The following is a 288,358-nucleotide window of genomic DNA, read 5'->3' as shown; positions in this document are numbered from 1 at the left end:
AAACAAAAAAACAAACAAACAAAAAAAAAAAACCAAAAAAACCCAACCAACCAACCAAAACCAAAACCAAAAAACAAAACAACAACAACAAAACCAACCAACCAACAACAACAAAAACACCGCCCTAGAAGGTGGGCCCCCTAGCCCAGTGTGCTTTGGATTTTGCCCCTGCTATTCCTTTCCAGAGGGAAGGAGAGGCCCAGGTTTGTTTCCCTCCTCAGTCTCATCCTGCTGATCACACTGCTCCTCCAAGTGTCAGGCTGAAACAGCCTGGATCTGGAAGAAGGTCTGGGACAAAACCAGCGCTTCTCCTGCTGCAGCTGCTCACAGGCTACTTGAGTTCATGCAGTCCAGGAGTAAAGCCAGGAATACTGGGCCAGACTTTTCAAACTCTTTGCAAAGCCACACACGTATGAATTGTATCAAAGCTCTCAACATCAGCCATCGAGTCTCATTCTTCTTCCTCCCAGTGTCTCCCTGAGGCACCTACAATTCTGTGGAGCACAATCTGAAAAGTCTCAACCTGGGATGATCTCTAACTTGGACTCTTTGACTTCCCAGGGACCACTTGGGCTTCTGGTTTTAATACCTGTTCATGGAGTTGATAATAAAGGTGTGTGGGGGAGGAGAGAAGGCTCCATTGTGGGGTCAGACAAAAACATTTAGGACAGACCTTCCAGAACTGACTTCCACACTAAGCATGCTGGCCAGCAGTCTAGGGCACGCCTTCTGTGCTAGTCACTGTGTCTTCTTCTGAACAAGCTGTTGAGGCAGGCAGGACCGCATCCATAAATGGAGGCAAAAGGAAGCTCAAGGCAGGAAAAACTGAATCCTGGTGCACCAACCTGGGAGAACATCTCTTCACAGGGGGTGCCATTTAGCAGCTCCAGCAGAGAATTCTGAGCACTGTTGACCCATGACCTCTCTCTGGTGACACTGAGCAGAAGCAGGTGATTCATCCAAATCATTAGAGACTCCTTACTACCTGCTCTCCGACAATATCCACATGCAACACACTGCCTCGTCAGGGGGGCACCGGAGGGCAACTCCACTCTTTAAAGAAGGAAGCATTATTTCTCTACAATGTTGCACAGCTGCAGGCCATAAAAAGCACGCAAATCTTGTTAGGGTGAGGATAGCTATGGAGATTCCCAGTTACCATGGAAACTCAGGAAGGTTTATGATTGTCCGTTACATCAAAGGTTTGCACTTATTGGGTGTGGTGGCACACACCTAAAATCCCAGTACTTGGGAAACTGAGTCAGGGGGCGTGCAGATGTCTTAAAGCAAACTAAACTATAATAGCAGTGACAAAGAAAGTTCGTAGGGCCAAGAGGATGGCTCATCAGGTAAATCACTTGCTGTGCAAGCCTAGTGACCCAAGTTTAATTTTTGGAACCACATAAAAGTGGAAGGAGAGGCTGAACTCTGCAAAGTTGTCCTCTGACTCCCACATGTGCTGTGACACCTGTGCACCTGTGTACACATCACACCCACAATAACAACAAATACAATTGCCGTAAACGGTCTGTAATTATTCCTTCAGACTTCGGTAGCAGCACAACTGTTTCTGTGCTTCTTGAATGCATGGCCTTGTGGGGGGCCATGTGTCTGACTCACGGATATGGTGGATGTGGTCCTTTCGTGTGTTCCTCTGCAATGGCAAATTGTGTAGGCTGCTTGCAAGTGGCTTTCCCAGGACTTCACCTGGACTCCATTGGCACTGAGCTTTCTCAGGATGCACCCTTCCCTCCACCTTAACAGTCTTTTTTTCCATCATTGGGCATTTTTTTTTTTTTTTTTTTTTTTGGTTTTTCGAGACAGGGTTTCTCTGTGTAGCCTTGGCCATCCTGGACTCACTTTGTAGACCAGGCTGGCCTCGAACTCACAGCGATCCGCCTTCCTCTGCCTCCCGAGTGCTGGGATTAAAGGCGTGCGCCACCACGCCCGGCTGGGCATTTATTTTCATTCATTTATTTTTACGTGTATGGGGCTTTTGTCTGCACGTAAATCTGTGTACCACGTGCATGCATGATGCCCAAAGAGGCCAGACAAGGATGATGGATTCCCTGGAACTGGAGTTCCAGACAGCTGTGAGCCACTATGTGGGTGCTGAGAACAAAACCTGGTCCTCTGGAAGAACAGCCATTTATTTCTCTAGCCCCTATCTGAACACTCTTCCAGACCAGAACCCTTTGAGTTGTTCTGAACAAAATACTGTACACTGGATAATGCATCAGCCACAGAAATTTGTTTCTCATAATTCTGGAAGCTAGGAATCCAATAGGAAGGTGCCAGTAGCTTAGGTGCCTGGTGAGGCCTGCTGCTTACTTCAGGATGGCACCCTGCAGCTAGGTTTTCCAGAGCAGAGGAGCACTGTGTTCCCAGTTGGCAGGAGAAGAGAACTGGACACCCTACTCCCTCCTCAAGCCATCTTTCTTTCTTATTTATTTATTTATTTATTATGTATATAGTGCCCTGCCTGCATGTACACCTGCAGGCGAGATCACATTATAGATGATATCAGATCACATTATAGATGGTTGTGAGCCACCATGTAGTTGCTGGGAATTGAACTCAGGACCTTTGGAAGAACAGTCAGTGCTTTTAACCACTGAGCCATCTCTCCAGCCCTCAAGGCATTTTATAAATCTCCTAATTTCTCCTTGAGGGTTTACCCTTGTGACTTACCTTATAAAAACCTTGCTCCTTTTCCCCCTAAAAAACCAGTTATTTAATTTTTATTTATATGTAAGTGTGTCTGCATGTGGGTATGTGAATGTGAATGCAGGTGCCCGTGGAGGGCACAGGAATCAGACCCCAGGAGCTGGAGTTATAGGTAGCTGTGAACCACCCAGCATGGGTGCTAGGAACCAAAGTTGGATCCTCTTGGAAAGTAGTGGGTGCTCTTCACTGCTGAGCCACTTCTCCAGCCAAAGACCCAGCCTCTTAATACCATCACATTGGACTTAGTGGACTTATTTTATGTCTCAGTTCTCCTTTGAATTCTATATACTTTTTTCCTTTATGCTTACTCCTTTTTTAAATTAATTTATTCTTGTTACATCTCAATGGTTATCCCATCCCTTGTATCCTCCCATTCTTCCCCTCCCCTATGCTCATAGGGTATCAAGTCTCTTCTTGGTAACCTGCTGTCCTTCCTCTGAGTGCCACCAGGTCTCCCCCTCCTGGAGACATGGTCAAATGTGAGGCACCAGAGTACGTGAGAAAGTCATATCCCACTCTCCACTCAACTGTGGAGAATGTTCTGATCATTGGCTAGATCTGGGTAGGGGTTTAAAGTTTACCACCTGTATTGTCCTTGGCTGGTGCCTTAGTTTGAGCGGGACCCCTGGGCCCAAATCTGCCTATCATAATGTTCTACTTGTAGGTTTCTAGGACTCTCTGGATCCTTCTACTTTGCTATTCTCCCATGCTTTTCTCATCTAGAGTCCCAATAGGATGTCCTCCCCTCTGTCTCAGTTTCCTGGTAAGTGAAGGCTTTCATGGGACATGCCCCTTGGGCTAGTATGCAGATATAAGTGAGTATATACCATTTGAGTCTTTCTGCTTCTGGGTTAACTCACTCATTATGATAATTTCTAGCTCAATCCATTTATCCACAAATTTTGGGAATTCCTTGTTTTTAATAGCTGAGTAGTATTCCATAGTGTATATGTACCACAGTTTCTTTATCCATTCTTCTACTGAGGGACACTTAGGCTGTTTCCATGTTCTGGCTATTATGAATAAGGCTGCTATGAACATGGTTGAGCAAATTTTCTTGTTGTGTGCTGGAACATCTTCTGGGTATATTCCAAGGAGTGGAATAGCTAGGTCTTGAGGGAAGCCCTATTCCCATTTTTCTGAGATAGCATCAGATAGATTTCCAAAGTGGCTGTACTAGTTTGCATTCCCACCAGCAATGAAGGAGTGTTCCTCTCTCCCCACATCCTCGCCAGCATGTCTTTTTGCTTGAATTTTTGATCTTAGCCATTCTGATGGGTGTAAGATGGAATCTCTGAGTTGTTTTGATTTGCATTTCCCTGATGACTAAGGAAGTTGAGCCTTTCTTTAAGTGTTTCTCAGCCATTTGTTATTCCTCTGTTAAGAATTCTCTATTTAGTTCCAAGCCCCATTTCTCAATTGGGTTATTTGGTTTGGTAGTGTTTAATTTCTTGAGTTCTTTATATATTTTGGATATTAGACCTTTGTCAGATGTAGGGTTGGTGAAGATTTTTTCCCAGTCTGTGAATTCTATATACTTTAAGGGTCACTTTTTTGCCTCTTCCTGACTGTCTCCAACAGACACATAGTAGATGCTTAATAAATGTCAAAAGAACAGAGATTTAAAAACAGATTGTCATAAATACATTTATGGTTTTGTGTTGTGTATGTGTGTGTGTGTGTTTCTACCCTGGTTTGGTATCTTTAAAGCTCTACTGTTTCTACAAAGGCCAGAGAACCTCACTGGGGCTCATGGTTAAGGAGGTCTTTCCCCTTTGCCAGGCAGGCAGGAAGCTCCCCTCATGTACCAGGGCATGTACAGACCATGTGGGCCTCCAGCAACTGCAAACACTGTGCCACTTCCAAGTGGAGTGGCTTTGAATGAGAGCGGCCCCTTGACCAGCAAAGGCAGCAGCAGTACTGAAAGCTTTCTTTCTTCAGAGCGGAAACCATAAAGCCAAATGGCCTGGATTCTAGTCCCAGCCCTGCTACTTAGCAGCTGTGTGCATACAGGAAAATGGAGGTCCTGCTGGTTCCTTCTCATGAAGCTCTTACATGTTAATTCTGCCTGTGTGAGATGATGCTTGGTACCAAGTAAGCACCCAACAAAAATGGGAGGGCTAGAAGGATTGTAGCTGGAGTTCGTGGTCAAGCATTCATGCAATGTGGGTGAGGTTCTTGGTTTGCATCTCAGCACTACAAAATGGGGGAAGGGGTGGCACACGCCTGTAACCCCAGCACTCGGGAGGCAGAGGTAGGTGGATCTCTGTGAGTTTGAGGCCAGCCTGGTCTACAAAGCAAATCCAGGGCAGCCACAGCTACACAGAGAAACCCTGTCCCCCAAAACAAACAAACAAACAAACAAACACAAAACAAAAACAAAAAACCAAAAAAAGCAAACCAAAAAACCATAATAAAATGGGGGGGTGTTGTTAAGAAGCTGTTTATCCTCATCAAGGGTGAGACACTCTTCTCTCTTACTAATGTCCCACCCATTGTCACTACCCCAGTTTCTGTTAAGAGCAGACCTAGTTTCCCAGGGGAAGAAAGTCTAGACTGCTGAGTCTCACTGCTTGGGACTCAGAGCAGAGCAGAGCTTCACATTTGTTTGTGATGTATTTGTTGAGCACACCTACTCTATATTACATTCATGCTCCCCTGAGTATTGTTCGGAGCGCACCTCTGGAACTCTGCTCAGAAGAGTTCCTACCTTAGCTGCCCAATGGTCCTTCCCCAGAACTGCAGTCATCCCCTTCTTCCCTTCCCCAGGGGCTCTGTGATATTGAACCATACTCCTCATTGTTTTTTTTAAATTTATTTATTCATATTACATCTCGATTGTTAGTCCTTCCCCTGTTTCCTCCCATTCCTCCCTCCCTCCCACTTCCCCCCTTCTCCCCTCCCCTATGTCTGTGATTGAGGGAGACCTCCTCCCCCTACATATATGCTCTTAGAGTATCGAGTCTCTTCTTGGTAACTTGCTATTTTTCCTCTGAGTGCCGCCAGGCCTCCCCGTCCAGGGGACATGGTCAGAAAAGGGGCACCAGAGTTCGTGTGAGAATCAGATCTCACTCTCCACTCACCGGTGGAGAATATCCTGTTCGTCAGCTAGGTCTTGAAAAACTTTACTTACCAAGGAAGTGGGTCAGAGGAGAGGACATCCTATTGAGACTTTAGGCAAGAGTAGCTTGGAAGAATGGGGAAATAGTAGGATCCACAGGGTCCTGGAAACCTACAAGAAGAACTGACAGGCAGATCTGGGTCCTGGGGTCTTCCTCAAACTAAGGCACCAGCCAAGGAGAATATAGGCAGTAAACTTCAAACCCCTACCAAGACCTAGCCGTCTCCTCATTGTTTTAAGCCCCATTTTCTTTTCTAGAGCATGAGATTCTGGGTGGTCTCCCCTCCCCTATCCCTATAGCAAAGACAGTTACAGTGAATGCCTTCTATTGCCTCCCCTGCCTTCTGGAAGGGCTCTGGGTCTCTGTCTCTGGGGGAAGGGTTGAATGCCAGGTTGGGCAGGCATGTGGCCTAAAATGAAGGTTCCAAAAGGAGACCTCAATCTTCTGCTCCAGCACAGGCCAAAGCTGGATGAAAACAACCTTCCTGGCTTGGTTAGTGCCCACCAGACCTGACCTGAAAGTCTTGCACTGGGTTTGTCAGTTTCCTGAAAGAGCAAGTGGAGCTGAGCAGTTGGGAGAAGGGGACATAATAGGTGGCTCTGAAGCAAGGCCATCTGTCTGTTTGGTGTCTGCTGTCCCTGCGGGGCCTTGCAAGCCGCCTTACAATTTCAATTACAACCTCTTTTTTTTTTTTTTAATTATTTTTGCTTTTTTCAAGACAGGGTTTCTGTACACAGGCCTGGCTATCCTGGACTCTCTTTTGTAGACCAGGCTGGCCTTGAACTCTGCCTGCCTCTGCCTCTACCTCTGCAGAGTGCTGGGATTACAGACATGTGCCACCATGCCTGGCCGAGTTACAACCTCTTAATAGTGAAGAAATTCTTACTGATTTCCCTAGTTGGACCTAGACTGTGGTCCTTCTTTCAGTTCCCGGTGCTAGGAAGACAGTTCCTCAGCCTCATAGACACAAGGAAGCCAACCAATGGTGGCCTTGAGCTGCGGGACAGGAAGCAGCCCTGGGCTTGAGCCACCTGGAGGCAGACTACCCGAATTCTCCATTCTGGTTCATCTCTGCATTGTGTATATGACTTAGAGAAGGTCATTTCCCTTCTCTGCATCTGCTTCCTCATCTGAGGAAATAAGTAATAGTTTACCAACCTTGCCGGGGAATGAATCTGTGCTAACACTTTCAAGTTGCACTATGCTACATAAATACCCATTAGGAGATGACAAGATGCCCTTTTACTTCTCCTAGGTGTCTGGCTCCCTCCGTTCTCCCCCATGCTCTGAAGTGTACTTTCCCTCACTAGCTCCTTACCCTTCCTCTGTGGCCCGTAAATGTGCTCAGAGCTTCTCTGTCAAACCTGTAACATTCTTCCACAACCAAACTCCTCACAAATGGTGTTCAGCCATATGGCTTCGGGTTTTTCATCCTTACCTTCTTATCTGTTGGCGTTTGGTGCCACTCTTCACCTGTATTTTCCTTTATGGTCTCAGCAAGTGTGTGATCCTTTTGGTTCTAATAGTCCTCAGGGAGCACCACATCCTGGTATTCCTATCCTTGTCCAATCTAATCCCCCCATTGACTGTGGGTTGAACCTAGGGAGGTTAACTAATGGATGATGGTAAGATGGATGGGCAGCCATTTCTAAGATTACATTATATGCCAGTGGTACCTGTTTTTCTCATATTCTGTCTCTGGTTTGCTCAGAGGAAGCTGGTTGCCATGTTGTGAGCTACCCTCTGGAGAGATCCACATGGCAAGGCACCAAAGGCTGCCAAAAGCCAGCAAGACTCTGAGGCTCTCTATCCAATAGCCAGCAGGCACCGGGATACTCCTGCCAGCAGCTACGTGACAGAGCTTGGAAGTGAAGTCTCTCTCGGTTGAGCCCTGCCGTGACTGCAGCCTGGTTCAAAATTTGACTGCAGCTTGAAAGAGAACTTAAGACAGAGGACCCAGCTAAACCACACCACACCACACCTGGATTCCCACCTCAGCGATTATGAAGTAAACTTTGTTTTTGTTCTTGACATACTAGGGATTGATCCCAGAGCTTGTGTACACTAAGCAAGCACTCCACCACTGAACTACATCCATGCGTTTCTTTTCTGAGACAGGATTTCTCTGTGTAGTCCTGGCTGTCCTGGAACTCCTTATGTAGACTAAGCTGGCCTCAAACTCATAGAGATCCACCTGCCTCTTTCTCCAAAGTGCTGGAATTAAAGGCATGTGCCATCATGCCCAGCTCTCCCTTCACCTTTAAAAGTTTTATTTTTATTTTATTTTAATTGCATGTGTGTGTGTACATGAGTTGGAGTTGGAGTCACAGGAAGTTGTGAAGCACCTGACATAGGTGCTAGGAACCAACCTTGGGTCTTCTGAAAGAGTAGTAAGTGCTCCTAACCACTGAGCCATCTCCCTAGTGTCCTCTTTTGTACTTTTTATTTTAAGACATGGTCACAGGAAATTAAAAAGGCTTGTCTTGAACTCTCTTATAGCTTAGGCAGACCTTGAACTTGCAATCCTCCTGCCTCAGCCTTCTGAGTGACAGGATTATAGATGTGCATCAAACCATGCCTAGCATCAACCATGTACTATCTGTATGACTAGTACCACAAGGCCTTGTATCGCAATCTATAGAAACACAAACAAAGCATTCAGAGAGACAAACAGCTGAGATCATCTCATAGGGAGATAGGCACACAAACTGGGGAACATTCATACAATGGGCTGCTACATAGTTAAATTGAAGTCAATATTTCAACATGCTAAATCCTAAAAACCTAATTTTGAGTAAAAAGAGCAAGTCTCAAAAAATATGAACAGGGCATCATTTCATACAAAGTTCAAGTACTCATAAAGCCATGTTTTACATTGTTTATAGATGTAATACATTGTAAAAGTATTATAACACATTCTCATTTCAGCTGCATATATGGTAAAAATTTTTAAAGATTTATTTATTTATTATGTATACAGTGTTCTGCCTACTTGTACACCTGCACACCAGGAGAGGGAACCAGATCTCATTATAGATGGTTGTGAGTCATCATGTGGCTGATGGGAATTGAACTCAGGACCTCTGAAAGAGGAGATGGTGTTCTTAACTGCTGAGAAATCTTTCCAGGCCCCATATGGTAAAATGTGAATTATAGAAATAGCAGCACAGCCTCTGCACAAATTTATGAAAAAAATATAGCATATTTATATACACATCTATCTATGTTTCTATATATCTATCTATCTGGTAGGTGGAACTCTTTGGGAAGGATTAGGTGATGTGGCTTTGTTGGAAGGGATATGTCACTGGGGCTACATATGCTTTCAAAGACTTCTGACATTCCTAGTGTCCTCTCTGCCTCTTGCTGGTGTATCAAGATGGAAGTGTTCAGTTGTTTCTTCTGTTATGTCTTTGCTCTACCATAAGGGACTCTAACCCTCTGAAGCCATGTGTCAAGTTAAACAATTTCTTTTATAAGTTATCTTGGTCATATGTTTTATCAGAGCAACAGAAAGTAACTAAGGTAGAGGTTAGTTCCAGGGAGTGAGTGGCCTATTGCTGTGCAGAACCTGACTATGTTGTGTTTTGGAGGGATATGGAGGACTTTGGATAAGAAATATGGTTGAATTTTTCAACCAGAGTTTGATGGGCCATCCAATAGGAGCGGGGAAGACAGTAGTGCTAAGAGCTGTGGAATGTGAAGTCAAGCTCAAGAGGTTTCCCAGCAACTGGGCTAGAGACTGTTGTGATATTTTGGCAAAGATTGTGGCTGCTTTATGCCCTTGCCCTAAGAATTTGCCTGGCCTAAACTAACAAAGTAAGCAACTAATTTCTTTGAATAAGAAGATTTCAAGACACTGTAGTTATTATGTAGGCTTACAATGAAAAAAGAGCAATGGGGACAGAAATACATTTAAAATGTACAGTTTGAAGTACAAAAGCACTGGAAATTTAATGTTGACACTAAGGCTTGTGCTGAAAAAAGATGAGGAGCCTAAGGAGAGGCCTCATCTACACTGGAATAAAGGGAGGGGGTGCTCTTGGGGCAAGACCCCATCCAGCTAAGCTTCCAACTTGTAAAAGGAAAAGAAAGGCCTAAGGAATTGTCTCCTCCTAGAAAGGAAAAACAAGTCAAAGCTGATGCAAATGTGATTCAAGGGGGCCATGTCAGCAGCCAGACTTCATAGTGTTATTTACATGGGGCTAGCAAAAGGACTGTGGAAGCTTCCTCCACGGTTAAGGAGAGCCACTGAGGCCAGATGTGTGGCAGAGCCTGGATTGCCTTGGAGGTCCCCAGATGTTAGAGGTGCCAAAACTATAGAATATTTGCCAAGAAGAGCTGCACACAGAGAGTGGAACCAACACAAGAGAAGTCAGGTGTGGTGGCGTATGCCTTTAATCCCAGCACTTGGGAGGCAGAGGCAGGATGATCACTGTGAGTTCAAGGCCAACCTGGTCTACAAAGTGAGTCCAGGACAGCCAAGGCTACATAGAGAAATCTTGTCTCAAAAAACAAAAACAGAAAACCAACAGAAGAGAGATAAGTGTGTTGCAGGCAATCAAATCAGAAGGGTGGAGCCATCTAAGCTCTCTAACATTGGAAATGGAACGACAGTATTTAGAGATTTTTCTGGTGAGTTTTGGTCTTGTTTTGATCCAGTATTTCCCCAGTATTCCCCACTCCTTCCCTTTGGGTATGATAATGTATATTCTGCTCCATTGTAGTTGGAAATATGGAATTTGCTTTTTGATCTTATAGGGGATTACAATGAAGATATTGCCATGAGTCTCAGAAGAAACTTGGAACTTTGGACTTTTAAACAGTGCTGAGACTGTGATAGCCTAGGAGGACTTTTCAAGTTGGAGTAAATGCATTTTGCATTGTGATATGGCTACAGTCCTATAGGGACCAGGGAGTGGAATGTGCTAGTTTGAATGAGAATGGTCCCCATAAACTTATAGGTTTGAATACTTGGTCTTCAATTGGTGGAACTGTTTGGAAAGGATTAGGAGGTGTGGCTTCTTGGAAGAGGTGTGGCTTCTGAGAAGGAGTGTGCCACTGGTTTCAAAGGACTGTCACCATTGTCTTTTTACTTTTTCCCTCTTTACTTTCTGTTTGAAGATCAAGATGTGAGCTTTTAGCTGTTCCTGCTATTGCTTTATAATCATGGGCTCCAACTCTCTGAAACTGCAAGTCCGATTAAACATTTTCTCTTATAAGTTGTCTTGGTTGTGACATTTTATCACAATAGTAGAAAAGCAGCGAGATGCCCACCATCCCTGCTGTCGACCAAAACAACACCAACTTTTACTCCTAGTGCTGCAAGGCTTGAGATCAGTCTCCTTGTCTCCAGCCCTTCTGTTTATTTCCTGAACTGGTATTAACTGTCTATAGCCAGGCCTCTGTCTAGAATCCCTCATTAGCTTCCATCTCCCTCAGTGCGATGAGAAGTGACCCTTCCAGATTTAGTCTCAGTGCTTCCTAGACTGACCTCCTGCTGCCCTTCCCTTAGGCCCTCCATTCCAAACACACCAGCTTGCTGGTTAGTCCCTGACATCTCAGCACAGTCCTACCTCACAGCCTTTGAACTTGTTGCTCCCTTGGCCCAGACTCTTCTTCTGTCAGAAAATAGCTTGGCTGTATTTCTTTATGTCCTCCAGTATTTAGTTTAAAGATACCTCCATAAAGCACCATCAGTTTGCAAATTACAAATGCTTCTCTAACTGGTCCTCCTTCTCCCACTATTTTTCCATCCATCCCACTAACCATCACACCATATATGTTTTATTTCTTTTTTGACTGATTGCCTTCCTCACATGAGACTGTAAACTCTAAGACACCCAGTGGTTCTCAACCTTCCTGATGCTGTGACCCTTTAATATAGTTTCTCAAGTTGTGGTGACCCCTAACCATAAAGTTATTTTTATTGCTGCTTTATAACTGTAATTTTGCTACTGTTATGAATCAAATCATAATGTATGTATCTGATATGCAACCCCTGTGAAAGGGTCCTTTAACCCCACCTCCCGCAGAGGGTTGTGAGCCACAGGTTAAGAACCACTGCTCTAAGAGGATGGGATTTTTGTCTGCTGTGTTCCCTGAAGGAGCCTAAGCAGCAGGTGGGGGTAGGGACAGCCTCTGTCCAGGACATTTTGCTTTTAGGCCATGGAAGTTTTCCTGAATGTGGCTTAGCTCACAAAGGTAGCATCTGGCCCTGCCATTCCTGAAGGCTTCCCAGATCAAGACAAAACTGCATATGAGAGTGTGTGGAGCCCTGTGTGGATGTCGGTAGGATTGGGAATGGAAAGCAGAGTGTGACTATGGGCACACTGGGAGCTCATGCTCTGGAGGGACAGGTAAGATATGCTTGGCTGGGTAAGGGTAAGCCCAAGGCACAGAGGCCTGATTAGCCTTATCAGTTCCATCTTTGTGTCCAACAGGTGTCCTTAGTATGGCTGGCCCTAAGATCTCTTGATATCCTCCCAGTGTTCTTGAAGGGGCCAAGAGTGCTGGTGACTAGTAGGCCAAGCATCTTTGAGGAGGTAGGAACCAAACCTCTGGCATTTCCCCTCATGAGCCAAAGGAATGCCGGAGAAGCCCCAAGAACAATGGGGAGCTGACAGCCCTAAAGAGGATCTGTGACGTGGGCCCTAAAGAGGAATGCACAGCTGCTGGCCAGAATTCAGGGGAGGGGTGAGAGTTTGGCAAGGATACAGAGAGGCTGAGGAATCCTTGAAGGAGGAAGGCGGAAGCAGCTGGGGATGACACTGATAGGCATTTCCCGCCTCAGGATGCCCTCCCGCTTTCTTCACTTCCACTGCAGCTGCAAAAGCAAAAGATGCAACTTCCATCCTACCCCCAAAGGACATTCTAGAGCTCTGGAATTGTAGGGCTCCAGTGAGCCATCTCCACTCTTGACACCCCACCTAGTCCCAGAGGAAGGTAGGCAAGTCACTCACCCCCAAGCAGAGTGCCTTCAGGGCCTAAAGTGGCAGGCGATGGTCAAAGTGTTAGTCTATGTAGCCCTTCTGGACCTTTCCCAAAAGAGGATAGAAGAACATTTGGGTCTGGAAGGCGTGCTCACCTTCTTGCTCTCTCACTGAGGTGCACCTACCCGCAAGTGATACTATTCATTGCGCAGCCCCCATCTTTTCTATGGGTGCTTTGTCGAACAAGGTTTAGTCAGGCAGATGGAAGCCTTTCCCTTTAAAGACCCTCTTGTGTTTTTGCTCCACCTTGATACCTCAGTACCCTGTAATCTTTTTTCTTTTTTTCACAGTAACACACACTAAGCATGATCCTTTGGCATACATTAAGACATGATAACTCACCCCCATCAGTTTGCAACCAATGGGGCTACGTCTCTCAGCCACCCTTAATGGCTGTTCAAGGTTTCAGTTTGGAGAGGATAAGCTTGGGTCATATCTAATTTCCAGTCACGCAGCTATACACTCTTCTCCTGTCCTACTGTAGAAGGTTCATCGGAGGGAAAGTGAACTCATTCCTGGAATAATTCCAACTGCACCCTTGCAATGGAGATCATCATGATGCAACATTTTATGAAAGGCAAAATCATTTCTTTGCAAAACTCCATATTTATTTATTTGTTTTTGGTTTATTGAGGCAGGGTTTCTCTGTGTAACAGTCCTGGCTGTCTCCGACTTGCTTTGTAGACCAGGCTGGCCTTGAGCTCACAGCGATCTGACTGTCTCTGCCTCCCGAGTGCTGGGGTTCCAGACCTGTGCCACCATTCCTGGCTCAAAATGCAGTATTTTATTATGACACCCTTTACAACTGTCTTGAGTCTGGGGTTAGGTTTCGCTGATTAGAGCAAATGCCTGAGATAACCAACTTGTAAAGAGATGAGGTCTGTTCTGTTTTAGTGCTTCCAGTACATAATCAATTGGCCCCATTATATTTGGGCCTGTGGCAAGGTAGCACATCGTCATAGTGGGAGCATGTGGCAGAAAAAATTGCTCACCTCATCTCTTAAAAATAAAAGGATGCAAGATGATGACACTGGGGTCCCACAATTTCCCTCAAGAATAGCACCTCTGTGCTGGTTGTGAACTTGATTGAATTGAGAAAAACCTAAGCAAAGTTTTGGGTGTGTCCCTTACATCATTTCCAGAGTGGATCAACCAAGGGAATGTTCTTGCTTCTTTCTGTTGTTGGGATAAAGCAGTCTGGCCAAAAGCAACTTAAGGGAGGAAAGGGTGTGTTTGACTTACATTTCCGGGTCACAGCCCATCATTGAAGGAAGTCTGGGCAGGAACTCAAGTATGAACTGAAACAGATATCATGCAGTAATTCTGCCTACTGGATTGCTCCCTGGCTTGCCCAGCTAGCCTTCTTATGCAGCCTGGGACCAGTTACCCAGGGATGGTGCTCCCACAGTAGGCTGGACCTGCCTGCATCAATTAGCAGTTAAAACCATGCCCCCACAGACATGGGCACGTGCTAATCTAATCTGTGCAATCTGTCAAGTAAGGATCCCTCTGCTGTCATGACTCTAAGTTATGTCGAGTTGACAATGAAACCTAACTAGCATAGGGGAAGAAGCCTTATTCTCAGTGTTGGCAGTGCCATAGGCTGGAGGCAATGATTGGAGAGAAGGGGAGAAAAGAGAGGGCCAGCGCGACAGTTGCATTCTCTGCTTCCTGGATGCCATGAAGTGAAGAAGCTCCTCTGCCACATGCCCCTTCCACCATGATGTTCTGCCTGAGAGGGCAGGGCCAAAAAACAAAACGAAACAAAACAAAACAAAACAAAACAAAAAAACCCTGAGGCCCTCCAAACCTTTTCTCCTGTAAATTATCTTGTCAGGCATTTTGTCACAGTGACACTAAGTATGTTTAATACAGCTCCCAGTGACCCAACTTCCTTCTACTAGGTCCTGCCTTTTAAAGGTATCACTGCTTCCCAATAATGCCATATTGGGTGCCAAGTCTTTTTTTCTTTCTTTCTATACACACACACACACACACACACACACACACACACACACACACGTATATTATTACACATGGATACACTAAACTACCTACAGGGGTACCAAGTCTTTAACACATGGATCTTTAAGGAACACATAAGAATGACCATACAGAGCTGGGAAGGGTGATGCTTACCTGTAATCCCAGCACTCAGGGAGGCAGAGGCAAGCAGTTCTCTGTGAGTTCAAGGCTAGCCTGGTCTACAAATCGAGTCCAGGATAGCCAAGGGTACACACAGAAAGCTTGTTTCAAAAAACTAAAACCAAACCAAACCAAAACAAAAACCAATCAACCAAACCAAAAAAGAATAAACATACAGCAGAAGGTCCTCTGACAGATGCCTGAGCCCAGTTGGCATAGTAATGACCACAGGTGTGCCAGGCAACAGGCACAACAACAGTTATGCTTGACTGGACCCCCATAGAACACCAGGGAGCAACCTGCTCAACACTCTGTATCTGTATATCAATCACCTGGTGTTGATTCAGGGTCAGCTGAAGTGGTCCAGGGAACAGAGTAGCTACAACATCAAAGGACCAAAATTAAGGATGCACTTCTGGAGAAACAGACACCTTGGAGTCCTTCAATGTGAGACCTGGTACCATAGTTTATTTTATTACTGTAATAGAATACAACAGACTTAGAAATCAATGAAGGAGGGAAAAACTTCCTTTTCAAATTGTTCTGGAGCTAAGATGTTCCAAGGCATGTTGACAGCATCTGGCAAGGACTTGAGTGCTTCACTGCTGTATGGATGATTTCACATGAGGGCAAGTGACAATGTGCAAAATAACCACACTGTAAAAAAAAGAAAAAAGACACTTTAATAAGAATGAGCATACTCCTGTCAGAACAAACCCATTCCTTTAATCCATTCATGCATGCTGTACCTGCCAGCAAGCTTTGCTTCTCAATACTGCAGCACTGGGAGTTAATGTTCCAACACATGGAATTTCAAACCATAGCTAAGGAAAAGGTGCTTAGAAATCAATTCACCTTCTGCTGTGTAGAGCCATTACTATCAGCCACATCTGGCTACAGAGCATTTGAGTTGTCGCTATCACAAAAGATGTTCTCTGAAAGTAAAATACACACCAGAAGTCGAAGCATTTGCCTGAGAAAAACAGCATGAAATATCACATTAATACTCTTCCTATTGGCTATATGTTAGAATTATGACATTTTAATATTTTGTATATAACCAATGAAATGAAATAGGCTACCAAACATATAAAATTACAAAGCAGGCATGGAGAAATTCTTCAGTGGTTAAGGATACTTGCTGCTCTTTCAGAGCACCTGAATTCAGTTCCTAGCATCATGTCCAGTAGCTTGTGACTGTCTGTAATTCCAATTCCACAGAGGATTCTGGAATCCACAGGCACCTGCGCACATGAGCACATACACCAATTCACACCCACCCATCCCACACTAATGAAAAATAAAATAACTTTTAGAAAGTTTACAAAGAGACAGAAGGAGCCCTTTGAAGTGGAGCAATACACCCACTATCTCATTGTGATGATGGTTTCACAGATGCTAGCCTACATATCAACCCGTGCACTTTCAATGTGTACACTTCATTATATGCCAAGTGCACAGCAATAACACTGTAAAAAATTCCTCAGTAGCATCACCATTACTGCACTAGAGGATAAAAGGACCAATTTCCCCTCTTTATTTTTCAGTGAGGCTACCAGAACACTTGAGTTACACACGTGACTTGATTTGCATTTCTAGTAAGCAGGGCCAACCTAGAGAGTCTGCTTCATTTTACAGATTGTAAAACTAAGGCACAGAAAAGAAAAGAAGCCTGTTGATGTAATGAGATGAAGAAAATGTTTTTCCCTAACCTAACAGCTAGCACCAGCATCCACAGAAGCAGAAACATGGTGCCAAAAACTTCAAGTGTGCTTTTTAAGGGTAGAAAAGGGATGGCTGTCTTGGCTTTCACACCTGTAATACACACCAAGGCCTCTGGAGGCAAGGGACGAATTTGGAAAAGTTTTAGAAGTCTTGAAGGAAAATGACAAGGAGCAGTGAAGAAAGGGAGTGAGAAGACCCAGACAGATGGAAGAAGCCCAGACACTCCCACCAAAGGTGTTCAGGAAGGTCTTGCTCTCTCATTATGTTCTTGGGAAGAACTGGGGAAAGGCTAAGGGTTCGAGCCTTCATCACTGTGGTAGCAACACAGGCTATGCCCCAAGCTACAGGAACTGGAGGGCAAAGAAGACCACAAGATACCTTTTTTCCTATTATTTCCCTATCCCATGAAATTCACAAGTATCATGGCTAGAGCTCTCTGGCACTGACCTGCCACAGAGATGAAGGAAGGCTAGAAGTAATGCTGCTTAGGTCTTAAGGGGCATGAGGACCTGGGGGAAAGCTCAGGAATCCACTTGGGTGATTAGAGATGTAATGGTGAAGAACAGAGAGACTTTAAATTTGATTACCAACCTCCCAGCCCTTGATTTGACAATTAAATGATGATGATGAAGATGAAACTTCTATGACACGCAAAGCCTATCTCTATCCCACTCACCATGCTAGGAGTTGCAAAATATACCAAGGAAAGCACAATTAATTGAAGCCTATAGAGAAGTCCTTTCAACAAGAGACGGCACAATGGACAGGAATCAGATAGCAGGGTAGTTGGAGCACATAGGGATTCTGAGGAACACTGAGAAAATAGCTCATCAGAGTTAGAGCCCAAGTCTAACGTCACTGGATAATGGGCCTGATTCAAGGGATTTCTGGATATGTCTAGAATCCCTGGGGAGGAAGGGAAGAATGAAAGCAAGTGGGCAGCATCTGGAAGTACATATACACTAAGGACTGAGAAAGTTGTTTGAGAAGGATGCCGCTTACATTTTCTGGGATGATGTACACTGAAAATCCTGGGCTGAGAGTAAGCATGAGGCTGTCTAGACTGGCTCAGGGTATCTCATGGTCACCAACAGGGCACAATGTGATGGAAGCCATTTGGTGAATACCTTCACTCTGTTCCCTTTGGACTCTTTTCCAAGGTCTTCCCATACTCAGAAAGAAGTACTGATGTGTAGATCTTCACAACTTGATAGCGATGGGTCAAGTCTAGCCAGACATAGATAAAGTCCTGAGTGAATACAACCATGTCAAGGACCCCCAATACCCAAGAAAGATCCAGTTAAAAGGTTGTTTGAGGACATTTCCCCTGGAGTAGATCAGGAAGACTGCATATAGCACTTGATTTGGCCTGCAAAGGAAGACAGGAATTGCATGTTATTAGTACTTTATGAAGGTGCTGACTACATATCAGATTGTCTTCTTTTAAAAAATTAGATTAATTAATTTTATTGTATGTGTATAGGTGTTTTGCTAGCCTGTATGTATGTGGGTGCACCATGTGTGTGCCTGGTACCCATGGAGATTAAAAGAAGGCATTGGATTTGCTAGAATTGGAGTTACAGATAGTGCTAAGCCACCGAATGGGTGCTGGAAACTAAACCCATGTCCTATGTAAGAGCCACAAGTGCTCTTAACTGCTGAGCCATCTTTCCAGCCCCATGCTGTCTTTTTCTATGTGTACCGCAAATAATAAGCAATCTAGGCTTACCATAATCTTATGAAGTAAGTGTCCTTACCGTCCCCATTGAAAGGGTATAGACACAGAAACTTACTGAGGTTCTTGCGTTGGGATGGAGCCCAGAAGCAAACTTGGCAGATTCCATGCCATGGCTACCACTCATTCTACCTCTGGGATTGGGCAGAAATAGTACGAAGGTGGGAGCTATGACTTGAATAAGCATGAAGCAGGGATGGATCCAAGAACACCTGGCATCTCATGGAAAGCGGGACAGCTTTCGCGTGTGGTGCCTGAAGTGGGTAGAAGTTATCTAAGATTAGGTAGAGAAAAGGAGTTTGAAGTTACATCTTCAGGTACCCGAGGGCAAAGGGTGTCATAGTGAGACTCACCACCAGCAGCATTCACCCAGGCTTGAGTCAAACAAGGAGGAGCGCGCCCCCTCACCTTAACAGCTGCTACCCATTTCCCAAAGGGCTTTACTAAGCCCCCATTGACTGTCCACTAAGCTCTGTGGCCTGTTCATTCGAGGACAAGAATGGAAAATACATCATGCTCCAGGCAGGAAATTCCACAGTGAAGGCCCTTGAGCTGCATCCCCGCAGCAGGAGCCATCCCCCTCCCCCCAGCCCCCCACCCCCACCTCCCGTGCAAGACAGGTCCTGTTCCTGTTTTGTTTGTCTGAGGACTGGATGTTGTTATTCCCTGCACTGCCTGTGTTTATGTCAGGGACAGCTTACCATCAGAAAACAAAGTCCAGGCCAGGGTTGGGCCAATGCAGCTCACCGTGGAGCCCTCACTCTGGCATTTCCGGGCTTGCTCCCTCCTGACGAACTTCTCAATGGAACAACATCAAAGATCTTCTCTTCTAGCCGTTCTCTCATCTTCAAGGGACTGTGGTGCTGAGAGGAAGCCATTTGATTCTTGAAGCAAGGTAACATCTAGGCTTGATGTCCCTGCCTGACTCCAGCCTGAGTGAGAAACAGAAGAGTCTTGCCCTGGATACCCAATAAGCAGCAAGACAGAATGTCAGGCCTTGACCCTGGGGCCTCTCCCAGGAGGCATCCATTTGCCAGAGGCCAGGGCCAGACCTTGGAGGGTAGCCTGGGACAGCACTTCTCATTGAATTGAATCCCAGAACTGGAATGCAAGACCAGAGAGGCAACATCACCTGCCTCCAGTAGGGGCATCTTCATTTTGCAGAAGAAATAATGGGGGGAGGGGCATCTAAAGATGGAAAAGAGTGGGGAGTGTGCTGAAGATCCAGGCTAGAAAAGAACAGATTGATAATTAAAGAACAAGGGCCACCCACAGGTCCTCTGTAGTCATCATGCCAAAAGTCCCTCAATGTCTTTCTTTTGTCTCCTCTCGGGCTTCCATCTTGGCCTGGGCCAAACTAACTTCTCTTTTACTCTTCATCCCCTACTGGTTCCTGCTGACACAGCTAATTCCATCTCCTTTACACTTCAATCTAAGCGCCCTTTGTCTGCTATGGCTCTTACTGTTCCTCCCTTCCCCGTAGGCTGCAAAATGTCTAGGCTGCAACATTTTGCGTTGTGCCATGTACCAAATAGTTCATGGTTTTCCTGACACTCAATGTGAGTGAACGCAATCCATCAGACAGAACAGAAGACTTTTTTCTTTTCTCCTCTCCATCTTCTCCTTCCATTCAGTAAAGGACACGCTGTAGATCAGTGAGGCATTGATATAATTCAGCAGGTTACTGATTAATATGGAAATCAACTGACCACTTTGACTAGTAGTGACTGAGGACAGGGCCAGTGAATGGTGGCAAATAGAACAGAATACAGAAGCTAATACAAAGAGGGCTGGGACTATAGCTCAAGTTGGTAGAGTGCTCTCTCAGCATCCACAAGTACCTGGGTTTGATACCTATCACTGTATAAATGAAGCATGGTGCTATATGACTGTAACCCCAGCATTCAGAAGGTAAGACGATCTAAAGTTTAAGGTCATCTTTGTCTACACCATAATTCAAGACCAACCTGGACTACATGAGACTACGTTTTGAAATAGGTAAGTAAGTAAATAAATCTATAAAAACATGACTAAATGCTATTTAGAGGCCAAAGTGGACTTCTATAAAAGGTCAAACACCAAGTATATGGTTAAGTTGACATTTTAGTTCAGGTTTATGTGATGCTAGAGTCAGGCTCACAATCAAGCTATAGTGTTGAACTAATGAAAGAGTGTGAATCCCTGACAATGACCTTATTACATTGTCCTGAAAGCAAAAGCCATTATAAATCTATGAAATAGAAGAGTCTGAACTACACGCCCCTACACTTGTGCACACACACATGCATGCACACACTAAGCTTTGGAGATACATCTTCAAATGCCACAATTCTTAATGGGAAAGCGACTGCAGTTTGGGAGCTGATCGGGGACATCTATGCCAGGGCTGTTTTCCCACTGCTTGTCTCTCCCATATGTAGGGAATGGGGTCCTTCAGCTTGGCAACTCCTAAAGCTCAGGGGTGGAGTTTGCCTTTGGGCAGAGCCTCTGATGCCAAGCCCTACCCAAAAACTGATGAAGAGAATAGATCCTCCTAGGTCATGCCAGGCCAGTGCAAAGGCCCTGTACATGTAAAAGTATGGAGCCTGACTCCTGGTGGCAGCCCTGCCCATTCAATTTTTGTTCAGGACGTCATTTTCTTGGTAACACCTACCCTAGCCACCATATCTAAAACTGTCTCCATCCAGAGTCTCCTTCTGTGTTTTGTTTCTCCCCAAAGATGTTTATCACAGAGTGACATTTTTGCATGCTATTTTTCTTTGTCTTTTGACCCCTTATACTGCATCATGCCTACCACAGGAGCATTAGGGCACTAGGCTGTTGTATTCACTGCTAGAATCTCAGGCTCAAGAATTGAACCTGGCACATGGCTGGCCCTCAAGAAGTTGCTGTTTGTGAGCTGTGCATGATGCTGTTGACGCTGTACCGCTCCTTGGCTGGTCTTCAGTGGGAAGCATGGGGTTTAAGAGCAGCCTCTATGCAGTCCACTAAGTTGGCCAGTGTGAGACCCTAACTGCAAGTACAGATAAACTCTTGGATACATGACTTCCCTGCTGAGATCAGTGGCTGTACCCTGTGTACTTAAAGAAGGGCTGAGGTTCCAGAGTTTTCATCAGGTATGAAACTGATGCAAGAACTCAGCAGTGTCGGGGCCATTATTTGTTTACCACAACTGTCAGCAGACAGGATCTAAACTGCAGGAGGAGTTGATGTAGCACTTCCTAAGCAACCTGGGTCAACAATAACCACAACAAAAACAGGGGAATTCCCCAGGTTGGTGGCTAATAATAGCGCAGTTCACACTAGCCAGCTGTGTGACCTTGGGCAACTTCTTTGACCTCTCTGAGCCTCAGTAGCCTCATCTGTGAAAAAGTGGCTTCTATGAGAGTAAGGAAGATGGACGGTGTCTGGAAAAATGCATAGTATATGGTGAAGAGTATGCAAACATTTTATTGTTTGTGTTATTAGTAGATCGTAAATGTCTCTAGAAAGAATCTGTAACTCCATATATCTAGCACAAAATATGTTAGCTTAGGGAAGAGACCGTGATGTCATTGTGGATAGTTAGATGCTGTGAGTTGGTAGCATTTAGGCTGAGACCTGAAAGATGAAAATGATACAGCCTGCAAAGACCTGGGGGAAGAACTTCCCAGGCACAGAGAACAGCAAGTGCAGAAGCCCAGAGGCATCAAAGGACTGGTGGCTCTCCTGGAATGTAAAAAAAAGGCCACTGTTTCTGAGTGGCTGAAGGGAGGGAGAGGCAGGTATGAGCTGATCCCACCAGACTTAACAAGGGAGGATGTGGAAGGGCCATGAGCACAAGGATGCTCTCACAGTACTCTCACACATTGCAAGATCATCCACATTCTGCTAGAAGAAAGATGTGGCCCCACCATCCATCTCCTCCACTGGGGTTTAGGCATCTCAGAGCAGCAAAGGGTCTCCATTGTAGACGTCATCAATTTACATTTTGCATTCATTCTCACATAAAGTAAGCTTCTTCTTTTTTTCTTTTTCTTTTTTCTCATTTTTTTCCATTTAAGGCTCATTCTCTTATAGCCTGGAGCCAGCCTTGAACTTGAGGATGAATTTGAGCTCCTGATCCTCTTGTCCCCACCTCCTGAGTACTGGGATTACAGGCTCTGAGACAGCTTGTTTTGTTGCCTTTCAACAGGCACCCAAGCCAAGCATCTATGATGACAAGAACAAGCTTCCTAGCATGTTCAAATCCATATTGGGCAGCTTCATTGTTGGCAGTTTCCCCAAGACTCCTCCTTGGCATCAATGTCTCATTCTACCACAATTGCTATGTGGTGGTGAATAATTGTTGAGAGAGAGAGAGAGAGAGACAGACAGACAGACAGACAGAGAGACAGAGACAGACATACACACAGAGACAGAGACAGAGAGAGACAGACACACAGACACAGACACAGAGACAGAGAGACAGACAGAGACAGAGAGACAGAGACAGATAGAAACAGAGACAGAGACAGAAAGAGAGAGAGAGAGAGAGAGGCAGACAGACAGACAGACAGACAGACACACACACACACACACACACACACACAGCCAACAATGAAGCAGACCCAGTTTATATATACATGGTGAAATGTGTGCTCACATGGTGAGTGGGAGACATTGGAACTTCAAAATACACCAAACACAGAAACCAGATCTTCACACATTGCCCTACCCACAAGAACCTTATGTCAAGTCATGTTGGAGATTCTGTTTTTTTGTTTTCTGTTTTGAAAGACAGTCTTGCTATGTAGTTCAGGTTGTCCTTGAATTTCCTTCCCCTGCCCCCCAAAGACATGGTTTCTCTGTGTAGCAGCTCTGGCTGTCCTGGACTTGCTTTATAGACCAGGCTGGCCTTGAACTCACAGAGATCTGCCTGCCTCTGTCTCCCTGAGTGCTGAGATTATGGATGTATGCCATCACTCCCAGCTTGGCCCTGAATTTACAATCATTTTTGCTCAGTCTCTCAAGTGCTGGGATTAAAGGCAAGTGTGTTACCACACACAGTTTATTTGCTCTTTGAAACTACTTGGTGGATTACCTGCCCCCGCGCCCCCCCCCCCCCCCGCCCCGGCATTACCTACCTGACATTTTAGAACTGTCCTTTGACCTTCAAAACTCTACAAGGCTCAGCCTAGGACACAGTATACGGTAAAGAATAGATGCAACAAGTATTCCTTACTTACCCTATATTTCCCAGCTTCCCTTTTAGTTAACTTTAGGCAACATATTAGCTCTGACTGAGAAAGAATCAATGGAATTACTGTGGGTTATTACCGTGTTGTTATGGACTGGATTATATTTCCCTGAGGCAGTAAGATTGGGACTCTTTATCAGAGGGGATCTTTCTCTTTGTCAGGTGAGGATGCAAAGAAAAAAAAAACCATCATTTGCAAGACAGGCCCTCCTTAGATACAAACCTTCCAGTGCATTGATGGTAGAGTTTCCACAAGTCAGAACCTAGGAATGATGCCAAATGGTTAGGTGGTCAAGCTACAGTCTTTGGCTGTTTGCTATGGTAGCCTGAGCTAGAACTCCCCGCTGCTCTTGCTCTATTCTGCCCTAATCTAGAGTCCTTGGAGGCCACTGGTTTCATATAGCGTCCCTAAGCTGTTGTTCAACCTTTGCTAGACTGTGTGAAGAAGAAAGGAGCCTTTCACGTGGAGATCACTTTGATTTCAGGGTGTGCTGTTATTGTAGCGTGACCTACTGTATACAGGTGACAAAGAAAACACATCACATCGGTTCACATAAGAACAGAAGTAGGTAAGCAGCACTAGCATTCCTCTTATGCCAGCAGGCCTCCACCACTGAGCTGGGAGGGGGAAGGGGAGGCGGAGGGGTGGGAGAAAGCCCAAATCCTGGGAATTAAGAAATGTAATGTGTAAAACTTGTTTCTTGGCTCCCTGGATGTAGCATGCAGTGACTGTTTAAACCTCTCAAGGTGCCCATCAGCATGCCAAATATGAAAACAAGGGCAGAGCTGGGGCTGTTGGACATACTAGGAAGTAAGGCATTGATTCTAGAAAAGCCTCATTCAAATGCATAGCACTTTCTTAGCAGGGGCCTTGCCTTCATCTTCTGAGGCCCAAAAGTCCATTCTTCAGGGTTGATTTTTCAGGGGGGGGGGCTTAAAGGACAGGTCCAGGCCTTAGGATCCTTCCCTGGGCACAAAGCAGCAAGCTGACTGCACCTCTTGGACCACAGTTAGCCCTCTGCTTCCCCCATGAGGAGCTCTGAATATCTACCAAGAGCAGAAGGGCTGTGCTGCTACTTGGGCTTCCCAATAACTTCTTGTATTTTTGCCACGACTGACCTATAAGAATCTTCTTCCAACTGAAGAGGCTTTCCAGTGGGTGTGGTGGCACACGCCTTTAATCCCAGCAGAGGCAGGCAGATTACTGTGAGTTCGAGGCCAGCCTGGTCTACAAAGTAAGTCTAGGACAGCCAGGACTACACAGAGAAACTCTGTCTCAATTTCCCCCCCCACCCAAAACAAAAACAAAACAAAACAAAAAACACACAAAAGAGGCTTTCCATCTTCTTTTCCCATTCAAGGCTACACTCAAGGCCAAGCTCCCTTAAGGAAACCTTTTTGTACTGCCCACTGTCCTCTTCATAACACATTACAACCGATGCTTACTAAAGTTATTGCATACCCTTGTGCTGGCTCACTTTGCATCTACATTGTCTCATCCCTTTCAGTCCCAGGGGGAGGCATGGTTATTGTCTCCACTTCGATCCCAGGGAAACATGTTTAGAGACTGGAAACGACTTATCTCGACTCACACAGGTAGCATATGGCCTAGCTGGAAAGCAAGCTTTCTGATTCCAAGGCCTTGGTCCTATTTGCTGCTCTCTATTGCTCTCAGAAGCTCAGCCCCCCTGTCATAATCTGTCTTCAGTTGTGCCAATCAGGTTGAAACAAACCCCAAAGTAGGCAAATGGACTTCACATTTCCTTTTAGTGTCTGTTGCACTCCCTGAAAAGTCTCTGAGGGGAGGGATGGCTGCTTTTAACTAATTAAAACTTTGCCAGGTGTGGAGGTGTGGTGGCCCATGCCTTTTGTCCTAGCACTAGGGAGCCAGAGGCAGGTGTGTCTACATGAGTTTGAGGCCAGCCTGGTGTACAAAGTGAGTTCTAGGACAGCCAATGCTACACAGAGAAACCCTGTCTCAAAACAAACAAAACAAAACAACAACAGGAAATAAAAAACAAAAACCCTTACCTCTTCTCCTTTGGATGGGACTCTACAGTTATACTGGCTGTGCACATATGTAATCTTATCTTATCACCACTGTATTCCTGAGATGTTTGTGTAGTTTACGGACAAGGTAACCGAAGCTCAGAGTTTCCTGCCCTGCATCCAGTGAGCGAATGCAACTTTCTTACTTTATCCCAAGGTGCGTCATACTGTCTTACTCTGCTAATGCGTCCCTGCTAATCCTTTCACCTCTCCCAAGGCAATTTGGTATGCTGAGCCTTATTTCCACTGGCTCTAAAATGGCAGGGGTCAATACTGGTGCCTATTTACTCTCTAGTCTTGGGTGTTGGAGCCGTTGTTCAGTGGGCATTGACCTAGCAGAGTGTGAGTGGGTCCTCTGGAGTCCCTGAAACTGGAGAGCAGGCCTCATAGCTGAGGATGAGCCTCAAAAAAAGATGTGCTGAAGAACTTTCCACAACAAGGCAGTCAAGGTTTCCCCCAGGGGCTCATTACATGCCTCTCTACAGATTTCATCATCTCGAGACAAGTGGGGAGTTGGGGACATCAGAGGACTGGGGAGACTCTGGCCTAGCATTGCTGCTTCTCCCCTCATCTAGGCCCCCAGAAGGGTGAGGAAGTTGCAAGAGAATTCCAGCAAGAAGGGTGGGGCTTGAGCTTTGAAAAGGGAAGAATGGCATATCTATCAAAAAGCCATTCCTGGCTGGACATCTGCTTGGGTTGCAGGTTTGTAGCTCTGTCCTCAGTCTCCATATGAGAGCAAAGCAAGGGGGAAACGGAGAGGGCTGGACAATGAGCACGGTAACGGGCCCCGTGGCTAGCCTAGTTTTCCTACCATCAAGAATTACCTCAGAAGACAGTATGTCTGAGCTGTGTTCCCTGATTCCATCCACAAAGACAGGCTGAGTGAGGGGCCCTAGGAGCAAAGGTCTCTGGGAATCCTCTGGAAGGGGGGGGGAGATGAAAGTATATAGCAGAGATGAAAGTGTGTGTGTGTGTGTGTGTGTGTGTGTGTGTGTGCTCATGTGTAGTGCTGGGTGCAGGTGTGTGAAGGGCAAAGAACAACCTCAGGTATCATTCCTCAAGAGCAATCTACATTGTTCTGGGGACAGAGTCTCTCTTTGGTTCTTGGTGCTCACAAAATGATCTAATGAGCCCCAAGGAGCCACCTGTCTCCACCTTTTAAGTAGTTGGATGAAGAAGAAGAAGAAGAAGAAGAAGAAGAAGAAGAAGAAGAAGAGGAGGAGGAGGAGGAGGAGGAGGAGGAGGAGGAGGAGGAGGAGGAGGACGAGGAGGAGGAGGAGGACGAGGAGGAGGACGAGGAGGACGAGGAAGAGGAAGAAGACAATGACTAGGGTATGGATGGGTTTCAATGTTATTTATTGTCAGGATCAGGTCAATAGCGAGGCAAGTGAGGCTCCTGGGCACTGAGTATTCCGAGGCAAACACTCTGAACTATGTCCTTCACCTTCTGAGTGAGTGGGAGCCTCCCTTAGTTTTCCACCTCAGGACCTCACTTGCCTATTTCTGGCAGCTATAGGGCCTGGGCCAGAACTCAGAAGCTCCTCTGGGATTCACAATATGAGAACCTTCTGACATTTGGTGCTGAGAATGTAGAGAGCTGCGGACCACCTTACAACAAGATAGAGATAACTCTTGCAAAGGCACCTGGAAAGAGCAACCTCAAATCCTCGTCTCAAGGTCGGGTAGTTTTCTGAAAGTGAGGAAGGACAGAGCATGAAGATCTGGAATGGGGCCGAGCCCGCCTCTACTATAGCGCCTGGGGCGGGGGGGGGGGGGTGGTCGCCTTTTCTTTTCATCTGCAATTTAGCGACAGCACCTCCCTCATAGAGCAACAGTGCGAAGGACATGGGATCTTGCCTGCAGAGCTCCGGGGTTCCAGACCTACTGCTACAACTCACTGGTTCTCTGACTTGAAGTCTCTTAACCTCTGATTTATTCCTCACAAACCAGAGGGTGTAGTGCATTCCCGGGAAACAAGTAGTTAAATAGAAATAGGGAGATTTCGCTCAACTGTGTGAACAGAAGCAATTGATTCAACCGCGTTCTTTAGGTTCCTTCCTGCTTCCTGTTTCCACGATTTAAAAACAAAGCAAAACAAAACAGCAGAAAATCTTCTCTTTGAAACTGATGCTGAAAGCCAAGTCAGTTCTCGGGATCATTTCCCCTCCAGCCCCGCCCACCAGGTAAAACTGAGCTTATACTGCCCTCTGGTGTCCTTTACTGTTATAGCACCCACTTCTTCTGGCCTATTGCGGTGTCAGCTTTTGAATCAATACTTCATTCATTCACACCTCTTGGTTCATTCACACCTCACGCTTATATTGATCGCTCCAAGCGGGCCAGCAGCTCTGCTGACTTAGATGCTTCCTCTAAGGAGGCCACACTCCTGTAGGAGAAACCGACATAGATTAAAAAAAGACGTCATATTTATTTACGTGTGTGTATATGTGTGTTTGTGTGTGTGTGTTTGTATGTGCATTTATAAGCTGAGCCATCTCACTGACCCAAACAGGTTTTTTTCATAGTAAAATAAATGTAAAGAGCCACTTAATGATGGTTAGAGTTGTGCTTGGTTTGAGAGAGAGGCTGTGAGATACCGAGAAGGTCTTGGCAAGAACATGCTTTTTAGCTTCCTTTTAAAAATTACCTAGCATTATCTGTTATCCCCTCAAGAGAAATCATTTTAAGATAAACTTTAAAAGTTAGCCTACAATCCCAGCACTCGGGAATCCGAGGCAGGTGGATCGCTGTGAGTTCGAGGCCAGCCTGGTCTACAAGGCGAGTCCAGGACAGCCAAGGCTACACAGAGAGACCCTGTCTCGAAAAACAACAACAAAACAAACAAAAAGTTAATATACAAATTGATGGATTTCATAATGGAATTTTCATATATATACTTATATATACATATATATGAAAATTCCACGAATATATATATATATAGTCATTATCCATTGTTATTTGCCCCCTCCCAAATACCTCTTTCCTTTCCTCCTGCTGATACCTTCCTCTCCCCAGATTGTTGCCCCTTCTGTTTTTGCTCCTTTACTCTTTCTCCCTCCCTCCCTTCCCTTAATATCTCTTCTTCTCTCACAGTCTTTTATGCCCCCTCCTCACACACATGGGGGCATTTAAATCCACACTCCACATATGAGACAAAACAGAAAGCACTTGTCTTTCTGAGTCTGGCTTGTTTCACTTGATGCCATTTCTTCAAGCACCATCTATTCTCCCATGTCATGATTTCATTCTTCTTCATGTCTGAATAAAATTCTACTGTGTGTTGTACTGCTTTTTCTACCCGCCCCTCCACCCCCATTCACATGTTGATGGGAAATCTTCTGGCTATTGTGAATTATACAGCAATAAACATGCTTGTGCAAGTATCTCAAGGACAATCACTGGGAATCCTTTGGGCACATACTCAGGAGTGGGCCGGATCATTTTGTAGTCTTATTTCAGTGTGTTGAGCAACTACCGTATTCACATCACTTCACAGCCCACACAATATACAGGGCTTCTTCTTTCCCCACATCCGGGCTGGCATTTAAATTTTTCTTTTTGTTCTGTATGTATGAATATTTGCCTGCTAGTATGTATGTGTGCCGTGTGTGTGCACCTGTGATGTCTAGAAGAAGGTGTCAGATCCTTTGAAACTGGAGTTGTGAGCTGCCGTGTTGGCTCCTGGTCCTCTCTAAGTACCTCAAGTGCTCCTACCACTGAGCCATCTCTCTAGGCCCAGCATTTGGTTTTTGATAGCCACTCTAACTGGGTTGAGATAGAATCTCAAAAGAATTTTAATTGGCCCTTCCCTGATGGCTTATGGATACTGGATACTTTAAAAAATATATTGGTCACTTGTAGCTCTTGTTTTGAGAATTGACTATTTAGTGCCTTAGCACATGTGTTAATTGGGGGAATTTGTGGGGTTTGGCATTTAAAATTTGCATTTCTGTATACATTCTAGAAAGCAATCCCTGGTCTGATGTACAGTTGGCAAAGACTCTCTCTTATCCTGGAGGTTGCTTTTTCAGACTCTTGTGATTTTTTTTTCTTAATTTCATGCAGCCCAGTTTGTCAGTTCTCAGCATTCCATCCTGTACTGTGCTGGTACCTTTTAAAGAAAGTTGATGCCCAAGTCTGTGTCTGGAAGTATTTCATCTCTGCTTTCCTGTAGTGGCTTCAAAGCTTCAGGTCTTATGCTAAGGCTTTTGTTCCACTTTGAACTGATATTTGTATTAGGGTGAAATATAGGGACCTAGTTTCCTTCTTCTCCATGTGTGTATCTAGTTTCCTTAGTGCCACTTGTTAAAGAAGTTGACACTTTCTCCAGTGCATGTTATTTTGTTTTTATTTTTGTTTTGTGACACTCTTGTCAAAGATCTGGCAGCCATAGGTGCTTTGTGTTATTTTGGGGTCAGTACTCTATTCTGGTCCCTTTGTCTATATGCCTTTTTTTTTTGTCCCAGTGGTGGTGGTTGCTGGATGGATGAGTTTGAGTTCTTCGGGTGACTGGATAGAGTGGGTACATGTACAAGCAAAGAAGCACACTTAGAGCAGTCTAGGGTATTTGGTATGCTGAGGACATAATGTGGGTTCAGGGCAACAGAATGAGATGAACATGAAGGCTGGGAGGCATTTAGGCAGAGATAGGTCTTGTGTGTCATGCGAAAAGTTCGCATGGACCTGATCTCTGGACGAGCAAGGATTATTCATGCTTTGAGTAGCTAGTGACATGGCCATATCTGAATGGCTGTAAGTTCATTTTGGCTGCTTTGTCAGGAATGCTGGGCTGTGAAGCTCTTGGTCTGGTTGCTAGGTTTAGAAACAAAACAGAAGAGGGGAAAAGAGAAACAAACAAAATGAAACACAGATGGTCCAGTTAAATTTCAACTTCATATAGAGAACACTTTAAGTCTAAGTATGACCCAAATGTAGTACAAGATAGAAAATGATTCTATTTATCTGAGATTCAAATTCAACTAGGTAGCTTATACTCAGTCTGCCATTGGTATCTTAGAATCACCACAGAAATATGATGGTTGGTGGCTCGGGCTACAGTGGAAATAGAGAGTTGGATAGAAGTGGGAAAGAATTTTGGATGACAAGGATGTGGGCACATGAAAGAGAAGGAGGCCTACCCACCACTCTCCCTGAGGTCAAGACTCCTTCAAAAGCATGTTATAGAACTATGGAATCCAAAGCACAGCCATTTCCAGAGCCCTGGCATCCCTAGGTCAGCTCTGCCTCCTGCTTCATTTTACATCCTCATCCCTTGCTTGGCTCAGGTTATCTGCTAGGGACTAGTGCCTAGGAAGAAGCTAGGATCTCTGCATTTTTGTTGCTTGCCTTTCTTCCCTAGTCTTTGCACTGTAAACAGGAGGCGCCCAGTCCAGGCTTCACTTCTGTGCCCCGGCCTGCAGGGTTTGACTAAAACGCGGGAGGAAGTTCACTTGTTGAAAATGCAAGACACAAAGAAGGAGAGCAAGTCTGATTGATCAAGCTCTCAAACTTTATTAGTCAGGCAGCAGCTTTTATAAGTCAGAAGGCAGGGAAGCATATTGCTATAGCAACCTAGCTGCATGCTTTTCTCAAAACACAGGGAATTCCAGGCAGGGTCATAATGTCCTGCCACACAGGGCATCTGGCTCCATCTTTGTCTAGTCTAACTGCTAAACCATAACAGAGTTGCTCCATCTCTATCTGTAGTCTAACTGCTGACCCACAACAAGATCAGTTAGTTTCTAGTGAAAGGCAAGCTCTGGGAAAAACAGAGACTTAAAGGTGCAGACTTGGACAAGATGGCTGAACATTGGCCATATGTCCTATTGTCCCCAGCACTTCTGACCAGGATAGATTCTTTCCACTGCAGAGGGAAATCCTAGAGTCTTACTTGATAGTCTCCAGTTTCCTTTGAGGCACTCTCACCTACAGAAAGCTTAGAACAAAATGGCGCTCTGATTTAGTTAGGCTTCTTGTGGCACAAAAGTGCCTCTGAGTGGTTAAGAAACAAATGCAGGGGCTGGAGAGATGGCTCAGAGGTTAAGAGCACTGTCTGCTCTTCCAAAGGTCCTGAGTTCAATTCCCAGCAACCACATGGTGGCTCACAACCATCTATAATGAGATCTGGTGCCCTCTTCTGGTATGCAGTTGTACATGAAGACACAACATTGTGTACATAATAAATAAATAAATCTTTAAAAAAAAAAAAAAAAAAAAAAAAAAAAAAAAAAAAGAAACAAATGCAATCAGGTGTAGCGGTGCATGCCTTTAATCCCAGCACTAGGAGGCAGAGGCAGGTGGATCGTTGTGGATCACCAAAGCTAACACAGAGAGACCCTGTCTCGAAAAACCAAAACCAAACCAAACCAAACCAAATGCAGGCCAGTGTCATTTGGGACTGGTTTCTAGAGCAGTGGGAATCAGAGACCCTGTTCCTGCAGTTGACCATGCATCAAGAGTGCTGTCGGTGTTCCTTGCTCTTAAGGTTCTGAGTCACACATTTGCTTGGCAGCCTGCTGGTAAAGAGCCAACGATAACAATGAATCAGCCATGCCCTGAGCTCTCCACATTTGGCAAGCCTTGGGAAGATGCTCCAGGCTAAACTGCTCAGGCTCTTCAAAATCACTAACCTTCTTCCATGTCTCACAGATCCCACCGTATAAATAAAGCTAACCGTGAAAACAAATAAAGCTACCCGTGCATAATTCCACTCAGAAAACTGACATGGGTCTGAGACGGGAATTTCACGACATGCTTCCCCATGTTGGGCAGGCAGCCAGGCCAGCTATCTAAGTTGGCCACCTTAACATATAACTGCACAATCCTGCAATATACTCCCTTCTGAAGTTACAGGAAAAAAAAAAAAAAAAGAACCGTGTATCTCGTCCACTGATGGGACTGGGAGTATGCAACAAGAGGCAGTTTTTGAGACTCAAAGAACAGGAGGCAAGAGAAAACCAGGCCTCAGGTGGCTTTGGGGGTTGACACTCAAGACTCTTCTTGTTACCAGGGTTGTTAAGATGAGAGCTTGGGCCCTAACAAGCCAGGCCCAGCCATTCGCTTTCAATAGGCCAGCTAAACAAATGAGCAGTAGTAAAAATTTGCAGGGGAAAAGGGTCGTACATATTTATTCATTGCTGTCACATTAGGAAAAGGAACAACAAAGCCTACCGTCTCTGCCTCCCCATGTTCATCTTCTGGGTCCTGTCAGGTAGATTTAAACTGAGGGCAGAGATATGCATACCTAAGCAGTTCTGGTCCAGATATGGTCTTGCCCATCACTAACCCATCACTCTCTGCATGGATTCCATCCTTTCTCTCCTGCAAGGAGGCCTGACAAGTTGTCAGAACTGTGTTCCGGAACTCTGGAAGACAAGCTTTTCCTTTGGCTGGCACCATGGCCTCAGTCTTTTCTTCTACCAGCATGAACTTTCTGTGGGAAAGATTTTCATGGGTCCATTGTTTCAATAGACTTATAGCTAAAGGGATGGTCCCAGGAGTCTCTTCAGAATATCTTCATTTCTGTTAGGATGGCCACACTCCGGAAGTGCTGAGAAAGACTTCCGAAGGAGCCTGGCTCCGGAAGTTTAGTATCTTTCCTTGCTCTTGGACTTCAGGGGGCACTGAGCCCTACCCCTGCCTCTGTCTCTGCTCCTGCTTCACCTTCATTTCAGGTGTTACACAGCTGAGAGGAACAAGAAGCCTCTCTCTTTCCATCACGGTTCAGATTCGCATTTAGACTCCTATTTTGCTGAGCCAAGATGAGTTAAACACAAAATTCATCATGTAGTGTAACTTTAAACTATGAGTGCCGGGTGTGACGATGCACACCTGTAATCCCAGCACTTGGGGAGGCAGAGGCAGGTGGATCTCTGTGAGTTCGAGGCCAGCCTGGTCTACAAAGTGAGTCCAGGACAGTCAAGGCTACACAGAGAGACCCTGTCTTGAAAAGAACCAAACCAAACAAAGAAGAAAAAAACCAAACCAAACCAAACCAAACCAACCCAAGCAAAACACCCCCAAAACAAAAACAAAAGGAAAAAAAACTCAGAAAAAGTATGAATAATAACAACTCACAAAGTATCTGTACAAACTGAAAAAAAAAGTCAAATATGTACAGTGTTTTAAAAATTACTTGTAATACTTTTCACACTGTAAGGTTTGAGTCCCTACAAGGATCATCTTGCTGGCTTTGCTCTCCCGTTCCCATCTCACTCCTTTGTCCACAGGGTCCCTAGTTGTCTACTTGAAAAATGAAGCAGGGATCACTTCGTCTTTTTCTGGGATGACCTCAGTTCTTGGAGCACCTCCATGGCCTGCAAGTTTTCCAGAATGTGATCCTCTGGGGTTTTGGTGAATCAGGGGTGGGCGGCATCATAGTCATGACCCCTGAATTGTGCAACACCCTGGCTACGTTCTAGGAAGTAATGAACTGTGTGTGTCCAGGCTGAGGGGCCTGGGCTCTTCCTGTGTCATTGAGATCCACTTCTTGTACGAGCTGCTGGCCTGCTCTGCTCCCTCCGAGACCATCAGCTTTAGCCCTACTTCCTGACCAGCTCCAAAATACACACATCGTGTATATACACACTGTTGGCTCCACTTCTTTCCAGTCAAGGGGATTTTCCTGCTAGAGACTAGCTCCATCAAACCCCGATCTTCTGGTTTCCACAAGGCATTTGCTTCTCATCTGTATCTCTAACCTGATCATTCTCCCAGGGACCTCCTCAGGCAGAGGAAACTTCTCAATCTGCAGTGGTGGGAATTTTTTGGGTTCTCAGTGTATGGTATGGTTCCAACTCTGGATTCTGCCAGATGGCTCTCCAGTTGTCCCAGCTCCATTGATTGAGTGCAGACACGAGAACCAGCCCAGCACAACCAGGAGCGCACTGGAGACTGAGAGGGAGTGTGGGAACAACAGGTGCACCAATTCCTGATCATTCCATCCTCACTCTGGATGTGAGTGATCTGGGGTGAAACGGCTACACCAAAGCGCACTGGATATCTCTTTTTGTTGGTCTTCTGAGCTGTGTATGTGAAGTCCTTTGACTTAAATATTGGATGGCAGAGACTTGCTGCCAAAGCTTGTGTTAAATGGCCCAGCCGTCACGGGTACGGCTCAGAGCAGGAAAGCTTAGGAATGTTTAGGAAATGTTCAGGAAAATTTCTGTAAAGGGCCAGGTAGTAAATGTTTTTGTTTGTGAGTCTCTGTGGCAACTACTCAACTCTCTTATTGTGGTAAAGCACATTTATAGATAACACAGGGAAACTAGCATTGCTGTGCTCCAGTCAAACTTTATTTACAAAATCAGCTCATATGTTGGATTTGGCTCATGGTTTGCCAACCCCTGAGAGCCACTAGAACAGAATTCTACAGGATTTGTTCAGGGCCAAATTACACATTAGTCATATTGTATAGTATAGTACAGTACTAAGCATTATTATCAAGGGTCTCTGTGGATAGGCAGGTGGGCAGGGCTTCTAGTTAAGTCCCTCAGTAAGGATGCCCTGTGTCTACTCTCACAAAACAAGCTATTTTGACATCCTGGGTTCCCTAGGCTGCCCCTGAACTTACTGTATCCAGGGCCATTACACAGAGAGGTGTTCACTCCCATCCACCCTCACCACCTACACCATACTATTTCTGTTGACAAGATTGTACTGCCATTCACGGAGGACACAGAAAATTCAGGAAAAGATGGGCTTATGCTGGTATAATGTGTTCAGTCCGAGATAAATGTGTGGGACAGCCGAGTGGAGCTCTCTAGCAGGTAGCATTATATAAGCATTCACTTGATCTCAACTCAACTCGACTTATGCTTTCATAGAAAGAGAAAACACTGATGGAAAGTATTCTGAACTGAACTCCAAGCAATTGTGTCCTGGCATCAGTCTAAGATGCCACTCTGGTGTCTCTTCTGCAGGTGTATTCACTTATATACGCTGGTGCCTTTTGGAATCATTATTTCACATTGGGAATAGTTAAGGGACTTTACACCCTGGTCTCATTCAATTTTTCCCCCGTAAGTGCAGGTTATGACACCACTGTAAAATGGGTCTGAAGTGGAAGGTGGCACAGATGGCTACTGCTTTAGACAGAGGCTTGGGGCTTATTAGCACACAGTTGTCAGCTGCAGGCAAAAGAATGAGCTAGGTTAATAGAGAGTGTATTGCAAGAGGAGATGTGACCAAACCCCAGCTCATGACACCAATTAGTGGTGGGGCCAAAAGACAGGAAGCCTGCAACAGCACCTCCAAGCCAGTGAGGTTGGAGGAAAGCCAGAAAAAAAAAGTTTTCCAAATTAGGTCCCATCCATGGGTACTGGGGATTAAGTCTTGAACATATGCATTTGGAAGGCTCTAATGCAACCCACAACAACCTCGCCCACCTTTATCCTCCTCCTTCCTTGCACTCCTTACGGAGCCACCCAGTCCTTCCCAGTTCTCATCTATGTCTTCCCCCTCCCTCACTCCTCCACGTGGTCCAGCCATTTCCATTTTCTTCTTCACAGAAGATATAAGTCATTAGCTTTAGGCAGCGAGATTACTTCCCAACTGTGGTTGGTGCGTTCAAAAAAACGTTGAAAGGAAACTATTTTTTGATTTGGGGTGGTGGTCTGTGGAGTACAGGGCTGAAATATCCACTACCTTTATGCAGCTTCAATTTAGTCTTTAAAAAGGCTTTGTTTTTTTGTTGGCTTTTTGAGCCACAGTAGAAAAGAAATGCTGCCAAAACAAGAAAAATAATTCCAGTTTTAAAGGCTTTTTAACATGAGAACAGTTGTCCTTTGCTGCCACCTGCTGGCCATAGCTGAAATCTGCACATGATCCTTATTCTTCAAAGGCACAGTAATTGTTAAGCCTGGGGGGACTGGCTCATTGTCAGTAAAGCTAAAGCGCGCGCGAGTGTGTGGTGTGTGTGTGTGTGTGTGTGTGTGTGTGTGTGTGTGTGTGTGTGTGTGTGTGTGTGTGTGTGTGTGTGTGTGTGTGTGTGTCTTGGAGAGCTATACTCCATAGAGCTCTTCCTAAGTGGTGCATATGAAACGGGATCTTTGTCAAAATTGGAGAGACACCGCTCAATATGAAGGTAAGGGCATGGGGCTGGCAAGGCAGCCTCCAGTCCTCTCTACACTTGAGGGAGACATTGTGTTCATTCACTCCATCACACAGACATTTCTTTCTTTCATGAAATAATGTTTTTCCTTAATCTTTTTCTGAATATAAAAAGCAATACATGCTCATTGTGAAACCTCAAGGAAACCAGAGAAATAGCAAAGTTAACTAAAATTGTTAAGGTTGGCATCAAAGAGTAGCCAGGGGTGCACTTTACCGTAATTTCCAGCAACAGTCTCAAAGTCACTGCAGAAGCACATGTAGTTTAAAGCAAAATTCTGCTTTCTGTATAAAGGCAACGTGCAGCATCAAGACAAACTTCTCATGCACTTTATTAAAGGCTTCTAAACTTCCTTCCATGCACATTCTGAAGTCACCACGGACTACCATGGTATGATCCGAACTGACTACTGCCAGCAGTTTAGAGCGCTGTTTCCTGGTATTTTTATTCTCATTGTGCAGCATGGTAGTTTTCACACTGCACTTTTCATACTGCATGCGGTGTGTTTCAGTAACATTTAACCCTACCACTCTCTCTTTAACTCTTCTCCCCTCTTTGGTCTTCCTTGCCCCCAATTGGTCCCCTTCTGCCCCCTTTTTTGAGTCTTCATTAACTTTAGTGTCCATGTAGAAGAAAGCAGGTGACACTTTTCCTTGGGAGACTGGCTTATTTGCTTTAATATGATCATCTCCAGTTCCATCTGATCTTCCAATGAGTACCATGATTTCGGTTTCTTTATGGCTGAATAAAATTCCATTGGGCACACATATCTCATTTTTATCTGTTGATGGCCATCTAGGCTGGCTCCATTTTCAAGCTATTGTGAATAGTGTGGCAATAAATATGGTTGTCCAAGTAGCTCCAAGGTATAGTGACCTAGAGTCCTTCAGTATAACCAGTATGGTCATTGTATTTTCAGTTTTTTGAGGAACCTCCAACTGATTTTATATTCGCTGTACCGGTTTACACTCTCACCAGCATTGCATAAGGGTTCCCTTTTCTTCGAGTATTCACCAGCATTTATTGTCATTTGTTTTCGTCATAAAAGACACTCTGATTGGCTTAGATGGAATCTCAAAATAGTTTTCTTAGCTGAGCAAATGTAGATTTATTGAGGAAAAGTTAGAAAGAACTACAGAGAGAGTACAAGGGGTTCTTTAATGGTATTTTTACTGATGGCTAAATCACTGAACATTTTCACATACTTATTGGCCATTTGTACTTCCTTTGAGAATTGTATGTCAATTAAGTTGCACATTTTTTTTTTCAAGACAGGGTTTCTCTGTGTAGCCTTGGCTGTCCTGGACTTGCTTTGTAGACCAGGCTGGCCTCGAACTCACAGTGATCTGCCTACCTCTGCCTCCCAAGTGCTGGGATTAAAGGCATGCATCACCACTACCCAGCACGTGGCACCATTTGGTACCATGAAAACTGATCCTCGAGGAAGAGATTTTCAGGTGAGATGCAGCTAGGATCCTTTGGGTCCTGTGGCCAAAATGTATGGTATCTCCAGCAGTAGAGACTTACCTTCAACCTCTGTGAGGCAACCATGAGCAGCAGCAATAGCCTATAATATTTGGGGAGATTCCTTGATTGTTGCTGTTAATTTAAAAATGTGGTCTAATAATGTCTATTATTAGGCCTATAATTATTATAGTGATATCATCTAATTGACTATCTCAATCAATAAAGACACAGACACCTGATAGATTCTAGAATAGCCTTATTTCACCTGGGACATGGCAGATATTACCTCCTAAGCTATCTTTACCTCCCAAGCCCCCATACCGTGGCATTTGTTCTAATAATTTCTATCTGGGCTACCTCCCACCCATAATTCCACAAATAAGTGCTTATTCTGGGCTATTTTCCTCCATCCATGTCAATCCAGTCATGTGTTTCTCTCCATGCTAACCCATTGTGGTGGCTCAGCTGGCTTCCTTCCCCTTCTGGTACCTGTCTGCTTCTCCTTCCCAAGATCCTTCCCTCCCAAAGCCCCCCCCCCCTTGCTCCCCAATCTTCTCCGTACCTACATTCCTCCAGCCCTGCCCAGGTATCAGTTTTTTGTTGGTCAAACAGGAATACTTCCTCAGGCAAGGTTTACACAACAAGGACAGGTATATGTGAGAATGAGCTCGTCTGAGCAGTAACTAGATTTTAGGAGCTAGTAATTAGCGTCAGAATACATAGCACCACACCACACCCCAACAAGTGTGGGGTACATGACATGGGTTGAAGTGTGAAAAGGGAAGGGAAATTGTGGAATTATGTTTTAATTTCAAAACATAAAAATAAAAAATAATACTATTTGTTGGGGACCCACATGGTGGAAGGAGAATACCAACGCCTACAAGTTACCTTCTGACTTCCACATGTGTACATGTACACACAAACACACAGACACATGGTAAACAAACAAACAAACAAACAAACCATCAAAAGATTGTTTGAGATTGAGAGTCTAGCGCAGTGGTATGGCACATGCCTAGCATGCACAAGACCTTGTGTTCCAGTACTTTAAGAAAAAAAATATTTGAAAAAACAAAAAAGCCCTCCATACTATCCCATTGATAGAATTCTGGACATTTTAAAACAGCCTGTCAATCAGGGGCACTATGTAAATGCTTTCTAGTCTTTGACCTGAATGTATGATGGTGGGTCAAACATCCATAGAAGGATTTATGCCTTTGTGCTCCTCCAGCACCATCTCCTAGAAGCAGGGTTACTGCTGTTAAGTTCTCCAGGTTTATTGAATATATATCCATATTGTATTTAGAAAGGTGTCACTCACATACGCTTTCCCACTCCTCAGACTTGCTTGTTTTCCTGGCCCGTATGTACCAATAATCGAATAATCCACGATAGAGATTATGGAATGCCAGGCAGTAGGGAAGATGTTGGGGATGTGTTAGTGAGAAAGAAAAAGACAGAATCTCCGTCTCCACAGAATTCCTGGTCTGGTGACAGAGTGGCTTTGATCAAATAGTGAATGTGTAATTACAGACTGAAGAGAAGGGTCTTAGGAGGCTGGTCCTGGCTGGGTGGTGGCCAAGAAAAGCTCCTTAAGAAATATGAGTCTCTGCTGAGACTCCGGGGAGTTGTTGCTAATGGTAAGAGGGATCAGAGTACTCCAGAAGACAAATACAGTTGGTTGAATCCAAGGGGATACAATGTAGCAATGCGTGAGAGAAGATTTGCACCCAAAACATCCAGGATGGTTTGAACTAGAGGGGTGATGTGATCAGGCTTGCCTTCTGAGGATCACTGTAATTCTATTTAAGCTTTAATTGTGGGGGGGAAATGCATAACATAAAATGTACCATCTTAGCCGTTTTAATGTAGAGAGTCCAAGAGTCTTAAGTATAATCACACTGTGGTGTGATGGATCTCTGAAAATTGTCCGTCTTGCAACAGTGAAGTTCTACACCCACTTAAGAAATACTTACCCTGTCCCCAGTCCCTGGTAGCTGCTGTTCGACTGTCTGTCTCTATGACCGACTACTCTATTACAGGCCTCCCCTTAGTGGAATCGTTCAATATTTGTCTCTTAGTTTTGGTCATCAAGGTTCATCTGTGTAATAATATCAGTAGAACCTTCCTCTTTAAAAAATACAATTCAAAATAATTTTAATACTGTTTTGGGTACAATATTGAGTGTTATAAATGCTAAGGTCATTGTATACACTTACTAACATGCATCTATGTATAAAATGTAACTTAAGTCTTTTTTGTTTTTTTCTTTTTCTTTTTAATTTGTTCACTTTACATCCCGGTTGTAGCCTCCTCCCTCGTTGCCTCCTGGTCCAACCCTCCCTCCCTCATCCCCCCTCCCATAGTCCTCAGAAAAGGGGAGCCCTCCTCCCCTACCATCTGACCCCAGCCTATCAAGTCCCAATTGAACTGCCTGTATCTTCTTCTTCTGTGGCCTGGCAAGGCCACCCCACCAGGGGCACCAGAGTCCATGTCAGAAGTAGCCCCTACTCCCCATATTATGGGGCCCACAAGGAGATTGTGCTTCAGACGAATTCCCCATACACATAAAAAAGAAACAAATTTAATAAGATTGATTTTGTTGCTTAAAAACCAAGAGAAATGATAGTATTGCATGGCTGTTAAAAATTATTATCTTCTTGGGCTACATTAAGGTAATCCACTAATGCCCCACCTGCTTACATATATATCTGAAGTTAACAGAGCTCAGAATGATTAATTAATTGTGTACACATCTTAGGAACATTTATTGCAGATAGACTTATTTTTTAAAAGATTTATTTATTTATTATTATGTATAAAGTGCTCTGCCTGCATGTACACCTGCAGGCCAGAAGAGGGCATCAGATTACTTTATATATGGTCATGAGCCACCTTGTGGTTGTTGGGAATTGAAGTCAGGACCTCTGGAGGAGCAGTCAGTGCTTTTTACCTCTGAGCCATCTCTCCAGGCCACAGATAGACTTATATCTTCATGTAATTTCAGAACTATTTTTGTTAACCAAATATTATTGAGCAGTTGTCCTTTGCAAGGCAAAGCGGGGAAGACTCCAAATATACTTAGCTTAGTTCTAACTCTTTTGGGGCTTCCAGTCTCGAAGGGCAACAATACTCTTTGACAAGTGGTATTTTATTTATTTATTTTTTAAAATTTCTTTTCTTTTTTCCTTATACATTTATATTATTACACATAATAAAATAAACTACATAGAGCAAGAAGAATCATGAGACAATCAGGAGTTATATAAATGTTACCTTCATAGTGTTTTGGCTATTTGTATGTGGCAGCCTTGAAGAAAACACCTTTTCTATCTTGGTGAATCTAAAATTCTGATGTAAATCCATCTCTATCACATCTCACCATTATCAACTTAAAACACCTATCTAGACCTAAAAACATCTTAACCCCTAAACAACTAAGCTTCATTGTAAAACTGAGCTACCTGGTCTTCAACTCCATCAGAGACTTGAGAAGGAATAAACTTGATTACCTGAGTATGCTGGGAGTGCAGGTTAGCAGCTTCCCAAATCAGAAGATGACAGAGACAGTTTGCTGCTTGACAGTCACCCAAAACTCTCTATAACGCTGGAGCATCATCTTCAGCCTTCTGGCCCAGTGTATCTGACAGACATATTTGTGAAGCAGGAACTATTTAGGACTCGCTTACCCTGTCTTGGCAGAGTTTGGCCGTTGACTCTGACTGCTTCCAACCTTGTCCATTTTTAAGCAGAATTCTGTCTGTGGCAGAAACGAGGACCTTTTGCTCATTGGCTTGCCACATTTGAAGCCATCTCCATAAGGAGGTTCTTTGATGCTCATTATCTTCTTTGAGGTAGGCTGGGTGTTGTCAGGAGTTAAGACAGATGGTATTTTAAAATAGCGGCCCCAGAGGGAAAGCTCAAGGAAGGCAGGAGTCAGAAGGGAAGAGATGACAATAAACTCATTTGGGGCTAACCAGGTGTAGAGACAGGAGCTAGAGCAGTAATGCTCAACCTGTGGGTCGCCACCCCTCTGGGCACCAAATGACCGTTTCGTAGAGTCTCATATAAGCTATCCTGCATATCAGATATTTACGTTATAATTTCTAACAGGAGCAAAATGTCAGTAGTGAAGTAGCAACAAAGGTAATTTCATGACTTGGGGTCACCACAGCATGAGGAACTGTAGTGAAGGGTGACTGCATTAGGAAGGTTGAGAAGCACTGGCCTAGAGGCATCCATGTGATTGCTCTGGTCTGGGTTAGAGCAGAATATCAGCAGATTTATGCCAGGGGAGAGCATAAGAAGGTGGAGACTGGGAGAGTCATGCACAGAGGAAGCTGAGGAATTAGAACTTCTGTGGTGTGTGGGATCGAGAGGGCACAGAGAGGCAGGGCATCAGCAAAATGCAGTGATGCGCAAGAGAAACGGAAAGGCAGAGGAACTGGCCCCTGAAACGTTAGGCAAGGGTTAGGGGATCTAAGTAATGAGGGCTAGAGTTTTGTGGGTTCCAGGGAGTGGGCGAGGGCAAAGAGGGTCCAGATGTGGGAACTTTGAATGTCCCAACTTTGGCTTCGTTTCTTAAGATGTTTCTTCAGACCTTTACTTCCACTCCCAGACTCTTCCTTTCCTCTTTCCTTCTTGCTTCTATCCCTCACTAGTGCTTTCCCTTCTCCTATTCACCCTCCCTCAGCCCTCTTCTGCATTTTTGTCCCCTGCCTTTCCCCTCTTTGTATCTTATCTTTTCTTTAAAAAAAAAAAAAGTCCACATATTTGTCTTATCTCCTATCTTATCCATTTCACTTTCCTTCAGAACCTTCCACAGTGGCCTGCAGTTAGTGAGTGGTGAACTGTAATTAGTGCATGACTACAAGTGGGGCCCAGGGACCTGAAGTAGGCAAGGGCTTAGGCCTGGGCTTTGAGAGGGAGGAAGATAACAGGAGAAGCTTGTGAAAGTTTAAACTAAGTTGACTATCAGCTACCAGCAGGATAGTAAGCTGATGCTATGTGTTGGGGATGAAACTAAAAGGGACTTAAGGGGGCCTCTCTACCACTATGGTTTTGATGGGCCTGGGTCCTCAGGGCGGTGATACTAGGAAGGTGTTGTGAAACTGTCTTCAAGGCATAGCATAGCCACTGCCATTGTGGGAGTCAGAGCAGCTGTCATTTCTTGTATGCAACCCTCATGAGATTGTTTCTTATCATTTTGGCATAGGAAGTGTGTGTGTGTGTGTGTGTGTGCGCGCGCGCGCGCGCGCGCGCGCGTGAATCAGACCTTCCCCTGAGATTCCAGCCACTCACTTCCTCTTGTGCCTCCCTAGTCACGTGACATCTTGTTCCAGCTGCACATGGTTTAGGGAAGTGGTGGAGTGTACATAGGAGGTGGAAGATTGACAGGGTAGGAGGCTCCAGAGCTACAGCTTTTCTGAGTAATGACTCAGGCTGGGGTGGGGCCTCCTGGTGATGCAGCTGCTGGTGAGTCACCCGTGCTCCTGTAAGTAACTGGAATAAACTCATTCATCCACCAACCTAGACTTGGATAGAATCAGTTCTTTGGTCTATCCATGTCCTGTCTGTCCTGTCTGTCATGGGGTAAACACACTCTCCAGGAAAAGTAACACAACAGAGAGCATTAAGGAGCATGCACTTCAAAGGATTTGAGGGACCCCCTATCCTTTCTTTTTGTCCTGGCTTAGAGACTTTGTCCCACCAGGAACTTCCTACCATTGCCATCTGGCACCCCCTCTAGAAGGCAGAAGAAATATGGCCACTTGATTATGGGCCAAACTTCCCAAATCAAGAGCTAAGAAAGCCCTTTCTCCTTGTAGTAAATTATTTCAGGCATTTTATTAGAGGAGAGGAAGCACACACGCACCTACATTCTTTCCATTAAAGCGGGGGAGATATGAGTTGTTTCTAACAGCCCAGCTTGCACTCTGGAGTCATAGTCTACTCAGTCATTAGCAGAATACAGTTTCTTCAACCATGGAAATGGAGATAAAGCAGTAATTTATAAGCATGAAAATACGCATTATAACAATATTGTATCATTATTGCTGACTCATAGCTGCTGCTGCTTCTTCTTTTTTAAGAAAGATTTATTTATTTATTATTATGTATACAGTGCTCTGCCAGCATGTACACCTGCAGGCCAGAAGAGAGCATCAGATCACATTATAGATGGGTGTGAACCACCATGTGGTTGCTGGGAATTGAACTCAGGACCTCTAGAGGAGCAGTCAGTGCCCTTAACCTCTGAGCCATTTCTCCACCCCGCCACCCCACCCCCTTTTTGGTTTTTAAGACAGGGCTTCTCTGTGTAGCCGTGGCTGTTCTGGGCTCACTTTGTAGACCAGGCTGGCCTTGAGCTCACAAAGATCTGCCTGCCTCTGCCTCCCGAGTGCTGGGATTACAGGCTTGCGCCACCACACTTGGCTGACCCATAGTTGTAGCTTTTTGTTGCACGTGAAATTCTCAGATTCTCAATTCTCCATGATCCAGTCCCTGACTACCTCTTGTCCCGCACAATCTTTCTGTCAGTGTGCTCCGCCTGGCTGTCCTCAGAACACGGCAAACTGTTTTTCTGCCTCAGGCCCTTTCCTCTCTTCTTTTGTTGAGATGTAATCTGAGCTTGAATGTTTGGATTCTGTGGTATGTATTGCATAACCACCACTCAAATAAAGATAAGGGATCTTTTGGCTTCCAGGGATTTAGAAGAGTACTGCTACATTCTTTTTTTTTTTTTTTTTTTTTTTTTTTTTTTTTTTTTTTTGGTTTTTCAAGACAGGGTTTCTCTGTGTAGCCTTGGCTGTTCTGGAGTCACTTTGTAGACCAGGCTGGCCTCGAACTCACAGTGATCTACCTGCCTCTGCCTCCTGAGTGCTGGGACTAAAGGCGTGCGCCACCACGACTGGCAAGATTGGTGCTACATTCTTGAAGGCACCTTCCTTGACCAAATCTTTTTGCTGTATCCTCTGGTGCTTACTCGGTCGTATTCTCTCCACTGTGTTTGTGATGATCTGTTGTGGTTTTGTGTGTGCTTTGCAAGTCTATCTCTATCTGTTCCATTCTCCTAATGAAAGTACCATAATAGTGGGGTCTTTGTCTTGTTTACTTCTACGACTCTAGCTCCTTGAATAGCAACAGTACATACAGGAGGTATGCCAGAAATGCTTATCAAAATTACTGTTTTTTTTTCTGGTGTTTCAAGACAGAGTTTCTCTGTTGTAGCCCTAGCTGTCCTGGACCCGCTTTGTAGACCAGGCTGGCCTCAAACTCACAGTGATCCACCTGCCTCTGCCTCCCAAGTGCTGGGATTAAAGGTGTGTGCCACCACGGCCGGCAAAATGCTAGATAGAAGGTACCAGGTAACAGATATTATCTTCTAGAGGAGTTTATTAAATGAGCATGGGGGGGGGAGAAGGAAAGAGGGGAAGGGGTACCCCAGAGAGACAGAAAATAGAGACAGAGGAGGTAAAGAGAGAGGAGAGAGAGGAGAGAGAGAGAGAGAGAGAGAGAGAGAGAGAGAGAGAGAGTGCCACATGGATACATGGATGTTTGTCCTTTTATATTGGCCCTGGGCAGGATAATGATAGAATACAAGGCTCAGATATTATGTTGTATGAGGTTTATTGAATGAGCATGGGGGGAGAGGAAGATGGGGGCAGGGTACCCAGAGAGAGAGAAAGTAAGAGGGTAGAGCAAGTAGAGGGGAGTGTGGAGAGAGATTGGGGGGAGGGAGAGGGGAGAGGGAGAGAGAGAGAGAGATAGATAGAGAGAGAGAGAGATAGAGATAGAGATAGATAGAGAGAGAGAGAGAGAGAGAGAGAGAGAGAGAGAGAGAGAGAGAGAGAGAGAGAGAGCACACCACATGGAGGTTTGTCCTTTTATATGGCCCTGGGCAGGGTTATGCCTCAGTGGCAGGTAAGTGATAATATCACGGGTAGGCAGACTGAAACAGAATCCTAACAGAAGTGTCATGGTTGATGGTGGGCAAGTCTTGCAAAGTTGGGTGGAGAAAGCTTCAAAGGCATAGGTAGAAATATTGGCCTTAGCAAGGAACACCACTTATTTCTGAGACAGCTAAGAGGGTGAAGATAGAGATATAGTGATGTGCAAGGGCAGCTCTTGGAGAGGGCTGTTTCTGCCAGATGGTTTTGAAATGTTCACAAAGGAGGGGTAACCCACTGAGAGCTGAAGGGCAGCAGAAGAGGGGTCTGAGCTTGGAAGCCAACGAAACATGTTGGAATAATTAGGTTAACTGCCATTGTTTGAGCACTTGTTTACCAGGGACTGTTCCAGGCCTTTAAAAATTTATTAACTGAGTTTGTTCTCATCATGAGTGTATATGAGGAAGAGGAGTACTATTATGCTTCTATTCTAAGATTTGGGCCACTATACTTTGGATATACTTTGAGTGTGTATCAAGGCAAAGTTTATATGTTAAAAGTTTGGTCCCTGGTTATGCAATGGCAGGAATCTTGAGGAGGTAGAACATAGTGGTCACTGGGGATGCTGCATTTGAAAGGGATTAATGTAGTTCTCAAAGGACACGGGTAAATTCTCAAAACTTGCTGTTAAAAGAGAAAAGCTTCCCCGAAACCCTTGCTTCCTGTATGTAATCTCTTCCTATTGCAGTGTTCCTGCCATAATGCAATCCACTATGTTGTCATGTAGCCAGAAGCCCCTTCACTAGAGCTGAGAAGATTCCAGCACCATGCTCGAAGACATCTAAACACTGAGCTGTACAAACTTCTGCAGATAAGTGCCCAGCCTCATGTTGTTGGTTATGCCAATACAAAAAGGACTAAATATATGAAAAATTATTTGCCAATTATATCTCAATGAAGCTGTGAAAAATGTGAACACCAAGGCACAGAGAGAGAGGGGGGGTTAACTTTTACCTACACACACACATACACACACATGAGAATGAGAATGACAGACCTGGGATTTGAACTCATGTTGGAGCCTACATGAAAAGCTAATAACATTCCTCATTTCCTTAGTTCTTAATGGACCAGGTATATACAGTATCAGCTGCATGTGGGTAGGAGGCTCATGGAACCAGAGGTGATGGATGGATACAGGGGTAGTCAGCCATTATGCCATGAAAGAAAAGCCAAGGAATGGGAGCAGAAAAAGCAAATAGGACAAAATGGTGCATTAGTGTTAGGCCCAGCAAATGGGTTAGTATAAGACACAGCAAATGGGGATCTGAGGCATTCTGAAATGTGAGGTAGAGAGAATATTTTCAATCTCATACAAAGGCTTGAACTGGGAAAGTGTTCTCAGCTCACTGAGAGGGATAAAGAACAACATGAAAGCACAGTAGCAGTGACAGAGAAGGGCTAGCTAGATGGACAAGACCATGCAGGACAGAATTCTTCAAAGCACGGTCTAATAATCCTACACCAAATGCTCTTGGATCCTTTAGAGTGTGGATTTTCATACCTATTTCAGCCCTAGGAAAAAAAGAGTTCTGATAGTGAGGCCTGGGGACCTGCTTCTGAACCCTGTCACCAGGTAATTCTTGTGTACAAGAAGACCTAGCACCCACCAAAGTCAAGACCTGGTAGATCTTGCTTTTTTAGATCTGACCTACTGTGACGCTTCCATGAATTGGGAATTTAGGAGAGTGAGAGATTGATGGTCTTAAGCCATGCTGCCTGCTAGAGGATGGATTGAAGGGTAACACACTTAGAAAGATGATGACCAGGAGCTTATGAGAAAGATGAATATTTTGGTACCAATACTGAGGCGGAGCTGGAAGAAAAGGGCAGAACTAAAGTTAATCTAGATGTTTATCCTGCTGTCGGATGGGTTGCATTAGCATACTCAGAGTTGAGGGATAACTGATAGGGGGTTGGGGTTGAGTGGATAAGTGCATTTGGGATAGAGGAGTCCATTTTGGATGTGTGATGCTTGTGATGCCTGTGAGTTATTCAAAGGTAGATGTGAGCCAGCTAATTGGACACGTTGGGCAGAAAAAGGGAGAGGATCTGGAAATAGACATTTGTGGTCAGGTTCACTGTAGTGGTATTTAAAGCCATAGCAAATAATAAGATACCATGATAGGACAAGCAGAGTAGAAGTGTTTGGAAAAGGTCACTCCTGGTTTAGATGGAGAAGATGTTTAATGGGCACAAAGCAGCATAAATGACTGATTAGGAGACCTAGTTCCACAGAGTAGAACATCAGTTAGTTTGTAGGGAGGCCATGCACTTGGAAGATGGCTACAGTGAGTGAGTCAGAGCTGGTGCAAAACATCTGCAATTCCAACACCCAGAAGGCCAAGGTGGGAGGTGTCATTACACATCCCAGGCTAGGCACAAAACTAGCAACAATCCTCCCACTCTGCATAGTTTGAGGACCAATGTCCTAGTAAGAAAGAGATATTTTGATGCCTAAGGCCTGACAGGGAACTCTAATTCATGGATTGTAAGTGGGGCCTTAACACTGGTAATTTTTACATTCCACAGCCATTAAAGAAGCTTCCAGGTGTTGCTGATGCTACTGTCCTTGGGGCCCACAGCTTGAGAACCATGGCTGTAGATGACTGCAGTGAAGGCTAGGATTGAGAACCACTCATGACTTCAAAGCAAGCTCCTTTTCTTTACTAAGGGAGCTAGAGGGATAACTTCCTTAGGACAGAGGAGACAGAAAGTAGCACTGTGGGCCAAGAATCAATTCAGGTAAGGAGTTAGAGGTGCCTCAGGTAGCAAAGGCCAAAACAAGGCGTGTACTCATAAAGCAGGGAGGAATGGAAGTCGGGCGCACAGGATAAAAAGATCAGGAGGAATGGGCTGAACAGCCAGTGTGGCTCCCAAAGCTGAATAGCACCAGGTGTTGCATATGGGCGTGCTCGTTATTTCTTCTTTTTTTGAAAACTGAATGGGTATGGCCAAAGAGATGCCTAGCAAGTCATAAACACATTTTGTCCTGAGGAGAATCTGAGTTCTGTTCTCAGTAATCACAGCAAGTAAGACACATTTACCTGTAACTGTAGCTCTAATGGATCCAATGACATCTTCTGCTCCTGTGGACACCTGCACATGTCTCTCTCTCTCACACACACACACACACACACACACACACACACACACACACACACACACAGAAACCACACTACACACACCACCATACATGCACCACACACACACACACACACCAACCAAACCAACAAGACAGCACATTGTTATTTAGCTAAGTCTAACCTTGAAGTCAGTTTATAACCCAGGCTGGCCTCTAAATAGGATTGGCCTCCCATGCGAACACTGGGTTTACAGATAGATATCAACATCCATATTTGGCTTTAAGTTATATCCCAATCCTACTTTCAAAAATGTTTCTGGCAGTTCACCTAGATGGGCCAGTGAGTAAGAACTTGTTACACAAGCCTGACAACTTGAATTCAATCCCTAAATCCCATTGTAAAGAGAGAACTGACTTCTGAAAGTTGTTCTCCTTGATCCTCTCTACAATAATAATAATAATAATAATAATAATAATAATAATAGAATTTGAAAATAGGTTACATATAAGGTCTGAAAAACAGAGGTATAGGTGCTGGTGTGGTGACATATTCAGATCATGGAGAGTTGAATAGACTGCATACAAGCTGGTTCTTGCCTATATGACAAGGTTATTGGCATTAAATAAGAAATCTAAAGCCTTAGGTACAATCAGTTTGATGGGACAGAGAGCTGGGAGTGGGAAATCTATATAGCAGCTTCTATGTGCCACATACTATTGCTGGCAACTTAATGTATTTTCCATTTAACAATGCCATATGTCACAGGCTATGAAAAAGTTGGGATATTCTAACTGTGCCAGGTAATGCTTTAGGTGTTTAACAAGGAAGTGATGCGACTCATGTAGTTACACCATATAAAGTCAATATTATATTCATTTCATTTTGCAGGCAAGAAAACTATAGGTGAACTAGTCCAAAGTCTCTCACAATAAAGAAGTGGCAGAAACTGGATTGAATAGCAGACCTCGGTTAAGGCAATGGCGGTTAAATGTTAACTGGTATTCATTGACCCATGTCAAACTGTGAAGCTTAAGCCTTTTCTTCCCACCATTCTACATGATGGGTCTATCACTGTCCCCTCTGAAACTCCCTGTTTGAACAAGGACAATGGATTACATCATTTACTTAGGCTCTCTCCTTAACTTTGTGGTTTTAAAGTTATGCCATGGGGCTATGTATTACTAAGCTACACCAAGAGCCGGCTCAACTTGACTTGAATCCAAAAAAAAAAAAAAAAAAAGTAAATAAAGGCTCTCCTGCGGCCTCTATAACACAAGAGCAGCTGGACAGGTGCAGATGCACTGTCTTTCTAACACAGCTATAGTGCCTGCTATGCCACTTTGCCCCGTGCTTCATAGAAACTGCTCAGTGTTAGTCCCCATTCATGGAAGGGAACATCACTTTCGAAAGGAAACACCTTCTTCTGCCAAGCCTTTGGGTGGAGCTAGGGGAAAAAACCCATTCCTAACAACACTGAGTCAGCCCATGCATCTGGCAGGCTCACAGTGGGAGGATCTGGAAGGCAGCCCTGGGTAAGAGGAAAGCTCTGGCTGAAGCTTCTCCAATCTCAAGGGTAATGGAATCAGAATGCACAAACTCATGCTTAGATGGGCTAGCCAACAGTGGTACCCTGTTCAGCTGAGGAGCATCCTCACCAAGTGCCAGAGAGCTTGTACCACAGCCTCTTCTACATATCTGTAAATGCATGTGCCTCATCATCCCATGCAATAAACTGGCTTTCAAAAGTTCTAAAATGGATTGTGTGGAAGCAGGCTCTTTGGGAGTCAGATCTAATCCAGCTAGGCTGATAGCAAGGGCAACTGGGCTCCTCTGAAATATGCTGGCCTTGTCATCCTTGTGGTGCTGGCAGGATCACGGATGTGACCTTGCTGTCACATTCATAGGATTAAAAATCAGTGTCCAACCAGGCAAGATGGCATGTAGTCCTAGCTACAAGAGAGTCTAGAAGTTCAAGATCAGCCTCAGTAACATAGTGCAATTTCTTTACCTACCCTATCTCACTCCCCAAAAGGAAAACTTTCTTCCAATGAACTCACTGTTGCCTGAACTCTTAGGGTCAAAACGAAGATCTTTGATGGCTCAGCATGTACATTACTTCTTTATTAGTCTCTGAAAATTCATGGCTTCTCATATCTTTGGGAAAATATGCACACCATGTATATGCAAAGCCCTATGGAGATAGGCCTTTAGATCTCCTGAAGACGGAGTTACAGCAGTTGTGACCTGCCAGATGTGGGTGCTGAGAACCAAACCTGGCTCCACGAAGATCAGTAAGTGCTCCTTAACCCCTGAGCCAGTTCTCCAGTCCCAAGTTTATTTATGTGGCCGTGGCACAACACATGTGTTGAGTTTTATGACAAGTTTCTGGAGTCAGTTCCCCACTCCCACCACATGAGTTTTGGAAATTGAACTCAGGCCATCAAGCTTGACAGCAAGCGTCTTTGTCCACAGAATAATCTCAGAAGCCCAGGAAAACACATTCTGTGGTCTTGGGGCTGAGGCTCAAACCCAAGGCTTTTGCACATGCTAAGTAAGCACTCTACAATGGAGTTTCGCCCTTAGCGCAAAAATCTTATTTTGTTTTGTTTTGTTTTCGTTTTTTGTTTGTTTGTTTTCGTTTTCCAAGACAGGGTTTCTCTGTGAAGCCTTGGCTGTCCTGGACTCGCTATGTAGACCAGGCTGGCCTTGAACTCACAGCAATCCGCCTGCCTCTGCTTCCCGAGTGCTGGGATTTAAAGGCATGCACCATCACTCCCGGCTTTTAATATTTTTTTCCCAGCACAAAAATCTTAAATGGCATTTCTCTGTAAGCTGGCGTGGTGACAGGTACAGGCAGAGTTGACGGGGACTACAAAAAGTCAAGTGAGACCAAGTGACATAAGTCTCACCTCTTCAGTTCTTTCTTATTAAGATCACATTGATTTTTCACACAACATATATTTATTCAGAAAATTGCAATAAATTATAATAAAAAAGATGACACAAAATACAGAATCCCACTAGCAGCTTTGCTTAGTGACCAAGACATCTTTTGTGACATGTAACAAAGAACTACAGATTAGGAATCAGAAAACAGTGGAAGGGAAGCTAATGCAGTATCACCCAATAGATTTGAATCATTTCTTCCCTAAGACACTAGGTGCAGAGTCTTTCCCTACCAGGTAGATCTGAAATCTTTAATTCAGAGGAACTACAAAATAGTACCTTGGAGGAATTAGAAATTAGAGGTTGAGGTGCAGGATAGGCAGGATAGGGAAGCAGCTTTCTTCCATCTGATCTGTTTTGTATCCCCTACCTGGAGATTGTCTAAAACCTTCAACCCTACATACATCCCAGGCCAAGCTAGACCAAAGGATGAGGCAGTGAAGCAACTTGGTGCTTTGGCCTGATGAAGGAAGGACACTACATGCATGTCCCACATAGCCCCTACTAACCATATTCTGGCTCACCCGAAGGCCCAAGGTTGCTAAGGTATTATAGAATGGGCACAGGAGAGGCATTTCTCTGTGGACCTTCTTGCCCTAGCTCCTATCATCTGTTTCTTCAGTGATTACTTTCTGGCATAATAGATATGACAAATTCTTCTGCTCCCAGTGTTCCATTGGCCAAATGTTGACCCAATCAGATTTTCAGTGAGCTGGGACCAATACTTTGACTCCTATTTCCCAACTCCCAGTTGGGTAAGGGCTTAACCAGTCAATTGCAGGATACATACTTTTTGCTCTCCAAAGAACTCAATTTTGAAGAGACGAGGGAACTGGCAAATCATTTGATGGTGGATGTTTCACTGGCCCTCTCCTTGGATATTACAGGAGTCATGGAATCAGGAGTCAAGATTGTACACATGGCCTATACAAGCTCCTTACGTCCAATGTGAATAGGCAAGGTGAACGAAACCAAGAAAGCCAACTTCACCAGGCAGTTTTGCAGTCAGAAGCTGGCGGCTTGTTTGTCAATCAGCAAATTAGTTTTTTTTTTTAAAAAGAGTTTGTCTGTCCCACAAAGCTTGAATAAAATGAAAACTCCACAAAGTCATTTCAGGTGGGAGAGGTAATGTGTGTGGCTGGTCCCACTGACCAGTCCCTCTTACGCAGCACTGGATAGAGTAACTAGGAGCCAAGCACAGTCTTTCTTTACCTGAAGGAGCCAGAAGTGGAGTCCAGAGGCAGCCTGGCTGAGAGAGGACAATACCTTCCCCTGACACTTCAGAAGATAGAAGAAAGGGTTCTGAGGGTTACCCTCAATACATGGTTTTGTCAGGGTCGGGAAAGCTCCATGGGGCCTCACTTGAGGTGCACAGACTCCTTTTGACTGTGATGCAAACATTATCCTGGAGGTGGGTTTCTAGTGGGATGTGGGTTCCCTAACATTCAGGATTGCTCCTCATGTCAAATGTGGATACTAACAGGGAGTAGGAAGCAGGACCCGTTGAACATGGACATTTTCACTCCTGAAATACTCACAGTGCTTACTTTGCTATTGTGATTTTCTCACATCAGTGGGAGGCCATGTCTATAGTCCATAAAAGCATGTAACTAAACATGATCTGAGACAAGGGAATATGGATGGTTCCACCAAGTGTGGATCCACAAGAAGGCCAATGTTACAGTGACACATAGACATTATTGTAGTAGAAATGCACACACGCATGTAACAATCACATGGAGACAGTGAACGTCGGTTGAGGACACCCATGGAGTCACTAGCCTCATCCAGGCTTTCTTCAACGTGATAGCATGAATGGAGCAAGAGTGCAAAGTAGTGACATGGCGAGAGGGTGGATCCAAAGTGCATTATACAAAGGACTACAGACAAGTCTGAGCTATAGCGAGTAGTGCTTGTCAGCCTAGAATGGGAATGCCTCCCAATCTAGGCCTAGGGTATTAAAGATAATCATGATGACTGGGAAGCAGGGCAGAAAATGTACCCTTAGGTAAAGGAGCGTAAATGCGGACCTCTTTGCTTTACAAAGAGTAAACACAAAACCACCAAAATATGGTAACTTTGGCTTGGCAATATATGTCTGAAAGGATTTTGCTGTGTAGAACATGGCAAGGAGGGTTAGGGAACTCTTCCCTTTGTATTATGAACAGATCCTGCAATAGACTCTTTCTGTGACACGACTCCTCAGCTCAGTCTGAAATATTCAGAGCCCAAGATCTTCCTCCTCTAGAATCTCAGATAGGAAACCACTTATTCTTCCTCGCTCCCGAGCAGGAAGCCCAGAAGGAACTGGATGGCACGCTGGCGGTCACTTGGAGTCTGTCTTGCCATGAGGTTTGGTGGAGGCCTCAGGAGAAGGCTGGTGAAGAGAGTAGCTACAGGGTGGAAGAAAGAAAAGGGGAAACCCATTGTCAGACATGACCTAAGCAAAACCTCAAGGTTCGGCATGCAGGGAACAAGGATAGTAGGAGAGATGTGACTGCCATGTTCCCGACCGTCAACTATGGTATACATTATGCACACTGCATAGAGTTTGTGCTTAGCAAGCACTCCACATAGACTTTCTCACGAAGTACCCTTACCGATCATGTTGGCACTGACATTGTTGTAGTCTGAGAATTTTAAGAGTTCACGAAGGAATGCCATCAAGTAGCGGAAAACATTTCTATGGCATCTTGGAAGCTGGGAAATTACCTGTTTTGTAGAGAGGAGTATGTAGTAAGGTAACCGGCTCAAAGGGAGTACAAATTTATAGCAGCCATAACAACAATTTGTAATCCAACTCGTATAGGCCCCATCTGTCTGTCGCTACCCTCTGTTACCTACTCATGAGCAGAATTCTACCTGCCGAATTATAACCGGAAGTGAGTATGGTTTGTTTTCTCTTTATTCAATGACTGGGCCATGCAGTCAGCAGTCACACCCACACAGTGCCTTACCAGAAGCAAAGTGTTCATCTATTCTTTCTCCTTTTCCCCTAACAGCAAAGGCACCTGTCAATGTCTTGGCAATGATGGGTACCTCTTACCAACCCCTCCTAATGTGATTCATAGCTAGTCACAGTCATTGTGAAGCAAACTCTTTGCAAGATTAAAAACACGTCAAGAAGGAAAGAAGGAGGTGGAGGAGGCGGCGTCGGCTCCCAACTGCCACCTGGTCTTCCTGCTAATGACAGCTAAAACTGCACTTACAATTAGCTTTGACAATCTCACTTCAGGGTGCAGGTATCTACCCATCTCATAAAGTTTTCTGTTAACAGAAACAGGCCAACTAGACAACATTCCAATATAATAGAAAACAATAATACCTAAATTCAAGGGTTTTAACTTTACTTAGTGTGTGTGTGTGTGTGTGTGTGTGTGTGTGTGTGTGTGTGTGAGAGAGAGAGAGAGAGAGAGAGAGAGAGAGAGAGAGAGAGAGAGAGAGAGATGTGGAGATCAGAGAACAACTAGTGGAGCTGTTTTTTTTTTTTTCCTTCCATCACTTGTGTTCTGGGGATCAAACTTAGGTCAGCAGGCTTGGTGGCAAGTACCTTTACCCACTGAGCCATCTCACTGGCTCCCTCAAGAATCATAACCTTTAACTAAGGTATCCTATTATGAATAATAGACTTAGGCCCATCCTATCATATAGCTTTGTAAAACTGATGATTTCCCTATGGAAGAACTCGCACTGAGCATATCCTCAGAACAATGAAACTCACCTGTCTGCAGATGCGAGGATCATGAGCAGAGTCAAGACATCGCTGATACAGCTCATAACAGATGACTGGCTCTGGCAGGGCTTCCAGGAAAATGAGCAGTGCTTCAGCCACAGAGTGGTTACTGCCAGCTGAATTACCTTGAGTCAAGGGAATGGGGACCCAGAGAAACACCAAACGGAGACCTGATTGGCTGCCTTCCTTGAGCCTCTACAGGGAATGCCTTTTCCTGTTCTCTTTCAGGACACACTCCTCTTGACTGGGTTTTGATAATGGTCCAGATACTCTACAGCTGAGCTGGTACAGAATTGACCACAGTCCTTTGAGAGGTTTCATTAGAGACTTGGAGAGCATAGCCTGCACAATGATGGGGTCCACTGGATGGGTTATAAATGGGTTGCCAGTGTCTTTCTCATTCTTTTTCCTGCCCTACTGGTAGCACATGGGTGAGAAGTTTAGCAGGAATGACTAATTGGCTGAAGGGAAATGGTACTGGTGCTATGGCTCCTATGTCCCATGCTTATTAGAAGTTGTTATTACCCTCCCCTTGATTCCTCTTAGTATGAGTTTGACACAAAGAGAGACTAAAAGTTCCTGCAATGTCTTGAGAAAACAAGGACAGTCAGTGACTATCTTATAACAAGTCAACAACAAAAATCAATGTAGAAACATGGGCACAAATGCCTGTGGGAAAGGTCTTTGGCCAAGTATCTGTCCAGCTTCCCCAGCCTCAGGCAGAAAGGATACGGATTGTTTCAGGAATGCTGGTATCCAGACAATCAATGATCTGCTGTAACTCCTCCTGCATCCCAGGGGTTTGGAACAAGTCCTCCTATCAAAGAAGTACAAATGAAGGGAGCAAGGCAAGATATCCATCCCTTTAAGGTCTGAAGCTTTTCCAGAAACCGGGGGAGCAACAGGAAGACAAATGGAGGGCGGTGCATACATTAATGATTAGGGATAGAAGTTTGGATGCAGCATTGCTTTCCTTTAGCATTTCTGTCATTCACGTGAAATCTTATTGCAAGCAAGAAAATGAGCTGTCAGAAAATGATATTTCAGCCTCTACGTGATAAAGCAAGGGACTAGATAGCCAGATCAGGAAGCCAGGTAGTCCACAGAGCCTCTAGAAAACAAGCAGAGTGTACCCTGTATGAGCACACCCATAGACAAATGAGGACAGAACTGGATGCCGGGAAAGGAGTAAATGGTACATTCATAATACAATTGGTTTCCGAGTTATATTGGTCTCAGTAGGTCTGAGAATGCTACCCTTCAATTTGGCCAAAGGAAGTTCTTTTCTTAAGTGAAGGAATTGGGAGTGGCTAGTGTTTTGGTACAGGATTTAAAAGAAAACTCTGTGCCATGTTAAAGAAATGGGCTTAAAGTTTATTTCAATTTTAACATTTGCAATTGAATACAGGGCAGCTAAAACAGGCAACAGACTGGAGTACTCAGTCGTCCAGGACAAAGAGTATAAAAAAGCCATAGAACTCTCAGTTCTTGTCTTAGCCCTGCCATCAGACTCAGAGTGCGGTCTCAGGTAGGGGCTTCGCTGGTATGCTTTGGAGGTCGGACAGCGTAGCCACATGGAGGCTGGTTGGGAAGGTTAAATGGCCTACGCTGTTGCGAAGTATTATAGTTTCCTATAAGCTCCACACATTCTGCAGTTGTAGGGAAGGTTTTCTCACTTACCTGGTGACATGCATATTTGAATAAGTGATCTACTAGAAGCCAGATCTCCTTGGGGACTTGAAGGGGTCTCTCACTGGCATCTTCATCCAATGGGACCATCTGCAGAAGGGATTTCTCCTAACAGATGAGAAAGGATGAGAATCAAAGGGGCCTCTGAATTAAGAGTTAAATCTCTTTCAAAACCTTCTGAAGCAGGTACAATTGATCTTTGTCTCTTAAGCTTTCACTTTTTCTTCTCACAACATACATGCATGTTCAGGAGGTACTCAGTAATGATTCCAGTAGTTAAAACAATCTCCTCCCCAAAATGTTTCATTCAGTCAGTAAGCGTTTCATTTGTGCTTATGATGTGCATCCTGTGGCTGCATTCCACATTCTGGAGTGAGAACTAGCTTGGCAAGGATCTAATGCAGTCACAGTAGAGTCTATGCATGGCCGGTAGCTGGACTATGAAATCACAATTGCTAGTACACTACCCCGAGGGACTGTAAACTTAGGCTTCAGTTTGTTCTACACTAATTCTTCCTGCAAGCCTCATCACAAATACTAATGGGAGTTCTCATTGCTGTTTTTCTTTTTTAACTGAATTGCTTCAGTTCTCAGGAACTAAAGACAGCTCTGTACATTACATGTACATATATGGATACCTAGGCTTGATCAATTTTCTAATCATAAGCCCCAGGATCTAAAAGTAATACTTGGAATATAGCAACTGAAGAGCTAGAATACCATGAACACTCTAGGGCCTACTTCTAGAAGCTTTTATTTATACTAATAGCTCAGCAAGGGTTTTTAGGGACTATTATTTGTCTTACCTACCTTTCTATTGTTAGAGTCTCCTGAAAGAATATAAGACAAAAATCCAGAAGTGACACACATCAGACAAATAAAAATTCAAAGTGTGAAAAAAAACCTCAATTTTCTCCCAACACTAGGAAAAAAATCTGTTACTTTATCTTAGATTTATAGATTCAAATATAAAGTATATGAAAAAATATATCTAAACTATGTTAAAGGGCATTGGAAGGCAGCCTTCAGAAGAACCCCAATGGAGAAGCCATGTTCAGTTTTTAGCATCCTTGTCCTTTTGTCACTGCTAAGACATATATTATATATTGTTAACTTTCAGAGATTCTTCCCTGACATTGTTTTAACTATAATCCCTAGCCATGTAGCTTTAAGGGAAATAAAAAATATATGCTCACTATGCTCAGAGACAGCATACACTACAGTAGCACTCAGGTCTCTTCCTAATAAGCACTGATGAACTTTCTAAGCTGTCGTACCCTTCTCAGGGAATAAAGAGAAGGGGGTAGTGATTGTTGGTTGCCATTTCAAATCTCTATATCTATTTTCATATTTATTTCCTTTCTTCCCCTCAGATCCTATTCTATTACTATTCTATATAGTTTCTGTAACTTTTATTGGTGGCTCACCCACTGACTTCATTCTGGCTGTATGTATTACATGCAGGCATTCACCTGATATCTGAGCCCAAACACAATGCAATCTGTCACCTTGCTGGACGAAACAGAACACATGTACAGACTCTTTTGCCGATGCCTCCAAACTTACATATATAAATTATTCATCATTGATTCATATACTTTCAAAAGTCTGACATCCAACTGAAGGTTCTTCCTGTACAGAGGCATTAAGACAACATAGGGCACTATCTAAGCTGAATAGACAGAACAGAGACAGCCCTTAACAGAGAAGAGCTAAGAAGCAAAGACATCTCAAGCCTTAGTGGTTTAAAAGGTTAATAAATGTCAGTAGGTTATATACAGCATCTACTATCACTTCCAAATTCATATGTGATAATAGGAAATGTCACACTTGTGGCTCTGAACTCTAGAAAAAATACAGTAAAAAAATGGGGGAAAGACTATTTACCAAAAAAAAGTTCCATATATTACTGTGAATTCTTCTGTTCAAAGAGGGAACCAAGGCACTCTGCCTTCTATCAACCGGACAGTCTTTGCCTTATAAGCCTACACTTTGTAATCTTAATGCTAATGGTTAAAGCTGCTCCACCTTCAAAGTGCATTCAACTCCACCCAATGGAGAGGTCCCTCAAACACTATGAAAGTGCTGTGGAATGTCGGTGCAGCTCCTGCCTCTGCATTTGGCAGGCCTGAGTGGAGCCTGGCCTCTCCAGTTGAGGACGGAAAAGGCCGTGAGGCACTGCAGAAGGGTCATACCACTGGACAGTGAGGAAACAGGAGCTACACCTTAAACTCTGGTACTCAGGGGCACTGGGACTTTTTATAGCATTTTCTATCTTTCTGGGCTTTGAGCCTTGCCTGTTAGAACACAGAAAATATCTTTCTCTGTCTAAAACCAGACAGCTGGATTAGAAAATTTAGGATTTTCCTTAGCTCCATTCTACTCTTTGTTCTGCTTCTTGGCAATATCTGGGTAACTAACCACTATTATCAAGAACCTCAAATCACTTCTTTGTTGTGTGTGTGACCCATGTGTATGTATGTGTAAGCAGGCCAGGGGTTGACACCAAGTGTCTCTCTTAAGCCTGTCTCCATCTCTCTCTCTCTCTCTTTGACAGGTGCTCTCATTGAACACGGAAGATAAATGATCCTGTTAGACTGGCTGGCAAGGGAGCGCCAGGGACCTACCTATTACCTGTTCCCCAGCACTGGGATTACAGATGTGTGTCACTACACTTAGCTTTTCTGTTTACACTAGTGTTGAAAATCTGAACTTAGAACCTCATGGTTATATGGCAAATTCTTTATTAACTGGGCCCTCTTCCAGCTTCCAAATCCAAATCACTCTTTTTTTTTTTTTTAATTTTTGTTTTTTGTTTTCAAGACGGGGTTTCTCTATGTAGCCTTGGCTGTTCTGGACTTGCTTTTGTAGACTAGGCTGGCCTCAAACCCACAGAGATCTGCCTGCCTCTGCCTCCCTGAGAGCTGGGATTAAAGGTGTGTGCCACCACACTCGGCTTCCAAATCACTCTTCATGCAACAGGAATAGCGTTTTTTTGGGTTTTACTATAATTGATTGGAAGCAGGGGCACCCAAATAGTACCCCCCAATGCATGAGTTTTCAGATAAGATATTCAGAGCAAATCAGGGCTAGAAATGCAGCTTCAGGGTATCACACTTGTCTGGAAATCTAAAAATTCAAATGTGGCTCAATGGTAGTATATTTGTCTAGCATGTGTATGGAAACATGTTTCATCCCTTGCGAGACACTTGAGTGGGCACACACATGCACATGTGCATACACATATAGTGGTGGCTCGGGTTGTAGCTCAGTTGGTAGAATGCTTATCTATCATCTATCACAAGGCCTAAGTTTGATTCCTAGGATGGAATAAAACCAGGAGTGCTGTAATCTCAGCACTGGGGAAGTGGAGGCTGGAGGATCAAAAAATTAGGGTCACTCTTTGCTATACAGCGAGTTTGAGGCCAGCCTGTAACACATGAGACCCTGTCTCAAAGGAAAGTACCCTTGAGTCTTCTTTCTTTTACATACAGAGTACCAACAGGGTATATAAGCATCATTCCTAGCAGTTCGTTGGGCGCTAATAGGGAATTCTCACCGGGTCAGAGGCCTCTGGTATGAGAATGCCTAGGGACAAGTTCCAGGGACCACAGTTAAGTGTTAATCAAGCACAAAGAAACCTTCATTACCACCAATGGATTGAATTACCTTTTCTAGGAAGCTGTCTTCTTCCTGAGAGCAGAGTGGGAGAAAAGTCATTGGCAGATAGACAATGATTAGAGTTAATTCACAGAATTAGAATTAGATTTTGCACAGCATTAGATTTTGCTAGCTTGCATATAGACATACAGGTTTTAAAAAGTTCTCAATCCTTCAAACTATGAACACTGAAAACAGAACATATTCTCCATATGTGAAGCTCTTTGTCACACATAGTGTATAATTATACAGTTTGCTGAGATTATTACTAAAGAAATATCCTTCTATAGGACTCAGCCAAGCCTGGTACTGTGCCTTCCTGGGCAGTTCTTACCTCATCCTAATGTTGCCTCCATGGAAGAACTTGGCTGTGGGCCTGAGAGCGGATACTCAAAAGCAGAGGATTCCTCTTTTCTAGTTCTATGTTCACCAATATGTTCCATAGCCTCCTTTCTATTTCTGTTCTCATCCCAGCTGGCCTCCCCAATCTCCAAGAGCCTCTACCAGCTCTTTCTCTCTCCCTGTACCCACTCATCTCTACACATTTGAAGACACTCCACATTTGAAGACTGATTGAAATGTAAATGGACTTTATCTCAGAGGTTTGTGGATCTGGGTATCCATCAGTTCCTCTATTTTCCTATAAAAGACAAAGGAGAAACGGGAAATAGTACTTTCTATTTTCCCTGTTATTTCTGTAGTCATTACAACCCAGTGAGAGTGAGAGCTGCAGCAATGATCACCACCACCTGAGGAATGTCTACCATGGACCAGCAGCAGGTTTATAGACAATGTCACTTTATCTGCACATCAGTGTGAAGCATTAGTCCCATTTTACAGATGAAGAAACTGAGGCTTTGAGAGGTTAAATTATTTGCCCAAGGTTGCACATGATAATAAGTGACAGAATCAGAATTGGAACCCAAGTCTGACTAACCCCATTTGTTATCACCATACTCTCTTAGACAACTCAGAAAGAACAGCATTTAAGTACTTGTTAGATAGAAAGGCAGGGGAAAGCTGCGAGAGTCCTTCTATCATCAGCTAAGGATAGTGAGAAATGCTATTCACAAGGCAGCACGATTAATGCAAAGAGTATAGGGATTGATGTTAGACAGGTCTCAATACAAATCTTCCTTCTGCCTCCAACTGACTTGCTAGAGAGGTCACAATTTACCCAACTTCATATTGCCCCAGTGTCTTCATCTCTGAAGCACATAAAATACTGTCCTTATAGGGACAGTGAAGCAATCTAAAGCCCAGAGGAGGTGAGGGTAAGAGACTCTTAACTGGGTTCTTACCAATCTGATGAGTGACAACTGATAAATCAAGTATAAATCACATCTCAGGAGAAACCTAGCTCTCCCTGTCAGAGACGCAAGGGTGCCTGGAGTGGAAGTGAATATTACATTTTAATGGGTAATCCTTAACCTACTCCCCCCCCCCCCCCCGAGCTCTTGTTACATGACAATTAAGGGTTTTAGTATTGTTAATACAATACGGATTAAACATGATTTCCCGAGTTTACCTACACCTAAATACCATGCGAAATAAAGTAGTCAGAGTCTTAGGAATTGTTCTTTTAAGGTACATATTGTTTTATCATTATGATATTTCTAAACAGAAAGTTAATTCTGAGTGCCAACAATCTAAACCAGCAAAACTTTGTGCTAAAACATTTTAACATTTTATTACAGTTAGAAACACTTGTTAACAAATCTGACAGACTTGACACCCGTTCTCTGAAGAATACATAACACATGACATAACAAGCAAAACCAAGCAGGGATTTTGTGTGCTATCATGTCAATCCAGGGTCTGGAAGAAGTCTCCTTTGAGTGGTAAGCATCTACCAGTACAAAGGGCTATGCTAAACACCTTCTGAGGAGGGCAGTGACAATGGAAAAGATGTAGTTGGTCCCTGACCCTGGTTTCCAATTGAGTCTGATTGTCCTTAGTCTTAGAACTTTTTTTTTTTTTTTTTTTTTTTTTTAGTCTTAGAACTTATAACTTGATATTCTTACATTAAAAAATCCAAATACATGGCTACTAGTCCTTAAAAAACACAGGTGGTGTTTCCAGTTGGTATTAGGACCTGGTGCTGTATGCATGCCGGGCAAACTTTCTACTACTGAGCCACATCTAAGCCCTTAATCCATAGGATTTTGGGGATGAGATAGTAGTGCTGGGTGCAGAGATGCAGGCCTGTTATGACAGCTACTCAAGAGGTTCATACGAACACAGGAAGTTTGGGACCAGTCTAGACAACATAGCAAGAGCCATGCTCTAAGAAAAGATAGAAGAGGCATAAAGAAACAAATGCACAGGAAAGTAAATGATGAGGTGACTAAGAACAACTTACTCATTTTGTTTGTGGGAAGCGTTAGCTAACTAAAGAATGTTGAGAAAGATGGTGAGAAACAAAATGTGACACTGACTGACAACTTAATGCATCTGGATTGTCTGGAGCAGGCATTGGGGAGCCACTCACTGCCTTTGAGCAGGGAAAAAAAATCACCCCACCAGAGTAGTAGTACAGAAAATTTAATCTGGCATACCTCAATGGGAGAAAATGAAGTACAAAAACCAAGGGAAATATTAAATGGCTATCAACATACATCAAGCGGGAGAAAAGAAAGACATGGGGGCCCATGAAAGAGCCAAGCAGGTAATAGTGTTTGCCACCATGTTTGATGACTTAGGTTAAATCTCTGGAACTCACTTGGTGGAAGAAAAGAACCACCCTCACAACATTGTCCTTTGACCTCCACAAGTGTGCTTTGGTATGCATGTACAAGCTAACTCAGTGAATCAATTTATGTACCAATATGAGGCTTAGGAGATGATGGCTCACTTGATGGAAGTGCATGTATAGAGACCCAATGTCTATATCCCACAAGGTTGGAGAGAACCAATTCCCAAGAGTTGTCCTGACCAACACACGTGCTTTGAGGTACATGCATGTCTGTCTGAGTGTACACACAGATTCATTTTTTAAAAACTAGACTGGGAAAAATGTATTTTAAATTAGTGGCCAGGCAGTATTTCTTAGTAGTAGAATGCTTATCTGGCATAAATGAGGCCTAGGGTTCCACCTTCAATACCATTAACATGAGGAAAGGAAAAAAAGAGAAAATGCTAAAAGACGACTCAAAAGGACTGGTACAATGCTGGTGGAGAGACAGCAATTTACATGAAGAGTTTATTCCTTTGGTGGCTGGGATGATGGTTGAGTGGTTAAATCACTTGCCACACATGTGTGATGGAGTTTGTACCCCAGAACCCACAAAAATGCTGAGTGGGTGTGGTGGCCCACCTGTAATTCTAGCCTTGGGAAGATATGAGATCCTCAGAGTGAGCTGGCTAGCTAGGAACACTTAGCCATATCATTGAGATCTGGGTTTTACTGAGAGGCTCCGCCTTAATGAATAAGGAGGGAGACAGAGGAGGGTGATTCCCAACATCAAGCTAGGGGATTTACATGCATGTACATGTACATGTGTGCACGCCCACTTCTATACAGAAATATGCATCTATATGTACACACACACACACACACACACACACACACACACACACACACACACACACACACACACACACCACACCACACATTTGAAAGTGGAAAAAGGAAAAAAAATAGAGTGAGTTTTCTTCTCTGGATGTAGGCATAAGGAAACAAATGTAAATTACACTTTATCGTAAATTATACTTAATCCAACACTAGTGTGAATTTTGGAGCTAGAAACATCAGCTAGCCTCCACTAATAAAAGGTTCCTCATCCCTTAGTTCAATAAGCTTGAAAGAGTAAAGGCTGTTTATCTCATTCAAAACAGGAAACTACTTTAGGATTTCTTCCCTGGAGTGACATGACACATAATAAGTGTAATGCAAATCATTTCTTAGCCCAACATTTCATAACCCTATGAAGAACATTCCCAGTCAGGGATGTAGATACAGCAATATAAAAAGAGTTTGTGATCAGTGGAAGATCCGGTGGACAGTACTGGGGATTAAACCCAGGTCCTGGGGTATGGCATAGAAGTGCTCCACCACTGAGCTGCACCTCCAGCTCCCCTGCCCACGGTTAACTTTTTACAGGTAGACAATGCTTGTTAAATTTCCTAAGCTACCCTTGATCCTGTGTTCCCCCTGCTTTCAGTCTTCCAAGCAGAAGGTTCAAATTTAAGGTCAACTAAGTGGAAATTGAAGTTCTCAGAAGAAATAGTTCATATAAAATATAGAGAAGAAACAACTCATACAAGTAACAGGATAAGAAGGGAGTGATCAGATCAGTGAGAGAAAGTAAACGTGTGGAGTGAAGAGATCCCTGGTATTAAATGAATCACCAAGTTGTTTTCTCAGACTTTATATCCCTCTCTGCATTGGCATGTTCTCCATCTTTCATCTTTTACATGTTTGTTCTTGCAACCGAAATCCTTAACGAGTTCTGGCACTTTAAGCCTGGTCTCTTCTCCATTAGCTCATTCTCTATGTAGTACTAGAGAGTTCCTTCTAATATGCCAATTGACAACATTGTATTAGTCCTCAAGGTCTCCTGAAAGTTCTAGATAATCTCTGGCTTATGCATAAATTCATCCCTTGATTTCAAGACCGTTGCCTGCCTCTACCCGGCAGAAGCACTTTCACTTATTATAATCTGACCCTTCACCTGTTCCAGAGGAATCTTCTAATTTCCCCCTCGTGGTTTTCCCACTCGTGGTCATTTTTCTGTGACTTTGCACCCTTTAGTCAAGGGGTTTCTTACATCTGGAAGAGCCTACTCATTCAATCCCTAAGTATGTGTTTGTTTCTTAAGTACTCCGATTTGACTGGAAACATGTCTATGGTCAACCCCAAATCACTTCTCTAATCAACTTTATTCATATATACTGAACTCTTTTCTAGATCATGTTAATGTTACAAGCATCAGATATCCATTAAGGTAAAAATGGGCTGATTCTGAGATTGATTTTACTGGAGGATCGATAAGCTTTTATAGCACACAAGGGCTTGAGTAACTGCGGGAGAGGAATCTATTGTGATTTACAATCGCTACAACATTCACTTTAAGTAATTTCCCCAAATGTTGACTTAACCAAACATAGTGAACATTTGCAAACAAAGATTATTAATCATCAGATTATCTTGAATGAAACTTTGTAGTAACCAGGACTTAGAATTTAGCTATCCTGTGCATGCGAGTATACCTTTATGACCACTACATTACAGGTCATACATAATCCTCACACTACTTTATAGCCAGTATGTAATAAACACTAATTATCACTTGCAAGTTAACATGTTAGTTAATAAATCAGAAAAAATGTTCTGAAAAAGAATAAAAAATAGTCACAATAGCAAACACTTCACATCTGTTCACTCTTAACGTAAGTCCAACTATGCTAGGAGTTGTAGAGTCTCTGTTATTGAAAACAGTTGGAAGAACAAAAAGATTCATGCCCATTATCTCATTTCGCATTCGGCAGGAAGCAAGTGTAACATAAGAAGCTTTCTGGAAACAGTGTGTGGACACACAGCACATGCACGGAACTCATTACTGGCTCCACTGTGAATTTACAGCACACAATACAATAGCGGACATGTACCAGTATTAATGGTACTGTCTCAAGGGGGTTGAAATATCTTGTTAAATACTGGAAAAACCATGAGACCTCGAGAAGTATTTCAGAGTTGAAACAAGTGGAAAGGTGCTCAGAAAGGGGAAGTACTACCTCACAACAACATGCATAACTTCTTCCTCACTGATGAGGCAGTAATTTAATAACATGGAAATGCAATAAGCCATGGAAAGAATGAAAGCCCTAAAGCCTACAAAAGTAGAACTTCCAAAAAGAACAAATGATGATTATGCATGTATAATTTAATAAAAAGTTATTCTGTGATTACAAATCACCAAGGTTCTATTTCTTTAACCCTGAGTCAATTATGGCCTAGAAGAGGTAAGAGGACCCTCCACAGAGCCACTGATCCCTCTGATGATTTTACCTACTATATATTTATGGACAAATGTGGTCTAATTGTGTGATAATATTATTTTATCTATAGTAAGACCTTCTTTTTAAAGCTGGTTGAGCCTCCTAGTCACTCTCAGAATATGGAATACTATGGCCGGGGTACTATAATACTTTGATTTGTGTAAAAATAAGCCAGGGTCCAGTTTATAGGAAATCAAAGGTGAAGAGAGGGTATACAAGGATAAGTTAAAAAAAAAAACAAGAAGAAATGCCAAATTTAGGAAATAATAGACCCTTGCCTGAACAACTAAACTAGACTCTTAAAAGCAAATGACATTAAAGAAAAACACTGACGACTGTTTTACTATGAAAGACACTGTAGAGATGTTACCATATATATGTGTATGTACACACACACACATGCACGCACACACTCACTATACTGTACAAACCAAGATTTCATTTTGTTTTTTAAAAAGCTATAAAAGAAATTACTAGAACTACAAAAATATGAATATATATAGATGGTATTGGGGATTACTGTTAGTGTTCTGAAGTGCAGTTATGTGTTGAGTGGATGTAAAGGTTTGTCCTTTTCCTTCAGAGATGAAGGCTAAAGTGCTTGTGTTGAGCTGATTAGTACCACTTAATTTTAAATGGTACACAAAAATGTGTGTGTGTGTGTGTGTGTGTGTGTGTGTGTGTGTGTGTGTGTGTGTTTGCGTAGGGCATGTGAAAGTTTACTGGATTATTTTGGTTTTTCCCTATACATTTGGCATTTTTCATAAAAACCAGGAACTGGGCTAGAGATGGCTCAGCAGTTAAGAGCACTTGCTCTTGCAGAGGACCTGGGTGTGAGTTCCATTATCCATACAGTGGCTCACAACCACCTATAACTCCAGTTTCAGGGGAATCCAATGCCCTCTTCTGGCCTCTGTGGGTTGGCATGGCATGTACATGGTCTATAGACACAGGCAAAACACCCATATATTTATAAACTGTTTTTTAAAAAATTAAAAATAATAATCAAATAAAAAGCAGGAACAAAGGAAGCTAGAAAATAGTGTTTGGGATAAAGTAGAGAAAAATCATGCAGAATGTATTCTAAAAAGTAAAAAAAAATTTGAAAAATAAAGTTAGGCAGGGTGGTACACACTTTTAATCTCAGCATTCAGGGAGGCAGAGGCAAGTGGATCTCTGAATTTGAGGCCAACCTGGTCTACAAAGTGAGTCCAGGACAGCCAAGGCTACACAGAGAAACTCTGTCTTGACCCTCCCCTCCCCCACTAAAACAAAAACAAACAAACAAACAAACAAACAAACAAAAACCAAGGGGGCTGGAGAGATGGCTCAGAGGTTACGAGCATCGGCTGCTCTTCCAAAGGTCTCAAGTTCAATCCCCAGCAACCACATGGTGGCTCACAACCATCTGTAATGAGATCTAGTGCCTTCTTGTGGCAGACAGGTGCACATTTGTGCAAAATGCTGTATAAATAATAAATAAATGTTAAAGAAAAAACAAACTGAAAAATATGGTGCTGTAGGCCCCATACCCAGCAGGAGACGGCCAACACAAAATGAACCCAATGGTAATTTAGCAGGCTTTTGGCTCACATTGCTTTGTTTGAGCATTTTAAAAGTCTTACTGGTCTTTTGCCTGTATATTATTATGATTTCCCATCTTATCTTTTTATGGTTTTTGTTTATGTGTGTGTGTGTGTTTTCTTACCTTTTTTTCCTTTAAAAAATTCTAAGTTTGCTTTTGTTTGCCTGTTTGCTTTCTAAAGATAGAGAGAGTGAAAGGGTGTGGAGTTGGGCGGGTGGTGTGGGAAGGAGCTGGGGGAGTTGGAGGAGGGGAATCATAATCAGCCTATAGTGTAGATTCTTTTTTCAATAAAAAAGGGAATATGGTGGTAGATGAAAAACAATTATGAAGAAAGGCAGACTGACAGGATATGAATTTCTGTAGAAAAGGGTTTTCTTTCAAACATAGGTAAAACCTTTCATCATGAGAGAGCTCTGAGGAAACAAATAAAATTCCAGTGCTGTAATTTGCTCTCTGAGTCACAGGTGCAACAATTCCATGGCAACAGCACAAATCACTCTCAGTCAAGCCAGCAGGCTGCTGTTGTTCTAATCCTTCCTGCTGGACAATACAATCACTAGCTGTGCCTAAGCACCAATGTGATTTTATATACAAATGGTAACATTTGGCTCTTCACTTCATTATATCTGGTTAAAAAAATAATAAGCTAAGACTAAACTTGTAGTGCTAACCTGTACACAAATCCAACAATGGTTTTATGTAGCAGAAAAAATTTAATAGGATAAACTTGCTATTAAGTCATGTTTTTACTGAAAATAATATGGGTTTTCTTCATAAGAATAGAGATATTATATAATAACTTGGCTTGGGAAAGGGAGAGAAAATAATTCTGCTTTCTTTTCTTTTCTCGAGTCACAGTAAATGAACAAGCCTCAGTATACATGGTCCCAGTTTGCATCTCAATTGGCAGAGTGCTGGCCTAGCATGCAGAAAGCCCTGGCTTTGGTCCTCACCGCTGCATACACCAGATATGCTGGAGTATACCTATGATCCCACACTGGGGAGGTAGAGATAGGAAGATCAGAAGTTTAAACTCACTTTCAGTTGAACAGGAAATTTAAGTCCAGCCTGGGTTACCAAAGCGGGGGGAAAAAGCTTCTGGAACACTAGTCAAATGTAGATTCATAGGTTCCATTTCCTAAGATTCTGTTACCAATGGTGAATGGGGGTAGGAACCACAACTTGTAGTGAGCACCCCTAGGGATGACGATACACGTTCTCACGCTTCCCTAATAGCCTGTGCTCTCATTAGCAGCACAGTTTGATTTGCTATACTGTAGAGAGGGACACTGGAGTGGAAGTCAGATCTGTGGGAGGTAGATCTGTCACTAACTTATCTGACTATGGGCAAGTGAATGCCTCTGGGCCTCAGTTTTTTTGTAAGCATAATACTGCATTGTGCACTGAACACATGCAGTGGACATGCCAATTTTGGTGAAAGTGTGAAAGCTTAGAAGCATGGTTGCTTGGGGAGGGGGCCTTTAATCTTATTTTGGAAGTATAATATATTATCTACTATAGTCCCATCAAGGGCAGCTGCACCTTAGGCTCTCCTCTTCCCTCCTTGGCTTAATTTAATCAAAGTAGTGCTAAGATAAAGTGACATTCTTCCGTATCATTTGTCTGTTCCCTGGACCCCAGAAGAAGAAGGAAGGCACAGAAATAATGGGGACAAAACGTGCAAATTAAATGTAAAGAAGGTTGAGGACAGTTCTCACCAAGTCTATGAGTTTGGTGACAGGAACTTCTCGGATAGGTCTTTTCATTCGACACAAAGCCTCTAACGAGGTACCAAAGCAACTCGGAAGGTAATTCCCACTGATGGTCAAGAAGTAATCTTTCCCGCGATCCAAATGAAGGACAAGAATATCTTCAATCTTATCTTCACCCGAGTTTAGGATGGTTACAGAGTCTTTGCTGACATACACATCAAGGGAAATGTCCACTGTCTCATCTGAAATGAAAGAGATGGTGCATTGTAGCACAGAGCCCCTCAGTGGAAAAGCAACTGTCCTCAAAACCAGAAAACAAAACCACCAGGCAACAACAGGAAGAGATGGAACACACAAAAGAGGTATCACCAATACTAAAGACAGTGAGGGTGAGAGACAAGTGGTTAGAGAACAGGAAATTCAGCCAAGGTGGTGGGAGTCTTGAGGAGTCGGTATGTAGCAAGCAGAGGCAATGGTAATGGGGAAACTCACTTGGCTCCAAGTAGCCCTCAAAAGGTTCAGCTCGAAGCCATGGCTTGCAGTATTGGCTGTCATTAAGTTTAGGGATGAAGGAAAAATGGCAGGGAACCTGTCCATTGTTGCTGATCTGGAACTTCTCCTTTTGCAGCTGCCGAAACTTCACATTCTCAAACATAAACTGGGGAATAACAAACAGACAGACCCAACCATGCATTCATAGTAGGGGGAGTAAGTTGGATTATTCATAGACAATACGAATCAAGACTAAGATCATTATTAATCAGATGTGTAATTACCACATGTATTCACAGACTGAGACAACGTCCTAGAGTTTACTTTCATACACTGTTTAGCTGACACTAGCAGAGAATGCATTAGGTAGCTCTGGACCCTGTTCAAGGCTACCCTGGTTGTTCCTAGTATCCTGAGATGAACATGATTATGGTCCAGGGTACTCATTCTGTGACTAAGCTCCGTTCCCTCAGACACACGAACTAAGAAGTGAACAAGGTAACTAATATGAGGCTTCCAAGCTTCTAGGTGCTGCTGTTAAGACCATATCAGGTATTAACTCAGGTGATCCAGAAAAGGGAGCTACAGTTCTGAGAAGGTAAGATGCGTCATGTGTGCCTGCATCTGCCAAACTGAAAAGCTGACACCAGAACAGAGACATTCTGTAGATGATCTTAACCTTGATGACATTTTAAGTAGCACAGTTTCCTTTCTGTCAACTGCAATGGACAGTAGACAGGAAGCCGTGCAGCTTTGCTCACCTCTCTCCTGCTAAGTTCTAATGAAGGAAGGAAGTCATTTTCCATTCTGTCCATAATGCGTACGATATCTTCAAAGACCTTACGATACCTCCGTTCATCCACAACCTTTACCTAAAAGGGAAGAAGATGCCACTTTCAGCTTCACAGGCTCTGCGCTCATCTCTATCAGAGATTATCTAATCATTTAAAACCACGCATTGTGGGAACACCTTTAAAATAAACTGTAGTATAATCAGCACCCTCAAAAACTTTAATAGCCTGCTTCATCCATAACTTTCACTTCAAAGGAAATAGATCTTTATTTAGTCCTAGGAAATTATTTCAACTTCTTTATCTTTAAGAGCCTCTAATAAATTTTAAAACTCACTAAAACAAATTAAATTCACAGGCATTATAAAAATACATTTTAACAGAACAGTAAGGTTAATTGGCTAAATTTCTGGGAAAATCTCTAAAAAGCTTGATAATAGTACATATTTTGGCTAGGATTTTTCCTGGCTCCATTGCTAATTATCTGACAGTGGAGAAAATGTGATAATTGTAGTGAAAATGATTTCTTGCAGTGTGTAAAATGACAGTGCTAAAATGCATTCACTGCTATTTTTTTAAACAAGCATAAAATAGTAAAACTGCAGAAAAATATGATGAAAGCATTTCAGTCCATTAGTTGCTATGCACACTGGCAGGAATCAGATAATTGCTCAGATTATGGAACAGAAAAGGCATGGTATTAGTAAGTGAAGCTGGCGACTACTTTGGAAAAAAGCCACCACAAAATGTCCTAGAATAAAACCATGACAACAGACAGGTCATTTGGACTAATGAATGGGTGAAGAAAGTTTTCAAATAACACAGGACTTCTAACATCATGATATACATGTATTATTTTTAAAATATTAAAACTTCATAGAAACTAATGTAATAAATTAGCACAAGCAATACAACATATCATTGTCATATTTGAGGCATCAGTTACCTTTTTACATAATGTCTAAAATTTCACAAGGATCCATGTTAAAAGGAGACTCATGAGCCGGGCGTCTCAGTACTCGGGAGGCAGAGGCAGGTAGTTGGCTATGAGTTTGAGGCCAGTCTGGTCTATAGAGTGAGTCCAGGACCAGAAAGATAACATAGAGAAACCCTGTCTCAAAAAATGAGAGAGAGAGAGAGAGAGAGAGAGAGAGAGAGAGAGAGAGAGAGAGAGAGAGAGAGAGAGAGAGAGAGGAGAGAGACTCATGTATACAGCAAAGGATCTGAGATAGATATGGAAAGCAGTCTATGGATTTTTTTTTGAGACAGGGTTTCTCTGTGTAGCCTTGGCTGTCCTGGACTCACTTTGTAAACCAGGCTGGCCTCGAGCTCACAGAGATCCACCTACCTTTGCCTCCTGAGTGCTGGGATTAAAGGCGTGTGCCACCAAACTCTGCTCTAGGGTATCTTTTAAAAAACGTATCTGAGACATGACTTAGAGAACTGAGGATTGACCACTTTGGTCCCACAGTATGTAAGTCTTAGCTTAAGATGGAAGTCACACTCTTACAAAATTTTGTAACTTTTTCTAAAAAAAGTACTTTTAGAACTTTCTTATTTTTATTTATTATAATTTATTCACACATTACATCTCTTATCTTCCCATTTCCACCCTCTCTCCCTCTCTTGCCCTATTCCCCTCCCCTAGACCTCTGATTGGAGGGGGTGTGCTCCTACTCCACTGTCTGGCCATAGCCTATCAGGTATCAGGACAGCCTGTATCCCCTTCCTCTGTGTGCCCACAAGGCTGTCCTGACAAGAGGCAGTGATCAATTGCGGATACCATAGTGCATGTCAGAGGTTCAGCAGCAGTCCCCCTCCCCCTGCTCCCACGTGGAGAATCAGCTGTCCATAGGCTACATATGAACAGGGGGTCTAGATCCTCTGCACGCATTGTCCATGGTTGGTGCATCAGTTTGTGCACCTCTGCCTCCCCCACCATGTCCAGATCTGCCAGGCCTTGATGGTTTCCCTGTGGAGCACCTGACCTCTCCAGGTCCTTCTATCCCTCAACTCTTCTCTACAACACTCAGTACTCTGCACAGAGTCTAGCATCTGTCTCAATTCCCTGCTAGGTGGAGTCTCTCAGAAGACATCTGTGTTGGGCTAATATCCACTTATAAGTGAGTATATACCATGTGTACCTTTCTTGGTCTGGGTTACCTCACTCAGGATGATTGTTATGATTGTTTCTAGTTCCATTCATTTGCCTGCAAATTTCAAGACTTCCTTGTTTTTAATAGCTGAGTAATATTCCATTGTGTAAATGTACCACAAGACCCAGAAATAAACCTACACACATACGGACACTTGATTTTTGACAAAGAAGCCAAATCTATACAATGGAAAAAGGATAGCATATTCAATAAATGGTGCTGGTCTAACTGGATGTCTACATGTAGAAAGATGCAAATAGATCCATATTCATCACCCTGTACAAAACTAAAGTCCAAGTGGATTAAAGACCTCAATATAAAACCAGAGACACTAAATCTGTTAGAAGACTCAAAGGAGATAACTACCAAGGAGGACACAAGGGAGGATGCTTAAATCTCACTCAGAAGGGGAAACAGAATAGACAGAGGTAGTGGTTGAAGAGAGGGATCAAAGTAGGAGAAGAACCACAGAGAGAAATAAGAGTGGAGATCAGACCTGGGGAGAATGGTATGTGTGTGGGGTGGGGAGAAGGACAAAAGGCTTGTAGAGAAAAGAGAAACTGTGGGCAGGGGCATCTCTGTGGCAAGCTAGAGACCTAAGTCAGGGTAGGGTCCTGGAGGAATATGAGGGTGACTCTAGCAGAGACTCCTAGTAGCTGGGGTCATAGAGACTGAAGAGGACACCCTCTAACTAGACAAGTCTCCTAGTAGAGAGAGGGGTACAGCCACCCACCCACAAAAACTTTGACTCAAAATTTACCCTGCTTAGAAAATGTGTAGGGATAAAGATAGAGTAAATAGAGCAGAGATTGAGGGAATGTCCAACCAATGCCTGGCCCAACCTAAGACCCATACTATGGGAGAGAACTAACCCCTGACACTATTAACAGTACTCTGTTATGCTTGCAGACAAGAGTCAAGCAGTTTTCCTCTGAGAGGTTCCACCCTGCAGCACCTCAATACCAATGCTGAGATGCCGAGCCTCTTAGCCAAACACTGGGTGATGCAGTAGGAGCTTTGTGGGAAAGTAGGGGGAGGGAGAAAAGGAGCTGGAGGTGACAGGAGCTCCACAAGAAGACCAATAGAGCCAACTAACCAGGGCCCAGAGGGGCCTGCTGAGATTGAAGCACCAACTTAGGACCTTGCATGGACTGGACGTAGGCCCCCCTACAAAGATGTAGCTGATGGGCAGCTCAGGCTGCATGTGGGTCCTCTAGTAAGGGGAGTTAAGCTCCCTCTGATATGGGCTCTCTTGCCTGCTTTTTGATCACTTCCCCCTGGCAGGACTCTCTTGCCAGGCCACAGGGAAAGAGGACAGGCTCTTCATGAGCTGGGGAGGAGTGAAAGGGGGCTCCCCTTTTCTGAGGAATAGGGGAGTGGGATGGAGGAGAGGGAGGGAAGGTGGGACTGGGAGGTGAGGAGGGATGGGACTATGACCAGAATGTAAAGTGAATAAATAAATTAATTAATTTAAAAAAGGCTCACGAATATAAAGGACCCTTGAAAAATTTAAAGTATCTAAGTGGGAGCTTAGGATTGATATGCAGTATGAAAAATATTCCAAGGTTTTGAAAGGAAACACAATAAAAAAAAATCTAAGGAGGCCAGTGTCTGGGAAGAGATGCCTTCTTTAAAGAGATTAGGGGATGCACATGAGGAAAAGAGGACAGCCTTGATGTACAAACTGGACTTGGAGGGGTTAAATGCAGCTTCTGAAGGCATGTTTAATCAGGACATTAGCATTATGTCCTGTGGGGTAGTGGGAAGAACATGGATTTAGGAGCTGAGCAGACTGAAGATTTGAATCTCAGCTCTAGTTCTAGTTGAATACTCTCAAGGGCATTTTAAAGTCCCTGGGCTTTTATCTGCTCACCTGTGAGATGGAGACTATTGAAATGAGTGCTGTTGTGGGAAGTAATGCAGGTGTACAGATGAGCTCGCACCATTTCTAGCACACAGTTACTAGGTGCTGTGTATGGGATTAAGCACATGGCTAGTATCATTATGATGTTAAAATTTCAAAGTGGAGTGGGAAGGGGGAGGGGTGGGAGTGAGTGATTTGGTGTGTGTTTACAGGGCACAAAACCCTGGGTTTGATTCCTAGCATCATGTTTAAAACAGCTGGACACAGTGGAAGGAGAGAATTAATTCTGCTAAGTTGTCATAAAATATAATTAAAAATATAAAAAACAAATAAAATTTTAATAAAAATATAAATAAAGCCAACTGCAACTCCAGAGTGGCCCAAAAATAAAGTTATTGGTTATCTTGAAAAATTTAAATATACTCTAAGGCCAAGAATTAATTTTGTTTCTCAAGGAAATGCCCTAAAGACATTCTTTTTAAAAAGAGGACTCTGGCAGGGGGAGGGGTGGTAGAGAGATAGCTCAGTGGTTGGCAGCACTGGCTGCTCTTTCAGGGGATCTGGGTTCAATTCCCAGCACCAACATGGCAGCCCACAGCTGTCTGTAACTCCAGTTCCAGGAGATCCAACACCCTCACACAAAGACATGTATGCAAGGAAAACACTAATGCACATAAAATGAAAGCAAAACAAGGACTCGGGACACAGGGGTGACACCTATGTCAGCAGTTTCTGAAATTGACATAGAAGAAATCTGTTCCATTATGCTCTCTGCATGCATGAATACATTAATCTTTATGAGTTGGTCTCATTACTAGCATACTTTGTAGAGGCGGAGACTGATTTTATATATATACACATACATATATATGATGTTAAATAATATATATGTACATATATGATGTTAAATAAATTGTCTGTAGACTCACAATTACAAAGCGGTTGACCTAGAACGAAAAACCAGGCAGTAGACTATCACCCTGGTAAGAACCACATTAGTTATAGCCTGATAATTTATAAGGCCACATGTGTGGAAAATCCACAAGAAATAATCCAAGTATATAAATCAGCAAGATTGTAACATAATTTGCACACTCATAACACAGGTTTAAAAAAAGAGGAAAATGCATTCACAATAGAGACAAAACGTGAAATAACTGGCTATAAATACAGTTCAAGACACAACCAAATTCAAAATAACAGAAAATCCGTGTTGTTTGAGAGAGTTGTAGCAGGTGGGATATAGCCCTTAAAGTCATAAGTAGATCTGGTCCTATTCTGATCAGTGTGTGCCTACACAGCATAAAATATCTATACATCAGTAAAAAGACTGGACCATAAAGAGATCTAAGATGGCATTTGAGAGGGCTGAAGGGGTGCTAAGCACTCAACTCTGCAAATGATTGTCTGTTTAGAACATTTATGGCATGATGAATTACAAACCTGTTCTACATCTACATAATGCTCTGGAAATAGCTACTTAGCATGTAAACAAATGAATGAGCAATCAACTTTTTACCCCAATATGGAACAGAGCGCTAACAGGTTTGTGGTCACTAGTTTTGAGTTCCATGTGACTCCGGTAATGAAGTTGATTAACATTTATTCCTCTCCAAAGAATTCGGTCACACCAGGCTGGAACTCGGCATTTCCCACTGTAAATAAAGGAATGAGTCACAAATAGAACATATCCCACAAAAATGTAATAACACACATTGGCTTAGAATCACATTAACCTTCTTTTCATATGCTCCCAATGAATCACACACTCCTTCCCAGAGGACCCCTATCATCTTCTTTCCTACACTGTAAGCACTGAGACTGGCCTTGTCTGCCTGCCAGCCATTGAACTCCTAGCCCAGTACGAAGTTTGTGCCTAGTGTCATCTAATGAATGAATAGATGGTTTTCTTAAATTTAGGTCTGCATCTTAAATAATATCACCATAGGGGAAAAACGGAACAGCACCTTCTTAAATTAGCCTTACGGGGTCAGGGTTCTATTTTGAACGTTTTCTCTTCCTTTGCTCCACCTGACTGCGATGGTACTTCATAATGGTCAACTAATCAAATTGAAAACAGCAAGGCTCTATTCTTCTCGACTGGGTTTAATCTACGGGGAAAGGGTAGAGCTTTCTCTTTTAAACCTGGGTGTTCAAGGACACCTCTAGCTTCTTTGATAGAGATCAACTAACATGCACGCACACAAGCTTGAGCATAGACCAGTCCACAGAAAGCTTTATCATTCATTCAAATAAGGGATACCTGTAAGTACACTTGAACTAGTAAGTGACTCAAATAGTCCTTATCAGTAGCTCTTGAGCTCTGTCTTAAGTGGCAGAAACCAAGCAAAGTAAACAAGTTCCCTTAGCATCCCTTTTCAATTGTGGATGGGCTCCCTGGGGTATACAAGACATCCCATCCCCCCACTGCCTCCACAGAGTTTGAAGCAGCTGAGTATGCTTATGGCTTCTTTTATCTTTCAAGCTTATAAGCCCCCTGGGAAACTAGAAAAAAGAAAGAAACAGTATGTGGGGGACGCAGGCATTTATGGATTTACTGAGATGCCACTACTTTTCTGGGGAGATGTGGAAATCAAAGGGACTCCAAGGATTAGTTCTCTTTGTTACCAACAACAGCAGGTGTGAGTCCAGACATCAGGATTTCTAAGAAGTTACCAGGGCATTATTTTTAAAGACCTGGTTTTAAACTTTCATTTATGTCGACATATAAGCAGGTGCCCTCAAAGGCCAGGAGAGGGTATCAGATCCCCTGGAGCTGGAGTTATTGAACTTGGATCCTCAGCAAGAGCACCAAATATTCTAGCCACTGAGTAATCTCTCCAGGCCTTCACCAATGGACTCTAATGTGTTCTCAGGACCAACAAGGACTATGCTAGAAGAACTGCTTATGACTCTCTGTTCTTACCTTCTGCTGTCCAAAGTTAAGTAGCAGAGAAGTAGTTTGGGGGAAAGGGATAAGAGCATCAGTTAAGAAAGGAAGGTAAGTTTAAGAAGGCAAAAAAAAAAAAAAAAAAAAAAAGTAAGCTAGTTTGCAGAGGTGCTAGAACAAGGGAATTGGAGGCAGCTCATGAAGTGTCACCAGCCTTGACAGCTCGTTAATATTTCCTAACATAAGCTCAGTTTGAAATACAACCCTGAGCCATTAGATTTCCCTCTCTGCCTATGGAATTATTGATATAAAAAATTCCCAGCCTCTCCGGAGGGACATGGAAGGACACAGAGAAGATCAAGCCTTAGTTAGCCTTTACCTGGAATCCCATCTGTCAGTTTTAGAATCATACTTGTAGGTAGGGATAAACTTGATTTCCCCTTCATTGAAATCCACAAAAGCTTTTTTCTGTGTGCGCTGAATGTTTAACTACGGACAGAAAGAAACATCACATAAGCACAGCAACATCATATTAACGTGATAATCAGGCTGACTGGCCACTGCTTCCTTTCTAGGTATTCAGTTCCACAGCCTTTTCAACTGTGGAAAAATACACAGATAAGATTTCTTATCTTTTGAATTCAGTGTCAACAATGACATAGAATTAGTATTCTAATAATACTTGTTTTTAGCACAGTGCCATTTTATTGCCATTTGTGGCCAGGATAAAATTGTGGAAACAAGAACACAGAATAACCCTACATTGCTTAGAACTTGGCAAGAATGATCTAGCATAGTTATAATTACAACAAAAAGCATACAAAGCTTAAAAGATAATTTCTGAAACGAATTTTAGTGGCTAATTAATGTATTTTTTTTCCAAATGGGTAAACTGGGGCTATAGAGATGGCTCAATAATTAAGAGCGCGCAGAGGACCTGGATTTATTGGATGGCTCACAGGGACCTGCAACTTCAGCTCTATGGGATTTCACAGCTGCCTTCGGACCCAGCAGGCACTACATTCACACGTACTGGCCCATGCTCATACATACACACAGTAATCCTCCTGTCTCTACCTCCCCCTGTTAATGCTGGGGTCTCAGGTGTATGTGGCCATGCTCGGCTTTTTATATGGATGTTAAGATACAAATTCAGGCCCTCATGCTTGCAAGGCACATGTCATTTCTTCAGCCCTGCAATCCACTGTTGTAAATTATCCTCACTCAGATACTTCACCAAAGTTACACGAGACTCAGAATGAATCCCAACTCTACCCCTTCTGGAGGCAAGAAAGGGGAAGAAATACAAACAAATTAGCCATTCAACTTCAGTGTAAAGGTAGCTAGATAAAAAGGCTCCCTATAAAAACTACTGGAGGGCAAAACACCTGAACTTTTACCGTGTCTAAAGGTCAAAAAGGCCACCATTGTCTTTCCTCATTAAGAAGTGTTTACTTTCTTTCCAGTAACAAGATGTTCTGGGTAGATAAAGGAAGTGAAATCAGCATCCGAAAGAGATATGTGCACATACATGTTCAGTGTGGCACTATTCATAATAGCCGAATATAAGGAAAGTGCCCGAGAAAAATGCCTGTTAACAGTGACTAGATAGGGCTGGAGAGATGGCTCAGCAGTTAAGAGCACTGTCTGTTCCTCCAGAGGTCCTGAGTTCAATTCCCAGCAACCACATGGTGGCTCACAACCATCTGTAATGGAATCTGATTACCTCTTCTGGTGTGCATGAAAACAGCACTCATACACATAAAATAAATAAACAAATCTTTAAGAAAACAATGACTAGATAAAGAAAATGTGATGCACACATAAAATATTCAGCCATAATGGATGAAATACTGTCATTTGCAGAAAAATGGATGGGCTAGACAAAGTTAATGTTAAATTAAATAAATCAGACACGGAAAGACAAATATTACATGTTAGCTCTCAGGAATGAAAGCCAAAAGAAGTCAACTTAAATGTAGAATAGTGATTATCAGAAAGTGGGATGTGAGAGGAGGTTGAAGAAAAATAAGGTGGGATTTTTTTTTTTTTTTTAGTGCTATAGATTGCATCGCAGCATTACATAGATTATGCAAATGTTCTACCACTGAGCCACATTCCCCAACTCTCAGAGGTTGGATTTGATTATTGTACTCTGAATAGACTTGCAGATATATCACAATAAACACAATAGCTATGTACAATATATATATATATATATTAACCAAATATCAAAGGACATGAAGGAACATTCCTTTTTATTGGCCTGTACCTATATTCCAAAAAATTTATTTGTATGAACAAGGTACACTGGCACATGCTTGTAATGGCAGCATTTAGAAAGCAGAGGCAGGAGGACCATAAGTTCAAGTCTAGCCCTATGCTATACAGCTAGTTCCAGGCTAGGATAGGCTTTATAATGATACTCTAGTTCAAAAGGAAGAGATAAATGTATGTAAATAAAAATTCAACTCATTTACCAGGTTTACACACCAATATAGTGGCTTTTATACACAGATCCTGGTTTCTTGAATATCAGGCTTTGTCTGAGTACTACATAATCAATTGTTTTCCCACAAGGACTTTTGTTGTTGTTCTTTGTTTATATGTGGGTGGGTATCTGTGTGGGAATGTGCAGATGTCAGAGGGTGGTGTCAGAATGGTTTTTTCAATCACTTCTCTACCATACATTTTGAGACAGAGTCTCTCATTGAAGCAGGAGCTCACTGTTTGGACTAGGCTGCGTGGCCAGTAAGCCCTTGGGATATACCTGTTTCTGCAGCCCAGAGCTGAGGTTCCAGACACATGCTACTATGCCTGGCTTTTACATGGGTGTTGAGGACCCTAACTCAACAAACACTATATCCATGGAGCCACTTTCCTAGCCCTTTATACGCTTTTAACACAAACAGGTAAACAATAGTTAACACCAATTTATCAGTTCCTATTAGATTATAGATTATGCTATCCATTCCAAACAACCTTCTTTTCTTAGTGCTTTACTCCCTCTTTTACCTCTAAGCCTGCCAAGTAACCATAGAACTATTTTCCCGTTCCATCTGCTACACCACATCATCAGAGCACAAGGCCCACTTCCTTTAGGAAGTATTCTCCAGTTAACCTCATCCATTCTCCAGACCATTGATACAAATCTCTAAAAATCTCTGCATGATAATGACTTACTAAATGAACTTTACATTGGCTTTTTGTCACCAACATTATCACCTTTGAATCGTAGCACTTTTAATCAAGGCACTCCAAATATCTATATAGTGCCAGCCACAATATCATTGTAAGATAGTATGAACTTGCCATCTCTTTCTAGCATAAGCCATGACTACCATATGTCTAGCTTAGAACCTTACCAATCTCTGCCACTGAAACTTCACTTACCTGGTCGAATTTCAAGAGCTTCTGAAGGTCATTTTTATTAATAAGATTTTTCACCTCATTGGCATCAGGCATGCAAAGTCTGTAGTTCAAGTCTCCCAACCATATGACAACACTGAGGACCAAGAAATAGATTAGAACAGACCAGAGATAAATTAAAATAGCAGCAATTAAGATGAAAGCCAATCAGAGGAGGATGGAGAAAAGACAATGGATAGATTATTTATAAGGATCTATTTATCACTGACAAGGGGTTTAAAGCTGTAATCAATTCTTTAGGGGCAAGTACTGCCAATACCTAAGAAAGACAATAGATTATAAAATATCTGGGGAAAATAGGCACACCACATAAAGCCAAATGAAAACGGGGGAATGCAGTATACATGTGGGATTTGGAAGCTAAGGAGTTAATTGACTGAGAAGCATGCAGTTTATTTGCTGGATTAGCTTCAAATTTTTCTCTGGCTGCCTGCCAGGTCTCTAGGCTAAGAGAAATCTTAATGTTTTTTCCCCTCCCAGAGCTCTGAGGTTTTGTAGGCTCTCTGTGAGAGAATGACTGACAGAGCCCAGGAGGATAATGAAGTCCCAGCTCTATACTGTGGCCAACCGGACACATGAAGTTAAAACCTGAAGTTCAAGTTACAAGAAAGAAACTGGCACCTAAGTCCTCAGTCCAAGCACCAGGATTTGAGATGCGCTGAGAAGACAACCCTGAAATGACCACATCAAAATAAGGCCCTTTCGAATCACTGAAAATTCTCAAAGCAACAGCAACATTTTGGACTCTTGGAAAATACATTTATGAAACTGCTGGTGATTTCATGGTTATACATTTCAAGGCCTTGGCTTTGAGAATTCTATATGAGTCTAATTGTTGTGACAATACGGACACACTCAAATACCACTATCTTTCCCTAGTTGTTCAATAATTCTCTTCATATCCACTGCTTCTAATATTCCTAAATTACCTTTCAATTTACTACAATTCTCACCTCATACTACTTCTTCCAAATCACCCTTTTAGAATTTCAAAGACCAGAGCCGGGGCATGGTGGTGCACACCTTTATGTCCTAGCACTCCATAGGGAGAGACAGGTGGATCTCTGTGAGTTCGAGACCAACCTGGTCTGCAAAATGCATCCAGGACAGTCAGGACAACAAGAGAAACCCTGACTTGCAAAACCAAACCAAACCAAACCAAAAAAGAAATTCAAAGACCAATATTCATTTCTTTACAACAGAGTATTTTCTATCACCTCCCAATGGATCTCTGATTCTGTCTTTATGAAATCTCATTCTTTGCCACCACCTTTTTTGTTTTTTGTTTTTGGTATTTTGAGACAGGGTTTCTCTGTGTAGCCCTGGCTGTCCTGGACTCACTTTGTAGACCAGACTGGCCTCGAACTCACAGAGATTTGTCCCCTCTGCTTCCCGAGTGCTGGGATTAAAGGCGTGCGCCACCATGTCCAGCAGCACCCCCCCTTTTATATATATAAAATCACAACCATTAAAAAGAATAATGTAGATATGCGGGCACAAAGTTAGAAAGAGATAGTAGGGCAATCTCTTCTCATACAACAAATATGTGTCTGTGTATGTAAGGAGAAAAGTCTAGAAGAGACTGTTCAGTGAAATAATGCATGTCTCCATATCCTTTTAAATTGTCTAGTAGATGCACTTAAAATATAAAAGAAAAAAACCTTTTATTTATTTAACTCAATCCATCCAAATTATTAATATGTGATTAACATTTTGTAAATTAAAGTAGCCCACATTTTCTCCAAGAAGTCTTCAAAACTCAATATGGCTTTTGCTTACAGACCTCTCACTTTGACTAAGGACTTTCTAATACCCAACATCCAGATGTTGGCTATCATATTAGACAGTGCAGCTCTAGAAAGATCCACAGCCAAATGTTAAAGACAGTGTTCTTTGGAGAGAGGGACTGGCTGGAGAGAATAGAAGATAAGAAGTAAAGGATTTTAAATAATGTTTATTCATTTTATCTTCTGTAATTATACTAATGAACACTTCTGTTTTATTTTAAAAATCTTACTCCAACTCATAGACTCCTTCAGCATTATTTTAGAAGCCACATTAATACCAATCCCCTATCCGCCTAATGCCAAACCTAATGTCTCTGCCTCAGCGAGTCTGTTATTGCTAAATACCATTCTCTTCTTTGAGACCCAAATCCCCAGATGGTACTCTCTCAGTCTTCACATCTCCTGAGCTTCTCACTCTATTTGGTCAGTTATAACCTTAGTCAAAGGCCACGGTGAGATAAGCACTTACTCATGCTTCATGATATTCAACTGTGGGAGAGTCTGATTGGGGACCGAAAAACTCATTCTTGCACAGATGTCTTTATAATCCTGATTCCTTCTTTCAAACTCTTCCACATGGGCAGCCAGGTGGGAGTTGACAATGCAGAAAGTGGTGTTATGAAAAACAAATCTCACAGCTACTCCACCTTTGTTTCCCTGTTAGCCAACGTAATTATAAAGTTAGTTAACACAAGCAGCAACTGCATTTCACATAGATATCAACAATAATCAAATTAATTGCCAAAGTAACTCACCATTTTCCCCATGATTCCAGTTCCAACTGTTTCTGTAACAATATCACGGATATATCGACACTGATCTTTTCTAGCAAATATAAGAAGCATCATCCCCACAAGGCGGACCAGTTGAACCTATGAATTCCAGGGAGTTACAGACAGCAAATAAAAATATCATTCTCTGGTTTATAGCTAACTTCCTAGGATGACCAATCAAGTGATTAGTAACATCCAGATCTAGATCTGCATCCTTTAAGCTCCTATTGGGCCCCACAAATTGGAAACCAGGATTTTCTGTGGAAGCTTTAGTCTGGCTTTGATTACTAAGAGTCAAAAACCTTGAGGGACAGTATATAATCTCTCTCTCTCTCTCTCTCTCTCTCTCTCTCTCTCTCTCTCTCTCTCTCTCTCTCTCTGACTTCCTCCCTTCCCCCCTCTCTTCCTCCCTTTCTCTCTCTGACTTTGTCTCTCTTTCTGCCCCCCTTCTTGTGTGTTTGTGTGTGTGTGTCTTTCTCTGTCTCTCTGTGTGTATGTCTATGTTTCTCTCTCCTTCTATTTATCAGTGCTGAGGCTCAAATACAGGATCCTGAGCACACTATGCAGGTACTCTACCACTGTCCCATATCCCCAGTTTCAGGTCTTTGATTACATCACTTTGTGGCTTACTGAGAATAAATGGAAAGTTCAAATAGTAAAGAATAGCCTTTAGCTTAGCTTGTTCCTCTTGCTTCTCATTCCTAGACTCTGATCCCAACTGGTCCAGCATTTCAGACTGTCCCACACATTCTCATTGTCTAAGATATTTAAACCTATAAACAGTGATCCCTTTAATTTTGATTTTTTTTAACCTAAACTTGAGCTAGAGAGCTGTAGCAGCTTAGAGACTTATGCTATTTACATAAACTGTTCAAAAGCATAGAAGAACACTAGAATGCTCTGTCTGAGCTTAGGGTAGTACTCTTAAGGTGAACATAACTCTCCTAAATGCCTCTAGCAGATATCTTCTTCCTCCTCCTCCTCCTCGGTTTTTCAAGACAGGGTTTCTCTGGGTAGCCTTGGCTGTCCTGACTCACTCTGTAGGCCAGGGCAGCCTCAAACTCACAGTGATCCGCCTGTCTCTGCCTCCCAAGTGCTAGGATTAAAGGTGTGTGCCGCCACCGCCCAGCTAGCAGATATCTTCTAAAGACTCACGGATTGGACCACCTTGTTAAAATCAACTTTATTCTTGACTTACAGAGAAGTGTAGAATTAGCTTAAATTCCCCAACACTGCTATTCCTGTTCTGAATCTAAAGTATACCATATACACCCTATACACTTCATACTGCTTTCCTTGTAGGCATTTCATATTGTTATGCTTTTTTATATATATATATATATATGTATGTATATATATATATATATATATATTTCTTCTAAAAGCTATTTCAGCAATGATAATTTTTGATCAGAAAGCTTATGGTTTTTCCCTCAGAGTAGTCTCACATAGGACAGTGTTTCATATGGAGAAGAAGGTGATTATTTAAAAACCTTTGGAAGAAGTTCAGATAATGGAAAAACTCCCAGTGTGTTACACTTAATTCTATACTGAAAAAGAGAATCCAGGGCAGCTTACTTTTTTATACTTGGCCTTAGAAGGCAGACCCCTTTCCACGGCCAGGGACCATTCTTGTTCTTTCACTGACTCAAAGTAGAAAAAGGCTTCTGTGCTCAAGTCCAGCTCTTGGAATCTGAGGGGGAAAAATGGATGCAGGCACTATACACAGCCACAATTTTCTTTGGCTACCTCCTTTCCCATTTGCTAAGACATTAGAGGAAAGAATAAAGAGTAAGAGATATATTTATAAAAGACATGTAGTTGTCTAAAGAATTCTCACCAGTATATTCATAGATTATGCAAAAACTGAAAAATAACAAAATTCTCATAAGGACAGAAGTGAAATTTTTCTTTTACAGCCTTTGAATAATCCCTTAAGAATGATCTCACGTTTCTATGATGAACAGTGTCCTATGGGTTTCATTCATGTTTTCTTTTGTCCTACAAATTAACCCTCACATATAGTCCACAGCAAGTTTCTGCCAAACAAGTTTTAGAAAAAAATAGGAAGATGAAGAAGGCTGGGGAAATGTGTCAGTCAGTAAAGTGCTTGCTATACAAGTGTGAGGACCTGAGTTCAGTCCTCAGCATCCACATAAAAAAGCTGAGTGTGTAGGCATATGTCTGTAATCCCAGCACTGGGGAGGAAGAGACAGGAGGATCTCTAGGTGAAGTCCTGGTTCAGTGAGAGACCCCATCTAAAAGATCAGGTAGAGAAGGCTTTTATCATAGAAGTGGGTGGCAGCTAACAGAGGGACTCATAGCTGTTCGAAGTGTGAGAATTAGTGATGGTGGAGTGCTCTGCCACTATGGAACAGCACATTACACATTCCAAGGCCCAAAGATATGTGAAAGAGGGTGTGAAAGAGCCAGAAGATGGGGACATGTACAACAAAAGGACATCTTCTGGATGACATAGCCACTGTTCTCCTGAAGTCATTACAGCTGTGGTTGTCTGCAGGAGACCTGCACAAGATTGGGCCCATCAACATTTCATCATGCAGAAGGGAGGGGCCCACATAAGAAATTCCAACTAAACTTAGGGGATCACACATATAAAGAAGACATGAATGCAGTAAGGGGATTTGTTGGGAAGAAGGGTTGCAGCAGCAGGAGAGAGAGAGAGAGAGAGAGAGAGAGAGAGAGAGAGAGAGAGAGACAGAGACAGAGACACAGAGACAGAGAGAGAGACAGAGAAAGACAGAGAGAGACAGAGAGAGAGAGAGACAGAGAGAGAGACAGAGAGAGAGACAGAGACACAGAGACACAGAGACAGAGACACAGAGAGAAATAGGGAGTATACACACTTAAAATTCATTATATACATAAATGACATGGTTAAGGAATATAAAATATGCAAAGAAAAAAAGATGGAGTGACGAAGGAAGACACCTGATAACCTTTGGGGCGCCCAGGCATACATCAACATGTTTACACACACAAACACATACACAAAGATAAGAGGGAGGCCAAAGCCATGCTACACTAACAGCAGGTACAGGAAAAGGAAGGCCCAGAAGTGGTCTTTACCCAATGCAGTAAACATCAGGAGGATTTGGATCACAGTTCAGCCAAGGTTCTAAGCTGCTATCAGGAGACTGGCCATTCACATTCCAAGTTCCAACAAAAAATCTAAAACATTACAGAAAAAAATAATTTGAAAACAAAGATCAAATATGAGCAAACAATGCTGCTTTTATCATTTCTATTAAAGGGTATTTTGATTAACAGAACTCTTCAAAGTGTTTTGCCACATACATAAGAACTTTTGCACGTAGAATATAAAGGCATGGGTTTATTTTCTCGAGACTTTATATCAAGTGAATTGACAAAAAGGAACTATGTCTGTGTTTTATACAAACAACTGTTTTGCCAAATTTCTATTCAGCTAAACCCCGTTTATTAAGGGAGAGTTTTAGGTTAGGACAGGAAAGAGGTTTTTTGGTGCTGGACACAGTCTAATATGGATAAGTCTTCTGTAAGGAACTAGAGGTAAACCGAAAAACCCCTCACTTCTTAGGGATCATGAGGACAATTGTGGGAAATGCTGATGAGGCAGATACATATTAAGTGGGAAAGCAGAAGGGGTGACTCATATCACTGTCTTAGTTGCTCTTATATTAGCACTGTGTAGAATATGAGGAAGTGCACTTGTGATTGAACTCGAGGAAATAATGCATGTTACGATAGCAGATGGGACTGGAGTCTTGGATTAGAAAGGCATATTCTGGTCAAGAATAACACACTGGGGATGCATGCCCCACCTCACCACCACCTCCTCTTTAAACTACATATATCAGGGTCCAGAAAAGGTGATATTAATAAGCAAAGGTGAAATGAAAACTAATAGAGGAGAATTCAAGACAGATTGCCCAATCAAGAGGATTGGGCAAAACTTGAGTTGATTTATCAGAGTAGCAAATTACTATATGGTAGTAATGGTAGACTTTAAGTTTTCAATACTGGCTGGTCAAAGATTCAGCAGGCCAGATGACACACATACTTGCTTACTGAAGGTGTTACAGGACAATTTTCTATTATATGTGAGTTGGATTTGGTCCTCTAAGCCTGGATAGAAATATTAGTAGACATGGTATCATTAACAGTTAGGAAATTGAAGGGAAACTATGGCTTATGCATGATCTTACATATGTACATTTTTGGTCAGCAGAGATAGGAGCCTGAGTCAGATGATCATGCCCTCAAAAGACTGTTAAATCTAAGTGTTTACACTCAGCGAGTAGAAAACAGACAAACCTGAAAGACTGGATATTGACATATTCCTTCTCTCGTTTTGCAAGGATATGTTTGATGAGACCCTCTCGCTGCCCAGATTGAGTGTTTGGTACAAATAGCTTCCTCATGGTGTTGGTCACTTTGGGCAGTTCTTTGTTTGAAGCTTCCTTTTCCCGTGGAAGCCTAGCAAAGAAACCATGGAGTCAGAAGTAAAACTGTCTGAAATGGAAGCCTCTTATAGGGGGAAGAATGTTGCAACATAGGACTTACATTCTATTCACTGAAGGAGGTGGAGGGGGCGGTTCCCGATGAATCCCTGTGGGGTGATTTTGCGCGTTCATTTTTTTATCTAAATTCATAGATGAAAAGTTATCCTCAAATCCAAGCAGCCCTGAAGGATACAAGACCAACAGTCAAAGTGACGCTAAAGAGAGCCTCCAACATAGCCAGGCCAGGCAAGGCTTTTATTTGCTTATGACTTGATCAAGGGACCACAGGGGTAATAATCACTTATATTATGGTAAGACTCACATTCATCCCAGAAGCACCAACTGTAATGAAAGAAATTTGTACCAATCTGGAACCTGAATAATACAAGCCAATGTTATAGAGGGGACTCTCTAGATATCACTTGCCTTCCTTATTCCACAATAACGTCATAAGGGAGGTACCATTAAAAAGCTTCCCACATGGTAGAGAGGGAAACAGAAGCTGAGAGTTAAGTCACTTAAATGAGATGATATAATTAGTAAGTTTCAGACTTAACATTCAAACCTAAGCTGTCTGGCTGTGTGAAGTTTGTACTTCCTAAACTTTTTTTGTGTGTGTGTGCCAAGTTGGCTCAGAAAGAGCTACTATACCATAGACATAACCAGGAGTGAAGCATTAGTTCATGGCCATGGATTTAAAAAAAAAAAAAAACCCACTCCACACAACCAATTCATCTGAACTAATACAATCTACTGACTCTAAAATGATCATAGCAACCAGAGATAAAAAGAGTCTTTCCAATACCTGAAAAAGCAGGTTTGTCCTTAGTGTCTAATTTCTGGTACCAGCTAGATGAGTCTTTTTGTTCTGGAACAAGAAGCTGTGACTGAGCTACAAAGACAAGATTTAGGTCAGAACCTGGGAAGACCATCACTAGCCTACAGCCCAAAGCTATTCATTTATTCAAAGGCCTTGAATACACACAGTCAGCACAATTCTGAAAAGGACAAGAAGAGACTAAGGAAATCCTGACAGCTCTGAGTCATCTGGGGGCAGAAGGAGTGGGATTACAGGCCCCAGTAAACTGCATGCCACTGACTTTCTAAAGCTGGATAGACTCACTCTTTAATCTATCCCTGCATTCCTTCCTGAAGGAAAAACAATGAGCTATCAGGGGGGCAAGGGGCAGAGGGTTTGCTAGTGGTACCTACCTCTGAATCATCATGCTAGTATTTCACTCCCATTGAAATAGTGGAAAGAAAATTGCTGAGTCTTGAGTTACCTTCCTGAGCTGCAAGGACCTCTGAGAGGAACTTCAAACAGTGTTCTTCATCAGGAATCTCAAAGTGGCGCTCTCTAGTCCAGTCTCCCTGTATCCGAATTTTGCAGCCACCTTTAAAAAGAATTAAATCCACAGATACCTCGCTATGGGATACAATGTTTTATTAATGCACAATTGGGATAATATTCTAAAATTGTCTGGTCAGTAGGAGGTCCAGAGTACAAATATGCCAGACCCTTAAGAAGGAGCACATGGCCAAGAGCAATGGCTCCAGGATGGCAGTGGTACAAAAGTAGATGGGGCAGAGAGGGAAGCCAAAGGGAAGACAGTACTCAAAGTGACAATGAACTATGTCAAAGGGCAGGCTGATAGCATTGGGCACACCAAATCATAGCTTCCTATGTTTCGATCTCTCAGATGTCAATGCAGGGATTTCTAAGTTCTAGCAAAAGATAAATGCATCAATCACCCTCTTCCTATTATCCCCACACCGCAAATCCCTACCACTTAAGTCCAGATTGTATAGTGTTCTAAAACATGAAGGTAATATAGGAAGGACCACGGTCAGGTTTAGAGTAAATTAACTTTAAGTTAACTAAAAAATCGTGGGGCTGCCTTGAAGTGTTCTGAAAAGACATACCTATACTTCATTAACGCAGGTGAAAAATATGAGAGAAAATGAGGATCTTGAATAATCTTGCAAATGCAACACAATCATCTATTCCAAGAGTGAATTGGGTCAAGAATAGTCAATTGGGAAAGAATAGAATTAGAAGCAAATTTACTGGGGCTGGAGAGATGACTCAGCAGTTGAGGGCACTTGGTACTTTTGCAGATGACTGAAGTTTGATTCGCAACACCCACGTGTTAAATCACAACTGTCTGTAACTCCAGTTCTAGGGGAACCAATGCGTTCTCTGGTCTCTACAGGCAACAAGCATGCACATGGTGCACACACATACATGCATTAAAAATAGTAATAGTTTTTTTAAAAAGGAAAGCAAATTTACCAAGGGTTTAGAGTTCTTTAATTACTAAAAAAACAGTGTTTTAATTTTATATGTATGAGTATTTTTGCCTGCACGTATGTCTGTGCACCACATGTGTACCTGGTGCCCTTGGAGGCCAGAAGAGGCATTGGATCCTTCTAGAACTGGAGCTACAGACAGTTGTGAGCTACTCTGAGGGGTCTGGGAATTGAACTCAGGTCCTCTGAAGAGTAGCTGAGCCGTCTCTCTAGCCCCAGGCTTAGATTCTTTTTAAAGGACACAACAGTCTCTCCTGTTTTTTGATGCCCTAAAATTATCATCTGACTCAACTATTCAGATTGTATGAGCCAGGGAGCCCATGTATTTGTTTATAGTCTTGTTTTAATTGGTTGATTATGTACATTGCTTTCCTGTGTTTCTAAAGCTATAAGCTCCTTAGTGAAGGAGCAAGACACATATATACATTACCAATGCTCTCCACAGGCTAAAGTAAGCAACAGTGTCAGAATTGTCTGAGGCTGAAGGCCTTCACATGTTGGATTCAAAACTTTTCATATTAGGATGGACAAAGTTCTGGGCTAGCTGGCCACTCTCCTTGTGACAATGCGGAACAGGACTTTTTTACACTTACAGATAATTAAGAAAGGGGAAAATGGAATTAAAATTCTAGTTTATGTTGACAATCTAGTTCTTAACTTTGGTTATGTTTTTTGTCTCCTTTTAGCTCTTTTGTTTTTTCACTTTTTAATTTTTTGAGACAGGGGTTCTCTGGGTAACCTTGGCTGTCCTACACTTGCTTTGTAGACCAGGCTGGCCTCAAACACACAGAGACCCACCTGCCTCTGCCTCCTTGAGTGCCGGAATTACAGATGTGTGCCACCATGCTCTGCTCTTGTTTCCATCTTTATTAAACATGGTGTGTGTGTGTGTGTGTGTGTGTGTGTGTGTGTGTGTGTGTGTGTGTGTGTGTGTGTTTAAATAAGATTACTGGTCAGAAGACTAAAAAGGATGAAAATGGGGAAAAAAATGAAAGACAATCAAGAGGAACAGAGATAAGATACTTAATGGGGGATCCACTGTACAGAGGCGAACAAAGGCAGGGAGACGAGGGTCAACTAGGAGCAGCCTAAAGATACTGGGAAAGCTTCAGGACCCGGGTCCTTCCTTTCTCATGTCAGTTACAATCAGAGCAGGTAAAACAAAGCCATCTCCATTGATACAAATTCAGTACCAGGTTCCTTTCTTTTTTTTTCTACAATTCTTCAAAGACAGATTTTTAGTAAATATAAAATAGATCTAGTTAATTGCCAGAAGATTCCAGAATTGTTTGCAATTTATCACTGGGTGTGCTCTTAATATATTGCTTAGAAAATACAACAAATTATTCCATGACCCAATCTTCCCTTTCCCTTTCTTCCACCCTGGCCCAACTCTCAGCCCTCTGTGGGTAGCAAACATTCCTACATCTTTCACTTCATCTGAACATTCTTTTAATCTCTTGGTAGTTCTTAAGTATGGCTTCACTGCAGTTCCAGAGGGTTATTTATGTGTGTGCCTGTTTAGATGGCTGGAGAGCAGAGGTCGAGCCCTGCTGTTGAGCCTCAGAAGCCATCCACTTTCTTTCTTTCTCTCTTTCTCTCTTTTTCTCTTTCTTTCTTTCTTTCTTTCTTTCTTTCTTTCTTTCTTCTTTTTTCTTTCTTTCTTTCTTTCTTCTCCCCCCCCCCCCACAGGGTTTCTCTGTGTACTCTTAGCTGTCCTGGACTCGCTTTGTAGATCAGGCTGGCATCAAGCTAACAGCGATCCCCCTGCTTCTGTCTCCCAAGTGCTGGGATTAAAGGCGTGGACTCAGCTTCCATCCACTTTCTTTTATTGAAGAATACATAGGGTCTCTCATTGCCCTGGGAATTGTTGGGTAGTAAAGTGTACTTGACCAGTGAGCCCCAGGGATCTACATGTCTCTGCCTCCACAGTGAGGGATTATACATATGTTTGCCACCACACCTGCTTTTTATTTTTTATTTTTTTCTTTTGTATTGGACTCGCTTTGTAGCCCAGGCTGGCCTTGAACTCACAGAGATCCACCTGCCTCTGCCTCCTGAGTGCTGGCATTAAAGGCGTGCACCACTGTGCCCAGCCTGCTTTTTTTTTTTTTCAACATAGTTCTGGGTATCAAACTCATCTTCATACTTGCACAGAAACCAGTTTATCAAGTGAATCATCTCTCAAGCCCTAGAGGTGCGTTTAGAGCATACTGATATGTAGACCTTACCTCAGGAAAATAAAAACAGACTATCTGGGAAGGAAGCCTAGAAATGTCTTACTATGCAGCCCAGGCTAGTTTCTAAGCTTTGACCCTGCCTCAGGCTCCCAAGTGCTGGAATTATAGGCACCTGCCACTATACCTGGTTCCACTGGTAATTTTAAGCAAAACACTTGCTAGTAAACTATAACTACATTAAAAATCAGAGGCAAATGCAAACTGACTGGTTTCCAAGCAGGTTACTTCCTCCACAGACTAGTTTTGAATTCTTGGTCTGAAGTGACTGTCCCACCTCAGTTTCTCATGTATCTGAGACTACAGACAAGTCCTACCATGCCTGGCTTAAATGTGGTTCAGTTAAATGCCTCTTCTAGACTACTCCCTCGTTGTCTTGGTCGGGAAGTTGCCTTCTCCTGAGGCGCCACTCAGTGGGCTGTATCACCTTCTCTTTCTCCTCTAGGAGAACCCGTTCTCTACAAACTTCAGATACGTGAGACTTTATTTCCACTCAAACCTCCAGTTGTCATTCAGTCTTGCTTAACAATTGGTGCAGAAACACAGGGCACACCTTCACCTTCTTCACCCAGTGACCTTCATTCCACCTCAGCCACCACTGCCTCACTCCATACAGTGACCCCCTTCAATAATATCCTCGCTTTTTCATCACAGAAATACCATAACCTGTCACACATCAAACATCTCACTGTGCCCTATTATCCCTCCCAATTTACTTGCTCATTATCTATACCGTAATTGTTTTTGACCTCATGGAACCTCGGCCACACTAATCCCTTCATTTTCTATGCACGGAACCCTTATTTTCACTTCCCCTTTTCTACAACAAGATGTCATCATCGTATCTGTTGCAAAAATCCACAACTGCCTTACCTCTGGTTTCCCACAGCACCTATTTGGCTAAACTCCAACCCACAAAACTCCAACTAATTGCTTTCTCTGTATGCCCACCAGAGCAACCAGAGGAAATAAGCACACAAATATACATGTATATTGTGCTGGCTTTATGATATGAGGTTTGTATCGACACAACAAAACTATAGTCATCTGAGAAGAGGAAACCTCGATTGAGAAAATGCCTCCCTAAGGCTTGGCTCCAGGCAAATGTGTAGAGCATTATTTTAGTGACTGATGGAGGAGGGCTCCACCCATTGTAGGTGGTGCTGCCTTAGGCTGGTGGTCCTGGGTTCTATAAAACAAGCAGTGGAGCAAGCCAAGAAGCAGCACTCCTCCATGACCTCTGTATCAGCTCCTACCTCCATCTTCCTGCTCTGTTCCTGTCCGACTTCCTTCAGTGATAGACTAGATGAGGAAGTGTAAGCCAAATAAACTCTTTCCTCTCTAACTTGCTCTTTGGCTATGGTGCTTACTGTGACAACAGAAACCCTAAGACGAGTTGGTACCAGCATAGTGGGGTGTTACTGTGACAGAGCTGATGATGTTTGGAGAGGGCTTTGGGAACTTTGAGTTAGTTAGCAATTGAGTGTTGAGAGCTCAGTCGGGTGTTCTATAGGAGCTTGGAAGATGAGAGAGCAGTGCAGAAGACAGAGGCCTGGGTTGTGAGGTTTCAGAGGGAAATTTCAAGACTCTGGGGGCCATTCGTTATTTTGAATTACATTTCTGTGGTCCTCATTAGCTGAGGCCGAAGAATCAGCTTTGATGAACAAGATAACCAAAACTACTAAAGTGAAACCTTTGCTTTTGTTGGCATATTTGATGCTGGTCAGCTGGAGCTGAGAAGTTACTGGTGATTAAGAAGACCATTATTGAGACATAATAAGACAAGCATCATTGAGGTGAAGTCTTCTGGGAAGTGTTTTCTCAGAGTCAGCACACAGAAGCTATGCTCCAGAGGCAGCCAAGGTTGTACCTCATGCTGGCAGCTGAGCTTGGTAGTGTAAGAGTCACCCAGGTGGCATTAGTTTTGAAGATAAGAAGGGGTCATGGAGAGCAGCTGAGGCTTAGCACTGAGACAGGCCATTGGTGAAGTTGCTCCCTCAGTAGCAGTGGAAAGCCCAGGATTGAAGGGTCATACAGAAAAGTGAGCCTTGGCACCATGAAGAATGCCCAGGAGAAGCTATTGGTGAAGAGCAGCCTAGCTGCGGCAGAAGAACCCCAGAATTTTGGAGATGCTAGTGCCATAAAATGATCACCAAGAACAGCAGTAGTGGTGGAGTGGAGCTGGCCTGAGCACAGAAGACAATCTGTGTGGGCTGCTGAGGGCAGAACTGGAGAAGTGACCCAAGCCCTTTGGAGGAGCCCAGAAGATGGTGAGTGGATCCTAGCCATTGGCCATTCTGTTATTCACACTGTTGGAGTTTGGTTTTACTTCCTTCAGATTGTGACTGTGCTCTGGTTCTTCCCTCTTGAAATAAGAAAGCACTTATTTTTGATTTTACAGGAGCCCACCATTGAGAGACTTTGAACTTAGAGAGAGAGAGAGAGAGAGAGAGAGAGAGAGAGAGAGAGAGAGAGAGAGATAGATAGATAGATTTTGGGGTTTTACAGAGAGTTTGGATTTTAAAAGAGACCGGATATTTTTAAAGAGATAACGTTTAAAAATTTTTAATTTACATTTTAAAAAGTCATTCATTTTACATCCCAACTATAGCTCCCTTCTCCCTATGGATGGGGGAAGGTAGAAGAGATAACTTTCCAAGTGTTTGAATTTGTAAGGCTGTGGGACCTTTTAAGTTTGTAGAATGTTTAATATTGTGATGTCTTTATTAATGTGTGATCTTGGGGATGAACAAGAAGGGAAAGGTTGTGGCCTAATGGAGATGTGTTTGTATGTTGAACTGACAAAAGATCAGGTGTACTGGCTAGATTTATGCCAACTTGACTCAGACTATATTCATCTTAAAGGAGGAAACCTTGATTTAGAAAATGCCTCAAGATTGGGCTGTGGGCCAGCCTATGGAACATTTTCTTAATTAGTGATCAATGGGGGAGGGCCCAGGCTGTTGTGGGTGGAGCCATCCTGGTCTGGTGGTCCTGGGCTCTGTAAGAAAGCAGGCTGAAGAAGCCGTGGGGAGCAGACCAATAAGCAGCACCCCTTCATGACCTCTGCATCAGCTCCTGCCTCCAGGTTTCTGCCCTGTTTGAGTTCCTGTCCTGACTTCCTTTGGTGATGTACAGTGATGTGAAAGTGTAAGCTAAATAAACCCCTTTTCTCCCCAACATGCTTTTTGGTCATGGTATTCACTGCAGCAATAGAAACCCTAACTAAGACACATACACATACAGATTTGCTATCAGAATAAAGTTTTGACCATCAACCGCAAATGGACCATCTAGCCTAGAAAGTAATTGGTTTTCATAGTCAACTAGTTTCCGATTATTATCTTGAACAATTATTTCACATCTTCTCACGCATTCTCAGACTGTGGACTAACTCCTTCTCATGCCCTCCACTTCAGCAGGATGCCTAACCTAGACTTCAAGGAATGGCAACCTGTTTATACTGATCTCCTATCCAATTCAGAGAAGATCCTCTATTAAGATCCCCATCCTTCATTCCTCACACATCCTCCAGTCCTCTTAGGAACCTTACACTTACTACTAATCTTTAAGTAGTGCCACCACCACCCCAAATCGACTTATCCAGTTTGTATACTATGGACATTCTTTATGGACATTAGCTTTTACTACTCTTTTTTGAGACCGGGTTTCTCTGTGTAGTTCTGGGTGTCCTAGACCACGATGGTCTTGAACTCAGAGATTCATTTACCCCTGCCTTCCAAGTGCTGTGATTAAAGGTGTGTGCCATCACACCTAGGTTTTAATACTATCTAAGTGGCTCCTCAAATTTTAAATGTAACTTCAAAAAACAAGGATTCTTTGAATTATCCCAAATTATCTCCTCATTTTGTATATTACTGCCCCACATTTTACATGGTTTGCATGCTTTAAAGCTGGGCTATCCAGTATGGGTGCATCTGGCTAGTGATCTCTTGAAAAGCGACTAACAAAATGGAACCACTGAATTGTGAATTTCACTTCTAGTTCACATAAGCAGGTATATGCATTGACAGCACTGGGAAACAGCAGGGGTCTACACCACACCATCTCTCATGTTTTGTATATCATTCATAGGCTAGTGGTTTAGACTTTGAGTGGCATCTATCTGTTTGGCTGCCAATTTTTCATCCACACACAAGTTTCTCAAAGAAATCTCATTTAAACAGGGCCAAAATTGCATTGCACTCACTGGTACTATAAGTCAGCCACAAACCAATCATTAGGCCATTCAAGAGCCCTGGGGATAAGCCTACTACTATTACTGTACTAAATGGCCATAGTATCAACCACCCCTCAAAGCTCTCAGCCTTATCCAGAAAGAATGTGCAGTGCACTGACACTGGTTAAGAAAGAAGCTCACAACTGGTCAAAATGCAAAGAGAAAGTGTCAGCGGCATGCTTGGCCACAAATGGGACTTCTATATCACTCCTTTCCCAAGGCTCAGGGACATTCTAAAAGAGGGGGTGGGAGGACAGTAGGAGCCAGAGGCTGGGGGGCAGGGTACTGAAACAAAACTGTCTTCTTGACAAGACAGGACCACACTGCTGTTGAGCTCCCAGCTGTGGCTGCGTGCACAGGACCTGTAAAAATCAGCAAGTCAACATTCTAGCATCAAGTGTAAAGGGGTTCATGAGCTCCTAACTGAGGAGCTATGAAGAGCTGATGGCTTCAAGGGGAGGGAGAGTCCGTTTCCTTTAAGGGTGTGGCTCCCGATAGGTCAACTACTCTGCAGTGGATGACCCCATGCCCGGGAGTAAGTAAATGGTCAAAATGTATGGTATAACATTCTCAAACAATGAATAAAATATACTTTAAAAATTGAATTCTTGGCAGTTCCCTCAAAGGAAACCTCATTCCATCTTCAACGTATTTATGCAAATGAGCATCATCATATAAGTTCATATTAGAAACTGTTTTCCTCCTTGACACTTCTCTTCCTTCTACTCCCCACACCCAAGCCATTTTTCTTGCTCTTACCTCCAAATTCATCTATCAAATCTGCTCACTTTTCTTCATTTCTATCACCACCATACTCTCTAGCAGACACAACCAAAGCAGCCTCATAAGTGCTCTTTCTGCTTCCAGGCAAATGATGCCATAGTCAGCATAAAAATCCTTCACTTCTCATTTTCAAATCTAAAAATGCAGATTCAACACTGTGGCTCACAAGATTTCATAGCCTCTCTCACTTTGCTGCTCAAACCCTATTCCAGGCATCCTAGCCTTTTATTTCTTAGAAACAGTCAGGGTACTTCTAAGTTTGGAATCTCATCACCACCTTAATCTAGAATATTATTTTTCCTCCAGTTGTTGCCTGTTTCTTAGGCCCCCATTTTCCAATCTAAATGTTTCTTCTTGTAAATGCCTTGCCCAAGTATACTGCCTAATTTAGTGACCGCTCTTGTAAACTCGGCACTTTTTTATTGTTAGTATTGATCAAATCCACATGCATGAAGCATCTAAACCTGCTAAAACTCACTTTTGTACATTAAAATGCATGAACAACCAAGAGCGTGTTGCTTTCTTTTGTGTTTTCAGAGGCTAGCACAGTTCTCAGCATCCAAAATGTATACAGATGCTTATGGAATAAATTTATGAATTATAGGCATCTCTGTGGCTCTAGCAACAAAAACCACAGAAGAAGAAAAACAAACAAACAAAGCAGAAACAGGACTCTTATCTCTGCTGTGCTCTGATGATTCTGTAGGATTTACCACCAGGTCTGTCAAATAGAAGTCACTCAACAAATATTTGTAGAATAATGAATAAACTAGGTAGGCTACAATTTAAAAATTAACATAACAGAGTTCATCTAAAGGTCATAGAGATATAGAGGAAAGAAAAAGGGAAAATATATTCAGCTCCATGAGAAATGGAAAAGATTTACTACGATTCAGTATATACGCACAATTTTAAAGAACAGCAAAAACTGAAATGCGGATTTTGTTGTTGGTTTTGTTCTGTGTGTGTGTGTGTGTGTGTGAGAGAGAGAGAGAGAGAGTGCTGCTACGTGGCTCAGACTGGTCTTCAACTTGATATATGTAACCCTGGCCTTGAGTTCACGATCTTGCTTAAGGCTGCCAAATATTCAGACTACTGGCACATGCTCTGTCTTGTTTAAATACAATTTATTAAAATTTTAACACCCAGCAAATCATCAGGCAAGAAAGGTTTTAACTGGGAAATGCCAGTTGAAGCATCCTCATGAAAACCCAGAGCCACATTGGTCCACAAATTCTCACTGGTGCAGTAAGACATGAAACAAAGCCAATGGCTGTAGCTAGTAGAAATAAGGCAGAATAGTTATTTGAAGATAATTAAGGCTATCTATCTACCAAAATGGAAAAATAATAAAACATTCAAAATCAAGTGAAGCAGCTGGATAAAATATCTAAGACTCACTTGTTCTTTCTATATGATAGTAGTAAGCAATAAGAAGATAAGAAAACAAAAAAATCTCACAGTATCAGCAAATCAAGACCACCATGAAATTCTTAACCTAAAAACTTGACCTAAATAAACTATAAAGTTTTACTGAGAGCTGTAAAAGAGGACCCAAATAAAGAGCTGTATTATATTCCCTCAAGACAATTTTATAAAGAAACCAAGTTAATAACACTATGACAAATTAGCTATGGTGAAATATTAGTTATTAAAATTGTTTAAACAAGCAGGCATGGTGGAACAAAACATTAATCCCACCACTGGGGAGGTAGAGGAGCAGAAGTTCAATGTCATCTTTGGTGACAGAGAGAGTTTGAGGCTAGCTTATGATAGTTAGAACCAACCGTATCTCAAACAAAGAACAACAAAATTATGTTTACAATGATTTAAAATGACCTAGGGGGAAATGTCATGGTAAAGTGTTAAGTGAAAATCCATGATAAAAAGTATAAATAAAGCAGTAGGGGTACAGGTCAGTTGTAGAGCATATGTTTGCTATATACCAGGCCTCTGGGTCCACCTGAAGTGAGTGCTGGAAATTGAACTTGGGTCTTCTGCAAGTACAATACTTGCTCCTAATTGCTGAGCCATTTCTCCCATCCTACATAATAATGTAAATTTGATACTTCAAAGCATTTTTGATTGTCACAATTATGCATAATTAAGATGCTTTAACTTTATAAACAACAACAACAAAAAAGTTCTTCCAAGATATTTACAACCACTATCTAGACAATATATACTTATACCAAGACCAGTTTTGTCCATTAATAAAGTTGAACTCAGATCATCAGTCTTGTGCAGCAAGTGCTTTTACTCACTGAGACGTCTCCCTGACCCTATGTTCCTTAAAAACAAAACAAAACAAAAAAGGCATGTTTTGGAGACGGGGCGAGGGGGGGTGGTGGCGGGGGGGAGGTTCATGTAGCCCAGTCCAGCCTGGAACTCACTATGTAAACTAAGGATAGAATTGAGTTCCTGCTATTTGTGCCTGCACTTCAATCACTGAGGTTACAGTACCACACCCCCCCCCCCCACTTTATGTAGTGCTGGGGAAGGAAGCAGGGCTTTTGGGATGCTAGGCAAATACTCTATTAGCTGAGCTACATGTCTAGCCTCATGCTGTTTTTGCCTTCTCTTGTCTAAGGACAATAAAACACAGAGTCTGAGTTATTTTCTCTCTTGGATACCTGCAACAGAAGCTAGCAGCAAGGTTTACATAACATTTTAGGAGCAGCCTTTAAGGCTTCCATATTCTATGTTTAAAGAAAGGAATAATAAACCCAAGCTAGAAAAACCATTCAGTAGACATTAATAGTGCCAAGGGCAGAGCTCCTCTCCAAACAAAATTATGTGCAACCTGTAGCCCCAAGCTAAATGGCAAGTTCCACTTATCCAAGGACTCAAGCAAGAGATAAGGCAAAGCATTTGATTTAGATTTGTATGGTCAGATATATTTTCCATAGCAACCACACAGTAGTCACAGTAGCAATCAAGTGCCCATTTTCTCCTCTCCAGAGCACAGTACAATTAGATGATAAACAAAGAACATCTTGCACAGAAAGTCAGTGATTTGCATTAAACTGATAAAAATGAAAGGCCAGAAACAGCAAAGAGAAGACCATGTTCCCTCTGATGAATAGAGGCCTTGAGGGAACAGGGCTTAAGTAGGGCACAAATTATTTCAAAAAAGAAAAGAAAACAGAACAAGTAATTTAATGGACTCTGTGCCTTTCCACATAATATAAGGAATAGGTGAAAGCACTGTGAATGTACATAAAAACATAAAAAAGAAGGTGGGAGAAGAGTCTAGAATATAATAGTAGTAGAAAGATAACATTTATTCAGCCACAAAGAAAATCAGAATCGTGACATTTGCAAGGAAATGGATGTAACTGAAAATTACAATGACACTGTTAGCAAAGTATCTCAGACTCAGACAAATACTGCGTATTTTCTCTCATATGCAAAACCTAAATTTTAATACATATACAGGTGTGTGTGGGGGTGGGGTACAGGTCATACGACTGGAAAGGGGAATCATGAGAGAAGAAAAGATATTTTAAGGGAAACTTGGGGAGAGGAAACCAGAGTAAAAGAATATATGTGAGAAGGCAGAAGGAACCAGTGAAAAGAAGGGGGTCAGCAGGAAGGAGGCCCGTGTGGAAGGAGAATGAATAAAAACAAAGTATGCTTGAAAATGCCACAATGAAACCTATTACTTCCTATGCTAACAATGACAACAACAAAAGAGTAGGCAACTAATGAGCACTGAGAGAGGGAGAATCAGCCTCTCAGGGGTTTGGGGGGAGATAAACCCCTAATTCATTATCCAATACAAAGTGATCAGCTCTGAAACCATATACACACAAACAACGGAAACAGTCAGCGGGCTGTATTTATACATTTATGCATAAATGCATGTACACTCATATATAGCAATAATAATTAAAAAGAAGCTATCAATTTGAGAGTGGGGGGTGTGGAAGAAGTTGGAGAGGGACACTTTAGAGAGACGGGGGGAGCATAGGGAAGGAGGAAAAGAATGTAATTATATTTTTATTTTAAATATGTATCTACACACATATACATTTTAAAAACTAATATGGATAGGTAGATAACTTTGTCCATAAAGGGCTTGGCACTTAAACATGAGGACCTGAGTTTGATCTTCAAAACCTCTGTAAAAAAGCTGGAAATGGTGGCACAGACTTGTAATCTGTGCTGGGGAAGCAGAAACAGATAGATTCCTGGCCAGCTAGGCTAGCCTAATTGGTGAGCTCTAAGCTCAATCCCTGTCTCAAAACCAAAGGTGGATAACACCTAAAAGAACTACCTACTGTTGTTGACCTAAGGTCTGAACACAAACAAATAAACACCCACACACATGTACACACAAACACATGAACACACACACGCGCGCGCGCTCATAAAGAAAAAAATGACCCATGAATCTCAAGGCTTCAAGCATTTTCCTAGCTCTTCCTATTAATTATCAGTTGTGCAGCCATGATGCGATTGGTAGTGACAACGCCTGCAGCTTCAAGTAGCTTACAGGTATGCAGCAGCAGCAGCAGCACTGCTCCCACTTCAGGTCTGTAGAGATTCTTAGCAGCCACCTGTGTTTTCTCAGGCTCAGCCGGAATGGTTTTGAGAGAGGAGGATAATTTGTAGGGCTGCCTTATGAAAATGGAGACTTTGGTATGAGATGGCAAAATGCAAAATGTATCCCCGAAAGTTTCTTAAATACAGAGTAATAAAGTCAATATTTAAAGAATGGAAACCAACTCCATTCAGAAAGATACTCACTGTTCGAAGCAATATCAATCAAAAGAGTTTCCTCTGCTTCTGAGGGGAGGAAAAACACAACAGAATCACAGGGGAGAAAACCACTCATTATCATCAAAACAGGATTTCATAACTAAATAACCCCTCCTGGATCTTAGAACACATTAAAAAAATCCTTTGATTGTTTTCATTTGGAATATTTTTTAAAGGATTTAAATAGCCCCAGGTTATAAAGAGTAGACACAATTCAACAATTTAACTTTAAAAAACAAACAAACAAACAAAAAACAGAAAACAAAAGAAAGGAAGAAAAGAACTGTTCAAGGACCCAACTGGAGTCCCTTAAAGAAAAGCAAGGGATGGTGGCTTAATAGTAGGGAACATAATAACGTGTTCATGCAAGTGAAGGAGAGCTTAGCTTTCTGTGTTCTTAGATCTTAGAGTAAGCCAGAGAAGTGGCTAAAAGCCTCAGAGCAGAATTATTCTCACTGAATTATTCTTTCAACTCAGACACAGTCTCTGAAAATCTGTCAATGATCTCATTATCTCCACTTCTGCCCTAAGAGGAGGGTATACTTAGTACTTTGCTCTTAGGCTTCAGCGAATGCCTGTGAGTCTAAGAGGTATCACACCCAAGATGCAGTTTCAGACACTTGCAGTGCCATCTTAATTGGAGCACTAGTCACGAAGTGAAATAAAGTGGTCACAGAAGGACAAATATTGTATGTTCTCAGTTAGATGTGGAAGCTAAAAAAAAAAAAAAAATGATCTCATAGAAGTGCAGAGGAGAAATAAGTACCAGAGACTAGGAGGAAGCAGTGGCTATAGTGATGGAGAGAGACTGAATAATGGATAGCAAACTCCAGCTGGTTAGGAGGACCAAGTTCTACTGTTCTACAGATTAGCAGGCTAACTGTAGCTTATTGCACATTTACAGATCTTACAATAATTAGATGAGTTTGATGGTTCCCATTATAAAGCAATGCTGTCTCAACTTGATCACTACCTGTTTCAAACTGTTACACTATACTTCTTTAACATGCACACATGTTATGTGTCAATGGGGAAAACAAAGAAGACAGCACAAAGCAGTTTGCAAATTTAGAGTTCTCTTTTCTCTCACGGGTCGTCCTGGACTTCCTCTATTTTTTTGCACTGAGTATCTGAACTCAACCTACCTTTTGCACTCTGACCTCCCTAGATTGGAGCCCAGGCTACTGCCTCATGCCTGACTCCTGGTTCTGAGTTGGAATTAACCAGGATCTCTATTGATGAGATGGGAAGTTGCACCCTTTTCTAGCTCCCTCACCACACAAGACTACCCCAGGGTCTAATATTCAGGTACAAAAGAAGCAATGAGAAAGGAATCAAGTTGTCCAATAGCAGAATGTTGTAAGGTGAAGTAAGTTGGGTATGAAGACACGGTCTGTGCTCGTTTGCTACTGTTCTGTAGTACCCTTTAGTTCCACAAACTCTGAGTGATTAGTTTTCCAAATAGATATGCAAGTCAGGAAATGGAAAGGAAGTGAAAACTCAAGGGCAGAACATTTCAATTTGTCATGGAGGAAACAATGGCAAACATGTTTTCCACTGCAATCTAGCAACTGGCCATCTACTTCATATTAAAAGCATGAAATCTTATTATTATTAAAAGCATTAAAAGCATGGAAAAATGAGATCCTAGAAGTAGTAGGAAAGGACAAAAACATGCTAGGACACCAAAGCCTTTGGCTCTTTTGTGTAAGGCTTCCACTTGCAAAGGAAGGTGAGTGCAGTAACCTAGTATGGCATCCAGGTGCCTTGTTTAGTAAGTCTTCCACACAGGGAAGACTCAATAGCTGATTTGCTTTTCAACACATGGTAGACACTACTCCTTTTAGGTATTTCAATTTCCCTCCTCCTCCTCCTCCTCCTTCCTCTTCTCTTCTCCTTTTCTTGTTTCTTATGCCTTTTTTGGTTGGAGTCAGGGTCTTAATACATGGCCAAGGTGAGCCTGGAACTCACACTTGGCCTGGAATTTGCAATCCTCTGGCTTCAGCCTCTTTCTGGAATAACAGGTGTGAGCCACTATGGCCAACTCAGTATTTTTAGATCTTAATACATTTTGTGTTTTCATTTCAGCATGCTGTCTTAAAAGTCATACATATTGACTATATGCACTTATAGAGATAAATCCTGAGCAAATAATAGATAGGTGAGAAGATTTATGTACAGAGATGTTCACTCCATTACTATTTATACCAGTGAACAGTAATCCAAATGTCAACCAGAGGGAATAATGAGGTTATGAGCCATTCATAAAATGGAACAGCATATAGCCACTAACAGCATAGACAACACTCATAATATGGTAGCAAGTGGGCGAGAAAAATGTTGTATAGGATGAGAAAAACATTGTACACAATGTGATATGTGCACAAAGGAAAAAAGATGGTAGGTGTCTCTTAAGCATGAGAATGTAGTTGACTTGTTTTTTGTGCACTGCTGCTCTTTCCAACCCTTTACAGCATATGTGTTACTGTTGTGAAAAAATAAAGTCCAAGTAGAAGGCACATGTGCAAGGTGGGACTCAAGTTCAAGATTCTTCACTGGTTGTAGAATATGTCTGTCTGATAGGAGCACTGGACCTTTGGGGGAAATAACACATCTGTTCGCTAGTAACCCGTTTCTTTTCTGGAGCAATGTAGGCCATGGGAGCAATACCTCCTACACAACTCTCCTGGCTTTTTAGTTTCGATTTAGAAATGAAACATTTTCTATGTTCCGTCCTTGAATGCGAGGACAGAAAGCCAAACATTTCCTCCCTAGAGTTATGATTCACCATTGTCAAGGCTTAAGAACCAACATAAATGAGGACACGACATTACAATATGATACTTCATGTTCCCAAGGTATCTTAAATCCAGTACTTTGGGAAAAAAGTGCTGAATGTGTTCAAATCCTTTACAACAGACGGAATGTTGGTTAAGCCCAAGAGAGCAATTTAAATCCGCATATATGTTAGTCAGCATAAAATGTTACTTACACATATCTCTAACTCTACTCAGGAAAACAGGTGATATATACATACGTGTTTTAAAATATCACTCTTCAGCACTTTAAAACACAGCACTTTTCAATGGCAGGTTAGAAGTGTTAACTTTTTCTGTGAAAAGTAATCTAGTTCACTTTACATGCAGTGACAAATTTGAATATGTATGACATTATACACTGCATTAATGACCAAGGAGAAGCCTTATAAAAGTAGCTAAGTCATTAAAGCAAGTACCTTGAACACATCTGAAGTGGCTATTTATAGGAATGATATCTTGAACATGCTGTTCCTTCCCATGCAACTGGATTATTAACCTAGAACACAGAAGAAATATTAATGAATAGCTACTGAAAATGCCAAAACGTTAGCAACAAAATACCTTACTGTCTTGTTATACAAATATAATCTGTGCGTTATTAAACTTGTTGCATCTAGTCTACTTGCTCTGAGCATCAGATGCTAGATGTTGCTGAAGGGCTAAGAGGATATTAGTGGTGGTCAATATCTGAACATCCAACTGCCTTACAAGCATAATGAATGTATAATAGTCATCAGTGTCCTAAAAAACAGTCTTAAGAGCATGCATTGCAAGTTACACACCTTCACTGTCTGAACACTAGACTCAAGAACCTACAGCTTAAGTGAACTTGTTGATGGCAGGGATTATGGCTGTCTTTCTGTCATAGTATTTCCAGTGCTTAGTGTAGAGCCTACTAGATCTCAGACACTCATGTGCATTGAATCAATGAGTCAGACAACTCGTTCATTAGTTTTTCACGTTCAGTTTTATGTGTTTGAACAAAAAAAGCTGCTATCTCTTTCATATATGCATGTAAGTTATTGGAGGACTAAGAATAATTATTCCTGGATAAGTCAAAATAACACTAGCAACCAAAAGGGTAGCAAAATCCCTAAATGGGTTGCCTTGAAACCCTTTGTGTACGTCCTCCGATTTCTAACTTCAGGCTGTTATTTTTATGTAAACACGAATAAGCATAGCTCCCAAGTATGAAGTGCAAGACACCTAAACTCACTCACATTCACTGTTTGAGATGGTGTTTCACTGTTGTAGCTCAGGCTGATCTCAAATTCATGGCCTTCCTGCCCAGACTTCCTGCATGGATTACAGATGCACACCACCTTGCTGTCCTTAATGTTTTTTATTACTTATTAGTGGCACAGAGCATGGTATAACCTAATTCGTAAGCAGTCATTCTAAACATCAACTGCCTTTCCAACATCAAGCACTCTTCAGGTAAGGGTTTTGTTTTTAACTTAAGAATATCTCCCTCTTCAGGTGAGGGTTTTGTTTTAAACTCAAGCATTTCTTTTTTCTTCCTGAGACCCAGTGCAAATACCACCTCCTCTATGATGCCTTCTCCAAATATTCCCAAGCAGAACCAGTAGTCTTATCCCCTTAGCCTGGCCCTCCAATAGAATGCTTAAACAGTGGTTATAGTTATTATATTGGAGCTCTTTTAGAGCAAAGACCCTATTCAGTTTTGTCTAGTCTTAACAGATACTCGATGACTACTGGTTGAGTAAGTGAAGAACTTTAATTACACTTTAAGCAAAGGTGAATTTCTAAAATGAGACTCCTTGAAGACATAAATTTTTTTTAAACATTTGATTGTTTACTCCCTCAAAAAAAAACCCCTTATTTTTATTTTGTCATTTTGGTCTCTCAAGCAAAGCTCTTCTCTATTCAGAACCACAGAGCTAAATATGGGGACAGGCTTCAAGTTCTAGGACAAAAAGACCAAACATAAAAGGGTTTGGAGACCCAGTTCAGAGAAGACATTAAGAGAAAAAAACTTTGAGGCTTATAAGTGGTCATACAATTAGATGTCTCCCGTGAATGTTTTCAAAAGAAACTTCTCTGCTGGGCATGGTAGTGCATACCTTTAATCCCAGTGCTCGGGGAGGCAGATGCAGGTAGAACTCTGTGAGCTTGAAGCCAGCCTGGTTACAAACCCAGTTCCAGAACAGCTAGGGCAACACAGAAAGACCCTATCTCAAAACCAAAAGAAACAAGGAGTTTCTCTGAAGAATTCTGTATTATGTTGCATAGGTTTGGATCTCACCTATGCAACATTATAACTCTGAATAAGTGACTTAACTTTAATTTCTGTGTCTCTGAAGGGGCATGAACAACCATCAAGCCATCACATCAGCTCTTGATATATATACCCTTATAGTTTATAGAGACTCAGAACGCAGGGATTTAATTTCTCTGTGGGGAAATAGTTAAGAGCACTCCCCTTGCCAAGTTTAAAAGTTCTAGTAAAGAGCTGAGACAGGATACGTCACTTTTTTTTTCCAAGACCAGCTGCTACCTCCCTTATTAGAATTCTAAACCCATAACCTGGGGACCAATTCCTGTGTTGTGGTTATTTCAACGGTGTGGCCATTCCATTCATAACTTTTTTTTTTTTTAGTAGAAGAGGAAACCAAGATACATAGAATCTACTGGTTTGTGCAGGTTACCTTTCTACCTTTTCCACATGGTAATGGAATTGCACTTTTCAATTCACCCATCTGTCGAATGTAATCGTAATTAAACTAGTCTTCCTGGATCTCATAGTGTCTCGGGAAAATAACGTGAATTTCTCACATCAATACAACCTAACATGCAGGATCTAGGAAAGAGCTACTTTCTAGACTTAGTTGACAACTAGTTATAGTGGCACCCACAGCTTCAGCTAAGTTCAGGCCAGGCTAGTGGCACTTCTCTTCTGTGTGGATTAGACAAGTTGAGATTGAAGATTTAAAAGTAGAACCTGAGACAGTTTTTCATGCAGAATCTAATGCGAAGAGCCCGCAGGATTTAAGTGATCAACAATAGTTAAACTGGGGGAAAATCTACCCCCAGAAAGCAGTGAACCAAGAGAAGTAGCTTGTACATATACAGCGATAGGACACTGTGATATGAAGTGGTCACCATGGAAACTTTTAAGATGAAGCATTAGTGGCAAGGGGGCAAGGTTAGCAGCTGGTGGAGATAGCTTATCAAAATAATCTTTTGCTCAGTCAACAGTATTTACTAAGCTCCTACCACCCAAGGAAGAGTTGGAGGTGGCAGGCACTGATAACATGTCAAATGTCCTTTTATGTCTACACATTTCATTAGCTTTTCTTTCCAACAGTCCAGTCCAGTGAACAGTTACTGCCCTATGACAACACATTAGTGAATTAATGAATATGCCTTCAAGCAAACGGAAAAACGAGGATCTGGGGACTGGAAGAGCCAGCCAAGCGGAGAAAAGACAAGTTTGTAGCATTAACAATATAGCATTTCCATAGCACTTTTACTTTGTAAGCCACTTTTCCATTTACGATCCTCCAGTTTTACCTCCAAAAGCCATAAGACAGTTCATGCTTTTATTCAACTCAAGAGGAAACCAAGGCTCGGAAAGCCTGATTAACTTGGTTACACAACACATGTCAGTTACAGGGTGAAGGAAGAACCCAGGCTTCCTGCTTCCCTGTCCATTGAGCCCATGATTAAACCACAGGGCCAGGAGTTACCCAGCGGCTTAGAAGTTGGGGGTGGGAGACCCCTGCTTTGGCAGCAGCTTACTCTTCACACCTGGCTGTGAACCTGTTGCCCGCTTGGCCAAGGTGGGTGGCTCCTTGCGGTTTTGGGCTCATGGAGGTTTATGGAAGAAGGCTCTCTCTTCCGTGGGAGTCAGGAGGTTACTTACTCATATTGCCCGTTCCTCTGGGCTAGGGTCAGGGCGCAGGGCTCCCGGAGGGGACCCTTCATCTCCAAACCCTCCACCTTATGCAGGCACTGGTCAAGGGTCTCTTTCTCTCTCTTAGATATATTTATTTCAAATGCAGCCAAAGAGGGGTGACGCGGGGCCAGGCTCACACCGGCCGCCCTCTTTGGTCCCCGCAGCGTCCCCTCCCAACCCGGTCCCCTTTCCCGGCTCCGCTCGCCCCAGGACATGCTGCACCTCGGCCAGCGCCCCCAGCCCGTTTGGCCTCCCTTTCCCCCACCCCCACCCCCCACTTCTCTCAGACGGATACTGCCAGGGGCTGAGCTCCGACGGGGAGCTGCGGCTCCATCAGGGCGGCCTCCAGGCTCTGCGGGGCTGCGGACTGCCAGCGGATTCCACGACACCGCCTCCTGCGGCCTGCCACCCACCCGCCTTGGCAAGGCGGAGAGAAAGGGCTCCGGCGCTGCCGGGCGCTGACAGCCTAGGAGCCCGGCAGCCCGGGAGCCTGGGAGCCAGCCGGAGAGCTAGGGAGCTGGGAGGAGAGAGTCCGACCCAAGAGAGAGCGGCGCCTCCCGCCCCCGCCCGCCTGCCAGGCCGCCGCAGATTTCGCCCCCTGCGACCAACCTGGGGAACTGCAGCCAGACTCTGGATGGACCCTAGCAGGTCCAGCAGAAGGCAAGTTTCAAAAAACTAGAAGGGTTCCGAGGACTTGGACGATTGTCAGAGAAAAGCTACAGTTGTACCAGATGAACTGGACCGATAGGACACACAGTGTGCTGCCCACTCCCAAATCCTTAAGGTTATGAAGGTTTCTGTTGGTCATCTTTTAAGGGGTTTTCTCTTCCCATTTTTTTCTTCCATCCTCTTAAAATGAATAATTACCCATAGCCCAGTCCTCTGTCCCCCACCTCCCCATTTTTCAGCCTTCTCAGGTGACTTCAAGTATTCAAAGTTCAAGCACACCTGCCTAGTTTAGGCTTCTTAATATCACTCACTGAGAAAATTAACTCATCATTTCATTCAGCCACCAGCCCTGAAAATTTAAAGCTACATGTTTTCTTCCTCTTTACTGATCTTTTTTATCCAAATAGACCTTGTTTATATTTTCCTTGGAATGAATTTTTCAGTTCCTTGCCTTTTTTCCTTTCAGTTGGCCATCACTGTACTATAAGCTTTGTTATATCCGATCTGGGTTATTGAATTTCCCTCCAAAGAAACCCTTTAACTTTTTGACTCTGTTGATAGCCAACAAAAAAGCACTACCATTTCAGTTATGTTTGTCATTTTCTCCAGAATCTATACTTGACTTGATATCAAGACTGACTTTAAACCTATGTTAGTGAAGGCTATAGTATAGACACAGACCAACGGAACAGAATATACAGCCCTTCATATAGACCCATGCACTTATAGAAGATCAATATTCAGTATATATGACATTTTCTATCAGTGAAGACAATCTGTTCTTCACCAAATACCACTGGGGTTATTGATTTTTCCACATGGAAAATTATGAAATTAGATCCTCACTTCACACCATAAATGGAAAAATCAATTTCAGGAGGTATTATAGTTAGTAGACACCCTGAACCTACCAGACAAACTGTGCATGCTATAATGGAGAGGTGAGGTTAAGCAAGCACATTAGAGCCCAGAAGATCACAAATGAGTCCCAGGTATCTGACATTAAGCTCTTTACACTGTTGGATTTTTGTTTTGCCTTCACCTGATTGTAATTGTGTCCTGGTTCTCCCTTCTGGAATAAGAAAGTATGTAACTTATTTTGGATTTTATAAGAGCCTATAGTTAATAGACTTTGGAGTTTTAAAGAGAACTAAGACTTTTTTTTTCTTTTTCTTTTTCTTTTTTCTTTTTTTTTTTTTTTTTTTTGAGACAAGGTCTCTCTGTGTAGCCTTGACTGTTCTGGACTCACTTTATAGACCAGGCTGGCCTTAAATTCACAGCAATCCAACTGCCTCTGCCTCCTGAGTGCTGGGATTAAAGGCATATGCCACCACCACCCCATGAGAACTAAGGCTTTTAAATTACTGGTATTTTTAAAAGGCTGGAACTTTTAAAAGTTGTGTTGATATTAACATGAGATCTCAGGGAAAAGAAATGAAAAAGGGATGTTTAAAATGGTGTGTTTGTGTGTTAAAATTAGTTTTTGTAAACTTGACACAAGCATAGATATACCTGGGAGGAAGGAATTCCAACTGGGAAATCGCTTCTATCAGATTGGCCTGTGGGAACATTGTCCTGACTACTGATTGATATGGTAGAACCAAGCCCACCAGCAGGTGTGCCTATGCTGTATACAAAAGATAGCTAAGCAAGTCAAGAAAAGTGACCCAATAGACAATATTCCTCCATGATTCCTGCTTCACTTCTTGCCTGCAGGTTCCTGCTTGAGTTCCTGCCTTGGCTTCTTGTGATGATGGAGTTCAACCCATCATCTTCTTTTTGGTCAGTGTTTTATCACAGCAACAGAAAGCAAACTAGGAAAGGTAGATTAAAAATCAGATGCTGAAAAGCAAAACATTGCCACTTTCAGAAGAAATTGGGAGAATAGGGGTGGGAAGCTATGGGTTGGCAATACATTTAGTATGCATAAATCATTGCAACCCCTAGCAATGAAATTATTATCTTAAAATAAAATGATAAAGATACCTGTAGTTACACCATTTTTTTAACAATGTGAGTAATTTAAGACAATACAGTGAGGCATGATGACACATGCCTGAAATTCAGTACTCAATGGCTGAAGCAGGTGGATGGTGAGTTTGAGGCTAGCCTGAGTGATACATAAAGTTCAAGACTAGCTGGAGTTATATAATGAGAGACTATTCCAAGAAAAACAAGGAGATGAAACTCATCTTAGTGTCCTGTTTACCATGAGGCTCTGGGTTTAATAACTAGCGAGACACACACACACACACACACACACACACACACACACACACACACACACACGCCATCTAGTAGAAAACTTGACAAGATATAGGAATTAATTGTCTAGGATATTTTAGTGACTGATAAAATCTAAAAGGATGATGCCCAACTTTATTACTATCCAGGGAAACTAAGAAAACAAAACAAAACAAAACAAAAAACAAACAACCCCCCCAAACCATAAAACCCCCCGAGGAATATTATTTCACAATAATTTGTTTTGCAAAAATTGAAAAGTTGGGTAGCATCTGCTAGGTCTCAGGTCCTCCATATATCTAGAAACAAGCTCAAACTGGACTATAGAAGCATTTCTGTTGGTTAGATAAAAACCAGCATTCCTCAGGAACTTGTAAAACAAGTTTTCCACCTCCAAAATGAATCCCTTCCTCTAGCTATTTGTTCTTATGATCCTCAGGATTTGTCCACCCCATGCTCCTTTGCTCCTCTCCGTTCTCTGCTTTCTCTTACTTTCTCCACCATTCTATTTTCTCTCTTCTCTGGACTCTTCTAGATGCCTCTGGGTATTTTCTCTCTCTTGTCCACATTAAAAACCTTCCCCTTAATGGGGCAGTCAGGTTGGCAGTTTCTTTATTGCACTCCCTCAGACAGAGAATCAATTTTTCGAGGATGTGGAACACACACAACTTTGGTAGAATTTGTATTAGGATTCTAAGTTGGTAAAGAGCAATTGACAATATCTAGTAAAGATGAGGACACACCCTCAAACCCAGAAAGTCATTTCTAGGTAGAGATCCTGACAAAACTAAACTTTCGACACAAAGAAATAAATGAATATATTTTGCATCCTTTTTAAGAGATGGAAGCAAATAAAATGCTTGTTGGAAGGTGAATGGTTAAATTATGGTTTTCATGAAGGTAAATACTACTATTTAGAAATTAAAATGAAGCCAGGCATGGTGGAACATGCTTATAATCCAAGTACTCAGGGAAGCAGAGGCAGGTGGATCTCTGTGAGTTTGAGGCCAGCCTGGTCTATAGAGCAAGTCCTGGGCAGCCAAAGCTATACAGAGAAACTCTATCTTGTAAAAAAACAAAAACAAAAAACAAACAACAAGCAAACACCAAAAAAGGGAAAAGATATTAAAATGAATGAATTTGAGGTTTAATTAGTAACAGAATTAAATGTAGAGCTATAGAGTTGGCAACAAATTGTAAAACACATACATAATATTTATGCAAAGTCTGAAAATTGCTGCTCATGACTATTAGATGCCTTGCATAACAAAAGTATAATATACAAATGACAAAAGGGCATGATTACAACATTATTAGAAGGAAGACTGAGGACTGACACATGGCACTGACTGACACATGTCACCAATATCATTCTCTTCCCCCCACCCCCTCTGACACAGGGTCTCTGTAGCTCTGGCTGGTTTGGAAAAGACTATATAAACCATTCTGTCCATGAACTTGTTCTTGCTGCATCCTCTCAAGGACTGAGATCAAGGGTGTATGCCCTCCTACCTGGTTTATAATATTTCTTTTTACATTTTGAATTTTTCTTTTTAAAAAAATCTACATTCTTCTCTCATATATTACATTCCGACCACAATTTCCCCTCCCTTCTCTTCCTCCTACTTCTCCTTTCCCCTATACCCACATCTCCTCCCCTCAGAAAAGAGCAGGCCCCCCCAGGGAATCAACCAAACTAGGCATAACAAGCTACGGCAAGGCCAGGCATATACCCTCACATCAAGGCAACCCCAGTAGGAGGTAAACGGTCTCAAAAGAAGTCAAAAGAGTCAGGGGCAGCCCCTGATCCCACTGTTCACAGAGTCTCACAAGAACACAGAGCTACTCAGCCATAACATATGCAGAGGACCTACCTAGGTCAGACCTCTATAGGCCCCCTGATCTCTGAATTCCCATGGGTCCCATCAGTTGATTCTGTGGGCCACATTCTTAAAACACAAAATGAAAGTTGTTGCAAGATTAACTAAAACTGAGTGGTGGGCAAGTGTATTTGTTCTATTGCTCACATGTTTCCCTGCATTGGCAATCCTTTGCAATCAATGAACATTAAAAGGGAACAGTCTTGGAGAGGGTGAGTAATGTCTGATGCTACAATTAGGCCAAGGACTATGAAAGCCAAGAGACTTTCTTTGACTGTTGCAAGGAGTCCACTAGCAAACACTAAATGTGGAGTTTGAAGCAAAGAGAAAAGAGCCAGCACATCCTAGATTAAATAGGATACAAGATTCCCACGCAAATTCCCTCAGCAACTGGGAAGGACAAGGGTCCAAGCTGGACAGGGAGGAATCAGCTTTGGAGGAGATTCTCTTTCCTCCCAGTTTACAGTAGCGTCTGCTCCTTAAAATAGTGCCTACCAGATAGTGGGGTTTTTTGTTGTTGTTGTTTCGTTTTGTTTTTCAAGGCAGGATTTCTCTGTATAGCCTTGGCTGTCCTGGACTGACTTTGTAGATCAGGCTGGCCTGGAACTCACAGAGATCCACCTGCCTCTGCCTCCCAAGTGCTGGGATTAAAGGCATGCGCCACCACACCTGGCCAAATTTTTGAGGTAACTCTTCGTTGGATTAAAAAAAAAATTAAGGGGTTGTATAGAAACTGAAGTATATTGATGTAAGGACACTAAAAACTGTCTTCCATAAAGGTAATGATGGCTGCATATAAACAACATTCAAAGGCCTGGGATCTAAAGCTCAGTGGTGGAGGAGCTCTTGCCTAGCTAAGTATGAAAGCCCCCTCAGTTAAATGGTCACGGAACAAAGTTCAAGTAAGGAAAGACAAATCTTACCAGTATCCCCGTGTGTCCGAGTGCTCACTGTGTAGCTTTGGTCTAGTACACAGTGTCTGTTAGAATTCGCAGGATTTTCAGAACCAAAATGAAGACTTGAGGAGCAGGGATGCTCCTCAGTAGCAAAGCTCTTGAGCAGCAACTGAGATTCGCTGGATTCTGTCTCTAGTACAGAAAAAACAAAAAGCAAAATTTACATCTTTAAGATCTTAAGGCTATAAAATACTAAGTGAAAGCAGTAAACAAAAATAAAATATTTCGGCTGGGCGGTGGTAGTGCACGCCTTTAATCTCAGCACTTGGGAGGCAGAGGCAGGTGGATCTCTGTGAGTTCAAGGCCAGCCTGGTCTACAGAGGGAGTGCCAGGACAGCCAGAGCTGTTACACAAAGAAACCCTGTCTTGAAAGTAGCTACAAAATATAGTATGATCTATCAAGTATATCAATTGTTATTTTTTCCAAGAGCCCATTGTATGTTATTTTTGCAGTGTTTTTAGCTTGCTCATGTCGGTTTACTGCTCTACTATAGAGTGTTCAACCCGTGCTTGGTATCCTCTTAGCCCCGAAGCCCATGATATCTGAAAATTGTTTTTAGGTCGGATCTCCGTACTTCCCAAGTCTGCATAATTATTATGGGAGAAGTCGCAGCCGTCATGAATTAAATTAGTTATGCACAGACAATTTCAAAAACAAAATCACAAAAGTCCTTTCAAAAATTTATAACAAAATTTAAATGTTTAATGCAGGAGGGGATGCATTTTAATATGACTAATTTGATACTGGCTGGAGCTTCCACAAGGCAGAGTGCTTAGGGTCTGTGAAGGCAAAAACAGGCCTGCCTGGCACACAGGAGGCCAGGAGGGAAGATTGCATGTAGGTGAGTCAGCAGCCAGAGGCTGGAAGGCAGGCAGCACCAAGCCATAAATGATTCATTGATTTTTAAATTACCACTAGTTAAAAAGCCTTGCTTTTCACACACAGAGATTGGTATTACTTTCCATCCAGAGCTGCACGAAGAGCTCCTTCTTATTTACATATTTCTGTTTTACATTTCTGTGATGTATTTCTAGTTAGGCATTTCTATTTTGTTTACATATATTTTCCTTCTGTGAAGAATTTGCACTGAGAAAGGTTTATTGCCTGGGGTCACGTATACTGCAGAGAAATGGTGAGAGGCCTCGCAAGCAAAAACAACTAGCCTGCTTTGGCACACAATGCCCTACAGTCCCTCCTTTTCCCCTAAGCCTCATCTCCCATTTGGTATTCCCCTTTTCTTGGCTCAGTTCTCCATTTTCTGCATACATCATTCTTGTCTTTGGACCATGTCATTGTACATATTGAATCCCACAGCCAGGCATTATGTGGCCCTACTTGCCTTCTCTTGGAAGCTAAAGAGATCCAAGTGAAGCAGTACAGAATCAACCTGTCTTTCTAGGATCCAAGGATTTGTCTTTGTTTTATTTTTGTTTGTTGGTTGGTGGAATTTTTTCTTTTAATTTTTAAAGTGTGTGTGTTTGTGCGTGCGCATGCATTTGACATGTGTGGTGAGAAAAGGACAATTTGCAAGAGTCAGTTATTTCCTTCCAGCATGTGGTCCCAGGGATTGAATTTAGGTTGTCAAATTTGATAGCAGATGCCTTTACACTCTGAGTCATCTCATCAGCCCTGACTTTTGTTCTGTTTTGTTTTTGAGACAGGATCTCTCATTCTACAGCTTAGGCTATCTTGGAACTCACTATATAGAGCAGGTTAGTCTCAAAATCACAACAATCCTCCTGCCTCAACCTCACAACACTGCCACCTACTTGGATTACAGATGTGAATCACCACACCTACTTTAAAATATATTTTTATTGTTTCTTTTAAAATGTATACATTTAAATTATTACACATGAATAAAATAAAGTATATACAGCAGGAAGAACCATAAGACAATCAGGAATTATATAAATGTTTTCATAGTGATTTGACTATTTGTATTTGGCAAACTTGAAGTAAACATCTTTCCTATCCTGTTGGGTCTAAATTTCTGAATGGAGATTAATATCTATCATATCTCATCTCTATTTACTTAAAACATCTATTTTGATCAGAGATTTGAGAAGGAATAAATTTTAAAAACCTGAGTGAACCAGAAGTGCAGGTTAGCAGCATCCAAAATGAAAAAATGACTGAGACAGTTTACTGCCTGAACACTCACCCAACACTCTCTATAACGTTGGAGCATCATCTTTGGCCTTCTAGCCCAATATAACTGAGAGACATATTTGCCAGGCAGAAACTATTGAGGACTTGATTACCCTGTCTTGGCAGAGTTCAGCCATCAACTCTGCCTACATCTAAGCTTGCCTGTTCTTAGGCAGAATTCTGTTTGTGGCAGAAACAGGACATTTTGCCCAGCGGCTTGTTTGCCACATTTGAAACCAACTCCATAAAGAGATTCTTAAATGCTCATCATCTTCTTTGAGGTAGGCTGGGTGTTGCCAGGAGTTAACTTGTCTTGTTGTCAAAGAATTCTTAGAATGACAAAAACATCTTTAAAAGCCATATTCTGTAGGTCTCTGAGGCTTTTGAAGACCTTATTTAACTATTTTACCTTATATATCTATAGAATAATATCTATTTATTAGACCTAGAATATATATTCTTGTGATAAAATTAGACTAGAATTTTATATGACCATAATTTGCATCAATATACAAATTTAATACCATTAAATTAAAAATAACCTTATTCGTAACAATTAGGGCCTTGAGATGAGGAGTAGATTCAATAATCTACCTTTTGTTCTATACTCCCTCTATATTTCTATGTCCCTCTTTCTTTCTTTTCAGCTCCTCTCTCCTTACCTACAAAAGAAAGATAAGGGGAAGAAGAGATGTCCCTGAGTCACCTCAAGACCCAGCCATACCACTCCTGGGCATATACCCTAAAGAGGGTCCACCATACAACAAGGACATTTGCTCAACTATGTTCATAGCAGCCTTGTTTGTAATAGCCAGAATCTGGAAACAGCCTAGATGTCCCTCCACTAAAGAATGGATACAGAAACTATGGTTCATTTACACAATGGAATACTATTGAGGTTTCAAAAACCAAGAAAATTAGAAATTTGCAGGCAAATGGATTGAACTAAAGTCAATCATCCTAATTGAGGTAACTCAGACCCAGAAACACATACATGGCATATACTCACTCATAAATGGATGTTAGCCACTTAATTCAGGTTATCCACATTACAATACAGAGACTAATGTGCCAACTAAGGTTCATGTAGGATGTGGACTTAGATGTAGTAGATAGGCAGCATGGTCTCTTTGTAGGTCCCACACTATGGGATGTAGGGACCACTTCTGACATGGACTGGGACCTCCTAATGTTGTTCACTTCCCCCCTGGCAGGGTGGCCAGAGGAAGAGGTTACAGATAGTACAGAGGACACTGGATCGGCTGAGATCAGACATTAGGGGAAGAGGCCTCCCCATTCTAAGGACTAGGGGAGAGAGGAAAAGAGTGTGAGGGAGGGGATGGGATTGGGAGGTGATGCAGGAGGGGACTGAAATCAGTATGTAATGAATTCAAACTGCAGAACAAGCAGGTAACTTATACAGCTAAACCCACTACATTTGAATATCTCTGAGACTGGCTGAGATATGAACATCTGTACATAGACAAGGTTTCTTGTTGGTCACAGATTCTCTGTAAATTATAATTAGAGGCCAGTCTTAGTATGGCTTGAAGGAAGATTTGCAGATGTCTTACTTTTGCTCACCTCATACAATCATAATGTTAGAATTGTAGAATGCTTGTGAGAAATGTTTTCTGAACAAAAGAACCAGACACTGACGCTGACAGGATTCATTCCTCTCAGCATGCTGGATGCTGACATCCTGCATTCTCCATGCTCCAGCCCCAAGCGCCTCTGTTGCTGTTACCCATCAGAACAGAACAGCTTCCAGGACAGCATTGTAGAAAGCTTCTAATCCCAATTGGTCCAGCATTTCAGACTGTCCTACACAGGACTCCTATTAAGCCTAGAATTTTGCAACATTTGGAGAATGGACCACAAATGCTATCCCTGCCTTACTTAACCATTTTCCCCAATATTTTGCAGGAGCCCCTTCAAAGGTATCATTCACCCTAAATCAGCCTGAAGAAATCTTAAGGGAATGACATTCCATTTCCTCTAAGGGAGTTGGGTAGGTTTCTGTTTGCTCTCTTAGTCTACAGATGCTTATTTTCATTGGGAGTTGATTATAAGTTATTATTGGTCATATACAGAGAGGAAACCACACCTGCTTTTAAAATATATTTTTTTCTTCAATTATATAAGGAAGAACATTGGGATTTACACTTGCTAGGCCAGCGTTCTACTACTGAGATTCATCCACAGTCCATGAATGTGTCTTTTCAGAGATACCAATTAAAACTATTCTTTACAGACTTTAATTGAATTCAACTTCAATTAAATTCAATTTAACCATTATGTCCTTGAAATTGAACATGTGCAGTAGTTAGAGGCAACAAGATGCCAGTCTTTCGTTGTTTATCCCCTTGAATATTGCTAGCTTGCCATCTTGGTTTTGATCTTTATAGAATATTAAATTACAAAAATGGTCATAAAATACTCAATATCTCTCCAAAGAATCAGAGAGATAGTAATGTTGAAACACAGAGCATAAACTGATAAAACTTTTACAAATTGTCAAGATGATACTCATCAACCCCATAGGCTGATCAAAATTCTTAAATTTAATATAAAACTTTCTTGAGTGCTTTGGAAAGATTAAAGAAAAGAACAGGGTTATGCCTAAATTCCAAATTGATGACTCATTTATTGGGAATAAAATCAGCCACTTTTGCAAAATTAAGTCAAGAGCTATAATTTCATGTCTAAACAAAACAAAAATTATCAAAATGAGCAAGTCAGAACTTTAAAAAAAATATGTAATTTAAGAATTCTATAGATATTTTTAGGGGAGGAGACAGACTTTTAATATCCTTATTATAATTTTTATCCATTGGGAAAGATGCATCAGACGCTTGTGGCAGGAATTTAACCTAGTAAACTGGGCAAAAGTAAGTGTATAAGGTCATATACCAACAGAGGTCACTGCTGAGGGGCATTAGATGTTTTATTATTAGTTTTTAAAGTTAGCATACAAAGTAGTGGATTTCTTCATGGCATTTTCATACATGTGTGTCATTATTATACTTTGTTCTCATTTAGTCTCCTTTCTCCCTACCGTTCCTTGAGTCCCCACTAGCTGACTCTCTCCTTTCCCAGGTCAGTTCTCCCTGCAGTTTTGTTATCACAAAACAGATTTTGAAAATAGTTTCTGGCTGTTAATGCTCAAAGGTAAATAATGGTAGATATAGTAAGATGAGGTACGAAGATTTCTTGAGTGCACCTACCTTGTGACATTTATTGATTTAGGAAGTGTGGCACTAGACTGGTCTCACCTCCAAAGCAGGTGTCATGGAGGGAGAGAAGAACCTGTACTCGGTTTTCATTTTAAGCCTCTGTCCAGGGTATAAGAAACATATTTGGGAAGAGTTTCTGCTGATAAATACATGTTACATCCCTCACTTCTATCTCTCTAGCTCCAACAAACAAAAGCCAAAGAAGTGATAAGAGCACAAGTAGGAAGGGAAGGGAAATTAGAAGTGGAGGTCTTGTGGAAATGGTGAGCTGAAACTGCACCGGAGAGCAGTACGGGCCTGGCCCTGAGAGGCCTGGCAGAGGGAGGGCTCCTCTAATGGGTGGTAGCTGTGTGGGAAGACCAGTGAAAACCACAGCTAGAACTCAAGAAATGGGCTAGCCCTCTACCCTCCAACTGATATTTCACTCTTGTTTTTATAAACTCTGGAGTTCAAAATCAATATGACCATTCTAAAGGAGGGAGGAGATAGATCCTAAATTTGATTGAGTCTAAGTAGGAAATGAATTTGGGAAAAGAATTCCCCAATAATGAATTGGCTGAATTTTATGTGGATAATTTAATCATCATGGTTCCTCTTGAAAGAAATAATGTCCAGATATAGGCTGCAAAGTCCAGAATTTAGTCTCTACTGCTTATGGAAATACACTCAGCAATAAGTACCCCACACAGTAGCATTTTCATAGGCATCTGTGAAGCGTATAGTATTTTTATAGGGGTCCATTAAAAATTTCATGACGTAGAAATTTCCTAAGGGTGTTAAACATCAAAACAAATCATGAGATGCAGACTCATTTCTTGAACACATACTCTTCACTTCAATGTCAGTATTAACTTAGCCCTATTTATCTTCCATCTCCTCTGTTATTTTACCTGACGGAACCCTCAGTTCTTCAATGCTCACCTTAATAGGGCCTTCCTCTTTGAAGCTCTTCTCCCATTACTGCTGAGCTGGAAAGGAATGCTCCCTCTTCTGTGCAACAGTGCCTCTTTGTACCTTTTATAGAACTTCTTGGAACTCTTCAAGGTCTGTTTTGTATCATATTGTTGCAGAACGAAGGAGCACATGATAGCTTTTGCTTATTCTTATCTCTACTCTCCCACCATTTTCTCAGCACTTTATAGTCACCCTTTTTAGAGTCAATGCTTAGAAATTATCTGTTGATATTTCCTATGGTGCATCTGCTTTCTTCTTCTTTTAATGTGCATAAAATAAATGTGTACACTTTGACAATAATTATAAAGCAAATACCCGTGTAAATTCTGCCTGAGTAGAAACAGGAAATCGAACACAATACCTCTAGAGCAAGTATCTCTCTCATCATTCCTCCTCCAATTTAAGATTGAACCTGGGCCAGTTACTGAACCAGAATTCTCTGAAGCACAGAAATTTCTGTTTATTTTCAGTTGACAAGGTTTGTGTCATACTGGCTGTTAAAAAACAATCTGAAGATTGGGCTATGGGAATAACTCAGTGGCAACAGGTTTCCTTAGCATATTCAGGGCTGTAGATTTGATACCCAGCACCACAAAATTTTTAGTATCACCTCTGGACATGAACCACTATTTTGACTTTTGTGATAATCATTTCCTCCCTTTTTTTATTTTTACTTTATAACATATGAATATGTGATATATTATTCATATGAATAAAATAAATATATTTGCATATTTGGGATTATACAGTATATACTTTATATTTTTGTTAACCTCATCTAATATTTTCTCGTGAAGGTGGTTGTATATAGATGCTGTACATTTTCATTGATGTATAGTATATTGCATTGTGTGGTGACTATATCACAATTCGTTCCCCTGATGAAATATATTAAGCTATGTCTTGTAGCTGTCTTTCTCAAGCCAATGCTCCTAAGAATATTCTTGTATAGTTTTTCTGGTGCACATAGGAATGATGAATGATTTTCTGTAGGGTATACTATCCTAGTAGATTTAGAGGTCAATGATAAGAGGCAAAGCCACAGATGGTGTATTGGGTACAAGATTTTGTTTTTTCTAGGGATCAATACCTGTTAGAGAAAGGCAGAAGAAGAAGATTTAGGAAGACAAGGTGAAGTGAAATATAAGAGTGAAACTTTAGCCAATCTTTGGAACAAGTACTGCCCACTGGTGCCTTTTCAGTGTGGCTGAAATGGTCTTTTTGATTCCTGCCTTATTTATTCACCTTAGATGTGCAAGACCTTGGCTCAAGCATCTCTCTGCGGCTGGGGCAGACTCAGGAAGCTAGCAGTTCCTAAAGGCTATACTTTACTAGCCAAATATGAATAGAATGCATTTCCTTGAAGGTGAATCTAGGTGACACATCTCTATCTCTAGCACAATATATGTTTTCAATTCTAGTAATGTAGTGTAATGTAACACCAGACTGGCATCTAAAGTAGCTGCATAATTTACATTCCTACCTGCAATGTGAGACCCACCCTTCTCCTTATCCGTCTGGACTTTTTCTATTGTTAGTCTTTAAGGATTTCAACCATTCTAGTTGATATATAGCAGGTCTATATTATGTTTTTTAAAAAGATTCATTTGTATTGGTGTTTTGCCTGCATGTTTGTCTATGTGAGGGTGTCAGATCTTGGAGTCACAGAGAGTTGTGGGCTGCCATGTGGGTGCTGAGAATTGAACCCAGATCCTCTGGAAGAACAGTAGGTGCTCTTAACTTCTGAGCCACCTCTCCAACCCATGTATTCTGTTTTTAATTTGCCTTTCTCCCAATGACTATAGAGGTTAAAAACCTCGCAGGACTCTTGCTGTGTTATGTCTTTGTTTTTCTAGTTGTGCTTGCATTGTCTTCCTTAAATACTAAAATGGATATTGTTCATGTGGGGTCTGAAAAACTCTGCTTACATTGTTCAAAGGCTGAAGACCATTCCCTGTTTGATCATTTGTTTCCATCTGTTTGAGACAGGGTCTTGCTGTAATCCTGGAATTTCCAACTCATTATCCCCCTCCTCAAAGAGTACTGGGATATGAGCATGTGCTGCCACTCCTGACACTTCATCTGTTTTTTTTTTTTTAATTTTTAAATAAGCCCTTCAGGTGATGCTGATGTGCAAGCATGAGAACCACTCATCTATTCTTGGAGAAGAACCCGATCCATTTCTTAATGAGTGATTGTGGCCTTTGGTATATTGCTCTGTATTTGCTGTGTGGTAGTTTGAATGAGAAATAGCTCTCCTAAACTCTGGTATCTGAACACTTTTTTGTCAGTTGGTGGTGCTGGTGGGGGAGGCTTGGGTGGCGCAGCCTTGCTGGAAGAAATATGTCAGTGTGTGTCCTGGGGGTGAGGTGGGCTTTGAGATGATATAACTTGGCCTTCATTTACAGTTTTTTTCTCTGATTCATGCTTATTGTGGATAACATGAACTCTCAGCGTCTTGTTCTAGTTGCCTTTCCTGCCTCTTGCTGCCGTGCCTCCGCACCATGATAGATTCTTACACCATGGAACCACCAATCTAAATAAACTCTTCCTTCTAGCAAGTTCCATTGCTAATGGTATTTTATTACAGCCACAGAAAAAAATTAACAAATACAAAAGTGGGTACCAGAGAGTGGGCTGTTGTTGAGAAGAATCTAACCATGTTGATTATTGGAGGAATGTGGAAGTCATCAGAACTTTTGACTTAAAATGGTTGTATTCTGGGTCAGAGCTAGTGATTATTCCTGTGATAATTTGAAAAAGATTCTGGTTGTCTTCTTGTCCTAAGACCTTTCCTGAGGCTATATTAAAAAGTAACTGGCTAATTTCATTCGTAGAGAAAATTTCAAGATGACATGCTGTTGAATCTGTGGCATGGTTGCTACTTACAATGCTTATGAAGATATATGATGAAAATAAACAAGCAGGACTGAGAAAAATGCAAAAAGTACGTGTTAGAGAGGAAACAGACACTCGAAATCTTAATGTTCCACTCAAGACATTTGATGGAAGAGAGGCTGTAATTGTTAGGATTAGCAGCATTAAGGAAAGGCTTCCTGCTCTGTACTGGAACAAAGAGACAGGTGCCCTCAGAGTAATGTCTCACCAGGCTCAGCTGCCAATTTGTGAAAGGAGGTTTTACTCCTAGAATGCAACTGAATAAGAAGGTTATTGCTAAGGTGATCCAAAGGGGCCAGGGTCCATTCTAAACTGGCAGTCAAACTTGGCAGTGTTGTTCATCAGTTGCTGGTTTTAGAGGGATGAAAGATGTAAGGGTAAAGGGCCTCATGGATTCTTCCTCTTCAGTTTCAAAAGGCCACCAAGGCCAGGCCTTGTGTAGCAGGGTAGTTCCTGTGTTAAGTTCAGGAGGCCATTATGTGAAGCTGTTATAGTGAAGTCTGGGTTGTAGTGGAGACCCCAAAGTTAGGGAGATGCCAGACCAATGGGATATCTACCAATAATATCTATATAGGTGGAGTAAAACTATCCCAAGAGAGAGGTATAGAAAGGGTGAAGTCATTCAAGCCCTTTGACAATGGATGTGAGTCTACAGGTTTTGCTGTTTGCCCTGATAGGTTCTGGTCTTACTTTGGTCCAGACTTTCTTCACTATGTTCCCCTTCTTCCTGTTTGGAATGGTAACATATATTCTGTGTCATCATATGTTGTGTTGTGGTTTGAATAAGAATGGGCACATTGGAGCATAGATTTGAATGGCTGGTCATCAAAGAGTGGCACTTTTAGGAGCTACGATCTTGTAGGTGTAAGTGTAGCCTTGTTGGAGGAAGTGTGTCACTGGCATGGGCTTTGGGGTTTCAACAACAGAGGAGCCATGGAAATGTTATACTCACAGCTCTCTCTCTTTGCTGTTCTCATCTGCTGAGTTTGGATTCTGTGTCCCAAGTTCTCTATTTTTTTTCAAGAGTGAAGAAGATGAATACATCTGTGTCATTTGAGAATGTTAATGTGACTATTCCTTGGGACATGGCATGACCTGGATAATACACAAAAGACTCTGTACAGGAACATGCTGCCAGAGAGACATCTATAACGTATCGTAGTTAAGGGATGCAGTACCAGATCTGAAGTGATCTTCAAATGAGCAAGAATCATACTAGTGGATGATTGAAGCTATTCCAAATCTCAGTGTCACTGCTGCCTAGAAAATGAATGGACCACAGTAAAAGGTACCATGAAGCCTGAGACAAACAGTTGTGGTAACTTGTCATTACAGATAGCAACACATCCACCGTGGAGAGCATTCATTCAAGGTAAAGATAGAATTTCAACTCAAACTGTATTTCAGTGAGTTACAAGTAGTAGAAACTAGGGAAGATGCCTGAATAATTGAACCATATGCTGTTGTGTGTGTGTGTGAGACATCTGGCAAAACTGGACACTTAGGACAAGATAAAAGAAACAAAATAGGAGAAAAATGAAAAGCCAACCTACCTCATCCCTTTTGATTAATTTGATGAGCATGTCCCTTGGAGGGGGAGACCTGGTGGCACTCAGAGGAAGAACAGCAGGTTACCAAGAAGAGACTTGAGCATATACAGGGGGAGGAAATCCCCCTCAGTCACAGTCATAGGGGAGGGGAATAAGGGGAAAATGGGGGGGGGGAGAATGGGAGGATACAAGGGGTGGGATAAACATTGAGATGTAACAAGAATTAATTAATAAAAAAATTAAAAAAAAAAGAAAGTTTCAATACCAAAAAAAAAAAAAAAAAAAAAAAAAGCCAACCTAGAAGTGCAAAGATATGTGTGGAGGGTGAAGGACCCAATGTAACGGTGCAGTCAGTTCTTGGACTGAACACTCCTATGTCATTTAAAAAAAAAAAACCAAATCATTCTATTGTAGTATTTGATGTGTAAGTTGAACTGTCATACACAAAGTTTATTTTTTAAAGATGAATTGGATATGTTCCCTGCCTTCAGGTAGGTATCAGTCTAAGTTGAGAAGTGTCTTTACTCTCTTTTGGCTAATTTACTGCCTTTATAGGGAACTTGCCCTTGGAAAAGTGCAATCACCCTAAATTGCTGACACTTAGAAATAATCATAGACTCAGTTAACTTGGCAACTGTTTAGGGATAACTTCCAGCCAATTAAAAAAAATACATATCCTTGGCTTAGTCTGAAGTTTGAAGTGTTACCTTGAGTTTTGTTTTGTTGTTAATTAGCATTCACCGACTGCATTTTATACCATAACACCATACAAAGTGTTTTTCATTCATTTAAAAAATATTTTTGTCTCTTTTTATGTTGTATCTTTATTAACCTCTTTAAGTTACATATTATCATATCTGTCTTACAGATGCAAGTCTGAGGCCAGAGAGATTAAATAACTGAGTAGAATTTCAACCCCAATCTTTTGGACTATAGTGTCAAAGCAGATCCCTACTCTGCTAGTAGTAATTTTTTTTACCACGCATATAATGCCTTTAATAAACTCAATTCATACAATTTAGTATGTTTTACATCATAGAGTATTATAGATGGATTGAATATTAGGATTAGAAAGCACATGAAATATTGATGTATCTATTTCCTGACCTAGGTTTTACATGATAATTTCTAAAAGTAGAAAAATCTTTATATACATGCAGCTTAAAATGGTTACAGTTATAATAAGTTCCTTACCCAGCTCACATTACTGTAATCAGAAAATAATATCTATTGCTTCTGCTACTTTACCCATCACTGCCGCATTGTTTCTTTAGTATAAAATAGTGTTGTTTTATTCTCACTATGTAGCTCAAGCTAGCCCTAATATCTCCAATTTCCTGTGATTATTGGTGTATGCTACCACACTCCCATTTTCCTTTCCAGTTTTTGACTCATTCTACTAGTTCATACTGATGCCTTTGAACAATGTTTTGATTTTCATCCGTTACCAATTTCTCTCTTCCTTACATAAAGAAGATGCTTCATGAAGGAAAACTAGATGTAATAGAAAAGAAAAGGAACTTACTCCAATAATCCTACCACATTGCTGCAACTACTGGTAACATCTGGAGCAAGCCTTTTCACTATTTACATATTCTTTCTTTTTTGTATAAAATGAGATAATTCTATTCTTGACTTTCCTTTACATTCAACTGTATATTAAGAGTATATTTCTGTGTCAATAAATGTCTATTTACATAATCATTCTCTTAAAATGGTTTTTATTCATTCATTTTTATTTTATGTGTGTGAGTGTTTTGCCTGCATGTAAGTCTGTGCACCATATGCATGCAGTACCCATGGAGACCAGGAGAGGGCATCAGATCCCTTAGTACTAGGATGGTTGTAAGCCTTCATGTGAGTGCTGGGAGTTGAATCTGATCCTCTGGAAGAACAGCAGTGTTTTTTACGGTTGAACTATCTGTCTCGCCCCCACATAATCATTCTTAATGTTTGTCTAGTATTCCATTTGTGAATGTGCTTTACAATTGTTTTACAACCCCTTTTTGTTTCTGTTAGGGTTTACCCCTCTCAGTAGTAGCTATCCTGAGACTCATTACTTACTGTTTGGGTAATTTATTGGAAACATCAGGGAGACAGGTGACAAATATTTTCCGGTAATTTCCTCAATATAATCTCCATGATTAAGGAGGAATCCTCATGAAGAACGAGGAACTTGATAAAGATGAAATGGAAGAAAAAAATGATATGTTGAATGAGTTTGGAATTTGAATTTTATAACACTTACTAGCTATGGAATTTTAGAATTTTACCTCCTTAAATTTCCATTTTCTCATCTGTAAAACAGATGTGCTGATTTTTATTTGATGAAATTATTGGGAGCATTAACAATATAAGATAATAAGAATGTAGCATACCATGGCTCAGGAAATAATGCAGAAGAGGGAAAAAAGGATGGAAGAGCCAAAAGATGGGGAAATGTGCAAGAGAAAAATGCTTCATGAAATGACTTAGCCATTGCACTGAGGCTGTGGGTACATGCACAAGACCTGCACAAGACTGGGCCCATTAACTTTTCATCCTGGATGGAAAGTGGCTCTACAAGGTCCCATCTCTCCATGAAGGACCGCTGGTTGTTAAGTGTTGTTGGGAGAAGGGTGTCATTTTCTTTGGTAGGGGTAGCCACTGATAAATCACTCTTAGTAATGTAAATAACCTCCTACTCATGTGTGGACAAAATTCCTAATTCAACTCAGTGTGTCACACACAAAAGGAAAATGTGACTTGCCGAGAAGAATGGATGCAGCAGGAGAAGGAGAAGTATAAGAGGGGAATGGGGGCAAACATGACTCTAATTAATTATATAGCTGTATGAAACTGTTAAGCAATTATAAAATAAATTTATTACAGACAACTTAAATAGTAAAAGAAAGAATATAGTAACCATCTGATGTACTATTAGATGCTTTTCCTTAACACCATCAGCACAAAGAACATATGGCTTTAAAAATGCCACTACTATAAATTAACAAAAAAGATGAAAAAGCAGACTGGTATTGTAGCTGCAACCAAGATACTATGACCACAATCCTATGTAATAGCTTCTAAAGATAATGATGTTGCTTGAAGGCACCATGTGGTTCCCATGGAGCACCAAGCCCTTTAAATGGTCTTTACGAATTTTGTGAAATAATTGAATACCATGAGTAAACATGCATTTTGGTAGCTACTGGACGTGTCTGACTCTGTTGAAGCAACAGCTGCACAACTTCTATGATAGTCATATCTGCCAAAATAGACATCTAGTATCAGAGGCAATATTAGTTTTGAGATTCCTGGATTCACATGGCTCTGGTTCTTTATAAGCATTTGCCTTGTTCTCCAACCCCAATGGAGTAGCACAATTAAAGGCCATTTCATTTCTAGCTCAATCCATTTATCCACAAATTTCGGGAATTCCTTGTTTTTAATAGCTGAGTAGTATTCCATAGTGTATATGTACCAAAGTTTCCTTATCCATTCTTCTACTGATGGACACTTAAGCTGTTTCCATGTTTTGGCTATTATGAATAAGGCTGCTATGAACATGGTTGAGCAAATTTTCTTGTTGTGTGCTGGAGCATCTTCTGGGTATATTCCAAGGAGTGGAATAGCTGGGTCTTGAGGAAGCCCTATTCTCAGTTTTCTGAGATAGCACCAGATAGATTTCCAAAGTGGCTGTACTAGTTTGCATTCCCACTAGCAATGAAGGAGTGTTCCTCTCTCCCCACATCCTCACCAGCATGTGATGTCGCTTGAATTTTTGATCTTAGCCATTCTGATGGGTGTAAGATGGAATCTCTGAGTTGTTTTGATTTGCATTTCCCTGATGACTAAGGAGGTTGAGCATTTCTTTAAGTGTCTCTCAGCCATTTGATATTCCTCTGTTGAGAATTCTGTTTAGTTCCAAGCCCCATTTCTCAATAATGAGTAAGTTAACCCAGAAGCAGAAAGACTCAAATGGTATATATTCACTTATATCTGCATACTAGCCCAAGGGGCATGTCCCTCGAAAGCCTTCACTTTACCAGGAAACTGGGACAGAGGGGAGGACATCCTATTGGGACTCTAGATGAGAGAAGCATGGGAGAATGGCAAAGTAGAAGGATCCAGAGGGTCCTAGAAACCTACAAGTAGAACATTATGATAGGCAGATTTGGGCCCAGGGGTCCCGCTCAAACTAAGGCACCAGCCAAGGACAATACAGGCGGTAAATTTTAAACCCCTTCCCAGATCTAGCCAATGGTCAGAACATTCTCCACAGTTGAGTGGAGAGTGGGATATGACTTTCTCACGTACTCTGGTGCCTCACATTTGACCATGTCCCCAGGAGGGGGAGACCTGGTGGCACTCAGAGGAAGGACAGCAGGTTACCAAGAAGAGACTTGATACCCTATGAGCATAGGGGAGGGGAAGAATGGGAGGATACAAGGGATGGGATAACCATTGAGATGTAACAAGAATAAATTAGTAAAAAAAATAGGTGGAAAAAAAAGACCATTTCAAAACACAAGTTCATAGCAGAGTAGAAGCAGTTAGAGCAGGGTGTTGATAATCATAAGCGAGGTGACTTGCACAAAGTCTACAGATCATGAATTCTAGGCAGATTCACAAATAGGAGGGTACATGCTCTGTAAATAACAGCTGTTGCCATAAGCCAAAGACCAATATTTACATGAATCCTGTGGTAAAGTCTATTGACTAAGCATCAACCTTTTCAGCTAGATTTGTACACTTGAATGCACTTTCAGCCACACTGTCTCAAAAAGAAAAGACCACATTATACATACATGGGAAAGTGCCAAAGTAGAAATATGTTCTATTCCCCTCAATCAATTCTCAAATTCTTCTTGTGGAATGTGGAACACATGTTCATACAGAGAAAGCTTTCCTGATGAAAGTGAATTTAATCTATGGTGTGCCAGAAATACATATAGTAGCAATGAGCAAACTACGTCACACAGTGCCCTTATTAGTAGGGACACAGCAACAGGTAACACATATTTCTTGGGCCTTTCTAATTTTTCTACAAGCTGCAGACGATAAAAAGGGAATTCTACCTTCTCTCAGTTGAAGTTTGAATAAAAAAAGAAAAATCCTCTTTTTCCTCTGTTTGGTAGGTATATGTAACTTACTGTGTCCCTTCAGGCCTTCTGTAACTTGTCTACCAAAGGACTTTAATGATTGAGGAGATTGTACAGGCAGTGGGGAAGGGGTAAGATTTTGCATCCCTTAATGTATCTGGGTATTTTAATATAAAATTCATATTCAGATGGTCAGTTAGTTGACTTAATTTTCCTCTTCCTCTCCTCCTTCTCCTCCTTCTCCTCCTCCTCCTCTTCCTCCTCCTCCTCCTCTTCTTCTTCTTGTTATTCTTGTTCTTGTTCTTGTTCTTGTTCTTGTTCTTCTTGTTCTTGTTCTTGTTCTTGTTCTTCTTGTTCTTGTTCTTGTTCTTCTTCTTCTTGTTCTTCTTGTTCTTGTTCTTCTTCTTCTTCTTCTTCTTCTTCTTCTTCTTCTTCTTCTTCTTCTTCTTCTTCTTCTTCTTCTCTTTCTCCCCCTTTTTAATGGAATCCGCTGCTTCAGGAATACCAGGTATTTTTAAAAAATATGTTTTATTAATTTATTCATATTACATCTCAATGGTTATCCCATCGCTTGTATCCTCCCATTCCTCCCTCCCTCCCTCCAATTTTCCCCTCACTCCCCTCCCCTATGACTGTTCCTGAGAGGGGGACTTCCTCCCCCCGGTATATGCTCATAGGGTATCAAGTCTCTTCTTATTACCAGGTATTTTTATACTGAGACATCATTAGATATTGCATGTCTGTATTTCAGTAAGAAACATGAACATCAGACTGGGATGGAGGGATCCACACATAATGAAGGTAAAATGAGAAGATAGTATCATCAGGTTCTTCTCCCCTCTTTGTGGTATACCCCTTCAGTCATCAGCTTCTTCCTAGCCTGTTTTTTTGTGTTTATTATTTGACCATGGAATGGAGTATGGTTGTTCATGCCTGTAGTCTTGGGGCTTGAAAGGCTAAGACAGAAGAATTGTTGCAAAGGTCAGCTTGGGATACAGAGCAAGACCCTACCTCAAAAGAGAGAGGTGGCGGGGGTGGCATGTGGGGGGAGAAGTAGGGAGAGGGAGAGTGGAGTAAGGAGGGGGAGAGGGCAAGGGAGAGCAAGAGTGAGAGAAATATGAACTGGTTTAGGGACAGAATCTGTCATCCATTCACACTAGGGCATGGGTGACCAGTAAAAGACACTGTTTGGGGTCGCCTGATTGCTATGTTACAATTTGCACAAGCCACAGTTTATTTTAGATAGGTTGTTTAGGAAGGTATGCTGACAGAAGTTAACCATGTGACAGCTGCTTTGGAAAGCATTTGCTGCATTCTGGAAACCATATGCTTTGTGGTTGTTTGGTGAACTGTTTCTTATGTGTTTTGTTGTCTGTCATCTCTAATGACTGAACTTTAAAGGCTAGGATGTCAATCTTCCCGTTGTTGATAAATGATGGGGAGACATAGAAGCAATAATTAATAGTTATGTTTCTACATACTTGTGCCTTTTACAAAATACATTCAGTGATCATTGATTACTATAAAGATGTGAACAAAACAGAAGCAAAATCTAAAATCATAGCTGTTTAATTTAATGACCAATATTAGGTAGCCTATCACAGGTTGCCCCAGGTTTTGTGGAGGATTTTGACATTGTTCCCCCTGAATTTTAAAATTCAGGGGTGCAGTCAACAGAAGGATTCCTGTGTATTGGCCATATGAGAAATTCAGAATGGAAAGCAAAACACATATTCATAAATTCTGAGTCAGGGTTTGCCTTCTAAGGGAATCTTTGCCATCAAGTGATTCACATTATCTTTCAGCAGAGTCTCTGAAGGGCAATGTGTACCATCAATCTAATTTTTTTTTCCAGAAAATTGGGAAAGGGAAGTCCCCAGAGGGGTTCTGGGCTTTCCAAAGCAAAACTATACTGAGAAAGACCTTCTATAGTGCAGTCATAAGCAGAGGAGTTCTTTGTGCAAGAAAAGAGAGAGCACCTCAATGTACAGAGGTGCAGAATAGGTAGAACAGACTTAAGGGAAACGATTTCTTCTGCACACATCTGTGAGGGGAACTCGGGCTCACTGTTGGGGGCATATGGAGGAGCAGAATTTTTAAGGGGCCGTGAGCTGTGGGTTTCCGTCCTCTACCTCTTGAGTGCACCTCACAGCCAGGCAACAGTTGGTCGTGTGGGACCAGCCTGGGCTCTGGGTGGGGAGGGGGAGTCTCGCGATTGGTGGTGGGGGGGCGGAGGGGGAGGGATGAGGGGAGGCCATGACGTAGGGTGGGTGGACGGAAGTGGGGCAGGGTTGAGGGTTATTTAAAGAAGGTGGGGGGCGAGCGAAGGGGTTGGAAGCTAGTAATTCCCTACCCCTGCTGTCTAGCTCTTCTCAGTGCAGCCACTGCTGCCGCCCAGGAGCCTCCGTTCTCCCCTTCCTCGTTCCCCCTCATCTTTCCCGCTCCAACGCCATGGAGTCGGACACGGCCACAGAGGCAGCCACCGTGGCAGTCTCGGATGCTAGAGCCACGATCGTGGTCATAGAGGATGAGCAGCCTGGGCCGTCCACCTTTAAGGAGGAGGGAGCGGCTGCCGCCGCCACCGAAGCCACCACGGCCACTGAGAAGGGCGAGAAGAAGAAGGAGGTAAATAGGAAAGGGGTGTGTGCGCGCGCTCTGTGTGTGCTGGACATAGCCTGTGTCTAACCTCTCACGGGGTCCCAAATCCCGACCTTTTGGCGCCGACAGGTATCGAGATCTCTGCAGGGATGGGAGCAGAGGGGGCGGCAGAACCATCTAGCATTCCTTCCCCTCCCCCTTTCCTGCCAGCCGCCTGCTGGGCGGGGGCGGGGCAGGGCGGGGGGGGAGTCCGATGCAGGGTGGTGGGGTGTCCCGAATCTGAACCCCAAGTCTCTTCTAGCCCCGGGTCCCCCTCTACCTTCCCGGAACTGGGGGAACGGTGTGGGGGATGGGGCTGTGCAGGAAAAAGCCTCCGCCTCTCTCCTTGCTCGCTCTTCTACCCCCCTCTTCCCGTCGGCCTCTGCCTGGGAAATCTGGGCCCTTCAGTCCCACCATCACGCTGAAGGGGGTTTGGCTGGGGCTTATTTTTGTAATTTAAATTTCAAGGTGCTTGTGGTGGAGGAGAGGGGAGGGGAAAAGAAGAACGGCTGGGAGATAAATGCTTGCTTTGATCGACATTGTCTGTCTTTGGGATTACAGAAAAAAAAAAATCTCCCTTGTTCCTTTGATCACTGCCTCATGGTGAGCAGGGGGTGTCAAGTCAAGAAAACATCCTCTCCGCACTTTACCTTACAATCCTCACACTGAGGAACCATGCTTGCTGTCTCAGGAAAATTTCCAACCTTTGCACTCTTACCCTCTCCCGCCCCGCCCCTGATGGTATAGTGTTTCACTCCAGGCCACCCAGATGATCCCCTTATCTGGCCTTTGGCCTTCCAGCCTTTTACTTCCCTTGTCTCCTGGACACAGGCAATTAAAAAAAAATGTGGAAAAGTCCTACTCTGTAGGATGAACTATACTTCTGTCACACCTATTGCAGACAAATCCAAGAAGTAGGTATTATCTCACATGAATGTGTAAGTAAAACTATACAATGCTTTGAAAAATTGATGCCAAAGAATAGGATGAAGCACAAGACGTTCTGATATATAATACAATTGCAGAACAGATCGTTTATCGGTGGGTTTACAATACACATGGTGATTGAAAAATGCTAGCTAATTGAAATTATGCTTTAGAGATCTCAAATGGCTTTGTGTGAATCATTATACAATGCTATATGACTAAATCAAAACCTTTTGCCTTGAATTACAAGAATAGTGCTAAATCCAGCAGTTACTTAAGTCCCATAGTGATTGACTAACCAGAAAGACAACCGTAGTGCTAAGTGAAAAACCACGGAAAACTGGATGTAAGATGTGTGCTACATGGATCAGTGCAACAACAGTGATGATTAAAGCTGGGCCAAATACTAAGTATTTGGTTGAGAAATTCAGAAATATGTCTAGTGCCTTTTATTCCCTGGATTGGGCAAATGTAAGTGCTAATTATTTCTTCTTCCTCCTCCTCTTCTTCTTCTCCTCCTCCTCTTCTTCTGGTAGTCAATGTTGAATTTTGAAATTGTATAAATTTTTGGATTTCCATTGTAAAAGAACTGGGGAATCAATAAAAATATATGTAATAAGCATGAAGTGTGTTGCTGTATGTTCATGAGCTCTGGACACTATTATGGTGAAACTTCATTTATCCACTCAGGATAGGAGCTGCATTTCCTGGGTTTCTAATTTCCTATTTTGGTCATTCTTTAAATGGTTATTTTCAATTGTCCTTAAAAGCTAAGTTTGGGCTGGTATGAGAGAAAGGGTTAAGAGATTTTGATATACAATCATGAAGACTAGAATTTGGGTTCCACCAACCATGTAATACGCTTTGTCTGCACATACCTGAAGACCTCATCTTTGAGGGTGACAGAGATAGGGCTTGGTGGCTAGTGAAGAAAAGGCAGCTCTTGGTTGAGGGAGAGACTCTGGATCAAGAAATAAGTGGAAAGTGATAGAAGAGGACACTTGATGCTCTCTGTTGTACCCCACACTTAGCACCTGGAACCATCACACAAACATGTGCATATGCCCACACAGATGTATAGAAACACACATAAATCCTTTAAACACATTAAGTGTATTTTGTACGACCTTGAGTCTGTAAGGGGCACACGTTTCTCCTTTCCTAATAGTCATTGGTTCCTGTACTTTGACAGTGTTACAAGGCCAGTGACAGGCCAGTAACAGCAAAACAGGTTGTTTTCCCTTAACTAAACGACCAGTTTCAGACTCTTTTAGTAGTAACAACCTCTAATTATTTGTTTGTAATATTTTTCTGTCTCCTCAATATCCAGCTATTTACTTAGGCTTTTTAAAGACCTCATCTACTTTCATCAGGAAGAAGTTAACTATCATAAAATGTGAAAATATAAGTGATGCTCAACCCCAAAGATAAAGGATGCTCCTGTAGAAGAACAAGCATTTTAGCTCTGGAGTTCTGTCATCTATTCCTGGTGTCCACGTTTTAGTCGTCTTTGCCATGTTGTTTGCTACTGCTTTCATCTCCTGGGGTGTGCAAAGCTAGAATATCAAACGAGGGAGGATTAGATAAGAATAAGGGTAAAGCACTCTTTTGCTTTCCTGCTGAAACACATACATGAGCTCCCTGTGAACCGATTGCGACATTTAGCGCATACAGGGGTATTTTTTTCTAACCTTCTGGTTATTAAACTTACTTGGTTAAGTAAGTTCTTAGGTTGGATAAGTTAAGAATATAGAACTAGGAAGATGGTAGTTTGCCATGGAGTAAAAAACCAAGGTCATGGTCTTTAAGTCAAATTTTTTTTTGGTGATCTTGCGCTACATTCTCCAGGCTTCAAGACTATAAGATCTGCACATAAAAAAGACAGGAAAGTAGTGGTGCACTAGTTGGGATGAAGAAGTAGAAGGGGTAAGAAAACAGGTGTGAAAATGACCATAATATATTGTGCACATGTAAGAAATGGTCCAAAAAGTTAAATATACAAAAGAATGTAAGATAGTAAAATCTACAAATAATCCACTAGAAAAATCCTATTTACCTTTTATTTCTTCTTGTATGAGAAATGTATTTTGGGACACATAGTCATGTGGAAATGGGAAAGTTGGAAAGGTAGGCCTTTAAAAAAATAAAAAATGTGTGTGGGAAGTAATGTCGATGAAGTGATTATCCATGGCATTTAATAGTACTGCTCAAGATGAGGGATTCAGTTAATGTGTGATTTCAATTTGAAGCACAGAAGTAATGAATAAAATGTTTTTCTGAGATGTAATTCTCTGAAAATGAAGTTTTCTACACACACACACACACACACACATATACACACACACACACACACACACGAGAGAGAGGAGAGAGACGAGAGAGAGAGAGGAGAGAGGAGAGAGAGAGGAGAGGAGAGATGGAGAGGAGAGGAGGCGAGAGAGAGGAGAGAAGGAGAGAGAGAGGGAGAATTGCTACTGTCATAAAACTTGACATTGAGCTTTTAAGAGAGTGTGAATTTTGATATCTAAAATTTAATTGCTTTGAAAATGAGACATAGTATATGTGACTTTTTTTTCTGAGGAAGAATTTCTCTACATAGCTCTCACTGTCCTGGGACTCACTCTGTAGACCAGGCTGGCCTCAGATGTACATAGTTCCACCTGCCTCTGCCTTCCAAGTGCTGGGATTGAAGGCATTGATACTGAAAGTGTCTTTCCAGTTTTTATTTGAATACATCCAGAATTACCTCCAAGACATCTCATGTAGTCCATCACTATACGTGAGATGCTGTAACTCAACATGCTTGTTATGTGATTAGTGCTTCAAATTAGGAGTCTGACCAATGTCAAGCTCCATAATCATTGTTTGGATTTTCTAAAGATAAAACTTTTAGTAAATGTCAAAAGACAGTCATTAATTATTAGAGGCATTTTTTTTCATGTTTAAGGTCACATTCTGGTGCTGAATTATTATGGAAGATTTCTTTCTTTTTTAAAAAAATTTTTTATTAATTTATTCTTGTTATATCTCAATGGTTATCCCATCCCTTGTATCCTCCCATTCTTCCCTCCCTCCCATTTTCCCATTATTCCCCTCCCCTATGACTGTGATAAAAGTGATATCCTTTCTTGTGTTTTCTCAAAATATTTGTGTTTTATTTTCTGCAAAGTCTGTGTTCAAGCTCAAATATTCTTGATTTTGATCTAAATGGATAGATTCTTGTTTTTATTATTTATCTTCTGATTTTTCTTAGAGAAGGATATTTTACTCTATGTACATTCTGATATTTAAATCAATAGGTTTGTTTTTACAAAGTGTGGGATGTACAAGATATTAATCCTGTATTGCCAGATTATTTTAGACGTCTCAAGTTACTAATTGACGCTAATGTCCACTAAATTATAACTTAAAAAATTAATAGTTAATAGAGAATAGCACTGATGAATCAGTCATATAAAATATTTTCATAATATGAATAGTCAGAATAGTTTTCTTTTCAAAGGAAATAATGTGACTAGTTTGAAGCTGTACTATTGGGTTGTTTTAAGTGTATGAGATCATGTCGCACTGTATAGAGTGGGGTCTGACTCTCACACGTACTCTGGTGCCTCATATTTGACCACGTCCCCAGAATGGGGAGACCTGGTGGCACTCAGAGGAAGGATAGCAGGTTGCCAAGAAGAGACTTGATACCCTATGAGCATATACAGGGGGAGGAGGTCCCCCTCAGTCACAGTCATAGGGGAGGGGAATAATGGGAAAATGGGAGGGAGGGAAGACTGGGGAGATACAAGGGATGGGATAACCATTGAGATGTAATATGAATAAATTAATAAAATATATTAAAAATATGCATGCCTTAATTAGTCTAGAAAAACAAATTTCAAAAATGTCATTTTAGGAACAGAAGCCAAAGTCTTTTGTTCTGAAAGTTTGGCTTGTTTCCAGTATATAAAGAAGTGTTTGGGAGAGTTATTATTTACATTTCTTGAATTTTTTTGGTTTGTGGATGAACATTATCCTGTTCTGGACTTCGAAGTTTCTTATTTTATGGTTACATATTTCTTCTGCTGTAATTAAAAAAAAAAAATAGACAAAAAGGCTCAGTGTTTTATTTTTGGATTTTCTTCTAATTAATATCATCTCTCTGATATTTTAGTTTTTTTATTGGACCTCAGGTGCAAAGAACTGGATTAATCACAAGGCTTGCTTCATAACTTCCTCTCATCATTGCTGCATGCATGCCCCTCAGTGATTTATCTATCAAGCTATCTAATTACTTTCGGCTTTCTTCAAGGGAAAACATCGACCAGCTTAAAGACTTTGCTTTGCAATTGGCTGATGTTTATTTCCTTTGAAATTCTAGAAAACTACTTCTCCATTTCAACTCAAACTTGCTCCTAAAGCTTCCAAGTCTGAAAAGGAAATGGACCCAGAATACGAAGAGAAAATGGTAAATATACCCTTGGTAAGGTAGCGGACACTATGTTTCTATTTTTTGTTTGTTTGTTTGTTTGTGAGTCAGGTCTGGTTATCTAATCGTAGACTGATACTGAACTTGTCACTGTCCCAGTTTTAGCCTCCTGACTTCTATGATTATTTATGTATACTACCACACATGGCTTATAGTTAATTTTTATAGAGATATAAAAGATGTAAAAGACTTGTCTGTCTGTTTATGATGCATAATCAGATTTCAGAGTACAAATGTAATTTAATATATTAAATGATTACAACAAGTGTGTGTGTGTGCGCGCGCGCACACACACACAGGCCAGAGGTAAATACCAGGTATCTTCCTCAATCACGATCAACCTTATTTTTGATCCTGATTCCCTCTGACTTAACGTGAGGAAGGGTTTTGGGTGGGTTTCTTTCTTTCTCACTCTCCACTTGAACTTTTTTTTTTTTACTGACTTCACCAAGAATTCACAGATTTGCTGAGGCTGGATGGCCAGTGAACACTAGAGATCCACACATTTTCTTTTTGCCAATGCTGGGAGTATGGGTGTGTGCCACTGTACTCATCTTTTTATGTGGGTGCTAGGGATTTGAACTCAGGACATCACACTTTTGTGACAAGCATTTTACTTACTGAACTATCTCCCTAGCCAACAATTACTTTTTATTGAAAAAAAAAATCCATCTCATTTTCAAAGCAGAAAATTAAGGGTTGCAGAAACTATGTGGAATAGTTGAGATAAGACGTCATGTCTGAGTTTTGCTGAGTGGTCTTTTTCCCAGAGTTAAGGTGTTGCATAGTTAGTGATAAAACTATCAGTGGCAATATCAGTGTGGCTTTGTACCCTGAGGGAAACGCAGCCACGATGCCAGATCAGTATTTCTCCTTCTTACTTTGTATATAAACAAATGTATACATCCAGGAAATGTGTAGTTATGTTAATACACCTTTAGAGGCATGGTCAAGAATATTTACTCAGTTCATGAAAGTATTACACAATTTAGTGTAATTTTAGTTGAACCCCATATATTACTTTGTGATTTGTTTAATTTTCAGGCACTGAGAACTGAACAGGTAATTGAAACTGACCCCCCCCCCCGCCGAAGGACTATTTTTGTAGTCTTAAAAATAAATAGAGAGGAACTACATGTTTCAGTTGCTGATAGCTATTTTACAAGAGTCAGTGCCTTAATGTTTAAGACCACATCTAAGGAGACAGTTAATGTTTTAACAGTTCTAAAAACAACATTCCAGAGAGGATAATGTGGATTGGAAAAGTTTTGGCCTCCTTCCAGCTTGTCATCTGAATGTATTTTTCTAAGTCTTGTATCTATGCTAGTGAACTCTCCTGAAAGCTTCTGGAATAATTATTACATTTTCACCAGTGAGCAAGCATTCTCTGCTGAATGGTCATAAAGTAACTGTAAATAAAAAGACAATCTTTATTTTTTCCTTTTTCTAGGATGAGGGATACCCCTTGATCTTTTAAGGTTTTGTGGTGAACCAGTTTATTTTAATTTTTTTCTCTTTTTCTTTGATCAAAAGTATTATCTAATTCTTCAGATTCTCCTCACCTCACTTCTCATCTAGATCCACACCCTTTCTTTCTATTTCTTATTACAAAACAAACAGGCATCTTAAAAAAAACTAAACAACCAACTTATTTTGATGTTATATATTTTTTATAAGTTATATATAATGCTTCAGAGCTTATTGAAATTTTAGACTGCATAGCAGCATTCAGTACTTAATATATATTAGCTATTTCTCATCTGTGTGTGCCTATATTTTTTCTCTAAGTTCTCTTCCTTTGTGTAGAAACCTTACATACTAGTAGCATAAAATATAATTTTCCAGATTGATATAACTCAAAGAAAGAATATTTTGAAAGCAGCTGATGCTGTATTCCATGATTTCCAAAATTTATTTCTTCCTTCCTTCCCTCCTCCTTCTTCTTTTTCTTCCTCCTCCTCCTCCTCCTCCTCCTCCTCCTCTTCCTCTTCTTCTTCTTCTTCTTCTTCATTTTTTGGTACAGGGTTTCTCTGTGTAGCTCTGGCTGCCCTGGACTTGCTTTGTAGACCAGGCTGGTCCCGAACTCACAGTGCTCCGCCTGCCTCTGCCTCCCAAGTGCTGGGAGTAAAGGCGTGCACCACCACACCTGGCAATTTCCATAATTTCTAAATGCACCCTAGTAATTCTCAAAGTTAAGTCGAACTCACAGAGATCCTTCTGCCTCTGCCTTCTGAGTCTTAGGTATAAAGTTGTGCACTACCATGCCTGCTTCCAATTAATCTGTATTTCTATGTTTAGGAAATACATAGTTGATACTTAATGTGTTCTATTATTAAGGAAAAGAGTATCATTTTTAGAAAGAGGATTAGTTTTCTAATTTTGACTTTTTGGTCCTTTTGTCATATTGGACACTGAGAACTGAACTGGCAGTGCTTTACCACTGCACTACACCTCCAATCCCAAGGTTACACTTCTTCTGGGAACATTTACTAAACTTGTTAGGTCGTTTTTCTTCTGTTCAAACTGTTTGAAATAGCATTTTAAAATTTGGTTGCTTCCAAGCCATGGAAGTTTGGGAACCTTCATTTTATCATCTGCAAAATGGGTATGACATTAGTGACTACCTCATGGATTTCTGAAGGGAATTCAGTAGATTACTATGTTTAAAAAGCAGGATATTGCATTAATGAGGCAGAATATAATTGATAAATAATTTTGAGTGAATATGAAAAGAAAAATCATGACTTTTTTCCTTTTGTAAATTAGAAAGCAGACCGAGCGAAGAGGTTTGAGTTTTTGTTGAAGCAGACAGAACTTTTCGCGCATTTTATTCAACCTTCAGCACAGAAGTCTCCAACGTCTCCTCTCAACATGAAATTGGGACATCCTCGAGTAAAGAAAGAGGACAAGCAGAGCTTGGTTTCTGCTGGAGAGTACGCGCACTTCTTTCTACTTTCTCCCCTTTCTCTTTGTGCCTCCCCCTTTCCCATTTCATTTGCTCAGTGTAACCTTATGTGAATAGTATGATTATTGGCAATATAAACATGTGTTGGAGACAACAAGATTTGTTATTTTCCCTCTGAGAAGTTAATTAGTTAACAAAACAAAACAAAAAACCATTGACTGCTTCTGCCGCATTCTGTGCCAGACACTAGATAACACATTCCTTTTTAAATAAGAGATGTTAGCAGAGCTAACTTGGTGCCTCAGTGTTGACTGACGTTGACTGTGAATTTTTTTTCCTTCACTTTAGTTATCGCCACAGGCGCACAGAACAAGAGGAAGATGAAGAACTGCTGTCAGAGAGTAGGAAAACATCAAATGTGTGTGTTCGATTTGAGGTCTCGCCTTCTTGTGAGTACTTTATTACAGCTCAGTTGGAGGACAAGTTTCCTTGAGTATATTGGTAAAAGTAAGAGAGGTTCTTTCTTTCTGTTTTCAGATGTGAAAGGCGGACCCCTGAGAGATTATCAGATTCGAGGACTAAACTGGTTGATCTCTTTGTATGAAAATGGAGTCAATGGTATTTTGGCTGATGAAATGGTAAGGCACTGGAATTTAAAGTATGTTCTGAGTTACTAGAAGGCTTTTTATCTTTTTTTCTTTTTTTTGGTTTTTTGAGACAGGGTTTCTCTGTTTAGCCTTGGCTGTCCGGGACTGGCTGTGTAGACCAGGCTGGCCTGGAACTTGCAGTAATCTGCTTGCCTCTGCCTCCCTGAGAGCTGGGATTAAAGGCGTGCGTCACCATGCTTGGCTTACTAGAAGTTTTTTTTTTTTTTTTTTTAAAAAAAGTAAATTTGAACTACCTGTTCTGAACTTCCTTCAAGCCCTATGCTGGAAAGCTTATTTAGTTGCAAAATGACTTACATTTTATATCTATTTATTTTATTTTATGTGTGTGAATGGCTTGCTTGCCTGTATGTGTACCACTTGTTTGCAGTGTCCAGGGAGGAAAGAAGAGATTGTAGGATCCCCTGGAACTAGAGTTATGGATGACTGTGTGCTACCACATGAGTGTCAGGAATGGAACCCAGGTCCTCTGTCACAACAAGTGCTCTTAACCTCTGAACTATGTCTTCAGCCTGCAAAAGAATGTTTGTAGTTTGCAACTGTTCAAATAACCTGTAGAATATAGCCTTTTGCATGGCCCAAAGATCAAATAGAGGTTTCCTGTTTGTTTTTGTTTGCACTTTGGCTTCCAAGGAGGCCAGAGTAAAGTACAATGCCAAAAGGGAACATCTCTTCAACTTGTAAGGTGTGCCCTGGATATCTTTTCTTTTCTTATGTTTTACCTTCTGCTTGACTTTTCCTTGATAATTTTTCATTTATGCTTTACCATTAATTTATGTTCCATGTTTTTATAATAGGTAACGTGGCATATTCTTAGAAATGAGGGGGGATATATAAATCAAACAATAAGTAAATGAATGAATGAACAAATTCATACATGAATAAATGTAGCCTCAGTTGTCCTGTAACTAAACTCACTATTATAGGCCATTATTAAATGGCCTCAGACTAATGGGTTTCAATCCTCCTGCCTTAGCCTTCTGAGTGTTGGAATTATAGGTGTAGCCATGGTGTGCAACTTCAGTGTTGAGTCTCCATAATGATAGAGTCTCAAGTGGTAGTCTTTTGATAATCATGGACATGCATATAAAATAACTGAAGAAGGGGACTAGAGAGATGGCTCAGTGGTTAAGAGCACTGACTGCTCTTTCAAAGGACCCAGGTTCAATTCCCAGAACCCACATGGCAGCTCATAACTGTCTGTAACTCCAGGATCTGACACACTCACACAGACATACACGCAGGCAAAACATCAATGCACATAAAATGAAAATAAATAAAGAAAAAAATAACTGAAGAAAAAGTAAGGTTATATAAGATGCTAATTGAGTAGATGAGAGAGTTAGATGAAAGCCCAGATTTTTATTTTAAGACAAAATTAATAAAATTAAACTTAAGAGAGGACAGAGGAGCTGGGTGTGGTGGCGTATGACTTTAATTCCAGCACTTAGGGGGCAGAAGCAGGCGGATTGCTGTGAGTTCAAGGCCAGCCTAGTCTAGGACAGCCAAGGCTACACAGAGAAACCCTGTCTCAAAAAACCAAAAAAGAAAAAAAAAAAAAGAGGACAGAGAAAGTTATATATCTATTTATGAGACTCACGAGCCATAATTTTGATCACTATTATCCAGAAGGCCAAATGATGAAATGCATCTTATGACATTTAGTATAGTCAATCCAATAGGCACTGACATCTAGTATAGTCAATCCCATAGGCACTCATCTTCTGATAGGTGTATGGCCAAGCAGCTTTTTAAAGAAAAGGGTGGTAGCTGCTTATATTTACATTATTCTGTTGTGGGTCATATTCAGCTCACAGAGGCAGGGTTTTGGTTTATATGTCAATAGAAGGACAAAGATTATTTACCCTAAGAACTTCTTGGCTACAACCTAAGACAAACGATCTAAAGACCGTCCAAGATTTTGCTGATGCCATGTAAGTTTGAATTCTGTCTTATCTTTTATTGTCTTTTTTCCACCTTTCCTTTTTATTTCTAGTGCTGGAGCTTAAATCTAGGGCCATTTGCCTGCGCTTGGCAAGTGCTCTGTCACTGTGCTACATGCCAATCTTTTTTCTATGTTTGGTTTTGAGATAAGGTCCCATTATGCTGCTCAGGCTTTAAACTTGTGATTCTCCTGCTTCAGCCTCCGCTGTAGCTGAGACTATACCATCATGTTCAACTTGTTTTAATTACTATAAGCAAGGAAGACATTTCAGAGAATATATGCAATTTATAAAAATAAAAAAAAAAGAAATTAAGTAATAGTAATAATGTAGCAATTCCACCATCAAGAAATAACCACAGTTGACATTTTGGCATGTTTCTTTAAAACATTTTTTTAGATGTATAGTTGAGATTATATTGTATGTATAACTCGGCATTCTGACTTTTTCACATTCCCATGTATTTTTAAGATCATTGAAACATTTTGTCAAAGTAACTTTTTACTGTCTAATAGTGCTAAGGATGGCCCATTGTTTCCTCCCACTCCTCTCTTGCTGTGACCCATTTGGACAGTTAGCTGTGCAGTATAAATAGTGCTACTATGACAATTTTATTGTTACGTTCTCTGTGCCTCTCTCATTGTTCTCATAGGATTCCTGCAAGTAGAATTAGTTTCTTTAACATTTTAAGGTTTTGGTGGATAATGTCAATAACAATCCATCTTAAGTGACTTATCAGATAAGACACAGCCCATAAAAGTGGCATTGAGCTTAGGTTTATAGAGTGTAGGCTTATGCTTTGCTTAGAGATTAAGCAAAAGCTGCTTAATTATTTAGTGTTTACTTTTACTCCTGAGGCTGGGATCAAACCCCGGGCTTTATACAAAGCATGTGCTCTTCACTGAGCCACACCCAACTCTTATTTTAAAGAGCTGACTCTTATTTTTAAGGGCTGAACAGTATACTGCATAGTTTCCTTTCCCATGGGCTAGGTGCCAGCTTCATGGGTGTTTGATATATTACTTTAAAAAAGCACACTGAGCTAGCGATCTCTAGGGTCTTTTCTCACTGCGGTGCTCTGCTCCTTTCTGACTCCGAAGGCCATTAACGGTGTGGTGTGAGGTGTCAGTAGACAGCCATGAGACTCTTGAGATGCCCAGTCCCAATATTTAATGCCTGGCCAGGAATAATGTTGGGGACAATAGGAAAGAAAGGCCACCATCTCAGCAGGCTGGAGAAAGACGTCTACTTTAAATGAAAAACACACCTCCAAGTTCCTAGCTTTGCACCTACTAGAATGATTACCCATCAGTCAGCCTGCTCCTAGATACTGTGGGCATGTCCAAAATGGACAGATGACTTATTAAGCAATATTTTGACTGCAGAGTTTTGGTTCTTTCCCTCCCCACTTACAACAAATACTGAATCGAAGTGGTTCTGTGTCTTTCTTCTTTTAAAAAAGTCCCTTCTTACTTTCATTGGTAGAAACCTAATTCCCAATGTGAGATAGTTGGCAAATATTTTTTGTAATGTTGTTTCTAACACATTGTTTAATGAAAACGGTGTATTGATGTGATCTTTCCCCCCTTGTGATGGTAATGCAGGGTCTTGGGAAGACTTTACAAACCATTGCTTTGCTTGGTTACCTGAAGCACTACAGAAACATTCCTGGACCCCACATGGTTTTGGTTCCAAAGTCTACTTTACACAACTGGATGAATGAATTTAAACGATGGGTTCCATCTCTCCGTGTTATTTGTTTCGTTGGAGACAAAGATGTGAGAGTAAGTGAGAAACAGCTTTAAGAAATGCTGCGAAGAATATTGTTTCTAGACTGCAGTTGCACAATATTCCTGTTAAAGACACTTAAGTCAGCAATGACTGCTACTCCTACTCTCCTCCCACATAACCTTTCCGATGTGCTGCCTCTGAGCTGATCTAGGCTCTGCTGTATCATGCATATACTAATTCATTTAGTTCCCACATTTGTGAGTTGGGTTGATTTTTCAATATGTACCGTATCATTTGTGCCATTTTGAAGACAGAATTGTGGAAATTGAAATGACTTAAGTTTTGTTGTTTGAAGTTTTGGCTTTTGTTCGGTGCATTCACACATCTACCCACACCTAGAACTCTTCTGTGTCTTCAGAGAGCCTCACCATTTTATATTTATGCAAGACTTGTAACATGCCTGCATATATTCTCAGATAATACTAGAAATTTGGATTTGGCTGGAGAAGGAGAGGTATTTAAATTAGGTATTGGTTCAGTTAGTAGGCTATAATTATTTTAGGACAGTAGAATCAATCAAAAAGTAATAAATTATGCAAAAACACAAAAGAATAATTTGCTTAGAAAGTATGTTATTGAACTTTGCCTTTATTTTGCCTCTAGAGAGCATAGTTTAAAATAAAACTTTATACTATTTTACATATTTAGATAGATGAATTATCAAGAGATACTCTCAGTGGAATAGTACCATAATGAATTATGTAATTTTATCATTATCATTTTGCTTCAAGAAAAATTGCTTAAATTTATTTAAATGTAACTTATAAATAATTTAAATATTGAAATACTGAGTTCATAAATTTAGAATTACAAGGTTGATTTCTCCTGAAGCCTACTATTTCTCTGTAGCAAATTGGTCACTTAGAAATCTTCTGGTCATTGCTATTACTTAATATAGTACTATTGCTTACATAATTACATTCCTAGGCTATTCGTACCTTACTAAAAATTATTTCTTGAAGATCATAAGTAAAAGAGCAAAGTCTTCACAGTACAGTGTGTGTGTGTGTGTGTGTGTGTGTGTGTGTGTGTGTGTGTGTGTGTGTGTGTGTATTTGGAGACAGGGTCTCACAAATGCAGGCCTAGCTGGCCTGGAACTCACTGTGTAGACCAGGCTGGCCTTGAACTCACCTCCACCTACCTCAGCCTCCAGAATAGTGGATTAAAAATTTGAGACACCATACCCAGTGCATAAAAATGTAAATCAATGGTTTTTTAAATATGATATATAGAATCCAAAGGTTTCATGAAGTATCTCTGGGAGTTTTAAAGAGGAGGAGTGGATGCACTTAAATTCTGCCTGCTTGCCTTCTGGGAAACAGGGACTGTGATGACTACAACAGTCTCTTAGTCTTGAAAGCCAGTCTGTGAAGTCAGTATTTTACAAATTGTGAGTCATCACGCGTGAATAGGTTGTGGTTTCATGTTAGTGGGCAATGACAATATTAAAAAATCAAAACACAGCATAGAAAACAAGCCGAGTTTCATACCATGGGAAACAAAAATATTACTTTGAGGAATTATTTAAGCTGCTTTTTGTATATACACACTCAAACATCTACAGGTTAAATGCGGTTTATTATGGTCCATCATTAAAGGTTTCAGAACCAGCAATTATCAGTCACGTAAGTAATTAACGTGCTAGATTCAGTTCTTAGAGATTGATGTTGATGTATCTATAATTCTAGATGATCATTTGTAAACCCATTTGAACATTTGTATCATATGGCATACAAATGTTGACCCTTCCATTTTTTCTGTTTTTTTTTTTTTGGGGGGGGGGAGGAGGAGGAGGGCGGTAAATACTTTAGGAGGCTAATATTTAATAATGAAAAATTAGATGTCTATAAAGTTGTGAAGTTGTTAGGGATATTCTTGGTCCTGTCTATATAGAGTTGCTCTTGATCTTGATTGATATAAAATCATCATTTTCTTTTTGAGACAGGGTTTCTCTGTGTAGCCCTGGCTGTCGTGGACTCCCTTTGTAGACCAGGCTGGCCTTGAACTCACAGGGATCTGCCTGCCTCTGTCTCCTGAGTTAAAATCATCTTAAAATCTACTGCAGTATTGCTTTTTAAAAATCTATCACAGAGGAATTCATATCTAGTGGACATGGAAACAGATGTGGTCTTAACTCCAACATCACTACTGAGTGTGCAGTTATGAGCGAGTTTCAGTGTGCATGGTTTTAGTACCAGCAAAGCACAGCTTTGCAGTCATGTGGCCATCAATATTTTATTGAGGTACCTAACTCTAAATCTGGCCTATAGTTTCATACATTCTAAGAGAGTTAAGTCAAATATAAAATAAATCTCAACTCCGTGAAATTCTTGAGGAGCCATGAGGCTGAAACAAGAAAAAACTGTTACTAGGAGTCAGTGAGATCAGGATCCAGCCGCCCTCCTACTGCAACAATCCTCTACAATTTTAATTACCCCCCTTTCTTTCATTTTATCACTTCTGTTTATTACTCAACATAGAAAAATACACATAAATATACATACACAGATGTGTATGTAAATTAACTTCCTAGTAGTATGTATAGCCTCTAAAAACAGCTGGCAATATTTTTTATTAAGTTAGAAGAGGAAGCTTGGGTTTCTTTTTTAAAAAATGATTTATTTTGATTTTATTTTTTAAAATTTGTTCATTTTACATCCTCCCCTCATCCCCCTCTCCCACCGCAGAGTTTCTCAGCAATTAGCTATGAGATGGCTATGAAGGTATTTTTCTGTCATCCTTGTCAATCTAAGAAATCTTTTAATACATATTTAGCACTTGTAAATATTGTTGAATGAATCAACATTGTGTCTGGTACACGGCTATGAACTATGAAGTAAAGACTTTGCAATAACTCATTGATTTTGTTCATGCACTGCAACTCTGAAGTTACAGGACCAAGTAGTTCCTTTTCACATAGACTTTCTGCTTCCTTTAAAATTTTGTGGTTTTACTTTGACTTACAACATCTGGAATGAAGTTCACCCCAATTAAAGATGTTTTCAGTCACGTTGCCTGCTATGGTGGTGACTGCCTATGAAGATTTAAAAATAGTTCTAGATAGTCTTACTGTTTTTAATAGCTTCTTTTACTATATAGAGAAGAGTCCCTTTATGAAACCATATCTGTAGCCTTATAATAATATTAATAACCACTAAAATGTTAAGGAGCTTCTGGAATTCCTTACCAAAACATATAATTCTTGTCCGCTTGGAAATGAAGGAGTATACAAGATGTCTCCTAAGGTGGGAAATGTTACTATGTGTTAAATGAGATTGTTAGGTGTTCAGCTATTTTTTCCATGTCCTTTTGGGCCTCTTGTGCTATGAAGTAATCTTCTTGTTCATCCAAGGCGAGCTTTTGCTTTTCTTTTGTTGGTAAATATGTTCTCAACACAGCCCGATTATTGGCCACAAAATTATTCTTGAGCTTTGACTTTCCTATTTCTCAAATGAACTAGACAAAGTGATCTATGATGTCCTATACAACTCTCAGTATCCTCCAGATAGTTTGCTTTGGTGATCTCATTGTCAACATAATCTAATATAGCACACTTTATTTTGCATCAGGCTGCTTTTATTCGTGACGAAATGATGCCGGGAGAGTGGGATGTTTGTGTGACTTCTTATGAGATGGTAATTAAAGAGAAATCTGTGTTTAAAAAGTTCCATTGGAGATACTTAGTCATTGATGAAGCTCACAGAATAAAAAATGAAAAATCTAAGGTAAGTTCTTAATAACTCTACTCAAGTTTTCATTTACTTTGTAGGCTCGTTTGTTCACTTTTCTGTGTTTAAAATAAAAAATAAATAATAGAATATTGTGGTTTTATTCCTAGAATGTGAATGACAATCAGTTTTCAAAGTGCCCATAAAGGCTAAATTATTCAATACAGGACCAATAAAAGTTGAGCACTTATTTTTAATGCAAATTAGATATTTATTTGCAGTCTCTCTTGTTGCAGCCTAACTCTTTCATGCTACATTATTTTAATATTGTTGAGAATAATTGGTGTACAAATATCATTTACATTGACTTATTTTTTTGTTGAGGAGCTACTTATGTGTATTCCTATGGATTAAAAGAGGAGTCTTTTTGGAATTATCTTATTTGTGTGAATTAGAATCTGGTGTTAATATTGAAAAATATCAATTATTTGTTGCCATTCAACTTCATCAACAGTAGGAAAAACTTCACTTGTAATGATGCAGCTCTCTTTGGATCACTGGGCTACTTTGGGAGAAACAGGGACAGAACTGGAGCAAAACCACCAGGTGGATCATACTAATTTCACATTGGAACTAATACTTGATAAGAGGACGCATGTTAAAGAATAATCGCTTCATTAAGAGCATTATGAAAATAGGATTTTTCTAAAATTACTGATTTTATGTTTTTGTCATATTGTTGTGGTCTGAAACTCGAAATGTTAATACATAATATCAGGGGCAATGAGCTCCATTCTGGAGCTGAATGACTGTGAGCAGGCTGAGTTGGAGCTTAGCTGTGCATGTAGATGAACATGGTTGGTGGGCTGAAGATTTTGTTATATAAAGTGATAGCTTGGATCCAATAGAAGACGTTTGATTTTCTGAGACCCAAAATGGAGAACTAAAATTTTTCATCACGGGGGAGGGATTTCAGATGCAAATATGAATTTTGTTCTTTCAGGTGTGGAAATGTCTAAGATATTAGTGTTTGGTTGTCCTTTATTGTAGCAATGCCACCTGAAGTAGGATATTTTTCTATAGAAAACTAATTGTCAAGTCAGTGTATCATGAATGAGTTGAGTGAAGTATATAACTGAATGCTGAGTATTCCAAGAACCAGAACAATAACTACTACTTTAAAAAGTATTTATTTATTTACTCATTTATTTATTTAATTTTAGCTTTCCGAGATTGTTCGTGAGTTCAAGTCAACTAATCGCTTACTTCTAACTGGGACACCTTTGCAGAATAATCTGCATGAACTTTGGGCATTACTTAACTTCTTATTGCCGGATGTCTTTAATTCTGCAGATGTAAGTTTAAAACAAAGTACTTGTGTGAAAGGTAGTGGTGCTCAGGGTTGGACCCAGGGTGCTTAGCTAACACTTTACTACTAATCTCCAATCCCAGCTCCAAGCCATATATCTTAATATATATCTGAATGTTCAGATTCATCTATGCTCTCCCCTCCCTTCCTACATCACTCCCTCCCTTCCTCTGTCCCACCCTTTTCTCCTTTATTATTATTTTTGTGTGGCTATGATGTGTGTGTATGCAGAGATCAGAGGACAGCTTGCTGGAGCGAGTTCTCTCCTTGCATTGTTAGGTATGCTCTGCGGAATTAAACTCATGTTGTTGTGCTGACCCTGTGAGCCATCTTGCTGGCTCTGGGATATTTGTTTTCATAGTACAGAAAATAGGTTAAAGTTTAAACTTTTTCTGTTTGTGATTCTTCATTTGTGTACTTTAGGTTTTTTCAAGAAAGAATAAGAACCCCCCCCCCAAATTTTAAAATAATCATATTTTGGGAAATAGCATATTTCTCTTCTTTCTGATTATTGTTTGTTATTTTGTGTATATCCCATTGTTATGACACTGATAAGATAGACTGAGTTCAGAGTGGTGTATTCAACCCTTTCATTAAATTTGAGAGACATTATTTTTCATTATTATCAATAGTTTTATGAGATCCATAAATAGAATTTAATGATTGAAGGTTTTAAGGCTTGAATTTTTAATCCTGTTCCTTTTATCTAGATATAATGTTATATGATATAGTGAAGACTAATGTTTTCTAAGGTGATGATGTTCATTTATATTGCCATCTAAACTTTATCAGTGGTTTCAGTATTTTGACCTGTTGTAAAAGGAAAACATGTTTTGAAAGTACTTTTAAAGTAGATTATTTCTACATTGGTTGTATAAGAATATACAGAATATCAAATTTATTTTAAAACACTTGTGTACTTACTGCATAATTTTCACCCCTCCACAGGACTTTGATTCTTGGTTTGACACTAAAAATTGCCTTGGCGATCAAAAACTTGTGGAAAGACTCCATGTAGTAAGTATTAGTGGTCATTAAAGCCAACAATCAGTTTACAAGAAAACAAACATCCATAGAATCTGAACTTGTGGACTTCCTGCTTGCCTCAGTCTCATTGCTTCTCTCTTAGAGCCTTTTAAAGAGCCTCATGGTCAGCAAAACCATTATATCCTTGACCTCTCTAGAATAACTTTTTCTTTTGGTTTCCATGATCTTGTGATCCTTTTTTTGTCACTCTCATACCCCACAAGTTCTCTAGATAGCATTGGTATTCTCCTTGTTGCTAAGTGACTTTTCTGAGCCACTGCCGCTCCACTGTATTATTAACCTCTGTTTGAGAGTCAAGAGCTTTCTCTCGGTTCTGTCTCCCATCCACTGTCTTCTCTGTCATCTGTTAATCTTCGGGTGACGTCAGAAGATTTATTGGTCAATATTTTCCATTCTTTGATAAATACTTACATCCATATAGGCTCTTATTGTTCTATTTCTTCTGTAACATGACAAAGGTCTCCAGTCTCCAGAGCCCTGCTTCTCTAGTCTATCAATCTGAAGAAAAACATTTTTGTATCAGTTGGATCAATCTTTTGCTTGTACTGTGAAGCCTTGTGCACCCTTGTTCCTCTGCTACAACTGCCCTGATAACTCCAGACCGGAAGAATGTAATGCTGTTGCCCTGTATAAGTATAGTGACCTTTTTTTTTGTACTGAGACTGCTCAATACTGACAAAGACAATTCTACAACTCTATGGGTGGGGAATACTATGATTTTTTTTTATTCTCAAGGATAAGCTGGAATTTCATGATATTGATTCCTTCAACATAATCTTCTATAGCCTTCTTTCTTTTTTCTTCTAACAATTGTTTAGGATCTCCCCAACCTCAAGACTTCAATGTCAGGCATCTTTTGCCCTTTACCTCTCTCAGTTTGTAGCACGATTCTCTTCTGAATGACAAAATAGAAGTCATTCCACAGGGATTCATTCCTATAGGCCTGTCTTCCAAAACTATGTACATTTTGGTTAATTAGCTGTCTGAGTGGAAGCAGTATCTTTTCTCTGCTCAATGACAAATTCTTCCATATAAATTCTCAATCGCATAATTTCTTGTTTCCTTATGGACTTTATCTCATGATTTATTCTTATATTTTTGGTTGTGAGCTTAGCCACTTAAAGGCTGAGCCATCACTCCAGCCCCCATGATTTATTCTTATAACTAAATTTTTTACTCTCTCTAGATTGTCTCCTTTTCCTCAATATATAAACATGTTCATGTAGCTACCCTGAGGTCCTTGTGAAGTTTCTGAGTTTATAAGAGATAGTAAATGGATTATAGCCCATAGTGCAAAGGCTCTGATTTTCTAAACTCATACCTACCTGACCTAATACACACACACACACACACACACACACACACACACACACACACACACACACACACATCTGTCTGTCTGTCTGTCTTCCTATGAGAGGTCCCTGCAGAATTTAAAGCTGGCAGGGAATATGATCTGAGTGAGGGAAGAATGAAACTCTATTCAACCCGATTTAGTAATTAGTGCTGGGGCAAGACTTCTTGTACTCTGACCTTAGCTTGTTTTTCTTTTTTCTTTCTTTTTTTGCCATATTTAAGCATAGCACAAATTTCAAAAATTTTTTTCTGTTAATAAGTAACTCAACTCCATGAGTACAACAAAGCTTAAGACATGTTTACATTGTAGATCTTTACAAAGTACATATGGCTTCATCTGTAAGTCTGTAAGGGGTTCTGGTAGACTTGGAAACTATGCTTAAGATAAGGGTCTGTGGGAAATGAATGAGATAAACATAATCCTCCTTGGAGTCAGGATTTTGCCTGGCCCTAAGATAATATAGAAGTCCCATAGGCTGTTGTAAACTATGAACGGCATCTCTCACAAGGACGAGTTTTATGACCTAGAAGTAATGCTCAAGGTTTTAGGGGGGAAGGGTCTGAGATAGTAAAACATAAATTCTTGAAGATACAGGCAGAGCCTGGCTCATCAGACAGTAAAGGATTAGCATATTGTAAATGATATCCATTCCCACCATTCCTGAAGGATGATATACTAAACATCCCTTTCCTTTGAAGGATGCCTGTGAATTTAACTTTCCTGAGTTCTCCAGTGCTTGTCTGTGAAGCACTTTTGCCCACTCCACCCACCCATTCATTCTTTCTATCTATCTATCTATCTATCTATCTATCTATCTATCTATCTATCTTTGGTCTCTCAACTTTGGGTCCTTAACTGTGATTTTATTTTCTTGACAGCCAACCTTCTTAACAAAGTAGTTTACTTCTATATCTTCACTACCTAACCTCCTGTTTACTCATAAACCCATTGATCACTGATGGCTTTCCATTTCATATGAGTGAAACCTACTTCATGTAGTTTTCTATGACTTTCCAGCTGCTAAATTCAGGGTATACGAGTAGTAATTAGTCCTCCTAATTACTGTTAGAAACTGTTTCTTGGTTTCTTTGGAGATCCACTCTAATACTTTCCCTATCTTAGCATATATACTTCTAACTCATAATCATCTTGTAAAATCTATGTAGTACCTCTCCTTTATCTACAGTTTTGCTTTCTATAATTTTAGTTACCAATGATTAATTATACTACAAAAATATAGAAATTCATAGAAATAAAAAAAATGATTACTCTCTATTCATGAAATACCACCAATTTACATACCAGTCTTGGAAATATTATTATCCTTACTACAAAATAATTTCTACTGTTGAAAGAAAATGCATTCATATAATTTGTATTATAATATTATTGTACTATAATATGCTTGTTCTAGTTTATTATTAATATTGTTGCCATATTTCTGTTCTTGATTTATAAATTAAATTTATCATAGACATATACTATGAGACGTCACATTATATATAGGATTCTATATATCTTGTTATTAGGAGCACTTTCTAGGGATCTTGGACTTTGTTTCCAGTAAGACTGACATTTAACATTCTACTGCCTCACAGGTTTTTTTTTTTTGTCTCAAAGTTTTACAAACAGCTTAAATGTGTTAATAAACTTTTAGATAAATTTGAGATGCTCAGACCAGAAGCCAAGTCTTATTATTTTTATAGATCTCTAATAATAATGGCTACAGTTTATTGCAAATCTACCATGAATAATTTTTGTACATGAACTACCAAAAGTTGCTATAGCAGCCATGGAAATCGGTATAATTATTTTCAATGCAGAATACATTAATATACATATTAAAATATTTTTAGACGAATGAAGAAATAAACTTAAAGTCTGAGTCTTTAATTCTGCTTCTATTTATTAGCATAGTGACTTTGGTGAACTTACTGAAATTAAAATAGTCATATCTAGCTGGGCATGGTGGCACACACCTTTAATCCTATCACTCAGGAGGCAGAGATAGGTGGATCTCTGAGTTTTAGGCCAGTCTGGTCTACAGAGGGAATTCTATGACAGCTAGGGCTACATAGAGAAGCCTTGTTTCCAAAAAACCCAAACTTAAGCCAAACCAAACCAACCCAACCCAACCCAACCCAAGCCAGCAAAAAAGAAATAACAATACTCAGAGCTGGAGAGTCAGTTCAGTGGTTAAGAGTCTTGTTGCTTTTGTGTAGAAAGGACTTGGGTTTGATTCCCAGCACCTACATGGTAGATAATGCTAGTTTGAGGGGATATAATACTCTCTTTTTGCCACAATGGGCACCAGGCACACACATGTTGCACATACATGCATGCAGACAAAATACACATATTAAATAAAATAATAATTCTGAAAAAAATGAAAAAGAAATAACCATATTCCTTTCAGTGTTTATTATAAGGGTTAACTACTACCTATAATGTTAATGGCGGTATATTGCTGATAGGTACTCTATGAGTTGGAACACCATTATTTTCTTGTGACAAAGTCTGTGTTCCAGGTACACACTAATTACCTTTTATCTCTGTTCATTCGTGTCTTTAAAAAAATACTAAATTATTTTCTCATTCATTTATTTAATTATTTCAAATGGCTGAATTTTAAGTTTATTTTGAGGGAATCTAAACTGAAACTTCATTTCATACTATCCCTATGTTAAAAAATCTTATATTAACAGCAGTATGTAAAGCAAGACTTCTTCAATGATTCTTCAATAGCCAATAGTCTTGTCTTAAGTTTTAGATTATTTTTTCCTATCAAGTCATGGGTGTTTAATTTTTCTCCCTCAGTTTTAGAGGCTCTTGGAATTGAACCTAGGGTCTTGTGGATGCTGACCATTCATTCACTCTTTTTTATGAGCAATACTCCATTCAGCCTTCATTCTGATTCCCGAAGGAGTCATTATTTGGTGGATAATTACTGAGAGATGAGGCAGCTGTTGCTTTTTGCTATTGCTGGTGTTTGTTAGATTATGCATCAGGACAAAAGTTTTAACTGTTAAAACTATAGTATTAATGAAATACACAATTTGAAATTGTAAATGCTTTATATGTTTTTTTAATAAACATTGCTTTCTAGGTTTTAAAACCATTTTTGTTACGCCGTATAAAAACTGACGTAGAGAAGAGTCTGCCTCCTAAAAAGGAAATCAAGATTTACTTGGGACTGAGTAAAATGCAACGGGAATGGTGAGATATTTCATATCCAATAACATTTATTTATACATAAGAATTTATTAAAAATCACATTTGTTGATTGTTCAGTTATCAAATTTTATGCTTAAATAGTAAGTCAAAGCATACAAATATCCTATTAGAAAATTAATGTGGGTTCTATATGGGCCCTCTACCGAGAGAAGTAGGGGCTGTCTCTGCCAGAGACTCTGCTGTCAGCTTTTTGATCACTTCCCCTTGGTGGGGCTGCTTCGTCAGGCCACAGGAGAAGAGGACAAGCTGAGTTCTGATACAGCCTTATGAGATGGGGTGGATGTGTAGGGGGAGGTACCATTCTCTGAGGAGTAGTGAAGGGGAAAGGAGGGGAAAGAAGGGTGCTGGGTGGGACCAGCAGGAGAGGAAGGAGGGGGCTATGATGCAATATAAAGTGAATAGTTCATTAAAAAAAAAGAAAAAAATTAATGTGTGTTATTTAAAAAGGAAAATGAGATTGCTTTGAGCTCAAACATGAATATAGCTGAAACAAGTAAAAGTTGGCTGTAAACTTTCAGTAGCTAGTGGATAATTATCAGATGTAGCTGCTGGAACAACTATTAGCTGATGACAATTTCTAGTAATCTAGTAGTATAGGGACTCAGGTCCGTAAGCAACATATAAGTAACTATCATAGAAAACAAAATGTTCACGCCTTTACTTTCTTGGTTTCTCAGGTCATATTTTATTTCAAATCAAAGACTTTTTTGGTTTTTGTGATTGAACCCAGGGCACTGTGCATATTACACATGCGTTCTACCATTGAATGATATACCTCCAGCCCTCCATTCGAATCTGTTTTATCTACTTTATTCCTATTTAAATGAATCTAGCCATACTGCTAGTGGGGCATTTCTTTATGGCATCGTCTTCTTGAAATTGATGGAATATAATTTAACATCTTAGGTACACAAAAATTCTGATGAAAGATATTGATGTTTTAAACTCTGCTGGCAAGATGGACAAGATGCGACTCTTGAATATTCTGATGCAGCTCCGAAAGTGTTGTAATCATCCTTATCTGTTTGATGGTGCGGAGCCTGGGCCACCTTATACGACAGATGAGCACATTGTCAGCAATAGTGGTAAAATGGTAGCTCTGGATAAGCTATTGGCGAGAATTAAAGAACAGGGTGAGTGAGGGATTTTTTTCTTAGTTAACATGGAATAAACTCATGATAATGATTTGTATGTGAATAGAATGTTTCATTTTTATTCATCTACTGGCTTAGTAGACATTCTTGAGTACTTACTGTTAGTCAGGAAATTTCCTGCAGGTCAGGAATGCAAAGATGAAGACAACGATCAATGGCTGTGTGCCCTGGAGAAGTTCACAGTGTAGTGTAGAAGAAGAGTTGCAATTCATTGTGCTAAGTACATTTCATTGTGCTGCTGAGAAACTGGAAATTGGGAATGTCTTCATAGCGATGGTATTTGAAGTGAAGATTGGGGATTGTAAGCAAGAGTGAGCCATTGAGAAGGGGATGGGGAGTGCTTTTCTAGGGCAATGAAACAGGCGTGAAAGAAAGGAACACAACAGAGGAGTTTATGGTATGGAAGGTAGTGTGGTATTTGGTGAATTTGGTAAGGATAGATGGTGCCAAACTATGGAAGTTCTTTAAAATCAAATCATAGTTTAATGGGTTTAGGCTTTTATTTTGGATGTAGAGGAGTTAAAGAAGACCTGGTGACAGGAAGTCACATGATCAGAATTGTATGTCAGGAAGATAAGGTTGGTAGCACTATGCAGGGAACCTATTGGGGATGACAGTAAAACCAGGAGACAGGGTGGAAGACAGTTGCAATGATAGTGCAGCGAGAGATTATATGGACCATTATAGATGCTTGGGACAAAGACAAGGCAGAATCTTAGTCATGACAGTGTGTGCGGAACATTTTTGAAGACCCAAAGCAACCTTATAGTGTAACAAATACATAATATTGTGTAACAATCTTCGTTTCTGTGGTGTGTATGTGTTGGCATGTTCATATATTATTTAGATTATGATGCTTTATTTTGTTTTTGAATTTCAAGTTAGATGAAATTATTAGCATATATTAATTACACAGAGATGTGTTTCACTATGACATTTTCATTCTTTACACAAGACGTGTAACTCGATTTTCTGGTGAAATACTTTAGGGTCAAGAGTTCTCATTTTTAGCCAGATGACTCGATTGCTAGACATTTTGGAGGATTATTGTATGTGGCGTGGTTATGAATATTGTCGGCTGGATGGACAAACCCCACATGAAGAAAGAGAGGTGAGGACAAGAAAATGAAGCAAGACTTCAAAAATCAGAGTTCAGTTACATAATACTTTTCATTGCCATGTTGTTTTAAGCTTTGGTCTGCTTTACTGATAAGTGATACTGACTTTCTTACTGCCTTCATGATCTTTCTTCTACCTATAATTCTTCCACACTTAGCTTCTGTTCCACTGATTTTTCCAGATCACCCTATGCTCTTCAGAGATATTCTCGTCTATATGATTTCATCCTTCTCTCTTTTAGCCCCTGTGCCACTGACTGTTTCTCAACCTACTCTCTGACTTCTGATTATGTGTTTCAGTTCTTAATTTGTGTCCCAGAGTGGAGCCTTGCCATTTGTGGAGTTTAATGATGGTCATTTTGCTGATTTATGATTAACCAACCCTAATATGGACAGAACAGTCTTAGCTGTGGAGGGCTTTTTAAGAAATGAAGTATGACAAAATAATGTAGGTCCTTATGAGTTTGGGATTTTTGGATGCCAAAATATTGGCTTTTAAGCATGAATAAGTACACCTACCTAGCATCCAGTGTCTTCTTCATATTTGGAAATTCTTATCAGTCTTTGGATTATCCTTCATGAAAGTCATGGTTTGAAGGCATTTTAAACCCATTAAATCACTCTGTTGATGACTTTGCTAATTATTTTTCTCTTTTCTGTGATCTTTCAGGGCTCTGTCTTTTTTAAGTTAATACTCATGCTCTGGGCAAATGAACAAGATTCTATGGTATAATAGAAAATACATAGAACTTGGTTTGAAGACCTGAGTTTTAGCACTAGTACCACCACTTCCTACTGTATACAGGTCATTTAAATCTGCGAGCTTCCGTATCTTTAATAGTATCATAAAGATAAAATTAGTGCTAATGCTTCTTCCTGGTGACAGCATGAAGATTGGTGGATATAATACCGTACAGTTTAAATACAATAACTGTACAAACAGTTTAAAACTATGCAGTGTATCACATATTGAATGCCACGAAATTGCATACTTTCTCAGGCTATAGAACACTCAGCCCATGTCCTTCTATTTCCACAGCTCCTTCCATTGACAAGGCTTTCTGTCTCTTACTTGCACTCTTACTGAAGCCTGAGTATCACATAGTACAGTTTTGCCAACAACACACAGACATTTATGCTAAGGGTTTTCTGCTACCTATTGAAAAGAAAGTTATGGGAACTTTTCCACATAAAAGAATGTTTAAAACTTCAACTATTTCCCACCTTACAGTTGGACGTTCTCTAAGACAGTTACTTGAAACTTTCCTGAAAACCAATTTTTCATTAAGCATAGTATTCTTAGTGATGTATAAGACGACTGTTCCTTCTTGCTAGAATGGAGTGGAGAGCAAGGCAGAATTTAGTGGCATTATCACGCCTCAAAATGCCAATTGTCACTTCTGACCTGTTCATTACCTAGTTATATGGAAATTCTGTTTTCTTTAAAAACTTCAAATACTGTTCTCTGTTCAAAGATTTTGAATTACGCACATCAAATTTGAATACACTTAAGTCAGAGACATTCTTTCCTGTGGGAGATGTTCTGCTTACATTGTATTCATAAAAATCATTTCATGTCCTTTCCTGATACTTTTGTTGCTTTGTTCTGGGTATCAGCAGTGGGGATTCCCCTCCCCCCTCAATAGTTTGGACATTTGCCCTTTCCCTATGGATAAAATCAGCTAGCTAGGCTTCTGGTCATCTTCTGACTTAATTGGTTTCACCTTTATACAGAAAAGACTTAACAATCATCAAGAAGCTATGATAAGCTAGGTACTTTGATTCTCCCAGTAGTGTGGGTAAGGTACTGATGGAACTTTTGCTACATGAAAGTGTGTTTCAGAGAAGTTAAAGGCTTGTGTCTCAAATGTATATACGTGGCTGAGTTGTGCTTCACTCCCAGGTTTTTGCTATTTCCTGTACACCAGGGTGCCTGTCACCACACATTATTGAGTTCTGTACTGCACGGTCATGCTCTACTGACTGTGGTAATGCTACTCACTTTGTCTGACTAGAACTTAGAGCATGTTTTTCTATTGCATTAATAAATAACTGCACCTGGCATGGTAGCACACGCCTGTAACCCCAGCACTCTGGGAGGCAGAGGCAGAGGCAGAGGCAGAGGCAGAGGCAGAGGCAGAGGCAGAGGCAGAGGCAGAAGGATCACTGTGAGTTCGAGGCCAGCCTGGTCTACAAAGTGAGTTCCAAGACAGCCAAGGCTACACAGAGAAACTCTGTATCAAAACAAAACAAAACAAATGAGAAAAAATGGAAAAAACCAACTGTGTATTTTGTGTCTATATAAGTAACATATGGGTACTGAGAGAGATTTGAAAAATAAATTATCTCTGGGAAATCTTTATGAGAAATAACATGTAAGAAATTGAAACATACATGCATACATATATATCGGTATCATGGTACTTTAAATCAGGATTATATTGTGTTTTGTTAGTAACAATAATCATTATATATAGTTTTAGGAAAATATTTGACTTAAATGATGTACTCTAAATTATGTGTCCCCTTAATTGTTGATGATTTAGATTGTTTCCAATTTTTCACTGTTGTAAATAATGCTACAGTGAAAGTCATTATACATAAATTTTGTGCACATCTCTGATTATTTCCTTAGGATAAATTCCTGGAAGTGGAATTACTGGGTCAAAGGGTATGAACATTATTAAGGCTCTTGGTGCATGTTGCCAAATTGCTTTCCAGAAAGGTTGTTCCAATTTACACTCCCAGAAGCAATATCCCTCTGCTCCCTCATCAACATTGAGTATTATCATTTTTTTATCCTTAAAATGTCATTATATTGTCTGTTTGCATCTATCTGATTACTAGTGAGAAATGAACATAATTCTTATAGTTTTCATGTATTTGTATTTATTCTGTGAGTAGAAGTTGTTCAGTTTTCAGGTGCATTTTTCTATTGGGATCAGAATTTTTCTAATGAATTTCTATGAGATCTTTGTATAGAGGCTATTTATAACATATTAATTTTTACTAACTATCCCTGGACGTGCCACTCTGATTTTCTTGATTATTTCTCTACTTTCCCTCTATCATTATACTGATATAGATCATCTTACTCTCGCTTGCATTTCTCAACTCTTCTCTCTCTTGATTGATCTTAGCCACATCTTGTTTATCTGTCCTCAGGATTATATTGATATTTTTATCTGACATTTTACTTGAAGGTGCATTTCAGCTCTTAATCAATTAGAACAGTTTTGCTATTCTTTTCAAAGAATACACATGAATTATTATTTGCTTAGTGAAATTTATTTGTATGATTGATCTATGTTTGTCTCTATTGGTTAACATTTGCCAACTTCATTTATAAAAACATCTTTTCTCCAGCTACTTACACAGTGCAGTATATAGAAAAATAGTTGTGAAGATGGTAGAAAGTTATGGAGAATATTATATATAAAGTATAAGATTATTTTCTGTGAGCATGTTAACTTTTCTACTTCTTACAATTTGGAATGTAACTCAGTTTTTCTCTTTTTATATTCCCTTGTTAATTAAAAAAGGAAGCGATAGAGGCTTTCAATGCTCCGAATAGTAGCAAATTCATCTTCATGCTGAGTACAAGGGCTGGAGGACTCGGAATTAACCTGGCAAGTGCTGATGTGGTTATCCTATATGATTCAGACTGGAATCCACAGGTTGATTTACAAGCTATGGTTAGTAACATTTAATGATACCAGGAAATTACTGAAGCTCAGAATACTGTTGTTTATATAGCACAAAGGTTATGTGTGATTAAAGGGTAACAATTTTGGAGTGCTTTTTGTAGAGGTTAGAGTTAAAAGTGCTGAGTTAATTGCAAAAAATGAAAGAAATGAAAACCAACAGCCATGCTTCAATTATGTGTAAAACTTACACACACACACACACACACACACACACACACACACACACACTTGTTTTTATCATAGAGTATGAATGTCAGCTTTTTCCTATTAAGGAGGCTTCCTGAGTTTGTTTTAATGAGAAGGATTAAAAATTAATCTCATTATTTTTCTTAGCAAGTGCATATTAAAATCTCTAGATTAGGCATCATGGTCTTTAATCCTAGCACTCAGGAAGTAGAGGTGGGGGGGGGGGGGGGTGGGTTCGGGGGGGGCAATCTCTGTGAGTTTGAGGTCAACCTGGTATCTGTTTCTTTCTTTCTGTCTGTCTCTGTCTCTGTCTCTGTCTCTGTCTCTGTCTCTGTCTCTCTCTGTTGTATGCATGTGTGTGTGTGTTCCTGAGAGGCCACATTTGGAAGCCAGGGATTGATATGAGGATGCTTCTCTATCTTATTTTTAAGGCAGTTTCTCTTACTGAAGCAGGAATTTGACACGTTGGTTTAATAGGTTGGTCAGGTCCCACCCCCACCCTACTCCTAATCTCAGCCTCCCAGTGCTAGAATAATAAGTGTGAACCACCATATCTGGCTTCTATATGGGTGCTAGAGATCCAAACTTAGGTTATTATGCTTGAACATTAAGCACTTTATCCATCCACGGAGTCCTCTTTCCAGCCCTACAAGAAAAAAAAGTGTGTGTGTGTGTGTGTTGTGTGTTGTGTGTGTGTGTGTGTGTTTTAAAACGTGGGTTTTCTTAGCTTTTATCATAGTCTGGTCATTCAGGGATTACTGGTTGGAGTTTAAATTTTCAGATATTTGTAGACTATTGAATTTTCTTTCAAAGTGTGTTATTGAAAAATTGGTTATTGGGCTATAGTGTTTTTAGATTTACTACAAGGACTGATTTCAACCCTGTTTCTTTGATTCTTCCTCACCTCCTCTCTGCTCTCATTTGCTCTGTTAGTTTCTGCATTTTAAACACATGCTCCCCACATGCTTATATTTTGCCAGAAGTTGCCACCTGCCACCTTTGCTAATTATAAAGCAGTGTAGCAATTCTAGTATCTTAAAATTATGACGATCTCATTAATATTTATGAGCCTTTACTATGTATCCCAGAATTGCCTTGGTAAACAGAAAGATCTGCATGATGCTGAGGTAAAGCTGACTTTTGTCAACATAGCAGCCCTTGCTAACTACTTTGTTCCTTAAAAAAAAAAAAAAAAACTCCTTGCTCCTCCTGGAAATGTTTGCAGTAAGTGAGTTAAAGTTACTTAGTAACTCAGTGCAGAAGCCTTAGCTGCTGTTTGTCCTCGTCTTAAAGGGGATTTACCTACGACATTCTGGAAGTTTTCCAGTAGCTGCACAGCACACTTAGAGATTTCTTTGTTCCCAGAAGTCTTTGGATGTTCTTAACAAGTTTAGAGAGATTGAAGTCTGCATTTTATTTTCAGGTACTTAAAGCATTATAGCTATATGTCTAAGTCTTGTCTGCAGTCTCCAGCATCTTATGTTTGGACTCTTTCTGTTAGGATCGGGCACACCGCATCGGTCAGAGGAAGCCAGTACGAGTCTTCCGTCTCATTACAGACAACACAGTGGAAGAGAGGATTGTAGAGAGAGCTGAGATCAAGCTGAGACTTGACTCAATTGTTATACAGCAAGGTACTCCTATGTGGAAACTATATTAATTTGGGGAGGTGTGAAACAGCAAAACACATTTAGTTTTCTTCAAAGGAGGTTAATTTTCAATAAAGGTTGACCAAAAATGGCAAACAATGAAAAGAATATATATTTTTTTACTTTCATTTTTAGCTTATATTATAATTCTATTATTTCTTCCCTTTCCTCCCTCCAAACTTTCCCATTATATGCGCCTTCTTGCTCTTTCAAATTAATGGCCTTTAAAAAATAGATTGTTATTACCTGCATATATGTATATGCATATCCCTAAATATAAAGTGCTCAGTTTATATGATGTTATTTGTATGTAAATAATCTTTGAAAAGATGTTTGTAGTCTTTTAATTTAAGCCTATGCCTTCAGTATATGATATAAACTAACTGGGTTATAGTTGAATGTCAATGATGTGACTTTTGCAGTACCTTATGCTATTTAGCAGACAAATATCAGCTTCTGAAAAATTTAAACAAACATATCAGAGCATCTTTTTTATACAGAGAAGTTATCTGAAAAAATGAAATTGGAACACAAACAAGTATTAACAGAAATAGTGAATAGAAAATGTGGTAGAAATGAGCCGGACGCACACTTTTAATCCCAGGACTCGGGAGGCGGAGGCAGGCGGATCGCTGTGAGTTCGAGGTCATCCTGGTCTACAAAGTGAGTCCAGGACAGCCAAGGCTACACAGAGAAACCCTCTTTTGAAAAAAAAAAAAGAAAATGTGGTAGAAGAAAAACTGACAGTCATTTACTAAATAATTAACATTCAACTCACCAATGTTTCTCACAAAGCTGATTTGTGTATGATTTAATGCAATAGTGTCTGATCAGAACCATTATGCTGTACTTTCTTTAAAATATAATTGGCTATATTCCATTTTAATTGTTATTAGGAAGACTCATTGACCAACAATCTAACAAGCTGGCAAAAGAGGAAATGTTACAAATGATACGTCACGGCGCTACCCATGTTTTTGCTTGTAAAGAAAGTGAGCTGACAGATGAAGACATTACAACTATTCTGGAAAGAGGAGAAAAGAAGGTTAGTTCAAAGTCACACTGTATTTCCATGATGGGTTATTTACAACCCACACATTTGCACACACCTGCTGTATTAAGTTCTTCTTAAGAACTGGTAGGACTGCGTTTTCAGGCATAGGGCAGGACTTTATTATTTTATTTTATTTTTTTAGGTCAGCAACACTAGGCTTTGGCACTTAAAATTAGGTGACTTCATGTCCTTTTGAAAATAGTGTACATAAACACCCAGTACATCTTGTATTCAATCACATATGGAAGACCTGCGTTCTGTGATATTTTTTTTTGCCCTGTATTCAATAAAGTACAGTAATTGAAAGATATTTGTAAACAGAGTTAAAACATTAAATCAGTCTTTATCAAATCACCCTACATGGTTTAACAATAGTGCAATTTGTGTCTAATGTGTTCATTCCACAAATTATAGTAAGTTTCAAACACCAGAAAAGGTAGTTTCCATGTGCTTATCACATTTTACACTTAAAAAAGTAATCATTTCAGCTTTGTCTCACCTCTCACTACCTCAATATTTTTAATAACATCAGATATTAAATATCTAGAAACCAATCAGCCTTCGAAGTGTTTAAATAGCTAGTTAATTGTACTTAAAGAAATATTTTCCTTAAAAAAAAAGTGCAGGAACAAGGGGCAGGGCTGGAGAGATGGCTCAGAGGTTAAGAGCACTGGCTGCTCTTCCATAGGTCCCGAGTTAATTCTCAGCAATCATATGGTGGCTCACAGCCATCTATAATTTGATCTGGTGTCCTTTTCTGGTGTGCAGGTGTATATGTAGGCAGAGCACTGCATACATACACAATAAATAAATAAATAAATAAATCTTAAAAAATAAAAGTGCAGGTAAAGCCTGTTCATTGCAATTGATGACTATGTTGTCCATATACTCATCTTCTGTTTGTGTATTTTCCCCTTAGTTTATTTGGTAAAAAGACTGGGTTGTTGGCCTTTTGACTTTGTCATGCATATCTATGTCCATTTTAAACATGTTCAGGATTGTCTCAGTTCTTTTGATCTTTCTATTTCTATAACAAAATACCTGAAATACCTAAAAGGGGAAAAGATGTTAGAAGTTCAAGAGTCTGGTGCTAGCTTTGGCTTTCAGTGAGGGCCTTATGAAGGATAGCATTATATGGTGGGGGCATGCGTGCACAAGAGAATTAAAACAAGAGAACTGCAGAAGAAGCTTTCCTGGTTTTATAACAGCCCACTGTCATGGTAATTAATCCAGTCTCACAAGAGCTAAAGAGCAAGCCTAAGTTACTCCTGAGGGAAAAACCTTAATTACCTTTTTTTCTCTCTTTTTAGAATTATTTATTTATTATTTATGCAGTTTTCTGCCTGCATATGTGCCACTAGGTCAGAAGAAGGCACCAGATCTCATTATAGATGGTTATGAGCCACCAGGTGGTTGCTGGGAATTGAACTCAGGACCTTTGAAAGAACAGACAGTGCTCTCAACCTCTGAGCCATCTCTCCAGCTCCCCATCTGCCCATCTCTTTTAAAGATATAATCAATATCTCTGTGACATTTCACCAATTCATTACCATTACAGTGGGTACCAAACTTGTAGCTCATGAACCTTAGGGAATAAAACACTAACAAAAAAGGAAGTAAATAAATATTTTGTAAAGGTTCAACTTGATTCTCAAAATGCTTTTGTTTCACAGGTCATACAACAATGTTGTGTTACTTTGTTTTATATCAATATGTAAAAGCTGTTTAAACCTTGCCTTTATGATAGCACTACCTATTTCTCTCATTAATATTATACAGTGTAGGGGATGGGTATAACTTAGTGGTAGAGTGCTCACCTAGTATGTGTGAGGACTTGGGTTCAAATCCCAGTATTAGAAAACAACAATAAATCCCTTTAAAGAAAAAAAATATCATGGAAATTATGATATGGCTACATCTTCAGTGATAAAGAAGCACTGAGTGAAAATATTTGTAAATGAAACATTTACTTTTCTCAAATACTCAAGACAAGTTAAAATTTTAGGAGTGTGTGTGTGTGTGTGTGTGTGTGTGTGTATGACTGGAGATAGAATGCATGGCCTTGCATGTTGTATGCAAATACTCTACCAGAGACTTTACCATTATGCCAAGAAAAGTATGTTCTCTCCTTATCTTCTTTCAGCACTGCCTTAGTTTTTAAATTTTTATTTTATTTTATTTTATTTTATTTTATTTTATTTTATTTTATTTTATGTATATGGGTGTTTTCTTGCATGTATGCTTGCACACCATGTGCATGCCTGCTGTCCCTGGAGGACAGAAGATGTCAAATAAGTGTGAACTGGAGTTAGGAGTGATTGTGCGCCACCTTGTGGGCACTGGGAATTGAACTCAAATCCTTTAGCACTGTCTCTCAGGCCACTAGTATTGCATTCGTCCCTTGAAACTTAGCAGAGTAGACGTTCATATGAAACCTGGATTCCAGAAAAACAGAGAATTCACATTTTTCAACATATTTTCATTGATAATTTTCTCATTTCAATATATTCAACTTTAGACTGCAGAGATGAATGAACGCATGCAGAAAATGGGAGAGTCGTCTCTAAGAAACTTTAGAATGGACCTTGAACAAAGTTTGTACAAGTTTGAAGGGGAAGATTATAGAGAAAAACAAAAGGTAACTCTATACCTGCCTCCATTAGACTGTCAAATTTTCATTTTTCCTTGTAAAATCTATTAAAACAATGCAGACACTTATGTAGTGAAAGGGATAGCTTTAATATATCTTGCCTTAATATGATGATGATCATATTTGCTCTTGTCACTGCCAGTGGAATATTCTTTTCCAAGTTTTGGATCAAAAGTGTTTCATGTTTTGGAGTTTTTTTTTTTTTAGGTTATGGGATATTTTCAAAGACATTACTGGTCTGACAATGTGAAATAAAAAATATTCTAAAGCTGTCCTTAAATTTTGGAAATTTGCAGCAGTTTGGATTTCAGATGTTTTTGTTTAGCTCAGGATGCTTAACCTAGACGTGTACTTTTGTTAGTGAAAGGAAGTACAAGAAGTGCTTGAGACCCAAAACTCAAGCGGAAATCTCATCTCCATCACTAGTTAAATGCCTTTCGGTACTCAGCTTCTTCATGTACCAAAGGGAGATTGTATTAGGCAGGTGGAGTGATTATCATAGGAAATGGGTTAATATTTGTAAAGTAATTAGCACCCTACCTGACACAGAGAGAGTGTCTTGGTTGCTTTTCCTGTTGCTGTGATAAAATACAAAAGCAACTTAGGTGGGGCTGGAGAGATGGCTCAAGGGTTAAGAGCATATATGTCCCAATATCTTAGAACTCCAGCTCCAGGGGATCTGTCACCTCTGTCACCTGTGTACTTGCCCCATCCACACCTAATTAAAAAAATAAAATGTCCAGAAGAAAAAAGAAGAAGAAACTTAAACAAGTGCTGGTTGTTTATTTTGTTTTACAATGCAAGGTACAGTAAGTACATCATGGTAGGGGATCAAGGTAGTAGGAGCTCGGAGCAGTTGACATATTGTTTCCATGGTCAGGAAGAGCTTTGTCAGGTCACAAAAGAGTACACTTTAATGTTAACAATATATGTGTTACTTTAATTATTGAAATGTAAGGAAATAAACTATGCTTTTTCCCCTTAATGTTTTTTTCCCTGTTTCAGGGGCTTCACTCTAGGATTCCATATTGAATAATTAAAACAAACAAACAAACAAACAAACAAACAAACCAACTAACCAATTAGACATTAGCAAGCTATGGTGGAACTTGTCTTCAATCACAGAGGCAGAGGCAGAGGTAGAGGGGCAGAGGGCCAGAAGGAAGGACAGAATCTCTGTGAAGCCTGCCTGGCCTATAAAGTGAGTTCTAAGGCAGCCAAGGCTACAGAATAAAGAGATCCTGTCCCAGAAACCCAAAACCAAACCAAATCAAAATGAAACAAAAAACAAGCTAGATTTTATTTTAAAGAGGAATTTTAGGTTCCCAATAAAACCAAATGGAAAGAGCATATACCCCTTGCCTCTGACATATACCATCCCTTCCACAATCAACAGCCTGTGTCAAAGTGGTGCATGTGTTACAATCAATAATGTACATGAACACATTGTCACTCCCAAACTATCATTTACAACTGGGTTTTCTCTCTCAGGGTGGCATATTCTATTGCTTTTAATAAATGCAAAAAGACATCTACCAGTATAGTACCATCAAGTATTTTCACTGCCTTAAAAATCCTTTGTGCTTTACTCATCTTTCCCTGTTTTTCTCTCAGCTTATTGTAAGCACTCATCTTTTTATTTTCTATTTCCAGAGTTTTGCATTTTTTCAGAATGTCATACAATTAAATGAAGTCATTTTAGATTGACCTCCTTTATTCAGTCGCATATGTTTCAGTTCTGTCTGTCTTTCTTCATGTGTCAGCAATCCATTTCTTTTTAGCACTGAGAGATAGCCCACATTCTGAATGTACTGCTGTTTATTTATTCATCCGCCTACTAAGGAGTATCTTGGTTGTTTCTAAGTTTTGGTGGTTATGAATAAATCTATAGTACACATCTATATGTAGGATGTTTTAAAAACATAAGGGGTTGATTCCTTTGGGAATACCAGAGAATATGCTTGTTGAGTCCTATGATAAACTTAGTTTTAGGTTTGTAAGAAACTGCCAGACTTTTTTTTTTTTTCTAAAGTGGCTGTACCATTTTACATTCTCCCAGCAGGGAATGAAAACTCAGTCCACATCTTTGCCAGCATTTGGTGGTATTGAAATATTGGATTTTTACCTTTTAATGGGTGGCTTCTCATTATTTTAATCTGTAATTTCTTGTTTTAATTTTTGAGAATATAATGTAATTACATAATTTCCCCTTCCCTTTCTATCCTTAATATACCCTACCTTGCTCTCTTTAAAATTAATTTCTTAAATATAAAAATATAATCGGCTCAGTCTGTATAATGTTACTTGTATGTATATTTTCATACATGTACGTATGACCATTTGGTATTGTATTACCAACCCATGTACTCTTGCCTGGGGAAGACTGTTTCTCCTGCTGTCATGGGTGTAGCTTCTTTGTCATTTCTAAGAGACATAATCTCACAGTTAACTTTTTGTTCCTCTGGCTCTTAGAGTTTTTTTTTTTTTTATCTCCTACTTCCACAATGATCCCTGAATCTTAGGTGCAGGAGTGCTGTAGATATATCAGTTTGGACTGGCCTCCAAAACTCTGCAGTTTGATTGGTTATGGCTTTCTGTGATGGTCTCTGTTGCAAAGCCTCGACGCAGGGCAATAGCTGCACTTGTATCTGTGGGTATAAGGATAAATATTCAGAATGTAGTTAGGAATTATCTTGGTTTAATATCGTGATTGTTGCAGATTCTCTGCACATTTCAATGGCATCACTAGCCATTGGCTAGGTTTCTAATACCAGGCATGGTTTCCCTCCTCTCAAGTGGGCCTTAAGTACATTTAAAGAGCTATTGGTTTCTGCCAAGGCATTCATGCCACTGCTGCACCCTTAGGGTTATTGTGCCATGCCCATCATTAATATGGTTCATAAGTATAGCTGCATAGGAATGTTGGCGCTTCCCTCCTTTGGAAGTTTGTGTGGCACTTTCTGGTACCATGAAAGCTAGTCTTCAAGGAGGAGGCATTCAAGTAAATTTAAACTCTGGAACTGCTGTGTCTGAGGTAAATGGATTCTTCAGTAATAGGGACTTACTTTTCAGTCTTGCGGGGCAACCAAGGTTAGTAGCAGTACCCTGCAATGTTTTGGGAATCTCTTGGGTGCTTCTTACCAACAACTCAAAAGAGGAATTCTTGTGCCTGATGTTGGGGCATTTATCAAGTAGTCTGTCCCTCTTTGGGAGAACATTGCCAGATGAGATGAGAAGATTTCATTTAAACTATTTATGTGTACCTAATACACAGGTGTAATAGGTATTATAGGCATTTTTAGTTAGATAGTTAATATATGGTTCCTTATGACTTTTTCAGACATCCTCACTGTTATTTTACCCTCCTCCTTCCTTTTGTATTTTTCTGTCTCCTTCTCTCAGAGACCTTTCCATTTCCCCACTTCTTCCTTCACATTACTTGTCCCCTGCTAGTCTCTTCTCCATTTCTAACAGGTGAAGATGTTTTCACCTTATTTTAATCTGAAATTTCCTGATGATATGTGGAACATATTTTCATATACTTAACTACTATTTCTTTGTCTTCTTTGACTTAAATCTTTTGTCGATTGCTTTCAATGGAATTATTTTCTTTGGTTTTGTATTGTTGCTAGTTGAATACTTAGTTTATTTTAAATAATGTCCCTTTATTCAGATTTGTCTTTTGCTAATGTCTTCTCCCCATTTGTAGTTTATTTTTCAATCTCTTAGCCTACATTACATTTTTTTCTTCTGTGTATGTTCTTAGTCTCTCCTACTGTGAGAGTTTTCCAGTTTTTTTTTTTTTTTTTTTTTTGTGACCTGGAAACTTTGGAAAAGCATTCATCAGTTATTTGTAACATGTTTTTTGGACAGTTTTAAAAATAATTTTACTGAGATGATGCATTTTTGGCAAGAATAGCCCAGAAGGGATGTTGAGTCTTGTACATATTATCACAGATTCAGTGATATTAGCCTATCATTTTATGGGTAATGTTACCCTTCTTCCCTTAGTAGTAGATGGGGATGGCATTTGCATTGTTTCTTTCCTACAAATTTAGTATTTTTGCTTGTGTAACTGATAACTATCTGGGGAAGGATGTTTTCAAGCTTGTACATGATGATCTTAGCATCTGTTGGGGGAGTCATTGTTATGATGTTTGCTGGAGGGCAATTTTCTCATTCTATCTCTATTTCTTACTTGGGAATTTCTGTAATAAGCTAACTATACTCTGTCAATTATTTCTGCCCTTGTTTATTTATATAGCTATAGACTCATGTCTGTTTATTTTTGACCTATGAGGGCTTTATTATTGTTGTTGCTTAAATTGTTCCATAAAACACAGTTTTGAACTGATAGAAATGATGTTTTACTAAAATAAAACTATTTTTTAGATCTTCGTTTTATTGAAAAATGAGAGCTGAACCATTTTAAATTGCATCGCACCTGTTATACTGACAACACTTTCTTGCTGTCGTTTGCCTGTGATAGGTTTTGTTTCTTGACTTATATTTGTCTGTTTTATTTGCAATTTTAACTTACACTGCTTTGTGCTTTATCCTGCTTAGATGGAGGTGATGGCCTTTCTGCACAGGGTGGAAATTGCTTGCCTAATATGTTTTTTAGATCTAATTATATGATATGAATTTTATTTATTCTCCAATTATTTCTATGGGTTATTGGTACTAAGAGTGTTTTATAAAGTAGAAAAAATATTAACAGAACCCAAGTATCATTGGAATTTCTTTCTTTCTTTCTTTTTTTAAAGTTCTGGGACTTGCCATGTTCAGGACATCCTATATTGCTGAATTACATCCCTAGCTCCACTCACAGTTTTAGAATAAGATTAGTGCCAGTAAAATATTTGTGTATGTTTAATATAATAGTGTTTCCCATGCTTTAATTTTTAGCAAACATTATCATTTACAGATAAGATATATTATGGTGATTTTTATAATCAAAGGTCTAACATTAATATTAATATCCAAAATCAGACTTTTTGAGTATCCTAAGTTGTGATTATATCTTATTTCTGTGCATTTATGTTTTCTAGATAGGATCATAAATTAGGTTCACATTGTTTCTGAAGAGAATTGCAAGTCTTAAGGTATACTGTCCATAAATCTTAGAAACTATACGCTAAGGTAGATTTTCACATCTGATTATTTTGAATCAGTTACATTACTCTACTAGCATGCCTCATAATTAAATCATGGTAGCTGACATTAATCCTCAATAAGTTAACTTGAAAAAGTCAGTATTAATATACTTTCATCTAAAACAAGCCAATTCAGTATAAGTTAATCTGTTTTTGAAAGTTCAAGAATTGGCCTTTAACACTTAATTTCAAATTTCAACATCCAGACTTTCAAAAAAAAAAAAAAATACAGATTCGATGGCCAAATATACTCCTTTTAAAAAGTTAGTTTCAAGTATAAATTTTTACTTCAGTTTAGAAAGATTAAATTATGCATTATTTATATTTTTTTGCTAGTGTGCATGTGTATGTCTGTTCACATTAATGTCAGAGCACATGGATGTTCACATGTGTATGGAGGCCAGAGGTTGATATCTGATGTCTTCCTTGGTAGGTGTCTGCCTTAGATATTGAGATAGGGTTTCTCGATTGGGCTAACCTAGATAGCCAGCTTCCTTTGGGGAATCCTCTGTTGCTGTCTATTGAGCTATGTATAAAATCTAGCTGCCCTCCATCACTGTCACCTAACACACTGGCTCATTTGGTATAAAAAGCACAATTCATCTCTCTTCTTCCTGTACTCCTTCACTCCCCCCCCCCACTGTTCTTTCCTTCCTTCATGTGCTGTTGAACCCCGGGCTTCTTACATGCTAGGCAAGTTATCTACCACTGATGCACATCTCTAGCCATAGACGCAGATATTTACTTTTGAAGCACCACATTATGCTTTCTTATAACTTCTTAGAGTTAGAAGACATTAAAAGCCATTTACTCTAACTTTCCTTGTAATTAAGAAATCTCACTTTATAGGGTGAGCAAGATGGCTCAGTGAAAGCCTGACAACCTGAGTTCAATCCTTGGCATCCGTATGGATCCGTATGGTGGAGAGAACCGACTCCTAAAAGTTGTTCTCTGATCTTCACAGGTGCGACATGGCATGAACATGCATGCACACATACACACATGTGCGCACAAACAAATAGATAAATAAGTGTGCTTACAAAAAGAAATCCTATTTACAGCTTCTACATCAGATGACAGCTTGTGCTTGAATTCTGAAGTGCTGGGAATCCTACCTCTCTTAGGGTTGTTCCTTTCACTGTTTGCCATCTCGCCCTTGTGTATTCTAGGCAAACAGTCTACAACTGAGCTACACCCGCAGCCATGTTCAATCATATTGCATAATGGTGTTGTTTCTTGTAATTTTGCACATGGGTTTGAATCTTACGAGTCAACAGCAAACTATTCTTGGCTAGTACATAGACTTTGACTTATAAGCCTTCATATGGGATTTACTTTTCTCAACATTGTAAGAACTTGTAGATCACTAATCATACTCTTAGCTTATTATCCATAGTTTTCTTAAGTGGTTTTAGGGATTTAACAAAGGGCCTTGTGCATGCTAAGCAATTGTTCTAACACAGAGTCACATGCAGCCTTGCCCTCCACTCTTTTCCTAGGATGCCATATTAAAATCAACCTTAAGATAACAGATGGATTAATGATAAATTAATGATAGATTAAAGATAAATGATAGATTAATGCCCCTATGGGCCATTTTATTAAAAGTCACTAAGCTAAAAATTGTGAACTTGAGAAAAAAAAAAAAAAAAAAAAAAAAAAAAGAAACCAGAGGATAGGAAAACTTTCCCTTGGACTCCAGAACTTTGTGTTGGCAGTTTGGTTTGTGGACTATTTAAATGCATTTCCTAGCTGATAGTGGGGTAATTTTGTAATGCCACAAGTCAATAATAATACAATCTCCAGCTATAATACCTGACATTTAACTGTTGGACAGTTAGCTAATACCTTCAGATATAAGTGAGTGTGTTTGGTGTTGCGGCTCCAACCCAGGGCCTTGCACAAGTTAATCCATACACAGTACTTCTGAGCTAGATTCCCAGATCTTTTGTGGTCATATTTAATCCTACAGGTAAGTATTAAGTATTCTCATTTTTGTGGAAAGCAGAAATAATCCTCAAAGGTATATGACCAGTGAAATGCTAGGATTCAGATTCAAGTCTGAATCTTTTTGATTCCAGTGGCTTTTCCTGATTCCACCGCAGTTTACCTTCCTAAAAAGTTCCTTCTGATCATTTTTCTTGATTTGAAGATGTATGTGTCTGTCATGCTGCTTCTTGTTGCCTTCCTGAACTATTATTGGATGTTTAACATGCACAGAATCAACACTTTCTTTCCTTTTATGAGAGTCACTACTTATTTGCTTAAATTGGCGTCAGATACTAAGCAGATTGTTCAGATTATTCTCAATTAAGGGGGAATAATTTTAAAATTATTTTCAAAAATGCAAAAGAACCTCATCTTTGCTCCTAAACTTGATTTACAGCAGAGTTTTAGAACTTTGCTGGTAGAAGTAGGATTTATGAAGTGGGTTTTAATTGCCTCTAATTACTGCCTTACTGCATGTGGTGCTGAGAAAATAGCCTGGAGTAATGAAACCTCTTGTTCTTGCTTGTTGTGTGTAGCTTGGTATAGTGGAATGGATTGAACCTCCTAAACGAGAACGCAAGGCCAACTACGCAGTGGACGCCTATTTTAGAGAGGCTTTGCGAGTCAGTGAGCCAAAGATTCCAAAGGTAAAACTGCACAGGGCTGCTTTTTTTGCGCTGTTCTGGAATTCTCTTATATCACGGTTTGTGATTCAGATGTTCTTGTTACAAAACCATAGTTTCTAAAATATAGCAGTACATTCAGCACTTGATGTGGGCCAGTCATATGAAGGGATTCTGTTGTATTTATTTTTTCTAATGTAAAAAAAAAAATTACCAGAGTTACTTATATTAGATTTGTGCTTCATGAAAACAAGTATGTATGTAATGTATTTTTCCCTCACAGGCTCCTCGGCCTCCGAAACAGCCAAATGTTCAGGATTTCCAGTTTTTTCCACCACGCTTATTTGAGCTCCTGGAAAAGGAGATTCTTTATTATCGGAAGACTATAGGTTATAAGGTAAAATTTAAAATTAGTGTGATATAATCTCTTAAAAATGATTTTATTTGTTATGAGTGTTTTGCCTGCATGAATGTCGGTGCACCTCGTGTGTGCCTGGTGTCCACACTGGCCAGAAGAGGGTGTGAGATTCCCTGGAACTGAAGTTACAGGTGGTTGTGAGCCACTGTGTCGGGATTGGGGAATGAACCTGGAAGAGTATCAAGTCCTCTCAACTGCTGAACCATCTCTTCTGCCCCCAATAATCTCTTGGGTGCTGTCGTAGAATTCTCTTATAACATGGTTTGATATTCTGATTTTTTATATTATTGCCAAATCATAGTTCCTAAGATATAACAGCACAGCAAACACTGGTTAAAAAAACACAATGCACTCCATTTAATATTAAATAATTTAAGAGCATGTAACAATGTTTTAAACTTGTAGTAATGATTAAACTATCAAGTCATTCAAAAGGGTAATCAATGAAAACAATTGGTCTCCAATAGTTCAACAGTAATAGCTGTAATGTTCTTACAATAAATTTAGTGTTTGGATTGTCAAAGAATGTGTACAAAGAACAAATATGTGGTTCAAAATGAAGTTTCATATATGATATGATTTTTAAATAATTTTTTTAATAGAACTAAGAAACAGTATTTTTGTGTTTATTGCTCATAGGTTAATAAAAGCCCCATTGGTGGTTAGTAGCTACATAAATGGTAAAGATAATAATACACACAGTAATTAGTCATATACTTTTAAAATAACATGATCTTTAGAATTCAAATAGATACAAATTTTACTGTGAAATTTAGTGGTTATAATACTACATTTATATTCTTGAGAGATTAAGAATACAAGGTTATTATAGTATGTGAAAATTGACTTTCTAGTCAGTGGAGATGGTTGACCAAAGGTATGAGAATCACTAATATAAAGAAGAATTTAAAAGTATCAGCAGAATTGTAATCTTATGCAAATTTATGAAATTTATGTTTCAAAATTTGTTTTGTTCCACCTTTATTAGAGTTGGAACTATGACCAATTATTTTGATTGGTAGCTGAAATGTGCCTAGAGGAACTACATATTTAGGAGAATTAATTTGTATTTAAGAAATAGAGTGGGCCTCTAGAGTGTTAACAGTACTTTTCTGTAGTGGGAGTCTTTTCTATAGCAAGATCAAAAGAGTCTTCCTTGCTCTGTATGCGATAACGCTCAACACACACACACATACACACACACACACACACACACACAATTATATACCAACATTCAAATGTGGTGGCATATGTCTTTATGTAATTCTACCACTTTGGAAGTTGAAGCAGGAGGATTGCAAGTCTGAGGACGGTATGGACTGCATGGTGATGTCCAGGACAATGAGACTGTCTTTCAGAAAACTGATAAAGAACTTAAAAATGATATACATGTGTTAATTATGATACTGTTAGAGAAATGTGGTTACATTTTGAAAGAATCATTTGTAGGAAAGTGTGGGAGAGCAAAGTTACCATATTCAACTGCTCAGATTATGCATATTACAAGCCATTTTCAAATAAAGCGAATACAATGTAGAAACAAAATGCCAAGTGCAAGCTGTTAGATCGTTATTAAACAGTTAATTTTCCAGGGTAAATGGACATATAGTACCTCACCAAAGTTTGTAGCCGTTCCTGGCAAGGAACGTTATTTTCAGCTTTTTAAAAATCAAATGTTATCAGTAAGACTTACAGGGAGAATTAATTGGAATAGTAGATCTTGAGTACTAAACAAAATATTTGTGCAGAACATTTTGCAATTTACACAATGCTTTAACATATACTTCATTTGATCCTAACAACCTCATTACATGGGTTTGATCGTCTGCTTGTAATTGGTGAGGAAACTGAAGCGCAGCAAGGTTCAGTGACTTTGTGCAAGGTCATATAGCTAATTAGATTGTTCTGCTGTGTCAAACCCACTTATTAGATTTTAAATACTGTGTTCTTTCTATCCAGACATTCTCGGCTACTTCTGCTTGTGCTATAACCCTGTTTATTTCTGTAGTCCTAAATAAGGGTTGTGTTTATTAATAGTGTGACATGTCATTTGGGAGGTGGGCCAAGTGGTAGTCATGTAGCCGGGAAAAAAAAAAAAAAAAAAAAAAAAACCAAACATCTTGGATGATGGAACTATTTATTTTTCTTTGGAGATAGTATGATTTTGCTCCCTGTGAGAATTCCAATGCCCACTCCATTCTGGCCATAGAGTCAGTTAGAATGTAAACAGTGCTTTTTAGCAAGGCAGTTTGTGGTTAGGAGCGAAGTCTCAGAATGATTGCGTGGTGGCCAGCTGGAAGAACATGGAGGAGGGAAGCAACTTTATAAGACAGGGCAATGAATGGACAGCTGCAAGGGATAAGAGAAAAGAAGAGGTAGGAAGCATAAGAAGAGGAAAAGCACGAGTGGGAAGATGCAAGGCACTACAGAGTTCACATTTTTGTAGTTTACGATTTGCTTCCCTCCACTTCACAGAAAGTGTTAGAGAAAGATGAAGGGTGAAAGGGGTGGGGGCGACCCCAGTTAATATCTGTTCACTGAGCACTGTTTTGTGTTAGGTGATGTAATAGGCACTTTGGAGAAAATGATAAACAAATTTGGCTGCAGGACTACTGCTGTGATGGAGCACAGACGTGCTCCTGGAAAAGGCCTACTCTTGTCAACTGTCCCTTTGCTGCTACTTGAAGTTGCTATCTGCTTGTGTGGGGCATCACACTGGTGGAGAAGGGTCTGACTTCATCAACTCAGTGTGCTCTTTACAAGTTCACATGGTGTCACAACAGCATCTATTGTGGTGGGTAATCAAACCATGGAAAACCACAAGTATAAAGGACTTACTAAAGTTTTCCTAAATATCATTGCTATTTAACTAAGGAAATAGTTGCTGTTTGTAGGCATCTTGAAGGAAACAAAAAGGATAAGGGTACTAAATTCCATCTGATTCTGATAGACAAATTCACTGATTAACAGAATACTATCAAGATCATGATCATCTGTCAGAAACATAATTAATTCACAGCCTCTACCCTAGTGGCATAAACATGTCTATGTACTCAAGCAATAAAATCGTAGTAGTATTAGTATTAATATTAGTATTAGTATTAGTAGTAGTCATGTTTATAAAGAAAATGAAAAGACAAGACTCTGAGAATTTAGATTATAATGTCAGAGACAAATATTAAACAAACACCCCATTGCAGTGGTATTATTCTCACTCAGAACAGGTGGCTGCCAGGCAGTATAATGGGTTACACAAAGTGGATGGAATATGAGAGGCAGTGCTCCTAGGGAAGTGTCACTTAAGCGAAGACCTATAAGATGATGGAATTCAACCTATAAAGTGTAGGGGAGGAGAGATGAGGCCAAGGAGAACCTTGAGGTAGGGAGGAGGAGGCACTTTTTCAGAAGTCGAGTGTGATCAGAGATAGACATGTGTATAGGTCACAGTGAAGCTGTGATCTAACTGCCGAGTCAAGGAAACCACTCATATGCCTTTAAAGCAGGGATGTGGGTGGGTGGCGAAATGATACTAATCTAAGCTTTCCTTGTGTTTCCTAATGTTCCAAGTTCTGTATATTATAGAAACTACATCTTTATTTTTCAAATGGAGAACTGAGGCATAGTAAACTTTTCCAGCATTGTAGGATTTATAAGTGGGAAAGGGTGATCAGATTTACATTTTGAAGACTTATTTAAATTTGTGTGTGTGTGTGTGTGTGTGTGTGTCTGTGTTGTGTGTGTGTGTATGTGTGTAATCCTGTGCATACTATGACACAGGAGGAAGGCAGAGCATGACTTTCTGGGGTTGGTATCACCAAGTGAGACCCAGGAACTGAACTCATGTGGTCAGACTTCTGTGGTAAGAACTCTGACATGCTAAGCCATCTCATTGACACTTGATTATACTTTCAAATTATCACCCTGGATGTGACATAGGTAATGGTGCACTGATTAAGAAAACCACCCAGAAGACTATTGAAATATGAAAATGAGAGGTGGTGGTGAAAACGTAGACTGCAGTTGTGGCAGTCATGGTGGTGGTGACGACAGGAGAGCCATTTCTCTAGTACTTTCTTCTTGGCTTTGTGCTCTCTTCATCTTACCTTGGATTGCCACTGCACATCTAAAGGTTTGCTGTGAGGCTCATTAAGAATACCTAGCTGAGGATTTAGCAGGGAAAAGACCACAGGACCAATGCTTGCACTTTCTGGATCTTGTTTCTTCCATTCTTTCTTAAGAACTATGATCTGAGCTAAGGTAGGTTGTCTAATTGGAAGGGTCTCATGTTTAAGTTAATCGTCTGCAGCGCTTCATGGATTACATCATATGTATCTTCTCAAGCAATGCCTCGTTTTGGGCTGGAGAGGTGGCTCTGCTGGTAAAAGGTCATTTGCTACCAAGCCTAATGACCTGAATTTAATCTCTGGAACTCACATGGTAGAAAACTAAAAAAAGCTACAGAGTGAATGAAGCAATAGTTTATTTTTATGCGAGCAAAGCTGCTCTATTGGAGTTGGAGCTACCTGATGTTTTGTACACACAGGTCTTCAAACACTGGAACTCCTCTCCCTTTTGATGTTTACATTAATAATCATTCAAGGATGTCCTATCTTTTGTCCTTGCAGCATGACCCTGCTGTCTACAAAGTTCACCCTCAAGACCCATACAATTGAGTTATAAAAATTAATGAAGAATCTTGTGTTTTAAATATATTTATGGCTTTGTGTTGGGATGCATTCATAGCACCCATTGGCCACATATGGTTCATAACTGCAGGTTAGACAGTGGATTAAGAGGAAACAGAATATTGTCCATCTCTGGGAGCACTGTAGCTAATGGTGATGATTTATCTATTTTGAGTCTCCAAAGAGTTAGCCTACAGTGATTAAGAGAAGGGTTAGTAAGGGGCTCAATAGTTTATGTTTTTTTTTTTTTTTTTCTGAGACAGGATCTCACTGTGCAGTGCTGGCTGGCCTGGAACTATCTATGTAAATCAGACTAGCCTCAACCTCACAGTGATCTGCCTGCCTCTGCCTCTGAGTCTTGGGATTAAAGGTGTGCACTACCACACCTGGTATGGGCTCACTAGTTCTGAACAAGGTATTAACATGTTTGTGAGAGTCTGCTTGTTATTGACTATTAGCATTTTTATTTTATATTGTCTATCCTTCTACATTTGGTATACCAAGGCCAATGAGATCAGCAGTCAAAAGGTTTTATTTCATCTGGGGCTGGGAGAAGCATTTATTTGCTTTACTGTCATCACGTTGTGGCTGGCAGGGCCAGTTCTTCCCCATCAAAGCTTTGACCTTGCTGTAAGTGAGACGCCTTCAGTGACTTTATTACTCTCTAAAATTAAAGGAGTTGATATGTAATATACTTGTTCACCAAAGTCTTATCAATGGAAGAGGATGACAATTGAAAATTTAACTGCAGAATAAAAAGTCCAGTTTGCTGCCTGAACAGTCACCCAAAAACTCTCTATAACATTGGAGCATCATCTTCAGTCTCCTGGCCCAATATATCTGACAGACATATTTGTGAGGCAGGAACTATTGAGGACTGCTTACCCTGTCTTGGCAGACTTTGGCCGTTGACTCTTTCTGCATCCAAGCTTGCCCAATTTTTAGGCAGAATTCTGTCTGTGGTAGAAATGAAGATATTTTCCCCAGTGACTTGTTTGCCACATTTGAACCTTCATAAGGAGGTTCTTTGATGCTCATCATCCTCTTTGAGGTCGGCTGGGTATTTCCAGGAGTTAACCTATCTTACTGTGAAAGAATCTTTAAAATATTAACATCATCTTTAAATGCCATATTGTATAGGTCTCTGAGGTTTTTCAAGACCTTATCTGACTATCTATCTGACGTATCTATCTATAGAGTCATATCTATCTGTTACACCTAGAGTTTTGGGTGACTGTTCAGGCAGCAAACTGTTTCTGTCATTTTTTTTTCACTTTGGAAGCTGCTAACCTGCACTCTCTGTATACTGATGTAATTAGTTTTATTCCTTCTCAAGTCTCTGATGGGGTTGAAGAGCAGATAGTTTAGTTTTACAATTAAGCTTAGTTGTTTAAGGGTTAAGATGTTTCTAGGTTTAGATAGATGTTTTAAGTTGATAATGATGAGATATAATAGATATTGATTTACATTCAGAATTTTAGACTCACTAAGATAGCAAAGATGTTTTCTACAAGGCTGCAAAATACAAATAGCCAAAACACTATGAATGTAACATTTATATAATTCTTGATTGTTTCGTGGTTCTTGCTGTAGGTAGTTTAATATATATATATATATGTGTGTGTGTGTGTGTGTGTGTGTGTGTGTGTGTGTGTGTAATATAAATGTATATGTAAATACTTAATTAAAAAATAGTTAAAAGAAAAAAGTCCAGGTTACCTGGAAATTGTAGTCGACCAAAAAATATGAGTAAACATGTTTTGCCATATTTAAAGCTGCAGAAAGCTTTAAAGCATCCCAATATCTGGCTCTCCAAAAGATTTCTTTAGGGACAAATATAAACATTTGACGAATGGGCAAAGTTCCATACACTTTGTGAGCTTTGGTAATGTGTCATTGTGGTTTGCCTGTTAAACTGTGGGGAGCTGATTTCAGGTGACCGCTCTCATTTTCTGTGCTGCCATGTTTAATTTAGCAATCCATATTTCTATAAAATCTTGCTGAACTCCTAGGCAATAAGGTTTTTTTCACTACCTCATGGAATCTTGCTCATTTGTATTTATTTATTTATTCTGTGAGGAGAGAGAGAGAGAGAGAGAGAGAGAGAGAGAGAGAGAGAGAGAGAGAGAGAGAGAGAGAGAGAGAGAGAGAGAGAGAGAGAGCGCACGCACCACTGTGTGCCTGTGGAGGGCAGAGGACAGCTTGTGGGAGTTAGCGCTTTCCTTCCACCCTCTGGGTTATAGGGATTGAACCCAGTCTTTTTTGCAACTGCTTTTATCTGCTGAGCTATTTGGAATGAAACTGGCATCTTACCAGCCCCTACATTCCAGTTTTAGTTTATGCTTTTTCTATTCCTTTTGTCACCATACTTCATTTCCAAGTTATAAGGTCTCAGCAATTCTCTGCCTCTGGTAGTGAAGGGGCCTCAGAGTCGGCCCAGAACACACCCAGAAACCAAATTCTCAGCACAAAAGAGATTTATTTTACCTCAGAGGGGACAAGCTGGGAGGTGGGGTGCTGCCTCTGGACCAGGAAAAGACAGCAGCAGGTGTCTCTACAGGAGTGGCTTTGCTAGGATGAGTTCATAAGTCCTCATTAGCCATGTTAACCAAATAATGAATTGTGATAGCTGGACCTTCGTGACCAGCCTTAGGAATGAGTCAAATATAAGGAAGTGGCAAATAGAGCAATGGACCTTAGTTGTTAGCGTTGGAATGTGGAAATGCCTAAATGAGGGGATCAAATGATTTAGTAAGGGAGAGGGAAGTGGTGAGAACAAGAGCTACCTGCACTATGTTTGCAATGCACTGGACCTTTCAGATAGCTTCTCTATCCAGCTCTGTTTTTGTCCTGTTCTCAATATTTTTCCAGTGCTTGCAATAGAAGCCACCATTTCACCTGTACTAGGTAAGTGTCCGACCACTCAGCATAAGCCACACCAGAGAAGACTCCTATGTCCCCCTGTGCATTTCTGCCTTCATGTTTTTGCTTATAGTGCTCCAGTTTATAGTGGTCTTTGCTTCCCATCTCTTCAGAACTTTGGGGTTTCATTTCCTTCTCCTTTTCCTTCCTCTTCCCTCTCTTCTTTTCTCTCCTCTGCCTTTCCTGCCACTGCCTCCCTCTCTTTTATTCCCCCTGCTCTCCTTCTCTTTTTCTCTCTCCCTTTCTGTCTTACTGGTGAGTGATTCTCCTGCCTCCCAGTGGGCACCAGAAGTGGATGTCAACCACCACAGGCCTTCCTTTCTCTTTTATGAGATAGCTCTTGTGTAAGCCAGCTATTCTTGAACTCACAAGGTAGCCCAAGCTGCCCTCAAACTTGCATTCTTCCTACTTTGGACCCCAAATGCTAAGGTTACAGCTATGTGACATCACATCTGGCGAACCTAGGATGTTTAACATGAAGATCAAAACCACAGAATTGGTTTGTGTCCAGTAATTCAGTCCATACTTAATTTTAGTACTAAGAATACAATAAACAGTCAGTGCATACTCATTTCATTGTCTGGTACTGATTGTTACAAATAAATCTGTTTTTTAATATCCAATATTTTTTTTATTTAATTAATTTATTCAGATTACATGTCAATTGTTATCCCCTCACTTTTATCCTCCCGTTCCTCCCTCCCTCCTTCCCTCTCTCCCTCCCTCTTTCACCCTATTCCCCTCCCCTAGGTCTGTGACAGAAGGGGTCCGCTTCCCCCACCATGTGGTCACAACCTATCAAGTCTCATCCTGGTAGCCTGCTTATCCTTCCTCTGAGTGCCACCAAGCCTCCCCACCAAGAGAAAATGGTCACATAGGGGGCAGCAGAGTTCATGTTAGAGTCAGTCCCTGCTCTCCACAACTGTGGTGAATGTGTTGTCCATTCGCTAGATCTGAGTAGGGGTTCAATATTTACTGCATTTATTGTCCTTGGTTGGTGCAGTAGTTTGAGCAGATCCTCCCCACCCCCCGGGTCCAGATCTGCCTGTCTAATATTTCTTTAAAAATATCTGTTTGGTAAGTTTTTACGTGAAGAACCATTGGATATAACATTTTAAAAATGCTTACCTTTAAGTTATAATGATATGGTTTTAAATGCTATAAAATACATATAACAATGAGAAAAATGTCATCTAATATATGTATAATTTTTAGTGGTATATCAACTTGACATTTCTATGGAATGAGTCATTTATATTATGTGTGCATTCCAAAAAGTGAAAGACTTACTGCCAAGATTTCATTTTTATGCTTAATGGAATGTTATAAAATGTATTACATATGTTCTATACATGCTCTCTTAAATCACTGAGCTGCATTGTGGCTCCAGATGTTTGTAGTAATTCTAGGGAGCTTCAAGGCTGGAAACCAGATTTGTCCTTCCATACAAGGACTGCTGTTCAATGCTCCCGAACCACAGTGGACTGTGTGCACACTGTTACGCACTGAGACATTCTAAGCTACCATTTCGAGATGCTGAGGACTGCTGGCTTTCTCAGAAAACTCAGCTTCTGTCCCCAGTGCTTCCAGTTCTTGCATTCTTCTCAGTTGTCAGTGCTTTTGCAGTCCTTTACTTTAAAGAGCACTAGTATTATCTCTGTTTGCTACTGCTGGCACACAAGTTTTCTCCCATGAATTGTGGTTCCATCACAGCTGTTGTTGTGGTCTACCATACACTCCCTCTAAACACATGTTTTAACTTCTCTATTGCTGTGTATCCTTCTTTATATCTCCACTCTTTCTAGACTACCCATCCCCAAATAGTCTATTTTTACAATCCCTATCATGGAATAAAAGCATTATTGTTTTCACAACTTAAGATGACCAGAACATTGGATGTCATCTTTAGGTGCAGTGCTCCTGTATATCCTGCTGTATAGTACCAGGAGGCTTTATAAACTGTAAATACCAAAATGTGTGTTTATTCTATATAATGCCATGGTATAAGGGTTTATTTTGTTACACAGCATAATGAGACTTAGACTACAATGTGCCATTCATTTACCAATGGGCTGTAATCTTAAAATACTGCACTACACAGTATAAGAATGGTTTTTATTAGAGTAAAACCCTAAGTGGTGGGGCTGGAGAGATGGCTCAGCAGTTGAGAGCACTGTCTGTTCTTCCAGAGGTCCTGAGTTCAGTTACCAGCAACCACATGGTCGCTCACAACCATCTATAATGTGATCTGATGCCCTCTTCTGGCCTGCAGGTGTACTTACAAATAGAGTGTTTATATACATAAAATAAATAAATCTTAAAAAAAAAGTTAAGAATCCGTTTCAAATGAACAGATTAAAAAAAAAAAAAAAACCCTAAGTGGTAGAAATGTAGAGAGGGCTATGTGCCATCTGCTTCTGAGGTCCCACTGTTTACTGTTGAAATAACTCTCCAGATTAATATGTGTGTGTATGCTTGGCCTGATTCATTTTTCTCATAGGTTTATTTGTTTCTCTCTTGCTCTTAGGTCCCAAGGAATCCTGAGATCCCCAATCCAGCTGTAGCTCAAAGAGAAGAGCAAAAGAAGATTGATGGAGCTGAACCTCTTACACCACAAGAGACTGAAGAGAAGGATAAACTTCTCACACAAGTAAACTATTTTAAGTGGCTTAACTACTTCTAGTCAACTAAAAAATTATAAATAATAAATAAATAATATATAGGTCCAGTTGTTGTGATCTGACATACCCACAAACACACATTTTGACTACATGTCTTTGTTTCTTAGAAAATTCCCTTTGTAAAACATGCTGTCTTGGAAATAGTGGGTGAACATATACATGGAAAATAGAAGTGTTAATTATTAAAAATAAGGCATACTTTTAAAAAACAAATTATAATAAGGCCAGTGAATCCAGATTTGAATTTGTTAAATAATAATTTCCAATATATATCTGAAAATTACATTTCTTTGATTGACTTGATCCCTGAAACTACACTACATCATTTTTTTTGTTTATGAAAAATTCCTTTTGAAAGAAGAGTTCTCAGGAAAGAGCTTGAACACAGTAATGAGAAATGCCTGAAGCATTTTGATGTGATCATTGTATAATTAAAAGCTAACATTAAATAGGGAAACTTTTCACCGTAAGGCTTTCTAGTCATTGTTGCTTTAATAAATTTTGTATCACACTTCTGAAATGAGTTCTGACAAAATAAACAAAATGTGAATTTATGGCACTGCCTTAACCAGCTAAATGTATTTCTTCAGCAGTCTTTAGAACAATGTGCAAGGTACAGCCGTAGGAAATTCTCTGCTGCAACTGTTAACTGATAGCTTGGAATGTTTCCCACACCTTAATGCTTGAGGTGATGCATAAGCCAGTTGTAGGGCGCTCTTTACAGTGTCACACCATGTCCCAGGAATATGTGATAATTAAAAGTAAAGTAAGAGTTTTTATTAAAAAGAATTTTCATATTTATATGTTGATGCAGGCCTTTTTATTTTAATAGCATGTGATTTTATTAAATGAATTTTGACAAAATACTTTGATACGTTTTTGAAAAAAAAAAAATGTCTGGAAGTCACCAGATTTAGCTTGAAAGTTAATTGCAGTTGGCAGAGTTTTAAGAACTACCAAAGAATAAACATTAATGTTTGCTTTTACTTTAATTTCAAAACATATTTCCTGAGTGCAAAAATAAAGTTGTGCCTTTTGAATACTATACTACTTATAATATATTCTGAATATACAGTATAATGTGAATATGTAATCTCAATTGAAATAATTGAGTTTATAATTAGAAGCATAATCAAGTTTTTTGCCCCACTTGAATTTAAGCCATCTTTTTTTGATGCTATAAATTTAATGCTTTTTTTTAGTGTTTCATGTTTCCCATGATAGCCTTGAATTGACTCTGTAGTTGAGGATGACCTTGAACTTCTGAATTCTCCTGTTCTCATCTCCTGCCACCATGTTGTTTTTATGTTCTGCTGGGAATTGAACTCATGGCTTTATCCATGCTAGGCAAGGTCTCTGCCAACTGAGCTACATTGCCATTGGTGGAATAATAATTGCAAAATGACTTAAAACACTGGCTGTTTCATGCATTAATAAAAAGACCAGATACCTGAGTAATGTTCTATTTATAGAAATTCTATTTATCAATATAATCTTTTAAAAATCACTTTATTTATTATTATTGGAAGAGGCACGTGCATGTTGAGACATGTATGGAGAAGTCATAGGACAGCTTTTGATGGTCAGTTCTTTTCTTCCACTGTATGATCCAGGGACTGAACTCAGGTTATCAGGCCCGTGTGGCAAGCACTTTCAATTGCTGTTTCATCTTGCTGGCCCTTATGAATGTAGTTTTGAACAGAAATTATTTATCCACTGTAGTTTGGAATAATCTAAAGAACTGTGAATGTTTTCCTGTATTCTTTTTGGATTTTTTCCAGCATTCTTTCAATTCAGTACATCCACATCTCTCTCTCTCTCTTAATATATCTGAGAACTGATCTGTGGGAAAAGTCATTGAAACCTTGAGACATCAGAACTAACATTAGATTTTATATTAGAATTATATCTTAATGTTGTATGCATCTGGAAATATGGAATTAAGACTATGCAATGTCTTAGGATTATATATCAACTTAAAGTACTTGAATAGTACATTTCCTTTAAAATAGAAAAGCAATTATTGCTATAACAATGCAAACTGAGCATATTAAAGAAATGAACTTTATAAAAGGGCACGTGTTAAGTATTTTAAACTGCTTTTAATACATCATTATACAGATATAAGTAGTATTGTAACTGAATTTATTACGTTAACATCTACTGACGATATAAAAATTTTTATCTATAGGGTTTCACAAACTGGACAAAGCGAGATTTTAACCAGTTTATTAAAGCTAATGAGAAGTATGGGAGAGATGACATTGATAATATAGCTCGAGAGGGTAGAGGGCAAATCCCCTGAGGAGGTCATGGAGTATTCAGGTTTGTATGCCATTTCAAACATACTTTTATTTTAAATGCATGCATGTCCTGTAAAAATATTTGTTTTTACATGTGTGTATCTCCATGTGAATGCATGCTATGTATGTGAAGGTGCCAATGGAGCTATGTGTGTTCTGGAGCTGGAGTCACAGGTGTCTAATGTGCGTGCTGGGAACCAAACTTTGGTCGTCTGGAATAGAAGCAAGTGCTCTTAACCACTGAGCCATCTTTCTAGCTCCTGTTTCTTTATCATTGAGTTGTGTTTTTGCTCAGAGATGTTAAAGCTTTTGTGAATGAGGTGTAAGTAAAGATATAAGATATGATTGTATTTCTACGCTGCTGTCTCTGAGAGATAGCTCAGATAGCTGAGGAAAGCTCTGCATAAACTAAAGTGGCTACTGCATGAGTTTTCTGTTCTTTCATTTCTCTGATTTGATCTTTTAAAGGTCTGGTCCTAGGTTTAGCATAGTCACTGTAGGTCATCTTTGAAGTAGAGAGTTCTTATCAGGCCCATTTACAGACTCAACTGCCCTCAAGGAATTCAATCAGGTAGTGGTGGGCCCTATTAACTTAAGGCAATTTAGAATAGATCTAAAAAGATTTCTTGGTTAAATCTGTTCAGTGGTCCTTGAAACACTTCCCTCTCCTACTCAGCTGTGTCTTTAGCCTCAATCAGAATCAGAATAGCTGCACAGAAGTGTGTGGAGTTTATATTAATTCCCGTGTCAGAATATATCTAAACTGTCAGGCTTCTGAAAAGAAATCTTATTAAAATAGGTTAATCTCTCTGTTTTCTGTGTGTAGTTAAATTTCAAATAGGCTGACCTTTCAAATTTAGTCTGAATACATCAAGTATTTAGAATCGAGAGCGGTTTTTCAAAAGAAGCAATATTAAGAAGCAGTTGTATGGTTTCTTTGCCAGCCCCCAGCTATTTGAGATAACTATTGAAATTCTGTGTTTAGTAGCCAAACAACAACAAGAAGAAACAACAACAACAACAACAAAAATCAGATTACAAAACTCATGAATAAGTCAAAGTTTAATCATTATCAGGTACAGCTTTTAATTTATCTAGAGTTAATGCTTGAAGAAAATCAGTTGTAATCACAGAAGACCTGCTCTGTTTTCCCTCCTGGAAATCTAAAGGAGAATTTAGAAGTTAATTTTGTCTAGACAAAATTTCATATAACACTGAATTCATGAAGTTCTTTTTCCTTTACATTAGCATGACACTTCTACTTTTTTTTTTTTGTTTTTCGAGACAGGGTTTCTCTGTGTAGCCTTGGCCAGCCTGGACTCATTTTGTAGACCAGGCTGGCCTCGAACTCACAGCGATTCGCCTGCCTCTGCCTCCCGAATGCTGGGATTAAAGGCGTGCGCCACCATGCCCGGCTGACACTTCTACTTATGTTAAGGTTGAAAACATAACTTGAGGGCTTTTGGGGAACAATAGATGGGAGAGATAAATTTTCATGAAAAGTGAATGAAAATAATGTAAAGGACATGCACATAGAGGGACATGGCATTGGTGTGTGTGTGTGGGGGTCAAGCTGAAAGTTATAATAGTGTTCCTAAAATATGTCACGTAGCCAGGCATGGTGATGCATGCTTGCAATCGCAGCATTGAGAGTCTGCGGTAGGCAAATTGGGTGCTTGAGGGCAGCCTGGTCTGTGTAGCATGTTTGAGGCCAGCCTGGGTATAGTGATATCATGTTTCAAAAAATATAAGGACTAAGGTGCCATGATCAGGTCCCCACGTGCCACTTAAAGGCCTGAAATAAAGAAGGGAGGAAAGAGAGAAAGAAATATAAAGAGGAAGAAGAAAAGAAAGATATGCTGAGCTGGGGTTTTAGTTCAATGGTAGAACTTAAGGTCTGATTTCCAACACCACAAAAACCAAAATGACAATGGCAAAAAGTCATTTTGTCAGCTGTTCTCTTAAGTTTGTCACTAAACCAAGTACCATGAAATGAGTGTGAAAAACATGTCCAGTGAGGTTTTCTGAAGAATTTTCTTTCTTCTTTTCTGAAGTTCTATGGAGCAAGCTCAGGGCCTTTAAGTCCAGGCAGGAATGCAAGGAGATGACAGGACTGGTTAATTGTTGTTTCCCATATTGGAGACCATGTCAGGGGGCGGGGGGAGAATTGAGCGGGCTTATTTGATTGGTAGAAGAGTTGTACACATTTGGATGTTCAAGAGTACATTGTCTTAATTTTTTATTATTTTTCTTTTCTTACATATACATTTATATTATTACACATATATACAATAAACTGCCTACAGCAAGAAAAATCATGAAATAATCAGGAATTATATAAATGTTCCATTTATAGTGTTTTGGCTATTTGTATTTGGCAGCCTTGAAGAAAACATCTTTCCTATCTTGGTGCATCTAAAATTCTGAATGTAAATCAGTATCTATCATTTCTCATCTAGTATATTGTCTTAATATAAGAGGTTACTCACTCACTCACTCTCTCTCTCTCTCTCTCCCTCTCTCTCTCTCCCTCTCTCCCTCTGTGCATGTGTGTTGAATGAGTAAGTGTGAGAATGCATTAATGGGCATAAGTGCTTATACAAATGATAAAGTGCTAACATACAGAAATATTTCTTTTTGTTTTTTGTTTTTTTGAGACAGGGTTTCTCTGTGTAATAGCTCTGACTGTCCTGGAACTCACTCTGTAGACCAGGCTAGCCTCAAACTCACAGAGATCCTCCTGCCTCTGCCTAGCCAGGTATTGAGATTAAAGGCGTGCGGCACCACATCTGGCAAAATACGTATCATGGTATGCTCTAAAAATGAAGAATTTTAGGACACAGATAATGTCACTAGAAGGTCTTTTACTGAAGCCATAAATTGGGGCATATTAATCGATCAGTTTATTTGGCTAATCCGTAAAATTTGGCTGGGTACCTGGGGGATTTGAATATTCTGTATGCGTCCAGTTAAAATCCCTCATCTTTTAAGAAACTATATGTGATGTGAAGTATAAGATTAGTGAATGATTTCAGACCTAACCAACGGTTTTTGTAGAAATTGCCATTTCATAGGAAAGAAGTAAATGACCTTTTAATGAGTTTATTTTCAATTTTGCTTACTAGAAAACTGTATTTATATTTATGTGCATCCCACCTCTGTTTCACTTTATGCATTTGGTTTCTTTTGTAACATATTTGGGTAAAATGATAACTTAAGAGTAGTTAATAATTGAGCATATTATATATACATAGATGATGCCATATCTACTATACGTTAATTCTGAATCCTATAATTCCTCGAATTCATTTGCTTAAATGGTGGTAATTTAAAGTAATAACTTCTTTTTTCAGCTGTATTTTGGGAACGCTGCAATGAATTACAGGACATTGAGAAAATTATGGCTCAAATTGAACGTGGAGAAGCAAGAATCCAGAGAAGGATCAGTATTAAGAAAGCACTGGATGCCAAAGTAGTATATTCTATTTCAGTTTATTAGTAGATTATTATTTTATTTGCTGTAGTGATTAGTTTTGACTTGTTATTGCACACTCCATTAAAAGTGCAATTTTGTTGAAACATACAGATTGCAAGATACAAGGCTCCATTTCATCAATTGCGTATTCAGTATGGAACCAGCAAAGGAAAGAACTATACTGAAGAAGAAGACAGATTCTTGATTTGTATGTTACACAAAATGGGCTTTGACAGAGAAAATGTGTATGAAGAATTAAGACAGTGTGTACGGAATGCTCCCCAATTTAGATTTGACTGGTTTATCAAGTCTAGAACTGCCATGGTAGGTATTCCTCTTGTCACTTACTTATTTTGGAAAAGTACATATTTCAAATCTTCCCCTTCACTTTATTCCTCCAATTGTTAACATTTTGTTACATTAGCTTTCTCTCCCATCTCTTTCAATATATAGTTATATACTATATATGTGTAATCTATTTAAAATGTGCCTATTTTCAGAAATATCAAAACATCTCTATTCAGAAACACATCCGCATCTTATATTAATACATATTTGTTTATGTGAGATATTTATATAAGTATATACATTTATTAACCATTTTAAAGTAAGTTTCTGACAACATAATTGTTCATTGTAGAATCTACCATGTAGAAACTTCAGCATATAGGATAATTCCTAACATCATCCTCAGGCTTTCACTGCACATTCATGGACAACAGGCCTATTCATATGCCCAAAACAAAAAAAATCCATGGTCACACACACACACACACACACACACACACACACACACACACACACACACGCATGCACACATGCATTGCACACATGCACCCCACCCCCTTGTAACTCATGGCAAAAAATGAGGATGGCTCTGGAAAGATGACACATTGTTTAAGAGCGTTTGTTGCTCTTCCCACGGACCTGAATTCAGTTTCCAACAACTCACTACCACCTGTAACAGTAGCTCTAGGCCCTCCAATGACCTCTTCTGGCCTCTCCAGGCACTCACACACATGTAGCACAGAGAGACACACAGATGAACACAAATAATTTATAAACCTTTAAAATAAATAATAAAATATAATATATATCTCCTAAGAATAAATACATCTTTCTACATAATAGCTAAATCCTACATGAAATATTAATATTGATTCAGCAATACAAAATCCTATAAACAGACTTTTCTGGCAGTTCTCCAAAAGTCTCTTATAGTTTCTGTTTAAGACAGTGTGGAATGTGCATAGGTTGTTCTTGATTGCTAGGTCTCTTTAGTCTCTTGTAAATCTGTAGTGTTTCATTTTTCATGATAGTGGCACTTTGAAAATGAAAAATTACACCATTACCCTCTCCACATTTTTTCTACCCTCTCCTATGTCCTGTTCTTCCAACTCCTTCCATATTCCCTTTAATCCTTCTTATATTTGTAACTCACTTTTCTTCAATTATTATTGCTCCATGTATATATACACATACATAAACATAACTATCATCATTTTAAGAGGTGCCAGCTAGTTATCTTATAGAGTTCTCTGTACTGTTCTTCATAATTTGTTCATTAGTAGATTTAAGTTCACTGTCTTGGGCAAGAATGGTCCAGAAGTGATATTCTGTGTCTACTTTTGCAGCACATCACCAAGAATATTGTGTCAGGTTTTCACACTACTTGTGATGCTACATTTGGTCTCTTGGTTTATGCTATGATTCTCAGGGCTAACCACTTTATTGTACACTTTCCCTTTGTAACTAACCAGATGACATTTGAGACTGTACAGGTGACTCAAGGATTTGTTTTCAGTGAAAAGAGATTGTAGCCCAAATTGAGTCTTCATAAGAACATTACAAAAACGTATAGTTATTTTATTTTTATCCTCTGGAATCCCCTCTGTTGCTTTACAACATGAATTCTGCTCTTTCTAAAATCTAGTGCTACTTAATAGCACTGTTTATGATGACACTCTAAAACTTGCAGCTTATTAATTAATTAACAAAGTTCTTACTATGTAGCTTAGGCTGGCTTGGAACTTGCTATGTAGCCCAGGCTTTCCTTGAGTTCAATATCTTCCTGCATTATCTTCCCTAATTCTGGGATTGTAGGTATTTCCACCATGATCAGCCTCATGTGTAAACACTTTTAGTGCTGTCATTGAAATTCTTTCATGAGCCAAGGTCATTAAAACAAAAATAGATTTATATAGCCTAAAACGAAAAAGATCTCAAACCTAACAACCCAAGCAGTGGTTTTGTGACTAGTTGTAAAATGACACCCATATCTTAAGTTGTTCTCATAAATATTTTATTTTCTAAAAGTTCTTTGGGGTATGAGAAAGTGTTCCATATTTTGTTTGATTCATTTTATACCTTCAGTTCACAAAGATGAATAAAAAAGAAAATATGAGCCGCTCTATTGAAAATATGAAGCTGCTCTATTGAAAATATGAAGCTGCTCTATTATTTTAGAGGTAGCTTTGGAATATTATTTGTTTAACCTTTAACATACAGAGTGCCTGGTCTCTGTGTTGTACTTATATAAAACTTAAGTGTTGTACTTATATAAAAAGCAATGGAGAAGTGTGTATGTTACTATGGTAAAAGAGAATTGAAGAAACAATGAAAAAGTTAGGAATTAATCCACAGCACAAAGAACCATGATTAGATTTAGGGACAGAAAAGTTGTTTGACATGTTATTTGGATCATTGAAGTAAATTATTGAAGAAGAATGTAGAATTGCTTTTTAATTCTCTTTTGGAAATGAGATTTGATCTTGACTGTCAGCAGACTTTGCAGTATCACTTAGGATATCTGTGAATACACCTAACTACAACTCCTTTCAAAGACATACATTTATATTTCTAGCTACTTGGGTTTTTATGCATGTACTGGCACAATTTAGGACAGCACTAATAGTTTGTAAAAGAAAAATGCTTAAATTCATTCCCCAAGAAATCCCAGATTTGAACATATGTGCCCTTTTATGTGATGAAACGTTTATTGAATTCTGTGATATTTCAGTGATATTTTACTAATTTTTAAAAGGTTGAAGGCTTGATACTAGGTGTAGTTTCTACAGTTACTAAGATAATGCAAAAGGTATGAAAGAGATTAAAAGTGCAAGAAAAACTTATGCTGTTTGCAATAATAAGATGATCTTAGAACAATATCCTCCTTACTAAGTACCAGGGAATGAAACTCCAATATATCAACAGCCACTAGATGTCTCTGAACTCCCTTGTAAAGAATGCTATTTTTCCTCCATTTTATTTATTGTTTCAAAACATTTACTTCTATGCTTTTCCTTTCTCTAGATATTTAAATCTTCGGAGCATATTTGCCAAAAGGCAGATGTTAACTATATAAGTGGTTACAAATTGAAACTTGTATTTTGTCTATTAAAGTTGCAAACACCACTTTCCTTTAGTACCATTTAGAAAATAAAATTTCTAATTTTTACAGAATCTTTAAAAATGTAGTCAATTTTATACTTCAATATACTAATTTAAGGTTTTTTTAGTTTTCTGTTATGCTAAAATTTTATTTCCCTTCTAGGTAGTGGTTAATTTTTATTTATATTTCTGCATATATTTATTTATCTTTTTAGATTATGTTAATATAAATAATTATGGAGTTGCAGAAATGGATTATTAATATTTCTAGATCATCTTCTTCCCTTTGTTTTTAAAATATCTTTTTAGTCAATCATTTTCACAATCTTGGGAGAGAATCCACCTTCTCGAGAGAGACAGCTGTGATTCCTGTAATAAAAAACATTGGTTTCATTGAAAAAATCCTATCTTTGAAATGGAAGAAGCAATTTGATTCGTTTTGTGACTCTAGCTGTATTTAAAATCTTTCTAATGATTAAACTCAGCTTACTAAAAGATTTTTCTTTCCCAGACATCTCAACAAATAGTGTGAAATCTTTCTTAGAAAAAAAATGTAAGAACTGTAATAGTTATATTTTGTGCACAAATCTCAGAGTACTGAATTCATGACATCTGACTTAACTAACATTCACAAAGTGCTTAAAGAAACGAATATCCCCTTTCAAATATGCTTCATTTTGAAAGGCTTCAGCTAAAGGTTGACGATTTTGAGGCTTTTCTCCATTTAAAACTGCTGGCTGTACAAAAGAGAAAATAAGATTCATTTCCATCTCTCTGTGCTAAAAAGATTTTGAATTTTTCTTGAAGAAGTTGTGTGGTCTTTAAGTAAGTAATCAGCCTCTATTGAACTTCAAAACTAAGTAGGAAGCATGTGCTGAACTTGTACTTTTAAGCTCAGAGCATAAGAACTGCCTTACCACTTTCATCCTGGAGCTGGGGGATCATACATTAGGGCCTTAGTGTTTGGTCACTCAAAAACGATCCCAAATACAAGGATCCGTATGAAATGACCATGAAAAGAAATGATAATATACTGTATTTAGGTGTAGTGTGTTTTATATGATGCCAACCTGTCCCCTTATCAACATTAGCTCATTCAATTCCTTGCCATTTCTGTTCCTTTATTAGTGACTGATGTGACATAGCAATTTGAGGAGAATCTGAGAGTTCCAAAGGCTGTAACACATAAGTCAGTTCATTCGACAGGACAGATTGGAAAAGAACCTTCAATCATTAGTGCCTTGATCCTTCTTAGTTTCCTTCTAAGTACTTAAAGAAGAAAAAGTAAAATTTAATTCTCAGAAATAAACATTCACTGATAAAACATTTACTGTTTCCTCTATAGGATGACTTTGGTTCTTAATTTTCATTTTAAAATAGTCTTTTTTTTTTTTTAACTTTTCAATTGCTGAAGAACATTTTTTTCCCTCCAGCCAGCTCAGGAAATGGTGTGTTGCTTTGCCTGTGGCCAAGATCATTGCAGTTGAATCTGAGTATTAGTAATTAGTCACTACAATTACCCTGCCTTTGGTAGTAGTTTAAATGAGTTTTGGCGATAGCATCTCAGGGAATCACACACTGTTGAAAACTGGGTAATAACATTTTCATGTTATTAGTTTGTTTTCAAATCACAACTTTATTATTAATGAAATTGTGCCTTATTTAAAAGTAATAAAATGACATTTCTTATTAGAACTGTAGGAGAAAAAAACGACTTTCTAGAAATTATTGCTATGGCTTTTTATGAACTTGCTTCTCACTTTATATGGTTATCCAAGTGGCTAGTAAATGTTAATTAGCTTACTGGTTCCACACAGAGTACTTTTCTAAATATTCAATCTAGTCGGAAAGGCTGTTTCTTTTTAGATATTTTAGATGAATAAAAGGGAAATAGAAAATTTCTGGTTGTTCTATAGTCACAGTGATGCTTTGTTGCTTATGACTTTACATATTTTATGTTAGTATGTAACTGCATCTAACATCTAATGTTGGTATTTTAGGAGATCTCACTCTTAATGAAATATATGAAAGATTAATAATACACTGAAGAAAATCAATAACCTGTAAAGTGTTCTGATGAGTTCTTCTTGAGTATGACATTATATATGACCTGAAAATGTAAAGAAAGCTACTAGGAGTAGGAGGGTAGAAGAAAGGATGGGGAAAAAGTGGAGTTTGAGGTAAACAACAAAAACAGATTTTGTTTAGAAAAACACACAATAAAACCTAATTCTTTGTAAGTCATTAAAGTCAAGTACATTTTAACTCAAAGGAACCTGTTTCTTTCCCTGTGCTTCAAAGACTAAAATATTCCTTCTCTGCCTTAATTTTGAAAATATCTTATAATAGAGAAGGTAGTGATTAACTTTGCTATGTGGCAAAAGAATCAGGGAAATAGCTTCATAGAAGAAGCACATTTCAAGCTGTATAAGAAGGATTATGCAAAAGGGATAAATACTACCAGTATACTGCAAAACTAGTAATGTGTGCATGGGGAAGTGGTAGAAGATGTTGCAACCAGCAGCCGTGTGATGGAGGAAACTGTTGCATTGAGGACTAGATTTGCATCATTAGTGTGTAGGAAGTAGGGGGAGTCGATGATAGATTTTAGCAGGGCAATGATATGATCATATATATGTATTTAAAATATTGCTCTGGTAGAAGTAGGTAGATGTGCACCTCACTTACCATATATAGTAAAAACTCTCAAGTTTTTTTTCTATCTTATTTCATATCGTGTTTTGCTCCCTTTGACTAATGTACTAATGTGTGTCCTCGAGTCATTTTTTTCTACCGTACTTTTAACCTTGAAGTGAAACTGGTTATACTCAAGGGGATCAGCATTGGATCTTACCCAGAGTAGGCATTAGGTCAATAAATCAACACAGACTGTGCTTTAGTTTGTTTTAACCCCTACAATTGTACAAGGTTTGGATGGAATCTGAGGAATTGCACCAATATGCTAGTTTATTTCTGACTCTGTCTCCTGCTAGACTTTTGACTGTAAGTCTTGTAGCTCTTATTTATTCATAAGTTTATGCATCACTTGTGTCATGTGTGTTACACATGTAGCTACATTGTTTTATTTGTAATCCTAAACTCTTTGGACAATTAGAAATATAGTTAGTACACTAACGGGGATCATTTTGGGTATTTATACCAGTGCATCATTATGTGAAAAGATGACAGACCATTTCGTGAAATAACAATGTTTTTAAGTGACAGTATTTATATAAAAGCATCACAACATTCAAAACTTGTTTGAAATAGGTAGGATATCTTCATTTGAGCATGAATTTGCATTCAGTTGCCGATATTTCTGGTCTATGAAAGCCTAATATATACTGCCATTGTTTTTTCTTAGTATTTAGAGGTTCAAAAATATCTCAAAATCTGGGAAACATATTGCAGGATTTGCAGATGAAGATTTCAAATAAATACTTTGGGGAGTAATACATAGGGAATGCATAAAAGAACAAAAGAGAAAATATGCCCATTTTTGAAAATTCTAGAACAAAATTCTAATTCTATAGTATTTCATCCACAAATTCAGACACACACACACACACACGTGGAATATAGTTGTTTTCTTTATTTTAATTTTTTTAGTTCCTTACTTTTTTATCCATTTTGACTCTCAACAAACTAAGTAGCTAAGAACTAGTTTTACATTTTTATAAAGAAATCAGAACAATGTTTAGACATGTGAAAATTATAATAGAAAATTACAGGGCTAGTATTTTTAATTAAGATTTTATTTAAACATGGGTATATGCTCAGTTACATATTTTCAGTGACTAGTTACAAGCTATAATGGATGAGAAGGATAATGTGACAGACACTGTATCATTTGCAAAATTGAAAATATTTGCCATCAATTCTAGTCAGGTTTTAATTGCTGTAGTAAAATGCCATGACCAAAGGCAAGTTGGGGAGGAAAGGTTTATTTATTTGGCTTACATATCCTGATTCACAATACACTGAGGGAAGCCAAAACAGGAGCTCAAGGCATGGACCTGGAGGCAGAAACTGAAGCACAGACTATGGAGGAACACTGCTTACTGGCTTGCTCCTTGTGGATTGCTCAGCCTGTTTAATAGTATAACCCAAGACCCCCACTGCCCAGGGCATCCCCTACAGCAGTAGTTCTTAACCTTTCTTATGATCTGAGCCTTTAATGCAGGTCCTCATGTTATGGTGACCCCTCCCAAACAAAAATTTATTTTTGTTGCTATTTAATAACTGTACTTTTGCTATTGTTTATGAATTGTAATATAACTATCTGATATCCAAGATATCTGATATACAACCACCAAAGGGGTCATGGACCTCAAGTTGAGAACCACTGCCCTACTGTGTGCTGGTCCTTTTCCATCAGTCTTAATCAAGAAAATATCCTGCAGACATGCCTACAGGCAATCTGATGAGGCATTAATTGAGGTCGCTCTTGCCAGATAACTACAGTTTGCATCAAACTGAGGAAAACCCACCAGGATACCACTCTTCTCCTTTTTGTTCATAATTCTCAATGCAAATTCTTCAAAAAGCAGGCAGCAATATCCACGTTATGTTGACTGAATGTTATGCTGCCTTGAAGTTTTCTCCACAGATAAATTAATTCATTAATTAACCTTTGCTGAAAGTTGTAATGGAGGAAAAAATGTATGTAAGGTCTTTGCCATGTATAACACGTAACATCTTCTCCAAGTTTAATAGAGTCCTTATTCCCATCTGAAGCCCACAAGCAGTCTTTATACTTACTGGAACTCTGGTCATTGGTACTCCTACCAGAGTCATTCATTTATTTCTCCTTACAGCATTCTTCTCCACCCAACTTCTTCCAACTTTTCCAAATCCCTCCAATAACCTGTCTATAAAGGTGTCTGAGTCACATCATCAGGGAGTCACATCATCAGGGAGTCACATCATCAGGGAGTCACAGCATGACTACATGTTTGTGGTAGCAATTTTCTCGGTTATACTTTTCCTTGTGATGACAAATGCATGAGAAAAACAAGGGAGGGGAGCTAAATTAATGGCATAGTTTCCGAGGTTTTAGCCTATCCAGGTAAGGAGGGTGTGGTGGAGTAGAATATCTTTTTTTATTGTGGCCAGGAGGCAGAGATAGAGATACTGCCTGCATTAGTGAACTTTCTCCCTCTCCCCCTTTCATTCCATCTGGACCTCCATTTTGTGAAATAGTTGTATGCACACTCAGGCCAGGTTTCCTGTTTAATCCTCTCTGGAAACACACTCAAAGGCAGATGGAGGGCTGTGCTGTGCTTTACTAATCTTCAGCATGTTTCTCAGTTCAATCAAGTTGACCATCATGATTAGCCATCACAAGGAGCTTTGTGTGTTACACAGTCTTCCATGAAATGGTCTACATGAAGGATGAGTAAAGAGAAGCTATTTACTCTAAACATGGGGTGTGTGGTTCTCCAGATGAGATTGGTTGAGGCATAGGAGCTGCCTTTGAAACACAGGATTGTTAGGCAGGGAGGAAAGTGGCTTGCTTTCTTGGACTACACAAGTTGGATATGGAACCAGTTGTTAGATATCATAAGGTAACAAATAGCAGCGTTGGGCAAGGAAAGGTGATCAAGTTGTTCAGAGTTGGAATAGGCAGACTTTGAAGGGAGCAAGTACTCTGACACTGGAGGAAGTCAGATAGATGGCCAGGCTGCATGACTTATTAGCAAGGATCTAGTATTGGAGAGTTATGTATCAACTTGAATAATTTCTAATGTTTACCCCTTTCTGATTTTGTGTCTAAGACTTTTATGAAGTGACAATCTATATGAAGGAGTTTTTTTTAAAAAAGATTTATTTATTTATTATGCATACAGTGTTCTGCCTGCATGTACACCTGCAGGTCAGAGGAGGGCACCCGATCTCATTATAGATGGTTGTGAGCAACTATGTGGTTGCTGGGAATTGAACTCAGGACCTCTGGAAGAGCAGACAGTGCTCTTAACCTCTGAGCCATCTCTATAGCCCATAAAGGAGCTTCTTAACACAAAATGCACATTTACTTGTGTCATTTATCCTGCTAAAGATTTGTGGTGAGCCGGGTGTGGTGGCGCACGCCTTTAATCCCAGCACTCTGGAAGCAGAGGCAGGTGGATTGCTGTGAGTTTGAGACCAGCCTGGTCTACAAAGCGAGTCCAGGACAGCCAGGCCTGTTACACAGAGAAACCCTGTCTCGAAAAAACATAGAAAAAAGATTTGTCATGGAGGTCCTTCTGTCACCTAAATTGTGTGTAACATTTAATCCTTTGTTTCCTCTCTGAGCTGCATATAACTTAGCTTTAGCGATTGCTATTGAATTGTGTATGATTTGCCAAGTTGGCTTCTACCAAACATTATTTCAGAAGCAGAAGAAAAAATGTTTTGGGCTGAAACAGCTCTGAGAAGTTTGTTTGCCCTTTTGAATTTCCCACATGTGTGAACACAGAGTACCTAAACACAGAGCTTCCAACCCAACAGAACAGCGTTTCAATGTGTCGTTTTTTATTGTCTTCTGTTGCCCTTAATTGCTTTGGCATCTCTTTTCTGACTCCCCTGTGTTATTTTTCCTTCTTCCAAATTCACACCTAAATCAAGAGTGGGGAATCAGTGAAAGAGATAATTAGATTAGAGAATTATAGAAGTTGTCTGACACTCCATGGACCATTCTCGTAACCTCAGAAAAATAGGAAGCTACACACAAAGACAAGAAACAGAGAAATCAAAGAGACCATAAATACTTGTCTTTTCTTTGATGCCTTTCTGAAGAGTTTGTTTTTCTGTGTTTGGAGTAGTTAGTGACAGGTTCAAAGGTATCACGGTGAGAATTTATTAGTGTAGTCTATTTTGAATAATTTTTAATATCCTATCTCCTTACATATAAGACTGTCTGAAAGTATTAGTAATTGTCCCTGAATCATTCATATGAACCATGAATATGTATCTAAAGATATCTGCAGTCGCAGGCAACTATTACTTATTGAGAATAATAATAGCCAGAGGGTATAGCTTAATGATTCAAAAATCAGCTTTATATATATATAAAAAAAAATCTATGTAGTCTCCCTGAAACCAAGGATCAGATCTCATCAGGGTCAGCTTAGCCCCTTCTATAATAGATAAATTGAAAACATGCTGTTTAATTTGTATGTGTATGCATTATTGACTGAAACTATGAAGAGTATTTGGTCTGCATATTAAACATATTACCATTACTTGGGTAAGTAATGAAAATTACAGTGTTATCATTATCAGTTTATTAAACCTTGGGTAATTATGGATGTCGAAGAAACTTGATTCCAGTGATACATAAGATTGTTTTTATTGGAAAACACAAATTTGTTAATGTGTAATACCTTTCTGCTCAGTCTATTTTTTATTTTCTGTTTCTTTGGGGGCTAGAATTAGAGAGTAGAAAATGTTTGCAGAGTTGATAGTATATTCTATTTCAACATTCCCTATGTTTTGTGGCAGTTTTCTAGATCTTACTTACAAAGACAAAACTGTGCTTTAAAATCTTTCCTGCCATTATTTACAACTTTATAAGTTGCTCTAGACTATAAATGCTCATTTTAGAAAATTTGGAAATATAGAGTTGCTGTGGCAAAAGGCTCTTTTGAACTTTGGTGTAAATGCAACCTCTACAGAGTAAACAGACACAATTTTTAAAAGAAAACTTCATCACTGATCCTGCTTTCAGAGGTAGTTGATACTAACTGCTAGTTAGTATTCTTTCAGCTGTGTCCAGTGTCTGTAAATTTATTACTAAGTACCAAAAATTTAGTTTCCAGGATTTTCCTGCTATCAGTATTATAAATAATTTCTTGAAATATTACATGTCTCATTATAGTAAGTATCTAAGAATGAGATTGTTAAGTGAGAGGATATGAAAATTTAAAAAGATTTCTTTACTATTTCTAATTCATTTTCTTGAAAGTTAGGGTATTAGTTTGTGGCTCAATGCTGTAACTAAGTACTACAAACTTGACTGGGTAGACAACACTTCTTTTTTGTTGTTTAACTCTGGAATCCAAAATGCCATCTGTTGGGGAGATGACCATCTTTGGCACTTGGACTCATTTCACCTTAACTAATCACACAAACTCCCCTTCTTTAAATATAGTCAGAAGATGGCATTGGGCCTCATGGATATCCTAAATATGAGGGTTAGGGCTTTAAAAGATAATATTTTGGGAGAAAGTTTAGTTTATAACAAGTAACATTGACACTCAGCATCAGTGAAGGAAAGCTCTCCTTTACATCTTACTGCAGCCAAGCACATACACTACACCTGTGTGTGCACACAGCATGGACACATCACTACTAATGTGATAGAAATGGCATTGTTTTACTTTCCATTTTTTGAACTGTAGTTTCAGAGAACAAACTGTGTGTGTGTGTGTGTGTGTGTGTATGTGTGTGTGCATGTATGTTGTTAGACAGGTTGGACAAGTGCTTTACCATTGAACTAAATCCTCAGCTCTTGAAACTTAAAAAGAATTCTTGTACCATGGAGAGATGACTGTTCCACAGAGAGCACTGGCTGTTCTTCTAAAGGAAGAACATGCTGCTTCACAACTGTCTATAACTCCAGTTCCAGGAGATTTGATGATCTTTTCTGGTCTCTGTGGGCACCAAGAACACATATGGTGCACAGACATGCATGCAAAAAAACACTCATAGGTGTAAAATAAAATAAATCCTTAAAAATCTTTGAAAGGTTGTTGAGCTTTCCATTTTTACATTTTGATCATTTTTATTTTTCTCGAGTTTGTTCTTAATTGCTAGGAAACTATATTTTGGTTTGGGTGTCTAACTGTTTTGTCAAGCATTTCTTCTTTCACAGAAAAGGAATCATATATTTAAACATTGTTTAACCTTTGGTATTAATCCATTATTTACCTTCAAACACAGCAAAGTGTACAGGGTTAATAATAAATGAGTTTTCATATTAATGAATCATATCTTTAGTGCTCACTATACATTCATAAAATTTGTTTATGAATGCATGTGTTTATGGATGCATTGATTTGCTGGCAGTAAAATATAGTAGTGGCAAGGTTAATGCAAAAGTCTTTTCAGATAGTGTTTACTCTGAATTAGCATGTTCATCCCTGATTCCCAGAACTTAAATCCCATAAGATGTGTGCTGAGATTTCTGTTGGCTAAGTAGCTCCGAGAACAGCTGCAGTCTTATATCCTCTTCCCAGTGGTTCATGGTGAGCATCAGGAGCAGAAAGGTTCCATAAAGCCCCATAATAAAGAAATATGTTTAGCAAACCACCACCAATCAAAATACAGAGTTCTAGAGCCCAGTCTCAATGGATACAACTTGAGTAGCTATAGGATAAAATTGCAATATGAAAATTCATATTAGTGTAATCCACAGAACTTGTTGAGATATGATTTGTATAGACATTGTGTGTGGTGGCGGGGTCCTCATGTAATATTACCATTTGTAGATTTGTGGACACGTCATTTTCACAAGTCAGTTGTACTATCTCTAGCTACATCTGTACTCCCACTCTCCATAACACCTGGCAACCATTGATCTGTTTTCCTCTTTAATTTTATCCTTTAATGCTGTTGTATGGCTAGACATGGTGGCACATACCTGTTATCCCAGCACTTGGGAGGCCGAGACAGAAAGAGGATTGCTGAACATTTAAAGCTAGCCTGATTATGTAGTGAGTTCCAGTTTAGCATGGACACCCTGCCTCAAATAATTTGTTATATAAATGGAAGCATACTAGACATAACCTTTGTGACTGGATTTTTCACTCAATATAATTCTCTGGACTCCATAGAGTTTTATGTATAAATAGTTACTTCCCTTTTATTGTTGAGTAGTGTTCCATGGTAAGACAGACCAGCTTGTTTAACTTGTCATCTATTGAATGACACTTACCCCCCATCTCTTTTTACTGGGACCTACTAATACCCTATACAAATGGTGTTCTAAAGAATACTGGTTTGGTGGGAGGACAGAAAAATACAAATTTTGGAAATTCTGTTCTAGAGAAATGATACAGTTAAAGAAGTATCTAATCCTAAAAGAATACATTTTAGAAATTCAGCTCTTTATTATCTCATTTAGGAATTTCAGAGACGCTGTAATACTTTGATTTCATTGATTGAAAAAGAAAATATGGAAATTGAGGAAAGAGAGAGAGCAGAAAAGAAGAAACGGGCAACTAAAACTCCAATGGTAAAATTTTCAGCATTTTCCTAACTTTTAGGTAGATCTCATTTTTTTTTTTTTACATAATGACAAATGTTTATACTCTGTTTAATGCCATAATGATACCCATTGTTGAGCTGGGTTTTATGAAATGTTAATTTGTTTTAGACAGAAGAAGAATCACATCACAAATATACTTGTTTTTTTTGTTTGAAGAACACATGGTTAGGAATTCCCTTGTTACAAGACTCAATATTTAAGAAATTCCTCACAAATCTAAGCAGAAGCAGAATACCAGTGAGATCCTATGAATTGAGACTAGGTCGCCGTGGGGGCTACAAAGGTTCAGATTGGGATGAGATGGTGTGGAGATCGAAACCCGGAGTTCTGAGTTGAACAAATGACATGTTTGCTCTTTGTGGAACTGTGTATTCAACTGGGACCCCTGAGCAGACAAGAAAACCTTTATTTTTGTCAATAAGTTGCTGGATAAAAATGTGATTTTAATCTTGTCCGGTTGCTGTGTATATCTATGATTCAAAATAGTCTGTTTGAGTGTGTAAAGTAGACCACCATATTTCATCAAATCTAAGATGCTTTCTGTTGTAAGACACAGCATTCTTTTTTGTGACACTAAGAGATTTGATGCCAAGTATCATCTGTTATCAGTTGTAAGATACATCCTGATGTCAGAGATTCTAAAGGGGGAAAGAAATGTGCATCATAAAAGATATGAAATATGATGTGTTAACATCTATCTTAAGGTTATAAAATAACATTCATAACTAACAATTTCCCTGGAAACTTTAAATATTAAGTAGTTCTTTAAGATAAGAGTACATTTATAAGCCATGTGTAAGTAGATACTTGATGACTATTTTTGATGGATATTTTATGTCTTTTCATAAAAAAACACCTTTAAAAGTTATTTTACATTGGGTTATATAGTTTGTTGGGCTATATAGAGCATTAACTGTGAGTATAACACTGAAGTGAATATTCATGTTAAATTTTTTAATGCATTTACATCCTAGATTTAACATTGTTGGGCCATTTAAAAGTGTGCATATTGGAGCAGAACATTAAATCTGTTTCCATTTTAGTCACAGAAAAGAAAAGCAGAGTCAGCTACTGAGAGCTCTGGAAAGAAGGATGTCAAGAAGGTGAAATCCTAAAGCCTAGAAATAAAGTTTTAAATGGGAAACTGCTATTTTCTTGTTCCTATCTTCAAATGCTAATTACCAGTTCCAGTGTATTCATGGTACTCTAAGGAAAAAACTGTTTGGTTTTGATTTCTTGCATATTTTATATATTTTACAATGCTTTCTACCTGAAATGTGTAGCTTTCTATTTTATGCATTCTAGTATTTTGTGTACTGTATTTTGTGCATTCATGTCTTCATCAAATTCCTCTCAGTCCTTGTTTTTTTGAAGCTTGTGCTGAGGTTTTAGCTTTTCTATGTTTTATATGCCGCTGCTTTGAAAGAGAACCTAGATTCTATAGCTGTATTATTGTTGTTTCAGACTTTAAATTTATATGGCTGTGGAAAAATGAATTAAAATGATTTGAGGAGAAAGACTTTTTCACTTCTTTGTTGCTTTCTTTTCTATTGAGTCTGGGCTTGTATGTGTTACTGCATACTGTCATTAGCATAATAATTGTTTCTTTGAGGTCATCTAAATATTTTTTCCCTAAGGAAATAAAGGGTGAAAAAAGAAAAATATTAAAAAAAATCCCTAATATTTGATACTGTGCTTGCTGTCAGTATGCGTTACATTTAAATTATTCTCTAAATATTCAAGTGGGAAATATAATAAAGAAATGTCTATAAGAAATGTAATTATTTCCTGTTCTTTTGTGCAGTAGAAAGCAGTTGTGTTTACTGAATTGTATTACTCATCACTATGTACTTTGGGTGAAAGCTAAAACTTTGCTGCTGATTTGTACATGATTTTCTGTCCCATGGAGCCACTACAGGGGACCTTAGGTGTCACCTATAGATTTAGTAACACCCAAATTATAAGATGACAAAAGAAGTTTTGTGCATTGTAGAAGAAGGGAAGCTGTTTTGTTAGTTGTGCTCACATAGCAGCCCCAGAGCATCAGGGGTTTTGAGCACCAGCAGTTTGTTTCTTGCTCACACTATAAATCCCATTCAGGTCAGAAGGATGGGATTGGAAAGAATCTGTTCCCCATGGTCACTTAAGGGTCTACACTGACTGAAGTTCTGCTGTTTTATAGTTTAACCATCCAGGGCATGCAGCCTTTTCATCTGTCACTGTGGGAGAAGGATAAGAGCCTGGAAACTTTCATACAGGCTATTTACTGCTTCAGCCCAGAAGTGACACATGTCACACCTACTTAGATTACATTGTCCATAACTGGCCACATGGCCCTGTGTATTTACAAAAGAATAAGCATATGTAGAGGAACAAATGGAATGTCCCATGTTACTCCTTCACTAACTTGTGCTATGACCCACAAACTGCAATCCAGAGCAATTTAAGCTTCAAATCATATTTTGGGATTTTTTCCCACTCAAGTGAGTTGAAAAGCTCCCATCAGCCACTAGAGCTGGAGAAAATGATACCTCGAAGAAGCTTAATGATACCCCTGAGTTCTTGGAATTAGAGAAACCTTTGTTTGTTTGTTTTCTGGGAGGGTGAAGATGAAGGGGGGTAGCATGGACAGTTGGAAATTCAACAGTCTTACATCTCAACCTTTTCCTCATAACCCAAAGCAGTTAATATCTAAGCTGTATGCGTCTGCCCTAAGGGAGAGAATTTGCAGGTAAGTTCTTCAAGCCTTTTCATGAGGCCATTACCTTGGTCCATAGCATGACTCAGGATGGTTCTTTCTTCGACCAAAGAGTTGTGCCATCCAGCTCCCGAAGACTGTCAATGAATCTTGAGATGCCATCCTTAGAAACTTGTGAAATGGTTTTATGTAAGAGTTAGATATTCTAACAGCATATATAGGGGGAGGAGGTCTCCCTCAGTCACAGACATAGGGGAGGGGAGAAGGAGAGTAATGGGAGGGAGGGAAGAATGGGAGGAAACAGGGGAAGGGCTAACAATCGAGATGTAATATGAATAAATTAATAAAATCAAAGAATAGGGAAAAAAAGAAAATCTCTAGAAAAAGTTAGAACCACACATGTCCTTTATATTTAAAGATAGGTGATTGCATTACTGAACTTAGCTTTCCTTTTTTTTTCTTCCCAAGACTGGGCTTCTCTGTGTAGCCATGACTGTCCTGGACTCACTTTGTAGACCAGGTTAGCCTGGAACTCACAATGATCTACCTGCCTCTGCCTCTACGAGTGCTGGGATTACAGGCATGTACCACTGTGCCTGGCTTTGAACTTAGCCTCCTAAGAAGACCATCTATACAGTGATCACCAGATGATAGTATAGTCTAAATAGTGTCACATAGAGGGTACAAAATGCCCTAAGTCTAACTGTAAGATCCCTTTGGTTGTGAAATTTTTACAGAGAAACTAAACTGGCATAGAGGATTTTAAAATTCCAATAGAGAAATATAACATGCGAAATGAGAGGTTTAGACTTAGGAGATCATATCCCTAGATTTGGCTGCTGTGTTTCAGAAAGAAGCTTACCATGTTAGCTGCTTGAAGGCCAGAGAAAGCAGAACAGAATGCCACATATGTGTATGCAGTTTTATATGAGCACAATGACCCTGCCCTCTGCTCTCTAGCGACAGCATCCTAATTTATTGCTAACCCAATTCTTTCCTTGGAAAGTGTGCAAAGGGGAGAAGGGGTAGAGAAACGGAGGGACCCCGAGGTGTCTCCTTCACACTAAGAATCTTTACTGAAGACAAGTGGTGATTAGGTCTCCTAATGACAGCAAGGCTTCCGGAGAATCCCTTGTAAGGATCCATCTTAATCTTAGGTCTTAATTTCCTTACACTTGAATGATGGGGCTATGTCATCACTTCCTCACTGTATCTTCTTGGTGCGCAGTCTGAGAATATATTTTTTCCTATGAAAAATGTTCACAAAAATTTATCCTTTGAGACTCTGTGTGTAAGACAGTTTATTGAATAGAATATTTGCAGCTACATTGCTTGCTATGATATGTTTGGCTTGAAAAGCCTCTATTCAATTGGTAGAATTACCCACTATTACGGAAATAAAATGCCATTTCCCCAAGTTTTGTCAAAGGTTTTACTTGTGGCCTAATTGTTCCTCCTCTTAGCAGTAGTTAAGTTCCTGGCCTGGTGTCCAGGCCCACAATTAATACTGAAATTCACATTGCCTTCTCTCCAGGTATTTTAGTACCATTTTCCCCAAACCATATTTTTATTTTCTTGTGTCATTTGTCACTTTTATCACTCCTCAGTTTATGTTTTCTCAAATTACCTTTCTCTTTTGCTCATTCCTATTTACTCTTCTTTTACTGGGTTTAGTTTTGTAGCTCATGCTTACCTGCAATTTGTCCCCCTAAGGATTCAGCCTCCTTTGTGCTAGGACCACCCACCATGTGTGCCAGCACTACTGGCTCTGGGGCTGGTTCTTAAATACATTTGATTGGATTAGACTCTGCTTCTAGGGAAACTCACAGTAAGACATCTTGCAAGCATAGCTCTTCCTTGCCCTTAGTGAACTCATGAAAAGATGGAAGATGTATAAGGATAAGGAAAGTAATGACCAGATAACAAGTCACAGATCTGTCCTTATAATCACAGTACGCTGAGAAGAGTTAGTAGGTGGGATGACTGGATTGGGACCAGCCCAAAATATTGGGTACAACTTTCTCTCCATTGACAAAATTTTCTTGTTATCATCAATAGCTTTAATATTGGAAAATGTTAGGTACAGGTTACAAGATACCCAAAGGTTTGGAAAGGCCAAAGCTGGTGTCCAGGCTGTTGTCTCTTTGCCCAGGGACGGAGGTGGGGGTGGGGGTGAGCTATGGCCAGGTGCCGCAGAGGAGCTAAGGAGCTGGCAAGGAAGGAGAGAGTCAGACATGGGGGTCAGGGGAATCTTGTATCCTGACTGACTGGCAGTTGGGGCGGGGTGCTTCTTTATACAGAACTCAGTAGGCAGGGATAGATTAATATTGCTCCAAAACATAGATCATTATTATTTGTATCCCCAGATACATGTTTTAACTTTCTCTTGGGCATAAGTTTAGTCATCACTGATAAACCATAATAGAACAGAGTTATCTTTTACAATCATTTTCCCTCACCAATCCCAACTTTTAACAATCTTGCAGTTTCAAAGGCATTAGACAGAAAGAAAATCTCCAAGCCAGCCTGGGCAGATTGCCATGTCCCAAGCAGTGTATTATCAACTTTTAATGGACAGAGTGCTAATTGTCATTAAGCCCAGGAAAAATCTTCAGGCCAAAGCTACTGCAGTTATTATTTAATTTCTGCAACAATACAATGTTTATATTTTATATATTTGTAGAATTTATTTATGTGTCTAATCTTGATATTCTTTTGTTCCTTGATCAATATGACAGACACCACAGTGGTCCTGCCTGCATGAACTAACTTTTCTAAGAAAGGGAGGTCTTAAAACTTTATCCTTTTATCATTTAGGCACACCATTCTTTGTCCATCAGTAGTAGGAAGAGGTTTTTATTCTTATCTGCTGCCAATTCCTCTAGCCCACTGATTCTTTTTAAAATGAATTTGCTTATTTTTAATTTGTTCATTTTACATCATGAGTGTACACTCTTCCTCCCTCTCCCCCTCCTCCCCTTCCCCTAGTCCTCAGAAAGGGAAGCCCTCCTCCCCTAGCATCTGACCTCAGCCTATTAAGTCTCATCATGACTGCCTGCATCCTCTTCCTCTGTGGCCTGGCATGGCCGTCCCACCAGGAAGCCCACTGAATCTTGTTTACCTTTTAAAGTTAACTTTGTTCTGATTATCTTGTTCCTGAATAAGTGCAGGGGCATATGTGCCAAGAGCATCTTTGTGTCAGAGCCTCATAAGGAGGTCTGTGGCTCCTTTTTTGTGTTACCACCTTCAGGTCATAAGGAAGACCTTCAAGTAGGCCAGATAAGGATGTGTCTCTAAAAGTGGGAAGATAATATGCTCCAGACTTCCCCAGGGAAGCTTAGAAACAGTACTCCTGGGAGAAAGCATAAATGATTCATAAGAAATTTCCCATCAATTCAATATCCCCAACTTGTACAAATATCAAAACCTGCCTCTGCCTGTCGCCACCCCAAGCATGCAACATGTGGAGATCAAGACCAAATGTGAAGGATGGCACAATGGCAATTGCTTCACATGGCTCCGCTTTTCTTTTCTTTGTCAAACAGATTTCACCGTTCTCATTAGATATGGCAGTACCATCTCTTCAAGTGTTCTCCATTCTAGCTGGCTATCTTTTCCAATACCAGTGGTTCATTAAGGTATTGGACCAGGTCTTGGGCTTTTTAAAAATTGTGATATGGTGTATAGGTAGTCAGAAGTCTTACGACACCTGCCTTTTTTCATCTATTGGTAGTGGATCAATCATTTGCTTTTGTGTTGGAAAAAATTACTAGTTTGTTATAGTTAGATCCAACCTAATTTATTTTTTTTCCCCATGACATATCATATTTATTTATTTTTCTTTTTTTTAAATTAATTTATTCTTGTTACATCTCAATGTTTATCCCATCCCTTGTATCCTCCCATTCCTGCCCCCCCCCCCCATTTTCCCATTATTCCCCTCCCCTATGACTGTTCCTGAGGGGGATTACGTCCCCCTGTATATTCTCATAGGGTATCAGGTCTCTTCTTGGCTACTTGCTGTCCTTCCTCTGAGTGCCACCAGGTCTCCCCCTCCAGGGGACATGGTCAAATGTGAGGCACCAGAGTACGTGAGAAAGTCGTATCACACTCTCCACTCAACTGTGGAGAATATTCTGACCATTGGCTAGATCTGGGAAGGGGTTTAAAGTTTACCTCCTGTATTGTCCTTGGCTGGTGCCTTAGTTTGAGCGGGACCCCTGGGCCCAAATCTGCCTATCATATTGTTCTACTTGTAGATTTCTAGGACCATCTGTATCCTTTTATTTTGCTATTCTCCCATGCGTCTCTCATTTAGAGTCCCAATAGGATGCCTTCCCCTCTGTCCCAGTTTCCTGGTAAGTGAAGGCTTTCGTGGGACATGCCCCTTGGGCTAGTATGCAGATATAAGTGAGTATATACCATTTGATTCTTTCTGCTTCTGGGTTAACTCACTCATTATGATCATTTCTAGCTCAATCCATTCATCCACAAATTTCGGGAATTCCTTGTTTTTAATAGCTGAGTAGTATTCCATAGTGTATATGTACCACAGTTTCTTTATCCACTCTTCTACTGAGGGACACTTAGGCTGTTTCCATGTTCTGGCTATTATGAATAAGGCTGCTATGAACATGGTTGAGCAAATTTTCTTGTTGTGTGCTGGAGCATCTTCTGGGTATATTCCAAGGAGTGGGATAGCTGGGTCTTGAGGAAGCCCTATTCCCATTTTTCTGAGATAGCACCAGATAGATTTCCAAAGTGGCTGTACTAGTTTGCATTCCCACCAGCAATGGAGGAGTGTTCCTCTCTCCCCAGATCCAACCTAATTTAAAAATCAGTTTTAAACCTTGCCTTTCATATTTCCTCCAAAACCTGCCTTTTGCACCTATTATATTTTCTCTGTCATATAAATGTTAGAAATGCTACACTAGTAAATACTATGGGCTACTTTGAGGGTCTTTGTACATCTCTGTACATCTATAGTATGTTGATAGTATGCACTAGTCACATCCAACTGTCTATCATCATAGTCACATCATAAGTACAGTTTTCAATTAATGTATCTCCTTCCAGAGACAAAGCCTATTTGACACATCCAGGACAGAACAAGGTCTTTCCATGTGGTTCATCTTTACTAGACTATTTGGTATGTCACTAATCACCATCAATGACTTAGGGACCATTGTTAGCCCTCTCATAAAATAAACTGGAAATTTCCAAGTGCTGTTTTTATGTGCTAGCCATATAGTTTTGTATTGGCAATGAGCCTTGCCAGAATATGTCTATTAGTCTTTTGCTAAGATTTCTATGTCATTCCACCCACTGCTTCGCAGCATGTGTTATCTGATTTGTTTACAATTGAGTAGATGGCCTCCGGTGATTACAATTAAGCTTGAGAGCTGAGTATATCATCGTGGGTACATCAACAACTCTTTTCATATTTCTCCTCAGGTTTCTAAGATCCCAAGTTTTCTTCTTTTCCTCCATTCCTTAATTCTTTCCTGGTTTGTCTCTTATCACTTCTGAAACTAAAACATCCCCGTGGACAAGTGATTTTTTTTTTCATTTAAAATATCGTGTAACTACTGCTTGCTAATCTAGGGTCTTTAAATGTGTCTAGGCCAACCCAATTCTCAAAGCAAAGGCATTATAGGTCCTAGCCATTATTTAATATCTTTCTTACTTTTGGTCTTGTTTATTATTTCGTTACATTTCCTTCCCCATCTCACTCCATGTTTCTTTTTCCATATAGTAAGTGCAAGGGGTAGTCCATCTTGTTAGTGAGCTCTCCCTACCTGCTTTCAGTGGTTTCACTTACACTCTGAAATCCACAACCATAATTAGACACGTAGCCAAGGTGCTTGGACAGGAAACAATTATAAGGAGTCTATTGTCAACTATTCAGTCCTTTCAGTTCACTAGGGGTTCTTTCTTTATGTTCTCTTCAGAGATATGTAGGTTAAGAGCTATTCAATGTCCAAATTAAAACCAACACGAGAACATATTCTGGGGAATGAATTCAGGAGATTATAGAAGTCCATGACACTCTAGGATTTTATTGTGCTGTCAGTTTTTCCTTATCTCTGAGCATTGTTTAAAAGCACAACCTGACTTTGCCATCTAGTTGGCTGCCAGAGTACATGGACCTTAGGATTTAATAGACTAATTGCAGGAGACGCTGCTATCTTACTTATGTGAGAGAGACTTAGCTCATGTGGAACCTTGTTGCTTTCACAGGTTGAAATCATGGTCGAGCCAATCTTAGCTTTTTAAACTGCATGTTTTCATGAAAACTGACACCTGCCAGTTACACGCAGGATTACATCCTAGTATTCTACCACCAGTGAGTGATTCAAGTATGAAGGCTGTCTATTCTGTGTAACCTTGTTTTCCAAAGTCATTGCCAGGGGCAAAGGGTTGCTCATGACTTCTTAGATCAAATTTGTGTTAGAGATGGAGATGTGTTCCAGATGCTGTTAAGGGATAAATCATGGTGATAACCAGGCAGGGAACATTGGAGGCCTGCGTTATCCCTATCATCCATTTGTTTTCACAAAGGATGCTTGTGCCCAAAGGGTAACACAGGAAGCACATATATTTATTAAGTGGGCCATTAGCCTCAAACCTTAGTTCAGCACTCTACTGATCTACTTTTGATCATTAAGGGAGCTTAGGAGAGAGACAGCCTGGAACTCAAAACTAAAACAGGATGAGTGGCTTAGTATTCCCTTAAGCCCAAAATTAACTTTCCAAATTTGCTGTTCCAGCAAGAAAAATAATCATAGCTACCAGACCAGAAAAAAGACTTCGTATCTATGCGGGGTTGCTTATATATTTTCAAGGCTTCATCCACTAGAAATTGTTGTTATTCTGTGTCAAAGGATACTGCCAATCATTTCAGTACTCTCTTGCCACTTAGAAGGTAAGTGGACAGTGGACCAAAGGGGATCTTTGGACTTCTTCTTTTGGAAATCAATCTGGTCACATGCGTAGACTGTTCAGATTCTGTAGTGGGGTCAGTTTCTACAGTTCATGGTTGATTATATATTCATATGTGGCTAGAGCATTAAGTAACATAGAAACTATGACAAGAGGCACTGAGATGCATAAGTACATGCTTTATACATGCTCAGCAAGTGCTCTACCACTGAGTTACATCCCAGCCCCAAACTTCTCTCTCTCTCTCTCTCTCTCTCTCTCTCTCTCTCTCTCTCTCTCTCTCTCTCTCTCTCTCTCTGTGTGTGTGTGTGTGTGTGTGTGTGTGTGTGTACTGGTGAGACTTTCATTGAGCCTGAGAACAATATTTTACTGTATGTCATTGAGCTTGAGAATAATGTTTTACTGTATACAAATGCCAATATTTTCAGTCTTCTGAGAGATGGCAACTGCTGCTGGTCATCATACCAGCAGAAAACAAGCTCCTTATATAAGCTACAATAAACACACATCTGCTGCAATTTGAATATGCCTGGGCTTTAAAATAGATTGTTCTGTAGTTTTTTTTCAAAAACCAATCTAAACTATGCATGTATAATTTGCATGGCATAATTTACCCTGTGGTTATCTTCTACAGTGCTAGGTAAGTGCTATGACATGGCACGTTGCGCTATGTACGATTCATGGGACTAAACCCTGGGTTTGTGTTGCAAGAGGTTTGGACTCACTATGCTGAAAGCAAACATCCTGAGTTGTATTAAGAATTATTAACCTAAGGCTTTGACATTAACTGTGTTTGCTTTGGCTTTAGTAAGACTCTGTATCAGATTTTGTTGCAGAGCGAATCACCCTAAAACTTAATGCCTCAAAAGAAGAACATTTAACTTGCAATTGTGTTAGGTTGACAGTTTGGGTTAAACACAGTATCTCATGTGTTCAGTTGCCTAAGTTGTCAAATCTCTGTTTATGCATCCAAAGAAATACTTATAAGTTGAAAGGGGCATTAAATGGAACTCCAAGTAAAGTCAAATTATTATAACTTGAGTAGGCTGTATTCTGAATGGAGGAAAGTGCAAGAGGCAGAAAAAAAAATGCTTCTGCAGTCAAAATGGCAGAGTCAAACTGACTATTCTATTTTGTCAGAGAATGCCCCGAGGTTCAGAGATGGCCCTACTATTCTATTACCACTGTCACCAGGCCAGCACTCAGGTAATCCCTTTTGAGGCATGGGACTTCCAACTCTGGTTTCCAAGTTGTTTGCTTCAGAAAAAGCTTTCATACCTCCCTATGTCTGCTAACGAAAATTGTCAAGGTCTGTGATCCCTTGATTGCCATTTCATTGTTGCTATTGCTACTGCTTTATTGTCACCCATTATGACCAAATCGATATGCCCAAGGGCAAAATGTCCCTCTCATCTCACTGGCCCCTAAGTGAGATTCTTACTGAGGCCACTATCAAGCACAGGTGCTGTAGCAAAATCTGTTCTAGAGGTTAAACACCTCAGCTTTTTGGAAGTACTATTCTTGTTGAGTATGCCACCTCATAGATCTAGTCCTGTGTCTACCTGACTACAAGGGCTGGGGCCGCTCACTGCTGCCATTCCTTTCCACTTACTGTTATTTGATATTCAGAAGCTTTACTGTACTTTATGCCCTGGCCAGAGGCACCTCTGTCCACCCTAATGAACGTTGCTACTTTAGTCACTCATTCAAATGTGCTTACACACCTGTCATTCATGCATCTATTCATGCATTAATTTCCAAACAGACCTTAGATCAAACTCCTTAAGAGGAGAGGTTGTGGTTTTTCCCCACAGACTGATTTTCAAGCCTTGAAGCCACAGGGTTTGCCTCAGTTTTGCTTTTCCATTTGTCTGGGTCTCTCATCAGTTGTCTCTGTCACTGAATACTTAAAGCAGATGCATAAAGAAAATGGCACCCTCTGCAGACATTGTAGTAACTTGGACTGCATAAATCACAATAGGGTGGCTATTAGAAGGGCCTAAGGCATTAGGAATGTAGACAGTTCTGCTTTCTGTTACTCTTCAGATAATAGGCTACATATCTTGATGTCTCTGTCATTGTCTTTTCCTTGTGGCTCTGTGTCTATATGTATCTATTAGTTTAAGCAGTGGTTCTTAACCTTTCTAATACTGCAGTCATTTAACACAGTTCCTCATGGTGACCCCCAGCCATACATTTATTTTGTTGCTACTTTATAACTGTAATTTTGCTGTTGCTATGAATCATAATGTAAATATCTGATATGCAGGAGATCTGATATGTGACCCTCAAAGGGGTTGCCACTTACAGGTTGATTTAATTTCTGGGTTTATGGTTCCAGAGGGTTAGGGTGCATGATCAATAAGGATGGAGAGCATGGCAACAAGCAAGCATAACCACAAGGTGGAGAGAGAGGTAGTTGGGAATGTGATTGGGTTTTGCAACCAGAAAGACCACCACCATTGACACCCCTCCTCAAAAAAGACCATATCTCCCAATCTTTCACAAACAGGGAAGTCCTTCACCTACTGGGAAGCAGGCACTCTATGGAGGGCATTCTCATTCAAGCCCTCATGGGTACTGAATCCATCTTAGGATGATTGTCTAGGGTGGGAGTCATGGATTGAGGATGGTATGCTTTACACAGAAACATGAGCTGTTTGTGGAGTGAACATTTGAAAATGTCTTTCTTCCTCCCCTAGTACATTTCATGAGTATGGCTTCTGGCAAAACACTACCCATCTTCACCCTTGCCCTAAAGGATGACCTAATGATTTTATTTCTTGGAATTTTATGTAGTGTAATACATTTTGCTTCCACTTTATTCTGATTTGCCAAGTTTCTTCTTACCTCATGGTACTTTTTTTTTTTTTTTTTGGTAAACTTTTGCCCTTATTTCTAATTGCTAGGGTTTTCAAATTTTGAGTGGGAGGATCCTATAGGTACAGATTGTCTCCTATGTAAGATCACTTATATTGCTCTGTTGACTTGGCCATAGCTGGGACACGGGCCACATTCTCCGACTGAAGGGTGAAACTATATAACACAAAACTGGGCATTATAGGCAACAGACTGAAGGAAAATAATTGACACCTTCCTAAAGTCTGTTTCTTGCTAATTAGTGCATTAAGATTCTCCCCAATGCAATAACAAAGTTGTCTCTGCCTAGCCCCATTCTGCTCTTACACCTTAACCACAATACAAGGACAAAGACAAGGCAGTTTCATCTGGAAGCAATGCCTAAAGAATACATTAAAACTTCTTGCCAGATGCAGTGTCTGTAATCTTTAGGGGCATCTTTATAGTTCCAATTTTCTAGACTTGCCATTTCCTAGTGCACCTATTACATTATATAGCTACTTGGGCATGGCTAATTATTAATTGGAGACAATAAGTATACATGTATTACAGAAAAGTGAATTCTTTCATCAGCATTTCTGAGAAACTGGAGAATCTGCCAAGAGGAGTGTTGCCTCTGAGATGCCCAAAGGGCAGTATCAGTTTGCTTCTAGGTAATTCTGGCTCCCTGGGCAAAACCAGCTTACAGATATGGTTCTCAATTTGGATTTTTGATCAGAACTACCCAGATGGCCTGTTTAAAATGTGACTGCTAACGTTCACCCTCTCCACTTCAAGTTAGTGAGGATTTGCATCCTTTATCAGTTTCCAAGTGATGTTCATGTTGCTGGAAAATGATATTTTGAGACCCACCATTCTTGGATGTTGGTTTGAATCAGGCCTTTGGTGACTGAATAGGGATGAGTTTTTGTTGTATTGTTGGTAAGTTCCATCCACATAAAAATTTTTTCTAGGTTGTCTGCTAGCTGCATTTTTTCTGAACCCTTCATTTTTAAACCCCCATCAAGGCTCCTTGGGTTCTGTTCCTCCTGGCAGCAGGTGTGCCAATCTTCCCTGTATGCTGATTTTCATATCTGTAGCGACTTTTATGATTAACTGTTGCCACTTGGGTAGATCTCCAGCTCTTGTCATCCACTGTGTGTTTAGCGATACTATTGTCAGCTCTTCTCCCATGTTTGTTTCCTGCTATAAAAGTATTAACCTCTGTGTACATCAAGATTCTCAAGAGTAGGAATGTGGTCAGCTGATCACGTTATCTTTATGTGCCAGATACTTAATGTTTCATTCTGATTGTGAGCTTATCCTAAGTTGTAATGGCTATAGCTAGTGGAGACCAGACTCCCAACATAAATAACATACCTGAGTAGGCAGTAGGTGTTTTAGACCAAGGGCTTGGTGCTTGGAAAGTAGTATGGGAGAGTTTGAGTACTGTAGTTTGACTGGGAGGGTTAATTTTTTGATGAAATCAAACATGCTGGTGGTTTAAATAATACTAATATAGTATATTATTGAATATAACACAAAATATAATACTAACAATTATTTAATAACTAACTGAACTAAGTCCCTAGTGACCTGATCCATTCCTGCAACTCCTAATAACTTCTGACTAGCCATCAACAGACTTGTCTGTGCTCCAGGCTTCTGCCTTAGGGCTAAGGTAGGCTTCTATTTTGATTTGCTGATGTCTGCATCATACCACTTACTATTTTGAATGCCACTCCCATGACTTAGGTGGAAAGAAAATCTAAAACTTGCATTACAAAGAAAAATTCTGACATTTATATAATATGCTCTGTGTGTATAGTTATTTTGATATAGTTACAATGTATTTAGTGGTTTGGTTAATTTTTTCTTAATGAAATTTTAGCATTTCTTACATTGAATTATGCATATCACCATTAGTTTTGTTAAAAAAAAACAAAAAGGGAGAATTCGTGTTAAAATTGTTTTTAGATGATAATCTTTTGCCTGAAAAATAAATTTGGCCCTAAATAGGATTGATTAGATTATCTGGAGATCAATATGATATTCCAGCAAAACTGAGAGAAAGAAAGTATTCCTTTATTCTTTACAGAAAAGACCAGATTTCATAGCAGAAGCAAATCTATTGGACTGTTCCACAGGGCTGTAATGGAAAACAACATCAGAGTAAACCAAACATTGTTGAATGTTTTTATTCCTAGTAGGGATTCAGCATGATGTGCAATGTTTCGTCACAGTGGTATGCAATGGCTGATTGAAGGATTCTGTAAATAGCCATGTCCCCAAAGGGATATATAATGATTCTTTGGACACATAATCCTTTGAGAAAAAAATGTAGAATTCATCAACCAACAGTGAAATGTATAGGATATAAACTGTTGCTCTGAACTTCCATAGAACACCATCATGGTGGGTGTATTTTCCAGCAGTTGTAATATGTTTGGTAAAAGGAGCTACATTTTGTAGAATCCATTTAAAGAACATAGACTTTAAGAAATGAAAAGGGAACAAAAACATTATTTAATAATTGTCTCTTATTGTTGACTCTTTTGGTGTATAAAGTAATAAAAACATATGGCTTCTATTTTTAAAAATAACAAATCATGGCTATATAGCAGTGTGTATACTTGCATGTGATGTGGAGAATAAGGGCCATTACTTTAGAGTGATAAGTTCTGATTATTCTTGTTTGTGGAGGTGAAGTAGACTAGTGAATAGATACTATACTGGATGCCCAGAAAAACACTTCTACTTTTCATACTCTGCTAAGCATCAGAGACGAAGGAGAGCCACTAAAGTATATAGACAGCACAGCTTTGGGGAATACAACTATTATGGGGTTTAATTGTACTTTTTCGCTTTGCTGGCATGTGGGCTTAATACACTGCCTTACTTCTGAGCATTCCTTTGTCTATCTGTAATGTGGACATGATATGCTTAGGGCTGATATTCAGCTCATATTTATAGTATAGATAGAACACTTGGTCATAATTGAGCTCTCTTCTGACTGTAACAGTGTCTACTCAGATCGATGGGGTCCATGATATCCTTATTATTAACTAATTTTGCTGCTACAACTAAGACTTGATAGGTAGAGTTATTAAGAATATAAAATGAGATAGTGTATGTGAGGTTCTTGATACATAGCTACTACTCAGTAAATATTTCCTTTATTCTCTCGTCAAAGAACTGACATAATATATTTTTCAGGTAATTCTTTCAAGAGAAAGAATGTTTTTCTAACAATTTTTATTTCTGTTATTAGTAGGTTAAAGAAACCATTGGAAGTGGCCAACTATTTGACATTGTGACATCGTGATCTAAAACATGTTGGGCTGCATTCATAGCTGTCATGGGTGTGGCCCTGAGGGTGTGGGTTAGGCACACATATTTATTCAGCATCCACTACACAAACATTAAGTTCATGTTGCATTCAAGGAACTGAGAGCATTTCTGGCACTAAAAGGATGGCCATTGCATAGCTTTGAGGTCATAGTCTCCAGAGAAATGTGTGCTCTCTCTGCATGTGTGTGGTATATGGACATGTGTGTGCATGTGTGTGGTATATGGGCATGTGTGTGCATGTGTGTGGTATATGGGCATGTGAGTGGTATATGGGCATGTGTGTGCATGTGTGTGCAGGCATTTGTACAGAAGCCAGGGGAGGATGTTGAGTGTCCTCTTCTATCACTCTCCAAATTATTTCTTTTAAGATGGGCTCTTACTGAACCTAAGCAAGGCTGGTGGCCCAGAAATCCTCTTGTAACCACCCCAAAATTGCTGGGTTTAGAAGTACATACAACCGTGCTTGGCTATTTTTCCTGATGGTGCTAAGGATTTAAGTATTTGAACTCAGATCCTCATGCTTATTTAGCAAGTGATCTTGCCTACTGAGGCATCTAACCTGCCTGTCTCTGATTTTAAGTTAAACAACTATAAGAGTCAACACACACACACACACACACACACACACACACACACACACACACACATGTCTACATATCCACCTATAAGATACTTCTATGCAAATTTAATATGAAGACCTTCTTTAGGCAGGTTCAGCCTGGCTTGGCTTGGCAACTGGCAGCAGGCTGGATTTCAACTCCTAGATGATTATATGTGGTGTCCTGAGAACTGTTATGCCAGAGATATTTCCCACATGCTGGTAGTGGGAGGAGGAAATGTTTCAGTTTTGCAGAAAATGGCATTTGGCCAAATGTAGAGGCAAGAAAGAACATTAGAATTTGTGCAAAGGGAGAGGTATGAAAGAGCTGGGAGATTAGGGGAATTAAAAACATTTTAATCATCAGATAATGTATTTGGACTCTTGTTTTTAATAAGGAGATGGCAATTCTATTAAATACTAAGAATATATTATATGTAAATTAATATTTCTTAATTTCTCTAGGGAAAAATGCAAAATAATAGCAGCTATGTGAGTTTTAGATTTTTATTTATATTAAAAGTTTTCCTTTTGGTTGATGAGAACATACCATTCTCTAAGGTTATTTGAGGTCATGTAGTGATTTTTCTTACAGGCCCTAAGCTTAGAGAAAGATCAGTGATCAACAGAGGATAAATGAGTCAGTGAGATAATGCTTATTCAAAAAGATTATTTAATACTTTGCCACTGAATTATGGATATGTATTTCCTTCATAGAACATTAAATCATAGTTACAGAGCTTTGAGATCTTTGGAGACTAATTTAAAAAAAGATGTATTTATTTATTTATTAATATGTATACAGTGCTCTGCCTGCATGTACATCTGCCATCTGCAGGCCAGAGGAAGGCATCAGATCACATTATAGATGATTGTGAGCCACCATGTGGTTGCTGAGAATTGAACTCAGGACCTCTGGAAGAGCAATCAGTGCTCTTAACTGCTGAGCCATCTCTCCAGCCCAGAGACCAATGGTTTTAATCTCATTTCAAAAATGATTTTATTGTTCTTCTAAAAATGGTACATGTTTATTATAAAAATTCTAGCAATTCAAAATAAAAAGTTGAGAGCTAAAACTCCTGAAAATCTTGCCCTCCTGCTTTGACTACTATTAAGACAAGGTTAGTAGAATTCGATATATATGCATATATATATGTATATATGTATATATAATCATTGCATACCTAAAGACAGGTGATAAGCAAAAGGAACCATTTTTATGAAATTTGGATCATGGTATACATATTTTAATAAAAATGTAATTTTGCTAGGATTTAGTGGGATATATAAAATAATATAACATGGAGGCAAACATTCATTTCCTGCTAGGGATATCAATTTCCAACAGATTCCTTTAAGATTGAGGAAAAAAGTGATGAAAATACCCAGAAGGTGCTCTTCTTATGTTTTTAAAACTTTTTTTTCAATTATACATAGTACTGATTGATGCCCTGTTATGAAAGATGAAGAAATCCCATGCATTTACTTTTTCTCCTTAAATATTATTTTATTTATAAAGTGATACATTATATTCTCAGGGCTGTAACATTTGCTTCATGTTGTAGAAATCATTTATAGATTGTGTTTGCCAGTTTGCAAAACTATAGAAACTTAACATGTACGATTTTAGTTTTGATCCAGGTCTAGTGATTGACTTTAATTCCCAGCACTTGGGGACCTCAAGTAGGATGACTGTGTATTTGAGGCTACTCATATCTCCACTGAGATACACAGAAGACCATGTCCTGCAAAACCAAAAGCAAGCAAGCAGAGTTGTTTCTCATGTGAAACAAACCCAGAGCTCATGGTCAAGGCTCCATGGCTCCTTAGAGATCCAAATACTTATGGCTTCCTGATTTGCCATGATGAGTATGTGACTTTCATTGTCAAGGTTAATATAGCTGCTGAAGTTTTACTTATGTCTATGATGCAAACAAGAAACAAAGATGGAGAAGGTTAAAAAAAGTCGTTTCAATAGTCTAAAATGCCTTTTGTGTTTTACTGCTTGACTTCATTTAGGGGAGATTGATGAATTGAATTTTTGCATTGCCTATGATGGGCAGTTCCTGTAAATCTCAATTTCCACAGTTCTTGGTTTTAGATTTATATTTACATGGACTCAATGCTTTGGAAAACGACTGAGTTTCACTAAAGAATCTCACTAAGATTTTACTTTTTTTTTTCTTTCTTTTTTTTGATTTTTTTTCTTTTTTTTTTTAATTAATTTACTCTTGTTACATCTCAATGTTTATCCCATCCCTTGTATCCTCCCATTCCTCCCCCCCCCCCATTTTCCCATTATTCCCCTCCCCTATGACTGTTTCTGAGGGGGATTACCTCCCCCTATATATTCTCATAGGGTATCAAGTCTCTTCTTGGCTACCTGCTGTCCTTCCTCTGAGATTTTACTTTTGATTATCTCTTTCTTGGGTGGATTTCATCATTAAAGCAGTTATTTTCAAAAAACTCCATTGAAAGGATATTACCTAAGGTTTTGATCGTGTACCTTTCTTAATTATAGGGTATTGGCTGTCTTATTTATCTCTTGAGGTTGTTTCATTTTTAAACCATGGTCTTTAGTTTATTGATCCCTGTTGTTTTTGATTGATAGTTCCCTTCTAGAGTCCTCTTTCTTCTCTTCAGTCTGATGTGACTGCTCTCTGGTCCTAATAAACATGAGTTGTCTGAGGTGAGTTCTTTTCAGTGCAGTCTTTGGATCCACTGGTGACGAGATCGCAGTGACTTCTCTTTCTTTGGATTACTGATCTATCTAGTTGGAGCTATGCCTCCAGTAACTTCCTAATAAATAATGTGTGAGATAAAACTTTCTGAGGGAAGCTATTTTGATTCCTTTGTCATTTTTGATTGATAGGTTTATACTGCAGGATTCTCAGCAGAAAGTCAGTTTCTTTCAGACCTTAAAGGCATGGCTCAATTGTCTCTGAGCATCCAGTGTTCCTGATGAGACATGGTATTGTGGGTACAATACTTGCGTTTTTATGGGCCATCAGTTTTTTTTTTCTTTTTTTCAGAAGCTTTTAGCACTTCTCTTTGTTTTTTTATGTCCTAAAATCCAGGGTGATACAGCTTGCTGAGGGGTATTTTTGTACTGGGCACTAAAGGATCTCCTCAGATACAGAAACCATTATTCACGAAGTTCCATCAAATTTGATTTTATTTGTGTTGGTAATTTCTTCCCATTTGCCTATATTCTTTGTTTTTAGGGTTTGTACTTTATATTTCTGATATTTTAAAATGGATTTCCCATTTCTTGCTTTTTCATCCTATTTTCTTGGGATTTTCCTCAATTTTATGATAAATATTGTCTCAAATTTTGCTTTGGAAATCATTTTAAATTTGTACAAGCTCTCTCTTGTCTTCTGATTGGCTCATTGCTTTAGCATTTTGTTCATGGTTCAGGGCTGCAGTACTTTTAATTTAAATATTTTTGTTGATTCTTTGAAATTTTCATATAGTGCTTTTAAAAAAAATCATATTTACCCCACTCCTTCCTTTTAACTCCTTTCAGATACACTCTCACCTCCCCACCCTCTCAACTTTCTGTCCCTCCCTAGTCCAGTTTGTGCTCACTATAGGTGTGGCACTCTTCAAAGCATGGCTGACTTACCAAGAGCCACATCCTTAAGGTAAACCTACTCTGTCTCCCTCAGAGATCATCAACTGTCCATAGCTCCTCTGTTAGTAGTGGTGACCTGTAAGTCCCTTCCCACTCTGTGCTAGGATATTGGTTGTCTTGATCCTGTGCACGTCTTCTGTGAGTTCATGAGTGCAATGTTTGGTCCTGTCATGTTCAGAAGATGTTCAGAAGATGATGTTTCACTATAGTCTCCTTCAAGCTCTTGCTCTTACAATTTTTTCTGCCATTGCTTTTGTTGAAGATCCCTGGGGCTTGAGGATGTGGTACAATATAGATGTCCTATTATTTGTGCCTGGTTCTACAATATTTTCAATGTCCCCCAAGGACCCTGTTTTGTCCTAACTAGTAGTGAATTTCTCTTTATTTCCTGAGTTATTGCTATTTCTCTTGGAGCCATTTTCATGTTTACTATCTATAGCTTTCTATTACTACATTTCCTCAAATGCCTGATAATGCCTGAGTGTCATCTTCTATAAGAATAATGCAGCTGCTTTGGAGCTCTGTGCTTATATAAAACTTGTCAATTGTGTTTCATTTTAGGGTAATTTAGGGTAATTAGGGCCAGAAGGCTGGGGACTTTGATCTCGGGCAGTTTAATTTCTCCAGAGGGAAAAAAACTTCCCCACCTGGGATAGAAATCTGGTTACTGATATTTATGTGCATGGAAAATTGGATCTTGGAATCAACTGTTCATATTCCAACTATTAATTAATGTCCATATTATTAATTTGACAGCTAACTCCTAGTCTAGTTATGAACATCAGAAAACTACATTTCTCTTATGAAAGACCTTAAATTTGAGTGTGAGTAGGAGCTGTAAGAGCTGTGGAGATGGAAATAATATGATCAAAGTATATTTAAATTTAAAATTTCTTTAATAAATAATATAATAAAAATGAAACTACATTTCTCACCACATAGTGCTATGTAACTTGTTTTGGTGGGTTAAATTGTGAGCATAGATGGTGTAAACCACTTCCTGGCTGAGGGAGAGAAAATTCTCTGTGATTCACATCCATTAATTCCTTAACTCATTCTTTCTCCTTTTCCACCACCCTCTCTGATTCTGTCTTTCTTTCTTATTTTGTTTGGCTCATAGGCATGGAGGTTGGTTATAGAGATAATAGAGGCCCATGATCATTCCAGCCTTTAGTCTAGACTCATCTAATAGGGAACTGCTTAGAAAGCTGGTTGGTATTGAATTTTATTAAGGTGAAACTTTTGTAAATTAAGTCATTGGAAATCCAACCTACTGAGATTCATGCAGGATCCTTATACCTTGTTCATATTTCCTGTGTTAATTATTTGAACATTTGTACTGGAAACTGCTTATTCATGCAATGTTTTTTTTCATTTAAACTATTTAGTATTTTGTTTTTTATTGTATGAGTAAAGTAGTAATATCAAACCATTATTGGTATGGGAATTGAAAACACTTCCATTCTGTAGCTTATACTCCCCCCGCTTTGTTTTTTTTTCTGAGACAGGGTTTCTCTGTGCAGCCTTGGCTGTCTTGGACTCCCTTTGTAGACCAGGCTGGCCTTGAACTCACAGAGATACACCTGCCTCTGCCTCCCAAGTGCTGGGATTAAAGGCGTGCACCACAAGGCACAGCTATTAAGCCATTATATAATGGCTTTCCCTCTCCAAGAAACCATTAAGGAACCCACATTTATATCCTTATGGAGGAATGGGATCTTGTGATGCCTTTTCTGAAAGGACACAATTTGTAATTCTGTGCAGGTCTTGTGCTGTTAATCACAGCCACTGTCAGTTCAAGTGTGCAATAACCATGCCATACCTCAAAAAAAAGTATTCTGCAATAACTCCATTCCTTCCTTAACCTCCTACATTTATTCCATATACTTTTCTATAATCTTCTCTAGGTTGGAGTGAGATAAATGTCCAATTTAAGGCTTGGCTTTAAGAAATCAGTTATTCTCAGAACTTTAACCAGCTATGCATCTCTGGAGTAATTGCCATGCACTACAAAAACAACTGTGACCAAAGATAAGAGCTGTGCTGATTTATGGTCATAATAAAAATATTAAGAAATTTGTTTGACAGGCACATCAGGTCTACTTAGCAAAACAACATCAGTATCTTACTCGTTAGTGCCTATGACTTTCCCAGCCACAGACTTTGACTTGGGCTTACATGATATGCTGTGTATTCCCTTCTGTGGAGCAGGCTTCAAGTCCAATCAGAATGTGGTTGGTTACACTCATAACAGACTTATCATTATTGCATGAGTAGATGTGTCTACTCTAGGCAGTTGATGTAGCACAGGGTCACACAGGATCATAACTGAGTAGGACTGTTGATGCCAGTTCTCTCCAAGAAGCCTACATACCAGCTTTTGGGAATATGGGGGCTAAGCCAGTAGGAAGTTTCTAGCTAGCTTATTTCCAATTCGATTTCTCTATGTCCTGTGACCAAGCATGTGCTGTATTCAGCAATAGGGTTTTACTGTCTAGTTCTAGTGGGCAACCAATAGCAGTGGCAAAAGCCTGCATTGTTGTAAGAGTCTCTGGCCCTCCCTAAACAACAGCTCAAAGAAGTATTCCACATCTGGCACTGGGATTTTTATTTAATAATTTATGGCTTCTGGAAGCAACTTTATTTACCTACATGGTATACCTCTGTTCAAAGACGTTTTTAATTTTTTTAAAAATTAGCTTACCAAGTATGAGGTTTGCTTATGACCTTTTCATATACCTTTGGTTTGGGTTGACCTTTCAGTACCCTTTAAACCTTCCCATCCCTGTCCAGTCACTGTCCCAATGCCCACTAAGCCATTCTGTATCCAGTATTTTTCTCCTACTTCAATATAACAATTGTTCCACTATCCTCTCCTCCATCTGCTCTGCCAAAGCATCCTCTTCCATTCTCATACTTTTTTTTTTCAAGTTTCCTGCCTCACCCTAGATTAGAAGCCAGGATCTGCATTTAAAAAACTATGTAGGTTGGAGAGATGGCTCACTGGTTAAGAGCACTAGCTGCTCTTCCTGAGGACCCAGGTTAAATTCCCAGCACCCACATGGCAGCTCACAACTGTATTTAATTCCAGTCCCAGGGGTCTGAAGCCTGCACACAAACATACATGCAGGCAAAACACCAATGCACATAAAAATAAGTAAATCTTTAAAAGAAAGATAGAAAACCCATGTGGCATTTGCCTATTTGTGCCTGAGCAAATTTGATGTACTATTTTCCAGTTCTATCCATTTTCATTCAGATATCATAATTTCACTTTTTTGGGCTAAATTAAATTCCATTGTGTATATGCAGCACATTTCATTAGTTAGACTCAAGGCTTATTTCCTTTACTATCACAAATAGAACAAAAATGTCCTATTTGTTACATATTGAGTCTCTCTCTCTCTCTCTCTCTCTCTCTCTCTGGTGTGTGTGTGTGTGTGTGTGTGTGTGTGTGTGTGTGTGTGTGTGTGTATCTGTCTGCTTCCAGGCTCTATACTGAAGCCTTGATCTACTTTAGAAGAGATGAGTGAGATATGTACTGGCCTAAATGTGACGCACCATCACTCAAAAGCAGGCTTATAATACAAGTGATAGAGTGATAGAGAAGCAGTCAGGGCAAAGCCTTTTGCCTCTGTTCTCTTTGCTGATCTCAGTGCCCCTTCCCCTTCTGCTATACATTTTTTGTTGCTTTCCAGATCCCAAAGTTTCTGCTGTTGATTAGTACATGTGTGAAGCAGTGGAGTCTTCTCTTGCATTCATAGTCTGGGAATCAGAGAGTTAGCAAGTTAGCATGGCCAGCTCCATGGAAGGAAAGAAGGGTGTGATGATGTTGGGGTATGACTAAGTTCAAACTACACTGTTCTCTCATCTTCTCCCAAGACCATTTGACCCTTCCCATTTAACAGAGTGATCAAAATGGACACAGTCACCTTGCCCTTTGGACACTAGTGCTTTGTCTGGAGAATGACTCTAACAGAAGGTACATAGCCCGAGACCATACACTCCAGGAACAAAGTGTGGGAAAGGACAGGAGTTTCTCCTGTGTTATGGAAATTTCACACCACAACACCCACCTTTCCTCCTTGATATGTGCAGCCTAAAGGTTTTTCTGTCTAATGATTTATAGGAAAATATGCTAACCTATATTGTTTCAAAACTAATACAGTTGGTGATTATTGATGAAACTTTTTGTATATTGATTTGCTATCCAGATACATTGCTAAAATGGTTATTTGTGCCATTTTTTGTACAGATGGTATGTTAAGCAGCCTTTTGCTGCTCTGAGAGAGTACTTGAGAAGATAAACCTGAAGTAGGAAAGGTTTTTTTTTTTTTTTTTTTGGCTCACAGTCTCAGAGATTCCAGTCCCTGGTTACTAGTCTCCATTCCTTTCGGGCCTGCGGTTTGGTAGAGAGCATCATGGCAAGGAAGGTATGGTAGAGTGAAACTGCTCAGCTCACAGTAACAAGGAAAAGGTTGAGATAGACATAGGAAGAGAGGGAGAAAGGAAAGAAGAGAAGAAAAGGGAAAGAGGAAGAATGAGGGAAGGAGAGAGCATGCGCGCGTACTTGCGCACATGCGTGCAAGAAAGAGAGGGGGGCGGGAGATCTTAATTTGCCACCAACACTGTCCACTGGGTTCCAAGCATGGAGAAAATGGAAGAGCCTTGGACACATTGGCACAGTAGACAACTTCCTGAACAGAACACCAACAGCTAAGGCTCTAAGATCAATGATTAATGAATAGGACCTCATGAGGCAGAGAAGCTCTGTAAGGCCAAAGAATGAAAGGACCGTCTGCAGACTGGCAAGAGATCTTCACCAATCCTACATCCAACAAAAGGCTAATAGTCAAAATATATAAGGAGATCAAAACTTTAAACACCAAAACCCAAAATAGCCCAATTAAAAAATGAGGCACAGAGGTATGCAGAGAATTCTCAACAGAGGAATCTTGAATGACCGAGAAACAAAGAAAAGCTCAATGTCTTTAGTCATCAGGGAAATGCAAATCAAAACAACTCTGAGATTTCATCTTATACCCATCAGAGTGGCTAAGATCAAAAACTCAAGTGACACCACATGCTGGCGAGGATGTGGGGAGAGAGGAACACTCCTCCATTGCTGGTGGGAATGCAAACTAGTACAGCCACTTTGGAAATCTATCTGGTGCTATCTCAGAAAAATGGGAATTGGGAGAGTGCTACCTCAGGCTCAGCTATACCACCCCAGGGTATATACCCAAAAGACACTCCACCATGCACTAAGAACACTTGCTCAGCTATGTTCATAGCAGCCTTATTCATAATAGCCAGAATCAGGAAACAACCTAGATGTCCCTCAGCTGAAGAATGGATAAAGAAGCTGTGGTACATTTACACAATGGGATACTACACAGCTATTAAAAACAATGAAATCTTGAAATGTGCAGGCCATTGGATGGAACTAGAAAATATCATCCTGAGGGAGGTAACCCAGACAAATGACACACATGGTATGTACTTACTTATAAGTGGATTTTAGTCATATAGTACAGGATAAACATACTACAAAGCACAGGACCAAAGAAGACAAGTAACAAAGAAGATCCAAGGGAGGAGGCGTAAATCTCACTTAGAAGTGGAAATAGAATAGACAGAGGTAGTGATTGAAGAGAGGGAACAAAGTAGGAGAGAAAACACAGAAAGTTATGAGAGTGAAGATCAGACCTGGGGAGAGTGGGGGCATGAAGATAAAAGGCCTGTAGAGAAAATAGATACTGTGGGCAGGGCATCTTTGTGACAAGCTGGAGACCTAAGTCAGGGTAGGCTCCTGGCAGGGGAGATATGAGAGGGATTCTAACAGATTCTTAGTAGTAGGGGCCATAAAGACTGAAGAGGACACCCTTTAACTAGATAAGTTTTCTACAAAACTTCAACTCAAAATTCACCCTGCCTACAAGATGTGCAGGGATAAAGATAGAAAAAATAGAGTAGAGATTGAGGGAATGTCCAACCAATGCCTGGCCCAACCCAAGACCCACCCCTTGGGAGAGAACCAACACCTGACGCTATTAATGACATTCTGCTATGCTTGCAGACAGGAGTCAAGCAGAAATGTCTTCTGAGAGGCTCCACTCAGCAGTGCCTTGAAACAGATGCTGAGCTTCACAGGTGATGTGTAGAGAGCCTTGTGGAAAAGTGGGAGGAAGGAGAAAAGCACATGGAGGTGACAGGAACATTACAAGAAGACTAACAGAGCCAACTAACCAGGGCCTAGAGGGGTCTTTGGAGTCTCAAGGACCATGCATGGATTGGACCTAGGCCCCCTACAGGGATGTAGCTGAGGGCCATCCCCTAGTAAGGGGAGCGAGGCTCTCCCTGACAATGGGCTCTCTTGCCAGCTTTTCAATTACTTTGCACTGGTGTGACTGCCTTGCTAGGCCACAGGAGAGGATTTGATGAGTTGGGGTGGATGGGAAGGGAGGCTTCCTTTGAGGAATAGGGGAGGGGGAAGGGGAGTAATCACAATAAATAAAAATGCAATAAATTTAACAGTAAATGACAAAAATTTCAAAAATGTATAATGTGTATATAATATGCCATCATTATAACTGGAGGAACATCCCTTTTTCTGAGGAAAGGGGAGGGGGATAAGGAGTAGGAGGGAGGGTGGGACTGGGAGGTGAGGAGAGATGGGCTATGACCAGGGTGTAAAGTGAATAAATAAAAATTTAAAAATAGAATCAAACTGTAAGAAATGCAAGTTTTATTCATCTCTTTATGGTGTTCTATTTATTTTTGTTTTCAACCTTATAGTCTGACATTTAACGATGAAATATATTGGCTATAAATAGTGATGGAGGTCTTTGGCTTTGTTTTCTGATTCAAATGGGTGTGGTTGTACTGTTTCACTATCAACTATGATTGATATTCATAGCAAGCTCTTGGTGCCTGTTGTCAACTTAAGACGGTTACTTTTCATTCTAAGTTGGCTAAGAGGAGTCTTTTTTTTTTTTATTTTATCATGTGAATGAGTGTTGTATTTTGTCAAATGTTTTTTCCATGCCTACTGAGATTTGATGTATTTTCTTCCCTTAACATTTAATTTTGTGAACCATGTGAATTTTCCAATTAAACTATAGACAGACATAAACCACATTGGCCACAATAATTAAAAAAATATAGTATATTGATGGACTTAGTTTGCTAATAATTGATTTAGCATTTTACACTAATGATCATAAATTAGATTTTTATTTTTTCATTTTTTTTATTATGGAGGTATGAATGAGACTTATCAAATGAGTGGATAGAATTAAACTTTAATGTAATTTTCTTTGATTTTTAAATTATTACTTGGCGTGTGTGTGTGTGTGTGTGTGTGTGTGTGAGAGAGAGAGAGAGAGAGAGAGAGAGAGAGAGAGAGAGGTGTATCTGTCTTTCTGTCTGTCTCTGTCTGTCTCTCTTCTCTCTTCTCTCTTCTCTCTCTCTCTCTCTCTCTCTCTCTCTCTCTCTCTCTCTCTCTGTGTTGACATCAGAGGCCAATTTTGTGGAGTTGTTTCTCACTTTCCGTCTTTATGAACATTTCAGGAAGTTAACTCTGATCATCAGGTTTGTACCATCAAACATCAAACACCTTTATCTACTGAGCCATCTCACCAGCTCCTGGATTGTATTATATATGCATTATACATTTTTGAAAATTTTGTCATTTACTGCTAAATTTATTGCATTTTAATTTATTGTGATTACTGACATATTTGGACTCATTAATTAGTGAATTAGTTGTGGTCCTGGGATTTGAACTCAAGAGTGTTACATCACTCTAAGCTTTCCTTTAAAAAATAACATATTTTCATGTAATTAACATACTACAGCATTTTTAACTTTTAACACTTAAAAGGTGGTGGCTTTGTTATATTCACAAAGTAGAATAGCCATCATTATAACTGGACTGGCAGAAATGAAGATATTCTAAAGAGACATCATGCCTTTGAGTCTATTAGACTACTGAAACAATGAGCCTCAATGAAAGGGTAATTTTTCCAGGAATCTCATGCTAGGAGAAGGTGACCATGCCAACTAGAGGGGGGAATTTGTCTCCTGGTGATTTAAAGCTTCTATCATCATAGGGTGAGTCTGATTTACAAATAATGATGAGCTAATGTTGAGCAGGACCACATGTTGATTAAGACTGCTTAGATTCTTTACCCTCTGTTTAAATTTTGATCTCATTTCCTGACCCCAAAGACGGACTTGAAAGATTTGCTGGATTGTTGTATTCCTCTTCCTATTGTGGTCTCATTGAATAAATCCTTTTTTCCTCACCTTTAGCTTAGCTATTTTTATTTGCTTATTGAGAACAGGTAGGCAGACTTGACTTGGGATACAGGTTATGACACCCTGCAAGTCTGATAATATCACCACATTCTAAGTTTATTTTATTTTTTGATTTTTATTAATTAAACATTTTTATTTTTACATATATTTATATTATTACACATATATACAATAAACAACCTATAGCAAGAAGAACCATGACACAATCAGGAATCATATAAATGTTACATTCTTAGTGTTTTGACTATTTGTATTTGGCAGCCTTGAAGAAGACAACTTTCCTATCTTGGTGCACCTAAAATTCTGAATATAAATCAACGTCCATCACATATTGTCATTATCAACTTAAAACATCTATCTAGACCTAAAAATATCTTAAGTACTAAACAACTAAGCTTTGTTGTAAAACTGAGCTACCTGGTCTTTAACTCCATCAGAGACTTGAGAAGGAGTAAACTTGGTTACCTGAGTATGCCGGGAGTGTAGGTTAGTAGCTTTCCAAATGAGAAGATGACAGAGACAGTTTGTTACCTGAATAGTCACCCAAAACTCTCTATAATGTTGGAGCATCTTCTTCAGCCTTCTGACCCAATATATCTGACAGACATATATGTGAGGCAGGAACTATTGAGGACTTGCTTACCCTGTCTTGGCAGAGTTTGGCCATTGACTCTGCCTGCATCCAAGCTTGCCCATTTTTAGGCAGAATTCTGTCTGTGGAAGAAGTGAGGACGTTTTTGCCTAGTGGTTTGTTTGCCGCATTAGAAGCCTTCTCCATAAGGAGGTTCTTTGATACTCACCATCCTCTTTGAGGTAGGCTGGGTGTTGCCAGGAGTTAATCTGCCACATTGTTAGTGAGTCATTAAAATAAGTTTTTGAAGACCCTTTCTAACCATCTGTAGAATCATATCTATCTGCTGCACCTAAGATGTATATTCTTGCGATAAATGTCGACTAGTAATTGACATGACCATGATTTGATCAACTAACAATTAACTTGTATTACTTATTTATCCTAAACTGCCTGCAATAGCACTTCCAAAGTATTGGAAGTAAACCTTGCTTTATAATTGAGTTATATGGGTACAATACCTCATATTAGAGTAGAAATATATATATGAATATATAGAGAGTATACATATATACACATTATATATATAATGTATAGATGTGGTATCACAGTCTCCTTGTGGGTCCCATGTGTGGAGAGTAGGGACTACTTCAGACATGAACTCTGGCCACCAAACTTAGATCACTTCCCCCTGGCAGGATAGCCTTGCCAGGCTACAGAGGAAGAGGTTACAGGTAGTACAGATGAGACTTGATAGGCTGAGGTCATATGTTAGGGGAGGAGGGCTCCCCTTTCTGAGGACTAAGGGAGGGAGGGAGCGGGGATCAGGAGAGGAGGAGGGAGGAGGATACAGTCAGGATGTAAAGAATTTAAACAGCAGAACAAACAGGTAACTTACATTGCTAATCCCACTCTATGGGACTAGCTCTGAGACTGGCTAAGACATAGATGTCTAGGCATAGATAATGCTCCATGTTGGCTACAGAACCCCTATGAATTACTATTAGATGCCATTCTTCATATGACATAAATGAAGATTTACAGATGTCTTTTTTTTCCTGCTCATACAAAGAGCAGAAAACCAGCCTTAATTGTTCTGTGCATCACATACATCTTATACACTTAAAATTTTAGGACTGTATAATGCTTGTGAGAAATTACATGCTTTCAGAACAAAAGAACCAGACACTGACGCTGGATCAGGATTCATTCCTCTCAGCATGCTGGACACTGACATCCTGTATCCCTCATGTTCCAGCACCAAGTGCTTCAGTTGCTCTTCCCCATCAGAACAGGACAGCTCCCAGGACACCTTTGAAGAAAGCTTCTGATCTCAATTGGCCCAGCATTTCAGACTGTCCCACACAGGGCTCTAATTAAGCCTGGAATTTCTCAACATTAGAAATTGGACCACAAATACTATTCCTAGCTTGTTTAACCATTTCCCCAATTTTGTTTGGGCCCCTACAAAAATATTATTCATCCCAAATCAGCCAGAAGAAATCTTAAGAGAACATCAGTGCCGCATTTCCTTTAAGGGGAGTCAGGTAGGTTTTTGGTTGTTCTCTTGGCCTATAGAGGGTTATTATTAATTGGAGTCGCTTACAAGTTATTATAGGTCCTATTTAGAGAGAAACAAGGTTAAACCCAGAGATGGCTCTCTTTCCCTTTATCTTACATTCTTAGGTTTAGAGATAGGGGTTGAAAAGAAAGAAGGGAGGAATATAGAAATATATAGGGAAGATAGGACAAAAAGTAGATTAGTTATTCTACTTCTCAACTTAATGCTTCAACTTTCACTCACAAGGTTATTTTTAATTCACTGATATAGAATTTTGTATATAGATGCAAAATAAGTTTAATTCTAGATACAGTGGTATAGAATTCAAACGTCAGATTATTCTTTACAGTCTAATTTTAAAACATCCCTATCCACAGCAGCAATTCCCACCAATTCCTCCCCTTTGCTAACCTCTTAAAATCACTCATCTCCTTTCTGTATCTATGAATTTGCCTCTTCTGGCCTAGTCATAAAAGTGGAAATGCAAGGGAGGGGTTGAAATGAGACAAATACAATGTACTCACTATATAATCCTCAGAAAATTAAAAAGGTATATAAACCAAACATTCACTGGTAGTAAATCATAATTTATTTTAAAGCAATCATTTGGTATGCAAATGATTTTCTCATTTGTTAAAGACTAAGAAAAAATTGCTTTAAAAATGTAGTCCCTAATGTGTGGCTTCTTTTAGTTAGCATTATGTTTTCATGGTTCATCTGTGTAGCATGGATCACATCCATACCTTTTGTGGACAAATTGTATTCCATCACATGGAATGACCTGTTCATCAATTGATTGGTGTTTCAATTGTTTGTCCCCTTTGGTCAGTGTCACTACTGTGGCTATGAACACTTGCGTGCACATTTTCTGTAGGCCTGTGCTTTCCATTCTCTTGGCTATGTGGCTGGGCCTCCAATTGCTGGGCCAGATGGTAACTGTTGGATCCTTTGAGAAACTGCTAGTGAGGGTTCTTGTTATTGGTTAAGGTTTCTTTGTTATTATTTCTACCATATACTTGTTTGGAAGTCGAACATTTTATGTCTTCTCTTTGGGTACCTCCTTTTAACTTGGAAATCATAGAACTAATATGTCTTAAAAAATCTGATAGCTATTTTCGAGACAATGCCTTGCTATAGAGACTAGGCTGGCCTCAAACTCATGATCAACCACTTTCTCCTGCTTAAGCCTCCCAAATGCTGGAAGTGCCACCATGCTGGGCATAAAAATCTATTTTTCTGAATATTGTAAAGAAATCATCACTGCCTCTTTTCACGTTACTGCCTAGTATATTAATTTTATCATTAAGCTATTCATGATTGTTCGCACTGCTTATTTTAAAACTCGGTGCTTTTTCTATTTGAAAACATGGTCTTCATTTTCTCTGCTAACGAATGTTTCTTGTGCCCTGAATGTTCTTTCTGAAATCATGAGTTGCTTCTTACAGAGGTACATATTTTCATTGTTTTTCAACAAAGGTCTGTGAATGGAAAACACTCTTAAGTCTTGTTTATCAGAAACTGCCTATTATTTATTCTCATTTCTTAATGATTGTTTAGCCAGGAACAAGCTTCAAGGGTAGCAGTATTTTTTTTCTCATCTCTTTGAAGCTATCATTCCATTTCAATTGGGCCTCTATTGTCAATCTAATAGTCATTTCTTTGTAGGACTATTTTGTTTTGTTGTTTTATCTTTGGCATTCTGCATAATGAGTTGCCAAAAAGCCAATGATTGGCACTTAGGATAGAAGAGTTCATTACTCTGAAGCTAAATATAAAACTGCTTCCTGAATATTCAGTCAGTGAAAAAAAACACTCAGCTGGTTTGTGGTGATTTGGGAAGTTAATTTAAACTTCACATGGCGCCGTGTTAAAGAAAAGACATTTTTATAGCATCTGCAGAACTAATGTAGACTCCATTTCTTGAGCTACAATGCAGTGTCAATAAGGTCAAGTGACTTTTCTTGCAAGCAGAAGTATAAAATGAGAATAAAAAGGAAGATTAAAAAGAAATGAAACATAACGAAAAAAGTGTAGCATTATGTATGTGATCTTACAAAACATGGAAAGGACGACTTTGTGAACACTTGCTATGTCATACATTTTTAATAACAAAGAAGATCAGCATGGGATTTCTTTTATTTATATCAAACCAATAGTTTACAAACTGCACAAAGCATCTTTGAACGAAAAGGCAAGAACTGAGACAATGCTGTTTTTTCTCCTTTTGGATTAAATGAAGCTTAGTTGTTGCCATCTTATAGGTTTCATAAAAACACATTTACAGAGTAGAATGGAAATACAATGACACTTAACTCATAGTTGTTGTGTTTCTCAGCAAGTAGTATATATATATATATCTTGGGGAGTGACATCATGCTATCACAAGAGCTAAGAAGAAATGGACTAAATTCAATTCCAGTGAGAATCCAAGATGAGCAAAAGAGTATCCAGAAGGAAGGAGCTCATTGATGAGCTACTTCACTTTGGGGTCCCGTGCTACATTTTCAGAATTTTAAATGAGTCTGGTTAATTGGGGAGAACATCATCTTCAAGGGAGCACTAGTGATCATGCAAGTCATCTGTGTATTATATAAAAGAGAAAACTTAGAGAGCTGATGTCTTGAGTTGGGGCAGAGCAGAGTTGGGAGAGAATCTTAACTCTTAGCTCGGTGTTACGTCTGACAGTTCATACAAAGTAAAACTTATTTTGTTGTTTGACTTTCTTTTTTCAAGGTTGTGTTTTTAGGGTTGAGGGTATGGTTCACTGGTCAGGTACTGGCCTAGTATATACAAGTCCTCAGTTTTGATCCCTAGCACCACACACACACACACACACACACACACACACACACACACACACACACACAATGTTGTAATTGTCTCTTAGGGGTACTTTAACAGAATGTCGTGAACTGTATGTTTTAAAACAGTAGAGGTTGCCTCTGATTTTTGGAATTTATCATTCTAAAATCAAGGTGTTAGCGTAGCTACATTTCCCTCTGGACTATGGGGCCAATCCTTTCTAGATTTTAGGAGTGATCTTTGGTCCCTGGTGTTCCACGGTTTGCACTTCAACAGTCCTTTTCCTTCCTCTGGTGTCAAATGGCATTCATATTGAGTCCAGACGTAGTGGAATAGAAATCGAGATAATGATTTTGCCTTAACATGAGTACAACTTTAAATACCTTATTTCCGAATGAACAGTTTGTGGGAGACATAGTTAAACCCATGACAATAGCTTTGTTGAAATGTAACTAACACTTATAATAATTTATCTGTTAAAATGATAAGATCTGTCTGTGGGTTGTAGTATAGTCACAGTATTATACAATGTAATTTCAGAGTTTTCTTTTCTTGATAGAAGTCCCATACAATTATTACATCCTCCCAATTTTTCTACTCCCTGTTTTAGCTCTAAGCAACCATCAATCCAGCTTATGGTCTAGAAATACACTTCCAATGGACACTATATACAAATATAATCATGCAATATATGATCAATTATGACAGTTCTTCCATTTAGAAAAAAAATTAAGGTTAATAAATGTTATAACATGTAGAAGTACTTTATATTTGCATGGCTAAATGAAATTTCACTACAGAGACAATACTGTACTTGTCATTAGTTGATATTTGAGCTGTTTCCATGTCAGAGCTGTCTATTATGGATACTGCTACTAAGATTACTCATCTGAAAGCTTTCATATGGACATATATTTTATCTCTCTTTTATGCATAACTAGGAAAGACAGTTCTGGGTTTTGTGATAGGTCTGTATTATCATTTGAAGACATTTTATATAATTTTTCATACTGACTACTATTCACATTCCTGCCAGACATGAGTGGAGAGTTTAAGCTTCTGTACATCATCCTGATATTGTTTATTCTTTACCTTATTTATTAGAGTCATCACAGTCAGTATAAAGTATTATTGCATCATGATTTTGATTTGCATTTCACTAATAACTAATGGTGGAGAGTCTCTTTATGTTCTATTGGTAATTTGCATATATTGGAGAAATGCCTTTCTGGGTCTTTCAAACATACTTTTAATTTAAATTTGCTTGCTTTTTATTGTTGAGTTGCTTTTTTTTCCCACATTCTGGATATACCTCTCATCAGATTCATGCTTGGAAATATATTCTCCAATTCTATTGATCCTGTTTTTATGTCTATTTTTAAAGACCAATTTCACTTCATATCCCTGAATGGTGTGGAATTTGCCTATATAGATGAGAGTGGCCTCAAACTTAGAGAGATCCACTTGCATTTACCTCCCAAGTGTCTCAGTTTGCCACTATACCTGGTCTTGCATGCCTTTTGAATACAACAGTTTTAAATTTTGATGAAGTCCAAATTTTCTGGATTTTTCCCACTTATACTCTTCTGTCAAGTTTTTTTCCTTCGATCTAAGTTTGTAAACATTTTACCTTTATATTTTCTTTTTTTTTTTAAAAAGATTTCTCTTTATTTTTTATGTGCAATTGTGTCTGTGTGAAGGTGTTGGATCTCATTGGAACTGGAGTTACAGACAGTTGGGAGCTGTCATGTGGGTGCTGGGAATTGAACCCGTGTCCTCTGGAAGAGCAATCAGTACTCTTAACTGCTGCACTATCTCCAGTCCTATAATTTCTTTTAAGAATGCTGTAGTCTTATCTTTTAAATTTGGGAGTTTGATCCACTTTGAGTTAATATTTCTGTGTTGGATATAGGGTAAAGATTCAACTGATATGTTTCTCCATTAAATAGTATGGCCACTTTTGTTGAAAATCAGTTGGTTGTAAGCACATAGCTTTATCTCTGGGCTCACAACTCAGTTCGATTGAGCAATATGTCTGTCCTTCGATAGTAATCTGATAGTCCAATTGTCATTGCTTTTCAGTAAAACTTGAAGTAAGGAAACATGAGACAAACAAATTTACTTTTCTTTATCAAAACTTTCTCTTGTTTTCTTATTTGGGGAACCTTGTAATTCCATGTGAATTTTAGAATCACTTTGTCAGTTTCTATACAGAAGTCAGCTGGGATTCGGACAGGGATATGTTGACTCTGAGCACCAACGTACAAAATGTCATTAGAACCCTATGCTTTCTAAACCATGAACATGAGTCTTTTTTCTACTTAAGAGTTTTAGGTTATTTCAATAATTATTGATGTTTTTGAGTAAAATGCGACCTTTGTTATAAAATTAACCCATAAGTATTTTGTTCTTTCTGATGTTATTGCAGATACATTGCAGGCTTTTCCCCAATTATACAAAAATCAGGTTAGTTTTGCATATGAGTTTTTATTCTGCAAACTTAGTGGATTTCTTTATTAGTTCTAACAGGCATTAGGAGAATTCTTCAGTGTTTTCTATATTAAAGATGATTCTTGCTCTTTCTAACCTCTCTCTCTCTCTCCTCTCTCTTCTTTTCATTCTTCTTCTGTCTCTGTCTCTCTGGGGTACCGCTCCCCCTTTCCTTCCCCCACCATTGCTCATTTAATAAACATCACATAACATAAAAATTATTCTTTTTACCTTTGTGTCTTTTAAATAACAACATTTAAACATTTTGATAAAGTCCAAATTATTTATTTAATTTTGTCTGTACTTTTCATATCATATTTAAGGGTCCTTTGGGAATGAATATCATTCTACTGTTTCTAGCCTGGATGCCTTTTGTTTAGTTTCTCTTCCTTAGTTGGCTGCAGTATGGCTGCAGTGCTGAATGGAATGGAAGTGCTTCAAGTAAGTAGCCCTGTCTCTTCTTCACTGGAGGATAGTTTTCAGTCTTTTCTTGGAAAGAGTGACATTAACTATGGACTTTATTTATTTTTTATTTATGTTTTTTAACTATGGACTTTAAAGCCCTATTTCAATTAGTTGCAGTGTTTTTCTCCATCTCTTTTCCCATGGATGACCTCTGTGTGCTTGTTCCTCAACTCCACCCCAGGACTGCTTATGAAAACTCAGTGGTCTGAATGTCCTGATTTTCCCCTTCTTACCATATGTACATGTCCTTTTGTGCCTGTACTCATTGATTATAAACTTAAGACAATGCTCATTTTCCACAGGAAATTTAGCTTATGTATTTCCTTAGGGTAAAACTCTATTTCCTGGGTTATTGCATCACTACCTCTTCAGCAGACACAGTGGACACCACATCTGAACATACATACTCAACAAAAAGTGATTCTTTACCTACTTATATGCTGAATACTTGAAGTTAGTTTACACTTTACCTTGGTTTCTACTAGATCATTTCAGCTTCTACATATTCTTTTCTTATTTCATTTGTGTTCGTCTTGGTTCCACCAACTACAGTGAAAGTTTCTCTGGAGGGAAAACCAGGAAGATTGTATTTGTATTCAACTCTCACAATTGGACTCAACATATAAAGGCGTGCAGAAACAAAACTGCTTAATGAAATATGGCTGATTTTGTTTGAATTTGTTCTAGAAAAACCACTTCTCTGTAAAGTCTTGTGAACATCAGGGACTGCCTGGATGCCACCATAGTCCTCTATCAGGCCCCATCTCTATTTCCAAACCACCAAACCATTTCTTTTCTTCTTCATGTATTGGCTGAGTTTCAGGAGGGAGATAATTGGCTCCATCAATTTTTACAGCTTAATGAAACTCTTAGCTATGTTTCCCTGCTTTCTTTCCAGGGTAAATTTACCACAAGTCAAGGCAAAGTCATTCCCATAAGCCCTTGTTTAGAAAATGTATGATTTTTATATTGTCCCCATTAAGGCAATACAATTCACTAGGTATAACCTCAAAAGTGACCTTCTTTAAAAATGAGTGCCTCTCAGTGTGAAACGGTCACTTTCAAGGCCAGGCCCATGCTGGGGTTTGAGAGTTTGTAACAAAGGTCCCAGATTACTGAGCATAGTGCCTAATGTTGCTTGCTTTCTGTGGCATTTGCTTGTTTTTCGTGCTGTCCTGAAACTAAAATATTGACATTTCCCCGTTCTAACCCAGTAACCATAGCAAAATGCCTAAGAAGGAAAATCCTTTGCAAAACACATGCCACGGATAACAGACTGTAGGTCTTTGTTCTGCTGCCTTAACAGCTCAAGAGGCAAACTGAATTCCAAGTCTGCTTTATGCTTTTTGCTGAGTAGAAAGTCTGTTCTAGGAATAGGCTGATAGGTAAGTCCATCCATAGCTGCTGCTTTAGGGGAGCTTGTAGTTTTAGTAGGGCACTAAAAGCAAAGTTCTTCAGAGGATGTGTTAAGTTACAGGTGATCAGTATTTGCCACAATGACGCATAGGAGCACAGGGTCAGAATGAATTTTGAAAGAAGATGATGTTTCACAGTTGACTTGAAAATATTTTGATAGGCAGAGCAGTGTAAGAGAGCCAGAAAGTAGCAAGAAGTTAGGGGTGGGAAGTATAGCTCTGCCATTAAAGTGCTTGCCCATACATGAACAAGGACACACATTTGATCTTAAGAATGCACATCTAAAAAGCTGGGAATGATGATCATACTCCTGCACTCATAAACTCAAAGTGGCCTTGGTTGTACATACAAGGGCCACACAATATCAAGCCAGTCAACATTTGGCAAGGAGAGGAAAAGGACCCATTAGGTTCTAACCCTAACTGAAGAATATTGACATTTGATTTGTTTTCGGAAGAGAAAGTCAGTTTTCTTTAAGGGAATTGCCATTGAAAGGTTGACTATGCTCTAGTGGATGTGGCCGAACCCATGAGTATATGGGAGAATACAAATTGGGCTCAGTGGTTATTAAAAAAAAGGACATGACATTGGGAGAAGGTAGGAAGGTAGGATGAGATCTGGCTGGGGTTAAGGAAAGGAGTGTGGCATTAATATGTTGAAAAGACATTGAAAGAAATTCTTAAAGAATTAGTGAAATTATTTTTAAAGATAGGCATGGTGGCACAGCCTTATAAAATCAGCCCAAGGAAAGGAGAGGCAAGTGGATCACTAGATTCACTAGCCACACAACCTGGCTTATTCATCAAGTTCCGCAGCAATGAGAGAGCCTGTCTCAAAAACCAGGGTGGCTAATTCCTGAGAAATGACATTCAAGGTTGACTTTTGTTTAGGTATGCATTTACACCTGTACACACACACACACACACACACACACACACACACACACACACACACACACACACACAATGTATAAATGAACCTACACAAACTTGTACATATATGAACACATACTCCTACATTCCAACTTTTCCCCACAGAAAAACAAGGTAGTTTGCCTTATTTGTTTTTTGTATTCATATGTAGGCTGTCTCAGAACCACAGGATATTTGAAGTGCTAATACTGAAGCTTGAAGTGGAAAATATAGTCTAGTGTCTAGTTCTTGAAGTTTTCATTAGAAGTCTTTGAATGCATGTGTGTTTTTTCCTTCAAATTAAATCCTGAATTTTTAAAACCTAGTAGGTCACTGAGTCCAATAAGTGGTATCCATATACATATGGATGTGGAGCATACAGTGACTCAAAAAGATTGCATACATGTATAAAAATTTCAAATAGTAAATGATGTGTGTGTGTGTGTGTGTGTGTGTGTGTGTGTGTGTGTGTGTGTGTGTGGTATGAGAGCAGCTTTAGAGGTAAGAACTCTATAGTTACATTCCTCTGCACTTGTACTAGTTGTGAGTCTCTGTTTTAGTGTCCATCCATGGCAAAAGAAGCTTCTATGGTGGGGGCTAAGAGCTGTACTAATGTCTACATATTATAAATATAAGAGTATAAAGATGAATATTTATAAGGGATTTTGATTCTATGTATGCAAAATAGTTTTATGCTTTGCAAAATAATTTTACTATGTCCTTCTCAGCCACAGGCTTTTGGCCAGGTTTACAGTACTAAGCATGTTCTACCTACTATATAGTAAGCTTGAAGTCCATCAGGAATCAGTTAGTTACCACCATAGGAGCCATATCATTATTTCACCAATGGGCATATCTTGTCAGGCTAGTCATTGTTGTTCACAGAATTCAAGGCTGGATAAAATCGTTAATGGTCTTTTAATCCCTCTATTAGTTATTTTTCTGTTGCTCTGATAAAACACCATGACCAAAGGCAACTTAGAGAAAAAAGTTTACTTTGGCTTACAGTTCCAGAGGGAGAACTTCACTATGGCAAGGTAGCAGGCAGCATGGCAGCATGGCAGCATGGCAGCAAGCAGCAGGATGGCCACAGGAGCAGGAAGCTGAGAGCTCCCATCTGCAAACACAAGCATGAAGCAGAGAAAGTGAACTAGAAGTGTGCAGAGACAATAAACACTTAAAGCCCACACATAGTAATGTACTTCCTCCAGCAAGGATTTACTTCCTGAAGGTTCTCCAATCTCTCTAAAAAGTCTCACCAACTGGGGATGAGGTGTTTAAATATCTGAACCAATGGGGACATTCTCATTCGAACTTCCACATTCCACTCCCTGGGTCCCATAGACTTTTAGCTATATCATAATTCATAATGCGTTCAGATCAACTTCCAAAGTACCCACAGTCTCATAGTATCAACACTATTTAAATGTCCTAAGTCTAAGGTCTCTTTTTAGACTCAAGTTACTTGTCAGTCATGTGAAGTAAAAATATGACAAATGACTTCCAACATGTGATGGCACAGAACATGCATTATAATTTCAAATTAAAAGGATGGGAACACAGTGAAGAAATACTGGACCAAAGCAATACCAGCACTCATCAGTGCAAATACCAAATCCCATAGTTTAATAACTAGTGTCTGGGATTTAGTTTCCAAGAGCATACATGGCTCATTCCCTCAAGATTTGCTGCCTGCAGTAAACATCCCTCTTTTGGACTGGCTCCACCCCCTCTATGCAACTCTCCTGGCCAGAAATCCCATATTTCTGGAGTCCTCAACATCTTGGGTTTTCCACTGCCTTCCAGGCTTCACTTTTACAGCTTGATGTGATGGCATCTCAGGGTCTCCTGCCTTCTCGGGCCTTCAATGTAGGGACTATCTTGTAATACACTGCCTGATCTTAGCTCTCTGAAACTACAGAGAACTATCTATAACCCCTTCACTTTTGCATCCTTTCTGTCTCTAAAATCAGCACCAAGTGGAATACATTGCCAGTATGACTTGAGCCATGGCCCAGTTGAGTCACATTCTCAGCAGCCATTTGTATACAGCTGCTTTCTAGGAGCACAGAACTCCTGAGGCCACTTTCACCCATAGACTAGGAGCTTATTTGTGTAAGGGCTTGCCTTGAGGGCATCCTTCCCTTTATTTTGGTGCAAAGCAGGAGGCTTCCCCTTAATTGCACTAATCTACTTATCTCTTTCAGCATGAGCCTTGACTGCAATATTAAGATTTATCGTGCTCTTTTTTTATCTTTAACCTGTACATTTTGTATTTCTTCCCATCTCCTGTACTCTTTTTCACTGTGAACCTTCATAAAGGAAATCAATAACAATCATGTCACAGATTCAATGTTTGCTGTCTTGAAATTCTTCTGCCAAAATCTATTACCTTCAAATTCAGTCTCGGGCAGGTTCTCAGAGCATGCACAGACAGGAACCAGATTATTTTGCAAAATATCACAAAAATGGCCTCCAGCCCAGTTCTTAAAGTATTTATTCATGAGCCAGGCCTCTGCAGACCCAAATACAAATATCCCAAACACTAGGAATGTAGCATTAATATGATTCCTGATTATGTCATGGTTCTTGCTGTATGTAGTTTATTGTATATATGTGTAATAATATAAATGTATATGTAAAAAATTAAAATATTATAAAAAGAGAAATAGTTTATTTTGACCCAGGGCTCTAGAGTAATAACACTCATCATGGCAAGGTGAAGCAAGGCATGGTAGCAAGCGGAGGACATGGCAATAGGAACAAGATGCTGAAAGCTTATATCTTCAAACACAAGTATAAAGCAGAAGCGTGGTAAGACTATAAACACTGAAATATCACTCTAAGCGATTCCTTTTCTTGAGCAAGGTTCCATCTTCCAAGGTTTAATAACCTCCTCAAAGAGTGCCACCAATTGGAGACAAGGTTCAAATATCTGAGCCCATGGGGGACATTCTCACCCAAACCACCACACTTCCCCAGAAATCTGCACAGCTCCTTCCAGCAGAAAAGAAAACTCAGGGCAGTATCAGTTTGATTTCTACATGTCCTTTGACCAACGTGTATGGCATCTTCAGTAATAGGAACTTACCATCAAGTTCTAATGGGAGACCAAGAATAATGGTAATAACCTGTGTTATTTTGTAAGTCTTTGTTATGCCCCTAACAACTCAAAAGTAGTTATCCCATTTGCAGTACTAGAAATTTTTAAATAACTAATGGATAGTGAGAAGAGCATTATTCTCCTTTGTATGATACATTTATTTAAATTATTATTTTTATTTTTAGTAAGCTTATACAACAGCTTCCATTTGTTTTTATATTCAAAAATCCTTAGTGTAAAGTAAATCCTAGCCCTTCATCTACCTTACCCTCCTATCACCCTGCACAATTAAGTTTCACCCCAAATTATTCCTCTTTCTCCCTTCATAACACCTGTATTTCATTCACCCTTCATTAATATTCCTCCTCCCAATACTAGCTCCTTTATAACTTCTTGACTTGTACAGGTACTCTCAGTTAAATACAGAAATTAAAGATATAGAGCTAAGACCCACACACGAGAAACAACATATGGCATTTGTCTTCCTGGGTCTGGGTAGCTTCATTCAGGATGAATATTTCTAGTTCTTTTCTATTTAGTAGCAGTTCTCATAGTTCAAGTTTTCTTTATAGTTGAAAAACTTTCATCGTGTATATGTGTCACATTCCTCTTTTTACTCATTAGGTGATGGATATCTAGACTGATACCATTTCCTATATCTTATGAATAGAGCAGCAATGAACTCAAATGTGCAGATATTGCTGTCATAAGGTCTAGAGTCCTTTGGGTATATGGTCAAGTAGTGTAGATGAGTCATGTGGTAGATCTATTTCTAGCTTTTTGAGGATCCACCAATTATGTATAAAGCTTCCCCGTTCTCCACATCCTCACCAATATTTGTCATTTTTACTTTGGTTTATAGGAAGGCTGTTTACTTTGGTATGTTAAATTTGTAAACTGATACTTTGTTGAAATTAAAAGCATTATATTGAATAAAATTAGAAGAATAGACACCATTATCTTCTCCTGATCTTAGTTAGAATGCTTTTGAGTTTTTTTCTCCTCATTTGGCTTCATGTTGCCTGCAGATTTGTCAAAGATAGCTTTAATTTGCTGATAGATGTCTCCTCCATCTCTAGCCTCTATATGACTCTCATCAAGGAGGGATGTTAGATTTGGTCAAAGCCATTTTATGCATCTATTAAGATAATCATAAGATTCTTATCATTGAGTTCATTTATGTGATGAATTGCATTTACTGTAAAGTGAATCATCCCTGAATTTCTGGAACAAAGCTAACTTGATTATGGCAAATGAACTTTTTGATGTGTTCTTGAATTCATCTTACAAATATTTTATTGAGACATCTTATGTCTTTGTTTATTGATCATATTTGTCTACAGTTCTCCTTTTGCAGCAGGGTCTTTATCTGATTTTGGTATTAATAAAATGAAATACCGCTTTTGTAAAGGGAGTTTGGAAACATTCTTTTCTTTCATAAATTACAGAATAACTAGAGAAATATTAGTGTTAGTTCTCTTTTGAAGGTCTGGTAGAATTTTGTTCAGAATCCACCTTGACTTGGACTGTATTTAGTTTGGAGATCTTTATTTATTGCTTCTACCTCATTGTTTACTATGGGTTGGTTTAAATTATGTAATCAATCTTTCTTTAAACTTTGGTAGATCATAATCACCTAAAATTCTCCCATTTCTTTTCTACTTTCTAGTTTGGTGAGGTATATACATTTTAAAAGTATTGCTTTATGATTCTCTGAATTCCTTAGATGTCCATGCTAATATTTCTCTTTTCATTTCTAATTTTACTAATTTGGATTTTCTCTCTTTTGGTAATTTGGTAACTTTTATGTTCATTTAAAATTTTTTGTTTGTTGATTTTATTTTATGCATATGAGTGTTTTGCCTGTCTGTGTTTATGCCTGATACCTGCTGAGGTCTGAAAAGGGCAAAAATAATAAAGAATAGCTCTACCCCAAGATCCAGCTATACTACTCCTGGGCATATCTATGTACCTGAAAGACGCTCCACCATACAGTAATGACACTTGCTCAATTATGTTTATAGCAGCTTTGTTCGTTACAACTAGAATCTGGAAACAACCTAGATATTCCTCAACTGAAGAATGGGTAAAGAAATTGTGGCATGTTTACACAATGGGAGATTACTTATCTCTCTGTGCTCACTCTTTTACCTTGTTCCCACTCTTTAACCATTGCAGTGCCTATTCTATTTCCACTTTTGAGTGAGATTTAAGCATCCTCCTTGGAGGCAACAAAAGGAAGAATCCTGATTTCTAGTCCATTTTGATGTAGGGATTGAAACTAATAATTTTCAGAGTTATTGTTGAAAAGTATGTATTGATTCCTGTTATTTTACTGATTTTTCAGTGTTTGGGGATTTTTTAGTCTACTTTTTCTCATCATGTACTCTTGAGTGTGTTTAACATCCCATTCAGGCCAAAGTACTTTCACCAATATACTCTGCAGGGCTGCCTTAGTGTTCATAAAATCCTTTCTCTTTCATTACTCATAGAAATGTTTCTTTCACTTTTAGTTATGATAGATAATTTTGCCAGGTATATTAGGTTAGGTTGGCATTTATTCTTTGGAGTTTGCTTTTGTGGATTGAAAAATCAACAGTTGTTCTGACGAGCTTCCCTTGGTATTTGACTTGGCTCCTTTCTTGTGCAGTTTCCCTGCCACTTTATCTTCCTGCTCCTGCTCTTGACTATACTCTTTGCCTGTGTATGCTAATTGATTGATTTATTTATTACTAGTTCTGTTCTTCTCTTCTGGATTCTCAGATCCACTTCTGTGTGTTTTTTTCTTGTTTGTTTTTGTAAAATATGTTGGCTTTGTTCTGTAATCTGGGAATAGCTAAGACAAATTCTACCTAGCTATATACTTGCTAACACTTTTAGTTTAAACGGTGCTTTTTCTGTGATCTGGGGAAGTCTTGATTATAATTGTTTTAGGATGGCTCAGGACACTGTAGCTATCTTCAGCAGTAGATAGGTGATCCCGAGTGATACAAGAAATCTGTCTAAGCATGAGCCTGCAAGCAAGCTAGGGAGGGACTCACTGTTATTCCATGGATCCTAGCTTTTGATTCCTTCCTTGAGTTCCTGTCCTGACTTTCTTTAATGATGGGTTGCAGCTTGGGAGTCGAAGCTAAAATAAACACACTCTTTCCCTATGTTGCTATTGGCCAGTGTTTTATTACAGCAACAGTGTGAAATGTTATAATGTTATTTTATAGATCCATGTGTAGTTTTCTGTATGATGAGAACTCCCAGATTATATTCCAACTCAAGTTTATTACTGACTTTATTAGTGATTGAAGATCTTCAAATGGATACACCACCCCTATTAAATAGTGAACATTTGCAAAAAATCATCTTTTTTCTTCCCTCTAGCCTTCCACAGTTGCACCTTTTACTGTACTTTTTATGTGAAAATAGATGTACTCTTTATGTGAAAATGAATGTTCTCTTTAAGTAAAAGTAAATGGGATGGCCAACCATTCAGTTCCCTGTGCCATATATCTAGAATTCATTCTTTTTCTGCTTCATCTTCAATTACTAGGTCTTATTCACTGTAACTTCTTTTTAAAAAGATTTTTATTTATTTTATGTATATGACTGCTCTATCAGCATGCACACCTGCATGCCAGAAAAGTGCATCAGATCACATCATAAATGGTTGTGAGACACTATGTGGTTGCTGGGAATTGAACTCAGGACCTCTGGAAGAGCAGCCAGTGCTCTTAATCATTGAGACATCTTTCCAACCTCCTTGTTACTTCTAAATATCTCTTTAATAGCTTATTCTTCTAGTTGTTGACCTTTTTGCCATCATTTCTCTATTGTGCTACTAGGAATAACCTTTTAACTTGTATCTTTGTTTCCATCACTAATCCCAAACTAGTATTCTGCTTTTTATTCTGTAGTGGCTTTAAAGGGTAAAAGAAAAAAATGGCTTTTGATACAGGGTTTCACAATGTAGTCCTGACTAGCCTTGACATCACTAGGTAGTCCAGTCTGGCCTTGAACTTGTGAACTTACTTCTTGTTGCTTTTGTTACACAACTACAAGAGCACACTATCCTACCCAGCCAAAGGAACACATCTTGACTATGCTTTTTTGCTGCTCAGTCTTCAGAGATAGCCCAATGCTTAGAGATAATTTCCAAATTTCTTAACATATGTCAGAAAGCACTTATCCAACCTTATTTTTCTAAACCAACTCTCTCTCTTTTACACTGACACTTCAACTGTAATCAAATTGGTTCAGTCCCATTGTGTGCAATGCTTGCAGTTGCTGACTTATCTTCTGGTCTGCATGGGCACTTTATTGCCTCTGGGAAGTTTTCCTAATTCTATTCCCTCTCCACATACAGAATAAATATTCCTCCATTGTATTTTCTGTAGTCCCTTGAGAAAAATCTCTCTAATGCCGAATGCATCACATGTTATTGCCGTTGCTGCTGTAATTGTTTCTTTCTAATATTAGCTCTTAAGCTCTTGAAGGTGAGGCCCATTTGGGGTATACCTGTACTCTCAGTGTGTAAGACGGTACCTGAAATATAGTAGATTCTTTTTCTTTGTAAAATTAAAAAACCTTCTTGCTAACTTATTCAGTAGCATTTGTAGGGCAAATGATATTCATATATATAATGCACATATATACATACATTATGTATATACATATATAGTATGTGAAATTATTTGATGAATTTAATAAATATATCCTCAGTACTTGCTTGTGTGGTGAGAACACCTGAAATTTATTCTCAATAATTTTGAAATATCTAATGTAGTATTACTATCTATAGTTAAAATGTTATTCATTAGATTTTACAGAAACATTCTCCTTTGTTCAATTGCAGCTTTATAGTTTTTGACCAATGTCTCCCCATTTCCAATTGCCTCCTAGTCTCTGATAATCATAGCTCTGCTTTTATGAGCTTGATTGTTTGAGAGTCTACATATAAGTGATGAAAACACATGTGTCTTTTTGTACCTGTCTCATGTCATACAATCCCCTGCCCTCCAGCTTCATCTGTGTTGTCACAGATGGCAGGATGTCAATTAAGAAATGGAGTAGTAATAGTCCCTTGTCTATAAAGACCATATTTATTTATACATTCACCCACTGACAGACTCTTTTATTATTTATTTTTTTTCCACTGACAGACTCTTGGACTGCTTTCATAGCTTGACTAGGCTGTGATGTTTCTAGGTTATGCAGTAACTCTTGTTTGTATTCTCCAGCAGCTGGCTGCTGGCTGGTCTGCTAGATTATGTAGAATTGTTACTCAAGAGAGAAGGGGCAAGAAATTATACTCTTAAAAATATTCAGTGGCAGGTATTTTCTTGATTTGGTGGGGCCTTGGAGTGACCCCTACCCCAAGAATTAGCAGAACTGTTGTTTGGACTCCTGTTAGGTCTAATGCTCGCGTTCTGATAAAATACTCAGTAGCAGTGTCTATCTTCATAAGGTCCTTAGAACAGGCCCTGAGACTGGGAAGAGTTTTGATTTGGATTCCTAGCTCTTGTGAGACTATCTCACGTTCTGCTGAAGTCAGCAGAGGCAGATGTTTCCCTGCTGGAGTGGGCTAAATACTAAAGTGATGGTTGCTGGCAAAGGACGCCGGCAGTCTTTTAAAAGTGGTTTGCTTAGCTTTGCAGGTAGGTTTTGCCAATGACTGGTATATCTGATTAAGTGCTACTGTGGTTTGGCAGATCAAATTTGGACCATAGAACTACTACCAGTATCTGTGCGCTACTTGTTGGGAGCTGCACTGCTTTGGTACTTTTTGACACAGGACAGTCTGGCATTCCCATTCCGAACCCTCAATGTTCCTGATGAGACAAGGCTGGTATGGGAATTCTGGAAAGGGTCCCAGAAGCCTAGGGAAGTTCAAAGTCCACCTTTGATTTTGTTTTAACATGGGGTCTGGGAAATCTTTTCTGTCATTTTGATTACTATAGAGAAGGGGAAGAGTGACACAATAAAAGTAAGAGCATTTTCTCTTAACGTTTCTAATATGAGTTTTTTTTTTTTTAAAAGTAAAAAACAGTGTTCATTCTGTAGAAACAGCTTGCTTGCAGGGGTCAGCCATCCATACAAAATAGTGGCAACCCTGAGGAGAAGCTCGAGGGCTCTTTTATTTATTTATTTATTTATATATTTGGTTTTTTGAGACAGGGTTTCTCTGTGTAGCCTTGCCTGTCCTGGACTCGCTTTGTAGACCAGGTTGGCCTCGAACTCATAGAGATCCACCTGCCTCTGCCTCCCAAGTGCTGGGATTAAAGGCATGTGCCACCATGGCTGTCTCTCGAAGGCTCTTTTAAAGGCTTCTAGGGGAATCCTATCTGTGACTACATAACTCTAACTTGGATTGGCTGGTGCTCTTGGAGACTATGAGGTTCTAACTACATGTCTCTTTAAAGTGTATTGGGTGACTGGTTAGGCAGTAAACCGTCTTAAGTCAATTTGTACATTTTGGAAGCTGCTAACCCACACTGCTGGTTCACTCAGGAATTTAAGTTTTATTCCTTTTCAAGTCTCTGAGGGGCATTGAAGACAAGATAGTATAGTTTTACAACCAAGTTTAGTTGGTTAGGGGACAAGATTGTCTTATATCAAGATAAAGAAGTTAAGCCATTAGAGTTGAGCTAGGATAGATATTGAATCTCATTTGGAAATTTAGACCCAACAAGACAGGAAAGACACTTACTGCAAACGGGTCAAATGCAGATGGACAAGTCACTACGAATGTAACATGTATAGAACTCATTATTCTCATGATTGTCGCATGGTTCTCCCTGCTATATGTAGTTTGTTTTATACATGTATATTAAAATAAAAATATTAAAATTTTTTATTAAATACTTTTTTTTTACATATACGTTTATATTATTACTTTGATTACTATAGAGAAGGGGAATGGTGAAATAATAAAAATAAGACCATTTTGTCCTAACGTTTCTTTCTTTTTTCTTTTTTGTTTTCTTTGCCTTTTATTTATTTAAATTTTTAAAATTTAATTTTATTAATTTATTCAGATTACAACTCAATTGTTATCCCATCACTTGTATTCTCCCACTCCTCCCTCCCTCCCACTTTCACACTATTCCCCTGCCCTAGGTCTAAGACTGAGGGGGACCTCCTCCCCTACTATATGGTCATAGGCTATCAAGTCTCATCCTGGTATCCTGCTTATTCTTTCTCTGAGTGCCACCAGGCTTCCCCATCAAGGGGAGGTGGTCAAATATGGGGCACCAGAGTTCATGTCACAGTCAGTCCCTGCTCTCCACATAACTGTGGAGAATATCCTGTCCATTTGATAGATCAGAGTAGGGGTTCGATGTTCACTATTGTATTGTCCTTGGTTAGTGCAATAGTTTTGAGCAGACCCCCTGGGCCCCAATCCATCCATCACGATGTTCTTGTAAGTTTCTAGGACCCTCTGGGTCCTTCTATTTCCCCATCTCCTATATTTCTCTCATCTCAGTAGGATGTTCTCACATCTATCCCAATCTCCTGGTAAGTGAAGACTTTCGTGGGATGTGCCTTTTGGGCTAGTGCCCAATTATAAGTGAGTATATACCATGTGAGTCTTTCTGCTTCTGGGTTAACTCACTCATCATGATCATTTCTAGTCCCATCCATTTGTCCACAAATTTCGGGATTTCCTTGTTTTTAATAGCTGATTAGTATTCCATAGTGTATATGTACCACAGTTTCTTTATCCATTCTTCAGTTGAGGGACATTTAGGCTGTTTCCAGGTTCTGGCTATTATGAATAAGGCTGCTATGAACATAGTTGAGCAAATATCCTTGTTGTATGGTGGAGCATCTTTCAGGTATATGCCCAGGAGTAGTATAGCTGGGTCTTCGGGCAGCACTATTCCAAATTTTCTAAGAAAGCACCAGACTGATTTCCAAAGTGGTTGTATAAGTTTGCACTCCCACCAACAATGGAGGAGTGTTCCCCTTTCTCCACATCCTCCCCAGCACATGCTGTCACTTGATTTTTTTTTTTTTTTTTTGGCATTCTGATGGGTGTAAGATGAAATCTGAGTCATTTTGATTTGCATTTTCCTCATGACTAAGGATGCTGAGCATTCCTTTAAATGTTTCTCAGCCATTCAATATTCTTCTGTTGGGAATTCTCTGTTTAGCTCTGTACCCCATTTTTAATTAGATTGTCTGGTGGTGTCTAATTTTTTGAATTCTTTATACATTTTTGGATATTAGCCCTCAGTCAAATGCAGGGGTGGTGAAGATCTTTTCCCAGTGTGTAGACTGTCATTTTGTTCTGTTGACTGTCTTTTGCCTTACAGAAGCTTTTCAGTTTCATGAGGGCCCATTTATTAACTGTTGATCTTAGAGCCTGGGCTGTTGGTGTTCTGTTCAGGAAGTTGTCTCCTGTGCAAGTGAATTCAAGTCTCTTTCCCACTTTTTCTTCTAACAGATTTAGTGTGCCTGGCTTTGTTTATCTGCTGAATGCCTAAATGAGTCAGTCAAACCATGTATGAAGCTTATAGTACTTTCCAAAAAGCCTGAGAAAATATGACAAAGGTAAATTTGTAACAATTTTCCCATTTTTCTGTTTTTATCTGGTAGCCTTCTAAAAAGATCTTGGAAAATTGTTGCAAATGCCAAGGGCATGCTTCCATGTGATGATTAGATTTTTGGTCAAGATAATTGTGCCTGAGAATCTTGCCAATTATTCTGTGGGGAGGGCTTTTCTTTTGGCTTGCAATTATGGCTACCTAACTTCTGCAAAGATCCACTGGGGAAATTAAAAAAAAAAAACAAAAGGAAATTAAAAACATATGGAGGCCACATTTTAACCTTATGCAGCCAGCTAAGGAATAGGCTCTTTCCTTTCTCAGCTGTTCACCGCTTATGAACCACAAAGCATTTTTACTGAGAATAATGATTTTGTTGGTGACATGAGTATAGTGACAGAGCACTAGTCACGGGAAAGCACAGATGAGAAGTGAAAGACTATCAAGGGTCTGTGGTGCAAATTAAGGAACGTTTTGACCCTATGAATGTCTAATTTTCATGATTTTCATTTCATTCATCAATTAATTTTCATCCTCATTACAGCTTCCCCTCTGTCATCTCTTCCTAGTTCCTCCCTCTCTTCTCCTTTCCCCTCCCTCCAACCTCTTTTTTCTACTCAGAGAAGGGGAGGACTCTCATGTTTATAAGCCTGTCTTGCATATCAAGGTGAAGTAGGACTTTCTCCTCTTGAGGCTAGACAAGGCAGGCCAGTTGGGGGAAAGGGATCCAAAGTCAAGCAACAGAGTCAGAGACTGCCCTTGCCCCTGCTATTAGGGGTTCTACATGAAGACCAGGCTGTAATCTATTACATATGTGTAGGAGGTTTATTACCATCCCAAGCATGCTCTTTGGTTTCTGGTTCAATCTCTGTGGGCCCAGGTTAGTATGTAGGTTTCTTTGTGGTGTCCTTGACCTCTCTGGCTCCTTCAATCCTTCCTCCCCTCTTCCACAGGATTCCCCAAACTCTGTCTAATGTTGGCTGTGGATCTCTGTGCCTATTCCCATCAGCTACTGGGTGAAGGCTCTCAGAGGACAGTTTTGCTAGACTCCTCTCTGGAAGTATAGCAGAATATCATTAATAGTGTCAGGGATGGGTTATCTTTCACGGTATGGGTCTCAAACTGGGCCAGTCATTGGTTGGCCATTCACTCAATTTCTGCTTGCTCTTTATTCCTATACATCCTTTAGGCATTATGAATTTTGGGTCAAAATTTTTTTGAGTGAATTGTTGTCTTCATCCCTCCATTGGAAGTCATGCCTGGTTACAGAACATGGACATTTCAGGTTCCATATTCCTTGTTGCTAGGAGTCTTAGCTAAGGTCATCCTCCTAGATTCCTGGGAGTTTCCCTTGTCCTAGGTTTCTGGCTCATCCCAGAGCTGACTCCAAACCAATTTCAGTTCTTTTTTTTTCCAGTTCTCTCTTCCTTTGTCCTCCCTGCACTTGATGTCTCCTATTCCCCTCCTCAACCCCTCTCCCACACGGTTCTCTCTCTCCACCCATCTCTAATATCTATTTTATTTCTCCTTCTGAGTGAGATTTAAGCATCCTCCCTAGGGCCTTTCCATGGTTTTCATTTTTAATAAGCAGATACATTCAGTTTCAAGCCCGGGAGAAAGAACCCTGCCATTTTAACTACTAGGCAAGTTGGGAGAGTTTGAGGGCATCTTTCTGGTCATAGCTCTGTGACCATAGTCCTACTTTTAGATAACAGCAGCTGCCTGAATCAAGATCTTAGATTTCTGGGATGAAAGAGAAGGCATCCTGCCTCTAGCTCCTTTAGGAGAGGAGGAGTGAATATCATACCATGTTTCAGATGCAATATCTTCAAATTTTGTACTTAATACCCGAGGTAGTCTGCTTCCCTTAAAAAATAACAACCTTTTGTGATACAGCATGTGGGTGTTTCATATGCTAGACCTAGGAGCTTAGCTGTGGAAGAGCTACTTCTCTCTGATGACTCACTTTCCATTCCCAAGAGGGCTTCTAAATAGATTAACATAAAGAGATCCCAGAAGGGAGAGAACATGCACTATGTGAGAGCCAGAGAACCAGCAGATTGCTAAAGCAAATTATCCATGGGAAGGAAAATGGCAGTAGGTAGGTATGGCTTGCATAAATATTCTAAGTCTTCCCTTTAACCTGGCATCCTATTATTAGTAGACCCCAGTTTCTTGTCTCTACTTAAGCTGACTCTCCTTATAAATGTCCTACACTCTGGATGACTAGTTCTTTAGAACACTAGAATATGAAAACTCTAGATCAAACTTCCATTGCTATTCAAAACCCTATTTTCTTAAGCAATTGCATGGGGTTCCTTGGACTTTTATAAGAAAGTACTGCCAACTGAGTGCTTGGAACAAGAGACATTTGCTGTCTTTGTTCTAGAGGATAAAAGTTTGAAATCAAGGCAAGGCAGGGATATACTCATTCTGAGGGTTCTAGGGAAGGATCTCACCCAGCATTGCCCCCTAGCTTCTGGTTATTCCTGAACAGGCTGGTATAACAGCTTCCATATGAACTTGACATTCTTCCTTGTTCACATCTGTTCCTTTGCATAGTGTTCCTTTGGAAACAAGCCTTAGTCAAATTGGAACTGGTCCCAACTCCACTCTGGTGTGGCTTCTTTTTCACCAATGACACATAAAAAGAATTAATTTATGAATTATGTCACACTTGGAGATACTGGAAATAAGGACTGTGCATGATTACTCCTCTTCAGAAATTTTCATCATCCCAAAGTGAATCTCCGTACTTATTAAATAATAACTTCTCCTTTTATATCTAAAGATACCAAGCTTTTGTTTCTAAGGATGCTTAGTGTCTCTAAAGTTTGCTAAGATTGGGTGGCCTCCAAAAAGCTCATTCCCTAGATTGTCAATTTCAAGGCCTTTCCTCTCCATCAGTACTTTCAGTGAAAATATGGCCAGCTTCTTCTGAAATGTAGATATATTTACAGGGATATTGAGTCATTTTAAATTAGTACCCATTTTCATGGAGCTAGCCAGGATCTGTTTCTAAGTAACTATGATGGTATTAGTTTTATGACGTATTTTCAGACATTTTCTCATCAGTTGCTTGTAAATACTGGCTTCATGAAGCTTTGGTAGCATGTGTCAACAAATGTGATACAATTTTGGGGAATTTGATCAATCCACTATTAAATTTTCTTCTATTGTTTTTGGTTTATTAAAGATTCCATGTTTTACTCTTGCATCAATTTTGCTAATTTGTACTTTTCTTGAATATGACATTTTCCCCTAGTTTTTCAAATTGATTGCCATTAGTTTACATATACTGTTCTCTTATTTAATGGCTCTTCTTATATCTCTTATTACGTTCCACTTATGCTCCTGATAGCACTTATTTTGGGTTCTCTCTTTTAAAAATGGTCATCTTTACCAGTATTTTGTTTAAATTATTTCAGAATGCTAACCTTTTTTATTACATTTTTGAGCTTAAGTTTTTAAGTTTAATTTTCCCTACAATATATTTTTAAAGATTTATTTATTTATTAAAAATAGAGTGTTCTGTCTGCAGGCCAGAAGAGGGCACCAGCTCTCATTATAGATGGTTGTGACTTACCATATGGTTGCTGGGAATTGAACTTGGGACCTCTGGAAGAACAGACAGTGCTCTTAACCTCTGAGCCATCTCTCCAACCCCCTCCCAATATATTTTGAGAATGTTTTCCCTTCCTTAAATTTCTACCTTACTCAACTGTATTTTCTATGTTTTAAACATGTTTTTCTATATATTTTTTCATTCTGCCTCCATTGAGTTTATCTTACTGTCTTTTTAAAAGCTTATCTTACTGTCTAGATTTGATAGCTATTGAAATTTTTAGATTTGTTGATAACAGATACAGTCTATTTCTGCATACTATTTAAACATCTTTAATTTAAAATGCTTATTTTTATTTCTCATATGTTTGTGTATGCATTTAATGTAATCCATATGTACAGGTCAGAAGATAGGTTGAGGAAGTTGATCTCTTCTTCCACTCTGTGGATTCTGAGGATTTCATGTCATCAGGCTTGGCAGGTAGTGTCCTTATCCACTGATCCATATCACTGAAAATTTTCTTTAAACTATTACTAATGTATAAAATTTATAATAAAATGTATAAAACAATGAATTTGGTATCCAGCACCCTTATCAAAGAACAGAGCTCCCTTCTCTCCCATGTTCTCTTTCAGTGGTCATCTCATCTCCCTTGTCAGGAGTGAACTCTACCTTGAATCATAACAGTGTGCGGATTGGAATTTCCTATTTTGAAAATTATGTAAATATAATGATATACTTTAAATTTTATTTTTATTTTACTTGTGTGCATGTGTGTATGCACATATGTGTATGTGTTCTCACAATGGCCAAGAGAGGGTATTGAGTGCCCTGGAACTGGAGATACAGGTAGCTCTGAGCCAACTGACATGGATGCTTGTGTCATGTAGAAGAGTGACAAACACTCTTAATTGTTGAACCATCTGTCCACTCCCTTTATATACTATTGAGTTTAGATATTACTATTATTAATCCTTATATACTTGTAAGATTCATTTATATTGTTTTAATTGCTCACCATCCTAGCAGTATCCCATTTACCACAAGAATATACTATAAATAATTTTATTATAGATGGAAATTTGTATTTATAGTCTTTCGTTAAAACAAATAAATCCACCTTCAGTCTTCTATGCACATGTGTGCATGCATTTTCATTGTATATTGCATTGGAGTAGAATTTATGGATTATAGGACGTATGTGTCTTTTGTAGAACCTCATGATAATTTTTCTAAGTAGTTATTCTCCCTCTAACAGTGTTTGAGATTTTCATTTTCTCCTTGTTAGTACTTGCTGTTTTCTGGGGTTTTCATTTTAGACAATCCATCGAATTTGCAATTGCATTACATTGTTGTTATGATTTGTTTTTCCCTAATGACTAAGGAAACAGAGAACCCATTCCTACAATTTTGGAATCTGTGCTTTATGTTATAGCTCTATCCTAAATACTTTGTAATTCCCATTTTACTTATACTTTATACTGTGATTTATTTAGAATTTTGTTCTTTAAATATCCCTAGTTGTTAAAACTGGGTATGTAGCTCAGTTTGTACAGTGCTAGTTCACCATGCACAAAACACTGGGTTCAATTCCTAGTAGCACATAATCTGGGTACAGTGGAAAATACCTGCAATCCCATCAGTAGTGGAGACAGGAGAATCAGAAGTTTAGAGTAATCCTTGCCTGTGTACTGAGTTTAAGGCCAGTGTGGGACACAGGAAAGCTTGCTACAAAATAATAAACAAACAAACAAACCAATCAATCAGTTTCTAGATGTAAAAAATTTGGGAAACTATCATTTTGTAATTTATCTACTTTAAAGGATAATGAACATGGTATGAGAGTCATGATGTTGTTCATCTCAGCTTAGCGGCACACATCTGTAATCCCAGCACTCCAAAAGTGGCCAGGAGATCTGGAGTTTAAGGTTAATTTTGGATATGTCAGGAGTTCAGGCCAGTCTGTACTACAAGAGAACCTGTCTAAAAACAGTACAAAGAAAGAAAGAACAAAAAAGCAACAAGAGACACTATATTTTCTGTGCAAATTTAGTGACATTTTCTTATAGTCAAAAGAATTGACATTTTTGCCCATATTTGTGTATGTTTAAAAAGGAAGTACATTGCCTATTTGGTGAATAAATAATTATTGAACTATTCAGTTTTTTTCTTTATAAGTGGTCCTTGACTTATAATATTTCAGATTACATTAGTGAGAAAGCATAATCATAAGACCATTCTGTTTTCCACTTTCAATACACTATTCAGTAAGATACACAAGATATGCAGAACTTTTTATTAAATAGGCTTTGTGTTAGATAATTTTGTTCAATTCCAGGCTGATATAAGTACTCTGGGCATGTTCAATGTAGGCTAAGCTAAGCTAGGATAATTCGTAGGCTGGGAATATCAAATTAATTTTAAGCCAATTTTCAATTCTTTTTTGAGGTTATTTTTATTATTAAACACTTATAATTTTTTACATATATATATTTATGTTATTACAATATATACACTAAACTGCCTCAGCAAGAAGAATCACAAAACAATCAGGAATTGTATTAATGCTTCATTCATAGTCTTTCGGATATTTGTATTTGGCAACCTTGAAGAAAACACCTTTCCTATCTTGGTAGGTCTAAAATTCTTTTTTTTTTTTTTTTTAAATTTATTAGAAAGTTTATTAGTTACTTGTACAATGCATTTTTTCTCTTCTTTTTTTAATTAATTTATTCTTGTTACATCTCAATGTTTATCCCATCCCTTGTATCCTCCCATTCCTCCCCCCCCAATATTCCCATTATTCCCCTCCCCTATGACTGTTCCTGAGGGGGATTACCTCCCCCTGTATATTCTCATAGGGTATCAAGTCTCTTCTTGACTACCTGCTGTCCTTCCTCTGAGTGCCACCAAGTCTCCCCCTCCAGGGGACATGGTCAAATGTGAGGCACCAGAGTACATGAGAAAGTCATATCACACTCTCCACTCAACTGTGGAGAATATTCTGACCATTGGCTAGATCTGGGAAGGGGTTTAAAGTTTACCTTCTGTATTGTCCTTGGCTGGTGCCTTAGTTTGAGCGGGACCCCTGGGCCCAAATCTGCCTATCATATTGTTCTACTTGTAGATTTCTAGGACCCTCTGGATCCTTTTATTTTGCTATTCTCCCATGCGTCTCTCATTTAGAGTCCCAATAGGATGCCCTCCTCTCTGTGCCAGTTTCCTGGTAAGTGAAGGCTTTCGTGGGACATGCCCCTTGGGCTAGTATGCAGATATAAGTGAGTATATACCATTTGAGTCTTTCTGCTTCTGGGTTAACTCACTCATTATGATCATTTCTAGATCAATCCATTTGTCCGCAAATTTCGGGAATTCCTTGTTTTTAATAGCTGAGTAGTATTCCATAGTGTATATGTACCACAGTTTCTTTATCCACTCTTCTACTGAGGGACACTTAGGCTGTTTCCATGTTCTGGCTATTATGAATAAGGCTGCTATGAACATGGTTGAGCAAATTTTCTTGTTGTGTGCTGGAGCATCTTCTGGGTATATTCCAAGGAGTGGAATAGCTGGGTCTTGAGGAAGGCCTATTCCCAGTTTTCTGAGATAGCACCAGATAGATTTCCAAAGTGGCTGTACTAGTTTGCATTCCCACCAGCAATGAAGGAGTGTTCCTCTCTCCCCACATCCTCTCCAGCATGTGGTGTCGCTTGAATTTTTGATCTTAGCCATTCTGATGGGTGTAAGATGGAATCTCAGAGTTGTTTTGATTTGCATTTCCCTGATGACTAAGGAGGTTGAGCATTTCTTTAAGTGTTTCTCAGCCATTTGATACTCCTCTGTTGAGAATTCTCTGTTTAGTTCCAAGTCCCATTTCTCAATTGGGTTACTCGGTTTGGTGGTGTTTAATTTCTTGAGTTCTTTATATATTTTGGATATTAGACCTTTGTCAGATGTAGGGTTGGTGAAGATTTTTTCCCAGTCTGTAGGCTGTCGCTTTGTTCTCTTGACAGTGTCTCCTGCCTTACAGAAGCTTCTCAGCCTCATGAGGTCCCATTTATTAATGGTTGACATTAAGGCCTGGGCCGTTGGTGTTCTGTTCAGGAAGTTGTCTCCTGTGCCAATATGTTCCAGGCTCTTTCCCACTTTTTCTTCTAAGTGGCTTAGTGTCTCTGGTTTTATGTTGAGGTCTTTAATCCACTTGGATTTGAGTTTTGTGCAAGGTGACAAATATGGGTCCAGTTTCATTTTTTTACACATAGACCTCCAGTTAGACCAGCACCATTTGTTGAAGATGCTATCCTTTTTCCATTGGCTTTGGCTTCATTGTCAAAAATCAAGTGACCATATGTGTGTGGATTCATATCTGGGTCTTCGATTCGATTCCACTGATCAACCAGCCTGTTGCTGTGCCAGTACCATCCTGTTTTAATTACTATTGCTTTATAGTACAGTTTGAGATCAGGTATGGAGATTCCTCCGAAGCACCTTTTATTGTACAAGATTGTTTTAGCTATCCTGGGTTCTTTGTTTTTCTATATGAAGTTCAGAATTGAACTTTCAATGTCTTTAAAAAATTGTGTAGGTATTTTGATAGGGATTGCATTGAATCTGTAGATTGCTTTTGGTAGGATGGCCATTTTTACTATGTTAATTCTCCCGATCAATGAGCAAGAAAGATCAGGCCATCTTCTCAGGTCATCTTCAATCTCTTTCTTCAGAGTTTTGAAATTTTTTTCATACAAGTCCTTCGCTTGCTTAGTTAGGGTAACTCCTAGATATTTTATATTGCTTGTGGCTAATGTGAAGGGTGTGGTTTTCCTAATTTCTTCCTCTGCAAGCTTGTCATTTGTGTATAGGAAGGCTACAGACTTTTTTGAGTTAATTTTGTATCCAGCCAATTTGCTGAAGGTGTTTATCAGCTTTAGGAGTTCTCTGGTGGAATTTTGAGGGTCACTTATGTACACTATCATATCATCTGCAAACAGGGATAATTTGGCTTCCTCCTTTCCCATTTGGATACCCTTGATCTCCTTTTGTTGTCTTATTGCTCTGGCTAGAACTTCGAGTACTATATTGAAGAGATATGGAGAGAGTGGGCAGCCTTGCCTTGTTCCCGATTTTAGAGGAATTTCCTTGAGTATCTCACCATTTACTTTGATTTTGGCTATTGGCTTGCTGTATATAGCCTTTATTATGTTGAGGAAAGTGCCTTGTATCCCCCATCGCTCTAAAACTTTAAACATGAATGGGTGTTGAATTTTATCAAATGCTTTCTCTGCATCCAAGGAGTTGATCATGTGGTTTTTTATTTTCAGTTTGTTTATATGGTGGATTACATTGATGGATTTCCGTATATTAAACCATCCCTGCATGCCTGGAATGAAGCCTACTTGGTCATGATGAATGATATCTTTGATGTGCTCCTGTATTCATTTTGCAAGTATTTTATTTAGTATTTTTGCATCTATGTTCATAAGAGAAATTGGTCTGAAATTCTCTTTCTTTGTTGAGTCTTTGTGAGGTTTAGGTATCAATGTGACTATGGCCTCATAGAATGAATTTGGTAATATTCCATCCATTTCTATCTTTTGGAGTAGCTTGAAGAGTATCGGTATTAGTTCACCCTTGAAGGTCTGGTAGAATTCTGCACTGAAACCATCTGGCCCTGGGCTTTTTTTGGTTGGGAGACCATCGATGATTGCTTCTATTTCTGTAGGGGAAATGGGACTTTTTAGCTTGTTTATCTGTTCTTCATTCAACTTTGGCAAGTGAAATTGTTCAAGAAAATCATCCATTTCCCTTAGATTTTCAAATTTTGTGGCGTATATGCCTTCAAAGTAGGATCTTATGATTCTTTGAATTTCTTCAGTGTCTGTTGTTATGTCTCCCTTTTCATTTCTGATTTTGTTGATTTCAATACTGTCTCTCTGCCTTTTAGTTAGTTTGGCTAATGGTCTGTCTATCTTGTTGATTTTCTCAAAGAACCAGCTTTTGGTTTTGTTGATTCTTTGGACTGTTTTCTTAGTTTCTAATTTGTTAATTTCAGCCCTGAGTTTGATCATTTCCAGACGTCTACTCCTCTTGGGTGTTTCTGCTTGTTTTTTTTCTAGGGCTTCCAGTTGTGTTGTTAAGATGCTTATGTGCGATGTTTCCAATTTCTTTTTAAAGGCACTTAGTGCTATGAATTTTCCTCTTAGCACTGCTTTCAATGTATCACACAAATTTGGGTATGTTGTTTCTTCATTTTCATTGAATTTCAGAAACTCCTTGATTTCTTTCTTTATTTCTTTGCTGACCCAGGTGTCATTTAGCAGAGAGTTGTTTAGTTTCCAGGTACGTGTAGGCTTTTTGTTATTTCTGTTGTTGTTGAATTGCAGCCTAAGAGCATGGTGATCTGATAGGATACAAGGTATTATTTCAATCCTCTTGTATTTATTGAGGCTTGCTTTGTGACCTACGATGTGATCAATTTTGGAGAAGGTTCCATGGGGTGCAGAGAAGAAGTTGTATTCTTTCTTGTTTGGGTGAAAGGTTCTATAGATATCTGTTAGATCCATTTGACCCGTGGCATTGGTTAATGATGTTATTTCTCGGTTTAGTTTCTGTTTCAGTGACTTATCTTTCAGTGAGAGTGGGGTGTTGAAGTCTCCCACTATTATTGTGTGGGGATCGATGTGTGGTTTAAGCTTTTTTTAGCAGATCTTTTACAAATGTGGGTGCCCTTGTATTGGGAGCATAGATGTTCAGAATTGTGATGTCATCTTGGTTGACTTTACCTTTGATGAGTATGAAGTGTCCTTCCTCATCCCTTTTGATTAATTTTGGTTGAAAGTCTATTTTGTTCGATACTAAAATGGCTACACCTGCTTGCTTCTTGTGACCATTTGCTTGGAATATTTTTTTCCAACCTTTTACCCTGAGGTAATGCCTTTCATTATGGGTGAGATGTGTTTCTTGAAGGCAGAAGAATGTTGAATCTTGTTTATGTACCCATTCAGTTAGTCTGTGTCTTTTTATTGGAGAATTGAGGCCATTGATGTTGAGAGATATTAATGACCAGTGACTGTTAAGAGTCTTAATTTTGATGTTGTTTCCAGTCGAGCGTTTGTGTAGTTGTGTTTTTGCCATGGGATAGTTATCTATTTCCTGAGTAGTTTTGGTTGTAGCTTGACCCTTTGGGATGGAGTTTTCCCTCTAGTACCTTCTGTAAAGCTGGATTTGTGGATAGGTACTGTTTGAATTTGTTTTTGTCATGGAATATTTTGTTTTCTCCATCAATGTTTATTGATAATTTTGCTGGGTAAAGTAGTCTGGCCTGGCATCTGTGTTCTCTTAGGGTTTGCAGGATCTCTGTCCAGGCCCTTCTGGCTTTTATGGTCTCTGCTGAGAAGTCGGGTGTAATTCTGATAGGTTTACCATTAAATGTTATTTGGCCCTTTTCCCTTGCAGCTTTTAATATTTTTTCTTTGTTCTGCATGTTTTGTGTTTTGCTTATTGTGTGGCAGGCAGTTTTTCTTTTCTGGTCAATTCTATTTGGTGTTCTGTAGGCCTCTTGTATGTTTATAGGCATTTCCTTCTTTAGATTGGGGAAATTTTCTTCTATGATTTTGTTGAGCATAGTTTCTGGGCCCTGGAGTCTGATGTCTTCTCTTTCTTCAATGCCTATTATCCTCAAATTTCTTCTTTTCATGGTGTCCTTAATTTCTTGGATGTTTTGTGTCAGGAGTTTTCCAGATTTGGCACTTTCTTTAATGGTTGATTCAATATCTGTGAATGTATCTTCTAGACCTGAGATTCGTTCTTCCATCTCTTAGATTCTGTTAGAAAAGCTCACCTCTGTGTTGCTCGCCTTCTTCTCTGAGGTCTCACGTTCTCGTTTTTCTTCTGTCTGTTTCTTTATCATTGAATCCATTTTCATTTTCAGATCTTGAACTGATTTTTTGACTTCTTTCATCGGATTTTTTGTATATTCCTGAGTTTCTTCCATTGCCTCTTTATAGGCCTTTAGAGCTTGAACCGTTTTATTTATTTTTTTAATCTGGTTTTTTGCATTCTCCTGCAATTTTTCCAGTTCCACTCTGTGTGCTTCTTTTATGTCTCTCACTTTTTCGTCTGCGTCTTCCTGCATTTGATTACTAATTTTATTTGTTTCCTCCATTACCATCCTCATTACTAAGGATTTGAGGTCATTTTCATGTATTTCCGTTGTATTTGAGTTCTCTGGGTTGTTTTCTTTGGGATAGCTGGAAACTGGAGGCGCCATGTTGTTTTGGGGTTTTTTGCGTATGCTTTTTCGTTGTCCTTTAGACATCTTGCCGTCTTTGTTTTTGTTGGGTAGCTTCCAGAGTTGTATGGAGGGAGTCTGATGATAGATTCACTTGTTTTCTCATGATTTCCATAGGCTGGGAGCTCAAAGCTTCACTGGTGTGGATGTTAGGAGGTTAGCCCTGTTGTTCTGGTCTCTCACAGCCAGTGATCTTCAGCCCCCCTGTGCTGTGGATCCTGCAATTGTTCTGGGTCTAGGAATGAGCGTTCGGTCAGGCCAAGGTATCCACAGCCTTCTGTGTTCCCTGCCAAGTCCAGCCAGGAACACTGGGCCCGAACCACGGCCTGAACTCAGTTAGATTCTCAGGGCCTGAACTGTCTGCCGAGCTCAGCTAGGGATTCTGGGCCTAAAATGCACACAGGGTCCAGCCAGAATTTTTGGGCTGGGACTACGCACCAAGCTCCGCTAGGGCCTTTTGGCCCAAAGTGCGTGCTGTGGTCACTTATTGACTCAGGGCCCTAAATGTCCACCAATCTCAGCCAGGAATTCTGGATTCAAACTGCACACTGTGTCCAACCAGAGTCTTAGAGCTGGTGGAACCGAGCGCTCTGTCCAGCCTGCGCCACAGCAGGAGAACTGCGGCTGCTCTGAGTTAGCGCCAGTGGTGGAACCAAGTGCTACGCCCAGACTGTGTCACCGCAGGGGAGCTGCCGCTGAGCTGAGGTGGCACCTAGGGTGGAACTGAGCGCTCGGCCAAGCCTGCGCCGCAGCAGGAGAACTGCGGCTGCTCTGAGTTAGCGCTGGTGGTGGAACCAAGTGCTCCGCCCAGACTGTGTCACTGCAGGGGAGCTGCCGCTGAGCTGAGGTGCTGCCTAGTGTGGAGCTGCGTGCTCCACTAAGTCTGCGCCACAGCAGGGGAGCTGTGGCCGAAGCTGAGTTAGTGCCTCGGGTAGAATTGCTTGCTGGGCTGGGCCAGTACCCGGGACTCTGGGGCCAAACTGTCCGTTGAGTCCAGTCTGGGTCCGAAGGCTCCACGTGACCCAAATCCTGCCCCGAGTCCCCTCTCCCACAGAAACTCCCACCAGCCACCACACCAATCGCCTCCACTGGAAGGCTATGAGCTGCAAACCTCAGCCACCGCCGCTGGTGCCGCTGGTGCTGCTGCCTCTGCCGCTGCCACTCCGATCAGAGAAAATCCATGCTCTTCCCATGTGCAGGGGCACGCAGGTCCTCCGCACCCTGGTCCCTCTGAACCGTGGAGCACTCCCGCTGCCGTGGTGTTCGGACCTCGGTGTTCCTGGCTCAGAAATCTGTGCAATTCCCTGAATTGTTCACTGGAGCCTCCAAACGCCGTCCATACTGCTCGCCGCCATCTTGGATCCTCCCTAAAATTCTTAATGTAAATCAATATCTATCATACCTCATCTCTATCAATTTAAAACATCTCTCTAGACCTAAAAACATCTTAACCCCCAAACAACTAAGCTTAACTGTAAGAGTATAAATTATGTGGTCTTCAGCCCCATCAGAGACTTGAGAAGGAATAAAATTAATTACCAGAGTGAACAGGAGGTGCAGTTAGCAGCTTTCAAAGTGAAAAAACTGACAGACAGTTTTCTGACTGAACAGTCACCCAAAGCTCTCTATAATGTTGGAGCATCATCTTCAGCCTTCTGGCCCAGTATATCTGACAAACATATTTATGAGGCAGAGACTATTGAGGACTTGCTTACCCTGTCTTGGCATCTGCCTGCATCCAAGCTTGCCCTTTTTTAGGCTGAATTCTGTCTGTGATAGAAATGAGGACATTTTGCCCAGTGGCTGATTTGCCGCATTTGAGCCATCTCCATAAGGAGATTCTTATGCTTAAAAATTTGATAAGTTTATTGAGCCATAATATTGTTATAAATTGAGGAGTACCTATATTCTTAATTTTTGTCTGTCTGATATCTCAGTTTCTCAGAGAAAATGTAAAAAAATTTCCCATTGGGATTGCTGTTTATAGCAAGTACCATGTTCTTCCCTGAGTGTGTCAGTCTGTACATTTTGAGCCTCTGCTTGTGGCTATAGAAGGGTTCATAACTCTCATTATTTTCTTGGTAGGTATTTACTTTTGATTAGAAAGATAATTTTGCCTCAGATTTATTGTTGTCTTGAATTTGTATTTTGTCTTTACAAAGTACCCACCCTCCGTTATTTTGCTACAGCAACATAAATGGATGAAAACAATGTTTGCTTACTTTATCATGCCTGACATTTCACAGATTCTTTCAACCAAAGACTCATATCATTCTCAATTTTGGGGAACATTTTGGTTGTTAGTTTGCCAGTTATTGCCTCCTCTCCCTATTGTCTATTCTCCTTTTGAACTACTTTAGACTCTTGTTGACTCTTCTGAATTGTACCTACATCTTTGTACTTTCGCATTCCTATCTTATTAGCTCTTTGGGCTTTTCTGTATAATTTTTTTCCTGTTCAGTCTTACTGGTTAATTTATATTTTATCTGAAAAACATATACATTGATATGCAGCACTTACTTGTCCCATTTTTAACTAATCAGAAGAGATTTTACTGCTAGGGCTATAGTTTCTCTTATCAACACTCCATTTGGTATCCTTCATGGATGCTCTTATATCACAGTGGATTTGGTGCTGGGTGGGGAGACTGCAGCATGTATTATGTATTCTATCTTGAAACCATAGATTCTGGACCTTGGGATCTCAGCCTACTTCACTTCTTGACATGATCCTTAATTGTTAGTTATTTGAGGCTTCGTGGAAGGAGGAAATTGAGTAGTTGGTTCAAATCATCCCTTGCAGCTGGACTGTTGAGATGAGAAGAACTCCATGAAACTTAATAGAAAATGTCATCCGGAGCAGGGAGAAGCAAGACATCTGAGACCTGTGACAAAGGAAGTAACATGCTTATAAGCACTAGAATTAGACATCGAGGCTTTTAAATCTTTATCACCATTTAGTAGCTTTGTGACCTTAGACTAGTTCCTTAGCTCCAATGGACTTCAATTTTCTCCACTGTGAAATGAGGGCTTCTCTATTTTCTTGGTACTAACATGAGAAAGTTTCTGATTTGCCATATATGTATCTCTTACAATCTCTATGTAAAATTACTATAGGTTTTGTTTAATTGACAGAAAAATCTAAAAGTCAGTGGTGTTTGAGTCAGAACAAGGGTTTTATTATTTGTTTCACAGAGCTCTGGGGAGCTTCAGTAAGTGAATCCAGGTGACATTCTCAGTCCAGTGCCTAGCATATAAGTAACTGTTCACGGTGTGTTCGCCAGTGGTTGGGAAAGCACGGGAAACTGGCCTGGGCCTTAAGAGGAGACAGGCTTTTAGGTACCTAGATTTAATGACAAATAATAACAATTTTGGATGTTAGAAAAACTCATGAAAATTTTTTTTATTTGGTGAGCAGACTTCAGTGTCATGCTGATAATGAAATCAGGCTAGCTTGCATAAAGGCAATATGCTGTGGCTTTAAAAATATAGTTTATTTCTTTTTTGCCAGAGGCATGATTATTAAGCATAAGGAAATATATTAGTCACCTTCTGGACATGTGACTAGTAAGTATCTCCTGGTTCTATGGATTCTTTAAATTTTTTTTGATCAGAAGAAAAGCTTTATAGTAATTATTATCATTATTATCTGGGTTTAAATTTTTCTTTTGTGCCTCTGCCTCCCTTCTCTCACATTTCCCCACCTGTCCTTATACCCTTGCACTCTCCCACAGTGACCTTCTTTCCCTGTTCTATTGTTTCCCTCCTCAACAGCTCTTTGTCCTCACCTGTGGTCTCCTTTTGTCTTATGGTGTAAATACTAGAGGCAGTTTGCAAAGGGAAGGAGGCCGAATGTGTTTACTTTCTTTTCAAGGATTTACTTGTAACACTGGGGTGGGGGCATGCTGGCTCAAGCTTAGGGAGTTTATATTGAGGATTTATCCATATGGCATAAAGCCTACAGTGTCAGGAATGATTGCTTTGCTTTCTGCTTTGTGTGATTCCAATCAATAATTACACCTATTGATCAAAGGCATACATGTAAAACATTAATTTACATTGAGCACCTTAACTTCGTAAAATGGAACTACTGAATTGGCTGAAATTGATTTCCCGTTTGTTTTCAAAAGAAAAAGTCTCGGTGCTATGGGTAGCCTCAGTGTGATTCGGAGCTCAAAGGTGGCTAATTATCCAGCAATATTACAGATCAGAAAGTGTTGTAGCCATTATTAGGGTAAAGTCTGGAAACTAAATAGAGGTTATTCATGTGTCTCTTTTGAGGTTCATCTGCAGAGGTGGTGCTATTGACCTGGGAAGGAATTTAACATGCGAACTGGTGTCATTGTTAGTGAAGGTAACTTTTCTAGGGACAGAATGCCCATAATTCCAAACTATTGTTACTATGCAAGATACCAGTGTTTCATATGTGAAAAATGCATGAACAAACATCACTAGGCTGGTGGTAATCTATCAAACTTCTGAAAGAATATAGTTTGCCTGTGAAGGCTGGCATGTACTTTTCACCTTAGACTAGGTCACCACAAACTCATTTTCTACTCTCATTCTTGCCATTCTAAACACATATTTTGAGAATCCATCTCAATTCACTTCTAATAGTAAACATTTTCTATTTGCTCCATTTTTATTGGTCTCTTTTCATTCCTAAATCTAATTCAGATAAAAAGCAGTATATTTATTATTTCTTTGCATTATTGACAATACCCCCCCACTGGAAAACATTCCTCTGCTACAAATTCTCATCATGAAAATAGAATATGATAAAATGGAGGTAATGGGTTCACTGGAAAGAAGCAGAGGTTTAGGATAGAACCCCTGGATTCTTTAAGGTTAGGGTAGTTTTAGAAATAAAATTATGGCAATACAACAAAGTATCTTGAGTTAGTAGATAATTGATGTAAAGGACATTCAGTAAGATTTCTGGTGATTAGAATAGTTAAAGATAGTATCTGATCTAAAGAAAAGAAGGATGGAAGCAGAAAATGATAAATTTATTATGATCTTTGCCTTGGGGAGTTGAAAAGATACTGTGCCTTTTGCTGGTACCAAAAATGCCATGGAATGGTTGCTCATATCCATTTGGTAGAGACTTAGGGTCCCATGAATAAGTCTCTGGAGCTTCTGAGGGTAGGTGGAAGAAGTATAGTTAGTGAGACCAGAGGTTCTATCTTTGGTTCAAGCAATGGCTTTGTGTCATAACTATGAAAATTGTCCATAAACAAACACACAGTACTTTTCTTTTCTTTTTTTTTTTATTAATTTATTCTTGTTATATCTCAATGTTTATCCCATCCCTTGTATCCTCCCATTCCTCCCCCCCCCCATTTTCCCATTATTCCCCTCCCCTATGACTGTTCCTGAGAGGGATTACGTCCCCCTATATATTCTCATAGGGTATCAAGTCTCTTCTTGGCTACTTGCTGTCCTTCCTCTGAGTGCCACCAGGTCTCCCCCTCCAGGGGACATGGTCAAATGTGAGGCACCAGAGTATGTGAGAAAGTCGTATCACACTCTCCACTCAACTGTGGAGAATATTCTGACCATTGTCTAGATCTGGGAAGGGGTTTAAAGTTTACCTCCTGTATTGTCCTTGGCTGGTCCTTAGTTTGAGAGGGACCCCTGGGCCCAAATCTGCCTATCATATTGTTCTACTTGTAGATTTCTAGGACCCTCTGTATCCTTTTATTTTGCTGTTCTCCCATGCGTCTCTCATTTAGAGTCCCAATAGGATGCCTTCCCCACTGTCCCAGTTTCCTGGTAAGTGAAGGCTTTTGTGGGACATGCCCCTTGGGCTAGTATGCAGATATAAGTGAGTATATACCATTTGAGTCTTTCTGCTTCTGGGTTAACTCACTCATTATGTTCATTTCTAGCTCGATCCATTTATCCACAAATTTCGGGAATTCCTTGTTTTTAATAGCTGAGTAGTATTCCATAGTGTATATGTACCAGTTTCTTTATCCACTCTTCTACTGAGGGACACTTAGGCTGTTTCCATGTTCTGGCTATTATGAATAAGGCTGCTATGAACATGGTTGAGCAAATTTTCTTGTTGTGTGCTGGAGCATCTTCTGGGTATATTCCAAGGAGTGAAATAGCTGGGTCTTGAGGAAGGCCTATTCCCAGTTTTCTGAGATAGCACCAGATAGATTTCCAAAGTGGCTGTACTAGTTTGCATTCCCACCAGCAATGAAGGAGTGTTCCTGTCTCCCCACATCCTCGCCAGCATGTGGTGTCGCTTGAATTTTTGATCTTAGCCATTCTGATGGGTGTAAGATGGAATCTCAGAGTTGTTTTGATTTGCATTTCCCTGATGACTAAGGAAGTTGAGCATTTCTTTAAGTGTTTCTCAGCCATTTGATACTCCTCTGTTGAGAATTCTCTGTTTAGTTCCAAGCCCCATTTCTCTTTTTTTTTTTTTTAATTGAGTCTTTTTTTTTTTTTTAATTTATTCTTGTTACATCTCAATGTTTATCCCATCCCTTGTATCCTCCCATTCCTCCCCCCCCCCCATTTTCCCATTATTCCCCTCCCCTATGACTGTTCCTGAGGGGGATTACGTCCCCCTATATATTCTCATAGGGTATCAAGTCACTTCTTGGCTACTTGCTGTCCTTCCTCTGAGTGCCACCAGGTCTCCCCCTCCAGGGGACATGGTCAAATGTGAGGCACCAGAGTATGTGAGAAAGTCGTATCACACTCTCCACTCAACTGTGGAGAATATTCTGACCATTGGCTAGATCTGGGAAGGGGTTTAAAGTTTACCTCCTGTATTGTCCTTGGCTGGTGCCTTAGTTTGAGCGGGACCCCTGGGCCCAAATCTGCCTATCATATTGTTCTACTTGTAGATTTCTAGGACCCTCTGGATCCTTTTATTTTGCTGTTCTCCCATGCGTCTCTCATTTAGAGTCCCAATAGGATGCCTTCCCCTCTGTCCCAGTTTCCTGGTAAGTGAAGGCTTTCGTGGGACATGCCCCTTGGGCTAGTATGCAGATATAAGTGAGTATATACCATTTGATTCTTTCTGCTTCTGGGTTAACTCACTCATTATGATCATTTCTAGCTCAATCCATTTATCCACAAATTTCTGGAATTCCTTGTTTTTAATAGCTGAGTAGTATTCCATAGTGTATATGTACCACAGTTTCTTTATCCACTCTTCTACTGAGGGACACTTAGGCTGTTTCCATGTTCTGGCTATTATGAATAAGGCTGCTATGAACATGGTTGAGCAAATTTTCTTGTTGTGTGCTGGAGCATCTTCTGGGTATTTTCCAAGGAGTGGAATAGCTGGGTCTTGAGGAAGCCCTATTCCCATTTTTCTGAGATAGCACCAGATAGATTTCCAAAGTGGCTGTACTAGTTTGCATTCCCACCAGCAATGAAGGAGTGTTCCTCTCTCCCCACATCCTCGCCAGCATGTGGTGTCGCTTGAATTTTTGATCTTAGCCATTCTGATGGGTGTAAGATGGAATCTCAGAGTTGTTTGATTTGCATTTCCCTGATGACTAAGGAGGTTGAGCATTTCTTTAAGTGTTTCTCAGCCATTTGATACTCCTCTGTTGAGAATTCTCTGTTTAGTTCCAAGCCCCATTTCTCAATTGGGTTATTCGGTTTGGTGGTGTTTAATTTCTTGAGTTCTTTATATATTTTGGATATTAGACCTTTGTCAGATGTAGGGTTGGTGAAGATTTTTTCCCAGTCTGTAGGCTGTCGCTTTGTTCTCTTGACAGTGTCTCCTGCCTTACAGAAGCTTCTCAGCCTCATGAGGTCCCATTTATTAATGGTTGACATTAAGGCCTGGGCCGTTGGTGTTCTGTTCAGGAAGTTGTCTCCTGTGCCAATATGTTCCAGGCTCTTTCCCACTTTTTCTTCTAAGTGAGTTAGTGTCTCTGGTTTTATGCTGAGGTCTTTAATCCACTTGGATTTGAGTTTTGTGCAAGGTGACAAATATGGGTCCAGTTGCATTTTTTTACACATAGACCTCCAGTTAGACCAGCACCATTTGTTGAAGATGCTATCCTTTTTCCATTGAATGGATTTGGCTTCTTTGTCAAAAATCAAGTGACCATATGTGTGTGGATTCATATCTGGGTCTTCGATTCGATTCCACTGATCAACCAGCCTGTTGCTGTGCCAGTACCATGTTGTTTTAAGTACTATTGCTTTATAGTACAGTTTGAGATCAGGTATGGAGATTCCTCCGGAGCATCTTTTATTGTACAAGATTGTTTTAGCTATTCTGGGTTTTTTGTTTTTCCATATGAAGTTCAGAATTGAACTTTCAATGTCTTTAAAAAATTGTGTAGTTATTTTGATAGGGATTGCATTGAATCTGTAGATTGCTTTTGGTAGGATGGCCATTTTTACTATGTTAATTCTCCCGATCCATGAGCAAGGAAGATCACGCCATCTTCTCAGGTCATCTTCAATCTCTTTCTTCAGAGTTTTGAAATTTTTTTCATACAAGTCCTTCACTTGCTTAGTTAGGGTAACTCCTAGATAATTTATATTGCTTGTGGCTAATGTGAAGGGTGTGGTTTTCCTAATTTCTTCCTCTGCAAGCTTGTCATTTGTGTATAGGAAGGCTACAGACTTTTTTGAGTTAATTTTGTATCCAGCCAATTTGCTGAAGGTGTTTATCAGCTTTAGGAGTTCTCTGGTGGAGTTTTGAGGGTCACTTATGTACACTATCATATCATCTGCAAAGAGGGATAATTTGACTTCCTCCTTTCCCATTTGGATACCCTTGATCTCCTTTTGTTGTCTTATTGCTCTGGCTAGAACTTCGAGTACTATATTGAAGAGATATGGAGAGAGTGGGCAGCCTTGCCTTGTTCCCGATTTGAGAGGAATTTCCTTGAGTATCTCACCATTTACTTTGATTTTGGCTATTGGCTTGCTGTATATAGCCTTTATTATGTTGAGGAAAGTGCCTTGTATCCCCGATCTCTCTAAAACTTTAAACATGAATGGGTGTTGAATTTTATCAAATGCTTTCTCTGCATCCAAGGAGATAATCATGTGGTTTTTTATTTTCAGTTTGTTTATATGATGGATTACATTGATGGATTTCCGTATATTAAACCATCCCTGCATGCCTGGAATGAAGCCTACTTGGTCATGATGAATGATATCTTTGATGTGCTCCTGTATTCGTTTTGCAAGTATTTTATTTAGTATTTTTGCATCTATGTTCATAAGAGAAATTGGTCTGAAATTCTCTTTCTTTGTTGAGTCTTTGTGAGGTTTAGGTATCAATGAGACTATGGCCTCATAGAATGAATTTGGTAATTTTCCATCCATTTCTATCTTTTGGAGTAGCTTGAAGAGTATCGGTATTAGCTCGCCCTTAAAGGTCTGGTAGAATTCTGCACTGAAACCATCTGGCCCTGGGCTTTTTTTGGTTGGGAGACCATCGATGATTGCTTCTATTTCTGTCGGGGAAATGGGACTATTTAACTTGTTTATCTGTTCTTCACTCAACTTTGGCAAGTGAACTTGATCAAGAAAATCGTCCATTTCCCTTAGATTTTCAAATTTTGTGGCGTATATGCCTTCAAAGTAGGATCTTATGATTCTTTGAATTTCTTCAGTGTCTGTTGTTATGTCTCCCTTTTCATTTCTGATTTTGTTCATTTCAATACTGTCTCTCTGCCTTTTAGTTAGTTTGGCTAATGGTCTGTCTATCTTGTTGATTTTCTCAAGAACCAGCTTTTGGTTTTGTTGATTCTTTGGACTGTTTTCTTAGTTTCTAATTTGTTAATTTCAGCCCTGAGTTTGATAATTTCCAGGCGTCTATTCCTCTTGGGTGTTTCTGCTTCTTTTTTTTCTAGGGCTTCCAGTTGTGTTGTTAAGATGCTTATGTGCGATGTTTCCAATTTCTTTTTAAAGGCACTTAGTGCTATGAATTTTCCTCTTAGCACTGCTTTCAATGTATCCCACAAATTTGGGTATGTTGTTTTCTTCATTATCATTGAATTTCAGAAACTCCTTGATTTCTTTCTTTATTTCTTCCCTGACCCAGGTGTCATTTAGCAGAGAGTTGTTTAGTTTCCACAAACGTGTAGGCTTTTTGTTATTTCTGTTGTTGTTGAATTGCAGCCTAAGAGCATGGTGATCTGATAGGATACAAGGTATTATTTCATTCCTCTTGTATCTGTTGAGGCTTGCTTTGTGACCTACGATGTGATCAATTTTGGAGAAGGTTCCATGGGGTGCAGAGAAGAAGGTGTATTCTTTCTTGTTTGGGTGAAAGGTTCTATAGATATCTGTTAGATCCATTTGACCCATGGCATTGGTTAATGATGTTATTTCTCGGCTTAGTTTCTGTTTCAATGACTTATCCTTCAGTGAGAGTGGGGTGTTGAAGTCTCCCACTATTATTGTGTGGGGATCGATGTGTGGTTTAAGCTTTTTTAGGAGATCTTTTACATATGTGGGTGCCCTTGTATTGGGAGCATAGATGTTCAGAATTGTGATGTCATCTTGGTTGACTTTACCTTTGATGAGTATGAAGTGTCCTTCCTCATCCCTTTTGATTAATTTTGGTTGAAAGTCTATTTTGTTCGATACTAAAATGGCTACACCTGCTTGCTTCTTGTGACCATTTGCTTGGAATATTTTTTTCCAACCTTTTACCCTGAGGTAATGCCTTTCATTATGGGTGAGATGTGTTTCTTGGATGCAGAAGAATGTTGGGTCTTGTTTATGTACCCATTCGGTTAGTCTGTGTCTTTTTATTGGAGAATTGAGGCCATTGATGTTGAGAGATATTAATGACCAGTGACTGTTAAGAGTCTTAATTTTGATGTTGTTTCCAGTCGAGCGTTTGTGTAGTTGTGTTTTTGCCATGGGATAGTTATCTATTTCCTGGGTAGTTTTGGTTGTAGCTTGACCCTTTGGGATGGAGTTTTCCTTCTAGTACCTTCTGTAAAGCTGGGTTTGTGGATAGGTACTGTTTTGAATTTGTTTTTGTCATGGAATATTTTGTTTTCTCCATCAATGGTTATTGATAATTTTGCTGGGTAAAGTAGTCTGGCCTGGCATCTGTGTTCTCTTAGGGTTTGCAGGATCTCTGTCCAGGACCTTCTGGCTTTTATGGTCTCTGCTGAGAAGTCAGGTGTAATTCTGATAGGTTTACCATTAAATGTTATTTGGCCCTTTTCCCTTGCAGCTTTTAATATTTTTTCTTTGTTCTGCATGTTTTGTGTTTTGATTATTATGTGGCGGGCAGTTTTTCTTTTGTGGTCAATTCTATTTGGTGTTCTGTAGGCCTCTTGTATGTTTATAGGCATCTCTTTCTTTAGATTGGGGAAATTTTCTTCTATGATTTTGTTGAGAATAGTTTCTGGGCCCTGGAGTCTGATGTCTTCTCTTTCTTCAATGCCTATTATCCGCAAATTTCTTCTTTTCATGGTGTCCTTAATTTCTTGGATGTTTTGTGTCAGGAGTTTTCCAGATTTGGCATTTTCTTTAATGGTTGATTCAATATCTGTGATTGTATCTTCTAGCCCTGAGATTCGTTCTTCCATCTCTTGGATTCTGTTAGAAAAGCTCACCTCTGTGTTGCTCGCCTTCTTCTCTGAGGTCTCACGTTCTCGTTTTTCTTCTGTCTGTGTGTTTATCATTGAATCCATTTTCATTTTCAGATCTTGAACTGATTTTTTGATTTCTTTCATCTGATTTTTTGTATATTCCTGAGTTTTCTTCCATTGCCTCTTTATAGGTCTTCAGAGCTTGAACCGTTTTAGTTATTTCTTTCATCTGGTTGTTTGCATTTTCCTGCAATTTTTCCAGTTCCACTCTATGTGCTTCTTTTATGTCTCTCACCTGTTTGTCTGCGTCTTCCTGCATTTGATTACGAATTTTATTTGTTTCCTCCATTATCATCCTCATTACTAAGGATTTGAGGTCATTTTCTTGTATTTCCGTTGTATTTGAGTTCTCTGGGTGGTTTTCTTTGGGATAGCTGGAAAACTGGAGAGCCATGTTGTTTTGGGGTTTTTTGCGTATGCTTTTTCGTGTCCTTTAGACATCTTGCCGTCTTTGTTTTGGTTGGGTAGCTTCCAGAGTTGAATGGAGGGTGTCTGATGATAGATTCACTTTGTTTTCTTACGATTTCCCTAGGCTGCGAGCTCAAAGCTTCACTGGTGTGGATGTTAGGAGGTTAGCCCTGTTGTTCTGGTCTCTCACAGCCAGTGATCCTCAGTCCCTCTCTGCTGTGGATCCTGCAATTGTTCTGGGTCTCTGAATGAGCGTTGGGTCAGGCCAAGGTATCCACAGCCTTCTGTGTTCCCTGCCAAGTCCAGCCAGGAGCACTGGGACCGAACCACGGGCAGAACTCAGCTAGATTCTCAGGGCCAGAACCGTCTGCCAAGCTCAGCTAGGGATTTTGGGCCAAAATGCACACAGGGCCCAGCCAGAATTTTTGGGCTGGGACTACGCACCAAGCTCCACTAGGGCCTTTTGGCCCAAAGTGCGTGCTGTGGTCAGTTATTGACTCAGGGCCCGAACTGACCACCAATCTCAGCCAGGAATTCTGGATTCAAACTGTACACTGTGTCCAACCAGAGTCTTAGAGCTGGTGGAACCGAGAGCTCTGTCCAGCCTGTGCCACAGCAGGAGAACTGCGGCTGCTCTGAGTTAGCGCCAGTGGTGGAACAGTGCTCCGCCCGCATGTGTCCCCGCAGGGGAGCTGCCGCTGCTTACTGAGGTGGTGCCTAGGATGGAACCGAGCACGTCACCAAGTCTGCGCCACAGCAGGAGAACTGCGGCTGCTCTGAGTTAGCGCCAGTGGTGGAACAAGTGCTCCGCCCGGACTGTGTCCCCGCAGGGGAGCTGCCGCTGAGCTGAGGTGGTGCCTAGGATGGAACCGAGCACGTCACCAAGCCTGCGCCACAGCAGGAGAACTGCGGCTGCTCTGAGTTAGCGCCTGTGGTGAAACCAAGTGCTCCGCCCAGACTGTGTCCCCGCAGGGGAGCTGCCGCTGAGCTGAGGTGGTGCCTAGTATGGAGCAGCGTGCTCAACTAAGCCTGCGCCACAGCAGGGGAGCTATGGCCACGCTGAGTTAGTGCCTCAGGCAGAACTGTTTGCTGGGCCGGGCCAATACCCGGGACTCTGGGGCCGAACTGTCCGCCGAGTCCAATCTGGGTCCAAAGGCTCCACGCGACCCAAATCCTGCCCCGAGTCCCCTCTCCCGCAGCAATTCCCACCAGCCACCACACCAATCGCCTCCACCGGAAGGCTATGAGCTGCAAACCTCAGCCGCCGCTGCTGGTGCCGCTGGTGCTGCCGCCTCTACCGCTGCCGCTCCGATCAGAGAAAAACCACGCTCCTCCCGTGTGCAGGGGCACGCAGGTCCTCCGCACCCTGGTCCCTCCGAACCGTGGAGCACTCCTGCTGCCGTGATGTTCGGACCTCGGTGTTCCTGGCTCAGAAATCTGTGCAATTCCCTGAATTGTTCACTGGAGCCTCCAAACGCGGTCCACACTGCTCGCCGCCATCTTGGATCCTGACAAGCCCCATTTCTCAATTGGGTTATTCGGTTTGGTGGTGTTTAATTTCTTGAGTTCTTTATATATTTTGGATATTAGACCTTTGTCAGATGTAGGGTTGGTGAAGATTTTTTCCCAGTCTGTAGGCCTGTCGCTTTGTTCTCTTGACAGGTCTCCTGCCTTACAGAAGCTTCTCAGCCTCATGAGGTCCCATTTATTAATGGTTGACATTAAGGCCTGGGCGTGTGTTCTGTTCAGGAAGTTGTCTCCTGTGCTATATGTTCCAGGCTCTTTCCCACTTTTCTTCTAAGTGGCTTAGTGTCTCTGGTTTTATGTTGAGGTCTTTAACCCACTTGGATTTGAGTTTTGTGCAAGGTGACAAATATGGTCCAGTTTCATTTTTTTACACACAGACCTCCAGTTAGACCAGCACCATTTGTTGAAGATGCTATCCTTTTTCCATTGAATGGATTTGGCTTCTTTGTCAAAAATCAAGTGACCATATGTGTGTGGATTCATATCTGGGTCTTCGATTCGATTCCATTGATCAACCAGCCTGTTGCTGTGCTAGTACCAAGCTGTTTTAATTACTATTGCTTTATAGTACAGTTTGAGATCAGGTATGGAGATTCCTCTGGAGCACCTTTTATTGTACAAGATTGTTTTAGCTATTCAAGGTTTTTTGTTTTTCCATATGAAGTTCAGAATTGAAACTTTTCAATGTCTTTAAAAATTGTGTAGGTATTTTGATAGGGATTGCGTTGAATCTGTAGATTGCTTTTGGTAGGATGGCCATTTTTACTATGTTAATTCTCCCGATCCATGAGCAAGGAAGATCATTCCATCTTCTCAGGTCATCTTCAATCTCTTTCTTCAGAGTTTTGAAATTTTTTTCATACAAGTCCTTCACTTGCTTAGTTAGGGTAACTCCTAGATATTTTATATTGCTTGTGGCTAATGTGAAGGGTGTGGTTTTCCTAATTTCTTCCTCTGCAAGCTTGTCATTTGTGTATAGGAAGGCTACAGACTTTTCTGAGTTAATTTTGTATCCAGCCAATTTGCTGAAGGTGTTTATCAGCTTTAGGAGTTCTCTGGTGGAGTTTTGAGGGTCACTTATGTACACTATCATATCATCTGCAAATAGGGATAATTTGACTTTCTCCTTTCCCATTTGGATAGCCTTGATCTCCTTTTGTTGTCTTATTGCTCTGGCTAGAACTTCGAGTACTATATTGAAGAGATATGGAGAGAGTGTGCAGCCTTGCCTTGTTCCCGATTTGAGAGGAATTTCCTTGAGTATCTCACCATTTACTTTGATTTTGGCTATTGGCTTGCTGTATATAGCCTTTATTATGTTGAGGAAAGTGCCTTGTATCCCCCATCGCTCTAAAACTTTAAACATGAATGGGTGTTGAATTTTATCAAATGCTTTCTCTGCATCCAAGGAGTTGATCATGTGGTTTTTTATTTTCAGTTTGTTTATATGGTGGATTACATTGATGGATTTCCGTATATTAAACCATCCCTGCATGCCTGGAATGAAGCCTATTTGGTCATGATGAATGATATCTTTGATGTGCTCCTGTATTCGTTTTGCAAGTATTTTATTTAGTATTTTTGCATCTATGTTCATAAGAGAAATTGGTCTGAAATTCTCTTTCTTTGTTGAGTCTTTGTGAGGTTTAGATATCAATGAGACTATGGCCTCATAGAATGAATTTGGTAATATTCCATCCATTTCTATCTTTTGGAGTAGCTTGAAGAGTATCGGTATTAGTTCACCCTTGAAGGTCTGGTAGAATTCTGCACTGAAACCATCTGGCCCTGGGCTTTTTTTGGTTGGGAGACCATCGATGATTGCTTCTATTTCTGTAGGGGAAATGGGACTTTTTAGCTTGTTTATCTGTTCTTCATTCAACTTTGGCAAGTGAAATTGTTCAAGAAAATCATCCATTTCCCTTAGATTTTCAAATTTGTGGCGTATATGCCTTCAAAGTAGGATCTTATGATTCTTCGAATTTCTTCAGTGTCTGTTGTTATGTCTCCCTTTTCATTTCTGATTTTGTTGATTTCAATACTGTCTCTCTGCCTTTTAGTTAGTTTGGCTAATGGTCTGTCTATCTTGTTGATTTTCTCAAAGAACCAGCTTTTGGTTTTGTTGATTCTTTGGACTGTTTTCTTAGTTTCTAATTTGTTAATTTCAGCCCTGAGTTTGATTATTTCCAGGCGTCTACTCCTCTTGGGTGTTTCTGCTTCATTTTTTCTAGGGCTTCCAGTTGTGTTGATAAGATGCTTACGTGCGATGTTTCCAATTTCTTTTTAAAGGCACTTAGTGCTATGAATTTTCCTCTTAGCACTGCTTTCAATGTATCGCACAAATTTGGGTATGTTGTTTCTCCATTTTCATTGAATTTCAGAAACTCCTTGATTTCTTTCTTTATTTCTTCGCTGACCCAGGTGTCATTTAGCAGAGAGTTGTTTAGTTTCCAGGTACGTGTAGGCTTTTTGTTATTTCTGTTGTTGTTGAATTGCAGCCTAAGAGCATGGTGATCTGATAGGATACAAGGTATTATTTCAATCCTCTTGTATCTATTGAGGCTTGCTTTGTGACCTACGATGTGATCAATTTTGGAGAAGGTTCCATGGGGTGCAGAGAAGAAGGTGTATTCTTTCTTGTTTGGGTGAAAGGTTCTAAAAATATGTTAGATCCATTTGACCCATGGCATTGGTTAATGATGTTATTTCTCGGCTTAGTTTCTGTTTCAATGACTTATCCTTCAGTGAGAGTGGGGTGTTGAAGTCTCCCACTATTATTGTGTGGGGATCGATGTGTGGTTTAAGCTTTTTTAGGAGATCTTTTACAAATGTGGGTGCCCTTGTATTGGGAGCATAGATGTTCAGAATTGTGATGTCATCTTGGTTGACTTTACCTTTGATGAGTATGAAGTGTCCTTCCTCATCCCTTTTGATTAATTTTGGTGAAAGTCTATTTTGTTCGATACTAAAGTGGCTACACCTGCTTGCTTCTTATGACCATTTGCTTGGAATATTTTTTCCACCCTTTTACCCTGAGGTAATGCCTTTCATTATGGGTGAGATGTGTTTCTTGGATGCAGAAGAATGTTGGATCTTGGTTATGTACCCATTCAGTTAGTCTGTGTCTTTTTATTGGAGAATTGAGGCCATTGATGTTGAGAGATATTAATGACCAGTGACTGTTAAGAGTCTTAATTTTGATGTTGTTTCCAGTCGAGCGTTGTGTAGTTGTGTTTTTGCCATGGGATAGTTATCTATTTCCTGGGTAGTTTTGGTTTGTAGCTTGTTCCTTTGGGATGGAGTTTTCCTTCTAGTACCTTCTGTAAAGCTGGGTTTGTGGATAGGTACTGTTTGAATTTGTTTTTGTCATGGAATATTTTGTTTTCTCCATCAATGTTTATTGATAATTTTGCTGGGTAAAGTAGTCTGGCCTGGCATCTGTGTTCTCTTAGGGTTTGCAGGATCTCTGTCCAGGCCCTTCTGGCTTTTATGGTCTCTGCTGAGAAGTCGGGTGTAATTCTGATAGGTTTACCATTAAATGTTATTTGGCTCTTTAAAAATATGGAACGCTTCACGAATTTGCATGTCATCCTTGCGCAGGGGCCATGCTAATCTTCTCTGTATCTTTCCAATTTTAGTATATGTGCTGCCGAAGCGAGCACGTACTTTTCTTGATTTAGAGTTTCTTCTTGTAAAAAGAGCCCCAACATAAATGCATGCAGTCCATTTGAATAATGGCACTCTTGATGCAAGATCTCTCCAGCCATCAACAAAAGCTATTCTTTATTCAGTCTTTGTGTCTCAGAGTATATCCATGATAGAATGATTACACTAAGTGACCATAATTCTTTACTTCTCCTACTGATGGCATATTGGCTTCATCACTGACATATTTGGCCAATTTTGCCTCCTGCACACTCTGTTTTTTCTCCTTTTGCTGTTGTTGTTGGTCTGTGTATGAGTGTGTTTCTGTGTGTAAGGACAGGGTTTCACTATTGTAGCCCAGGCCATCCTAGAGCTTCTGAAGCAGATCATGATAGCCTCAGACTTGTGATCCTCCTGATTCTGCAACTATGTCTGACTCTCCTGACTCATCTTGACCTCTCTGGATGTATGAAACAACAATAACAACAACAACAACAACAACAGAAGTGCCACATCATCCGTCACCCAAACTTTGTCTGTTCTGCAACAGCATGTATCTAGCTGATCTCCAGACTGGAGTGAGATTAGTCCACAGCTGTCTTTGACCTGTAAACTGCCCACAGTCCTAAGATCAAGCCAAGCTAAGATCACAGCATCCTAGCTAAATTACAGATAAGTAAATGCCTTTTAAAAATAATTATTCTCTTTAAATCACATAGCCCCCTCCTCACCTCTCCTTTTGGTCCTACCTTCCCTCTCTGTTTCCCCTATCCCCTTTCTCTTACTCCTCAGAGAAGGGGACCCACCCACCCACTCCAGCATATCAAGTTGCATCAGGACTAAGCTCATCTTCTTCCCCTGTGGCCTGGTGAGGTAGACCTGCAAGGGGAAAGTGATTAAAAAGCAGGCAACAGTGTCCACTTCAGTGTCAGCCCCATTCCCCTTACTAGGGAACTCATATGAGGAACAAGCTGTCCATAGGCTACATCTCTGTAGGGGGACTAGGTCCAGTCCATGCATGGCCCTTGGTTGGAGCTTCAGTCTTCACAAGCCCATTAGGGCCCTGGTTAGTTGGCTCTGTTGGTCTTCTTGAGGAGCTCCAGTCCTGTCTGAGTCCTCTTCCCACTCTTCCACAAGACTGCACTTCACCCAATATTTGGTTGTGGGTCTCTGCATCTGTTTCCATCAGGTGCTGGGTGGAGCCACTCAGGGGACATCTGTGCTAGGCTCCTGTCTGCAAGCATAGCAGAGTATCACTAATAGTCTCAAAGGTTGGCTGTCTCCCACGGTCTCAGGTTGGGCCAGGTATTAGTTGGACATTTCTTCAATCTCTGCTTAATTTTTATCCCTGCACATCTTGTAGGCAGGGTAAGTTTTGGATCAAAGTTTTTGTGGGTGAATTGTGTTCTCCTCTCTCTATTAGGAGTCTTGTCTATTTAGAGGGTGTCATCTTCAGTATCTATGGCTCCTGCTACTAGGAGCCTCTGCTAGAGTCCCGGTCATATCCCTCCCCCAGGAGTCTAGCCTGACTTAGGTCTCCAGCTTTTCACAGAGAAGCCCCACCCAAGGTTTTCCTTCTCTCTGTAAGCCCTCTGTCATCCTT

General features: G+C 39.8%; 2 protein-coding genes and 1 non-coding gene across 5 annotated transcripts; 1 reads left to right on the top strand and 2 right to left on the bottom strand.

The window, feature by feature from the left end:
* Positions 1-54,449: 54,449 nt before the first annotated feature.
* Ocrl (OCRL inositol polyphosphate-5-phosphatase) lies at positions 54,450-110,962 on the bottom strand. 3 transcript variants are annotated; one of them, XM_051142582.1, is made up of 24 exons: positions 110,711-110,962; positions 110,383-110,462; positions 106,913-106,992; positions 103,666-103,704; positions 90,627-90,737; positions 90,149-90,235; positions 89,405-89,525; positions 89,156-89,317; positions 87,929-88,030; positions 86,417-86,531; positions 84,821-84,937; positions 84,535-84,722; positions 82,243-82,354; positions 79,229-79,338; positions 77,479-77,614; positions 71,910-72,020; positions 71,149-71,314; positions 70,663-70,898; positions 61,369-61,392; positions 57,691-57,807; positions 56,743-56,827; positions 55,999-56,126; positions 54,878-54,989; positions 54,450-54,670 (listed from the first exon to the last, which is right to left on the bottom strand). In XM_051142582.1, the coding sequence occupies exons 1-24, from the start codon at positions 110,747-110,749 to the stop codon at positions 54,546-54,548; spliced, it is 2,703 nt and encodes a 900-aa protein (XP_050998539.1). In that variant the 5' UTR covers positions 110,750-110,962; the 3' UTR covers positions 54,450-54,545. The 3 variants fall into 3 exon arrangements, with proteins under 3 accessions (XP_050998539.1, XP_050998540.1, XP_050998541.1); XM_051142583.1 differs by having other exon boundaries at positions 110,383-110,459; XM_051142584.1 differs by lacking the exon at positions 61,369-61,392.
* Positions 110,963-134,319: 23,357 nt separating this feature from the next.
* On the top strand, positions 134,320-209,242 carry Smarca1 (SWI/SNF related, matrix associated, actin dependent regulator of chromatin, subfamily a, member 1). Its single transcript, XM_051141086.1, is given in 26 exon segments — positions 134,320-134,663; positions 139,969-140,055; positions 142,843-143,009; positions 143,330-143,430; positions 143,519-143,619; positions 147,194-147,373; positions 150,950-151,105; positions 152,272-152,403; positions 153,366-153,434; positions 157,928-158,037; positions 158,962-159,188; positions 160,199-160,320; positions 162,963-162,998; positions 163,870-164,022; positions 165,722-165,854; positions 166,766-166,914; positions 169,442-169,561; positions 177,255-177,365; positions 177,625-177,738; positions 187,894-188,016; positions 190,239-190,331; positions 190,333-190,372; positions 193,704-193,822; positions 193,937-194,149; positions 207,321-207,431; positions 208,508-209,242. Coding segments are annotated over 26 exon segments (3,213 nt in total). The 5' UTR covers positions 134,320-134,489; the 3' UTR covers positions 208,580-209,242.
* Positions 209,243-286,665: 77,423 nt separating this feature from the next.
* Positions 286,666-286,772, bottom strand: LOC127186121 (U6 spliceosomal RNA). The gene has a single exon (XR_007830350.1). It is a non-coding gene; the product is annotated as a U6 spliceosomal RNA (small nuclear RNA).
* Between the last annotated feature and the right edge of the window lie 1,586 nt (positions 286,773-288,358).

Source organism: Acomys russatus, chromosome X (genome assembly GCF_903995435.1).
Source record: "Acomys russatus chromosome X, mAcoRus1.1, whole genome shotgun sequence".
In the NCBI taxonomy this organism is placed as follows: domain Eukaryota; kingdom Metazoa; phylum Chordata; class Mammalia; order Rodentia; family Muridae; genus Acomys; species Acomys russatus.
The sequence above is the reverse complement of the archived record's forward strand: the minus strand, read 5'-3'. Positions and strand labels throughout refer to the sequence as shown.

Coding starts and splice junctions, on each gene's coding strand:
- Ocrl (XM_051142582.1), bottom strand. CDS start 110,749: ATGGAGCCGCAGCTCCCCGTCGGAGCTCAGCCCCTGGCA. Junction 79,339..82,242: donor AGCTCTTGAAATTCGACCAG/GTAAGTGAAGTT, acceptor TTCTGTCCGTAG/TTAAACATTCAGCGCACACA. Junction 77,615..79,228: donor ACTGACAGATGGGATTCCAG/GTAAAGGCTAAC, acceptor CTTTATTTACAG/TGGGAAATGCCGAGTTCCAG.